At 40.8% G+C, this 288,358-nt stretch overlaps 3 protein-coding genes across 4 annotated transcripts; 2 read left to right on the top strand and 1 right to left on the bottom strand.

Moving 5' to 3' along the window:
* Nucleotides 1-92,762: 92,762 nt before the first annotated feature.
* Nucleotides 92,763-150,044, top strand: LOC125460383 (F-actin-capping protein subunit alpha-2-like). 2 transcript variants are annotated; one of them, XM_048547822.2, is made up of 11 exons: nt 92,763-92,870; nt 95,310-95,422; nt 123,487-123,550; nt 125,723-125,774; nt 128,631-128,694; nt 130,918-131,124; nt 133,219-133,298; nt 138,717-138,795; nt 146,250-146,321; nt 148,007-148,069; nt 149,813-150,044. In XM_048547822.2, exons 4-11 carry the CDS (start codon nt 125,725-125,727, stop codon nt 149,990-149,992), a joined length of 795 nt encoding a protein of 264 aa, XP_048403779.1. In that variant the 5' UTR covers nt 92,763-92,870; nt 95,310-95,422; nt 123,487-123,550; nt 125,723-125,724; the 3' UTR covers nt 149,993-150,044. The 2 variants fall into 2 exon arrangements, with proteins under 2 accessions (XP_048403779.1, XP_059505952.1); XM_059649969.1 differs by lacking the exon at nt 123,487-123,550.
* LOC125460382 (acylamino-acid-releasing enzyme-like) lies at nt 149,683-216,164 on the bottom strand. The gene is made up of 23 exons (XM_059649968.1): nt 216,098-216,164; nt 215,502-215,605; nt 210,793-210,922; nt 209,072-209,198; nt 208,369-208,459; nt 196,687-196,762; nt 195,396-195,562; nt 194,785-194,925; nt 193,144-193,235; nt 187,673-187,713; nt 186,987-187,108; nt 185,809-185,869; nt 182,771-182,868; nt 180,109-180,160; nt 177,119-177,207; nt 172,830-172,968; nt 171,518-171,598; nt 169,889-169,969; nt 168,343-168,431; nt 166,212-166,402; nt 160,296-160,398; nt 158,106-158,212; nt 149,683-153,114 (listed from the first exon to the last, which is right to left on the bottom strand). Exons 3-23 carry the CDS (start codon nt 210,920-210,922, stop codon nt 152,997-152,999), a joined length of 2,196 nt encoding a protein of 731 aa, XP_059505951.1. The 5' UTR covers nt 215,502-215,605; nt 216,098-216,164; the 3' UTR covers nt 149,683-152,996.
* Nucleotides 216,165-216,444: 280 nt separating this feature from the next.
* On the top strand, nt 216,445-287,074 carry apeh (acylaminoacyl-peptide hydrolase). The gene is made up of 22 exons (XM_048547280.2): nt 216,445-216,540; nt 230,331-230,460; nt 235,906-236,032; nt 237,165-237,255; nt 240,306-240,381; nt 243,963-244,129; nt 247,140-247,277; nt 250,927-251,018; nt 252,942-252,982; nt 254,015-254,136; nt 259,785-259,845; nt 262,011-262,108; nt 264,047-264,098; nt 264,253-264,347; nt 265,002-265,140; nt 267,020-267,103; nt 268,139-268,219; nt 271,149-271,237; nt 275,944-276,134; nt 278,939-279,041; nt 280,575-280,681; nt 285,707-287,074. Exons 1-22 carry the CDS (start codon nt 216,529-216,531, stop codon nt 285,804-285,806), a joined length of 2,196 nt encoding a protein of 731 aa, XP_048403237.1. The 5' UTR covers nt 216,445-216,528; the 3' UTR covers nt 285,807-287,074.
* The last annotated feature ends 1,284 nt before the right edge of the window (nt 287,075-288,358 follow it).

Genomic DNA, 288,358 nt, shown 5'->3' with positions numbered 1-288,358 from the left:
TAGTGAATGCTTGAAAACTTATAATCTGAGTAGAGCTTCAAAACAATTTAAAATATGAGGCAATATATAAACACAATTATAATTATTTTTAGAGTTGTGATATAAAAGGAAATTGTGTCAGAGTTAGCAATGAACAATGATAAACATCTCTACTCATCCTGGTAAACATCTATAACTAATTATGCCTTTTAAACAGGCCTCTTACATCTCATCATTGGTGATGAAATATTTCCCCTTATTGAGTTGATTCATGCAGGCTACGTTCTCTCCAAAAAAATGGCCCTATGCCTATTATCTATATCCTTGTCAAACTCTACTGACTCCCTGGTAATTCTTGTCATCATCATCATCATCATCATCATCATCATAACAGTCATCAAATTCCTAACTGGCCAAGCTGAATTCTACCTGCAAAATTTATATCTTCATACATTAGGGTAGTACAATGGCTCAGTGGCTAGCACTGCTGCCTCACTGCACCAGAGACCTGGGTTCAAAACCACTGCTGGGCAACTGTGTGTGTGGGTTTGCTCTGGTTTCCTTCCACAGTCCAAAGATGTGCAGGCTAAGTGGATTGGACTTGCTAAATTGCCCGTAGTGTTCAGGGATGTGTAGAGTAGGTGAGATATAGGGGGATGAGTGTGAGTGGGGTGCTCTGAGGCCTGAAGGGCCTGTTTTCACACTGTAGGGAATTCTATATATCACTCTCCAGATGATTTTTTAAATTTAATACTTCATCCCTTTTTCCTGCTCTTTCTGTTCCACTGATGGAGACTCTTCTAACAGCCATTATACTTCTCCCTTCTGAACTGTCTTCCTTACGGCAGGAGAATAATTGATCCTTCCACCATCGCCATCTTCAAAAATCAGCATTGCTAAATATGTTTTGTACCCATTCCCACCACCTGTTCTGGGAAGTAATTTACAAATGAGACTTGAAAGCTCCTTGTGTTTAACGTTACTGAACTATGATAATGTTAATCTTTATTCAGAGCTGTTAACTTTGGTTTTTGTACCATGGCATTAATTACGGGCAGCTGTCTGTGTGGAGTTTGCACATTCTCCTCGTGTCAACATGAGTTTCCTCCAGGTGCTCTGGTTTCCTCCCACAGTCCAAAGATGTGCAGATTAGGTGGATTAGCCATGAGAAATGCAGGTTACAGGGATAGGGCAAGGATGTAGGCCTGGGTGGGATACCCTTTGGAGGGTCAGTGTGGATTTGATAAGCCAAATGGAATGCCTCCGGGTCTAGGCCCGAAACGTCAGCTTTTGTGCTCCCGAGATGCTGCTGGGCCAGCTGTGTTCATCCAGCCTCACATTTTATTATCTTGGATTCTCCAGCATCTGCAGTTCCCATTATCACTGCCTCCACACTGTTGGGATTCAGCAATCAATTTGGTAATTAGACATCTATATTATATTTTAGCAAGAGATTTTTGTTGATCAGCTGAGCTACTTCCCTCACAAAAAGTCAAACTAAGATATTTGGATGGGGCTCAAGAGAGATGTTTAGATACTATCAGTTTATTGCTGTCGAACAGGGAATACAATTTGTGCTGTTCAGGAAATAGTGCATCTAAAAAGTTGGAAGATATTCTAAAGGCTGGGAGAACTCCACTATATAACCATTTAATGTGCGTAACTGTGAGACTGAAAACCTCTAAATCACAATTTATGAGGATAATGAAACCTTAACAATTATCAGAAGCCACTGTCCATACATGCGTCTGGTGTGCATGCAGCATTCTTTAAGGTGCAGTTTTATCCTGAGCACAAATGGAGGATCTTTGCGGAAAGCAGTGAGCTGAAGTCACCAGGTACGCACTCTAACTTGCATTTCAAAAACTCAAGGCACCAGGTTAGTTCAACACAGGTGCTATGATAGGAAGCTGCATAAGGTGAAAGGTGCAGTTTAAAAAAGGTCATGAACAAGCAATAATCCACCATAACAGGCAGGCTGTTACTGCCGAACAAAAATCGTTCCTTGACGCGCAGTACTCAGTTAAGAGTTATAGCATGTTACACTCAATATTCAGATATTTTAAAAATGAACTCATGGGATGTGGGCATTGCTGGATAGCCAGCATTTATTGCCCATCCTAATAGCCCAGAGGGCAATTAAGAGTCATTTACATTGCTGAGAGTCTGGAATGACGCGTAGGCCAGACCAGGTAAGGATGGCAGTTTCCCTACCTAAAGGACATAAGTGAACCAAATGGGTTTTTCCAACAATCAAAAATGGATTCACGATAATCATTAGACTCTTAACTCCAGAGTTTTAATTGAATTCAAGCTCCATCATCTGCTGTGGCAGGATTTGAACCCAACTCCTAAAAACACCACCTAGATCTCTGGATTAACAGACCTTGCTTGAAAGCTAGATAGGGTTCGATGGGTGTCTCATATGATTTTGCCATATTTCTTACCACAGCCGATGTCTGCAATGGTAAGATTCAAACCCATGTCTATAGAGCATTAGCCTGGGGCTCTGAATTACTTGTATGGTGATAATACCACTACGCCCCCACCTCCCTCAATGACAGAGTCATAAAAGAGAGCCCTGAGTTATTTTTGTCTGCAACTTCACTCTAGCAAAACATAGAAAGACAATGGGATCAGATAAAAACTGTCCTCATTCCTGGCTCCTTCTCATTCACCATTGAGGTCTACAGCCCAGACCACACAGGCCATGTGAAAGAGTGACCCACTTCAGTTGCCGAATCCCAAGCAACAGAAAGGTTCTGTGTTCACCGTCAGCTTTGGCACATGGGCGAAGTATACTGCCTTGGACAAAAGAAAGACCCATCAGCTATCACTAGTTGGGAATCACACCACTGTGGGATTTCATCAGGAGGCTGCCATTCCTTTCTTTCTTTTGAGAAAAGTACCCTCCATGATTGCTCAGCAAAGGAAGAGATATTTATCACTGCCTGGAGATGAAATTAGACACAAACCAATTTTACACAACCTCACATGCTTTTGCATCACTTCCCCGGTCTTTTTCTCCCAAAAGTGCCGGTTAGCAGGTTTCCCATTGGTGTCAGCAATGGTCCTGGGTGAAATAAATATTGCAGCAATTGGCACAAGATATCATGAGAACCTTAATATCAGAAAAGAAAATCTGAAAAAAAATCTTAATTCGGCAATCTTTACTGTATTGCTTTCTTTTCCCATGCACTCCAGGATATTTATGGTTGTCAAGTAACTCAAGATGCCTTTTTCCAACAGAATTTTGTTCTATGTTGGCTAGATCTTATAAATTACTATGCAAGTGAAGGACCCAGTAATTTGTTGCTCTGTGCACTGGAAAATGAAAGTCTGCATCAACTCAAAAATATTTCAACAAGAGTAATAGAGCCAGATGTGCATCCTAGAGGCTGGTAAATGTCAATGTATATGTTAGTAGCAGAGCCCTTGTGGTGCAGAGGTAGCATCCCTATGTCTGGGCCAGAGGCCCAGGTTCAAATCCGACTTAATCCAGAGATGTGATGACATCTCTGAATAGGTTGATTATGGAAATATCCACACATTAGTAGCAAGAGCATCTCACTTGGTCCCCCAGCCTGTTCCATCTTTCAAAATGATCATGGCTGCCCTGATTACTTTACATTTCTGCCTACTCGTGATAGAAGTTCATTCCCTTTCCTATCAAGAGTTTAGTTACCTCTCTTTAAAAAGATTCAAGGATTCTGCTCCCACTGAATAAGTGTGTTACAAAGAGTCACAGCCCTCTGAGATTAAAAAAAAGTATTCTCTTCAATTCCTTAATGATTAACTCCTTATAGTTAAACTTGAACCCCTAGTTCTAGAGCATTTCACAAGAAACATTCTTTCCACATGCACTCTCTCAAGACCCCTCAGGATCTTATGTGCTGCATTTTAATCTCCTTTAACTCTTTTTTTCCAGCTTGGCATTTCAGCCTCAAGACAAAGTGCCTGCAAGGGTGAGGTTTTCACTTCTGATACAACTGGAGTAGGGCCGGATGTCTCAGAAAGAGTTCAGGAGCCTACAAGGCTTGTGTGTGCAAAGTCAGGCTGTTTAAAAGCTCACCTTACTATTTTTGGGTCTCTTGCCCAATAAAACAATGAAACAAAAATATAGCCTTTCAGTCCTCACACCTCACTGCCCACTGTTCCCCACATCTCATTTGTGCTAACAAATGATATGTTTTGCTCCTCTTCATTTCTAAGGCCCCTCATACCCTCCATGTGTCCCACCGAACAGTCCTATAGAACCTCTTGTATTCCATGCCAATTTTTATACCATTTCATAGGAACCTAATTCCTGCAACCACCCGTAAGCTGTCTTACAGCCTCCATGCCAAGTTACGGCACTTCCATGTTCTATTCATCCAGTATACAGAGCCAGTGAATCCTAGACAAAATATTATGTGCATTCTCTAAAAAAACAAATGATTCATTCATAACTTTCTATTTTCTTTTCTTTCAAATATTTTCTTAGAATATTGGGTCAGCATGGTGGCTCAGTACTTAGTGTTGCTGCTTTACAGTGCCAGGTGCCTGGGTTCGATTCCACTCTCGCGCGACTATCTGTGTGGAGTTTGCACATTGCCTGTGTCTGCATGGGCTTCCTGTGGGTATTCCAGTTTCTTCCTACAGTCCAATGATGTAAAGGTTAGCTGGACTGGCTATGCCAAGTTGCCCTTTGTGTCCAGGGGCACTCAGGCCAATTGGATTCGCCATGGGATAGGGTAGTGGGGTGTGTCTGGGTGGAATGCTCTTTGGAGGGTTGGTGTGGACTTGATGGGCTGAATGGCTTGCTTTCACACTGTAAGGATTCCATTATTCTATGATTCTATGAAAATAACCCCGTATTAGTGTCACCATCCAGACCCTTAAAGTTTCAAAAGCAGAAAGCACAAGTACTTGATACCGTTTTATCTTCTATAATTAAACATTGTGCAGTTGGCAGATTAGTTCATGTAGAAATAGCACTTCATGGGATAACATAATAATCAGGATGTAAATACAATCAAATCGGTGTCTCATCAAGCACGAAAGAAAATTTTCTTTGTTTGTTCAATGTTTGAGTTGAAAATGGGACTTTTGCTTTCAATGTTGGGAAATTCCTCGTTGCCCATCTCAAACGCTTTTCCCAACTTTCTCACCATGGTACATGGTGGTCAATGTCTGAGTAGCTTCTGCCACATGAGACTGAAATCGGATGCAGATAAGATCAGTGTAGTTTTAGAGATGTGTGTATATCATGGGAATCAGACAGGGGCATGGAGTTTTATGAAGCCTGCAAGAGTGGTAGATGAAACATGTGTAGGGGACAGAATTAGGTCTGAGTGGGGACATTAATTTCCTGGCATTGGGATAAGATGCAGAGATTTGGTCAGCAGCATCTCTGTGGCACATTGGGAATGTGACAGATTTGCTCTTATATAACATGCCATCAATACCAATTAGTGTAAAATTTATTCTCAATGATTTGCTATCTTTCAAGATTTACTTAGCAATGCACATGAATCTGATGGATCCAAGTTCGCTTTTGTTTCGTAGTAGCATTTACCAGTTGCTTTACAGCATTCAGCTCTTCTGACTGACACTGTACTTTTTAAAATCTGCAGCACAACAGAGGGGTGCAGGAGAATGGAAATCGACACGAAGGCCCAGGACCAGATCGAGTGAGTCAGGGATGTGGGTGAGGAGGTTGAAAGGGTGCTATTTGGGTGCATAAAGGAGTGAAAGAGGGATCCAAAGGATAACAGACAGTAGGCTTGGGAGCATGGTGAATGGAAGAAGGAGGGGCTGGACTCCCTCACTTGTGTTAATTGAGGGTGTAGTCAGCAATCAAGGTCAGTAAATGAATGCACTAAAGGACTGTGTCAGTATTGTTCACAAATATGTTTATATCTCAGGATGTTGGCTGGATTTTGATTTTCATTTTACTGACAACGCTCTATACATCCCTTTTGAGAGGGATCTCAGACAATGTCCATTATTATACTATGAAAGGATGAGCCTTTTGAGCCTACAATTTCAGTTATGCCCTACAGAATGGCAAATACAAGACAGGACACTAACCTGAACATTCAATAAAGGTCGAACAAAAAAAAACATTGTTCTTTACACAATAAACGAAATTTCCCTACCTCTCCTGTTGCCAGTAATGCTTGGCAACCATGAGAGAGATAGGACATTTAGCTGTCTGAGTAAGTTGTTCTTAACAAATAATGATGATGCACATATGAATAAAATGAAATCAATGTTACATAATGCTGAGGCTTAAGTTAGAAAAATACATGTGCCAAATAAATGTTAATAAATGGCCATAGAGTTGGGCAGTAATGTTGTGGCCATGATGTACAGCTTGTCTGTTTTCCAAGGGCCTCTTTTATTGCCCTTCTGTACCTGGTGCATTGTCAGCCGATAGTAGGTTTCCCTACTGAAAGATTATCTCCTTTGTAGAATCGCACATGTCTTCTGTGCAAGCTAGTGGTACAACAGACTTAATTGCAAACACATTGGAAAGGAAGAGATGAGAGAGCAGAAATGGTGCACAGTGCCAGTTTTGCCATTAGAAATTGCATGCCACTGATAAAACTCTGCCCAGAAGATTTGCTGATTCCACCACAAAGCCTTTAGTGAAATAAGTGTAAGGTAATGATTCTGAAGGAGGCAATACTCATGTTGCATTGATCTCTGTCAAATCTGATGATGCTACACAGTCTTTAGTTGAAGACAGTCGAGCGCTACATGATTACCCAAAGGAAGCGGATATACTCTATACAGCTCTCATGGGAACTTAGTTACTACACCTAACAAGAATTACAAACTTTACTTGCTGTTATCATACAATAAGCTACAAAGTGCCTCTGGGGTTTAAATTTATCAGTCACCTATCTTTGATTATGCCTCTATTCTACAGGAAATTTCAGGATTGCAGAAGCATTCTCATCTGTCATGGTGGTATACCTTCTTTGTCTAATGAACTGATGTATCACATCTAAACTGCTGCTTCTTAACAGTCTCCACAAACAGTCAGAAAATTGCTACCGTTTGTTGATTGCCTCTATTAAGTAACTGTGATTAAACCCCCAAAACCAACACTTTTGGTACTGAATATTAGAGAAAGTGTTCCATGCTGTGTTAGAATATTTGCATTTTGCTTGTAATAAACCCTTGTGTCCAAAAGCTATAGGTTTACCATCTTGCATGATACATACTCTGGCCCATTCTGTAAAGCATTGTCTTTCAGGATTGACTCTCTACTTGGATCATAGTACTGCAGGGTGCAGTTTTCTGCTGATAACACTGTTTAAGAGATTCAAACACATATTTGATGATCCTCCTATCATGCATATGGTACCTGTATCTTTCAAGAGCTCTCTCCCTGATGACGCTTTATTGGATAAGTTCCAAATATACTATGTCAACATTTTGAAAAATTCAAGCAACTCTGTAGGCTTTCTTTGTCTTGTGGGGCAGGCAATTGTCTTACATTATCAACTTTACCTGGTTCAGGACAGATTTTGCAACCAGAATATACTGAAACACAAAAGTTGGTCAGAACTCATTTCGCATGGCAGTTCCTGCTGTTGAAAAAATCCCATCTTTGTAGCCAGCTACTGCCATCAGTGAATGAACTTTCCAATCACTCTCTTCTTTTGTGTTACCCATTACTACAATACAATCAGCAATGTGCACATATCCAGGTACATTTTCTATAAATGTGTCCACATGTTGTAAAAGAAATCTTGACTGGCAAGAAGGAAAAAAACAAATGGTAGTCTCTGGAAACAGTTTCTTCCAAATGGTGCCCTGAGGTAGTAAGTTCCTTTAGATTCTCTATGTTTACCAATCCCAGTGCCTAGCTTGGAAAATAATTTGGCATCTGTGAATTTAGGATTCATCAACTCTAGTGTTGGATTCTGGTGTGAAAATTTTCTGAAAGAGACGTTTAGATGCCTTAGGTCTGGACATACCCTGATAGCACCAATTTTCTATAGTATTTTTTGATCTACACCAGTCTGTGTGGCAGATTATGTCATTGAGTTCCATATTATCCTTCTCATGCTTAAGCTTTTCTTGCATGTGGTTCTTGCAATTTCTTGGAGGGTTGATTGATAGAATTATATCTTTTCTGTGCTGCAATATGGTGTCATCTTTGAAACTTTGTACGATGTTAAGTCTGTCTAGATACAGTTATCCTAAATCCTGGACTAACTCAATTTGAGTATTCTTGGCCTTCCTTGCTGCCATGTATATGGTGACTTCATGGATAGTTACTATTTTGAAAACAATACAGTGGTAGTCCTACTACTGTGAGTCCATTAGTATGTACAGGCAAAGTATTTGTTGTTTCCACATCAAAATAGCAAAGCTGTGTTGTATCGGAGGCAAGGGATTAGCTCCTCATTATATGGTCATTGTCCAATTGTACTAGTGATTTCCCATGATTCCAATACACACTCTTCAGAATGTGGACCAGAGGACATATGAATTATCTCCAGTGTCAATCTTGTACTGTTTTCCAATTTTCTTTGGGCAAATGATATTGATTGTGATGAAAGATCTAGTTAGTTAACTTTGTTCACTTAGCATGTAATATTTACAATGTGGAATGCCTACTCACCCTGAGGTTAGAGGTTCTGTGCTTCAAGCATCACAATTCAGAGAGCTTGTGGTCGGTTGTCACAAGACAACATCCAGGCATTTGGCACACTTAAATTTTGAGCCATAAAGCGACATCACTCTGAAGATAATAATACACATGCCCTAAATATTGATGAAGTTACATGACTTCAGAACAGAAATGTTCAGAGGATGGATAGCAGACCATTTCACCCTGAATATAGGAGTCCTACCATATCTACACAACAAGTATCTTTGTTCTTTTCCTCTTTCATTGTTTTCATTGTTACCAAGGCAAGAAATGAGTGAATCAAATCTGATTACAGACCAATTGGATGGCTGCCACCAGCCTCAGAAGAGATACTTTGGCCTTGAAATTGCATTCAGTAAATTGTCATCTGTTGCAAAAACATTTTATCCTGTCTAAATATAACCACAGCAATCTTACCGAGACTGAACAAATATCACAGGAATTTGACCTGTTACATTTTTGAATGTGTTTCTCATAGTAACATACAATTAGAAACAAAACACTGCCTCGTTTAATTTTCAGCTTCTTACTTTTCCACTGACAAGCATGTGAGCAAGAGTTTTGGTTCAGCTACAATCAGAATCATACAGTCAACATGAAAAGGTCAGTGTATGAGCCACCACACAGGGCTGGCATGTCTATAAATCAAATCATAGATAAAAGTGAGTAAATTGGATTGATGACAACATCCATCAAAATGCAAAATGAGATATTTGCCATTGGAGGTTCTCAATTGGAATATGCAAATACTCCATGATACTGTGCATTGCATAACCATATTTCAGCCACAACTTGACCAGTGACTAAACTAGTTAAACTAAATATGTAAACTAAATAATAAACTAGTGAACTATGTTAACTCAATTACCCTGCCTGTTGTAACGTCTGAACTTACAATTTTATTTTAACCATTTACATATTGAGTAAACGTAACATCATTCCTTATATAGGTCCCAAGCCTACAGCAGTTCAGTTATTGCTGGAAGTTTACCTCTGTTGGTTTAATGTTTAGGATACAGGTGGCAGAAATGTGAAATATAGTCTGCAGATATGTGTAATATTCAGAGACACAACACAATGAGTTCATTTAGCCTAACCACAGGTTATCCAACGGAGTGTACGTAGAACATAGAACAGTACAGCACAGGAACAGACCCCTCAGCCCACCACGATGTTATTCTAAACAAATCCCATCTGCCTGCACATGGTCCGTATCCCTGTATTTCCTGCTTGTTCGTGTATCTGTCTAAATGCCTCTTAAACTTTGCTATTGTTTATGCTTCTACTTCCTCCCTGGAAGTACGTTCCTGGCAGCCCTTATATCCTCTGTTTAAAAAAATCCTTGCACATCTCCTCTCCCTTCACCTTAAAACTATGCCCAATAGTACTTGACGTTTCCACCCACGCTCACTATCCACTCTATCCACGCTTCTCATAATTTTATGTACTTCTATCAGGTTGCCCTTTAGCCTCAAATATTCGAGTGAGAATGATCCAACTTTGGCCAACCTCTCCTTGTAATCAGTACACTCTAATCCAGGCAGCATCCTAGCAAACCTCTGCTGCAATGTTTCCAAAGCCTCCACGTCTTTCCTATAATGTGGGGACCAGAACGGCACACAATACTCCAAAAGTGGCCTGATAAATGTCTCGTATGGTTGCAGCATGACTAGCCAATTTTATATTCAGTGTCCTGACTGTTGAAGGCAAGCATGTCTGTGCCTTCTTTAACACCATTAATATCCACTTGTGTTGCCACTTTCAGGGAGCGGTGAACCTGGACCACATAATCCCTCTGTGTATCAGAGTTTCTAAGGGTCCGCCTATTTACAGTACACTTTCTTTTTGCATTTGATTGCTTGTCTGGATTAAACGCCATCTGCCATTTCTATGTCCACCTTTCTAGCTGATCAATATTCTGCTGCACCAATTTTCATGTAGGTAGAGAGGAAGGAAATTAAAGATTGCAGCAGGATTTAGATCAGCGTGTTCTGTAACAGAAACTATTTAAATATTTTTAAAAGCTTTCTGTTACGCTTTAGGTTCGTCCAATAAAGATTTATTGTCAAAGAGTGACAAGCTTTAGGATCTGATGTCACACAGCATGATGAATGAGGTTGTTGCCTTGTCCTTAACAAACTCTAAAGCATTTCATAACGTAGCTTGTGCTTTGTGGGGAAACCTAATAACCATTTTGAACAGATAGAGTTGACCAAAATCAGAGGGGTGATGATTAATTCGTTCATCTGGGTTTTAGGGATTAACATTAACCGGGATACTGCTCTTCTTTCATTCAAGACATGTGGTTTTTGATATTTATTTAAAACAGCAGGTAGGATTAATGTCTTATTGAAATGCAGCACTCACTGGTCAAAACTGTCACCTTAGGGTGGTTGCTGGAGTTCTGGAGTGGATTATGAACACGGAACCATCTGATTTCAGAGACAAGCATGTTACAGGCTGAATCAAGTGGACAAAGATTCTGCAAAGGCACCAGCCAAGAAAATAGAAAGCAATCATTAGACAAGTGGCAGAGAATTGTGCACTTTCTCTGTTTAATCTTGGTCTTTATGACTTTGGAACTACATCTTTGGTGGCTTGAGTTTACCAAAACAATGCTGCAAGTTATTCATTCACTGACATAGCAGTAAACCCAGATAAATTTTGCAAAATGTTTTGATACTGCGTTAATATTACATTGGAAGTTCCTTATAAAGGTTTTATTGGCAGAACATTTCAAGAACTTCCTTTACATAAAATCATTTATAAACACATTCCATTGAGTTGCATGATATTACAACATGGGTGAATTAGTGCGTCATTCTTTTCCCACAATAACTGAGTCCCCAGCTCTTGGGCTGTCAACTGTGTACCCCATTGACTGCTGCTACTTATTTGTATAAAACACCTGCATTCACTTTCCAGCACCCACCAACTACTGAAAGGTAATAATCATGGAATTGTTATTGAGGATATTTGGTTTCTTCTCTTTTGCATGTGAAAGGATAAGAAATTAATGAATTAAGGTGCTTGAGAAAATTACAGAGTTTGATAAAGTAGTTAAACTTAATCAATTTCCTCTGGTGGAAGAGTTAAAAATAAACAAAGTGAAGAATAGTCAAATTGAATCTAAACTCTTTAGGAAAGATGCCAGAAAGCATTTCTTCACACAACTGCGAATGAAAGTAAGGATATCTTGCTCTCAAATAACAATTGAGACAAGAGACCAGATTTTTATGCCTAATCCATGTTGAATTAGAATTGGGCAGACTTTAAAAAATTGTGGGTGGAACCCAATCCCAGACTTGTACTCTGCATTCACTTCACCAACAATTTTTCAGAGGAGCATGTCAAATCCTTCATAATTTTAGTGAAGTCAGGTCAGCTATGAGCAGACGTGGACCACAGCACCTCAAATAAGTCATGTACCACAAAGAAACATTAATTTAGAGTCAGGAGACTTTTTGACAGCTGATTTCAGAAGCCCTTGGACGCTTTACATGCTATAGTATATTGCTATGTGATAAGTTCAATTGTGTTTTTTTCAATGCAGTGATGAGTGATAGGGGCTGGTTCTTAAATCATAAGCAACCATTAAATTGACCATTGTTTTCAAAGTTGAAATCCAGCTCTGGAGGCTTTGTTTATACAGCTGTGTGATGGAATTTTATTACAAATGTTTGGCCAAGCTCCAAGCTTCCGAATGGATTCAACTTGCAAGGGTTGTTGATGAAGCTATCAAAGAGACTTTTGGTTTATTTTGACAGTTTAATGTCATGGGGAGTACGTTCTTGCAGTGAGTTATAAAAAAAAGTTTTTGTTTTGTGGTGGTGTTGTAAACTTCTTAAATACTTCCTATTAGTATTACATGGCTTAAAAAGCCTGTACGTAGTGGATGCTGGTGAGTGTGCATCATGAATAATGGGTATGCGTAAATTGGCCTGGTGTTGGTGAGTATGCATGGGTGAGTGAGGGTATATGGTGATTGATGAATGGGCATGGAAGGCATAGTAATGAGGGGATTGAGAGAGAGTGGTGATGCGTTAGAGTGAGGGTAAGGAGGCCTTACTCATTTAGTGAATTAGGCCAGTGTTGCAGGGAATGAAGGCAGGCCTTTTAAGCTCCACATCTCAGCAACCATCCACCACAGGCCTGTTTCTGCGGGATGTGTTTCTAATTCAGCCTGCCCCATCCACGGCCCGTGATGATAATAATGTGGGCCAACACGACCAGGAAGCAGACAGGATCACAGCATTTGGAAGTGTGTCAGCTCACATTTCCTGCCTCAAGAATTTTGATGAAGAAGAACATAAAGGATGGATAATTAAGGCAAGCAATGAAGATAAATGGATATCAATCAAAATGGAGGGAATGGATATCAATCATGAATGATGGTGGAACAGGGTTTAGGACCTAAACCTACAATAGTTTTTTTTGTTTTCCTTCCTATGATCCGAGATACTGTTGCAAAATATAAATGCAAATCTTATGAAACAGACATCTCTTGGATAGTTCTTCCATTTCTCCTCCCTCCCAACTCATTCTGCTTCAAAAGCCCAATAAATCTCAGGTGGAAGTTACATGTGAAGCCGAAGGTAACTTTACCTGCAGCTTTTCCTGCTTTTCTAACAAGAACTACCTAATATCCATCCAATACCTTCCCACAACAGCAAAGCTGACGTTAAGATGTTGATACAGTGCAGGATCAGTATGCAGATGGGAAAAGCATCAAGAAACCCAAAATGATGAGATAGCAAGGTGTAGAGCTGTATGAACACAGCAGGCCAAGCAGCATCAGAGGAGTAGGAAGGCTGACGTTTCAAGATTTTCTGAAGAAGGGCCTAGGCCCAAAACGTCAGCCTTCTTGCTCCTCTGATGCTGCTTGGCCTGCTGTATTCATCCAGCTCTACACCTTGTTAAATCAGATTCTCCAGCATCTGAAGTTCCTACTATCTCCAGCCCAGAATGATGCTAGCTTTTGACAACAAGGTCCCATTTCTCTTACTTTTATCTAATACATAACTAAGGCTGAGGGCAACAATATCAGAACCAGTTGGCAGTAGCAGGAACTGGGGATGACAGAATGGTTCCCAGCAAAAGGTAAGAACTGCGGGAAGGAATGAGTGGGTAACATGGAGTTCCATAGCTGATGTCTGTTGTAGGGGAGAGGGATTAAGATTAGAGATAGGGACACGCCTTTATGGAGGTTTGGGTTTCACTGTCACTCCACCTACACATAAAAGCTTTGACATACTGAGCCTGATTACCACCTCCCTAGATATGTCAAGAAAGACAAACAGTCGGGTGACTTGTCCCTAGAGAATTACTCACATCTCTCTTCTTGACGCTTTAGTAATTAACTGCTGTCCAGCAAGTCCATTGAAATTATTTTTTTTAAATCTATTTTTCTAGTCAAGCTTTTCGGAGATGTTATTATACACCTCGCTTTCTTGGCCCAGTACTGGGGACACTAGCTCTGTCCCACAAGAGAGCCAAATATTTTTAACTCGCCCGTTCAGGTGTGTCACCCCTGAATCAGGTGAGACTTGAACCTGGAACTTCTGGCCCCGAGGTTAGGACACTATTTCTGTGTGAAAAGAGCTCAAAATGTTCTTGGCTCACCACCAATGAAGGTTTATAAAAAGTCAACATAATTGCTTCAACTCAGCTTTGGTACCAACCGGATGAAGGAAGGTGAATTGCCTATCAGGTTCATAGTGGATAGGGGCTCCATTTGCCGCAATCTTGGGCCAACTACACGCATGAAAGGGGGACAAATGGGTTGTCACCTAAGATCATCTATCTTACCACTTTGTCTCCAAATCCTCCTCCTCATGTGGGACCCACAAGAAAAGTACTTACCTTCTTATGGTTTAAGCCTGTAGAGTTGGGTTTCCAGACTTGATCCCTAGGGATCTAAAAGTTTCTGTCAGTTTGTTAGCCACCAACATGTGACTGGTGATTTGCCAAGACATTCTCTGCTCAGTTCTTAAGTGACTGGTTAGAACTTCATCTGGTGAGCACTGGTGAGGGTAGAGAATAAATTGCCTGTAAGGATGCCCGTGCCCAGACTTAGTGCGTGGAGCACTAATTCTTGTCCACTGTGTGTTTCCTGGCCACCACTTGGAGTCCTGTTATGGTCTGGACTCTTGTGGGTTCCTGAAAACAATGTGTTATTTCGGTGTCACAGTGCAAATTGCAATTTTGTGGTCATGCCTTTTAGATTAAAGTTAGATCTCCAAATGTCTATGGTAGAAAAAAAACTTGGTCAAATTTAGAGCCAGTGGAGTTTAAATGTAAAATAACAAGGTGTAGAGCTGGATGAACACAGCAGCCAAGCAGTATCAGAGGAGCTGGAAGGCTGATGTTTCGGGCCTAGACCCTGCTGCTCGGCCTGCTGTGTTCATCCAGCCGTACACCTTGTTATCTCAGATTCTCCAGCATGTGCTGTCCCTACTATCTCTGATGGAGTTTAAATGTAAATGGGAGAGAGCAGTACAGGACTTGAAACTCACTCACGTATCTTTCTGACTTCATTTGGAAGTGTAAAAATTGAGCCACAACAATATGCAGTGAATTGAACAACGGTCTTCACTTTCACCCTAGACCTCTGTGTCCCCCACCATGTTCTCGAGGCTACTAATGCATTGTTTGAATATAACTTTATTTCAAATTCAAGCAGTTTATGTTAAAATCTACAAATAAATGGAATGTTATTAGCAATTTGTAGACATTTTCTATCTAACCTGTTCAGAGGTTGTTTCACACCTTTGAAATAGGTGGGACTTGAACAGTTTTCCTTATCCAAATGCAGTGGAACTATCACCTCGCCACAAGAGTCCTCACAACACTCAAATATCATGGGCGTAGTTGATTAATTTGGTTTGCAGCTCACCTCCGGAATCATAATTCACAATAGGGAGGAATCCAATCAGGAGCATCTCTCTCTCTCTCTCTCTCTCTCTCTCTCTCTCTCTCCCCCTCCCTCTCCCTCTTTCTTGCTCTCTCTGTTACTCTATCTTTCTCTCTGTCTCTCTCTCCGTTACTCTCTCTCTCTCTCTCACCCAACCCGGCTAGTGGAACCTTTTGAACGTTCATGTCAGAGCAATGAGTTTAAATTGGGACGAATCCAAATTAAACAATGTCTATTGATAACCAAAGTAGAGGGCTATCAATCTCTACTAGTTGAGCAGCTTCAGTGCCAACTTTCCATATTCTCCAAAACTGTGAAGTAAATCACATCGATAATGTGAGGACTTTTTTTTTACTGGCCAATAAAACAAAATGCAGATAAACTTGTAATTCTGTCACAGAATGCACTTGAATCATAAAACACAGATTTTGGTAGCTCTCTGTTGCTGGAACATGAGAACTTGACATTTGAAATGGCTATAAACAAATGGAGAGCTTTGTATTTATAAAGTTAATATCTCTTAGTCTATCCCCTGTTGGATCTATTGTTGATCACTGGCTCCTCCAGTTTCAACTCCTGCTGTACATGGGAAAGCTTCCTCCTTAACCAAACCTGAGTACGATATCAATGACATGACTTTGCAGAAAGTGTAATTGCCAAGAGTAGTAAAGAAATCAGATCACATGCTGTGACTTTATAGGGACAGAGAAAAACACCTGCTAGGTTTGCCCACATTGAACAGTGTAGAAAAAGCAGTAATCTGTATGGAGTCTTTTGAAGCACTACAAGTTCTAAACGTAGACAATTTTATTTATTTTGAGTATTGTTGAAGAAAGGCACATTTTGTCAATGCATTTTATCTTGCATTCATCAGGAAATTTTGCAAGAATGTCCATACATAGGGAGAACCAACATTTGTACTATATGAGAGGAAAGCATAGATTGGTTGACAACTGGACTCTGCCGGTAGAGAACTTGCAACTTATTTCAGCAAAGTCCTCCTGTTTAATAATGGATAAGTTGATCAGATCATTCCTGTCGGCCCTGAAAAGTTCCCAGTCTACTTCAAATTAAGGTATCTCAAACGTTTGAGTAACCAGAGAAGCTGGTTGTTTTATATTTCTGCTGTGTCATAGCAACAAATGCAATGTCAGCAACTAACAGATGCCTAAAAGACTTTTTGTCTCTCATACAAATGAGTGCTAGACTAGAATATGAATGTAATTTATTCAAAAAAACCCCAAAAATCAACTTTGAAGCTTCTACAGATATATAAAATGAAATGTTTGGCTAAGACAAATGTGGGTCCCTTGAAAGCATAGCCAGAAAATCTGTAATGGGGAATAGCAAAATGGTAAAGAGGCTAAATGACTATTTTATGCCTTCCTCAGTGAAAACAGACATAAGAAATCTCCCAAAATTGTAGACCTAAGTGACTCGGGAAAATAAAGAGTGAAGGAAGTTAGCATTCGTAAGAAATTAATGGGACTGAAGGTTGCTACATCCCGAATGTCTGACAGAAATCTGAAACACAAAGGGAGTTAGGAGTCCCAGTTCAGGGTTCTCTTAAGATTGACAGGCAGGCTCAGTTGACAGTTAGAAAGGTATATGCAATGTTAACATTCATTTCGAGAGGGCTAGGCTACATGAGCAAGGATGTACTGCTAAGGCTGTATAATTCCAAATTTCTACAGATTCTCAAATGATTCCTTTTGAATGTCCCCCACAGTTTAAGAAAGAAGGAAGGGAAATAAACAGTGAACAAAAACAGAAGTTGCTGGAAAAGCTCAGCAGGTCTGGCAGCATCTGTGAAGAGAAATCAGAGTTAATGTTTCAGGTCTGGTAACCCTTCCTTAGGGAAGGGTCAAGAGTTACTGGACCCAAAACATGAACTTTTATTTCTTTCCACAGATGCTGCCAGGCCTGCTGAACTTTTTCAGCAACTTCTGTTTTTGGTTCTTATTTACAGCATCCTCAGTTCTCTTGGCTTTTAAATAAACAGGGTACTCCAGACCTGTTAGCCTTACGACAGAAGTGGAGAGAATACTAAAATCTATTATAAAGGATGAGATAAATGGACACTTGGATAAAAATAATCTTTTCAGCATAGTTGATGTGGATTTGTGGAAGAAAAATCATGCTCAACAAACTTGTTACAGTTTTTTTGAGGATCCTACTCAGAAAACTGATAAAGCAGATCCAAAGGCTTTTGATAAGGTCCCCCATAAGCAGTTAGTTAGCAAAATTAAAGCACATAATTTGGGAGGAACTGTATTGCCATGGATTAATGATTAGCTAACACACTGAAAACAGCGTAGGAATAAATGGGTCATTTCTCATGTTGTTAGGTTGTGATTTGTGCATAGCACTAGAATCAGTACTTGGGGCCCTGCTATTCATAATTCATCTCAGTTATTTGGAGCTGGGGATAAAATGAATCTATTACAAATTTAATGCAAAGCTAAGCCAGAATGCATGTTGTCAGGAAGATGTAAAATGCTTTCAGGAGGGTTTAGAGAACCATGTTTATTGGGAAAGAACGCGGCACACGAAATAATAATGTGGAAGAATGTGATGGGGGTTATCCTCTTTGAGAAACTGCTGACTCCACTATCTCCCACATTTTTAAGAGCTACAGTTCAGAAGTTAATCCACACATGCACAATATTTGGAAAGTTTTAATTAATTCTCAACAAATGCTATGTTTTTCTAAAGTAAATGGCTCCAGTTCTCTATACGTGCATGCTAACAAATGGATTTGCTAAGATTTATTTTCATAATTCTCTTCTGACCCTTTTCCCAGGCATTCATATCATCCATAAATTATGTAATCTCACATTAGACTCAGTGGTCTCAAATGTAACCCGGACAATTTTTGAAGGAGGGGGTGAAGGTGAAAAAGGTTGTGGTTATATAATTCAACAGTCCATGTTTCCTGCACATTGTGGAATATTGACACTTGTACTGGTTGATAGATATAGAAGATTTGGGACCTGTGTCTTGGAATTCCTGGCACTGGGGTAGAGAGCGGCCTGGTCCAATTTTGGCAGGACAGATCATCAATTCCTAGGTGGGTGGCTGGGCGAGAACCTATGAAACTGGAATAGGGAAGTATCTCTGGGGAGATGGGGGGAAGCATTCCTGCAAAGCCTAACCCACAAACAAGTGTTAGAAAGGCATTTACTTCTTCCACTCAGCAATCTTCATCAGCTTTTAACTATTGATTTTCCTGTAGAAAATAATAACATTAGTGGCGTGCAGCTTCACTATATTTATACAGCCAACCTGATGGGAATGGAATTATTGCCCATCCCAATCTCACACCCAGCCCCTTGCCTTGATTATATCTCCATCAAAAGCGATAACATGGGTAGATTAAAAGTGTTCTGTATTCAAGTTTGAGATTTTTTATAAACCCCAAACCACTGAAATGCCCTCTGTTTTCTAGAAACATCGTAACTTGAGTTTTATAGAAGTGCACAATAGATCCATTAGTTTAACATTGAAATGCATCCTCATACTCCCAATTGCCTTAGCAACCTTTTCTTAGAATTAATCGTAATCTGTCACAGCATTATAACACTATAACACCTGGGTTCCTCTCCTCAATTGACTTAAACTCTATGCCAAGTGTGATATAGCAACATTATTTTTACTGCAGACAAATGCAGCATAAGATAACTTTCTCATGCAAGCCACCTTCCATCAAGATCTGATGGCAGAATTCCTTTCTCGTTGTGAGTTCACATACTTGCAGATCCTTGTGTTGCACATGAACCTGTATATAGTGTGCACAACACCTTAGTCGAGATAATTAATATAGATTATGAACATAAACGGTCATTATGAACATAATTATGGTTAGAATCCACCATTCACTAGTCTCCAAATAAATGCACTTCTGTAGATGTGATTTTTAATACAATTATGGTTTACTACGCATTTTTTCTTGTGTGAAAATCAGATAATTTGTATTATTTATTTTGAAAAATGATGCCCTGATTTGTGCATTTGCAAACACTTCAGAGCTATAGGCCAAAAATAATGTTAGATGTGACTATTACAGGTAAGACCTACCAAAGCACAAAAGAGAGAGGAAAGATGAAAAGAAAGTAGGACCATAGATAAAGGAATAAGCCATTCAGCTTCGTGGGCCTCTTCAATTGTTCAGTTAGTTCATAACTTATTGATACTTTGACTCCAACGACTTATCTTGGTTTTGTATCTCATAATACCCTTGCCTAACAAAAACCTGTTTATTTCAATGTTGAGAGAGAGTAGGAACTGCAGATGCTGGAGAATCTGAGGTAACAAGGTGTAGAGCTGGATGAACGCAGCAGGCCAAGCAGCATCAGAGGAGCAGGAAAGCTAATGTTTCGGGTCTAGATCCTCCTTTAGAAGCCTAGACCCGGAATGTCAGCTTTCCTGCTACTCTAGATACTGTTTGGCCAGCTGTGTTCATCCAGTTCTACACCTTGTTATCCCACTTCAAAGCTGAATTTTGTTTTTAATTAGCTCTCAGCTTCCTCAGCTTTACATGATTCTTTCACTGAAGAATTGCTTCTTAACATCAACCCTGAATGGTCTAGCTCTAATTTTAAGATTATTTTTATTTCTTCTGGACTTTCCCACCAGAGAAAACAATTTTTCCCTATCAAATCCTAATACAATTTAGACACATCAAGGAAGAACTAGAGACAACACAGTGTGGTGCTGAAGGAACACAGCAGGACAGACAGCATCAGAGGAGCAGTAAAGCTGACTTTTGGGTCAGAACCCATCTTCGGAAATGTTTTTGCATGAATACTACACTTTCCACGGCCACATAACATTCCAAAATGTTTAACAGACAACAAAGTGTTTTTGAAGTGGTGTTGCTGTGAATAGATCAAATGGTCATGGCAGCAAACTACAGTTGGTAAAATGCAATGCACTTTCACTAGGATTCCAACAAATCAACCACAATAACTTCAGCAGATGATTGGTGGAAACTTCTGATAAAGTTAGGTTTATATTAGCCTCCATGATAAATGAGTTCTATATTTTGGGGTGTTATTTGAAGCAGTTCAATTCCATATACAGCAACAATTGCACACGTTCATTTGAAAAACTGCAACCCAGTCATTTAAGTCAGTCAAAATACAATTTGGGAGCTGCATGGTTACATTGTGCTTCCCCATTGCTTGAAGTCAACGAACAGCAAATGCCTGTGTGTGCTTCATGAATGGAGAATGTTCAACTAAAATATTATCATTCATGGAATATTTATTTTTTCAGTTAAAAGAAATATTGCCAAAGCATGGGGTATGTAACCAAAATAGAATTACTTTTGTCAGGGTTAGATATTAAACAGGAGCAAGAATTATTAATTTTTATGTTATGAGAAATAAATTACTTCAGAAAAACATGTGCAGAATATCAGTTAGAATTTATTTTATTTGTGGCATCATTTCCAGAAAATAGCTCGCATGTAGAAGCAGTGCAATGAAAAGAATTCAATTTGAAGGTATAAAACTTGCCCCATGAATGAATTGAACTGCCAGCTCAGAGAAGGCAAAATCAGGAAAATATTACAGTCCTCTAACAGGAATAATCATGTACATAAGCAAACACCAACATTTACAAATTGGAATCTATTTGAGAATACTGCTGATGCTGAAAATTCATGACCAAAAATACTGGAGAAACTTATTGTGTCAGGCAGCACCTACTAAGAGAGAAAGCGAATACTGAATCTTATTAAATCTTTTTGGTCACATTTGAGTTGTTTTGATTTTTTTGTTGTAGAGTTTTTTGCCATGAGGCTTACCTTACCAAACATGCCTCACTAACTACATACCCAATTATCCAATTCTATCCCCATATTATGACTGGGACACCTTGCCACTGTCCACATCACTAAATTGATCAGCATCCCTAGCATTGTAGCCATCTATAAAAGGCCACTTTTTTGGCTAGACTGGGTTCTCAAGTCCAGGCCAGATTCGGGGAAGATCTTTGGCCCTCTTGCAGCATCGAGTGGTCATTGTTTGAATAAAGATTGCTATTTGCCAGAATCATGCCTGCCTCCTGAATCTTTGTCCCTGGTAAGGAGGTTTTGCTCCTCCAATAGCTCATGTCATTCAGACCCCTATAAGATTCCCTTCAGATGTTGGTCAATTGGCATAGGCTTGGTAGTCTGTAGAGACAATGTGACTTTATGATTCTCCTCATATGCATAATTACTTTAAAAATTCCCAAATTCTGAACCCTAACTGCCTCCTCTTCATTGTGGATGCCTAATCTCTCTAAACTTCCAACCCTCACCAGGATGGTCTTAGGGTTCACTGTTTCTTCCTTAAACAGATATTCAGCCAGGTTCCACCAACCACCACCCTTTCCCTCCAAGCCTCAATCTGTTTCCTCATTGAAAAAGTTTGGTCTTAATTGCATTGACCTGAAATTCTAACGAAAGGTATTTGACTGGAAGCATTCACTCTTTGTCTCTCCACAGATGATGGCAGACCTGCTGAGTATTTCCAGCACTTTCTGTTTGTCTTACATGCCAGAATCATTTCATAGAAAGCAATAGCAGACATCCTGTTAGTTTTTACTTCCTAATTCCATACACCAAGCCCAATTGCATTGCGCAAGTTAAGAGGAAGGATACCGATGATGGAACCACTCTAGTTGACATAATTTAGTATTAAAGCCACTTGGCCACTTGAGCTTTAATTGTCTGCTTGTGTGGTACCACAGGGCAAACAAGGAAAACCAGATGGGAACTAATCTTTTGAGATAAAAAGCTAAATGCCTGTGTAATGAAGACTCAACCCTGGCACCATAAAATTGCTCCAATAATACACATGCAACAGTCTGCTTGTACGTGTGAATGAGAAAGAGTCCGCAGTCTTTGCACTAAGTTCCAGTAGATCAGGTGTAAATTTACCAGAGTTTGTCTTAATGGTAGACATCTATAACGCAGAACTATTCTATTCCTATTTTCTAGTGCTTGGCCCATTGCTTTGTATGCCTTGGCATCACAAATGCATATCTAAATACTTATGAGGATTTCTGCCTCTACCATCCTTAAATGCAGTGATTTCCAGATTCTCACCATCCTACAGGTGAAAAATCTTTCCTCACATCCCTGAGTTTTCTGCACCTTCCCTTAAATTTGTGCCTCCTGGTCAGTGATTCCCCTCCATCAAGGATAACAGTTTCTTCCTGTGGAACGTGTCTATGCCCCTCATTATTTATACATCTCGATCATGTCCTCTTGCAATCTCTGAGGAAGACAACTGTGGGCTATCCAATCTCTCTCATCGCACCCAAAACCCTCCAGCCTAAGCAACATCCTGATAAATCTTCTCTGCCTACTCTCAATTGCTATCACATCTCTCCTATCATATTGATTCCAGAGCTTCATGCAATACTCTATCTGTAGCCTAACCAACACTTTAAACAGCTTCAGCATCACCCTCCCTGTTCTTAAACCCTTTGCCTTGGTTATAAAGGCTAGTATCTCTTATGCCTTCTTAACTACTTTATCCACCTACCCTGATAATTTAAGAGACCAGTGAGCAGGCACACTAAGGTTCTTCTGATCCCCAGGGTCCTACCGTTCATCATTCCCTTAAGACCATAAGACCATAAAACATAGGAGTGGAAGTAAGGACATTCAACCCATCAAGCCCACTCCGCCATTTAAATCATGGCTGATGGGCATATGAAACTCCACTTCCCTGCACTCTCCCCATAGCCCTTGATTCCTTGTGAGATCAAGAATTTGTTGATCTCTGCCTTGAAGGCATCTAACGTCCCGGCCTCCACTGCACTCCATTGCAATGAATTCCACAAGCCCACCACTCTCTGGCTGAAGAAATGTCAGTTCATTTCCGTTTTAAATTTACCCCCTCTAATTTTAAGGCTGTACCCGTGGGTCCTAGTCTCCCCACCTAACGGAAACAACTTCCCAGCGTCCACCCCTTCTAAGCCATACATTATCTTGTAAGTTTCTATTAGATCTCCCCACAACCTTCTAAACTCTAATGAACACAATCTTGCACCTTCTAAAATCAACCCGTTCTCAGCAATCCAGTTAGGGATTCACTCCAATTGCCAGGTGGATATATATCATGAGCCATGGCTTCTCAGCAATTTATCAGTAATTGAGTTCCTGAGTTGCTCTTTGGATTTGGTAAAAATACAGATGACGGTTTAAAAGGATGTTTTACAAGGTAGGTTCCTACCATAACATTTTGAATGATGAGAGCACATCTCAAGAGGAGATGTTATTGTGGGATCAGTGTCCTAGATTCATGATTTAAATGACATTGGAGTCTGAATTGGAATTTGAATTGTGAAATAGATATAGTTGTATCATTACCCTTTACAGGTAAAGTTCTTTTGATCATGAAATTGATGAGAGCACACCACAAAAACTAAAACAATCTGATGGGTTTTTTTTTTGCTTTGCAGTTTATTTTAATCATGGAAAAATTCAAAATGCTGCACTTGGCATCAGCAGAACACAACTGTTCGGGAAGAGTCAATAAGTATCAGTATCAAGCTAAGTAGCAGCATGGTGGCTCAGTGGTTGACACTGCTGCCTCACAGTTCCAGTTGACACTGGTTCAACTCCAACCTTGGGAAACTGTCTGTGCAGAGCTTGCACACTCCGCCTGTGTCTCCTCCCGCAGTCAAAAGATGTGCAGGTTGGGTGGATTGGCCATGCTAAATTGCCCATAGTGTCCATGGATGTGTGGGGCGAGTGGATTGGCCTTGGGAAATACAGGGTTACAGTGATGGGTTGGGTCTGTGTGGGCTGAATGGCCTGCTTTCACACTGTAGGGATTCTATTCTATAATTCAAGTTCTCACGGATCAGAGTAAATTTCACTTTGCATTCTCTCAGGCCCAAGGCTCAGAGAAGCACTCATATGTGATACATTTTCTATTTGCCACAGAAGACATTCTGTTATTGTATATTCTAGTTCTAGAATCTGGGCTACTTCATAGAAAGAAATAAAAAGGTACAACATGCTAACTCCAAAACGCAGGTGCATTAGCAGCAATATTTCATATACATGTATAAGTATAAATATTAATTAATTATATTATTTTTAAGAATCAGTATATTGGGTCACAGGTACAATTTTTAATTTTCAAAAAGCACTTTAATATTGTGCATATGCACATTCAATGATAATTGGCAGTGAGTCAGTAACTGCAAACAGGTACAAAGTTAGAGACATATAGAGAATATAGAGGTATATAATTCCATTGTGCAGCGCGTTTTGCAACCAACGGACATCTCAAAGTACTTTACAGCAATGAAATACCTTCTGAAATATAGTCACTGTTTTAATGCAGAAAACGGAACAGTTCATCAGCAAACTCCCACAAACAGCAGGTTGGTAAAGACCAAATAATCTGTTTTGGTGAAGTTGATTGATTGTTAAGTATTGGTCATGAACCGAAGGATGCCTCTGTTCTCCTTCAAAATAGTGCCATGGCATGCTTCACATTCATTTGAGAAGACGGGTGGAGCCATGGTCTAATGCCTTATCTGAAAGATTGAACCTCTGTCAGTGTACTGCTCTTTCATCGTTGTATCATCTTTGTGTTCACTAACAAAAGAGATTTTCACCCCATTAGCCTCGCCTGGATTTTCAGACCACCTTTCTAATGAACATATTGTACCATTCAACACTGAGCAGTAAGGCAATTACAGTAGACCTTAATGGAGGATGGCACATCAAGTCTGAACTAATGTGCCTCTATACACACAGTTTTGACAGCGTTACTTTAGATGACTGCTTGCGGGCAATGCAGTGTGCTATTCATCAAATGGCCAGTAATTCCATTATACATGGACAGATATAATTCCAACAATAATGTTCCCAAGCTCCAGGCATGAAGATATATATACTACTGATTTATTTCAACTCACTTTATAAATAAGTACAAGAGACCACGGAAAAGGGACGGTGCAGGGTTTGGACCGTAAGTATTCACCGTGTCATATTGACAAAGAATGTTGGATCTCTTGGAATATATTCTTCAAAAAATGATATCGATGACCAGTGGAGCAGCTAGTAGAAATTCCTCAAAGGATGTGCTCAATGGAAACTGCATTTGAAAGAAAGGAGTTCCTTTCCTTCCACACTTTTGCCACTACCCTAGAGTATCCTTTGAATTTGACCACCATGCAACAGAGTAGCTAAAACTAAGGCAGGTACAATGTGTTCTTGTTTCTCTGATGGGTTGATTGCGCCGATTATTGAGTGCAGCTTAATACAGCAATTTTTTTCTGTCAGAAGATGAGCTATTTTTGCACAAACAAGAGCTTTTGGAATTTCCATGTGTGCAGGGCAGGAGAAAATCCAAAATAATCTTGAGTACAATTCAATCAACAGAGTTTTCAAATGATTCATGAATTTCAGGCATGCTTTTGTTTAATGAGAAGGAAACAAGTGTTTTTGTTTTACAAACTTAACTGAAGAAATAATTTCAAAATTGCATGCAGGAATGCAGTGCTTACCCAAACAAGTATGTGATTCCATTACAGAGTCAAAGAGTCTTACAGCAGAGAAACAGATCCTTCAGTCCAACCAATCTATGCCAACCATGATCCCAAACTAGACAAGACCTATTTGCCTATGCTTGGCCCATATCCTTTCAAATGCTTTTCATTCATGAACTTATCCAAGTGTCTTTTAAACATTGCAACTACATGCATCCATCATTTACTCTGGAAGTTCATTCCACGTACAAACCGCTGTGTAAAAAAAGTTGTGCCTGATTTTTTTTTAAATCTTTCTCCTCTCACCTTAAAAGTATGCCCCCTAGTCTTGAAATCCCCAAGCCTAGGGGAAAGACCGTATCTTTGCCTCTCATGATTTCATAAACCTCTATAAGGTCACCCCTCAACCTCCGACACTCTAGTGACGAAAGTCCTAGCCTATCCAACCTCTCCTTATAACTCAAACACTCCACTCCTGACAACATCCTGGTAAATGTTTTCTGAACCCTCTCAAGATTAAAAGTACTGCAGAAGAGACCTCACCAACATCCTGTACAACCTCAACATTATATTCCAACTCCTATATTCAAAGGGCTGAGCATGAAAGCAAGCATGCTAAACACCTTTTTAACCATCCTGTCTACATGTGGTGAATTACTTCAAATAAACTACTTCATTAAAAATTAGCAGAAATGAATGCAGCTGAATTATTTTGACATTAGTGGCATCACTGTGCAGCAGATATATCGCCATCTTCCATTAAGATGAGAAACAGTTAATGGGCAAAAATGTTATCGACTACACTTAAGTGACAACCAATAATGCTTGAACTGGCCCTTCACAGCTGGAACTAAATCGTATTGCTGTTTATAGTTCAAATTCAAAAACAAATTCATAATATCCAGAGACTCATTAGAGAAATAAACTCTTCCTCTGAAATATGAATTATTTTGAGTATTTCCCAACCTATCCAGTGCAGTTTGAGGTCAGATGTAGAACACCTACCAAAGGCCCACGTGAACACAGACAGAATCAAACTTGTGATCTTCCTGGTATACATTCAAAGTTTTTACCATCTTAAGTGAAACTTGGGGGAAGAAATATTTTCAACCTATGCCTGTACGACCATGTACAAATAATTTCCTTCAGAACAGGAAGGCACTAAGTTAGGTTGAGTCTGAGTCTGTGTTCACTTGGACTTTTGGTAACTAAACTACAACTGATCTCAACTGCACTGGATTAGGGCAGGAAATATTTAGAAGGAAATTTGCTTAGTCAGATAAGGCAGCACAATTGGTGCAACATGTACATTCAAAAATCGCCAGGGTTTCTGATTACTTTCCTGGGATCTCTGCTGGAATGTTTGCAGGTGAATGTTGGATGAGAACAGAATTGAGTTGGGCATGATATGCTCTACATGCATCTGCATGTGCACAGCCCTGACACCTGGATTGAGCAGTAAAAGGACTATGGTACACTCGCATGAAGGCCTTTGAAGGAACTGAGAATGAAAGGTGTGACAGTGCAAGTTTCAGACCAAATAGCTTCACGTCAGTGATAAGAAAGATAATAGAAATCGTCTTCAAAATTGTAATAGAAAAACTCCATAAACTGAAAACATAATGAAACAAAATCAACATGGATTTTAGAAGAAAAGGTCAAGCTTGAATGGATTCATTGAAGAAGTTTGAAAAATTGTTGATTAGAGTAATGCAGTATACATGATACGTTGATAACAAAGTGTGGAGCTGGATGAACGCAGCAGGCCAAGCAGCATCTTAGGAGCACAAAAGCTGACGTTTCGGGCCTAGACCCTTCATCCAAGAGGGAGATGGGGTGAGGGTTCTGGAATAAATAGGGACAGAGGGGGAGGCGGACCGAAGATGGAGAGAAAACAAGATAGGTAGAGAGGAGAGTATAGGTGAGGAGGTAGGGAGGGGATAGGTCAGTCCAGGGAAGATGGACAAGTCAAGGGGGTGGGATGAGGTGGTAGGTGGGAAATGGAGGTGCGGCTTGAGGTGGGAGAAAGGGATGGGTGGGAGGAAGAACAGGTTAGGGAAGCAGAGACAGGCTGGGCTGGTTTTGGGATGCAGTGGGTGGAGGGGAAGAGCTGGGCTTGTTGTGTGGTGCAGTGGGGGGAGGAGGGGAAGAACTGGGCTGGTTGTGTGATGCAGTGGGGGGAGGGGAGATTTTGAAGCTGGTGAAGTCCACATTGATGCCATTGGGCTGCAGGGTTCCCAAGCGGAATATGAGTTGCTGTTCCTGCAACCTTTGGGTGGCATCATTGTGGCACTGCAGGAGGCCCGTGATGGACATGTTGTCTGAGGAATGGGAGGGGCAGTTGAAATGGTTCACGACTGGGAGGTGCAGTTGTTTGCTGCGAACCAAGTGGAGGTGTTCTGCAAAGCGGTCCCCAAGCCTCCACTTGGTTTCCCCAATGTAGAGGAAGCCACACCGGGTGCAATGGATTCAATATGCCACATTGGCAGATGTGCAGGTGAACATCTGCCTGATGTGGAAGGTCATCTTGGGGCCAGGGATAGGGGTGAGAGAGGAGGTGTGGGGGCAAGTGTAGCACTTCCTGCGGTTGCCGGGGAAGGTGCCGGGTGTAGTGGGGTTGGAGGAGAGTGTGGAGCGGACAAGGGAGTCGCAGAGAAAGTGGTCTCTCCGGAAGGCAGGCAAGGGTGGGGATGGAAAAATAGCTTGAGTGGTGGGGTCGGATTGTAGATAGCGGAAGTGTCGGAGGATGATATGCTGTATCCGGAGGTTGATGGGGTGGTATGTGAGAACGAGGGGGATCCTCTTGGGGCGGTTGTGGTGGGGGCGGGGTGTGAGGGATGTGTGGCGCGAAATGCGGGAGAGGCGGTCAAGGGCGTTCTCGACCACTGCGGGGGGAACGTTGCGGTCCTTGAAGAACGTGGACATCAGGGATGTGCAGGAGTGGAGTGCCTAATCCTGGGAGCAGATGTGGCGGAGGCAGAGGAATTGGGATTAGGGGATGGAATTTTTGCAGGAGGGTAGGTGGGAGGAGGTGTATTCTAGGTAGTTGTGGGAGTCAGTGGGCTTGAAATGGACATCAGTTTCTAGCTGGTTACCTGAGATGGAGACTTAAGCTCACTGACTCCCACAGCTACCTAGAATACACCTCCTCCCACCCACCCTCCTGCAAAAATTCCATCCCCTAATCCCAATTCCTCCGCCTCCGCCGCATCTGCTCCCAGGATGAGGCACTCCACTCCTGCACATCCCGGATGTCCACGTTCTTCAAGGAGCGCAACGTTCCCCCCGCAGTGGTCGAGAACGCCCTTGACCGCCTCTCCCGCATTTCGCGCCACACATCCCTCACACCCCGCCCCCGCCACAACCGCCCCCAGAGGATCCCCCTCGTTCTCACATACCACCCCACAAACCCCCGGATACAACGTATCATCCTCCGACACTTCCGCCATCTACAATCCGACCCCACCAAATAAGTCATTTTTCCATCACCACCCTTGCCTGCCTTCCAGAGAGACCACACTCTCCGCAACTCCCTTGTCCGCTCCACACTCCCCTCCAACCCCACCACACCCGGCACCTTCCCCTGCAACCGCAGGAAATGCTACACTTGCCCCCACACCTCCTCCCTCACCCCTATCCCAGGCCCCAAGATGACCTTCCACATCAAGCAGATGTTCACCTGCACATCTGCCAATGTGGTATATTGTATCCATTGCACCCGGTGTGGCTTCCTCTACATTGGGGAAACCAAGCGGAGGCTTGGGGATCCCTTTGCAGAACACCTCCACTCGGTTCGTAATAAACAACTGCACCTACCAGTCGCGAACCATTTCAACTGCCCCTCCCATTCCTCAGACAACATGTCCATCATGGGCCTCCTGCAGTGCCACAATGATGCCACCCAAAGGTTACAGGAACAGCAACTCATATTCCGCTCGGGAACCCTGCAGCCCAATGACATCAATGTGGACTTCACAAGCTTCAAAATCTCCCCTTCCTCCACTGCATCCCAAAACCAGCCCAGTTCTTCCCCTCCTCCCCCCACTGCATCCCAAAACCAGCCCAGCCTGTCTCTGCTTCCCTAACCTGTTCTTCCTCTCACTCATCCCTTCCTCCCACCTCATGCCGCACCTCCATTTCCCACCTACTACCTCACCCCACCCCCTTGACCTGTCCATCTTCCCTGGACTGACCTATCCCCTCCCTACCTCCCCACCTATACTCTCTCCACCTATCTTGTTTTCTCTCCATCTTCGGTCCGCCTCCCCCTCTGTCCCTATTTATTCCAGAACTGTCTCCCCATCCCCCTGTTGGATGAAGGGTCTCGGCCCGAAACGTCAGCTTTTGTGCTCCTGAGATGTGCTTGGCCTGCTGTGTTCATCCAGCTCCACACTTTGTTATCTTGGATTCTCCAGCATCTGCAGTTCCCATTATCTCTGATACATGATACGTTGGCAAGTTTTACAAGGCTTTTGTAAGGTACCATCTGGCAGATTCAAAGCTAAAGACAAGACATAGGAGGATTGGAATTCATGGGCTCACCCACCAGCTGCAGAATTGGCTCAAGGTCCAGGAGAAAAGGTAAGTGAGGTAAGTTCACAGTGATCTGCCCAGGAGATGCTGGTGAGAAGGGGTGTTGGGGGTGGGGATGGTGACGGTAGTTTTACAGGCAGGGAATGGTCTCCATGCGAGGAAGGCAGGCCCTAACCAAAAGTCAGTCCATTGGTTGTGCATGGACCACCTGAAAAGTACAGACAGTAGGCATATCTGGCAGGGGTATCTTCACAGGTTGCCCACAGCATAACTGCTGTAGGATAAAGCCGATAAGTTGCCTTTAAGTGGCCACTTAAGGGCCTCAATTGGTTTTCAGATAGTAAGGGCCTTTCACTTTTCCTGAACTGGACTTAAGAGGGAGTTGGGAAGATGAGGGGCTCTGAGATGAATCTGAATATACGAATACATAAATCATTAAAAGTAGCGATACAGGTTAATGCAACCAGTTCATGTTTAAAGGACTGGAATTTAAAAAGTAGTAAAATTCTTCTAAATGTATCTGGAACCGTGTGTAGACCACATTTGGAATGAACAATCTGGTCTCCATTTATAAAAGAGAAATTAGGCCACTGGAGAAGGAAAAGGATGGTTGAGTGGAATGACGCCAGAATTCAGAGGCTGCACATATTTGAAAAGATTGAACATGCTGAGCAAATTACTGAAAAAAAAAGGTGAGGGGTGACCTGACAGAAGTCTTTATAATTATGCAAATGTTAAACAGTGGAATAGAGAAGTTGTTTCCACTTGCTAACAAGACCAGAACTCGGGGTGATGTGTACAAGATGATCACTAATATATCTAGTCTAAAGTTTTTTTACTCTGAGAGTTGTAAAGTATGGAATCTGGTGTCACAGGGACTTGATGAGATCTCTTTCTTGTATCTATGCAGTTAAATGGGAACCAGCTAAAAATTTAAGTGAGAAAAGAATGGAAAAAAACATGCTGATTGTGTAAATTAAACGAAAGTTGGAGGAAGTTCACATAGACCTGAAGTATTGTCTTGGATTTTGGTGCATTGAATGTCCTGTTTCTGCACAGTAACGTCTTCATAATTATCTCATGATTATGGGAGATCGGAAAGCACATTTTCAAACAAGCAGTGGTGGAGACCTGGAATTCTCAACCAAAAGACAATGAGAATTGGTACAGCAGCATGTCGCAGGTAACTTTTTTTTTGAGAACGGCCAAGAGATATATCACTACAGCAGATAAATATATTTAAGACACATTTCTGCTCTGATCTTATTAACTGGAAGAACAAACTCAACAGCCTGTCTGGTCTATGTGTCTTTGCATTTTTAAAGAACACTAAGGATATGTAGTGATATTGTGCCCTTCAGAAGACTGACCATGGTACTAGATTTCAGTTCTTGGCAATATCACAGTTGAGTATATTGCAAGAGATATTGGCTAGCCTCCAAAAATGATTATGATGATTATAATATATAATTACATATGCCTCCTCATTCTGTTGCAAACAGCTTGCTAAATTGGTTCTGATTTTTGACTTCTATGGGTTTCTACTTGAATTCACTGTTCCTACCAGCAGCCTGTGGTATCTGCACAGTCCATTGGCTGTACACATTGAGTAAAGTGCTTAATATTGCAAGTGTCAAGCACTACTTTAATGTCGCTCACATCCATTTAAGGGCATGAGAACTGTGACAGCAAGAAGTAGAGAGAGATTTTTCAAAAAGCAACCTGAGCTGTCAGATTTGGAGTAATGGGTGAACATGCAAATAGGCTTGTGCCAAGAATTTTACACACAAGTTGGAGATCTTGGTGGAGGATGTCTGAAGTAGAAAATTTGCCCTTTATCCAAATGGTGTAAGAAAAGAGAGAGATGTTGAAGAGATAGTGGGAAGAAATAGTGGAGGAGATCAATATCAGTAGAGATGTTGTGGAGGAACATAGATGCAGGGCACGAAAAGTTTGATGACCTGGCAAGCATTTTTAAAGTAAATGAATTCACTCACAAATAGAATATCCCATGAAATGCAAAATAAATTTCAGCCAACTGCTTCATTCATTGCATTACGGGAAACACTACTTCTCCACTGTCCCAGCAAAAACCCGACTACTAGCAATCTTTAACACTCAATACTCAACCCTAAACTGCATGCGATCTTCTCACTTACTACTCACAATACTTGTCACTAGTAGTCAGCGGATTGGTTAGCTCAGTTGACTGATCAACTGGCTTGCAATGTACTGTGATTCAGCAAGGATGGCTCAATTCCCACAGTGGCAGAGATTTTCCTCAAGTTAAGCTGCCACCAATTGTTTATATTTAATGAAAGACCAGTCCTATAGTCTGTTAAGACTTTGACTTCTTTACTTTAAACATTACAACAAGTCACCAGTTAAATTTTTGTTGCATTCCTGAAAATTGCAACCTCAAGTGAAATGACTTTAAATGAATCAAAGAGTCCCATTCAAATCAATGTTAAATGCAGAGTTACATCCCTTGGACATCTATCACCCAGAAACAAAGTACAAATTCAAGATAACAAAGTGTGACGCTGGATGAACACAGCAGGCCAAGCAGCATCTTAGGAGCACGAAAGCTGACGTTTCGGGCCTAGACCCTTCATCAGAAAAAGAAGATTCAAATGTCTTACATTATGCAGCACAGTGCATCCCCAACAGAAATAAGTCACAAAATGAAATACATCACTAAATATAAAAAGAAATACCTTACACTATTTGGTAAATACTCACTATTCAGTGCTCTTAGAAGGAGCAGGCTTCACTTGGTGGTAGATATTGATCAGTACAAGGACGGTATCAGCCGGTATCAAAGATTTCCAGCGCTGATTAACCGCTGCCATTGGATAGGGTCCAAGATTTCAGCACAAATTCAGGAATGGTGAAAGCCAGCAACCAGGGGAAAAAACATGAGACAAAAGTAATATGAGAGGGCTTGAGGTGAAGTTGGGGTATTGTGTGGAGACTGAGGAAGTCAAGGCCAAGAACCAGGGCAGAAAGTGAAGTGGGGTCATTGAGAAGAAGGACTGAGGACATGAGTGGAAGAAGTGGGGGAAAGCTTGCAGGTTACAGAAGAGGAAGTCTGACCACCAGCTTCAAAGTGAAATTGGCAACATTGACTGGTTATACCGACACCAGTTTATTCACATCAGGCTGCCTCAGGATGAGAGTGTTTGGCAGCTGTGATATCCATGTTGCTACCAACATCGTTCTGCATAAGGCATTCATCCTTCCGACTCTTCTGTTTAGCTCTGAAACTCACTTTGCAGTCCTTGAGAAGTACCATCTACACTGTTTGAAATAGATTCTCCACATCAACCGGGAGGATGTGTGTACTAGTATCAGCCTCCATGAAGCACCCATTAGCAGCTGCATTGAGGCCATGATCATCCAAAATCAACTGCACTGGGCCAGCCTAGACTGCAAACTCCACTGCCTAAGGTGCCTGAGCTCCGAATACCAAAGCAAATCTTCAGCCCCAAGCTCAAGGAAGGGACTGGAACAAGAGGAGGACAAGGGAAACATTCCAAAGTTTCCCTGAAAAGTTCCCTCAAAAAATGCAACATAGATGTCAATACAGGGAGACCCCCAATCAGAAGGAACTGACTGAGAAGAAACTCCTGTATGAAGGGATACGGTTCCTTGAGAACGTTCATCAGTAAGAGGAAGTATGGAAAATGAACCAGAGAAAGGAATGCCAATGATTTCAAGGTTGAAGACCAATTCCAATTCAAGGAAACATCTGCCAGATGTGTGATCGGAGATGTGTCCCTGGGATCAGACTCATCTGCCACACAAGGACCCATTGAACCAATGTCCAGTGGCACGGAATTTCCTAGGTAGATAATCATACTCATTAGCAAGTAATTCCCAATGGTTTTATCAATAATATTAAAACAAATCATTTAAAATAAGTCAATCTTAAGTGCAGACTTACTCCATTGTAAGCCTTTCACCCACAGCTCAGGGGTTTTGCATATACTGACAACTATTCAACCATGGCAGTCACAACATCTAAACATAGTGCACAACACTGACAAACATCCCTGTTTCTGGCAGAAGATGGTGCACATTTTGAGGCAGCAAGAATGAATCGATAAAGGACAGATACCCATGCTGCATGCTTTAGCCTCCAAGGATGAGGCACCAATCACTTATCAATCATTAGAGTCAATCACTTGTGACATGTGAGGCAACATGTGGGACTGTTGGACTACTTTTCAGTTCCAGCAAAGGGAAGAGTTGCTAAAATAACTCTTCAGTCACAAAGAAGCAGAAGGGCAGAGGAGCATTCTGATTTATGTCCATCCATAAAGGAACAAAGACTTGCATTCATTTTGTTCATTTCAGAGAACAGAAGACATAGAACATAGAACAGTTCAGCTCAGTACAGGCCTTCAGACCACAATGTTGTGTCAACCTATTATCCAACACTAAGATCAAACTGCATACTTTACATTACACTACCCTCCATGTGCCTATCCAAGAGTTGCTTTAAAGTCTCGAAAGTATCTGACTCTACTACCACTGCCAGCAGAGCATTCCACATGCCCACCACTCTCTGTGTAAAGAACCTACCTCTGACATCTCCCCTATACCTTCCTCCAATCACCTGAAAATTATGCTCCCTCATAATGTTCATTTCCGCCCTGGGAAAATGCCTCTGGATATCCACTCCATCTATGCCTCTCATCATCTTGTATACCTCTATCAAGTCACCTGTCATCCTTCTTCATTCCAATCAAAAAAGCCCTCGCTCCCTCTACATTTCCTTATAAGACCTGCCCTCCAGTCCAGGCAGCATCCTGGTAAATTTCCTCTGTAGCCTCTCTAAAGCTTCCACATCTTTCCTATAATGAGGTGACCAGAACTGAACACAATATTCCAAGTGTGGTCTAACCAGGATTTTATAGAACTACAGCATAATCTCTCAGCTCTTAAACTCAATTCCCCTGCCAATGAAAGCCAACACACCATATGCCTTTTTTACAATCCTATCAACTTCGGCAGCAGCATTGAGGGATCTTTGGAATGGACAACAAGTTCCTCCACACTGCCAAAAATCCTGCCATTAACCCTATATCTTCATTCAAATTCAACCTTCCAAAATGAATCACTTCACACTTTTCTGGGTTGAATTCCATCTGCAACTTCTTTGTCCAGCTCAATGTCCTATTGCAACCTACAACAGACCTCCACACTGTCCAAACTTCACCAACCTTCGTGTGCCCTTGAGTATATCCTGTTTGGCCCAGGGGACTTGTCTATCCTCATGTTTTTCAAAATTTCTGGCACATCCTCCTTCCTAACATCAACCTTTTCGAGCATATCTGCCTGTTTCATGCTATCTACACTGGTGACTACTGAAGCAAAGTATTCATTAAGGACCTCCCTTACCTCCACCGACTCCACACTCAAGCTCCCTCCACTATCCCCAGTTGGCCCTACCCTCACTCTGGTCATCTCTTGTTCCTCACATAAGCATAGTACACATTGGGTGTTTTCCTTGATCCTACCTGTCAAGGTTTTTTCATACCCACTTCTAGTTCTCCGATGCCCATTCTTCAGTTCCTTCCTGGCTACCTTGTAGCCCTCTAGAGCCATGATCCACCCTTGCTTCCTCCTTCCTCTTGACTAGATGTTCCACATGTCTTGTCATCCAAGGTTGCTTCACGTTATCATCCCTTCCTTGCTTCAGTGGGACAAACATCCAACACTCGTAGCAAGTGCTCCCAAAACAACCTCCACATTTCTGTCGTACATTTCCCTGAGAACCTGTGTTTCTAATTTATGCTCCGCAATTCTTACCTAATAGCATTGTAAGACCCCTCTCCCAGTTAAATACTTTCCCATTCTGTCTGCTCCTATCGGTCTCCACGAGTAATGTAAAGACCAGGGAGTTGTGATCACTATCACCAAAAACTCTCCCACCAAGTGATCTGACACCTGGCCTGGTTCATTGCCAAGCACCAAATCCAATATGGCCTCCCCTCTAGTCGGCCTATCCACATATTGAGTCAGAAATCCTTCCTAGACATACCTGACAAAATCTGCTCCATCCAAACTATTTGCACTTTGGAGGTTCTAGGATGTATTAGGGAAATTGAAGTCACCCATGACAACAAACCTATTACTTTTGCACCTTTCCACAATCTGTCTCCCAATCTGTTCCTCAGTGTCTCTGTTGCTATTGGGGTGTCTATAGAAAACCCCCAATAAAGTGACTGCTCATTTCCTGTTTCTGATTTCCATCCATACTGACTCAGTTGACAAACACTCCTCCACAACCTCCCTTTCTGCAGCTGTGATACCATACCTGATTTCACAAGCTTCAAAAAGGTATTTCTGATGTGTAAACAGCGCTGTAATGGAGGAAATGTGGCTGCCTAAAATCTTTGCTCAGCAATATTCCCCAACAGCAATGTGATAATATCCCATTAATCTGTTTTCGTGATATCAATTGAGTAATACATATTAGTCGGGACTCCAGGGATAACTCTCCAGCTATGCTTGACATAATGTCAGTGGGAAAAAGTGGACGGCCTTGGTTTAATGTCGTGCTGGAATGACAGCACCCCCACCAGTGCAACAGGCCCCAGTTCTCCAGTCGGGTGTCAGTCTTGAGTTTTGTCGGCAAATCCTCGATTGAGGCTTGAACCCACAACCATCTGACTCAGAGCAAAAATGCTGTTAACTAACCATGTCTGACATACATCTGGTGTCAATATGTTGGAAAGAACACACACTGTAGGCCATCGCTGGTAGAAATAATCGAGGAAAGAAACAGTTGAAGAGTGGAATGCCTAAGCTTAGGGCTTCAGATTTTGTGCTTGCGAAGCTTCTTATTTTTTCAAAGTAAGAGTTTCTTTTCTTCTGGGCTGACTTAGGTGACACAAGGTTTTGTGGATTTTGAATTAGGTTTTATCTGTCTTACTGGTGCTAACTATAGTACAAACAGCCGTCTGTATTCAATTCACTGAAGGGATCAGCAGACTTTGGCAGCAATGAGGCCAGTCAGTCAGGGGCAAGTACGTATGGAATGTCAGACCTATCCAACAAACTCCTTTGTATAAATACAGTCCCGGAAAGCTCCTGTCCCATTTATCTGGGAAAAAAAACGGCATATTTCAAGTTTCACACCTATCGTGGAAAGTAGAACTGTGCCACAGTTAGAATGTATTCGAAACTGAAGTAAAATATGTAACATAAAACACACTCTCTATTATTCTAAAACACTCCTCCCATACCATATTTCAAAGACATATTGCAAATCCTTTCCTGGAGACAGCTTTAAAACCATCAAAGCTGAGCCTACAAAAGCTCTAGAAATACAGCCTATTTTCAAATCTGACTGATAAGTGATTGAATGACCAACCCAACATGAATGGTTTCATTCTAAAAAGATATCAAAATTATGAGTACTCTGCTTTTATCATTTATGGATTTCATGTACAGGATGAATTAGATGGCAAGTTACAGTTTTAGGGTGAAACACAATTCCAGTTGCTATTCACTGAGAAAGGTGGAGTACTTAGTTAGCGTGGGGGTGAATAGTGACTTATCATTCATTGGATTTTGAGACTGCTTTGTGCCTTTTGCAATTCAACTGGATAATTAAATCTGGAACCTGTGATCAGTATTAGTCTCCATTGTGATTATGGATGCTTGGGAGTAGTTAGTAAATGCATCACCAACGTGGATGCTCATACGTCCCAGTGTTTATTTTCACTTAAGGCACATCTGATGTGGTTGATAAAAGTCCAACTAGTAGTTTGTCATGAATGTTTGTGTGGGTAAGAACTATGTAAGCCGAGAGATCACAAAGGTCCTTTCTCTTTCAACACAGTAGGAAGGGGCTAATCATGGCTTCGGTACCTCCTAGAACCATTACACAGAATGCCTAGTGAGAGAGGTGCAACCATTTCTGCTAGTGTGCAAATGTCAAGATCCTGTTGAATTCTGTATGGAGTGAGCTCCATGCAGCAAAGACTTCTGATCTGGTTTTCTTGTCTCTTTTTGGATCAGCACCCTCAAACATGTTTCATTCTTTACTAGGTGCTGTACTGTTACTCTACAAAGCTACACGAGTCTTCTTGCATCTTCTGATATCATGGGAATAAAGACATGAAACTGAAGGTGAGGCCCAGCTATATAGAGTTGGCCTACCTCTGCTCCTGTTTGTACGCTTCTATGTTTGTATATTCAATGCTGCACATTTTGTGTGATTTTTAATCCGTTAGTAACATCTGGAAGAGAGAGGACTAGCAAGTCATCTCCCAGCATAAAATAGTCCTCCCTCAAGGCAATTCATGTTGATAAGACTACATCTAGCTCTTTGGTGATAACTAAAAATAACATTATATAGGACTTAGCGAGGTATTGGTCGAGTAACAAATCTCTTTGCCCAAAATCAGACTTTAAAATGTTAACTTCAGAAAGAAAAATAAGATTGGAAAGGAAAACAATATATAAGAGATGATCCTGACAGGAAATTGTTGACTTTTTGTTAATTTAGTTAAACTTGATATATCATTGTCGTGAACTTTTCATAATTCTGAGCCAAATTCCGAACTAAAGTATCTTATCTTTCCTTTGAATTGTCAAAATTCCTCACCAAATAGTTTCAAAGCTTCCTCACATTTTATTTGTCACTAATGAATAATAATGGTGGAAACTAAGCTCTTGGCAGCAACATTAAGATAAAGGTTTGTTTTCATCAATACTGATGTATTTTCCCAGAAATGACAGGTCAATGCATTGCATGGTTTCATTTTTCTTCCTTGTTTTTGGAATTCCTTACTGGTACTAATTTACACACCAGTACACCCATTTCAAATGTCTGTTGGAGATTTGGATGCCAGTAAAATTTTAAGGACAATATTCCTCACATTTTATTGCAGTAATCTGAGAGTTCAGTTCTTAAAGCTGCCAAAGTACACATGAGAATAACTGCATGGTTGACCTTAAATGAATGAAGTTGACAGACTGTTAGAAAAGGAGAACCACGTCTTAAGTTCACAACAGCTATATTTCTCAGTGTTTATATTTCACACTACTTATGCGAATGTGTATTGCTATTGAGAACATCAATCCAAACAGAGTCTGCATCACATTGAATATAATCATTCAATGAAGCATTGTTACTTATGAATGAAACATTTACATCTGCACCACTCTTCCCTAGTGCAATATATAGTGGAATGGTATTTCCTTCAATGACTAGATTTATGACACTGTTAGGAGTGGTGAATTGAATCCTTTCCTTATTCCACTCTTTCACTGAACGCAGCAGAGATTGAATTTAAAAGGGAGGTGATATTATTAATTATATATATTGGCCTGTACATGACAGTTTCAGAAACACATCAGCCAGATTCCTTATGTTAACAAATAAAGAATTAGTTTTATTGCAAAAATAATCTTGCTCAAGCAAAGATTTAAAATTAACAGAAGAGTTAAATTGTGCAAATATGTCCTGTTGAAAAATAACAATCACAGAAGTAAACTCCTTGCCTGGAAAAATTAAGAATAACTCTACAGAATATTAACTCAAAAGAACTTTGGCTAAGCTATCATTCAAGCCAGGAAGAAAAGTTCATAGATTATTAAAATTTTGGTCTGAAATCAAAGCCACTTTCCACACAAGCTATTGGTATCAGAGTTGCTGCTTGGCCTGCTGTGTTCATCCAGCTTCACGCTTTGTTATCTTGGATTCTCCAGCATCTGCAGTTCCCATTATCACCGGTATCGGAGTTCTCCCTGGATCTGTCATGACTGATTGAACACACTTTTTCTGGAGACAATGGTGTGGATTCAAGTTTCTTTTTAATGAACCCTCCATTTCCAGTAGTGAGGTCTTCCCAGGGACTTGCAACTCAAAGTTTGAGACAAGGGGGTTCAGAGAAAGTGAAAGCGGCCAGAGGCTTTTTTGTTGGCTTTGGTAGTTTCTTCTGATTGTATTTACAGCTAAAATATGTTTTTTTTTGAACACCAACAAACTGGGTCAGGTAATTTCTAAATGTATTGTGGGCTCAACTATTCCATTCAAGCAGCTTTTGTCCTCTTTTAGTTGTGCCAATGCGTGTCGCTTACACTGAAAAATAATAAAAATCCTATTAAAATGTCAAGCTTTTTAAGTCCAAATGATATTACAAATAGATATCTTAGATGAAATACCTTCATAAAGCAAGTGCTTACAGAAACAAATAATCAGTCAGTTGATAATCATTGCATTGGGCTAGAGAAGATAACTAAATTTAGTTACAGGGAATACTATATCTAAGTTCATTGCAGTAAACAGGTAGAAGAGTTCTATCCTACTTCCTAATTGGTAAATCTGAGTAAAGCCCCCTCTATTCTGTTCCTGTAAAGGCTCTGGCTTGCAGTCTGAGAACAGCATTATTTTCTGAACTGTTGAAATATTTTCACTTCCATATCAAGCCACCCATCTGCCTCTTAAATGAGATTGGCATAAATGTTGGAATGTTAGTGATTTGATGTTAATGTTTGGAACTACTGCTTGCACCCATTGCAAGTTAGACCAAAACTTACAAACTCAATTCACCTCTGATAACAAAGTGTGGAGCTGGATGAACACAGCAGGCCAAGCAGCATTTTAGGGGCACAAAAGCTGACGTTTCAGGCCTAGAACCTTTATCAGAAAAGGGAGATGGGGAGAGGATTCTGAAATAAATAGGGAGAGAGGGGGAGGCGGACCGAAGATGAATAGAGAAGATAGGCGGTAAGGAGAGTATGGGTTGGGAGGTAGGGAGGAGATAGGTCAGTCCGGGGAGGACGGACAGGTCAAGGGGGCAGGATGAGGTTAGTAGGTAGGAAATGGAGGTGCGGCTTGAGGTGGGAGGAAGGGATGGGTGAGAGGAAGAACAGGTTAGGCAGGTGGGGACGAGCTGGGCTGGTTTTGGGATACAGTGGAGGGAAGGGAGAGGGGAGATTTTGAAGCTGGTGAAATCCACATTGATACCGTTGGGCTGCAGGGTTCCCAAGTGGAATATGAGTTGCTGTTCCTGCAACCTACGGGTGGCATCATTATGGCACTGTAGGAGGCCCAGGATGGACATTTCGTCTGCAGAATGGGAGGGGGAGTTGAAATGGTTCGCGACTGGTAGGTGCAGTTGTTTACTGCAAACCAAGCACAGGTGTTCTGCAAAGCGGTCCCCAAGCCTCCACTAGATTTCCCCAATGTAGAGGAGGCCAGACCGGGTACAGCAGATGCAGTATACCACATTGGCGGCAGTGCAGGTGAACATCTGCTTGATGTGGAAAGTCATCTTGAGGCCTGGGATGGGGGTGAGGGAGGAGGTGTGGGGGCAGGTGTAGCACTTCTTGTGGTTGCAGGAGAAAGTGCCGGGTGTGGTGGGGTTGGAGCGGAGTGTGGAGCGGACAAGGGAGTTGCCAGAGAGAGTGGGTTCTCCGGAAGGTAGACAAGGGTGGGGTTGGAAAAATGTTGTTATTGGTGGGGTTATTCCACTTGGGAACCTGCAGCCCAATGGTATCAATGTGGATTTCACCAGCTTCAAAATCTCCCCTCCCCCCACTGTATCCCAAAACCAGCCCAGCTCGTCCCTGCCTCCCTGACCTGTACTTCTTTTCACCTATCGCCTCCTCCCACCTCAAGCCACACCTCCATTTCCTACCTACTAACCTCATCCCACCCCCTTGACCTGTCCGTCCTCCCTGGACTGACCTATCCCCTCCCTACCCCCACCCATACTCTCCTCTCCACCTATCTTCTCCTCTATCCATCTTCAGTCTGCCTCCCCCCTTCTGCCTATTTATTTCAGAATCCCCTCCCCATCCCCCTTTTCTGATGAAGGGTCTACACCCAAAACATCAGCTTTTGTGCTCCTAAGATGCTGCTTGGCCTGCTGTGTTCATCCAGCTCCACGCTTTGTTATCTCAGATTCTCCAGCATCTACAGTTCCCATTATCTCTAATGACCTCTGATCGTTATGGATTGGGGAGAGCATTTTTAACCTATCAGTCTAGACTGTATTTGAACATCACTCCCACAGATTAGAAGATAATCTCCAAAAAATGTGAATCTCAACATTTTTTGGTTTAAGTACACGTTTGTAGTAGTCACAAATTATCCATCCAAATTACAGAGAATGGTATCTTGTAAGAATTTGTATCTTGGCACACTCCTTTCAAAGTGAATAAATAGTCTTCCATTTCTGAAAAAGCAACCCCTGCCCCCTTCTTGAAAATGGCTGGATTCACTTACCAACTGTTAACTGCAGATCTACTTACCGATCCTTGAGTTGCTCCCAGCATTCTACTACAAATAATCACCTCCTGGTTGAGCCCACTTGCATTACTTGTGTGGCGATTACACTGCATTGCTGTCTCTCAAATCCAACTGTTATACCTCTAGGTGCCAACACTGCCAGTTTATTACAGCTTCTGGTGCCAGTATTATCAGCTTGATGCATCTTGTAACTAATCAATGATGCCTTCTGGGTGGCGTAGTTAACTACTTTCTATGCAATATCTAAAGTTTTATCTAATTATTAGTGGAAGAGGATAGACCATTGTAGCAGCTTAACAAGAGGCACTTATCTTACATAACAAGCTATAGCTTATAGCATGGTAGCTACTAGTACAATTAACATTAATTTGTTGTGTATAACTACAACTGTCAGAAACCAGGAATGTATTGTTTGTTTCGGAACATCGTGCAGGATAAACTGTTTCTCTACCCTTAAACTGTATTAATTCTTATTCATCCATCTTATACAACACTGGCTGCTGCTGATTTGTTTACTCTTGAAGAGTGCCCTGACCCTGGCACTGTGGGAGGTTACCTATGTTGCCCTGGTATAGAAGCTGCCCTGTTCGGCCATTAATTGCACATCATTTTACCGACTTTCAGGAAAATACTTCGGGGCATCCAGCAGTCTATGAGTCTCCATGTCACACTGTCACACCCAGTTTTTGTGCATTTAATTACTTAGCTAGATAAATGATTAAAAAAACGTTATTACAAAAACAATTTTATAATTGATTCCAAGCCTAAATGAGAACTACAGGGTAAATTTGATGAATATTTAACACTGCAATGGTTCTGTATTACACAAAGACAGATGGTTGTAGTTAGTAGAGGCCAATCACTTCACCACCAGGACACCATTTCAAGAATTTCTCCGAGCATTGCAACAAGCCCAACCGACTGAAATGGACCAACCACATATGCACTCTGCCTACAATACCAGGTTAGAACCGGGATACCTGGCTCCCATGTAACTCAGGTTCATTCTCCAAAATCCGTCCGCCATGTCACAGGTTATAAGTAAGATGGAGTACTCTTCATTTTTCTGGATTGCTACAATTCTACCAAAACTCAAGAAGCTTGAAAACATCCAAGTCAAATAGCCCACACAACAGCTCACGCCTAATTCACCACATTAAACTTTCAGCCCCTGAATCAATAATGCACAAAGGCAGCAGTGTGTACATCTAAAGATGCATTGTAGCAATTCACCAAAGTTTCTTTGAAAGCACCTTCCAAACCCACATGTTCTGCAACCTCAAAAATCAAAGGCAGCAGAATATCAAATGTCTGTAATGTCGCCTCCACATCACAAACGTCCTGACTTGGAAATATATCTGCAATCCTTTCAATCCAATTCAACAGTGGGTATGCCAATCCCAGATGAGCTCCAGGAGTTCAAAAAGACAGTTCATCGACAACTTCTGAAGGCACAGTTAGAGATCTATAACTAATGCTGGTCTTGCTAGTGGTACACACATCCAAAGAAAGAATGAAAAAATATTGTGTCAACTTTTCCAAACACCACTGTTGTGAAAGGTTGATCTCTGAACCCACTATTAGGATTTATACAATTACTTGTCAGTTGTATAAAGTACCAAGAAGACCAGCAGGTCCACAATCAATAACTAACACATATTGAAGCCTTCAGAAGAATGTGGGTTGAAAAATTAGGCAAAGTAACAAATGCCACTTTCCTGGTAAATTAGGGTTATTTTTTGGAACTTTGGTTCACACTGCTCACTGTTAGAGTGGCACTTCCGTTTACATTGCAATAATACTGTTGACTTCAGAATAGCCTGAAGTATAAATGGGCTGTAACAAATACATCATTCTAAGTGCCATTTGCACCTTATTGATTGTACAGACAGCTTCAGTTGTAACCATTAACAGGTTCAGAGTAGGTAGACACGAGGCATGATCGACTATGACATTGTCTAAACGGGTAGAGAAGAAAATGACAGCTCACAGCAGGGGCATAATTGCACTGTCAGCTGGAAATGAGGAGGCCAATTCATCTTTATGTCAGTGCTAATTTGTTAATTAGTCATTGAAAGGAATCGTATTCGATTTCATAATTTATTGTACAACACAGTGAAGGTGGCAAAAGTATCTTGAGGATTATAGAAGCTATTATCTTTTCTTCATGCTTTTCAACAAGTGTTGACACTATCTAATCCCCTGCCCATTGTTTTATACCTTGATAGTTTCCTTTGGACCTTAGTCTTTAATTTTACCATTTCAATTAAAAAAAAGACAGTGTGCTAAATAATAAGGTTCCACACTGGAGTTCAGACTCTTGAGATGCTGCTAGTGCTGGCTAATTGCGCACAGTATTTTTAAAGAGACTTGGAATGCGATTCAAATTAAATCAATGTCTCACTGCCCGCACACTTAGATTGCCGAAAAGTCTAACAAAAGTTTGCTTTGGTAAACCAGACACTTATTGCTGATGTCTGGAATGTTCTTGCCATGTTGTTCTGGCACCATGTCTTCAAACAACAATGAAACATTTGGTCTATTTGCCTGCACCGGGATGCCCAGAACAATTTGTTATTTTCCTGTTGAGTTTCTACAGTTACTTTCATTCCAGATAAAACGGATGTGATCCAACTCATATTTCAACTAATAATTTAACAACAAAAGAAATCGATATAGTCAAAATGATAAACACAACATTCCAAAGACTAGACATTACCGGGGGAATGGGAGGTGGAGGTTTACCTTAGCAAAGTCTATTCATTCAACTGTCTGGCGGAAGCCAATGTTAATAGTTTACACTAAGCTAAAACAAATGGAAAACCACTTGCAGTGAGTTCTCTCAGGTCTGCAAAGCCACAGACAGACTTGGCAGTGATGGGCTATTGCGCAAAATTTGCTCCAGTGCCATAAATAATTTGATTTACATTTAGTTTACTTCCATTATAAGACCAGCTAAGGTGAATTATATCAAAGGCCTGACATTGTGATCTTTAGGTGTGGAAATGGTCTGTTGTGATGAGTGAAGACATAGGGGAAGAGACAGGCATAACTTCTATAAATCTGCTACAAAATATCATTTATCAATGCTTTTTACTTTTTTATTCAGGATATAAAACACAGCCCATTTGATCAGGTACATGAGAACAATTAACACATTGTCGAGACTGTGAGATTAATCGTATTATGTATACTGTATTTGGATCCCTGATAGCTATGAATGCACATAAAAAGGGCATCCTAGTTGTATTTATCTAAGCTAATGTTTGTTCTTATCATCTAATATTGTGCATAAAATTCTCATCTTTAGTAAACAGAACTTTGATAGATGAGCTTGTATCCTATTCCACCTACCACCATCTCCCCCAACTGTTTTCAGTTCTGTTTGTACTAACTTGCGTTCGATCCTCATTCTGCAACATCAAATTTGACATTCCCATCCATATGCTGAAACCCATCCCTTCCCTATCTCTGTACACTGTCACAACACTACAGCCTTGGAGAATTATGGATTTCTCCAACTCTGACCTTTGATTGCAATCATACTCTCATCAACCGACAATGGGATTTGCTCCCTAAACCTCAATCTTTCCATCTGTCTTTCCATTTGAGACCATACATAGAAATCAGCTTTTTGGGCTACTCTCCATATGTCACCAGATGGTGTGGAGCCAGTTTTGGAAACACCATTATATCAAGAGACATTTGTGCTGGAGAATGTCGTGCTTCCCACTTTGGGTATCCCATGTTAGATACTAGCACAATCAGATGCACTGATGAAGGGTTACTGGAACCAAAACTGCTGACTCTCCTCAGATGCTGCCAGACCTGCTGAATTTCTCCAACAGCCACATCCTAAGAACAGCACCTGCCTCATCGCTGCCTCCTTAACCTGCCTGTCTTCCCTCCCATCAACCCACACCCTCTCCTTACTGATCAAACCCCATCCCAACTCCCTGACTACACTCACCTTTACTAGCTTCATCCCTGACCTGTCTGTCTTCTCTCCACCTATCTGCTCCGTTATCCACCCTCTATCACTGCCTCCCTGTCTCTCAATTCATTTCAGAGCCCCCTTCCCCTCCCCCATTTCAGAAGAGGGTCCCAGACCCGAAACGTCAGCTTTCCTCCTCCTCTGATGCTGCTTGGCCTGCCGTGATCATCCAGCTCCACACCTTGTTATCTCAGATTCTCCAGCATCGGCAGTTCCTACTGTCTGTGACATCTCTATGGGAGGTTGTCAATCCAGTTCCAGTTGTCATTGTTAGAGGCCAGTATTGCGTTTGAATACACCGACTAATTATTCTGCTGTAGAATAGTTGGACCCTTGCAGTTTTAGACTGACATTAAGAAGTACTCTCGGGGTGAAAATGGAATACATTGCTGCTGCTGTGGGACACATTGTGTCTAACATCACACATGAGGGTGCCAATCTTATGCCAGCACCTTGAACTAAAGGAGTAGGAGATGGTGCAGTCACTCACTTTCCACAATGACAGTAGCATCCAATTCTTACACAGTATCTCAGTACTAAATCTATTGTTTCGATAGTACACATAATTGCACTGTTATGTATCAATCCATTTGAAAGTGGATATAACATTGTAATGACATAGGGGAAGCAGCCGTCCAGAATTGCCAGTGGGTCATTTTCATATTCCACATTACACCCCTCGAGCATTTTAGAAGGGAAAAGACCTTATAGCTTTCTTGCAAATTGCATTTTGTGATTTTTTTTCAAAAAACAATCAAACTCCTTACTATAGTTTATGGTGCAGCCGCATCATTAGTGGCATTCTTCAGCTGCTACTTTAGTATATAACACTGCAGGCCAAGTTCAGCATGCATGCTCAATGCCGAGTTTCAAGCTGTGGATGACATTTGGAGAATCAGGACTGAAGAGTTTTTGACCCAACTCTGGCAAGCTTCCTACAGGCTGGGCCCACATTGGGAGTGAAACCTCACAAGAATGCAGTGACGGTAATACCCTGAAGCACAGTTCACAATCTGTCATCATTATGACAAACCTCATTCAAGACAGCTGGAAGCCACCTCCTCACCAACAACTCTTCATTTTATATCATTACCACTTCAGGACCCTGGTGTTAAAGTTCAACAGCCTCCTTCCAAACAAATATCTTGTGCAAGTGCACAAACAACGGCACAATGCCCTGTGTACATTTTTCATCCCATTATTTAACTTAAATAGCAGAATAATAAATAAGTTCCCAGTGATGTCAAGCTGTACTCTTCAGAAGAGAAACAGTCTGCAATGCACAAACAACACTGCTCCAAGAAATGTAATTAAGAAGCACAGGAACAGTTTGTCCTACTTAGATCTTCCTCTTGGCCCAACATGCACATTTCTGCAGATCAGAAATTACACTTATGAACCATTTCACCTTCACACACATCATTTTTTTTTCACTCAGGACTCACTCAGCTTGCAAGATGCACTGGAGAAAGTGAAGAGTATGGGTGCAAATGTGAGCCAGTTCTCTAACACAGTATTCCTGCTCTCAACCATATTTAAAGGCTCCTGGAACATCTTCCCTCAAATCCCTAAGATGACCACTCATTTCCATGCTAGGTGATATGGATTTAGATCACTCATGCCACCTCTATGCCCCTCATGTACCTACCATAGCCAACCAGCCAGCATGGGCTATGTATCATCCTTAAACTCCACGTACTATCCATGGAAAATATTATGCAATCTTTTGAGGAAGTAGGAATCCATTTATTAAAAGCTATCATATCATTGATACTGGGAAAAGTATGTTCTGTCATGTGATAAAGAACTTAGAATAATTAAGATCCTAACAGTTAGTCCCAGTAAACCAGAAACTGTATCAAGAATACAAGATATCATTACAATTTTTTGAAACTCATTCATTCTCAAGTGAATGGAAAACCTGTGGTGCTGAAATCCACTAGCATATGAAACTTAGACAATTATTCGTAATGGTTACAGCTGTCCTAACAATAGACTACTTTTTGGGAACAAAAGGCCATGAGAAATCATTTCAATTTCACAGCCTGTTAACCAATTTAGGGACCCAAGGTTATTTTGTTGTTTAAAGGTGACTGTACCAAAATCTGTGTCAAAACCAGGTCACGTTTTAATTGACTGAATCATTTAGAGCATGGTAGGAAAGACAAAATAATCTTTTGTAAAAAAATTTAAATTCAATATCGCACTATTTCCATTGGAAAAGAATTGCATTGCTTGTAAACAAATACACAAGGTTGGTCAAAAAACTGGCAAAATTGTCTTTGAAGGACAAGTCTTTATAATGAATTATTAAATTACCCATAATGTCCAGGGATGTGCAGGCTGGGTAGATCAACCATGGGAAATGCAGAGTTACAGCGATGGTATATGCTTTTTGGAGGCTTGGTGTACTTAATGGGCCAAATGACCTGTTTCCACACAGTAGGAATTCCAAGATTCTATGAACACAACACCTAACAGTAACATTTCAATATATGAAAATACTTTCAAAATGTTCCAGACTTTTAGAAGGAATTCCATTTTCTTTGTGAACTTTGAAATCTAGGTTTGCTTTCCATTGGCTTTCCAAAATCTCACATCACCACATGAAAATTATGTTTTGGAGGAAATCTAATTTTTATCCATTTTTGAGAATGGAGGATCAACCTTTGCTGGGGTGTGTTTGTGCATTTTTGTACACCTGGCATTCCCAATCTCCAAAAGACCAGAGGACAATGCCATATGGTAGGAAAAATCAGATTTCTTCCAAAGACCAAACCATGCCTTTGAATCCAGATGAAAATGTGGCTTTTGTACTTATTAAATAATCTGTAATTTGTCACTTTTATTCTTCAAACATGTGTAATTAAACTTGATCAGTTGCCTATAGACACTGAAAACTTACTGTACAATTTTAATAAGGATTAATATGCAATTTCTCTTGTTTGTCAGATGAACAACTTAATTAAGAAAACAAGAGTCATTCCACTTGAACTTTGAATTATTAATGACCATTCAGCAGCAGAGGATGTAACAATGAAATTCTGAGGCATCACTGCTTGTAGAATTTGCAGGCTCATAAAGATACAGATCAGAATGACAGGTGGAAGTAAGTGCATCTGCTTCCCAGCTTTCTCAGTTTTCCAACGTTTTGAATCAATGGTCAGTGATTCATGCTGTGGTTCCTGTCTTGATGAACCATGCTGCTCCCATGGATTCACGCCTGTGTACACTGACCTCACGTATTCTGTCTAGACTGCGGTCTGCACATTGGGTGTCAGGACCACAATTTTGAGGCTGCCTTGCATAGTCAAATTGTCCCTAATCTGAGCCTGTAGCATTTCTGTCTATACCTAATCTAAAGATGATGATGGTCTGACTCTCAGGAGTTCCATTAACATTTCATTTACATGATAATCAACAAAGTACTGTTTACAACACACCAGTACAGTTCTTCTAGATAACGCAGTGTGAAGCTGGATGAACACAGCTAGACCCCTCTCTGATGAAAGGTCTAGGCCCGAAACATCAGCTTTTGTGCTTCTAAGATGCTGCTTGGCCTGCTGTGTTCATCCAGCTTTACACTTTGTTATCTCAGATTCTCCAGCATCTGTAGTTCCCATTGTCTCTGAGTACAGTTCTTCTATTCCTCTCTTCTCAATATCTTGATAGGATGTGACTGTTAATGTCAGAATGATATTCTCCTTTACAGAATCATCATTTACATCTTTATTATTGTTATAATACATTCAGGATCTCAGGAGGCTGAACATTGAGTGAAGTAGGAAAAGCTTATTGAACCTTCACTTTGGGGATTCTGTGATAATTGGTGAAGCAGAGCCATTTCTATGCTGGAACTTCACTGTGTGGATGGTCAAAGCATGTTTTCTCTTTGGGGAGATACAAGAACAATTTAAAAATACGGTGGTGTCCATTTAAAACATTTTTTTCTCTCAAAAGGTTGAGAGTCTTTGGAATTACTTTCCTCAAAAGGCAATGGATGAAAAACCATTAAATATTTTTCAGGCAGAAAGAAGTAGATATATTCTTGATTACCAAGGGGAGGAAATATTATCGGGTTAAAATCAGATCAGCCATGCTCTTATTGAATGGCTTCAGGAAGAACCAAATGTACAGTTTGTACAATGTACAAATGTATGGTTTGTAGGATGCATGGGGTTTGGGGGATGTCTGGTTGGGAGTCAGGTAAATAGTTAGTAAGGGTTAGATTAGATCTTTGATTTCCTCAATGCTCTTTTCTTAACTGCAACTATGCCTGCTAAATTCTCCCAACTAAATGGATACTTTGAGATTTCCAAGTGTTGGGGAATTTCACACTGGAATTTTTACTATCTTGGGCAGTTCCCTTGGAGTCTGTTACAATCAAAATTTTGCAGGCTCCTCATGCACAGCTCCTATCTAGAAATAAAAATGATTATCTGACCATCAGAAAATCCTGGCTCCTTTATAATTTCAGATTTGGACAGTAAAAATAAAAGCCTTATGATGTAATTCTAAGCTTGGCATTCAACCAACAGGACTTGGGAAATGAAGAAAGTACTGATGAAGAGATGTTTGCTTGTCAGTCTTTTAAAATTGCCAAACATGTCAAGCCGGGAGACCAAATCAAATGCTGTTAAGGGAAATAATTGAAATAATTCAGCCTAGAGAGAAGCATGGCTGAATGAGACATGTTTTATTGAAGCTTTTTGCCTTGCACACATCAGGACAATTCACAAGAATACCAAAAGAAATGCAAGAAGAGAGTACGGATTTTTTGGGAAACTGACTCAGATTGCTAAAGATGTGCAATGAAGAATGCAACTGTTAGTAACGTTTAAATTTTAAACTAGTCAGGTTGACTCTGACGGGTCAAGGCATTGCCCTGAGAAATGAACCAGCAAATAGCTGTCACCTATTTTGTTGAGTTGAAATAGGCACAGTGTGTGTACATGTTATTTCTATCAGCAAGAATCAAGATACTGTATATTAATATTTGTGGCCTCCATTAAGCACAGGAATGCTATTCTTCGAGTGTGACTGACAATCCTAAATTGGTTGTTAGCATAATTCATCACACACTCATGATTGTCAAGCAGATTTTGTTTATTTGTAGAATGACACCTAATGTTGACCACTGTATTGGATGTTTTGTAAGTATGTGCTGGTTGGATACAGTCAGTACCTTGTTTCTTTTTGCAATTCCAGCAGAGTAGATATGCTAAATTACATGGTTCACCAGTTTCTTTAACCATACAACCTACATTGAGCAAAAGGAAGTGGCTAATGGGGTGTCATAGTGATCAGTGCTCAGACACCAGATGTTCATAATATAAAAATGAACAACTTGGATAATAGAATTAAATCTACTGATGACACAAAAATAGGAGGAGTTGTGAGTTGTGAGGAATAAATAAAGAAGACCTAGGCAAGTTATGGGTGGGCAAATTCATGTCAGATGCAGGAAAACAGAAAGTAAAATTATCCACGTCAGCCAGCAAAATCTTATGGCGGTGTTGTGTTTGAATGGTGATCGTTTGGGAAATGTTGATGTACAAAGGGACCCGGGTGCCCTTGTGCACCAGCCACTAAAGGCAAACTTACACCTGCAGCAAGCAGTGAATTTCAGGATAGGCACAAGGATGTCTTACTGCACAGAGCTGTAGACAGCCTCAGTGAGATCACACCTAGCATATTGTGTGCAGGTTTGTCCCATCTATGTAAGAAAAGATATACACGTCAAATAGAAACTTCAGCAATGGTTCACCAGATGAATTCTTAACTTGACTGGTTTGTTGCTTGAAGAAAGGTTGAGTAGACTAAACCTATATTGACTGGCATTTAGAAGAATGAGAGGAGATCTCACTGAAATATACAAAATTCTAACAGGGTTGAACAAGGATGATGAAACTGCCTGTTTTCCAGGCAAGGGGTCATGATCCCAGAATACAGGATAGACAATTTAGGGCTAAGATGAAAAGAAATTTCTTCACTCTGTGGATGGTAGTGCTGTGGAACTCCTTACCATGGAAAACATTTGAGATCAAATCATTTCAAGAAAGTAAGAATTAGATTTCTAACAAAAGGTATCAAGAGGTATGATGGGAGAGTTGGAGAGCTGCATTGAGATAGGGAACAACCATAATTGTATTAAATAGTACAGCATGCCTGATGAGCTGAATACACTCCTATTTTCTATGTTACTATGTTTATGCATCTATATCTAACACTGCGGTGGCATTGGAATTCAGGAACCACATGGCTTCTCTGCAGGATAGGCAGAACATCATTTTGGCTTGATGGTAGCAGTCTGATGGTGATTAGCCCTCCGGGGTAATTGAAAGTAGCCTGGGCACTTTTTAGGACCAAAAGTGACAGTCATTTGTCTGTTCATGAGCTTGTGTGATATACAGTGGGAGATTGTTTGATCAAGGTAAATATTATCTAACAGTCATCTTTACCCGATACATACTCTGTGGCAATTCTTCTATCAATCAGAGTCTATTAACAACCAATCAACATTCTCCTGTCACACAGTGTAAATTTTTGTTTCCCCTGCATATTGGTATTATTATTGGCAAAGCTTCAACAATGTATGTACTTTCTTAGTCACAGTCAAGTTCTGTATTATCAAACAACTAACACTTTAGTTATGTAGACAAAACCTTTAATTAAAATAAGATGATGCATTATATTCCCTAAAACTATAAAAATCTTCTCCTGGAAAATTCTGGAAAAAGTTTGTTGGAGACAAAAGCAGGGGGAGGGCTCCATAGAGGTTATTAAATTTCCCAGAACAAGTAGTAGGACAGAGAGTATGGGAAAGGTCAGGGATTTCAGGCACGGCAGATAAGGGGACAATCATGAGAAGGGAGACAGTCAACACGGGACGTGGGTAGGGGCTGGTGTTCTAATTAAATGCACATGGTCTACAAAACAAGGTAAATGATCTTCTAGTGCAGATTGAAATTGGCATATACAATGTCGTGGGTATCACAGAGACTTGGCTGCAAGGGAATCAAAGCTGGGAACTAAATATCCAAGGATATGCATCATTTCTAAAGGACTGGCAGATGGTCAGAGGAGTGGGGTGCCATATTAATAAGAAAGAAATTAAATTGTAGGAAGAAGTGCTATTGCGTTGGTAGACATAGAATCTGTGAGGGTAGAGTTGAAGAAGTACAAAGGGCAAAACTCCCTAATGGGAATTGTGTACAGGCCTCCAAACAGTTATCAGAATATGGGGATGAAAATAAATTAGGAGATAGAACAGGCATTTAAGAAAGGCACTATTACAATAATCCTGGGGGGACTTCAATATGCAGATAGACTGCGAAAATCAAATTGGTAGCAGATCTCAAGAAACGGGATTTTGTTTTAGAGCAGCTTGTGGGTAGAGCCCATTAGGGAGCAGGCAGTTATGGATTTGGTGATGTGCTATGAGGTAAGGTACTGGCATGGAGAGAGAACAGGCTGATTAGCAGAAGGCAGAGAATAGAAATAAAGAGATCTTTTTCATGATGGCAGCTGGTGACTAGTTGAGTTCTGTAGGGCCCAGTGTTGAGACACGTCTCATGTTATACATTAACAATCTGAATGAAGGAACTGAGGGCATTGTAGCAAAGTTTGCAGATGACACAAGACAAGTGGAGGGGCAGGTCGTGTTGAGAAGCAGGGATGCTGCAGAATTTTTAGACAGGCTCAGAGAGTGGGCAGTGAAGTGGCAGATGAAACTAAATGCAGGGAAATTGTGAGATTATACACTTAGTTAGGGAGAATAGAGATGAAAGCTATTCTCTAAATGGGTCAAGGCTTTGGAAACATGAAGCTCAAAGGGACTTAGGACTTATAGTTCAGGGGTCTCTTAAGGTTAACATATAGTTTAAGTTGGCGGTTTAGAAGACAAATACAATGTTAGCATTTACTTAAAGAGGGTTAGAGTACAAGAGCAGAGATGTATTGCTAAAGGTGTATAAGGCTCTTCTCAGACTTGAAATATTATGAACAGCTTTGGGCCCCATATCTGAGGAAGGAAGTGCTGGTCTTGGAGACGGTCCAGAGTAGATTTACAGGAATGATCCCAAGGATGAAGGATTTGTTGTATGCTAAAAGTAGTTTCATAGAATGGCATGGTTTGTCAACATAGTAAACTGAATCTGTATCACCAAGAACACGACAAAAGATTGAATACATCAGAAATGTCCACTGCCTATCAGCCAGATGGAGAAAACCAGCATGAGAATAGGACAGCCTTCACTCCCATCAAATTGCACAACATCCTGATTTAGAGACATATCACCATTGCTTCTTATGCTATTGCATCAATACTTTGGAATGCCTTACCCAACAGCATTGTTCAAGTACCTTCCGTGTTTATGGAAAGCAATAGTTCAAGAAGATGAATCACCACAGCTTCTCAAGGGTGACATGGGATGTGAAATAAATGCAACCCCTGACAGTGTTACTGATAGTCTATGAATAGCAAAGAAAAACAAGTCATCCCACCATTTTGAGTGTTATAACCCTTGAAACTATTTTATAGTGTTAAGAACACATGGACTATCACTCTAATTCTGTGCAGACAGTGATGTCCAATTCAATTTCAGTTAAATATATGTTCTGGGCCATGCTCAACTGGTGTAAACCTACTGAGATGGAAACTAGAACTGAGCCAAATCCAATACAACAGTGATATCACATGCAAGGGATGCTAAATGTATGTAGTTACTTATAGTCTGTTTTCAATGAGGACATCCATCACTAGATTATACAAGACTGTCACGTTACAAACATTTCTTTTTTAGCAATGGTTCCCATTTTCCACCTTTGCCTTAGTTGTGACAGTTCCAACGAAGGAGGAAAAGGAGAAATACAAGATATTCATGAGGTGAGGCTAAGAAGTATCCACCATGTATTTATATCCAAAAGATCAAAGTGGCTGGAAAGTCATCTATAAGCAACAATTGAGAAGTTCAGCTGGGATGACAGGAAATTGATTTCCTTAATATTCTATCTTGAAAATCCTCAATTCTCCCAAAATTTGAGATGTTGCTTGTATGTACTCATTTCAGCTGTAAAAAATTAACATTAAAACACATTTATCCAAACTGTTAACAGCATAGCATTTGGGAATGTGGAAAATTTAAGGCTTAATACTAAAGAAGGCAACATTAAGCAGCTGCTATACCAGGAATATATGATTCTTCAATTTGATCGCTTATAATCAATAGTGTAGCTATTCATTGTTTTACTGGTTGGTACTCGTATTAAAGCATCAAGGTGAACAGTAGTTTTGATGAGGATTATGACAGTTATTTAAAGTGATCCTCAACTTTCACTGTTCACTTGTTGCTAGAGGTCAATTGGGCAGATTGTGTTTAAGGAAGACTTGAGACACATCAGTTTAATTACTGGGTCAAATTGTTATGCAATGATCAGCAGTTTATCAATACCATTTCCAGAAAATCTCTGGGATTGTCACATGAAGACGGTGAGTGGCTTGTGATTGTGTGATATTGGAGACCATGTAAAAAAGTTACCAAGAGAAAGGGAATTGTTCATAAGCATCGAGCTAAGGATCCACCTTGCTTTGTAGGAGCAATGAGATAAGGAGATGATACCTGGCAGAGCAGCAGTGCTGGAGGAAAGGACAAGGAGGATGAGGGACATGCTCTCACCTGACTTCAAAGCACTATTGTCGCTTGGCTTATCTTTCACGACTGAAAATTGGCCAAGAAGTCGACCATCAGAACTCACCTCCTTCAACCCATTTCCTATGAAGAGCACAATACAAAGATCATCAATTCCATCACCATCCAATCATCTAAAATCAGTGTTTTTTTTGGTAAAAAGAAACATTGAAAACATGACATGAACAATAGCACTTACAAATTCACCTCCCTGCTCACCTTTAATATGACGATCTTGAAGTGCTGTTGCCTGATGAGGTACTTCTACAAAATGTAAGCTAAGTGGCAGCAGCCTTTAGGACGGACATTGGAAATTTTGAAATGGACTTTTCAGATATTGTATTGCAACGCCCTTGAAAGGGTTCTTACATTTATTTATGGGACGTGTGCATCATTTATTGTTCATCCATAGTTACCCTTGAAAATGTGGTGGTGAGCTGTGTCTTGAGCCATTGAAGTTTATGTGTTGTAGATAGACGCATAGGTCAGATCACAGATCATAGAGTTCCTACAGTTTGTGGAAGCAGGCAAGTCAGCCCATTGAGTTCATACCACCCTTCCAAACAGTATCCCACTCAATAAGCACATAATCCAAACAATGTGCAAATCTGTGATGTTTTAGCAATGAAAGTAGTTAATTTTGTTCATAAATTTCAAGGCATCTGTCTCAACACCTCTTTGTGGTAAGAGCTAACATGGCAATGGTCAGACCATATCATACTGGCAGTGACATTTAACCCTAGAAACCACAGCACCCACCATGGCCTCTAGTACTCCTGAAGATTCAAGTTTTTTCCCTTTGTCCTTGTGTCCACCAGCCAGCACATACTTTCAACTAGGGTGAAGGCTTGGAGGTTACATATACTGCTCCATGGAAACTGTTCCTAATTAGCACATGATTGTGAATGCTAAACAGGCAAGTTTAGGACCTGCAGGCATACTTAAATCATGGCATTTAGCAATTAGCCTGAAAATTGCAGTCTAAATCCAGACTTTTAAACACATGCGTCTTATTAACAGAGTCCACTTATCTTTCTTTTGCTGAACTATCCCGACCTCACAGCCCCCATACAATTTTCAAAGCCGTCTAACAGAAACATTTCTGGCCACACCCTGAATTAACAAATGATGTTTATTTGGGTTATATGCCTTGTTTGTACCTTGAGAGGTGTTAAAGGAGAGCATTGTTACAAATGCTTCACATTTGTTTGCTTCTTTACATTTCCAGTGATGAGAATGCATTCTCAGATGAATCCACATTTCATAGCCATAGGCTCCCTCTGGTCTTGGTCGTGAATTTGTCATTTATCTTGCAAACTGAAGAAAAGTTTCAAAAGAATTACTTACTTTGACAGAAAGCAAATAGAAATAGAGTTTTCCTCCTCCAATTTCTCACTTCTCATCTACGTGCTAACAGCCCTGTTGAAACAGCACAAATCCATATTTATCCCATTGACAAAAAAAGTTTCAAAATTAAGCACAGTAGTGCGAAGAATAAAAGCAAAACTTTATGGAAGCCGGAAATCTGAAAGCAACGGAAATTGCAGGTCAGGCAGCATGTAATAGAGAAAGAAACACAGTCAATGGGCTCAATTTTATCAGTGGGAGTCTCACTGGGACAGAAAACAGGTTCTGATCATAATTGGCAGATGATGGAGCACTGGGTGGCATCTTACCTGTGGTGGCCATTAGGACCCCAGTTCAATTGAGGACAGCCACTGCCATTTGAGAGTTGCTGGTCCAATCAGAGGCTCAGTAGTGCCATTGTTAGAGGTGACTAATAGAATCAAAGCGATCTACAGCATGGAAAAGGCCCTTTGGCCCATCTCATCTATGCTGGCCCCAGCTAACGGTCACTGAGAGTGCTGAAAAGGAGGGCACTTCTGTCACATTAGGGTTTGGTGAGCTGCCAAGTAACTGTGACCTTAGGAGTGCTCTGCTAAAAGGCTGGAACCTGTACATTTCAGAATGGGCTGCTCTGTAGCCTCATCGTTATGCTCTACCTTTTAAGAAACAATGTTTAAATGTAATCCAGATGTTTGACCAGAGTGTAAATAAAGATTCACAGTGCCCATACTAGAACACATTAATGGAAGGTGTCCTTGAAGACAAGGCAGGATTTGTCTGCTTATGCAGCTGCCTCATGCTCCATGGACTCCAAACAATGTTCAGACCATCCCAATTTGGCAAGATAGAATTCACCAATTTCAAAATCTCCCCATCCCTGGCTTCAACCTATGTCCAACTCTCCCTCTCATCCCCACCTTCCTGACCTTACCCAACCTGTCCATTTTCTTTCACACCTATCCACCTCACCCTTCCCACTGACCAATCTCCACCACCTGACACCACCCATCACCAACCCATCTACCTTCCCCCAGCCCTAGCACTCCATTTATGTCCAAGCTCCCTTTCCCCTCCTCACCCTGATGAAAGGCGTTAACCCTAGTTGTTGACTTTCCTGCTTCTCTGATGCTAACTTCAGCTCCACACTGTATTGACAGGATTTCTCTTTAACCTTGTCAAGTCCCTCCAATCTGTTGCAGAGGTGCAGTGCTTGTTCCATTGATAGTATAATGTCCTTGGGTAGCCATTGCCATGGGGGTGAGGGTGAGGATGGGGTAGTGGGGGGTAGGTGTCAAGGGGTCATTCAGGAAATAAAGGATCCCCCAAGCCTCAGTTTACCTGGCCATCTCCCCACACAGTGGTAGCTCCTCTTGATGCCAGTAAAATGTCAGCAACAGTGAGAGATGGGCCTCATTTGAGTATTCAATTACTCCAATTGATCACTGATAATCAGTTAGGCTGCTGAGCCTTCTGCCATGAATAAAACACCTCATTCCCCTTTCAAGCAGTCAGTTTACCTGTTCTCTCACCTTTTAGTCCATCTACAAAGGGCTGGCAATAAATGAAGACTTTTTATCTAAGTGCAGAGCACTTTTGCCATTTAATTTAACCTACCCTCCTGAATCTTCTCTTTTGATGTATGCTCATAAGTGCCACATTAAGAGGGCTCACCAACTGCCCATCCTTCAGTGACAAACTTAAAATGTAGATAGCATGACCCTAAAAGTAAACTCCACAATCAACTGTCACTTTCATCTGGACGCTCTTAAAAATTAACAATTTAAGTTACTGATAAAGGTCATAATTTCTCTTTTGTCATAGTGTGGGTGAGCTGCTATGTGTAACTGGAACTGCCACAAAGATAAAAGACCCTTTCATTTTCAGCAACATAATATTGTTATCCAATAGGGGGAAGTGGAAAATGACTGAATTTACATCATCTGCTGAGGGAAGATCCCATTTTTAATATGTTCCCAGCATGATCTATTGGACCATGAGATAAGGGAGCCCTTGATTCTGTTCAATCATTCAATCAAAGGATTCCCTAACCTTTGACTGTGTCAAAATAGCTGCCTGTTGTCTGATGCCCTTTACATATCAGTCAGTTAAGAATGATAGGGATATATCTGTATCTTACCCTCTGGAGGTTGTGTGCGTCTGGCTTACCTACCAAAGAAATATGGAGAAGGAGGGGGGCTGGAACATAGGAAGCAATGATTGCTAATGCTGCAAAGAGAACCATATGTTGACGAATTAGTTAAGATCAGACCTCCATCTTGTTCGGTATCATCAGTGTGAATCATTTGGAATAAGAAAGCTCAATCCAAACAAAACAAAATAAAATTCTGTCCTGTGTTCATTTTATGTGGATAAGAAATGTTGACTTTTCTGGGAAAGGCTTGAATTGAAAGAATGTTATTGTTCTCCATTGTTATTTAGCTCTTCAGCGGAAGGAGACACACTGTCTATATTGAGTCATTGCTTTGTTCAGTCCAAGACTTTCGTGAAGAGGTTCCAGTGATGCCTCATCCAGAATACATCAGCAAAAGGAAGGAATGAACAGATGGAGAATACACCAATAAGGCTATTTGTGGGCTGAAAGCAAACTTAGATATTAGGCTTTTGCTCCATCATCTTAATAAAGTTAACAATATTTACATTTCATGTGTGGCAACTTGTTATTAGTTGTGCAGCAAAAGAACATCCGTTGCAGTCATTAAATTATAACACAGTATTCACCTACACTTATCGATTCTTCAAGGTCTGATTAACAATAAACAGACAAATGGAGGAGCAGGGTTTGCTTTGATGTCCCTCATGTTATTCCGTGACTTCCCAAAGCCAGAGTTATTACTGTCTTAAGAAGTTTTATATAGGGTTAGTGGGGAATGAAGTGAAACAATCCATCTCACTAGGACATATTCTTGAGGAACAGATGGTGTGTTAATTCCTCCAGCCAATTTCCCTTCATTCCTCAGGCAGCAGTGTCCCCAGGTGAATGTCAGGCCAGCTTCCACTTTCAAACTGCAGGGGCAAACTTTATTTCATTCACCATGCCAATAATTCAGGATTTCTCCGCTCTGATTTGTATCAGTAATGTACTAGAACACTGGTTCAGTGTAATGGAATCAATCCCTTTATCCACATGCACAAAGAGAAACAATTCACTTTAAAGACCATCTGATCATATCAGTGATGAAAGAACTTTAAGAATGGGAAATGTGAACAAATTAATCTTGAGAGACATCCACTTCTGTCAGAGTTAATCTACAGCAGTTGACCATTTACGACTTGTTAATTGTGACAGCAGTCACATAGCCTAATCACAGACAAGGTCAGATTGAAGATAACACAGAATGGAGGGCCAAGTACTTTGCTGGAACTTTTTATCTCTTCACAGTTCCCTAGCCTAAAGTGTGTGGGCCTGGAGATTGTGGGAAGAGAAACGCCTTGGACATACAAAGCTTGTTTTCACAGAACACAAACGCCCAATTACTGAGGCACAAATCAGAATCATCACAGACAGCCTGCTCCTTAACAAAGATGATGAATGTACAAAGATGTGATTTGATAGGTAACGTGCATTTATATTTCATGATAGTTTAATTGCTAATTTGTTCTGGAATTATTGACCTCCGTTGAGATACAGACAGTTAGATTCACCGTCTCCTAGGCACAGTGCATAACATGGCCAATCAAGAGTACTGTCTTTGATAGAAATGGACAATAACTGGTCAACTTTCAAGGAAGCATATTTCTACCGTGTTTGGAATGGGAGCTTGCCAGAAAAGCCATTGATTTTTAAACCTGAGGAACAAAGTAGTGACTGGCATTTCAAATTCTCATAACTGAAACGATTCAGATACAAGTCAAGTGTTGCCATAAAGTTGCATTGAATTGCCAGCTCAATTTACCTCATAATGGCCGAACTGTCCAAATTGCAAGATTGAACAATTTCCAATGTCAGATTGCACTAAGCACATATCAAGTTACCATAATCTTTGTTAACAAAGTGTGGAGCTGGATGAACACAGCAGGCCAAGCAGCAACTGAGGAGCACAAAAGCTGACGTTTCGGGCCTAGAATTTTCTGATGAAGGGCCTAGGCCCGAAACGGCCTGAAACGTCAGTTTTTGTGCTCCTCAGGTGCTGCTGTGTTTGTCCAGCTCCAAACTTTGTTATCTCAGATTCTCCAGCATCTGCAGTTCCCATTATCTCAGATATCATAATCTTTGTGCTAGTTTAAAGCTCATCAAATTGGAAACCAACCTCATCGTAAAAGTGGCCAAACTCCAACCACAATTCCCTGATCAAATCACTTTGGAAAGTTTCCATTAAATCAAACCATTGGCTTCAAGGAGGCTCTTCAAATAAGTTTATTTTTCTCAGTGTATGTACATTAGTTCTCATTCTGTAAGTAAAGGCTGCACTTGCTGACATCATAGGGAATGTGCTTGATCCCTCATCTGAATGTCTGGAAGTGTGCACTTTCTGAAGTAGGCCACCAGGCAGCAAGCAAATCATCACAATGAATGTGATAACCATGTGTGATATTATAATCTTCCTCATTGGAAGTCCCTTGCAGATGAGGTTGACTCTCTTCCACTCTCAGGGTGACGTTGGAGGCACCTGTACAATCCAATGTGTCTTCTGCAGGTTCTGTTATACTTGGGGCAGAATGTGTTCAGGGGAAGGGCTGGGTGGGGCATTGGTGTGGCAGTGTGCTTCTTTTGCTGTTTTCACCTGGTTTTCACTTTTTCCCAATGGCAAATTTCAAAGTTCTCAATGGCTCCCCGGATGCTCCTCCTCTACTTTGGACAGTCTGGGGTCAGTGATTGCCAGGTAGGCATGCTGCCTGAGGAGAAGGGTGTTTGAGGACAGCAACATCATGTTGCCTGCACAAGATATTGCATTTCCAAAGGGAAGACAGACACCACCAGTGTCCTCAACCAGGCCAACATCCCCAGAGACTGACCATCCTTGATCAACTGCAACAGACAGGGTATGTCGTCAGCATGACCAATACGAGACCCCCCAAGCAGGCAGTCTACTCCCAATTCCAAAACAGCAGGCAAGCCTCAGATGGACAGAGAAAGCCCTTCAGGGTTACCTTCAAGGACTCATGGGAAAAGTGCAATATGATAAGATAACTCAATGTGCACCCAGTTGGGCTACAATCCTGCCCCAAATCTACACATGCATTCGTCAATCCTGACAATTACTCTGTATGTACTTAATCAGTGCTGTTAGCAAGTAGAAGTTTTCTCAAAAGTTTTCTTACAATTTATTAAGAAACTGATTACTACACCAATGAAACTAGTAACTAGTGCTATACAGTTTTTAAATATATTTCTAAGTCTTTGAAATCAATTAATTATAATGCTCTGATTTTATTTGCGGGTGTGGTATATCTATCCTTAGCAAATTAGTCAACAGCACAAGGTTATATCTCCAAATGAAACCGAGGAATATTTTCAATTTTTTAGTGTAAATTTGAATCCAAAAACATGGTCAGATTGTGTAAGCAGACGGAAGGTTTACGCTGAGTGATAGGTAAAAATGTTAGCGCAAAAACTTGATTAACATTTTTAAAAATGTTTCAGAACACTCGAGCAACTTTGAAAACAATTTGCCCCCTGTTCAATGTTTGCAGCTGAAACAGAATCTTTCTCGCTATTTGTGATTATTTTCTTCGGTAATTGTTTGAGAAAAAGTCTAATAGTTTTCATAGACATAGATTGTCTACTGCATCCATCTTATATTTTATTTTTAATAAGGCTAGATACTCAGAATCCACAATACCTTTCTTTCAATTTTTTTACAACTAGCTGTTCTGTTCAGAAAAGTCTGTTGACACTCAGAAGAGAGACAAGTTGATGCCTGTGAAGGGTTGGGGACTCAGTTTGGGGACATTTTCAATCACAGCAGCTGATTGTTAACCATCTTTATTGGAAAATCTGGCAGGGAAGTGGGTGGAAGTGATGGATTTACTTTCTGTCAGGTTCACTGAGATGAAAATCAGGTGAGATACAAGGATACAAACATATAAATTAGGAGAAGGAAGCGGCCATTCAGCCTTTCAAGCCCAGTCCACCATTTGAACAAATCCCAGCTGATCTGATTGTGGCCTCAAGCTCACATTCCTACTTCATTGCATCCAACTGGAGGACATCTTCACCTCAAAAATTCATTTTGGTGTTCAACTTAGACAATATTTAATAGGCAAGGGGTAGCTGTGAACCTCCATCACTCTGTACACGCTGTGATGAGTTGAATGATCAGTCATTTTTTTTGGTAATCTTGAGTGAAGGAAGGTGGCTTTTTCACTGTGGTTCAGTGGTTAGCACTGCTGCCTCACAACATCAGGGACCCGGGTTCAATTCCAGCCTCAGGTGACTGTCTGTGTGCCGTTTGCACATTCTCCCTGTGTCTGCGTGGGTTTCCTCTGGGTGCTCTGGTTTCCTCCCACAGTCCAAAGACACACAGGTTAGGTGTATTGACAGTGCTAAATTTCCCCATACTGTTCAGGGATGTGTAGATTAGGGTGATGGGTCTGGTGGGATGCTCTGAGGGTCAGTGTGAACCTGTTGGGCCGAAGGGCCTGTTTCCACTTTGGAGGGATCTATGGTAAATATTGGCCAGAACAGGTTCTGAAAAAGGTTCATTTCAAGTGCTCATCCAAGTAATTTTTAAAGGTTGTGAAGTTCCCTATGTGAACTACTCTCACAGGGAGCGCATTCTGTAAGACATAACCTGAACTCTCGCTTCAGAATTAGACAAAACATTTTCTATCATTGAAATACCACAAAGACACTGAAAATAAACAATTCATCCACTGCCTTGGGCATGATACTTTAAACCTTGCACTCTGTTAAATGTACATAATGATCACTTTACATTTCACATAGACCACATTATAAATGAACAATATCTTACCTGAATAGCCCTGACATCTGTATCACACTGTACTAGACTCCTCCCTGAAGACCACTGATCTGTAATGAGTTATGGGCACAAATGTTAATTCAGCCTTAAGGCTCCTGGCGTTGGAAACATATAATGACTCCAATTAACAGGTCAATTCCCTGATGTGAATTCAGCGTTCAGCCAAAAAAATCACTTCTCCACTGAGTGAAGCAAGTTGTGTCAACCACACAAGGGTGAATTCCTCTTTATTCTGTTGAGTGACCTTGCAATTCAAGTATTAACAGGCTACCAGCATCTTACGGCTGATGCCTTTGTGTTTTGAACTCTCCCACGTTTGCAGTGTAGTGTTCCCCCTAACTAAAAGCTTCACATGCTGCAAAGTTACACATTGCATTTGCAGTATTTTGTTATTAAGTACCACGTAAATGATCATATAAATACATCTGTGGTTTTCATTGAGTGACATCATTATCTTAGGATGACTGCCAGAACTATAGTAGGTCTTAAGCCAATCTGCCTGGCAATTAACACCTGAAAAGAAAATGTGAAATATGCATTAATTATTAAATCACAAATCATCAAACCAAATCTCCGAATACCAGCAAGAGTTGCCTATTTAGTTGAATTGAGACCTTTGAGAATAATAACTGAGGCAAACAAATTAGTCATCATGGCAAATATGAATCTCAAACAATTTATGATATTTAAGAATGAATAAGCAAATTATTCAGAATGGTTGTCCAACAGAATTCAAAAGAACACCTTGTATTTAAAAAAGACAGATTTTCAGAAGCTGAGACTATGTGGCATTATTGATCAAACTGTCCTCATTCAACCCCTCTGCACAGCCATCAGCTCAGTGAGACCAATATCACCTAGTCCCATTCTTACCTACCTAATGGTAGCCAGGTTACAACTTTGCTTCTTTGCTTTCCCATTTCATTGGTGTTCCACAAAGATTTATCCTTGGTCCAATCCATTTCTTACTGTCCCCATGCTGCCCCTCAGTGACATCCTCCAAAAGTGCACCAGTAGTTTTCATATATACACTGATGACAGTCAGCTTTGCTTCACCATCATCTCTCTTAATCCCTCCACTGACATCTAATTCTGAATAATGAGAAATTTTCTCTAGTTAAACATTGGGAAGATTAAAGTCAGTGTTTCAGATCAATTTCATTCCCTAGCATCTAATTCTATCCTTCTGCCCGAAAACGGTCTGTGACTAAAGCATTCTGTTGGCAAACTTGGTGGTGTAGTTGACCGTAACTCACGACCTCTAACTATTTATTCGCACCATCACTGAGATCTCCTATTTCCACATCCAGACCTTGCTTAGCTGCATCTTTAAAACAGCTCATTTGCTGTGTAAGCCCTCATTCATGCCTTTGTTACTCTAGACATGATTGCTTTATGCTGTCCTGACTGGTGTTTCACATTTTACCCTCTGCAAACTTGAGGGCAGACAAAATTCTGGTGCTTGTGCCTTAACTTGGACCAAGTTTCATCTATCTATCTTTCTTTGCTCACTGACATACAATGACTCCCAGTTACGTAATATCACAATTTTGATCCATGTTTTAAATCTCTTCATGATCTCAAATCATCCTATTTCTATGATCTCTTCCTGTCCTACAGTGGTCCAGGATATTTTCACTCATCCTATTCTGGCCTCTTGATTGCCCCTGACTTTAATTGCTCCACCACAAGTGCCTACTTTTGAGGTCATATTATTCAATTTATAAGCCCCTTCATATATCAACTTTACTTTTCTCCTGTCAGATACTCCTTAAAAATGGTTCCTTTGCCAAAGCTTTTGGTCACCTGCCCTAATAATTCCTTACATGGTTCAGAATCATGTAATAGCAAAACGACAAGAGAAAGTTTTGTCGTGTTAAAAGTATTATATAGCTATAATGGCATGAATTAGTTTTGTTGTTTAGAAACGTAAACCTAAAGATCCTGAATTTCAAAGTTAGTGAATGGATGGAAGCTTAATTACTGTGATCGATAGAAGTTGAAATTTTATGCAGGGTATGGTTCTACTGAGTTTCTATCTTTTTTCTTAGCGTGAACATTTCTGGTAGAGAGGGAAGAGTGCATCATGGGTCTGCCTACTTCCCTTGTGACATTATTGAATAAAATGGAACTCAGGGGGACTGTGACTCATATTCCTCTACTTAAAGTCCCAAAAGTCCAAACTTTAATAGCTCCTGGATAAAAGCAAAGCAAACAATTCTTATAGGAAAGAAGTAACAAAGCAAATGAGGCTTTTTTTTAATCAACCATTCAGCTGAAACAACCTTGTCCACCTGGCGGGGAGCCTCCCTGAAATTTCCATATCCATCATAAACAGCCCCTTGATATTAATGACTCCAAATCCAGGAAGTCCGAAACTCTGCTGTGTTAGGCTGGAACGATTTCTGATTGCTATAAGGAAAGTGTATTAGTTTTTATTCAAAATAGACGTTGTCTTGTGTGTTCAAATGGTTAATCCCATTGTCTACAATTCGAACTATCAAAACTGCTATAAAACAGCCAAGGAAAAAATGATGGCATCTGTAAATGCCACTTAAAGAAGAAAGAAGACAAAAAAATGAGTAAATTATTGGGAAAACTCAACACATCTGGTAGCACCTGTGGGGATAAAACAGAGTTCATGCCCAGTAACCCTTCTTCAGACACTTCTAAGATTTCCCCACGATTTCTGGTTTTTTTTCTGATTTCCAGCAGCTGCAGTTTTTTTTTGTTAAGAAGCATGACAATGCCCATGGAGAACTAATTGGTACAAAAATATCTCTCAGATGAAATCGAACCAATACGATGAATGTCTAAATTTCCAAACAGCTGGCAACCTAATATTCGGGAGACATTTTGTATTTTTATGACAGCATCTAAAGAGTTGGAGAAATGTCAGAGTCATTTTACAATATAGGCATTGGGGGTTATTTTGTTCAAAGAGTGAAATCAAACTCAAAATGTGTCTTTTGGAATTATAGCGCATCTGTCTGAAAGTCTGCATTTAATATATCTCTAACTTAATTGCACACAGATGTAAAACAAAACAATATACGTGCAATTTACAAATGCAATTATTAATAACAAATTTTAATCCTATAAATGCCATAACCAACAAGATAGAATCAGGCAAAAAGTCTACCTAAGATGAGTCTATTTCTGTCACACTAATATAGTTGTAGTGGCACCAGTTGGATGTATAGTAAAAGATTCTTCAATTAGTTTGTTACGTTTGAACTTGGAAAGTGTTTTTGACATATTGTCTATAATATGCAAGATTTAGCATCACATTTCCTGCAGCATAGAATTGGAAACTGGCCAGAGTTTCTGTTTATAATCATTGTTCAGTGATCCCTGCACATGTGTGGGCTCTGGTGAGAGTGGGATGGGAGCCAACTGCACTAGTTCTGAATAATTTGTTGGTAAGGTCTTCACTCAAACACTAATCACAATCACTTGTTTCAATATTTGAAGGGAACATGTTAACCTTAGCCAAGAGTAAGTTGTTTTTTTCAATAGAAAGGCAGGCAAGGAAAAAAGCTGAAGTTATTGAGGAATAAATTCAAAACATGAAAAATACTTTATAAGAGTCAAGCTGCTTTTAGTTTGTTGAAGAGGTATGTTGCCTTTGCTGATGAATTTAGTCTATTGTGAAAAAGAAAAACTTGCATTTATATAGTCACTTTCATGACCTCTTATTGTATTGCAGGAAACATAGCAGGTTCAACAGGATCCCATAAACAGCAATGCAATAATGACTACATAAACCATTCTCCATAAGATTGACTTTATGGATAAATTATGGATAAAACGCTTGGAAAAATTTAAAAACTAAAAGAACTACGGTTGCTGAAAATCAGAAACAAAAGCAGAAATTGCTGGAAAAGCTCAACAGGCCTGACAGCATCTGTGCGGAGAAATCAGAGTGAACATTTTGGGCCCAGTGATCCTTCCTCAGAACCAGGAAAATTTCCCTCATTTTTCAGGTACTGATATTAGAGCTTTTTTCTCCACTAAAGAGCAGATTATGCTTTGGAACAACAACACATGCACACGTACACACGCATGCAGCGAAATGGAAGGGGAATGCTGAAGGGGAAATTAGAAGTTGGTTGATAAATATGTTAGTGGCAAGAGATAATAGGAGACATAATGAGAGAGATGAAAGAAATGGAAGATAAATGAGAAACATTGTGAACCACTGAAGGAAATGAGAAATGAAACCAGTGGCTATCACTCATGAGAGCTAGCAAAGCATAGCAAGTTTCTATAGCTCAGGAACCTGGCTGAAGAGCAACATTTGCTGTTAGTGAGGGAGTGGATTGAGTCATTACTATTGTTTTCTTACAAAAGGTTTACCAAGAATTTACCAAGCCTATCGCACTCCCGAGCATTTAAAACACCAGTATTACTATCCTTCATTGGAATCACCTCCAAATGCCAAAGTAAAATTGGAAGCTGTCATTACTGTCTGAAGTTATTCATTCAGCACCTCTGTATTGTTCACAAGTGTGACTCTCACTTTCTGTACAATACTCCCACTCTGACCTCTCTTGACTTTTGACCTTCATTTCAATTAAGCACAATATTCACTCAGTAAACCACATCTTATTTTTGGACAAGTCTCTTGCAACCCTTCATATTCATTCTATTTCATCAAATACACCACTGTAATCGAGGCCTTCAACCTTCTTCTCTTTAGATTGTTGGATGTAGAGTTTCCCTGATTTTCTCTCACGTCTCTCTTAGTTTATAACTGAAATCATTCCCATTACTTTTCCTTTGTAATCTTTCCAATGCACGCAAATCTGTTTTGAAATATGATTTTCAGAAACTTCTAAGGTTTTTGAGTAGATTTGTAGCTCAGGTTGTGGATGCTGTGGCTGGTTTGCTCGCCAAGCTGGTTCATTAGTTCGCGGATGTTTCATTGCCCGGCTGAGTAACGTCATCAGTACACCTGAAGCACTGTTGTATTTTCCTCCTGCTATTTAAACTCTGGAGTCTGTTGGAGTTGATTACCTCATTTCCAATTTTTCTTCACAGTGGTTTAATTATAGGGTCGAATTCTATGTGTTTATTGATGGCCTTCTTGGCGGAGAATGAGCCCTCTAGAAATTCCTGTGCTTGTCTCTGTTTGGCCTGCCCTAGGATTCAGATGTTATCCCGATTGAACTGGTGGTTCTCCTTATCTGTGTGAATAGAGATGAGTGAGTATTGGTCATGTCTTTTTGTTGCTAGTTGGTGTTCATGTATTCTTGAGGCCAGTTTCCTTCCTGTGTGTCCAATATAATATTTGTCACAGTCTGTGCATGGTATCTTGTATATCACATTGGTTCTATCCATAGTCCATAAGGGGTCTTTGGTTCAAGTTAGCGGTTGGTGTAGGATTGATGTAGGTTTGTGTGCCACTCTAATGCCAAATGGTCGTAGGAGTTTTGCAGTCAGTTCAGATATGCTCTTGATGTATGGTAACATGATGAGTGCGTCAGGACATAGTGCACCTACCTGTTGTTGTTCGTGTCATAGGCATCATCAGACCCAGCTGTTTGGGTATCCATTGTCCTTAAATACTTGGTAGAGGTATTTTTCTTCATTTTGGCATAGTTCCAGGTTGTTGCAGTGTCTCTCATTTAAGTCGTGTTTTCATGCAACTTTGTTTGTGGGTGTTGGGCTGGTTGCTGTTGAAGTTCAGGACTTGACCTGTGCGTGTTACCTATCTGATGTTACCCAGCAATGTACTGAAATGTCTGCGAACTAACAAACCAGCTCGGTGAGCGAACCAATCACAGTGTCAGGAAGGTTTTTTTGGTGAGGTCTAACCAGTCATCAATACGGATTTGGTGTAATTTTAGTGGATACTCTCTTGAAGTGGCTTGTGCTGTTCACGAGTAGACCCTGGATGCACAGACAGAAAATAAGGAATTTCTTGGCCCACCTGCGTGTGTGGTTGCAGCCATTTTCCATTTGCAATGTGTACTTACAAATCACATGAATGCAGAATGCATCACAGAATATGTTAACAGAGGGTGACATACTGAGCTTGTTAATCAAGTTACCTCACACCCCTGAACCTCCATGTTTCTTTTTTCCTGGTACTCCCAGTACTGGCACTGAGTTTCCAAATGTCCCCATTGTAGTGGCCCTGATGAACCCTCTTATCCTTTCATTGCAGACCTCACCAAGGCTGACTATGGCCCATGGTTGACCAACTTGGACAGATAGCCTCAAATCCACGGTGACCAGACCCTGATTGATCTCTTTGCAGCTCCCCAGGTGACTTATGCTGGATCCCCTGGACTGAATTCACTGGACCCACAGGACTGATGATGATCCACTCACTCGTCTAGAGCCCCTGACCCTAATCACTTCAAGTAGCCAACTGACCATGCACTGATATCATACTTGCCCTTGAGCTACTGTGGACAGGACCTCCTGACTGAAATGTGTCATCCTTGACTTGACTGAGAAATAATCCCCGAAGACTTTGAGACATGGCTGTTTGCTGACAACATATGCAGTCTACTTACTAAGACTGCCACTGGCATATGAGGCAAGTGTGTGATTGACATAGCATGGAGATGCTATGTAGTGATGTAACACAGTAATGAATCAAGGTAGATATGCTACAAGCTTCCTTGCAAGTGCAAAGTGAGTAAGTGCTAAGAACTCAATTGAGGAGCCCTGAGATGCACAATGGCCCAAACTATGCAATGGGTGCATGTCCCAGAGCACAAAGTCTCCGAGTTGCAACATTCAATTGAAAGGCTATGGTGTGCTCCAAAGTGCAGCAGCGATTACAGAACCATATTGTAAATGGATCAGAGATGTGCCAAGAGGTTGCAGTGAAACTGGTACATGCTCAGTACCGATGTCCAGAGAGCAGGTGGTGTGGGTGGTCACTGCCCATTGAGCAGGTCCTGAGATGTTGGTTACTGCTGTTCAATATGGAAGCGTGGAGGAGAAACCATCATGCTAGAGTTGCTAGTTAACTGCTTTGAGCTTCCCATCAGGAATTGTGATAGTCTAGTTTCGACCCAGCAGTTCACAAAATGGGATACTGTAAATCAGTCACGTGCAATTCACTAATAATAGAATGCTAACACATGCAAATTAATGCAGATAGGCTTCTTGACATTTACTGATGAGATTGCCCTCTTACCATTCCACACTTGACGAGAGAAATGGACCTTTAGATCTGGAATCAAGGATTTCCTTGTTGCCAATCTCATCCAATTTTCCCAACATGCTGCCCAATAACAAACTGGCCAGTGGCTAGGAAGCTTCTGCCTGATCTTTCATTTGTCTGGGCAATCCAGAGGCAGGGAACCCAGTTTCAGGGTAGGAAGCAAACCACTTTGAGCTGAAAAGACGAGGAATTTCTTCACTCAGTGAGGGATGAAACTGTAGAATTCTCCAGTCAAGAGCGTTGTGGAAGTTTAGCCTTTGTGTAAATTCAAGGCAGAAATTAATATGTTTCTATATGCTAATAACAAGAGGGGATATAGAAATAGCAAGAGATACTGACACTGAGATGGGTGATCAGTTACGATTTAGAATTGTAGAACAACCTTAAGGGGCTGAATGGCCTACTCCCTCCCACATTCCCAAGTTCCTATAGTTTAAATCATAAATTTCCAACTTCTTCCTGCATTAACATAATGCATTTTATTATCTATTATGCAAAGTATTTCACCTTTGATGATGTTATGATTAATTTGCTATATGTCAATCCCATAGCACAATCCTTGTGCAACTCATCGACTATATTCCACATCGTACTAATCTCAATATTTAAGTGATGTCTGGAAATTTAGCAACTTATAATTATTTTCTGCATCCTGTTAGGATCTCTGGGGAAGCCGTTAACATGAAAGAACAGAACTTTCTAAACAGCCCCGTTGGAAAAATGTGACACACAAGTTCAAAAACATCTTTTATTGTAACAATCAAAGTCAATTCGACATCATTTGAACATGAATAAGTGGGCAAATGGTAATCTGTAGAAAGATAACGTTATGCCTTGAATAGCTAAAACAACAAAGGTGGGTCTCACAATTTACTTCAGTAGTCCATTCAAATTACAACATTTATCTTAGCTGCAAATCTTTATGGAATGGAGATCATGGAAATGAATCCTTAGGGGACAATGGTCAGAAGCAAGGGTCAGGCGTTATGGCTATAAGCGGCTACCGCTGCCACCTCTTTCCAGATAGTAGGTCCCTAATTCAGGCACAGAATGCCACACAAAGACGGATCCCCTCTCATCAGCTTCTATTAAACTCAACAGGGTTCACTGGCCTCCTTTCGGGAGTCTCAGGAAGGCTGTGTAGCTTTCATTTTATCCATCGGTCATCACTAAATTCAAGTGAAATTGCTGATAATCAGGGATCATCAATGATCCTAAGGGATATTCAACCATAAGTCAGCAAATTTCCTAAAGGGGCCTCTTCCCACCTCTGACTTAATGATGAGAGGCTTTCACACTACCAGGAGACTGATATGTGTCCTGATCTGCAAATAATTGAATTGAATCACCAGATTTCCCATCACAACTTACTGGATTAAACTTATTCAATGAAGTCCAGGGTTATTCCCGGAAGGCTAAAGTTCCATTTCAGTTCTGTCCCAAAAATACAAGATGTAAAACCATGTGATCACCATTCAGATCATTTATGTAAAACACAGTTCAAAGCAGCTATTTCTGCAATATTCCTCATCCACTGCATTTCTGACAGTTAGAACATTTAGAAAGACATTTGGACAGGTACAGGAAAAGTCTGGAGGGGCATGCGCCAAATGCGGGCAAATGGGACTAGTTTAACTTGGGAAACTTGGTTGGCATGGACAGGTTGGACTGAAGGGTCTGTTTCCATGATTGTATGACTCTAAATATTTGCTGTTTCCTGTAGTTCACCCACTTTCTGATTTAGCCCCTTGTTCAACAGTGAATTCCCCTGCTTTCTAACCTGATTAGTTCGAGGACATGACCCATGGCTATTTGAAAGTACAAATAAACTGTATCCAGAGGGACTTTTTATCAGAAAGCAGCATATTCTCAAAATATTCTTCTGGGGCAGTATGATCCTATTATCTAACACAGCAATCAGACTGCAGGCTGCATTTAGCTCCAGCTTTTACTTTGCCAAACTACTCCTTTCTTAGAAAACTCTTTCAAAGGGATTTAATAATCCTGAATCAAAAAGAGAACATAAAAAAATTCAAAACTGCCTGGGGCTTTTCTAATGCTTAAGACAAAGTGTCACAATAATTCTGGCATGGATGCTTGCAAAACTGCCTTTTCATCCATCAGCTTCTTGATGATGCATTTCACATATTCAAATGCAAAGTACATTTCTGACAAGCATGGAAAATGTATCTTTTGTCTGTCAGACTTTCACAATTTTTTCAAAGCCAATGCAATTGTTTTTGTAATTATGAAATAAAGGAGCTGAATTAAGCCATTCAACACATGAAGCTGCTCCACCATTCAATCATGGCTGATATGTTTCTCAATCCTATTTTCTGGTCTTCTGTCCCTAACCATTGATCTCCTTATTAACCAAGAATATATCTATCTCTGCCTTAAATATACTCAACGCCTTGATCTCCACAGCTTTCTGTGGCAATGATTTTCAACAGTTCGAAAGAGTCGTCCCTTCACTCTGAGGGTGGGACTTCAGGTCACAGTCTCTCCTGCTAGTGGAAACATCTTCTCCACATCTATTCTACCCAGCATCTTAGTATTCTGTACATTTCATTTTGGAAATCCAGTCAGCATGGATGTGTTGGGCTGAAGGAGCTGTTTCTTTGCTGTATGACTCTATTCAATGAGATCCTTCTGATCCTTCTAAACTCCATCTATTACTGACCCAGAGTCCTTAGCTGCTCTTCAATATGACTAGGCCTTCATCTCTAGGATCATTCTTGTGCATATTTTCTGGACAACCTGGAAGGCCAGCACATTATTCCTTAGATGTGGGGCCCAAAACTGCTGACAATGTTCCAAATGAGATCTGACCAGAGCCTTGTACAGCCTCAGCAGCACATCCCTGCAATTATATATTCTAGTTTTCTTGAAATGAATGTTAACATTGCATTTGCCTCCTTAACTGCCAGGTGAATCTGCATTTTAACCTGAAGGGAATCTTGAAGTAGGATTCCCCAGCCCCTTTGTGCTTCAGATTTCCAAAGCTTTACCCCATTTAAAAAATAATCCATGCTTCGATTTTTCCTAACAAAGCATAGAATCTCACACTTTCCCACTTTGTATTCTCTCTGCCACTTCTTTGCCCGCTCACCTAGCCTGTCCAAGTCCTTCTGAAGCCCCCTGCTTCCTCAACAGTACCTGTCCCTCTGCCTAATTTTGTGTCATCTGCAAATTTACCAACAATGCCAGCAGTTCCTTCATCTAGATTGTTAATGTACAACATGAATAGTGTCCTAATAATGACCCCTGTGGAACTCAACTGGTCACCAGCTGCCATCTTGAAAAAAGATTCCTTTATCCCCACTGTCTGCTTTCTGCCAGTCAGGCAATCCTCTTTCCATGCCAGTATCTTGCTCCTAATGCCATGAGCTGTTATTTTATTCAACAGCCTCATAAGTGGCACCTTGTCAAAGGCCTCCAAGAAATTCAAATAGATCACATCTTCTTGCTCTCCTTTGTCTAACTTGCTTGTTACATCCTCAGGGAATTCTAACAGATTTGTCAGGCATGAGCTCCCCTTGACAAAGCCGTGCTGACTCAATCCTACTTTACCATGCACTTCCAAGTCACTGCAATCTCATCCTTAAATATGCTATTTAACATCTTGCCAATGACCAAGGCGAGGCTAACAGGCCTCAAGTTTCCCGGCTTCTACCCACCTCTCTTCTTCAATGGGGGTGTTACATGAGATATTTCCCAATCCTCTGGCACCCTCCCTGACTCCAATGATTCCTGAAAGATCACCACCAATGCATTTACAGTCTCCTCAGTCATCTCCTTCAAAATGCTGGGATGCAGTCCATTTGGTCTGGATGTTTTATCCATCTTCAGACATTTTAGCTTCTCCAGCATCTTCTCCTTAGTGATGGCTACTACAGTCACCTCTGCCCCCTGACTCGTGGAAATCTGGTATACTACTGGTATCTTCCACCATGAAGACTGATGCAAAGCCCCTATTCATTTCCTCTGACATTTCTTTGTTCCCCATTCCTACTTCTCTAGCCTCAATTTCCTCCAAGTCCACTCTTGCTTTTCTCTTATCTTTCATTTATCTAAAATAACTCTTGCAATCTTCTTTAATATTTCTAGCTAGCTTACACTCACAATTCATCTTCTCCCCTCTCAATGCTTTTTTATTTGTCCTCTGCTGATTTCTAAAGGCTTACCCCTCCCCTGGCTTTCTACTAATTTTCACAATATTGTATGCCTTTTCTTTAGTTTTTATGGTGTTTGTGACTTCATTTTTTGGCTATGTTTGCCTCACCCTCCCCTTAGCATTTTACGTCTTCCATGGGATCACTTTCTGCTGTGTCTCCTGAATTACGTCAGAAATTCCTGTCAGAGCTGCTCCCCTTCTACCCTGCTAGGCTACCCTTCTAATCAACTGTGGCCAGCTCCTCCTTCATGTATTTGTAGTTCTCTTTGCACAATTGTAGTGCTCACTTTTTACTTCTGATTCCAGCTTCTCCCTCTCAAATTGCAAGGCAAATTTCATCATATTCTAGTCACTGCCCCACAAGGGTTCCTTCACCTTAAGCTCCCTAATCAAGTCTGCCTCATTCACATCAACAAACCCAGAATTACTTGCTCCCTAGTGGGCTGAACTGTAAGCTGCACCAAATAAGCTATCTCTTAAATATTCCACAAATTCATTTTTTGGGATATGCTAGCAACCTGATTTTCCAAGACGACTTGCCTGGTGAAGTCCCCAGTGATTACTGCAATAGTACCTTTCTTAGATAACAAGGTGTAGAGCTGGATGAACAGAGCAGGCCAAGCAGCATCAGAGGAGCAGGAAAGCTGACGTTTCGGGTCTAGACCTTTCTTGTTTTTTTTAATCTCTTGGTTTATTTTCTGCCTCGCATCTTGACTACCTCTAGAAGGCCTGTATATAACTTCCATCAGTGTCTTTTTGCCTTTGCAGCTCCTCAACTTTTCCCGCACAGATTCTACACCTTCCAATCTTAAATTGCTTCTTGTGATCAATTTATTCCTTCCTAATATGGCAACACTACTCTTTCTGCCCATATGCCTGTCCTTTCAATAGGATGCATACTCTTGGATTGTTTAGTTCCCAGTCCTCTGTGCCATGCCTGCGATGCCCTGAATATCTTACCTGCCAATTTCAATCTGAATACAAGTTCATTTACTTTATTTTATATATTGTGCACATTTAAGTACACCACCTTCAGGCCTGCATTGACCACCCTCTTATGTTGAGAAAAAGTGGATGGTCAGGAGAAATGTAAGGTGCTTAATAAACGATAACAGTGATTTTATCATTTAAGAGGAGGAGAGGTCAAATCAGCATTTTGCCTCAATATTTACAATGGAGGAAATAGTCAGCACGATAAATATTCAAAGGAAATTAATTTTGAATCAGTCAACCATTCACCAAAATTAAGGAAAGCAAAATTATAGGAGTTCAGAAACAAGTAGCAATTAAGAAAATAATAACTCTGAAGCATAATAAACCCCCAGGAGTAGATAGTTTGCCCTCCAGAATTTTAAGTGGAGGAGCATATTATGGTTGGCAAGACTCTTCCAAGGTGCTCTCAATAAGGGAATTGGGTAGACTACTCAACTATTTACAAAGAGGTGAGAGATGGAATCCAAGGAGCTATAGACCAGTTAACTTAACGTATGACGTTGGCAGGTTGGCTGAACAGTTTGAACATTTTTAGCTAAATAAAAAGCAAGCACAGATTGGAAAATGTTGTTCATGCCTGATTAATTTGGTTAATTGTTTAAAAAGGTGACTGAAGTAGGCAAATGTCTATACTTACACAATTTATATGGATCAGCAGAACGAATTTAATAAAATCCATCATAAAAGACTGCTAAGACCATGGAATTGAAGGTAAATATTGGTGTTGTAAGATGAGCTAGCTCAGTTGGTTGGTAAGTGACTCTTAATACCAGGACTATGGCTTCTCCCAAGAGAAGCATTCTTTCCCAAGCCAACTTGGCCAGTATCAAGGTATTAATCATTCCAAACCAGCTCTGCTGTGCTGGACCTGTTGGCCACATTTCTAATCCCGGACTCCCAAAGCAACTGTTACACATGGAGCTCAGACACAGCAGATGAATATCAGGAGGACAGTGAAAGTGCTTTTGCAATATCCCCAAAACATCCTTAAAGACAGGTAGTGTCCCTGCTGACTCATGGGAATGCCTGGATTGATATCAGGCAAAATAGAGATTTCCATCTGGGAAGGTACCAAACACATTGGGAGATTTTGTCAGGAAAGTGCATAGGCCAAATTGTCATCTAGGAAGTGCATAAGTTTCTAAACCATCCATCTAACCAATCCTTCAAATATCACCTACCCTGTTCATGCCAGAGGCTGCAGATCATGCATTAGACTTAGCCACCATCCCAGAGCACATCAAACCAGAGGAGAATCAAGTCATCTTTTACCCTGGAGTACAGCTTAAGAAGGAGAAGAAAAGGATAGGCAATTGGTTTAGAGGCAGAAGGTCGAGAATAGAGATAATGTGTGAAACTTGAATTGGCAAAATGTAATTAGTAATGTTTTGCAACATCTGTGCTGGAGCATCAACAACATACCAAATTTATTGACCACTTAGGTGATGAGATATTGATAGATCAAGTGACTAGGTAAACAATGTGAAAATGGATTATATGAGGCTTATGTGAGGCTTATTTTGGGCCTAAATAGAATAGAACAGAGTACCTTCCTTACTGGTGATTAATTAATAAAAGTGGAGATCTAAAGTCACTTAACAATGAACTGTTAAATTGCCATAAATATCATACAAAAATAATGAAAAAGGCAGTTGGAATATTTCTTATGTCTAAAGAATACAAAAGGGTGGAAGTCATGCTTCAGCTATAGAAAGCCCTTGTTAGACTATACCCAGAGTACTGCAAGAAGTTCTCGACACAATAGTTTAGGAAGAATATTGACCTTGAGAAGACCGGTTGTGTAGAAAAATGCTAACAGTAATGATAAAATGGATGCCAAAGACTAAACCATGAGGAGAGGTTAGATAACTCAAGTGGTATTCTCTGAAATTTGAAGTGTTAGGAGGAGTTTTAATGAATGTCTTCAAGATATTAAGCAGAACAAATAGGATAGATGGAGAAACACTATTTGGGTAGTTGGGAAGTCTCGAACAAGGGAGCAAAGTTTGTAAGAGTCAGACCTTTCTGGAATGAAATCATGAAACAATTCTTCCACAAGTTTATATGGGTCTTCTTCAAATGGCATTCATTCCGGATCAATTGTTCGGTTTAAAACCGAGAGCAGTCGTGTTTCATTAACCAAATTAATTCAGCGCTTTGCCAAAAGCGAATGGAATTAGCCATTATCTCATTGAATCGCAGGGGGGTAAAATTCATTCTCTTGGTCCGATGTTCTACCAGAACACACGGGAAACACAGATGTTGACTGAACTAGAACGCAGACATTCCACATGCAAGATTGATACAAAGCTGCCCGACTGAGCACACAATGTTCCACCCTAAGCTGCTCAATCATTTTAACGTTTGTACAATGCATTGCAAACCTTTAAAAGAACAATCTAAATATATTGAGGCAAACTAAGTATATATTTATTAACTAGGGGGAAGCAATAATTCTATCCAATGCCATCAAAGTGTTATTCACAGCTTTGAAAACAGCAGTCATAGTTTGCTCAACATGTTTTAGGAAGATTTGGTGAGAACATAATTCTCAGACTCTGGAGTATAATCGCTTTCTGCTTCAGCTTGTGGCAGAAAAATTCCAGTTTGTATATTTAATGTTGTACAGATAGATCCATCTATAGTTTTGATTTGATATTTAACCATAGTACAAAAGGCCAAGTCAACTACAAGGACAAACATTAGCTGAGTCAAAATCTTGGTAGCTGCAGGATTAGACATGATGAAGCTCAGATGGCCAAGTGACATGCTACTTATCCAAACATTGCAGATAACATTGATTGGCAATGAACCTAATTCACTAAGCATTCTCCATTGACAGGTTTCTCTTAGAGCAGTGCATTAATTCTGACAGCAGTAACAGCTCATCTCATGCACCAGAAATAAAGCCTATTATTCCTAGAGTCATCTCAAAATTTAAGAAAACTGTACCAAAATAAGTGCTGTCCCCAGTTTACCATCCAACTGGTTAGGTTTTGACACTTAACAAGAACTATGATTTATTAGAAATAAATAGATTCTAACCACAGGTAAACAACTATGAACTGTTGACATATAACTCTACTGGATGAAACTCTAACTCACTTCTAGAACCACGCTGGCGCATATAGGCAGATACAGAGGAAACAATGGTCATGGAAGAGAAAGTAAAGAAATACTAGAGAAATAATTCAATGACTCTTGTCCTTAGGATTTGATTAAAAAGATCCTCTTGCTTCCAAAGTCCTTTACTTCTCTAAGCTTTTCCTTTAGGTTCTTTTACTTCTTCACAGTAGGCACAGAACAACTGGTTCTCAAATCATAAAGTCTCTTACTTTGTAGTTAGAAGCAATAATCTTCAGCAACTGGTGGGAGAAAGCAACAGTCTTTCTTTAGCTTCAGATATTTTACTGGAAAGTGAGAGGAACACCACCTCCCCTTCCAGATATCTGAAGGATTCACACTGTACCTTTCACATCCACAAGCTACACACCAACTCAGTACCAATTAGTGTTATTGTCACACTGAAGACCTTTGGCACCCCAAGTGGCCGCTAATTGCACAAACCAATTAGCCAGTTGTTGAAGGTAATAAAATGTGAGGCTGGATGAACACAGCAGGGATAATGGGAACGGCAGATGCTGGAGAATTCCATTTCAGGACATGGTCGAGCAGTTTCAAGGCCGAAGAGATTACAAGAGAGTTGCAATTCAGGACATGGTCGAATGTTGTTGAATCTCACTTCACATGCATGTTACAATACTACGTCATCACTTTACACCAGTTCCAACTGCTTACCAAGCAACACTGTAAGCAGGCCTTACAGCGAGTTTCAGTACTACTTTTTAAAAGATGAACAATTACTGGCTTAGTGTGTTGTTTTAAAGCAGTCTTTTTTTCCCCAGTTCAGCCCACAATCAAAAATAAAGTAAAATAAAAAGAATTATATTTAAACAAACAAATACCAAGTGTATAAAGTCATTTGTAATCCGGGCTGGCTCTAACTTAAGTTTCATGATTTTTTTTAAAGTAATTTAGAAACTGTGGAAAATCTCCTAATGCTGGGCAAAATAAATTGTTAGCATTCCTTCTACTGGGGCAAAGGAAGGTAAGGTCAAATCAGACGGCAGTACGCTGGCCAGTTCTTGACTGTCTCTGAGTGATTAATTAATGGGAGCAAGATTCCTGTCGACTGACCAAAGAATGTCATACAGCACACTGAAGCAATACAAAAAGAAGATGTGTGTTAGTAAAGAGAATTTGGAAGACAACCAGCCAATACTTATTCATTAAATTTTGGACTAGGTTTACTTATCTGATGTCTAAAGAGAGCAATGTGAGTCCTTTGCAATAATTAACTGCTCATTGTATTTTACTTCTATCCAAATAACCATGTCTTTTCCCATTAATACCACTTGGTGTCCCTCATTAGACAGTTATGATTCTGTCTCTCTGAGACATGTTCATGAGAACCCATAGGTTGTCCATAGCCCAGCAGCTCTGTGCCAGTGATAAAAAGTAAACCCTGGTAAGTCCATCTGATATACATCATGCATCAGTAAAGTCATTGCATTCAATTTACTACTCAGCATATATTACTCTCCTAAGTCAAATATTCAATCTATGATGTTATTGTCAGAAGTGAATCCCATGTGATCATTAACAATAATGTAAATGTAAATTTGATTATTGTCTGTTATATAAAAATGCCTGGTAATGTAACGATTAAAATAATTAACTTGTTTTCTGTTCATTTTTCCCACAGCTACTCTCTTTGGGAATTGAAAGTGTAGACTGATACTGATATCAACCATTACTGATGAGATTTCACTGTCAATGGAGAGGAAGATATTAACCGAAGGCAGTAGAATGGGTTGTATCATGAAACTTCCATTCCACAATCTCAAACATGATAGTGTGATTGTCACATTAATATGAGGGGTAGCCCAAATGATAAGCTGCGAACCTTATCCATTGGACATAAAAGAATTTGACTTGAAGCCCAGGACAAACATCAATGTGAACCTTTCTAAGCAAGTACAATACTCCAAAGATTTTAGCCTTTTGAAGCAGGAATAAAATGATCTCCCAGGGGCTCACCATGACATTTAACAATTATCCTTTGCACAAATCCTAACAAGTTCATCCAGAGTTCCTTGGAGAGTACTTATACACAGGAGAAAGTTAAATCATTTTATGACAGGTCATTAAGTAATACCATTGGGAAATGTTCCATGATAGACTTTTCTTTGGAATATATTGAGCTTCTACAACTGTTTTCAAAACCTCAAAATTAAAGAAAAAAGAGTTGTTCCATACTTTAACAAATGAAAGTGACTCGATGACTGCAACAATTGCAAAAAACTCTGAAAATCAATAACTGACACTTTGGTATCTGAATCCAATCAAATTTAACAAAACTACAGAACCTTCCTTAAAGCTAAATATTCCTAATATTTTAGGTATCAAGGCCAGAATGCAATAATTTTGGATCAGATATTGGCTTGCTGAAAGAAGACAGAGGGTGGTAGTTGATGGGAAATGTTCATCCTGGAGACCAGTTACTAGTGGAGTACCGCAAGGGTTGGTGTTGGGTCCACTGCTGTTTGTCATTTTTATAAATGACCTGGATGAGGGCGTAGAAGGATGGGTTAGTAAATTTGCAGACGACACTAAGGTCAGTGGAGTTGTGGATAGTGACGAAGGATGCTGTAGGTTGCAGAGAGACACAGATAAGCTGCAGAGCTGGGCTGAGAGGTGGCAAATGGAGTTTAATGCAGACAAGTGTGAGGTGATGCACTTTGGTAGGAGTAACCAGAAGGCAAAGGCTAATGGTAAGATTCTTGGTAGTGTAGATGAGCAGAGAGATCTCGGTGTCCATGTACACAGATCCTTGAAAGTTGCCACCCAGGTTGGCAGGGCTGTTAAGAAGGCATACATTGTTTTAGCTTTTATTAATAGAGGGATCGAGTTCCGGAACCAAGAGGTTATGCTGCAGTTGTACAAAACTCTGGTGCGGCCGCACTTGGAGTATTACGTACAGTTCTGGTCACCACATTATAAGAAGGATGTAGAAGCTTTGAAAAGGGTGCAGAGGAGATTTACTAGGATGTTGCCTGGTATGGAGGGAAGGTCTTATGAGAAAAGGCTGAGGGACTTGAGGCTGTTTTCGTTAGAGAGAAGAATGTTGAGAGGTAACTTAATTGAGACATATAAAATAATCAGAGGGTTAGATAGGGTGGATAGGGAGAGCCTTTTTCCTAGGATGGTGACGGCAAGCACGAGGGGGCATAGCTTTAAATTGAAGGGTGAAAGATATAGGACAGATGACAGAGGTAGTTTCTTTACTCAGAGAGTAGTAAGGGAATGGAACGCTTTGCCTGCAACGGTAGTAGATTCACCAACTTTAAGTACATTTGAGTCATCATTGGACAAGCATATGGACGTACATGGAATAGCGTAGGTTAGATGGGCTTCAGATCGGTATGACAGGTCGACACAACATCGAGGGCCGAAGGGCCTGTACTGTGCTGTAATGTTCAATCTTCTAAGTATTTGGAACAGGAGAGCCTAGGCATGTTTTCCAATGTATATTTAAAGAACTTTTGTCAGAATGATGGTGAGGGGACTGTGATTAACCTTAATTTTCTTGTGAAAGAGGAAAATGTTCTTGAGTGCCTTTTCCAGATTATCATCAAGAAACCTATACTGTAAAGCTCCACTCAGTTTAAAAGCAAAGCTTTTAGACCAGAAAGTGCCATGTCTGATACATTGTCTATGAAAGAAGCAGCTGAGTTCTACCAGCTGATTTAAGCATTGTCTTTAGTGATCTTGGGCTAGAAAAGTAAAAAATGCAAGCAACATTTCCATTTCTGAATGCTGTACGTACAGTTGTTGCTGAAAGTTCACTATTGCTTTTCACAGCCAGGGTTTACACATGTAATTGCAGTCCAGCAAAAATTGATGGAGTAAATATTTATCTTCATTAGTCGCCTGAGTGACAATTGATAGTTCAACTTGTTCACTGATTTCACAGAACGAAAATCAAACGAGAGCAGGATGCTGGTGTTCTGTCAAGGGGGTGCCCAAATTACCAACAATGCATTGAAGGCAAAGTAGATTTCAGTTGCTCCAGCAGGGGAGGTGTGGAAGGCATGAAGGCTGCAGAAAAACAGCAAGGTGAGATTTTCTCAAAAACTATCTGAAGCAAATTTCAAATTAGTTTTACCGATCAAAAGTCCCAACTGTAATCACCTGGTTGATCTACAATGTTAACCTGAAGTGTGCTCCAAAAATGAAAACTGCAGGGGATGGGTGATACCAGTTATCACATTGAAATTATGGTGTTGTGGAAACAAAACAATGCAATTGAAGGGCTTCAGTCATGTTGGAGTTGGAGTTGCTGCTAATATTATTTTTAAAGAATGCTACACATTGGTGTATGCTTAACAGTTCTTTTTGCGTTACAAGCAAGAACACAGAGGCACAGGACAAGATGCAATGTACATTTAGTAGGTGATGCTGCAACTGAACAGAAAGATTGAACTTAATGGGAGCCTGCTATGGTTTGTTTAAGACAGGGCACACATAATGAAAATTTTCCATGCAAAAGAGACCAGAATGAAAGTGCTCAGGTACAAGATGGTCCTCAATAAAATGAATGGGGAATTCGAGAGACACTTCTTTACCCAGAGATCACGCTGAATGTAGAATTCACTGTGACAAGGAGTAGTTGAGGTAAACAACACAGATGCAGTGAAAAGGATGATACATCAGCATCTGAGGGTGAAAGAATTAGAAAGAGGAACAGGCCAAGTCTCTCTTTTCTTGAAATAAAATAGAAGGTTAGAGGTGAGCTATTGAGGTTCTTAAATTATAAAAGGCTAGGATGAAGTGAATCCAGATACAATGTTTTTAAGCTGTGGAGGAAAGCATAATTAGAGGCAATCCATGTAAGATAGGCACCAAGAAATTCATTAGGAAATTCGAAAGAAACTCCTTTCTCCAAAGAGTTGCACAAGTGGTGAACATTACCATGTAGCACCATTTCAGTAATTAACATCCAGATTTTCAAATATCCAGATAGGCATTGGATCAGCACAGATTGGAGGTGCATGTCAGAGCCATGCAGACATCCCTTTGCTGCAGACTTCCTGGAAATTGCTCATAAAATTCCATGAGCTCTTCCATGGACAGTTCTCCAAAGTCTGAAACTCTCTGAAAAAGTCCCTTAAAGTTAGACACTTTAGAAGCTTCCCCCCAACTCAGTTAATCTTTATAGTTACCCTGAAAAAGTTAGAGAATTGAAAACCTACGCTAACTACTGGGTGACTATTAAATTAAATCCCAAATCATCACCACCCCTTGAAATCATGAAAGGTTGGGATGAAGTGAATCCAGAGACAGATTTTTTCAACTTGTACCCTAACCAGATACCCACTTCTCTCCAATCAGACCTGAGCCAAATCCCAACTCCAAACCTACCACTAGAACATATCTTTTTGAAATCAATATCCAAAATGCCTGACTTATATCCACAATCTACTGACTAAACACTACCCTCTGCAGGCATGAGCCTGAGTGTCTGTAACAAAATCTGAAATTGCTGAAGAAAATCAACACGTTTAGCAGAATCCATGGTGAGAAACCAGTTTTAATGTTCTAGGTCATAGAACATAGAACATAGAACAATACAGCGCAGAACAAGCCCTTCAGCCGTCGATGTTACGCGACCTGTGAACTAATCTAAGCCCCTCCCCCTACACTACCCCTTCATCATCCATATGCTTATCCAAGGACTGTTTAAATGCCCCTAATGTGGCTGAGTTAACTACATTGGCAGGCAGGGCATTCCACGCCCATGGACCCTCTGAGTAAAGAACCTGCCTCTGACATCTGTCTTAAATCTATCACCCCTCAATTTGTAGCTATGCCCCCTTGTACAAGCTGAAGTCATCATTCTCAGAAAAAGACTCTCACTGTCCACCCTATCTAATCCTCTGATCATCTTGTATGTCTCTATTAAATCCCCTCTTAGCCTCCTTCTCTTCAATGAGAACAGACCCAAGTCCCTCAGCCGTTCTTTATAGGGCCTGCGCTCCAGACCAGGCAACATCCTGGTAAATCGCCTCTGCACCTTTTCCAATGCTTCCACATCCTTCCTGTAATGGGGTGACCAGAACTGCACGCAAAATTCCAAGTCAGGCCACACTAGTGTTCTATACAGTTGCAGCATAACATCGCGGTTCCGGAACTCAATCCCTCTACCAATAAAATCTAACACACCATATGCCTTCCTAACAGCACTATCAACCTGGGTGGCAACTTTCAGCAATCTATGTACATGGACACTAAGATCCCTCTGCACATCCACACGACCAATAGTCTTTCCATTGACCCAGTATTCTGCCTTCCTATTATTCTTCCCAAAGTGAATCACCTCACAATTATCCATATTGAACTCCAGAATAAAATTCTGAAGTTTATCCAAGTCTCCCTGCAACCTGCAACATTCCTCCACACTGTTCACCACTCCACCAACTTTAGTGTCATCTGTAAACTTACTAACCCATCCACCTAAGCCTGTGTCCAAGTCATTTATAAAAATGACAAACAGCAGTGGTCCCAAAACAGATCCACCACTAGTGACCTGACTCCAGGCTGAATATTTTCCATCAACCACCACTCATTGCCTTCTTACAGAAAGCCAGTTTCTAATCCAAACTGCTAAATCTTCCTCAATCCCGTGCCTCAGTATTTTCTCCAATAGCCTACCATGTGGAACCTTATCAAAGGCTTTACTGAAGTCCATGTACACTATGTCAACTGCCCTTCCTTCATCCACTTGCTTGGCCACCTTCTCAAAAAACTCAATGAGGTTTGTAAGACATGACCTGCCCTTGACGAATCCATGCTGACTATCTCCAATCAAATTGTTACTTGTTCGATGATTATAAATCCTATCTCTTATAATCCTTTCCAAAACTTTTGCTACAACAGACATAAGGCTCACAGGTCTATAATTACCTGGGTCATCCCTACTGCCCTTCTTGAACAAGGGCACAACATTTGCAATCCTCCAGTCCTCTGGTACTAAACCTGTAGACAATGAGGACTCAAAGATCAAGGCCAAAGGCTCCACCACGTCCTCCTTAGCTTCCCAGAGAATCCTCGGAAAAATCTCATCTGGCCCAGGGCATTTATCTACCTTCACACCTCCTAGAATTGATAACACCTCCTCCTTACTAACCTTAATCCTTTCAATTCTAGTAGCCCGTAACTCAGTTGTCTCCTCTACAATATTCTCCTGTTCCTCAGTGAAAACAGTTGAGAAATAATCATTTAGCACCTCTCCGATCTCCACAGGGTCCACACACAACTTCCCATTTCTGTCTTTGACTGGCCCTATTCTTACCCTAGTCATCCTCTTATTCCTCACATACCTATAGAGAGCTTTAGGCTTTTCCTTTATTCTACCTGCTAAAGTATGCTCATGTCCCCTCCTTGCTCTTCTTAACTCTCTCTTTAAATCCTTCCGAGCTAATCTGTAACTCTCCATCGCCTCATCTGAACCATCTCGTCTCATCGTCACATAAGCCTCCCTCTTCCGTTTAACAAGAGATACAATTTCTTTAGTAAACTACGGTTCCCTTCCCTTATCACTTCCTCCCTGCCTGGCAGGGACATACCTATCAAGGACATGCAATATCTGTTCCTTAAACCAGCTCCACATTTTGATTGTCCCCATCCCCTGCATTTTGCTAACCCATTCTATGCCTCCTAAGTCTTGCCTAATTGCATTATAATTGCCCTTCCCCCATCTGTAACTCTTGCCCTGTGGCATGTTCCTATCCCTTTCCATTGCTAAACTAAACATAACCGAATTATATCAGAAATAATGGGAACTGCAGATGCTGGAGAATCCAAGACAACAAAGTGTGAAGCTGGATGAACACAGCAGGCCAAGCAGCATCTCAGGAGCACAAAAGCTGACGTTTCGGGCCTAGATTCTTCTTCAGAGAGGGGGATGGGGAGAGGGAATAAATAGGGAGAGAGGGGGAGGCGGACTGAAGATGGAGAGAAAAGAAGATAGGTGGAGAGGAGAGTATAGGTGAGGAGGTAGGGAGGGGATAGGTCAGCCCAGGGAAGACGGACAGGCCAAGGAGGCGGGATGAGGTTAGTTGGTAGGAAATGGAGGTGCGGCTTGAGGTGGGAGGAAGGGATAGGTGAGTGGAAAACAGGTTAGGGAGGCAGGGACAGGCTGGGCTGGTTTAGGGATGCAGTGGGGGGAGGGGACAAGCTGGGCTGGTTTTGGGATGCAGTGGGAGAAGGGGAGATTTTGAAGCTTGTGAAGTCCACATTGATACCGTTGGGCTGCAGGGTTCCCAAGCGGAATATAAGTTGCTGTTCCTGCAACCTTCGGGTGTCATCATTGTGGCACTGCAGGAGGCCCATGATGGACATGTCATCTGAGGAATGGGAGGGGGAGTTAAAATGGTTCGCGAATGGGAGGTGCAGTTATTTATTGCGAACCGAGCAGAGGTGTTCTGCGAAGCGGTCCCTAAGCCTCCGTTTGGTTTCCCCAATGCAGAGGAAGCCACACTGGGTACAGATGTGCAGGTGAACATCTGCTTAATATGGAAAGTCATCTTGGGGCCTGGGATGGGGGTGAGGGAGGAGGTGTGGGGGCAAGTGTAGCATTTCCTGGGTTGCAGGGGAAGGTGCTGGGTGTGGTGGAGTTGGAGGGGACTGTAGAGCAGACAAGGACAGAGTGGTCTCTCCGGAAAACAGACAAGGGTGGGGATGGAAAAATGTCTTGGGTGGTGGGGTCGGATTGTAGATGGCGGAAGCGTTGGAGGATGATGCGTTGTATCCGGAGGTTGGTGGGGTGGTATGTGAGAACGAGGGGGATCCTCTTGGGGCGGTTGTGGCGGGGACGGGGTGTGAGGGATGTGTGGCAGGAAATGCGGGAGATGCAGTCAAGGGCGTTCTCGACGACTGCGGTCCTTGAAGAACGTCGACATCTGGGATGTGCGGGAGTGGAATGCCTCATCCTGGGAGCAGATGTGGTGGAGGAGGAGGAATTGGGAATAGGGGATGGAATTTTTGCAGGAGTGTGAGTGGGAGGAGATGTATTCTAGGTAGCTGTGGGAGTCGGTGGGCTTGAAATGGACATCAGTTTCTGTCTGGTTACCTGAGATGGAGACAGAGAGGTCCAGGAAGGTGAGGGATGTGTTGGAAATGGCCCAGGTGAACTTGAGGTTGGGCTGGAAGGTGTTGGTGAAGTGGGTGAACTGTATGAGCTCCTCTGGGGAGCAAGAGGCGGCACCGATACAGTCATCAATGTAACGGAGGAAGAGGTGGGGTTTGGGCCCCATTGTAGGTGCGGAAGAGGAACTGTTCCACATAACCTACAAAGAGGCCGGCATAGCTTGGGCCCATGCATGGCCACTCCCTTTGTCTGTAGGAAGTGGGAGGAATAACCGAATTATGGTTACTGTCTCCAAAGTGCTCACCTACCACTAAATCAAACACCTGGCCTGGTTCATTACCAAGTACCAGATCCAGTGTGGCCTCCCTTCTTGTCGGCCCTTTGACATATTGTGTCAGGAAACCCTCCTGCACACATTGGACAAAAACTGATCCATCTGACGTACTAGAGTTATGGCTCTTCCAGTCAATGTTAGGGAAGTTAAAGTCTCCCACAATGACCACCCTGTTCCTTTCACTCCTGCCCAGAATTGTTTGCCAATCATCTCCTCCACATCCCTGGAACTTTGCGGAGGCCTATAAAAAATTCCCAGCAGTGTGACCTCTCCTCTCCTGTTTCTGACCTCAGCCCATAACACCTCAGTAGACAAGTCCTCATCAGAAGTTTTTTCAGCCACCGTTATACTGACTTTGACAAACAAAGCCACACCTCCCCCTCTTTTACCACCTTCCCTTATCTTAATGAAAGATCTAAACCCTGGAACTTGAAACATCCATTCCTGTCACCGTTCTATCCATGTTTCCAAAATGGCCCCAACATCGAAGCCCCATGTACCAACCCTTGCTGCAAGTTCACCCACCTTATTCCGGATACTCCTGCCGTTGAAGTAGACACACTTCAATCCAGCTTGCTGTTTGCCAGCACACTCTTGTGACCATGAGATCCTGTCCATGTCCTCCCTACTCTCATCCTCCTGTGTACTAGAGCTACACCTCAGTTTCCCATCCCCCTTCTGAGCTAGTTTAAAACCACCCGAATAGAACTAGCAAATTTCCCACCCAGGATATTAGTGCCCCTCTGGTTCAAGTGGAGATCATCCTGTTTGTAGAGGTCCCACCTTCCCCAGAATGAGCCCCAATTGTCCACATACCTGAAGCCCTCCAACTTGCACCATCCCTGCAGCCGCGTGTTCAGCTGAAATCTCTCCCTGTTCTTTGCTTCGCTATCACGTGGCACGGGTAACAAACCAGAGATAACCACTCTGTTTGTTCTAGCTCTCAGCTTCCACCCTCGCTCCCTGAAATCCTGCCTGACATCCCTATCCCTTTTTCTAACTATGTTGTTGGTGCCTATGTGGACCACGACTTGGGGCTGGTCACCCTCTCCCTTCAGGACCCCAAAGACATGATCCGAGACATCACAGACCCTGGCACCTGGGAGGCAACACACCAACCGTGAGTCCTTTCATTCCCGGCAAACCTTCTGTCAGTCCCTCTAACTATTGAGTCCCCAATGACTAATACATTAACCCATTGACACTTCTTCAGAACTGACTGTCTGTACCTGACATCATCTTCTCTCAAAACCCTCAAAAATATTTATAGCATGGATAATGACAGCTTGACTCATTAACTCAATGCTGATGATAATGCTTCCTTCATTCTTCACCTAAATCTATGAGCGTGAGCCTCAATTTCCATTTTTCTTGTATGCTTACCTAGCTTCCCCTCAAATACATTTATCAGGGCCCAGATTCATTTTTTTTAAAGTTAGGAATCCTCACGTGTGACCCTGAAACCACAAATGCATACCGCGAGCCATACCCTGAAATTTCCCCATCCATGGCCTCCAGACCCTGACACTCACACATGACCCACCCGACATCCCCTGACCCAACTCAGCACAGCTGTCCTTGCTTCCATCCTTAACTCAACCCAACACACCACCATTTGGTACCATACACCCCCCCCCTACTTTCCATAAGTGCATATTCTTTCATAAGTGCTGTGTAAGTGTCTGCCAGACATTTAAACTGCAGAATATAGCACAAAGTGCGGTAAATGGGGGAGTACGTTCTACAAAGATTTCTTATGAAATGTCCATAATTTGAGGCCCCTATCCAGGATTCTCCAATGCAGGAAACATGTTACAGTAAGTGGATCACTTTGAAAAAGCCTATTATAAATGCAAAACTAAAGGGCATAGATTTAATGTGAGAGGGGAAAGATTTATGAGTGCCTTGAGAAGTGACTTTTTCAAGCAGAAGGTGGAGCGTGCATAGAATGAGCTGCCAGAAGAGGAGGTGGAGGCGGGTACAATTACATTTAAAAGGCATGTTTGGGTGCATGAATAGGAAGAGTTTAAAGGGATATGGGCCATATGCTGGCAAATGGGGCAAGATCAGTTTAGGATATCTGTTCAGATTTGGACCGAGGGGTCTGTTTCTGAGCTGTATAATTCTAAGACTCTATGACTCCAATACCATCTGGGCACTTTAGCTGCTTAATACATACATAATACACGAGAAAAATGTTGCAGATGTCGCAAATCTGAGGAAAAGCTCAAAAATGTTGTAAATTTTTTTTGATGTATTCATTCACTGAACGAAGGCACCATTGGAAAGTACTTATTGCCTAACCTTAATTGTCCTTGAGAAGATGAGCCAGCTTCTTGAATGTTACTGTCTGTGTGGTATAAATACAATCACGTTACTTTTACTAAGTGAGTTCCAGGATTTTGTTCAGCAATAGTGAAAGAATGGTGATATAGTCCCAGGTCTAAACTGAGTGGTGCATGGCACAGACGGCACTTATATTAAAGCAAAAAATGTTGAAATTATTCAACAGTTCTTACAGCATCTGTAAAGAGAGAAATAGAGTTAGCATTGTTAGTCTTTCTACAGTTGCTGCCAGGCCTGCTATTTCTAGCATTACTGATTCTCTCTAATATATACATAGACTGTATCAAGAACATAAGGAGGTAAAATTGTACAATCAAACAGCTGTTCATATATCACTAAACCATCCTAAATGTCATGCATAAGATACAAAGGCTGGAATAGTTTGAATGCAAGTTGTAGGAGCTTGATATGGAATGGTCACTGAAGGAAGAATTGACTGGAAGACAGGACAGAGAAGGACCGGAGAGGGGGTAATGGCTGTTGACTGCATGAGGGAATATAAAGGTAATTGCTTTGACCTTGCAATGAGCCAACATCCCAGCCAAAGAGAGATCTATTGTGTTCATGTTGTGCTACCATGACAACAAGGTCTGCTGATAAGAATGCTGATGATGTCAATGATATAGAGACAAATCTTATAAAACAAACTGTGCTGATTATTTGAACCCTTTGCAACATCTTGTAAATCTTCATCTAGAAATTAAATGTTTTAGATAAAATGAAAAAGAATGCTCATGGTAGAAATCTCCAGAGAAAGTTCCAAGTTGTCTTTGCTCTTTTTGGATGCAGTAAGTTTTGCTATTTATTTCTGTTGAAGGTTTTATATGTTGTGGTCACTGTATTGTCATTCAATTGGACAATCATTCCTTCTTCAATGTCTTCAAAACACTTAAGGAAAATGCTTAAAGAAAAATTGCAATGGGATATGCAGCCAATTGTATAAATAAATCCCTTCTGTTCCCACAGTTTTCCTAGTACAATGTGTTTTAATCCATAAGAGTTTTTATTATGAAAATACCTACCTTGTTTAGTGTTAAAGGTCTAAAAATGTGACTTAATTTTTGAGTAAATATTCCACACAATATTTTATTACAAATAAACTTGTCTTCAAATCATTATTATTCACTAAGACTGACATTTGTTGATTGCCTAAATAAACATAATCTGGCAGAAAATCTACAAATATCCATCCTTGATTACATGAAGTTATTTTGCTCTTGCCTTGAATTTGTTTATTTGTATGTCTTTATCTCTTGCCTCTTTTTTGCCAGCCTTTATAGACATGTTAAGCCAAGAGCAAAGAATGTTGGCAAGCTGATCAACCATGAGATGTATCCTCCCAATGATGGCATCCCCAAGTGTTTTACAACAATGGCTACTGAACGATAAACAAGGCCAGGGGACCTGCTGATTTTTCTCCTTTGCAACATAAGGCCAATGATCTTTATTGTAAGGTCTGCTGCCAACCTGGCTGAGCTACACAGAAACCATGACATAGATTTTCTTCTGCGTTAAGAGGTCCCAAGTGAGTTGTGTCTGGGCTGGACTCCCAGCCCTTAGTTCCCTCTGGGTCAAGATCATACTAATAGTTGTAACAGGCTCCCAGTACTACTAACATCTCAATTTCAAGAGGAGGAAATATAGCAGTGGTTTCTAATGCACTGTTGGATTGACAGCACTGTCAATTTAATGAGGCTAAAAAGCCTTTTCCTTCTTATAAGACACCTCATCCTCTTCCCACCTCTGCGTTAGTGCATTTTAATGCTGGAATACACATATGATCTTACAGTGTCACTCAGCCTACAGGGTTGAAAATGTCTCTTGTGATATTTTCCCATTGTTAACCATTAATTTGCAACATCTGTGGTCAGACCAAGCAAAATAATTCAGGAGACTTCAAGAAGCAAGCAGACTAGCTGCTAGCTCCATTTCTCACTCCTACTTGATACACATTGGATGGAATAAAGAAAAAGTTCTAATTCCAAGTTCGAACCTGGGATATCCAAGCCTGTGTAGTTTACAGGCAGAACCCTCAAAATTGCTGCTGTCAGTGAGAATTCCAGGAATGGAAATGATCAATTTTGTGTGCTCTGTACTGTATATAGATGGAATGACTTCATTGGATACTTTTGTCTTTATCTCTTCATCTGCGTTTATTTCCTTGATCTATAATGGTGAAACAGTATGCTGCTATAATTGATCTCGGTGTTGCGAGGTTGGCAGGAATAATGCATCCAACGTTTGTGCTCATGACTACAGTCCACTTAGCTCCCATGTAATGTGGACTTTGGCACAGAATAGCTGGCTCAATCCAACACCATAGAAAAAGAAAGAGAGATTGACAATGAGACATTGTAGCAATCCTGCGTCTCAATTCAGTGTGTCTGTGAGTTATGTGATCAATATTGCTGTGAAGTTGAGTAGACCATTTATGGACTGGGAGGCAGGACATTAGAATTTGATAATTGTAAAATACTGGTATTTGTAAAAAGCCAGGGGTGAAAACAGTGTGTGGTCCCTTTCAAAGATGATGTGTTTTTTTCTATGTTTAGAGATTCAAAGAGGATGTCTGTGGGCAGCAGCGTGTGGGTTTGCATGTGCACAGTGCACCTGAATTGAAACAAATATATCAAAGGGTTGTCCAGTCAGCAGATCAAATAGCTGTTTTGTTTTGTTACCAAGACAAAAAAGCTTTGAATTTAGCCAATCAATTTAAACCAGGCACCCAGATATCAAGAACAATGAACTTTAAAACTGATGGTGTTTTTTCTTGATTCATTAATGGGATGAGGGTGTCACTGGTGCGGCCAGCATTTATTGCCCATCTTTAAATGCCCATAGGGAGGTTCAGAGTCAACCACATTGCTGTGAGTCTGGAGTCCCATGTAGGTCAGACCAGGTAAGGATGGCAGTTTCCTTCCTTAAAGGACATTAGTGAACCATATGGGTTTTTCTGACAATAAGCAATGGATTCTCAAATCCAGATATTTTTATTGAATGCAAATTCTACCATCTGTCATGGCAGGATTCAAACCCAAGTCCCCAGAACATCATCTGGGTCTCAGGATTACCAGTCCAATGATAATACCACTAGGCCACTGCCTCCCCCAAGACAAGATCAATCCTATTATAAAGAATATTGATATGTCATCAAGGGTATTAAAGAAGGGGCAGTTGGGCAAAGATGGGAGAGAAAATTACCATCTTTATTTGTTGTTCATTCACAGGATTAGGACTTCGCTGGCCAGGCAGCATTCATTGCCAATCCCTATTTGCCCAGAGGGCAGTTATGAATCAACCATATTGCTGAGGATCTGGAGTCACATGTAGGCCAGGCCAGGTAAGGCTCGCAGGTTCCTTGCTTAAAGGACATTAGTGAACCCGACGGGTTTTTCTGACAGTTGGCAAAGGATTCATGATCATCATTAGATTCTTAATTTCAGATATTTATTGCATTCAAATTCCACCAACTGCCATGTTGGGATTCAAACCCAGGTCCCCAGAATATGATCTGGATTTCTGGATTAACAGTCCAGTGATAATATCACTAGGCCACCACCTCCCTGACGAGAGTTAACAGGTCTCAGCTCTCAAGAGAGAATCACTGGCTCTCACAGTCTTCTCTGAGCTTTAGAAAAAGCACCATCTAAATCAAAGAGACCTATCACACAACTAGTTAATGTTCGACAGAAAAATTCGACAGAGAAGGTACAGAACGTGCTGGACGACACATAACCTGGCTATAATTTCAAGTGGCTAAATTCTTGTTTTTATTGCTTTTGTTTTATGCAAATGGGATTTGTATTTATTGGAACAGCATACCATGAGAATCTTGTTTTATTTGGGAGTAGATAGAAGGAGTTTATTTGTTTTGTTAATAATTTGGATGAATGTTTCACTGTTAGTGTTAGATAAATAAATTGTTAGTTATTGATTGCAAAGTGAGTGTGGGGTGAGTGTTTGTTTCACTTAACCACCAGAAGTTTCTGAAAAAAACAGAGTACACCCCTTCTCACAACCGTTTTACAGATTATAGGGCGAAGCACTCCTCTCTGGGTGTTTCAGTTTTAGTTATTGGAGGGGCATCAACCTCTACTTTAGAACAGATTGAGGGCTCATCCGGGATCTGGCCAGTTTGGGTCTGTGATTGGGACAGATTGGAACAGATTGGGTCTGAGATTAGGACAAATTTGAACAGATTTGGAGTCAGAAATGTTCCAGCAGATTTAAACACATTTTGGGGATTAGTGTCCTCGATCCATAAATAAAACTTCAGCAAGAAGTGGAAAATTTGTTTACTTTGTTTGCTTGTTGTTGGTTAAATCAAAAGTGGGGAAGTGGCCCTTAACATTGCTAAAGAGGTTCTGGGGGTCGAAGATGCTTCCCAAATTTGCCAAGAAAGTTTGGAAAGACAGGAAAAGGAGACACTTGTAGAATTAGCAGACAGGCTAGAATTGGGTTTAACCAGGAATAAGAAGAAAGCTGACATTGCGACAGAGTTATCAGAGAAATAGTCAAGTTCAGTGCAATTGGAAAAAATTAAATTGTAAACAAGACAACTGAAATTAGAAGAAAAAGAAAGGGGAAGAAAAGCCATGTTGGAGGGGAAAGAAAGGAAAAGAATGTTAAGTTAGAAAAAATGAAGTTCGAACTTGAAGCAAAATAACTTCAAAAAGCAGAAAAGTACAAGATAGAAGTGATGATGAGCAAACTCATTGCAGCAAACAGCCAGCTGGGATATATACAAATATGTCCAGACATTACCAAAATTGAATGAAAAAGATGTAGAAGCCTTTTCGTTTCCTTTGAGAAACTGGCTAGGCCGATGGACTGTGAGTCATGTTACTTCAGAACGAGTTGGTAGGCAGGGCTAGTGAGGTGTACGCAGTGCTGTCAGAAGAGGTGTCAAGAGAATATGAAGAAGTAAAACAGGCTATTTTGAGTGCCTACAATTGGTAAAAGAAGTGAATAGGCAGCGGTTCAGAAACATAACAAAGGAACCCGGTTAGACCTATCGACAATAAGGACTAAAGATGCTGGAAGCCAGAATCTATAGATGTGAGGCTGGAAAAGCAGGCCAGGCAGCATCCAAGGAGCAGAAAAGCCAACATTTCAGGCCGAAACCCATTGTCAGGACTGGAGAGTGGGAGGGTACCCCAGAAATAAAAAGCGGGAGGAAGTGGGGCTGGGGGAAGGGTAGGAGAGATAGGTGGATGCAGGTTAGGGGTATTATGATTGGGCTGTGAGAATGGTGGAGCGGACAGGTGTAGGAAGAGTGACAGTTTAGGTCAGGACAGGGAGGCAAGGAGGAGGAAGGCTGGACGTGGGATAAGGCTGAAGGTGTAGGGATTTTGATGTTGGTGAAATCAATGTTAAGGCCATTGTGCTGTAAGCTCCCAAGGTGAAATATTAGGTGTTTTTCCTTCAGTTGACATTTGGCCTCAATTTGAGAGTGGAAGAGGTGAAGGATAGACATGTAGCCAGGGGAGCAGGAGGATGCATTAAAATGGATGGCAAATAGAAGAATTTGACAGAGAAGGCACAGAACATTCCGGAAGACACATAACCTGGCTATAATTCCAAGTGACTAAATTCTTGTTTTGATTATTTTTGTTTTATAAAAGTGGGACTTGTCTTTATTGGAACTGTATACCATCAGAATCTTATTTTATTTGGGAATATTGAGTAGTTAGAAGGGTTTATACAGTTTGTTGATAATTTAGTTGATTTGTTCACTGTAAGGGTTAGATGAATAAATTGTTACTTGTTGATTGTAAATTAAGTGTCACGGGTTTATTTCACTTAACCACTAGAAGTTGCTGGAAAAAAATGGATTACACCCCTTCTCACACTCCTTTTAACAGATCGTAGGGTGAAGCGCTCCTCTCTGGGTGTTTCAGTTTTAGTTATCAGAAGGGAGTCAACCTCAGCTTTATAACAATATATATTCGATACCATTATTTTACCATTTATTTATCTACATTGGGGAGGTAAATAAATAACTCTGATGTCACCAAAACTAGATGATATTTGATCAATATGGAATATCATCACAGAGATGATTACACGTTAACGTTGGACTGGACTTTTCTCTTGGAAAAATTGTGTTGTTACAAGCACAATTTCCAGGCAACTCTACCTGAGCAGTTCAACATGGAAAGTAACAGGTTGTTGCCTGAGTTGCCCTGCTCTTCCAGGAGCTGCTTTATACCAGTGCCTTGTTGATACTCAGCATTGAAACACATGGAACAGTGCACTTGGATGATAAATGGTGTGGAAAATCACCAGAAATTGTTAGGACTAATCCTACACCGTATAAATAGTTCTTTAAATGATTCGATAAGTCTTAATTACGAATGAACAAGCTCTAAGTAATCAAACATTAACTTTTGCAAGTGCAGAATCTCATTCTTTGAGTTCCAATGATTGCTTCTGTCACTTCTTTCTCTTTGACTTAATATTATCTTTGGTTCTCTGTTTTGCTGTCAATTCATGATTTGATCTAGAATTCAATATTCTAAGACTTATTGGATCAGAATGTGTGCAGCCCAATAGCCACATATTAATTGGATCAAGTAAGGAGATAAATAATTGCTTGCCCTGATAATTTAGAGAACTTATAGAAGCTTTAGTGCTGAAACATTTCTCCGACTACTCTAAGTTTAAGTGCAAAATCCCGTAGAATGCCTGTAGGCTATGTGTTAGTGTAATGAACCTCTGGTGTTCATTCGCAGCTGAAGCAAACTGTGGCCCATTATCTACAGATGTCGGGTAATATATGTTATGATTGTTGTAAAAATAGATGATCAACATTCAACTTCCATCAAAACAAAATGAAGATCCACGGATGCTAGAAATCTGAAACAATAACAGGAAGTGCTGGAGAAACTCAGCAGTTTTGGCAGCATCTCTGGAGACAAAGCAGAGTTAATATTTCAAGTCCAATAGTCCTTCTTCATTTGTGAATATGCTTCCATGGAGAAGTACGAAAGGGAGTCTTCGTGAAGTGGAGGCAGTGTACTGGAAGGACAGACTCACACGCATGGCCTCCTCTTCAAATTAATCTGGTTGGTGGCAGTAAATCATTCAATTTCTCTTGACGTATAACTTCACTCTGTGATAAAACTACAAACAATAATAAAAGCGTGTCTGGTATTAAATATTAGGATACAAAGTTCCACAGAAATTTAAAGTGTTGTGCATATTTTACATTTGGATTCATAACAAGGCTGTTCGGAGGGTACTCTGTCTGCATTCATTTTCGAGTGCTTTGAAACACGGCCAAAATATTATTCTGTATGTGAGGGAGGCTGTTGGAGTCAATCAGCAATGGCTGAAATGTGCTCAGCAACCTCCACCCCATCAGTATGATGAGGTGAATTGCAGCAAATGCAGTCTGTCTGTCAGCAACATCTTCAGCTCTGCTATTCTCTCTCAATCAGAGGCTCAAAATCATTTCTCTTGACAGTCAATTAGAAACTTGTCATCCTTAACAAGCACCCTTGAGATGGTTTCGATTGCATTTCAAGTTAAGTATCTCAGTGAAGATATTGTCCTGCTTTCTAACTAGCTGGGTGAAGGGAACAGACTTTTCTTTAGTGTTTTTTTAAATGAAATGTGCAATGGTGCATTTGGCAAAGAACCTCTTGTCTATTAAAGTGTGTGTTTCTGGGAATAAATAAGTTATATCAGACTTTAGTACGTTCTGTCAAGGTGTGACAAATTATCTTGATTGAATATTCTAAAGTAAAAGACATTATTTTCTACTAGGCATTAATTCACAAATGTTGTAGTTCTGATATATTTTTGGGTGAGCTGCTGGAGGAGACAAGACACCTAAGAGCGTTTTCTCCTGATAGAATTGCATCATTTTCCCATGTGCAATTCTGCCTTGTCAGTTTGAGTGAATTGTTTACTAAGGTTATTCAAGATCCAATAGAGTTTGTTTTATCCTTGACAAAGATCAAAACTCTGGCCATAAAACCATTTCTTTTCTCAATCTATTCAACTTGGAACATGGGTCTGGGTTTATCCTGCAAAATGGATTGCAGTTCTTCACCTCTTAACAGTTTTTACGTGCATATTCTCTATAATTTTTTGCTGTGCGGCTGCATCCAACCATTTAATGTCTCTCTCACTCTCACAAAGACATGCACACACACACACACACACACACACACACACACACACACACATATTATGCCAATTACATTAAGCCAATCTATAGCCCCAGCCAATGCACCATACTTAAGATTTATCCCACATTAGATACAAATCCCAAACTTACTTAGTTCATTGCAGTTTAGATAAAGACACTGGAATCATGAGAGGCAAAAAGGTCAAGGCCATTTGCATTCCATCACCAAGTATGATGAGGGTAAGAAGTTAACAATTAAAAAAGAATTTTTTTTATTCTTTGGCAGAATCTGGATGTCACTGAGTAGGCCGCAATCAGGCAGCTTAGCAGTTAGCACTGCTGCCTCACAGCACCAGGAATCCAGATTTGATTCTACCCTCAGGTGACTGTCTGTGTGGAGTTTGCACATTCTCCCCGTGTCAGTGTGGGCTTCCTCCGGGTGCTCCAGTTTCCTCCCACAGTCGAAAAATGTGCAAGTTAAATGGATTGGCCATACTAAATTGCCTCTAGTCCAGGGGTGTGGAAGGTAGGTGGGTTAGCCATGGGAAATGCAGGATTACAGGGATAGAGTGGGTCTGAGAGGGGTGCTCTTTGGAGGGTTGATATGGATTTGATGGATTGAATGGCCTGATTCCATACTTTAGGGTTTCCATCATTCCTAATTGTCTTTGAAAAGGTGACAGTGAACTGTCTTCTTGAACTGCTGCAATCAATTGGGTGAGAGCTGGTAAGTAGGAATTTCCAAGTTTCTGGCCCAGCAACGGTGAAGGAACAGCGATATTGATCCAAGTCAAAATAATGGGTGGCTTAGAGGAGAATCTGTAAATTGTGGTGGTCCCATGTATCTTCTATTCATGTCCTCCTAAATGGCAGCAGTTGTTGGTGTTGACAGAGCTGACTAAGGAGCTTTGGTGAATTTCTGCATTGCATCTTGTAGATGGTGCACACTGCTGCTTTTGTGCTTTGATGCTGAAGGGAGTGAATGTTGAAAATGGTGGATGAAGCCCCAGTCAAGCAAACTACTTCATCCTGGATGGTCTTTAGCTTCTTGAGTGTAGTTGGAGCAGCATCCATCCAGCAAAAGGGGGAGTATTCCATCCCGTTCCTGATTTGTGCCTTGCAGATGGCGGACAATCTTTAGGGAATCAGGAGGTGAGTTATTTGCTGCAGAATTCCTAGCTTTTGATATGCTTTTGTGTTCATTGTATTTAAATTGCTGATCTGGTACAATTTCTAATCAATGAAATGCCTGAATGTAGCTAGTGAGGATTCAGAATGCCGTTGAATCTCAAGAGGAGAACACAGTGTAGAGCTGGAAGAACACAGCAGGCCAAGCAGTACCACACTATGTTGTCTCTGACTCCAGTGTCTGCAGTTCTTGCTAGCTCTGTGTAATTTATAATCCCACCGTGAAGCCTCTTCCAAGGGCGCCCACCTTGAAGAAGTTGTCCTCCTCATTCCCGAAAGATCTCAATGGATCTCTCTCCCACTGCTGCCCTCCGGTAATTTCCTCTGCCCTGAAATTTGTTTGTTGATGCTGCCTGGCCTGCTGTGTTCCTGCAGCTCCACACTATGTTGTCTCAGACTCCAGCATCTGCAGTTCTTGCTATCTCTGAATCTCAAGGGGAAATGTTTTGATTCTTGCTTGTTGGGAATGGCCATTGTCTGGACTTGTGCAGTGTGAAAGTTAGTTGTTAACAAGCTTGAGGTGTAGTCAAGCCAGAAATGAGAGGAGAAAGAAAAGTTGGAGGGTGAGAAGGAAAAATAGAAACAGAAATGGGAGAAGAGGACAAAGACCTGAGAAGATAAAGATTGAGAATAATGGGAAAATATTCAAAGCTTCTTAATAAAGTGAAACAGAGAGGTGAAGCAGTGAGATCAAAAAATCATTATCAGCCTAGGGGAACATCTTTGTGACTTATAGCTATAGGTGATGTAAGTGACAGTGTTATTACTTGGTGTCAACCACATTTCAGCAATTCTTCGCCACTTGACTCATTCACAGGATACAACTCAGGTCCTGACATTTCTTAGTAATGCATGCTTCATGAACACCGTGAAACTGATCTTTTTCATTTCAGGAATAAACCAACACAATATTTTTTAAAGCTGTAGTGTTCTCATCCAAAAATTAGTTTTGGAAATTTGGCAATAACGTAGTGAACTAAGTGACCAACGAACACACCATTTCGAAGTGATGAAAGAATGGAAAGTAGGGTAGAACCCTGGGGCAAAATGGATGGGCTGCAATAAAGCTTGTTGTGTGCCCTTTCCCTGCTCATCCTTTATTTATTATATTCCTTTAAAGCCTACCTTCTTGACCAATGCTACAAAAATATGCTCTTGTTTAGTTAATATCCTTTAAGGGCTTGAGAAACAAAAACAAAATTGCTGGAAAAGCTCAGCAGGTCTGGCAGCATCTGTGGAGGAGAAAACAGAGTTAATGTTTCGGGTCCAGTGACCCTTCCTCAGAATGGGTTTGAGGGATGTTTATCCACATTAAAAGCGCAAATTTTAGTTGTACTCATCAAAGACACCTATTTACGAAAGCAATGCAATAGGAATTATTTGCTCCCCAAACAAAAGTTTGTCACACAATTTTCAGCAGGACATCTATACAATCTTCTCACACTGTTTTGTTACAATTGTTGACTTTTAAGTGAATATCATGTTTAGTACTACCTTTAGTCAAACACAAACTCAGACGAGGCAGAGCAAGACTGGAAAGATATTTGCTTTAAAGGTAGTGTGCATTTGTTCGAAGCCTCTATAAGCTTTATCATTTTATCTTACTCAACACCGCAATGTCAGCTAGGATTGGGCTTATGAAGTGCAAAATGTTATTGTTCTCATTTTTAAAAGAATTTAACATGCTGCTAAAAACTAGAATGTCTGATCCAAAATTATGGGGGTGTTACTATAAGCCTACTGTTGAGGCTGGGCTCTCGGACCTCTAGGTATGATTTTTCATTTCTTGGCTTGATCAGTAATCTGCTGAACAGATTTCCTGAACTTTATATAATCTGTTAATTGAAAGGAAAATGTAGCTGCTTCTACAGTAAGGGCCCAACAATCTGTCTTGCCAGAACACTGCCCAAGCAGTGGAGGAGACATCTACTCCCTGATCTTTTCAGAAAGATGCAGATAGATTTCAGTTACCATTCCAGGTTGCGAGAAACAAATGAAAATCATGCCTAGTATTTAGTTCAAGTTTCTTCACAGTCTCACCCTCCCTATCTCTGCAGACATTCCTGCAGACCTAGGAGAAATCTACATTCCTCCAACCATGGCCTTATTCCAGTACATCACTTTTGCTCTCCCCTGTTAGCTCGGTGTTTTTGTTTTATCAAACACGGTCCCACACAGCTTCTTTTGGCACGTTTTATCGCATTAAAGTTACTGTAAATTTTGCAATGGCATTAAGTGATCATTTTGATATTCAGCAAGTAATTTAAAGAGTGAATATTCCCTAATGTACAATTAATTGTAAAGTGGAAACTGGTTGCATATTTAAAGCACCCGTCCAAAAGAGCTACACAGCCAAGTGGTTACTTTTATGTGTCCTCTTGGGTCCGACAGTGAGTTCCCCTTGATATTCCTCAAATGCCCATCTTACTGAAAGGCAGTTTGTGAGACCTAACTGTGTACTCCTTTGCCACATTTTTGACATTACAACAGTGATGGTACTTTATAACTATATATTTGGTGCTTGTGGTACATTGGCAGCGTCTCTACCTGCGGACATGGAGGCCAGCATTAAAGTCTCACCCACTCCAGAGATGTGTAATAAGATTTCTCAACATGCTGAGATTATGATATCTAGGATTGTGGTCTAATGTTCCAAGGTTGGTCTGATATTTCCTTTACTATCATATAGATTTTAAAATAAAACTACAAGGGGATTTAACAAAGTTTTGGTGGAGCAGTAAAGGTAAGTAGAGAGAAAACAGCAGGAAGCATGACTATTTCCTATTGTAAACTGCCTAAGTATCCAGAAAATGCCTTGGCAAAGAATAAGGAACTTGGTGTTTTAATTGGCCTGATCTTATCTGATTTAGCAGTCTGGTTTCCCAACTCTGTAAAATCATAGTTTCACTGCCATCACATCAATTCCTTTTCTTAATGAGTTGATTACTACCATCACAATGAACTGAAGATTGAAGATATTCTATCTTTAACATTGCCAACTCAGTCCTGAAAGTAATTTGTTTAACAAAACAATGAAAGTTAGGTTCTGAATGTCAAGATTATGAGGGTTTTGTGATTTATTTTTGTTGTGAGAGATGGTGGGAGAGTCATGATGGGAGGAGGGCTGTCCTATTAACCAATAGAATAGTAGCACAACCTACTGTCATTTGAACACAAAATCTTGTATGGTCTCTCTTGTCTGCCTGCAACTAGATTAGAGAAATGACACAGTAGCTGAAAGAAAAAATCAGCACTGGTTTGTACGACAACAGTCACCCCAAAGTAGGATTTTCAGTTCCTCTTCTGGCCTATAGTACTTTGTTCATACTGTTTGGCTTAGATCAGACGGGGCATAACTTCAAGCATGTGGGTTTGAGCAGATCTCCCAGCCTGCAGTTCAAATTTCTGTGTTCTAAGTGTCAACATGAACATTCACACGCAATGAATTTTATAATGAGGCCATGGGACTTTTTGAAGTAGATTTGGAGCTGCACAGAAAATATAAATCCAAGTGGTTTGAGGTAGCCTCTGCTCCCAACCCTCACACCACACCTCTGCACCCCCCACATTGTAGTAGAAATGCACTCTTGACTTTCCAAAATGATTTTTCCTCAATCTCAGACCTGAATATCTACGATCCAAACAGCAGCATGCATTTAGTTGGTTGAGAACTTTGAAACGCAATTGTTCTTCCTAACTCTTGAGTTAGTGGAATAGCACTTAGTTCTTTCTTATTTAATCTTAGATCATTCACAAGCCCTTTTACATGCTTTGTGGGCTTGACCAGTGTTTGTGTCTCTGTAAATTTTTCTTTTTGACTGGAACATCATTGTTCTTTAGCGAATAGGGCATAGCTCCCTGTTGTTGTTTGTTTTAAGAAAATCATTCAAAGCATGTAGGTGTAGTCCTAGCCGGGCCAGCATTTGTTTCTCATCCCCAGCTGCCATTGAGAAAGTGGTGGTGAGCTGCTATCTTAAACATTTTCAGTCCTGAGAATACAAGTTCATCCATAATCCTGTGAGGAAACCAGAATTTTGACCCAATGATGGTGATGTAGTTCCAAGGCTGGATGGATTGGAGCGTGGACGGGAATCTGCCGTTGGTGGTGTTTTCATATGCTTGCTGGGCATACCCTTTTAGATTGTAGGTCATGGGTTTCATAGGTGCTGTCAAAGCAGCCTTGGTGAATTGCTGGAGCGTATTTTGTAGACGGTACATACTGCTGCCATTGTGTATCAATGGTGAAAGAACTCAACGTGGAAGGTGCAGATGATGTGGCGGGCAAGTGGGCTGCATTGTGGTGTCAAGATTCGTGATCATTGCTGGAGCTGCACTCACCCAGGCAAGTGGAGAATGTTCTATCACATTTTTTTAAACTGGAGATGCACTTTCCATATTGCATTCAGGTCTTTTTGGTCATTTTTGAACCAAAGCTATAATCAGGTCAGGGCTGAGTGGCCCGAGTAGTACCCAAGTTGAGTGCCACTGAGCAGGTTATTGTTGAGCAAGTGTTGCTTGATAGCACTATTGATGACCCCTTCCAGAACCTTACTGATGAACAAGAGGAATAGTAATTGGCTACGGTTGAATTTGTTCTGCTTTTTATCTATAAGACATATCTAGCCAATGTTCCACTGCCAGATTGATGCCAGTATTGTAACTGTTTTGGAACAGTTTGGCTTGGGATGCAGCTAATTTTCAAGAGTAATTCTTCAATACTATTTTTGGAAGGTTGTCAACACCCAAAACCCACGCAGTATTGATATTGATATCATGTTGAGTGAATCGAATTGGCTGAAGACTGGTATCTACAACTCTGGGCACCCCAAGAGGAGAGTGAGATAACTCATCCACTTAGCACTTCTGGCTGAAGATGTTTGCAAATGCTTCAGCCGAGTATTTTGTATTGATACATTTGTTTCCTCCATAATTGGGGTTGGGGGATACATGTACAGCTTCTTACTCCTGTTACTTATTTAATTGTGCACCTCCATTCACAACTGGATGTGGCAGAACTACATGTGATAGATCTGAACGATTGGTGGTATAATCACTTATCTCTATCATTTGCCGCTTATGTTGTTTGGTATGCGAGTAGTCCTATTGTGTAGTTCACCAGATCAACGCCTCATTTTTAGGTATGCCTAGTGCTGCTCCTAACATCCCTTCCTACACTCTCCATCGAATCAGGTTTGTCCTCTTGTCCAATGGCAATGGTAGAGTGGGAGGTTTGCCTTGAGATTACAAACTGTACAAATACAATCCTGCTGCTGCCGATGGCCCACACAGTCTTACGGATGGATGCCCAGCCTTGAGTAGCTTAACCTGTTCAAAATCCAGCCCAATGGCAGTGCCATGCTACAAAATATCCTCCAAAGGAAGATAGTACTTTGTCTCTATAAGGATTGTGCAGTAGTCACACTCACTGATACTGTCATGAACAGATGTGACTGAGCCAGGTAGATTGTTGAGGATGCTGTCTAGTAGTTTTGTCTTGTGGATGAAGGACACTGAACACGATGTTTCACATGGCCGTGGATACTGGATGTCTGTCATATTAATTGTTTATGTGTGCTGAGTTTGGTGATTGCATTTGATGGGAGTTACATAATTCTACTAAGTACCCAGCTTACACAATAAGAAGTCTCTTCAAACACAAATGGGCTTGGACAAAAAATATGGCCACTCAATGGTGGAGGGCAACTATTGCTGTGGAAACATTACCTAACTGCATCCTACAGAAAAAGAGAGGGGAAAACAAAACACAAATTAAAAAGATAATGTTTCAAATGGAAATGAGTTCAACAACAGTGGCACTCAAGGTCCTGAAAGTTACTTAATGGTCGCTGAATATTAATCATCAAAGAGGATTTCTTGGCAACCACATCCCTACAAATAAAGCCATCTGTTTTCTACTTTTTAGTTATAACAGAAGCTGCACTGCAACCTTTCTCCTGGGAGCAATGGGCTTTTGGGTTCTTTTGGCATGCTTCAGCTCTGTGCTGAATATAGAAAGGAAAGACTTTCAAGTATTTGCAGCAGCAACATGAGATGAAAAGGATCAGAAAGTGTAATTGCTGAAAACCCTTGTCTGTTTTGTGGATGAAACCGCGGTATGCTGACAGTTCAAAGTGAGTGTCTGCCCTGGGAGATCCAAAGACATCAGCGAAATCATGAGACAGACTTTACTCACGGGGTTCATGATCGTGTCTCGTCTACTGTAGGCAAAGGCTGTTCCATCATCAAATTCTATCACAAGGGAATTGAGCATAGTGACCAAGCTTTCTGATCCATTTCAAGTTAGTTGCCCTCAGCCAAGACAGTAGAACACAACTGATGTTGACATCTGGCCATCTTTCAAATGTTTTCTCTATGCTATTTCGTACCTTTTTCCTAATAAGTCCTGCTATTTTTCCTAAAAAAAAAACTTTCTTGCAGAATTTCTGCTTCTGCACTGACCCCTACTTGGTCTGCAGCTCCAGAATTGGCTCACTAGTGGTACTTACACCAGTTATTAAACAAAGGCTAATGGAAGATCAATTTTGCTGAGTCTAATCCTGTGCTTGTTCAGCAACAACCTTCCTGTAGAAATCTGCAGATAACAACCAGGAATAGAAATGCTGCCTACAGTTTTGTTTTAAATCTCCCTAGCTCACAAGTAATGAGGTTAGTCATAGCTGTATTATTGGGCGTAACAACCAGTTAAAGTCTGAGTTTAAATTTATTGCGTACTGTCCTGGTGACCGCACTATAAGAGAATGTGGAGGCTTTGGAAAGGGTACAGAAATGGTTTACCGGGATGTTGCCTGGTTTGGAGTGTAATAGCTGTGCAGAGAGATTGGACAAACTTGATAATACAGTGTGGAGCTGCAGGGACACAGCAGGCCAGGCAGCATCAAAGGAGTAGGAAAGCTGACATTTCGGGTCAGGACCTGGCCGGCTGTGTTCCTCCAGCTCCACAGTGCATTATGGCTGACTCCAGCAACGGCAGTTCTTACTATCTCTTGGACAAACTTGGTTTGCTTTCACCTGAACATCAAAGGATGAGGGGCAACCTAATAGAAGTTTACAAATTATAAGAGGCATAGACAGAATGGATAGTCAGCATCTTTTTCCCAGGATAGAAATGTCCATTACTAGGAGACATAGGTAAGTTTAAAGGAAATGTGAAAGGCATGTTTTTTACAGTAAATGCCTGGAATACACAGCCAGAGGAGATGGTGGTGGTTACATAACAATGTTTAAGAGGCTTGCTGACAGCTACTGTATATAAATAGACAGGGAGCACAAGGACACAGACCACACAGATTAAAATATTTTTAATTTCAAAAGGCATCAAATGTCACTGCAGTCTGAATGAGAAAGGCGGGCCTGTTCCTCGGCTGTGCTGTTCTTTGTTCTTTCTGGTGTCTATGTAGATTGTGCTGTTTTATTGCTTTGGAAATCATTTGGGAGGCAGGACACAGAGAGTAGAAATTAAAGGTTCATTATCAGATTGTTGATCTGTGAGAAGCTTGTTTCTCAGGTATTTGTACTGGGACCTCAGCGTTTTACTATATTCATTAATGATAGATAAAAGAATCCTTTGCAGATGACACTGCTAGAAGGCACAGTGTCTTAGGTTCAGAAGGTTTCAAAGAGATAGAGACTGACTAAATGAGTGAACACAACTATGGGAGATATTAATCACGTTGAATCTGAGAGGAAGTAATTACTGGTGTATTTTCCTAATGGGAAAAGATAAGGAGCTGTGACTGAACAGAGTATTTTGGGTATCCACGAGTGCAGATCACTAGAAGTGAAAATTAATCATGATCAAAATGAATTAACTGACTGTTGGTCTTTATCTTAAATTGCTTGGGACATAAATAGGGTGAAGGTCTGCTTCAGTAGTTTAGATCCAATCTGCATACTGCATTCAGCATGCATCTGCATTCATTTTGGACACTGAATCTCAAAAAAGATAACAAAGTGAATATTCCGAATGCCAGCATGGCCAATAAAATGGCTGCCGACATGCACACAGACAGTTCAGTGACATCACCTGGCTGCGATAGGGTTCAGAATCATCTGGCCTGTGCTGCTGACATCACCACATCTTGTGCACAGTGGCATCAGGACATGCTAAGCCTGCTCCACTGGTATTTCACAACAATCAGTTTTGAAAAGCACTGCCAATTCCGCATGCTGCCTTAGCTTCTTTTAGTGCTTCCACCATCCCCCCTGGTTTCTTTGTGCCTATTCAGTCCAGGCCAGGAGGTGTGGAAGAAAATGGCCGCTCAGAAGGAGCAGAAGCTCGGAACGTCTTTGAGGTAGGTGGCTACTAAGCCTGCACCATTTGCTGGTCATGAAGTTTCAATGCAACATAATGTTCCTGTGCATTTGTTGCTCCACCTAGTGGTGGCATGCACAATAAAGCATCAGTCTTATTTCTTCATTTTTCATTTCTTACTGTTTTCAAAATTATTGACAGGAACTTATTTGATTTCATACATCTCTTATTAGTTGGACTAAGGTTTTGAGTTTTTTTTGCCAAACTCCAGTTAATATTCCCCAAAGTTGCTGTTTTTGTGACTTATACCTGCATGAGCATAATTAGTTTTGAAACTTTGTATGCCTTTGAATTAATATTGTTATAGGGTGATTTAATAGAGTTGCTTTAATGATAACAAAATTCAATAGAGTACATCCTCTTGAGGAAATCATAACAAGAGGAAAGATTTAGTTTAAAAAAAAGTTAAAAATTAGAGTTAAGCCATTGAGGAGTTAAAATTAGGAAGTTGATACATAAATGGCATGGGGCGGCACGGTGGCTCAGTGGTTAGCACTGCAGCCTCACAGCGCCAGGGACCCAGGTTCGATTCCAGCCTCAGGCAACTGTCTGTGCGGAGTTTGCACATTCTCCCTGTGTCTGTGTGGGTTTCCTCCGGGTGCTCCAGTTTCCTCCCACAGTCCGAAGATGTGCAGGCTAGGTGGATTGGACATGCTAAATTGCCCATAGTGTTCAGGGGTGTGTGGGTTATAGGGGACTGGGTCTGGGTGGGATGTTGCAAGGGGCGGTGTGGACTTGTTGGGCTGAAGGGCCTGTTTCCACACTGTAGGGAATCTAATCTAAAGGAAATCAGGAACTCTTGCCAAAAGAACTATGGGTGCAAACTGCAATGGATAGATGTTTGTTAGACAAGGGATTATGGTTGAAAGAAGAGTAAATGAGAAACAGACTAGCCATCATTACTTCTAACAGCTGAGTGACACATTGATCAAAAGAAAGAATACACAGTTTACAAACCAGCCTACAGCCAATGAGGAGGTCAGACAACATTCTAAATGGCAAAACTGTATACATTTTAAATAAACATTACTTTGAAATCTACATTGGGACTTGTTTAGACACACGACTTTACTTAATGCATCCTCCACAGCAATTGTTTACATGTAATGCTTCCCATGCACAAGCTGGATAACCACAGAGTTTTTTCATGAACACAAACAAAAATCCACCCAGGAAAGTTTTTTTTATTATGTTGGAGAGATAGGGAGCTTAGGTGGGCGAGTGGACTAAACCAACGCAACACAGGTTTTGGGAGTTGAGTTGAGGCTTCTTGATGAGTTGAGGTTTTTCACAGTCTCACAGATTTATTATAATACAGAAGGCCATCTGGCCCAACGTGTTTGCACCAGCTCTTCAAATAAGCATCTTGACTTAATGCCATTCTCCAGCCTTTTCTTCATAACCCCACAAGTTATTTCTGTTCTGTTCATCAATGCTCTTTTGAATGTCTTGACTGAATCTGCATCCACCACACTTTCAGGCTGTACATTCCAGGCCCAAACCATTCGCTACATAGAAAGAAGTTCCTTCTCAAATCACATTTACGTCTTTTGTGAATGAATTTATATCTGTGCCCACTTATTCTTGGAATCACTTACGAGCAAGAACAGTTTCCTCCTGTCTATAACGTTCAAACCTCTCATAGCTTTGAAATCTTCAATCGCATCTCCTCTTAGCTTTCTTGTCTCGAAGGAAAAGAAACTCAATCCTGGAACCACTCTCATAAGCTTCTTTAGAACCTTCTCCAGCACATTTGCATCTTTCCTAAAGTGTGGCCCCCAAAACTGTAGATAACACTGTAGCTGAGATCTAACTAGTGTCTTATTGTCTTGGATCACAGAGTGGATTCGCTGAACTGTATTGCAGAGAAGACTCGACAACAGCAATTTGCTCAAAAATGGATGGTTATTGACTAATAATCATGTTGATAGTGGTAATAATAAGTGGAAAAGAGAAGAGAAACAGCAACAAGTCTCACGGCCTTCTGCCCATCGATGAGATGTCTGGTCTGGAGGCTTGCATTCATTCTTGGCACTATCAACGATTCCAGTCCAAGGCAAAGCCCAGCAACTTGGAATAAAACTCTTTCTCACTTATACAGTGTAACAAACAGCCAGCACAATGAAAGCAGATACAAAAGACAAAACTGCTGGCTGGCACAGAAAACACAGCTGCAGGTGCCTTCTTCAGCTCATAGCGGAATGTTCACTGGACTCAGTCAAGATCAAGTATCTTGTTCAGTATCACCATAAATGTTTTCAGCCTATTTTCCCATCCTATACAATCTATTTTCTCATGCAACTATTGAATATCATCATTAACTTTTAGCCCTTTGGCCCATCCAGTATACTTAAATTGGTTTAGCAAAATCTCCCTGTTTTTTGCTCTATGCTCTAATAAAGCCCAAGATAATGTTTTCCTAACTGCTGACTCCATTTGTCTGTTTATATACACCAAGCTCTCTCTGCACCTTTACGGTAGGACACTTTATTTAATATTACTCCTGCATGTTTTGTTATGACCCCAGCTAACGTTACTACTGGATAAGCTAGATGATAGAAAGAATTTCCAGTTTGCTGGGTCATATTTAGATGAAAAATAGTTATCAATGCTTACTCTTTGTTTCCCAACACTTAGCTATCTACATTGCTGCTGTTCCCTTTATTCAACGTGCTATAATTTTTGGCACAGGTCTGCCGAGTAATCCTGTATCAAATGGCTTCTGGAAGTCTGCATGCGCTACATCAATCACTTTATCTCTTCAACGCAGTATGTTACCTCTTCAGAAACACTCTAGCAAGTGGCAAAATGGGATTATCCACAAATAATCCAAGCTAACTCCTTCTAATCAACCTATATTTGTCCATGTGATTATTAAATCCATCCTGTAATGTAATTTCTAGAAGTTCCCACACTAGCAAAATTGCCTGTAATTGTTTTGAATAATGGCACAAAGTTTGCAATTCTCTTGACTTCTGATACCACTTCCATTGAGTCCAAAGAAGACTGAAAGAAAATTGTCAGCGTCTCCACAATGTCCACTCTCATTTCCCCCTGTGATTAGTCTCATTTGATCCAGATGTCCTGTAAAGTCTAAGTAACAAAAGTTTATTCCCCTCTTAGTAATTCTGAACCCTTCCAATGAATGAGTGGCTTTCTCTGTTGCTATCTCCTAGGTGATTTGCCTACATTATGAAACATTAATTAAATACTTCAGCCATGCTCCCTACCTGCACACATAAATCTTTTTGGCTCCTAGTTGATGCTACTTTTTGTTTTTGTGCCTTTTATCAACTTTTGTACCTAGAGAAGACTTTGGGATACCCTTGTATTTTAGCTGCCAGTCTTTTCTCATATTCCTTCTTTACTTCTCATGCGTTTTTTCACTTCACGCCCAAACATTTTGTATTCAGCCTAGTTCTCAATTATACTTTCTACATGACACCTGTCATGAGAACACTTTTTTAAATGTAATATGTTCCTGTCTCTGTTTTGAGAGAAATGGATGCTCTGCCCCGACTCTCTTGCAACGCTCGGATCAAAGTGTTTTTGGCTTCTGCTAACCAAGAACATCAAAAGCTTGCAAGCATCTTGGCCGAGGAAAGAATTATAATTAATGAGAATTATGCATAATGTCTTTGTAGTTGCTATTCCATTGTGTTGAAATGTAGCGCACGTCTGGCCTTTTATCTGATTTAAAAATAATTCCTTTCAATCGCTATGTACCAGAGTTTGTCCCACATGTCCATACAATGAAGGCAGTTGATTACTTGCCATGAGCCTGTCACATCATTGAGAAAATGTTTGTCTTGCTGCTCCACTGCAATCCCAACTGCTGGTCCTCCTGCAGACTGCTCAAATCTACTGTTTAATTTTCTGTGCTGCTTGTGTAGCCTTTCCCTTTTGTTACTCTCAACAAAGCAGGCTAGATTAGCTGCATATTCATGGAGCTCATTTGCAGTTTGAACTGCACCCTGTTTCCTTGTATGTTTGCTGTCAGTATGTTTTCTGAGTCCTCATTACTTCCCCTTCTTTCCAATTTTCTAATACTTTACTTGCTTAATGTGTACTCTGCCATGATCGTTCTTCGAAAGTTGCTTCAGCTTCAGTCTTCATGCTGTGCTGCTCCATAGATTGGGTGCCTAGATGAATCTCAATGTCTATTGCTAGCCTGAATCTACCACAACTGAGCTTTACTTCAGGCACTTTTCCACCTCTGCATGTGGAGTGCAAGTTGGCCTTGTAATTTCTCATTAATGGCCTTCCCTTCAGGTTTTTAACACCCACCCCCAGTTCCCTGGGTCAGAACACCACTGCCACCATGATGCAATGTGAGATCTACGCTGTATTGAGTGGTGGAGCGGGCTTGAGAGGCCAAGTGTTCCAAATTCATATGTTCATGTTTATATATATTCAGTGCTTCCTGGAGTACAGAGTGCTGAAGATTCACAATCCTTTGCATGAGGAAATTTCTCCTTATCTCACTGCTCAATGGCAGATCTCTTATTCAGAAACCGCCAGGAGGAGCATTCTCTCAGCCTTATGAAACCAGTTGAAAGTTTTGTGAGTTTCAGTTATGAAACAGTTCATAAATTAGGTAGAGTACAAGAGCAGAGAGGTGACGTTGAGCCTGTACAAGACACTTGTTAGAACTCAGCTGGAATATTGTGCACAGTTGTGGGCACCATATTATAGGAAATGTCTAAATGCATTGGAGGGAGTGCAAAATCAATTTACAAGAATTGTTTCAGGAATGAGAAACTTCAGTTATGAGGATTAATTGAAGAAAGTGGGACTGTTCTCCTTGGAGAGAAGATGATTGAAAGGATTTTTGTTGGAGGTTTACAAAATCATGAGTGGGCTGGATAGAGTAGATAGGGAGAAGTTTGTCCCCATTTGTAAAAGAAGAAAAAAATGAGAGGACGTAGATTTAAAGTGATAAGCAAAATAAGCAAGGTTGATGTGAGAAAACCTTCTTCACCCAAGAAGTAGTTAGTGCAAGGAATACGCTTCTTGGAAGTACGATGGAGGCAGTTCAAATTGAAGCATTCTAGAGAGTATTGAGTTATTATCTAGTCAGAATTCATGTGCAAAAATATGGGGAAGTGGGAAATGGATTGACACTAGGTAGTAGAACCTGTGCAGTCACAATGAGTCATATGGCATCTTTCTGTGCCAAAATAATAGTGTGATCTGTAAAGCCTCTCTGAAATGCCCCGCTGGCAAGTCAGTATAGAAAGGTTTGACATAGAGCGTTCTGAGCAATGTTAGCATTTATTACAGCACAGTGCCTCAGTGGTTAGCACTGCTACCTGACAGTGCTAGGGACCCAGATTTGATTGCAACCATGGGTGGCTTTGTAGAGTTTGTACACTCTTCCCGTGTCTGCGTGGGTTCCCTCCGGGTGCTCCGGTTTCCTCCCACAGTCCAAAGATGTGCAGGTTAGATGGATTAGCCATGGATGCGCAGGGTTACATGGACTGGGTAGGGGGGTCGGGTCTGGGTGGGATGCCTTTCGGTGGGTTGGTGTGGACTCCATGGGCCGAATGGCCTGTTCCCACACTGTTGGGATTCTACAACAAAACTTCTATGAATTTCAAGAGGGCAAGAATACAAGAGCAAGGATGTACTGTTGAGTTTGTCTAAAGCCCCTGGTCAGACTGCATTTGGAATATTATGAACAGTTTTGTGTCCTGTATGTAAGCAAGGCTATAATGGTGTTGGAGGGGGTTTACAGGAGGTTTAAAAGAATGATCCAAAAGATGAAGGGCTGTCAAATGAGGCACAGCTGGGGACTCTGGGTCTGTACTTACTTGAGTCAAAAGGATGAGAGGATGCATGATTGAAACATACAAAATACTGAGAGCCCTAGATAGAGCGGACATGGAGAACATGTTTCCACTAGTAGGAAAGATAAGACCTGAGGATATGGCCTCAGAGAGAAGGGACAACCCTTGAGAACTGAACTGAGGAGGAATTTCTTCACCCAGAGGGCAATTAATCTGTGGATCTCATTGTTGTAGAAAGTTGTGAAGGCCAAGTCATTGGCTGTATTTAAGACAGCGATAGATAGGTTCTTGATTAGTAAGGGGGCCAAAGTTATGGGGAGAGGGCAAGAGAATGGGGTTGAGAAACATATCATCTAAGATTGAATGATGGAGCATAGTCGATGGGTCAAATGACATAATTCTACTCTTATATCTTACGGTCTTATGGTTTTATCCCTCTCTGCTCAGCCTGTCTAATGGCCACTTTTTGAAAAGAATGGGAGCAGAGACAAGCGATTAGTTGGCTGCACTGCTACTTGCAATGCCAGACAGTCAACAGACTTGAAAAAGATGTTTTCAATGTAACGAAAAGACTATTAGTCCAGTAGTAGCAAGATTTAGATAATGATACTAACCTATGCTCAAAGAATCAATTGTCCCTCACCTTTTTCAATAAAAGCATGAGTGGCATAATATTGCCTGACTAATACAGCGAGGTCCACCTCCCCAGCCACGATTTGTCTGTATAATGAGTTCATTATGTCCCTTGTTTCTGCTGCTGTGAATCCCTGAATGAAGGTTGTGTTCTCTGCCGTAAGGAGTAAGGAAAACAGAAGGAGTACACACTCCCAAATTTCACTGCTGACGTAGAAGCATAGAAAGAGGTTGTAGCATCAGAATTGCAGTCAGGAATTATGTTTACCTTTCAGTCAAATCTGAACAGTACAATTTTGACCAGTCTTTTCTCAATGGTTTTAACGCTCAAGGAGTCTGTGGTCAAAAGACATGAAATAAGGTACAGAGGATTGCAGCAATATGTGTGATTTGGAGATCCTAGCTCTGTTTTACTAACCACTGATGCGGATCAATTAACTTTGACCCTATATAAATCAGCCTTGATTCTGACCAATTAACCCTGGACTTTTATCGCCATCTATTGGCTGATATCGTTCCTGCTGGTTGTGGTCAAATAAATAGCCCCTGTTTGAGCTTTGAAAAGTCATGAGAAAATGAGACATCTTGGACAAAAATCAGTCATTTGGCAATCAAACTCATCTCTCAATCTCGAGGCCCAGTATTGATTATATTTTGTAAATCTAATAATCCCTCCATCTCTGCCAGTTCACTTAGTTGATTATTGCAATCACTTAATCCCTTTATCAATTAAGAAAAAGTTCCGATACACAAAATAAAATTTATTTTTCGGCAATCTATTGTATAAGCTCAGTCATTCTGTTCAGATAGGCCAGCATACCATTTGAAGAGAATGTGTTCCCAGTGCCCTGGGTCTGAATTACTCTCTCTACCAACACGATCAACAGGAGATTGTGATCAATTATCTCAATGCTGTTTGTGGGATCTTGCTATGGGGAACACCACCACCTGTAAGTTTCTTTCAAGTCACAAACCATCCAGACTTGAAACAATATCGTGTTTCATTCCTCCCTTTGCATCGAAATACTGGAACTCCCACTGTAACCACACTGTAAGCGTCCCAACGCCACGAGGAATGCGGTGGTTCAAGAAGTCAGCTCACTGCCACCGTCTCCAAGGCAATTAGGAATGGTCATTGACGCTTTCATCCATAACCCATGCAGAAATAAAAGAGACTGGCTGCCAAATTTGCACACAAAGTCACCGTGGTTTAACAATGTTTTTATTAGAATACACACGATTATGAGGGGTTGACAAGTTAAAAGCTAAGAGGATGTTTCCCCTCATGGGAAAATCTGAATCCATAGTTTTAAAGGATCTTGCATTTAAGGTGGAGGAATTTTGTCTTTTGAAGGTTTATTCATCTTTGAATTTCACAGTCTCAGAGGCAAGAGATCTGGGTCATTAAATATATTCACGACTGGGTGAGACAAATTTTTGATTGAAAAGAAATCAAAGGTTACAGGATGCCAGCAAGAAATTAGAATTGACATCAAAATCAGATTATCCATGTTCTTATTATACTGTGGTGCAGATTTGAGGGTGAATACCTGCTCCTGTTTATGTTCTTATGCAATAACAACAATAGTTCATCAATAACTCATTTACTTTGTTGTGCTTGAGAGGTCTTGATATCGCCTGCAGTGCTATGTGCATGTCAATTTCTTTTCAGTTTTTACTGGCCTTACTCTATATTAGCATTCTGGACTTGCTTTATGAAAGCTCTTGATGCGGAACTACTTTAGTCATTTCTCTCTGGATGTGGTGGGCTACATAATAAGGTACTAAGTGGTCCAGGGAGCTATGATTGAATTATCAAGCTTAGTTTTTCCATTGCTACCATGCAACAAACACTGACAGCTAGAAGTGAACACAGGAGCATTGAATAAACATCAACACATTGCAACATTTGCAAACAAACAGTTTAAATTTATTGGGTTTGTTAGAATTTAACAGAATCATTAAGTTAACTGTGATTAGTGATTGCGCAGATTATTTAAACACACTGGAATTACTTAGACATCTGTGCTCAAGAGTGTATAAATCTAAATTCCTGGAAGTGCAGGGCCAGATTAGAACAAGTCAGCATGGTTTTAGTAAGGGGAGGCCATGCCTGACAAACCTGTTAGAATTCTTTGAAGCAGTAACGAGTATGTTAGACCAGGGAAACCCAGTAGATGTTATCTATCTAGACTTCCAAAAGGCCTTTGAAACAGTGCCTCATGGGAGGTTGCTGAGCAAGGCGAGGGCCCATGGTGTTCGAGGTGAGCTACTGGCTTGGATTGAGGATTGGCTGTCTGACAGAAGGCAGAGGGTTGGGATAAAAGGCTCTTCTTCGGAATGGCAACCGGTGACGAGCGGTGTCCTGCAGGGTTCAGTGTTGGGGCCATAGCTGTTCACCTTGTATATTAATGATCTAGATGAAGGGACTGGGGGCATTCTGGTGAAGTTTGCCATTGATACGAAGATAGGTGGACAGGCAGGTAGTACTGAGGAGGTGGGGAAGCTACAGAAAGATTTAGACATTTTAGAAGAGTGGTCCAGGAAATGGCTGATGAAATTCAATGTGAGTAAATGTGAGGTTTAGCACTTTGGAAGAAAGAATACAGGCATGGACTATTTTTTAAACGGTGAGAAAATTCGCAAATCAGAAGTGCAAAGGGATCTGGGAGTGTTGGTCCAGGATTCTCTAAAGGTTAACTTGCAGGTCGAGTCTGTAATTAAGAAAGCGAATGTAATGTTGTCGTTTATCTCAAGAGGATTGGAATATAAAAGCAGTGATGTGCTCCTGAGGCTTTATAAGGCTCTAGTTAGGCCCCATTTAGAATACTGTGTTTAATTTTGGACCCCACACCTCAGGAAGGACAAAATAGCCCTGGAGCGTGTCCAGCAGAGATTCACATGGATGATCCCTGGAAATGGTAGGTTTAGCATATGATAAATGGCTAAGGATCCTGGGATTGTACTCATTAGAGTTTGGAAGGTTGAGGGGAGATCTAATAGAAACTTACAAGATAATGTATGGTTTAGACGGGGTGGACGCTAGGAAGTTGTTTCCGTTAGGCGGGGAGACTAGGACCCATGGGCACAGCCTTAAAATTAGAGGAGGTAAATTTAAAACTGAAATGAGACGACATTTCTTCAGCCAGAGAGTGGTGGGCTTGTGGAATTCATTGCCACAGAGTGCAGTGGAAGCCGGGACGTTGGATGCCTTCAAGGCAGAGATCGACAAATTCTTGATCTCAAAAGGAATCAAGGGCTACGGGGGGAGTGCAGGGAAGTGGTGTTGAAATGCCCATCAGCCATGATTTAAATGGCGGAGTGGACTTCATGGGCCGAATGGCCTTACTTCCACTCCTATGTCTTATGGTCTTATGATCATGCAGTCCATCCCCTCTGGGTGGTAAAGTCTTAATTCCCCTGGAAAGATTGTTTTGTGTTTTCCTTAGCCAGATCTTGCAAGAATGTTAAATGGACGCAACAGATGACCCACATTTTGTATCAGTTCCACAATGAGTATGCAAGAAAAGGTCTCCTTGCGTGCTACAGGCGAGACACTGACCTTAGCTCAGTGCATCCTTGCCCGTCTGAAGATGTCCATGATAAAGTGCTGGGACTATCCGAGGATACAGTGATACCGAATCAGTGGATGCTCTTCGGTCAAATATTTTTTGCTCACTTTGTAAGCCCATCCAAGCAAAGAATTGTTGAAAACATTGATTTAAGGTGAACAGAAATAGAAGCAATATTCATATTAGAAAAGTCTGGGATTTTTTTTGACATAACCAATGGTTAAGATGTGGAATGCACTGTCTGAGAATGTGGTGGAGACAGATCCGTTTGTTGTTTCCAATATAAGAGTTGCATCATTAGCTAAAGAGGAAACACTAGCAGAGGTGGAGAGTGAAACTATCTTGAGTGCCACTTGTAAGGAGCCAGTTGATACATAATTGGCCAAACTCATTCTGTGCTGTGCCTTGGGAAAGACCGAGATTGCAAAAGGTGTGACACAAATGCAAGTCTTTTTTCTTTTGTGTTAAAATATAAAATACTTTGAAAGCAGAACAAAAATATTCTGAAAAATATAATTGAAATTAAGCATACCACAAATAAGGCACACTGGAACTGATTCTTCCTTGTGTGTCTCTGAACAAAACCTCAGGCAGCAAACTTTGCAAAAGTGATCCTGAGATGCCTGTTACAAGGCAAAGGAAAATGCTGGCCCTCTGCTAAAAACAGAAAACCCAGTTGAATTTATTGCAAACAAAGCTAATGAAATTATGAAGGCTGCCAGTCCAGATGGGGAGATCCAGATCATTATCAGTTAGAGTGGAGAAAATGTGTTTCATATCAAAAGCGATTTCTGGAGGTGGCAGGGAATATGTTGTTTTCGTAAACATCTCAATTTTTCACAGTTGAAAAATATTAGATTTAAAATCAATTCCCATACATTCACCCAAAGGTCATTCTGTAATATATTTAAAATGAATTCGTACTGCCTCAGTATTGGCCAGTCATTTCATTAGCAGTTAATATTCCTGCTTTTTAATTGTAAGTGAGACCAGCACTAAGGCTCAGTTGTTAAAACTACTTCACATGGACCCAGGTTTGATTCCAGCTTGTTCCTGGGGAGTTTGCATGGGCTCGCTCCAGGGGTTCTAGTTTCCTCCCACAGTCCAAAATCCACCAGCAGGATTTGAAACTGGGTCCCCAAAATATTACCTGTGTCTCTGCATTAACCGTCTAGAGATAGTACCACGAGGTTACTGCCTCCCCTAAACTCAACAAAGGGCTGTGATAATGATCAAATAACCCCTTTTAATGACAGAAAAACAAGGTGCGTGAATATGGAAATCTCTGAAGGAGTGTGGGGCCTATTTAGGTGGATCAGCTGGTTGATAATCTCGTGTGTTACCATGTGGGGAAAATGCCTGTTTCAGAAAAGCAGTCCCCACATTAACTCTGTGTGATTCAGCGCTCACACAGTTGGGGAGTTGATGGGGTGGGGGGTGGTGGTGAAGCGGAGTAGTGGGGAAAGAGATACAGATTGCTTATGCTGTAGAACCTTGACGACTCTCAGCTCCAGAACACTCGGAATCTCTGACTGTTGCAGTTTGAAATTGTCTTCCATCTGGATCTGTCTTAAAAAAAGATTTAATTTCAGAGGAGATGGCACAAAGTCTGCCAATCATCTCGATGCAGAGAAAAGTAAGAGTTAAATTCTCTTATCTGCTTGGTTCAGTGACGGTGACACTCTTCATCATTCCAGTTTATTATATTTAAACCTAGGTGATCACAAAGATGTCTGCTGCCATGTAGAAACAAGTGAGATGTTTCATCCAGAAAATTATTCTCTTGGAATACCTTCTAAAATGATTCGCTTCTCCACGATTTCCTGCGTTGCACAGCAATATCATGCGGTGTCCTTTGAAAGAACACAACTTGGATAAGTGCCCCGTTGAAAACTTGGCAGATGGGGCTTAATGTGGGAAAATGAAGGGCGATGAAATTAGAAAGTGTTATTCGCTTTTGCAGGAAGCTTAGAGGAGCTGAATGTTATTTAAATTGAAAGAGACAACAAAAAGTTATCGCACAGAGGGATTTGGGAGTCCTCGTGCGTGAATCACCCAATGGTACTATCCAAGTTCAGCGGGCATTCAAGAAAGCAAATAGACAGTTGGATTTACATCAAAGGGAAAAAAGAGAAACAGGTCTTGCTAAAATGATATGAGGTACTACTCTGATCATAGCTGGAATAGTGTGAATAGTTTTGGTCCCCTTGGGTAAAGAAAGATATACTGACATTGGAGGCAGTCGAGGGAAGGTTGAATAGCTTGATTCTAGATGTGGAGCTATTTTCTTATGAGGAGAGATTGAGTAGACAGGCCCATACTCATTGAAATTTAGAAGAATGAGAGGAGACCTAACTGAAACAAAAAAATATAATTACAAGGTTTGACAGAGGAGATTTGGGTCCAGTCCATTTCATTTCTAAATCTTTTCCACATCAAGATCCTGATTGGCACCTTTCTTAAACGTCAGTTTCATAAATCATCATCCTTGTCCTTCATGTCCTGTTCAGCATAAGTTAAGGGCTGTTTAACATAGTTGACTGTCTTCAGCACTTCTCAGTCTACAATGTGTCTCAGGCCTCTAATTATTGGTGATAAGGGGCAGACTACAACAGACTCTTTACAAAAGAGGCACTTGTCTTGGTTAACAAGATAGCTTATTTTACGACAGTATTAAGTATAGCTTTTATTACTAGCCAGTCAATAATTACCAAGGACTTTAAGAGCTGTACAGAAATACATCTTCTCCCATGAAGGCTCATGTAGAATTCACTGTCTCCAAGACTGTTCATGTCAACACAGAGAATGGGTGGAGCTAATGCAACTTCAACATTAAGTCTTTCAGAAATATTTACCTTGTACAATTTACCCAATATCCTATACTTGTTTGACTAATCTCCTTCAGCTATGTGTCCCACCAACACAATATCCTTGTCTGTATTTCTTTACTAGCGTTATCCATTATGAGAGATAATGGGCAGGAGGGAGAACCAAAAACAATCTCATGTCACCTCTTGTCAGAAAGTCCACCACACTTTGTTCCACTCAGGCAGTTGCCGAGCCAAAAACAGGCTCTCTCTTGGGATCAAGGACCTTGAGTGTAAAATTCCCGCTGGCCAGTTAGAGCCCTGTAGCCATACAGAATGACAGTACCAGCAGGAAAGGTGGTGGCTGCTTCCAATATGACATCCAGACTCCCACCCAAAGACAGATGCCAGTGCTGTATCTCAGTGACAAAACGAGGGATGCTGGGAACAGCATGAGGTGTCATGGGGTCACAGAATGGGGCTCATGAGGGAGGTACCTGGCAACGAGGGCAGGACCAGTGACTCTTTCAGCACTAAACACGCAACCTATCCTGATGCCAGGTCCTTTTGACTAACAGTGAGTGCCTTTGAATTATGGCTGTCCCTGGAGGCCCATTAGCAGCCCCAACAGTGTTTATCGTCAGAATTCCCACATGATGAGCACCTCCTCCTGTTCTGCATTATTATCATTGGCTCATTAGTGGCTGAATTTTGACCTTAAGTGTGCATTAATGGCCCGTATTCAGACCTCAGTTGAACCTTTCCTTACAATCCAAGGTACCCTTGCATCCTGACCAGTCACTGAAGCTGATGCAATCAAGATTTGCATTCCCGACCTGATTGTGTTTTTAATCTTTACTCCCGTACGTGGCTTGAACACCATGGCACAGTTCCCTCTGTGTAAAGTTCTTTTTACCTAATTTTGTAATGCTGATTGCTCTTTTAGATTAACATCCTGAGCAGCGTCCTTGCGCAGGCCCCTCCTGGCGAGTTCAGTGAAGTGGTCAATGGTGAGTTCCCAGCATTTTTACAAATTTTTTTACAAGTTTGCACCAATACAATGGGGCATACAACAAGACCTGGTTACTTCACATGTAAATCGCATGGGATTCTTTGGCAAGGTTAAAGCTCAATATAAACTCTAGTTAACTGTTAATTTATAAAGACAAGATGTTGTTTACTCTTCGATCAGTCCCATAGGTCAATTTCCTGTTCTTGAAACTATACTCTAAACACCAGACTATAGCTAAAACTGAAAAATAAGATCGCTAAGAGATAATGGGAACTGCAGATGCTGGAGATTCCAAGATAATAAAATGTGAGGCTGGATGAACACAGCAGGCCAAGCAGCATCTCAGGAGCACAAAAGCTGACGTTTCGGGCCTAGACCTCTGATGAAGGGTCTAGGCCCGAAACGTCAGCTTTTGTGCTCCTGAGATGCTGCTTGGCCTGCTGTGTTCATCCAGCCTCACATTTTATTAAAATAAGATCGCTAACCTCCTTTTCATCCAAAGTCCTCCTCTTTTTGCTAAAGAAGATTACTCTGTTAAGAATTTTTTTGAATAAATGTCGAGAAGACTGTCAAACTCTCAGGCAGCTAAACTCATTTGGATTTTGAATAGCTTACCTGTTATTGGGATTGAACTTGCTTTACATAAAGTGATGAGAAAAATAGTTATAAATGATTAGTATTCAAACTTAGAGTACAGCCTACATCAGTAGCGTTGACAGCAGGCACTTAATTATTTTAGTTACTGTAATAATTGCATAATAATTAATAGATAACAATAGACTCTAGCACAAACAGAGGTGATTACTGGTGGTGGAAAACACAGATGAAAAAATTCCACTTGTGATTCAATGATGGTGACGAAAAAATGTTGTGTGCAAGATCGCTGCTAGATATAGAAAGAAAGATAGGCTGCAGTGTTCTCTTTTGTTACTCTTTTACCGCTCATCAAAATGATGACAGACTTGGGTGCCAGAGATGTGTTGTCATTTGGGATTTGAATACAATATGTGCCAGTCCCTATAATGGAGCTAACATATATTTGCCATGACATGTTCACTGTAAAAAGGCATATCCATGGTCTCCTGATGGGGGAGTCATCACTCAAAGCAACAGAGTCCAGAGATAATACAACAAAGGCAATGTCTGTATGAAAAGATTTGTACTCAACCATTAGGATTTCACCACATGGCTCTAGTTTTTAATTACAGTTCATTTTGCTTGAAAAGGTCAAATTTCAGCTGCTGGTGCTGAGAGGCATTCGCTAAGGGGCATCTTCGCAATTTACACAGTAATTCAGCAAAGGAGTAAAAATAGGATGGCTTCCGTGAGAGGCAGGGAATCATCTTCGTCAAAATATCAGCCAGGCAGTGGTGGTGAAAACTACATATTGAAGCTTCTTTAGATTAGATACTCAACCAGTCAATTGTCTGTCTCACTCATGACCCTCCCCTCTTCCAACATTCCCCAGTCTGGCATTGAAGGGGAATATGAAACCCCATTATATATGTCAGTTTAGTAATAAATGGTGATGAGGTTGATAAGATGTTAGTTATGACTGAATGAATACAACATCCCTAAGTAGTCAGACAGCCTGCAAGCCTGACAATTGGTTTGCTCTGGTAAAAAAACATTTAGGCATGTGCGTAATGAGTTGGCTTCCAGACCTAAGAATGTTCCCAGCAAGGGCTAGAGTGGTAAGATTCTGCCATTGTCGCAAAAGATGATGATTATTTAATTCCACCATTGTGTCAACTCACGTATCAATAAACCCAATATTTACTCCCCTCACCTACATTAAATGTCAATACTGAAATCAAAGTTGAACAGTAATCATCAGTCAAATTGTGAACTGCAATGGAAACTCTATGTCAACCAATGAAGCTATCTGCTGTTACATTCCAGGAATAGTGGTTGCCTGTAAATCTGTCTGAAGCTGAGGATGATACACAACAAGCACGGAACTGATTTACTCTAGAATCTGTCTCCAAATTCTACTGTCTAAATGGTAGTAAAATTAATCTGCCTTTGCAGGGGCCTGAGCAATGCTGTGGTATAAACTTTGACTCCCATTAGTGTCAGTCAATAAGATTGATGTAATTACTTAGGTTCAAACGTGAATATTGACATTTTACATGGAATAACTTAGATACCCTTCTCTTGCTTGTTGCAGATATGCGGGCTTTGCTAAATGATGATGACTTGATATGTGAGAACATAGAACGGTGAGCATGAGCTTGTTTTATGTTTTTTTTTACACAGTTGTCTATTTGTACACACAGTTTTGAAGACAGACAAGGGCACACAAAATAGGTCCTGCTGATTTATTGGTATATCCAAAGTGATTCATCTCCTTGTAAACAGCAAGCACTGCTGCAAGAATGTATACATGACCTTCCATCAACTTTGCATCTGCAATCTCATACAAACCATGGTTCACTTCCGACCTAAGTCCTCATTGTTCATTCTTGATAAAGTCCTCCTCGCTTATCGTCAACCTGTATCCAAATGACCTTGGAATTTGGAACAATTCCATCAATTTAACAAATGCCAAGCCATAGCTGAATTCATATTTCCAGACTGCCACATAAACTTACCAGGCAGCTCCTCTATGCAGACGTTATGGAACACTGTTGAAGTGTAACAAGCTGTGCACTGCACAGATTAAAATTCTCAAGAAGGAAATTGGTACCATAGTTAACTTGTTATTAGAGATGCGGAGAAATTAGTCACGTACCTACAGTTCTTTGAAGAGCAGAATATAAGGAAACTGTACTTCACCAGGCAGCCAGGTATGGCAATGTTTGCCTTCTAAAATGCTTGTCACCCACAGCTGATGTTACACAAGCTATGACAGCTGAAGTCAAGTAAATTCATCAACACATTTTTCTATAGCTCTAACCAACTTGCCTTAAGGAACTTCAAGCAACATTAGTCAGTCTGCAGTCTATGCTCACATTAAACAGGTAATTGATTTTTTTTAAAAATTGGAGTAAAGTACTTTCAGTTTTTCGCTGTGGGAAGCAGGATAGAGATATGACTTTGGAATTTGCTTTATTTGTGGGCTCCTACTCAGACCAAGGTCTGCTGTCTGTCTTCATGACTCACAATGACTTCCCATGTAACTGGAGTGTGATTACTGGCCATGTATCAGGCAGGCCTGTGGCCACATTCCAGGAAATTGTAATGATGCTTTTTTTTTTCTTGCAGCAATCTTCTACTTACCATTCCTTGGCTTTGCATAGGTATTGGTTTCTTGAAGATAGGGGCTATCCCCTACAAAGCACATGGTTCCTCTTAGAATTTGTGTCTGACAGTTGAACACACTACTTTTGGACCTATGACTCTGCTACAGCCTCATTGATCAGATGGTATTTTGAGAGGTCTCAAGAAATTATTTCAATGCCTGGAGATATCCGTAAAATAACCTAGGAAGCATTTCATTTCATCCTCCAATAACTGTCTGTGTGGATTTTGCATATCCTCTTTGTGTCTGCATAGGTTTCCTCCAGGTGCTCCAGTTTCTTCCCCCTGTCCAAAGATGTGCAGGTTATGTGGATTGGCCATGGGAAATGCAGTGTTACAGGGACAGGGGAGGACAGGGGGTTGGGTCTAGGTACAATGCTCTTCGGTGGGTTGGTGTGGACTAAAAGGGCTGAATAACCTGCTCCCACACTTTAGAGATTCTTTGGAACTTAATAAAGAGAACCCAGTAATGTACTGTATACTGCATAGCTTGGCTCGGAAATGAAGACAACACATGAAGCTACAGTGTTTAGTGTAGTGACGGATTTGAAACTGATGACACTGAGGATAACTCAGAGAAAAGAAAAGTTTCCAACATTTATCTACGGCCGAGTTCTTTAATATCAAATCACAGGACAGCACTTTGGCCTATCATTCCTTCGCATTAAAATCATGTCCAACGTCTGTCCCTGTCTATCCACTATCAAATAATTTGCACCCATTGAAACATCAACATCGATATTCATGTCTGCATAACCTTGTAGAATCAATAGCTATGACAGTAACATTCTATGCACACAAAGATTTCAAAAAGTCTATCATTTTCATGTCTTATACAAAGACCTAGCTTTGATTAACCCACCAGTCCTAATCCCCTGCTGCTTGTGATGGGGTGCTGTCTTGAATAGCCCAGTGTAAGTCAGTCTCCAGTGATTCCAGCTGAAATGATTGAAGACAGCTATTCAGCCAGGGAGTTTTCAGATAGTGCTAAAGAAAAATCATATCCGACTTGAACTGGTGTCTGTTTCTCTCTCCACAGATGTGATAAGTTTCTCCAGCACTTTTTGTGTTTGCTAAATACTCTTGAAAAGTGTATGGCCAATGACCTTTAGCAGATTAGGCCTGTAAGAGCTTGGGTGTAGACTACAGCATTTCAGGAACTGTATTTGGCCCAGCTGACATTCTGGCACATGGTGGCCATGATTGAAGATGCTGTGAGGGTCCATGCTTGATGTCTGCTGCTTGAAACTGCAAGTGGCCTCAAATTTACAATTAGTGCAGAAAGTTAATGAGAGAGAAAAATCAATCTTGCATTCCTAGCTCAATCATTGTGTAACAACCCCTGCAGGAAAACCTGTGAATCTAGACATCTGATGACTGAAACTTGGTAGTCAATTATACTGCGAGCACTCACTTTTTGAGCTCTCACAGAAATGAGAAATGAGAGATGAGAGGAACTGTGAAATCTCACTCCAAAATGAACAAATGTATGTATTCAAGAGGGAGGTAAAGTTGAAACAGAAAATGAACATGCAATCCACAATAGTGCTAAATTTTAAACTGAATTGTATAAGTAATATTTGACATGTGCCAAGATTGAATATCAGATTCAATGATAAAATCCATGAATATATTCTGGTAAATGAGTTGATATTGGGGATTCACTTTGATTCCAGGGCATAATCTATTTGGCAGCTGTCAACCAATCAGGGGAATTGCTAATTTCACATTCACAAAGGGTACAATCCCAAGTCTCAATCGTGCCCGATGGAAGTAAAGAAGGCTCTTTGTGATTAGGATAACGGTTTGTGTGCTAACTGTGTGTTATTTTACAGAATCACTGCAAAATATAACTTGGAACAATTTACTCCTGTTAAAGTAATGGAGCACAAAGAAAAGGTGTGTGGACAGTAATTGCGATAAATCTTTGAAAATTGGGCTTTTTTAATTAACGAAGTTGAATGTTGAAACCCAAACAAATAACGTAACATCTGGTCAGCTTTCCTTTCGGGAGTTTTTAACTTTTCATCTTGAGGCCTCTCCTTGTCCTATAACTTTCTTTGTTTCGATATAGCTTTTTCTTTGGACAAACACTTTAGAGGGAGATGATGACCTAATGGTATGAGAGTTAGACTATTAATCTAGAGGCCCAAGTCATGTTCTGGAGACCTGAGAAAAGATGGTGGCATTTGAATTCAATAAAAATCTGGAATTAGGAGTCTAATGGTTAATCAATTTTTGGAGAAAAACTCATCTGGTTATCTAATGTCCTTTAGGAAAGGAAATTGCTGACCCTACTCGACCTGCTCTGGCCTATATGCAATTCCAAACTCACAGCAAAGTGATTGCCTCATTTCTGCCCACTGGGTGATTAGGATGGCAAGTAATGCCCACATTCCATGAATGAAGAAAAGAAAAAGCCCTCTGCCTGAGGCAAACCTGAAGGGAGATTTGGGCTGGAGTTTGGAAGCAAATCCAGTGACCGGGGAGAGGAAAATATGGGAAGAAAGAAATGAAATCTCACTCCCAAAAAGCCTTCAAGATTAACAAATGTACAGCAACTTTCATGTAGTAAATTGTCCCAAAGTACCTCACAGGAGCGTTACCAATCAATATGTCAGATATACCGTCACATAAGGACGTGTTAGAGAATTGTCTCCCACATAAAGGCCTGAACCGGTAATAACGCACACTAATGTGCAAGGCGCCAGAACTTCGGGTTTGCTGACAACTCTGGGGTCACTGCAAGTAGACCTATGCCAGCATCCTTCACAAACACAGGCAAGGAATCAACCATTTCAGCAGAGATTGAAGTCTGAAACAGTTGCAATGCCATGCATGAACCAGGAGAATCATTTTTCACAAGCGTCTGTTGTTCTGATAGTCAGCCACTAGGTGGCAAAATAATATTTTTTTAATGAAAGATCAAGTTTTTTTCTCTATGAAGGTTCTCCTTCAAGTATTAACAAATATTTGCATACTTCGGGAAACACAACAAGCATAAATTAACTCCCAGGGAACTCTTCATAAATATTAACTAACACTTAAAATTTAGCAATTATTAATTAACTCACGGAGAACTCCTTTGCAAATATGAACACATACTCAGGGGCTCCTGTAATAATTAACACACCCTCAGAGATTCAATTTAGATATTAACACACCTCAAAGTCTCCCTCCAAATACTTACTTTTGACACCTGTGCACATATTAAGGGTATATTCAGAAATGCGAGCAAAACCATTCTCCACAATTCCATACAAATATTAACACCCAAGGCACGCCATATAAATATCAAGACAACCAACAACTTCTCTTGAAAATACCAAAACACTCCAATGCACCCTTGCAAAGATGAAGAGATTTATGAGTTTCATTTATAAATATTACCGTGAGCTACTGGAAAAAAATCTACATTTAAGTCCAACAGAAATTATGTCCTGATGAGTCAAAAATACAGATGCATTTCTCAAAGTGATGTGCTCTTTAAACCTCATCAGACATATTGGAAATAGATCTCATACTATCAGTCCTGATATTTCATTTCAAAAGATCCAGATTGGTCTGAGCTACGCTCTCGTACTTCCATGTGTTTTATCTGAAGACCGCAACTGGTGGGTTATTTGTATATTTAAGTTGTTCACCATTAAAAAAATAGCATTTCTGCAACTTAAGTGTAACTGCATGCTTTTACAGGTAATAGATTAAATAGACTTATTTGAGTTATAAGGGGGTCAGTTAGCTCATTTGGATGGACAGCTGGTTTGTAAAGCGGAGTGATGCCAACAACATGAGTTTAATTCCCACACTGGCAGAGGTTGCCATGAAGGACTCTCATTCCTAACTTTGCTCCTTGCCTGCAGGGTGGTGACCCTCAGGTTAAACCACCACCAGTCATCTCCCTTTAAAGAGAGACCCACCCTATAGGACAACTATAGTGACTATTTGAGTTATTAGCTTTTTGAAGTTAGTTTTCATTGGTGTTCTATGATAACATATCTACATCATTTTTAAATGATCCACATGAAATGTGACCATTGTAGGCATTCAAAAATATGGAAGCACTATAATTGAAATATCACTTATTTAGCAAACACATTATTCTTTATTCAATATTTTTAGGTGCTTATCACCGAGCATGGTAACCTTGGAAATGGATACTTTCTGGACCCAATGCAGAAGATTTCATTCAAGTTTGATCACTTGAACAAAACTGTTTCTGACATCCAGCCATGTGCATTAGATATTTCTATAGAGAACTGGAGGAGAGCTGTAGAATGTGCACTCATTAATTACGTGAAGAAGCACTACCCGGATGGAAACTGCTCTGTAAGTGGCCTCCAGAAATTATATTATTTCCATTACCATCTCCCAAAGTGTAATAAAAAGATGGAAGACAATATTTTTAGTCTACAAGCCAAAAATCAAGCTGTATGGTGCCAAGAAAGCACACTGCTAACAAAGAAGGTATCAGTACTTGGCCGACAGTCTGCACAAATAGACTTTCATTTATAAAGCATTTTTCATAACTATAATATGTCTCAAAGTGCTTTAAAACCAACTAAGTGCATCTGAATATAATCACTGTCAAAATGTCAAAAACGCGACAGCTAACTCCCTCAAAATATTGTCATAGTAACCAAAAATCCAGCTTTCTCTGTGGTGCTGATTCAAAAACAGGCCATGGCATCTTTCATATTTATTCACAAAAACTCAGTTTAATGCCTAACCCAAAAGAGAGCACCTCCAGAAGTGTACTCTCTTCAGTACTGCACTGGAGTGTCAACTTTGACTTTTGCGCTCAAGCCTCAAGTAGTATTTGAATCCCAGACCTCATGTCTCAGATGCAAAGTGCTACCAACTGAGCCATAGTGAACACTCCTGGTTAAAATATGGAATACTGCACAACAATCCTCCATCATCTTGTAGCCAATCAGCTACAAAACATTTGTATCCACTACCATAGTGGACGTAGTCTTCAGATATTGTGTCCTATACAGGGATGTGTGGCTATATTCAAACTGAAAGATTAATAATTGTGTCATAACCATTAGAAGCTTATGAAACAAATAATTTACAGGCAGTCAATAGAAAAAAAACATGGCATTTAGAATTACAGTTAACGTTTCAAGTCTAGATGACGCTTCATCAGAGGTGAAGTGGGGAGGGTGCACAATGCATGCTAGAGCTGAGCATGCTGTGGAGGTGATGAGGTGTAGAATGCTAGGAGACAAAATATGTTGATAGTGTAGATTAGGTGATCAGAATGTGAGAATGGCAAAACAATGGTGTGTCTAACTGCCACCAGGGAAGACAGTCCCACTGGAGTGGGGGGAGGAGACAGAGGACATGGTGACAGAGAATGTAACAAGTAAAACTAAAATAAAGTGAAGAAATGGGAGTTGGTTCACAAATTTAGGGTGTTGAGCTCAATAATAAGTCCAGGAAGTGTAAAGCGTCTAGTCTGAAGAAGAGATGTTTTTCCTCCAGCGTGCACAGTGATTCACTGGAACACGGCAGCACGCTGAGGATGGGCAAGTGGGCATGCAAGCAGGACGCTGTTGTAAAATGACCAGCTACAAGGTGGTCAGGGTCATGCTTGAACACAGACTGGAGGTGTTCTGCAAAGCAGTCACCCAGTCTGCGTTTGGTTTCTCCAATGTATGGTCGGCCAAATTGGATGTGGCGAATACAATACACAATATTGGAGGAGATACAGGTGACATGCTGCTTCACCTGGAAAGACTGTTGAGGCCCTTGGATGATGAACAGGGGGTAAGTGAAGGGGCTGGTGTTGCTCCTACTGCAGTGACATAGAAAGGTGCAAAAGGAGGTGGTTTGGTATTCATGGTCAGTGAATGGACTAGGGTGGAATCTTGTCAAAGGCTTTACTAAAGTCCAAGTAAACAATGTTGCATCTTTCTCTATTATCTTTCCCCCTTTTTCATCGTTTTCTGATCATCCTGATGTCTCCACAACATATGAATTCTCTCTGAGATATATTTCGACTCTATTTTGTGAAATAAACTTTTCCTTGTATGTCAGCTTAGATAGTGAGCTTTGGAAGTTGAGGGGTGGCGGTATCTATTAAAAGAGAAGAGAACAGAATCAAACCCAACAGTATCCTTACCCTATATTGGTGGACAAGCATATCCAACAGGAATTATTGATTAGTAATCAGGATTGGTTATCACAACTTAATTTTCACCTTTCCAAACTAAAGTTCTCATTTTTCTGTTACCTGCCTGTGATAACCTAACTCAGGGCTGACTGAATCAGAGACACCCTGGTTTCGACGTTTCCCTAAGTGGTTACACTTGCAACAGGGCTTTTTACTTCCACCCTATCAGGTGCAATTATTACTTCATATTGCTCTTGAAACCTTTTGTATTCATTTCTGTTGACAAAATCTTCTCGTGGCAGGTGTACGGACAAACTTACTGCAATAATAAAGTTATCACTGCCTGCATTGAATCGCATAAATATCAGAGAAATGAGTTTTGGTAAGTTACGTTTATGTAATCTGCTCAATTTCTCTCAGTCTTGTACTATTTGTTTGACATAGACAAAAAGAAAAAGTAAACCCAAACAAGGTATATAACTGGAGAGGCTTTTCTGGTTCTCTTTCTCCTTTTCTGATGGCACAATTTTCCTTCTGTGGTATGTTTCCACCTCTGAGAACTTCCCAGCCACACCTCATTGAACTCAGATGAGCAGAGATTGAGAGTATCAAAGAGCCGAACCATTTGGTGGAGTGTCATGAAGCTACTACATTTAAAATTATTGCCCATCTGGAGGAGCCGTGCCTTTCATTCACATAGGTATTTTCCAAAGACATGCAGATTACCATTACAGTACACAGGAAAGGGCTCGCATTTCTGACAGGAGATTCTAATCAAGGTTCTTTCAGAAATTTGGAGCTGTACTTTTATTCTGACAGGTCTGTCATAATGTACAACAGTTAAGGAAAGGCAAACCACCCTTCCTTCCCCTTCACAGAAGTCAGTTGCCATATTCTGAGATTTCAAGGTGCAGCATTGCAGACTGCCAATTTGACAGCTCTTGTGAAAGGGTCAGTGCATTAAGTAAGCACAAGGTTGGGATATTGGGAGGATAGGTTGTCAGGTGCATAGAGGGCAGTACGACAGGTAAGCAGGATTCCAAGTGGGTTGAGGGAGGTGCCAGGTGAATAGGTTGCCAGGACAAAAGGTGGCAAGGGGAAAAGGTAAATTATGGAAAGTTTAGCCCACAGTAAGTAACTGATATGACTCCTCAAAGTCAGTTTACCATCTACAAGGCACAAGTTAGGGGTCATCCACTAGTCTGGATGATTGCAGCTCCAATAATACTTAAGAAGCTTGACACCATCCAGGAAAGAGCAGCCCAATTGATTGCCAGCACATTCAGAAATATCCATTCCCTTCATCATTGACCAACAGTAGCAGCAGAGTGTACAAACTACAGGACATACTGCAGAAATTCACTAAGGCTTCTTCAACAGTGCATTCCAAACCCACATTCACCACCATCTAGAAGGGCAAGGGACAGAAAGTACACAAACACTCATCATCAGTGTCACTGTGTCAAAATCCTGGAATTTTCTCCTTCACAAGAATTGCTGGTGTACTTACACCAAATAGACAGCAACAGTTCAGGAAGAAGGCTTCTCTATGGTAGTTAGAGGTGTACAACAAATGTTGACCTGGCCAACAAGCCAGATCCCCTGTAGAATTACATCAAAAGGTTTGTTAAAATCAAAAGAAGATTTGCCAATCGTAAGTGAAGCTGAATTTTAGAAGCAGCACAGATTGACCCTAAAAGGAGAAGATGGATTTTATCACAAGGAGATCAGCAGAATCCATTTGGTTCTTAAAGGTACAAAGGACACATGTGAGAAACTAATATTGCAAGCAGGACAGACTTCAGAAACTAAAAGTTTGTTGTCAGTGATGTGGAGCAAAGAAACTTTACAGGGCCTCGTTATCAAAGGGGAATACTTAATCCACAATATAGTGTGTCACTTTCAGAAAATGTGACAAAGTAGGTACAATCACAGAAAAGCAAGAATTTAAATAGATACGCACACAAAGAGGTCAATGAATTAGAAGAGTATACAATAGAAAAAGAAGTTTTCTGATGTGTTCCCAGCAGAGATAGGGAATATTGATGTCAATAGACAAAGCAATAGCTTCAAACTTGATACAGGGCTGTCACAATGTTACTATGTAGAGAAACAATCGTGTAACTCCATGTTCTAGGAGGCACTGTGCTTCAGATGAAGGATAATGTTGCAAGAAACTGCACAGCATGAGACGACCTGTATGTGTTCCATAATTAAAAATTCTCATGCTGGGGCAAAAATGCATGCCTTGTCCTTAACCTTCTTCACAAAAGTGAAAAGGTTAGACAGCAGAAGATAAAAGAAACTGCTGAACAGAAATACTCCAAATTATTGAATGATTTGGGGAAGTTCATTATGCTCTACTCACACTGAAGAAAGATTGAACATAGAACATTACAGCACAGGAACTGGCCCTTCAGCCCATCATGTCTGTGCTAACCATAATGTTATTCTGAACTAATCCATGCACTCTACCAGGAGAAGAGGAGAAGAACAAACAGCTCCCATTGCTGGACATAATTGCAGAGCGCAGGGCAAATGGGGAACTCCTAACAAAGGCACACAGGAATGCCACACACACTGACCAAGTCTTGAATTTCAACAGTAACCGCCCTAACAAACAAAGTTGCATGAGAACATTATTTGAATGGGCCAAAACATACTGCTGCAGCACAGAGCTATGCCAAAAAGAAGAAGGATACCTCTTCCAGGTATTCGAAGACAATAGATACCCGAAAAATTGGGTCAGAAGATGCCTATTACACGAACGACACCGGGAAGATACTACACGCCCTGACACACTCATCACACTAACTTACATCAGGAACACATCTGAACTGACCACAAGACTCTTACAACCGCTGGGCATCAGAGTAGCACACAAACCCACATCAACCCGACAACAACTGCTCACCTGAACGAAAGACCCATTGCCCCCTATGGACAGGATCACTGTTACATACAAGATTCCCTGCAGAGACTATGACAAGCACTACATCGGACAAACAGGAAGGAAATTATCACCTAGGGTACAAGAACATCAATTGGCTGCAAAACGACACAACCAATGCTCATCATCTCTATCCACATGGTTAAGGAGAATCACCAATTTGACTGGGACAACACCAAGATCCTGGGATAAGCAAAGCAGAGACACGCACTGGAATTCCTAGAAGCCTGATACTCCCTAAAGAAAGCCATCAACAAACACTTAGAGCTTGACCCCATGTACGCTCCACTGTGAAGGAAAGGCAGGAATGAGGTAATCCAGCTCAACAGACTCCAGAGTTCGAATAACAGGTGGGAAAACACAACAGCACTTCATCGGAGGCTGCACTGATGATGTTACTCAGCAGAGTAATGAAACATCTGCGGAAAAACAATGAACCAGCTTAGCGAGCCAATCAACCACAACATCTTACAGATTCCTTATGTCCTCATCACAACATACCTGCTTGCCTATTCTGTATTTTGTGAAAATGTAAATATATTACACTCTGCTTATCTTTCGAGTCTTTCAAGATATAGAAGATTGAAGCCCCAGGACTGATCCTTTTGGAACTTGACTAGTTATATCTTTTCAATCTGGAAAATACCCATTATTCCTAATACTCTGCCTTCTGTACATAAACCAATCCTTAATCCATTCTAATAAATTACGCCAATGCTGTGAGCTGCTATCTTGTGCAATGACCTTTTACGTGGCACCTTTTCAAATACCTTCTGTAAATCTAAATACACTACATTTAACTATTCTCCTTTCTCAACTCTGCCTGCTACCCACACAAAGAACTCTAGAATTCGATTTAGAATTAGAATTAGAATTAGATTTTCTTGTCACGTGCACTCAATTTGTCAAACATGATTTCCCTTTCACAAAACCATGTTTACTTTGCTCCATTACATTAGGTTTTTATAAATATCCTACTACGTTTTCATGAACTCTAGCAGTTTCCCAATGACAGATGCTAACAGGCCTATAGCTTCTTGCTTTCAGTCTCTGTCCCTCCTTGAACAGGGTGGTGAGTTCTGGGATATTTTGAACAATGCCTTCATTATCTCTGTGGTCACTTGCTTCAAAACATTTGGATACAGGCTAACAGGTCCAGGTAACTTGTCTGCCTTTAGTCCCATAAGTTTTTCAAATTCTTTGTCCCTCATGATTGATAGTGTTCTAAGGAAGTCTTACCTTACTAATTTTGACGATTTTTCAAAGTAGATCTAGGTAAAGAATACATATACCACCACTACAAATGCTGTTAGCAGTGCTCTGCAAGCCATATTTGAAACGCATGTTATCCCTGATGTGGTTATTTTGAATAATGGATCACAATTGTAATGAGTGCTCCAGCCAAATTGCAGCATTTTCTGGATTTGAGCATAAGTTTGTTGAAATACCCAAAATTGAATTGGGAAGCCAAGATTAGGATCCAGGCAGTCAAGTCTCCTGTGAAGTAAACTGCTGACTCCAAACTATATTACCAATCCATCCCACTCCAATGTGGCTTGTTGCCATGAGAATTGATGATGGGCACAAATCTGAAGACTCAGTTATTCTAACAAAATAGTCAACTCCACATTTACAACCATCGAGGTCTATGTAGGAAGGACCAGTTCTACAGTGCACAATGGAAAACAAACTATATTAGGCACCGCCGAGCAAATCAGTTAATAAATGTTGATCAAGGTTATCAAATGTAGATATGGTACGGTAGCAGAAAGGTAGAGTCATTCAGGGAAGTGCAGACCAGCAGTGTTTGTATGTTGTTAGTATAGCAGAATGAGTTGCAAGAAGGAAATGCAAGAATCTCGTCCCATTCAGCAACAATCAACCACTGTTCTTTAGTCAGGTTTGTCCCAAGAGGACCATCACAAAGAAAGAGACTTTTAACCCTCACACTGTCAGGAACAGAATTAAAGTCAACCGTGTTCAATTCCGTGACCTACCGATCTTCCAAGTCTAAACAGAATGCATTGAGTGAAACCTCCAGGCTGTCTGAATCTTTGAAGTCAGCAATTTTGGGGGAAGATAGGGTTGTCATACATGTAATTATATCACAAATGAGAAAAAGAAGAAAAATATAGAAGGGTTTTGATAGGGGTATAAGGGAATGAAGGGGTTAATACAGAGAAGTACCTTAAGTGCTATGATGATGTCATACCAGCTTGGTGGGAGAACAACTTAGGATCTCAAAGCTGTAAGACTTATCATATACTCGTCCTCATCGTCTCTGTAACATTGGCTATTACGTCAGTGCAATTGTATTTAGTTGCTAACTAGCAATAGATAGGCAAAAACCAACAACCTCACGACCATCTTGTTTAAGATCCTCCTCTCATCAGACTAGTAAGCAGTTTTCCCCTACCACAGAAGACCAGGCCCTGTAGATCCCTACGCTGAGAAGATGATGGCAACAAACCTACCCTATGGTGAACAATAGTGTAGATAGCCTTGAACAACAAAGGTGGTGTGCAGTGATGCTTGCTTTTGCAACATGCTCAATATTGTATTTTAAAGGGTTAACCCATTCTCTTTGACTCAGAACAGAGTAAAACTTGAATCAGATCAGACAAATTCCCTAACCATTTTTTTCACCTTTGTCACTATTAAGTGTTAACTTAATGTTAACTTAACTTGTTAACTATCCAGTAACTACTGTAGTTAAGCACCCTTTCACGAGGGACCATTCTTAAATTTTGTCTTACAGTATCTTGCAGTCACTTCCTTGCCTGTTGAGCTTGAATACTATCAATATTAAACAGATTAACTGCAAAATGTTTCTATCCATTCTGATTTTAGGAATGGCCTATGGAAATCTGAATGGAAACTTATGCTCTGCCCATCAAATGCTGAAGTCGTAGGTACAATTAAGGTGCAGGTAAGTAAGGGCTCAGCAGTGGGATATCACTAACACCATTTTGATACATGGTGTAAACAGTTGCTGCCTGTGTTATAAATAAATAGCTCTAGTTCCCATATAAACAAATGGAAACATTACATAGGTTCAAAGGGAAAATTCAATTATTGCTGTTGTCCCTCAACATTTGCTAAGCAACCTTAACCTACTATGAGCGAGTTTTTGCAGACACACAGATTTTGCATCAAACTTCCTACTGTGATTTTATCTTTCAACATCATTCAGTGTTTATAATATTATAAATACCAAGCAAATATTAATTAATCAAAGCATCATAAATTGTATCTTTCAAGTAAAAAGGACTTAAGGAAGTACTAAATATACTGCTGGAAGAGAAAAAAAATCCAGGCAGGAAGCATTGATCAGCAAGAATCCGATCAGTAGAATGCCCAAAATACTAGCAATCACAGGAAAAATAAACAAACAATATTTTGGTTTGACAGAATGGATCCAGTGGCCCGAATCTGCTGTAAAATAGTTAAATTACAAGTCAGTCATGTATCAGAATAACAATGCAATAGGAGCTTAGTTTTTTTAACTCACTTCTTTCTTCCATGAACTTTCTCATGGCATCTTCTCTCTGGAGATTCTAGTTTCAAGGTTGGTCAGGATTTCTTGAGCAATAATGACTTTCTGAACCTTACCAAATGAACCACTTTTCACATGGGTGCAGGAAGTCCATGCAAATTATTCAAGCACATAGAATGAGGGCAGCACAGTTCATTGATCACACTTGGGCACTTGTAGCATTCCACTGGTTAGTAATGGGGAGTGGGCATTGTATTCAGTTTATCACACTGTAATCCAGAAGCATCAATTTATCATGGGCCACATTCTACTATCTCAGCTGAGGTCAAGTAGTTCCATGCAGATCAGAGAACAAACCTGGAATAAATAAAAAGTTCCTGGTATATGATTTACTCTGGCAAGGCCAGAATTAATGACTATTCATAATTACCTATGAGAAGGTGGTGGTATTAAAACTTATAAGAATCCAGGGGGTTTGACAGGGTAATGCCGTGAGAATGTTTCACTTTGGGGTGGTACCTGGAAATAGGGGCATTATTTTAAAATAAGCGATCACATTTAAGTTGGGGATAAGCAGAGATTTCTGCTCAGTTGCGTGGTAATCTTTGGAATTCTTTACTTTAGAGAGCTGTGGCATTTGAAGACAAAATTAGCTAGAAATGCAGGGGACTTGCCTGCTGATGGACAGCCATTGGGAGACCCAGGCTGCCTCCTCCAGGGAGGGGGCCCGGGAATCTCACACATAACAGGCATTACTTAGGCCACCAATGAGCCATTGTCTGGATTCAAGACCCTAGATGTGGAAGTCCCACCTCGCGAGAGCTGTGAGCCAACCAAAGGCCGACAGCACTTGCACTTGACAGTACCTTAGCTGCTGCCAGAAGAGCATCCCCAATGTTCCTGGATTGTGGAGGAGTCAAGATTATGCTAGGTGATTTGTCAGAGTGAGAAAATGATTCTCAGTCTGGGGGCTTTGGAAAAGAGGAGAGCAGGAGGAAGGAAGCAAGAGCAGGTGGAAGGTGTGAGAAGTACAGTCAGGGTGTTGCTCCCAGCAGGTACCCCTTGCCTTATTTCCAGTCTCTAGATAAGGCGTTGAGTGCCTTTGATTGAGAGGCGACCCACCCCAGGTAACAAGTTGCCCACCAAGTTTGACCTGTTGGTCATGTTGTTTTGCAGCAGGCCTGCCTGCAGCTTGGTATTCCCAGCAATGATGGGCTTAAGGCTCTTTGTGCTCCATAACTAGCCGCATAAAGGCAACAATTGGCAGCATGGTTGGACTTTCCAAACCAAAATTTAATTCTACTGGAGGCAAGAAAGCAATGAGGTTTGGTCATGCTACCATCCTGTCTAATTATGCATTCTTCCTGCTTCCAAGCTTACTATTTTTCGCAGAAGATTCAACCCTAGTCACTGATTATATGCAAGCACGAGCTGGACAGATTTTGGGAACTACAGGACAGCCAGTGGTAGATACCTATGGTGTTATGTTTGTATGTGTGAGAGAGAGAATTATGCGTGTGTGTGTATGTTGGGAGTGGTAATAGTTCCAAAGATATTAAACTGTGACAATGGAAGAACACCATTATATTTTCAAGTTAGGATGGTGTGTGTTTAGGAGGGGGACTTACATATGGTGATGTTCCAATATTTCCTGTCAGAAATGGTCACTGGAACCTGTGTGGGGTGACATTTATTTCTGCTATTTATCCTGAAGGTTAGCTATGTTAGTACTTGCTAGTTTAAATTAAACTGAAAACTGTATCATATTTAGTGAATATTCCCCTTCTGACCTTGAGTTGACATGAAGGTCTTTGATGAAGCAGTTGAAGATAATTGGACCTAGTATTTACCTCAGAGATCCTGGATTTAAGCCTCACCTTCTCCATTGGTATATAATAATATTGCCAAACAGGTTGATTAGAAAATATGTAAAATTTCAAGGAATTGCTGCAGCAACATCCTAGAATGGAGATGGTTGCCTCAAACTTCTTTGGGCTGTTTATGGCATTGGAAGTTTTCCCTCTGATTCCAACTGACATCAAGGGTCTCTAGTAAAATTGAAACCATACTCAGTCAAATGATGACTCAATGTTAAGGGCAGTCACTCTGCCCTCCACTCTGGTGCTCAGCCCTTTTATTTGTATTTACAGCAGCACTGTAATGAGAACTGGACCTTGCTAATTCTGTACTGAGAAGCCATACTGAATTAGACTATGCTGCTATCCCATACGGGCTGCAACATGATTTTATCCAAATGTTAACTGGTTGAGCTTACACACAAGTTCCTGTGCTTTCTACATATTATCCTATTTAATTTTCCCCCTCAAGGCATACTTTTTAATTGGTGGACTAAAAAGTTACATTAAAAGAATAATTATTATCTGGAAATATATTTCAGTCATTTGGGAGCCCCTGCTGACATTTATAATCCTTTTCAGTTCGTATCTGTTGACAGTTAGCCCTCTGTCATTCTGTGGATCTTCATGTGTAATAGCATGAAATAGCAATGAACAACAAGCCAGCCTACTATGGGTTCTATCCAACCTATTTAGTCTCTTATGCTATAGATTAGACTAGATTCCCTACAGTGTGGAAACAGACCCTTTGGCCCAACAAATCCACACCGCCCCTTGAAGCATCCCACGTAGACCCATCCACAGCCCCATCCTCCTATAACCCACACACCCCTGAACACCACGGGCAATTTAGCATGGCCGATCCACCAAGCCTGCACATCTTTGGACTGTGGGAGGAAACCAGAGCACCCAGAGGAAACCCAAGCAAACACAGGGAGAATGTGCAAACTCCACACAGACAGTTACCTGAGGCTGGAATTGAACCCGGGTCCCTGGCGCTGTGAGGCTGCAGTGGTCTCTGTTCGCAGAGGTGATTCTTGTGCTGATCAGAACACTGCTTCTCAGTCTTCTTTCTCCAAGTGCTTTCACTGGAGGAGGTCTGACGGTGTCTCATTATCTTGTTCACAGACCCTGTTGCTCAGATGCAAACTAATTACATTGTTAGTAGGCAGAAGGCCTTTGGCATTGATAATTAGTCACTAGCCAACAGACCAATCAGCTACTTGTGTCAGCTGAATCTCCATTAGTACACAGCCCATGGTTTTAGCTTGTCTGTACCATATCCTACTACCACTTGAACTAGCAACTGTCAGAACAGTGCTTTCAATGAATGTAAAGTTACTTGCTTTTAAGACTACAGTAAGCCTTCAGCAATCCTTGATTTAAAATTTATTTCAAAATACTGAAAAATAAAAATACTTGGTCCTTACATTATAAATTTGCTTTCATTTATGTGATGTCTTTACAGTTCTTTTAATTAACATCACATTACTTAGTTTACATGAGTTCCTGCATGTTAGCCTAGTTTACACGGGTGAATGCTAACACACTGCTCTGTTTAATTCCCTGTTGCATAATATTAAAAGAAAGCGAAGTGAAATGCTTACTAAACAAGAATAAGAAACACTTAGCTCTAAATTTGAGACAATTGTTCTAATTTAGAACAGAGAACAGGACAGACCCTTTGGCCCATGATGTTGTGCCGACCTATTATCCTCCTCTAAGATCAAACGAACCTGCATATCCTTCATTTTACTATCATCCATGTGCCTATCCAAGAGTCGCACGGCTGTGAATTCCACCCCTCTCTTTGTAAAGAACCTACCTCTGACATCTCCCTTATACCTTCCTCCAATCACCTTCAAAGTACGTTCCCCCATGATAGCCATTTCCACCCTGGGAAAAAGTCTCTCCTCATCTTGTACACCGCTATCAAGTCACCTCTCATTCTTCTTCACTCCAATGAGAAAAGCCCTAGCTCCCTCAACCTTTCCTCATAAGGCCTACCCTCCAGTCCAGGCAGCATCCTGGTAAATTTCCTCTGTACCCTCTGTAAAGCTTCCACATCCTTCCTATAATGAGGCGACCAGAACTGAACACAATGCTTCAAGTACGGTCTAACCAGGGTTTTATAGAGCTGCAGCATAGCCGTGCGGCTCTTAAGCTCAATCCCCGTGCCAATGAAAGCCTACACACCATACACCTTCTTAACAACCCTATCAACTTGGATAGCAACTTTGAGGGATCTATGGACATGGACCCCAAGATCCCTCTTTATCTCCACTCTGCCAAGAATTCTGCCATTATCCCGGTGTTCCACATTCAAATTTGACCTTCCAAACTGAATCACTTCAAACTTTTCCGGGTTGATTTCCATCTGCCATTTCTTTGCCCAGCTCTGCATCCTGTCAATGTCCCATTGCAACCTACAACAGCCCTTCACCTCATCCATAACTCCATCAACTTTCATGTCATCTGCTGTTTGAAATTATTCATAATACTGGGGAGACAGGAAGAGGGTTATGACTAATCTTTAATTGTGTTTTCATGATTTTTAACTTGCTTGCTTGCATCTGTACCAGGTATTCTTTGGAATTTTCAGAATGTAGTGTCTGTTAGGAATAGGTTTTCATTTTCAGAATCTGGTAGGGAGATTGGATGCCTTTTCTAGAACCTGTCTGTTTATTGAAATCGATAGAATGAAACAAGTACATGTCTATAAAGAACAAATGGTGGACACAAGAATCCAACCCCTCTTCTCTTTCATGTTTTGCCTTGTATAAAATAAATTCAGTTCTCTAACATTCTCTTCATGACTTTGTGCATTGAGTCTTGAAAACATGTCAATTTTTTTCTGAATTTAGGAGCAAAACCATGAGTATAGGGTTTCTACTGTGATTCCACACTTACATTAAGAAACTACTCCTGGAGTAAGAGTGAAACTGATTTTTCTTTAAAAAGTAATGTTTTATTTGAGTACTAAATAAGTCAATGCTGAGAGATGAAAAACCTTGATGTCTTCCTTCTGGTTGAAGAGCAATTAACAAGCAGAGCAGCTACACAAGCAAAATGTGATTTACGAAATCTCATATTACATTATGTGAAAACAGGATTTGTCAGTCAAAGTAGATTTGAACCTGCCTCCTTTCTGTTGATTAGTTTCCTTCTACAACTGACTTTGCATTTCTTTGCTTGAGTCTTTCTTTGCTTCTATTTTATCCAAGGATATTCTGTGTGGATTCTCTTCTTTTATTTGTCTGTTCTCAGTCCCCACCTTATTTTCACACTCAAGCTACAGAGAGGCAGCTACATCTTTTATGGCCGAAAGAGTAGGAACTGCCGATGCCGAATTCTGAGATAACAAAGTGTAGAGCTGGATGAACACAGCAGGCCAAGCAGCATCAGAGAAGGAAAGCTGACCTTTCAGGTCTGGACCCTTCTTGAGAAAGGGGGGAGGGGAAGGGGGCTCTGAAAAGAATAGACAGAGGGGGAGGCAATGATAGAAGGTGAATAGAGGAACAGACAGGTGAAGAGAAGACGGGGATGAAGCCAGTGCAGGTAGGGAGTTAGGATGGGGGTTAGTCAGCGAGGAGGGAGGGGGCAGTAGGTGGGAAGGAAGACGGATACGACAACGAGGCAAGAATGAGGCTAGTATGTAGGAAGTGCGGGTGGGGTTTGGTCAGTGAGGTGGGAGGAATGGATAGGTGGGAGAAAAGATGGACAGGTCAACGAGGTGGGGATGAGATGGACTGGTGTTGGGATGAGGTTGACGGTGGGGAGATTTTGAAGCTTGTGAAGTACACATTGAGACCATTGGACTGCAAGGTTCCCAAGTGGAATATGAAGTGCTGTTCCTCCAGCCTTTGGGTGACATTGTTGTGGCACTGGAGGCGGCCCAAGATGGACATGTCATCCAAGGAGTGGGAGGGGGAATTGAATTGGGAGGTGTTGTCGGTTGTCACGAATCGAGCGTAGGTGCTCCACAAAGTGAAGTCTTGGAGCCTCCTTGACCCGGTCATCATCTCTCCCATCTATCTGCTCCTCTATCCACCATCTATCATCGCCTGCCCACCTCTCTATTTATTTCAGAGCTTCCTTCTCCTCCCCCATTTCTCAAAAAGGGTCCAGACCCAAAACGTCAGCTTTCCTGCTCCACCGATGCTGCCTGGCCTGCTGTGTTCATCCAGCTGTACACCTTGTTATCTTTTATGGCACTTTTTTTTTTCAAATGTTCAAATCTGATTGAATTGCTCAGAAGGAATCACTAGCTAAGATGAAGCTTATGAAATTGAAGGCAAATTATTGACCTGGTTAAGAAATTAAGTGGCAAGGGACAGGCAGGAGTGAAATGGGTAGGTTCCCAAATTGGCAGTTTGTGATTAGTTGAATACAGTGTAGATTTAACAGGAAGATACTGAAGTTCCAGGGATTAAACTAAGAGGGGGCATTACACAAATTAGGTTTTATTCTCTGGCATTTACAAAGTTAAAGTCTGACTTGGTTTCAAGTTTCAAGATATACATCAGGCAGATAGAGAGGAACAAAGTAGAGCGTCCAAGACTAGGGGCATAGTCATAAACTTAGAGCCAGATCTTTCACGTGACATTAGGAAACATTTCTAAAAACTTAAAATGCCTGGAATGCCTAGAGATAAGTTTGAAACAATTCTGTAACAAATAGCAACAGATGCCCCTGCCAAAACTATTGTTACTTTTAAGTCTGAGCTTTTCAGATACTTATTCACGTTTGATGACATGTGGATATTAGTGGCAGATCATCCGCGATGTAATTGAATGACAAAAAGCTCGAGGGTCCAAATGTCTTATTTCTGAGTTCTTATCGAAGCCATTCTTTGTGGCATACATTTCAAAATCCAGCCATAAAGCTAGATTCACCATATTACAGTTTAAAACATCTTTTCTTGTATTATCTCTATGTTCCAAAAGATAACAAAGGGCGAATATTGGCGATGAGAGGAGATGGGAAGCAGATAATCATTTGAGGTTTTAAAATTTTCTTTTTGTCCCTTAGGCTCATTACTTTGAAGAGGGTAGCATCAATTTGACCAACAATGTTGACGTGAAACAAAATCTTGCTGTAAAGGTAATGAAAATATACAAGTGTGTGTACCTGTGCAATTTTATGCATCAGCAAGGGATACGATCTTATAAACCTAGATATAAATTCCAGTTCATACAGCAGAACCTCTCACCAGCAGACGCTCTTTGTAATGACAAGATTACTAAAACATGTTAAAACTAAAATGGTGTTATGACAGCAGGACAACAGACAGCAAAAGATCAGCAGGTTGTGTGGGGTCGCTCAAATGGGATTAGATAGCAGTTGTGACAAATGTAAGGTCGCAATGGGAATGGCTAACAAAATAATGAATGGGATAGGAAACACCAATAATCATATAGAGATCAGAATGTGAAAGCAGCCACCTGGCTCAACCTATCTATATTCAAGCTTATCCTGTATGAGTAGTATTTCTTATTCTTTCTACTTGTTTGTTTTCATCTCTCCCTTATTCATCTTACCTGGTACTGACTGCCTGACATGTTACTTGTGTCAACAGATGTGAAGTTGGAAAAGCACAGCAGGTCAGACAGCATCAGAGGAGCAGGAAAGTCAATGTTTCAGCCCGAAACCCTTTGTCAGTACTGGGGACGGAAAGGGGAGCCCAGAAGTACGTTTAGGGAATGGGATGGGGCTGTTGTGAGGAGCCTGGAGAACACCGGTTCTAATTATCGGCTTATGTAGAAATGAGAAGTGTCACTTCTCATAACCTCACAAATTACTTTCTTGGTGTCCTAAAGAAGACACATGTTGCTTAAATGCTTTTATCACAAAACTAGACCTTCTTTCTCCCCACTGCCAGAGGGTCGTCTTTTTAATCTAATCCCTCTCAAGTCACGCTGTCTTCTTCCTGTTGGCGCAGGCTAATTCATTTATCACATGCCTTAACGTTATTGGCCCTGGCCCAGAGACTTATATAGCACAACTTCATTATTTCTCATCCAAATAAGGCATTTGCATGACCTCATCTTTCTCACTTTTTGCAGAACTTCGTAACTTCAAATTCCGGTTTAAACTGGCTCAAACTAGCACCCGAGCACAAGTCATTTTTAGTTCGTAAGCTGCTGCTTCTTCGTGTCAGTACCTTTGCATTCAGTACCTCCTGTTAGCGATGTTGATAGCTGGTTCCGCCAGCCCCCCCATTATCTTTCTACAGTTTCTGGTTAACTAGACAGCGATGACAGCAATTTGTACCTCTCTCTCTGCAACTTCTGGCTAACAGGCTGAGGTGACATGGTGATAGATGGATGCACATACTTGATCTGGTATTGCATTTCACAGACATGTGACCTTGTGTAAGAAACTAAATCTTTAGCTTTTAATCTCAGGTCAACATCCATCCAATCACCAGAAATAGTTGGGGGTGGACAGGGAACAGAAGGTATAAGGTGAGGTTGGGACAGTCAGTCAATCGGTAGAGGGCAGAAATGAACCCACTGAAGACTCCCGTTTTTCACACGCCACCACCCCAAATGCAACTCCTGGGAGATCCTGATGTTAAGTACAGTGACACATCTCCAACACCTTAAAAAAGACAGAAGCAAAAAGGGGATGGCAGGTAGGAGAGAAAAAGAGAAAAGGCATTAGAGACAAAACAACAAGTCAAAGGTAGCTGACAAGTGAGCAAGTGATCGCATTTCCAACTCATTGTATAATGTCACAGGAGATTGACTGACTGTCTTACATTTCCATTTTCTTTCTTTCACTAGAATGACTGTGAAGGAGCTGAAGCGTTTGTGAAAATTATTGAAAATACTGACACTGAATTTCAGGTAGCTGGACGACTGGTATATGTTACCTGCTCATTATGTTATCTGATTCAACAAATTTAAAGAAATTGTCAATGGCACTCACTGGCATTATATTGCTCAGATAAATGGAATCAAGAAATAAGATAATTAGGAATAACATGACAGAATTACTGTCCAATCTTGTTTTCCAAACTTGTCCCTTTCTCACCAATGATCAGAATAAAGGGAGTCTATCAGTACATCACAGCTAGCATGTATACTTTACTGGCCCGTTCCTTTTAAGTACAGTTAGACCTATCTTTCAAAAAAGGATGGCAAGTGCACGTTTACACAGCATTAATGATTAACAACACATTGGAACTTTTGCATTCTCTTTACTTCCCTACAAACTTTGCCATGCATCAACCCTTTTGCACTGCAGTTTTTTTTTGGAAATTTAGATGTTAAACATTGATAACAGCTTACTGCCAGCTCAGCAAAATGACCGATAGTAGTGATGTTAAAATGTTGCCGTCTAACAACCTGTCAATAGCTAAGATTACTCTCTATTACATAATATATTGCTGGATAATTCACCTTTAAATAAAAAAAAAGTCATGCAGATGCCTTCAGCTACAAAACTAGTACACAGGTAGAATGTTAGCTAAAAAAAACTGCAACAATCAAAATCCTCTTGCTTCCGTTGCAGTACTGCTTTTGTCTATCAGTAAAGACAAAGCTGGGTTAGCTGCAAAACAGCCAACTGGGTTTTTCTCCCATTCTTCCAGTGTACAGCTTTTGCTCCACACACACTTCTTTTAGCTCCACTTTAGCTCTTCTTTTGCAAGATTGTGTGGGATCTGAGGATTCAACCAATATGCACAACCACAAACTAATTGACCTCACATGAATATATTTATTCACCTCCACATTTCACACTTTCCAGACTTAGATGCTGTTTTGCCAATCCTACTTCATCATTGATTCAAAATTCTGGAACACTCTATGTAATGGTGCTATACAAGTAACTTTTTCCACCACACAGAACATAGTTTTTCAAAGCAGCCCTGCATCAGCTTCAGAAAGAAAATTAGGGGCGAATAAAGACATGCCAGCCTTTCCAGGGTCACCCATATCCTGAGAAGGACTTAATTAAATCTGAAGTGGGCAGCTAACAGCAAAATTGTTGCGAGTCAATTTTAGCTAACTGCAATTTGTATTGAAAACAAATTTCTCAACATACATAGGGACCAAAATGGAGGAGGTCAGGTGACAACGTGTGCATCCTTTAAGAATCTGTTTCTCTTTCAGTTTTTTCTTAAAACATAGCCAGTCAGCATTAACCAGATGATGAACATGTCAAGCTAACTTGCAATTAGTTGACCTCCAAAGTAGAGGTCGTTTGATATTTACTCGCAGGTACCTCCTTAAAGACCAGATCTGAAAGGTTTAAGTGAGTTAATACCTTCATTATAAAGTTTGACTTGATTGCATCCAGCAGGGGGACAGTGACAAAAATTGTATAGCAGCAGTGACTACATTATTTGCACATGGCATCAATAGTGATGAAACATGAATCACCTCCACAAATAAACACAATTGCATGGCTTCATGAAGATCACAGGAAACTTTGATTTTTATTGTTAAATCACATAATAACTGTAAATCATTGTAACTGATTCTAATGTCAGTAATTGATTGTAAAGCAATCTTACAATGACTGAAAGTGGAATCTGTTGCATTCAGAGCTGCAAGGGATTATCCTTTTATTCTATCTTCCTCCAGCTTGGTCTGATGGAGAATTATCAGAGGTTGGATTCTCTGCTTAAGGGTCTTCGGCGCCAGCTGCCCTTTACACACACAACAATTGACTGGAACAAAATTATCAATGCCAAGATTGTCAGAGAGGTGGACCTAGCACAGGCACTGAAAGAGTCCAAATCTGAACGTTTGAATTTTCATTGATATCTTTGGTGTCTGACTCTCTATATCACAGTCATTATGTTTAAAAATTAAAGTGCACAAATGGAAATAAAATCTGAGTTTATCTTAATTCCTATATTTTCATTGTCCAAACGCAAGAACAGACAAGACACATTCAATGTTTCAATTAATGTGATCTAACTTTGGCTACAGTCATCAATTATAATACAGGGTAACAAAGTGTGGAGCTGGATGAACACGGCAGGCCAAGCAGCATATTAGGACCACAAAAGCTGATGTTTCGGGCTTAGACCCTACATCAGAAAAGGGGGATGGGGAGCGGATTCTGAAATAAATAGGGACGGGGGGTGTGGATCGAAGATGGATAGAGGAGAAGATAGGTGGAGAGGAGACAGACAAGTTAAAGGGGCGGGAATGGAGCGTGTAGAGGTGAGCGTAGGTCGAGAAGTAGGGAGGGGATAGGTCAGTCTGGGGAGGATGGACAGGTCAAGGGGGCGGGATGAGGTTAGTAGGCAGGAAATGGAGATGCGGCTTGAGGTGGGAGGAGGGGATGGGTGAGAGGAGCAACAGGTTAGGGAGGCAGGGACGAGCTGGGCTGGTTTTGGGATGCAGTGGGGGAAGGGGAGATTTTGAAGCTGGTGAAATCCACATTGATACCATTGAGCTGCAGGGTTCCCAAGCGGAATATGTGTTGCTATTCCTGCAACCTTTGGGTGGCATCATTATGGCACTGCAGGAGGCCTAGGATAGACATGGCGTCTAAGGAATGGGAGGGGGTGTTGAAGTGGTTTGTGACCGGGGGGGTGCAGTTGCTAATTGCGAACCAAGCGAAGGTATTCTGCAAAGCGGTCCCTAAGCCTCCGCTTGGTTTCCCCAATGTAGAGGAAGCCAGAATGGGTACAGCGGATGCAGTATAACACATTGGCGGACGTGCAGGTGAACATCTGCTTGATGTGGAAAGTCATCTTGGGGCCTGGGATGGGGGTGAGGGAGGGGTGTGGGGACAAGTGTAGCGCTTCCTGTAGTTGCAGGGGAAAGTGCCAGCTGTGGTAGGGTTGGAAGAGAGTGTGGAGCGGACAAGGGAGTTACGGAGAGAGTGGTCTCTCTGGAAGGCAGACAAGGGTGGGGTTGGAAAAATGTCTTGGGTGGTGGGGTTGGATTTTAGCTGGAAGAGTTGGAGGATGATGCGTTGGATGCAGAGGTTGGTGGGGTGGTATGTGAGGACTAGGGGGATTCACTTTTGGCGGTTATTGTGGGGGCGGGGTGTGAGGGAAGAGGTGCGGGAAATGCAGGAGACACGCTCGAGGGCATTCTCGACCACTGCGGTAAGGGAGGAAATTGTGGTCCTTGAAGATGTACGGGAGTGGAATGCCTCATCCTGGGAGCAGATGCAGGGGAGGCGAAGGAATTGGGAATAGGGGATGGAATTTTTGCAGGAAGATGGGTGGGAGTCGGTGGGCTTGAAATAGACATTGGTTTCTAGATGGTTGCCTGAGATGGAGACAGAGAGGTCCAGGAAGGTGAGGGATGTATTGGAGATGGTCCAGGTGAACTGAAGGTTGGGGTGGAAGGTGTTGGTGAAGTGGATGAACCGTTAGAGCTCCTCTTGGGAGCATGAGGCGGTGCCGATACGGTCATCAATGTAACAGAGGAAGAGGCGGGGTTTAGGGCCAGTGTAGGTGCGAAAAAGAGACTGTTCCACATAACCTACAAAGAGGCAGGCATAGCATTATCTCTGATCGAATTATAATACAGGTTAAAGTTTCAATTCACCATGCATTTAATTTTGGATATATGCATTATATGGCACAGAGTAGCTTTTCAATTGTGATCAGTTTAAAAAAAAAAGTATATTTTTATTCTGCAACCGGATTTGAATTTTAATGAGGTATATACAGAGGTGGTCTTTTGAATAGTGCATTGCCATGAGCTTTTATGCTGGTCTGATCCACTCATCTAAAATAGAAGGCAGCATGGTGTAACAGTAGTTGGCACTGCTGCCTCACAGAACCAGAGACCTGGGTTCGATTCCAGCACTGGATGACTGTCGGTGTGGAGTTTGCAATTTCTCCCTGTGTCTGTGTAGGTTTCTGCTGAGTGTCTCAGCTTCTTCCCACAGTCCAAAGATATGCAGGTTAAGTAGACTGGCCATGCTAAATTGCCCAGTGTCCAGGGACATGCAGGCTAGGTGGATTAGTCATGGGAGATGTGGGGTTAAGGGATCAGGTGGTGGGGTGGGGGTTAGGTCTGGGTTGGATGCTCTCCAGACTTAATGAGCTGAATGGTCTCTGTCTGCTCTGCAGAAGTTCCATAATTCTAATCTATGAAGTATGTGCTAACTACAGTCAGAAAAGCCATGATGCGAAATTTGCAAGTTTAGAAAGGTAAGAGAGAATGTTTTAATGCCTAACGACATTGTGGTGTTTCACAGCCAACAAGTTACTACAATTGTATCAGAGATAATGGGAACTGCAGATGCTGGAGAGTCCAAGATAACAAAGTGTGAAGCTGGATGAACACAGCAGGCCAAGCAGCAACTTAGGAGCACAAAAGCTGATGTTTCGGGCCTAGACCTTTCATCGATGTGTTCATCCAGCTTCACACTAAGTTTTTTTTGCCAGTTGTGGCTGAGATATAAGCTTTGGTTAACAAAATTTCTTCCTTATTTGAAAATAATTGTATGGGTCATTTTCTATGTACCTCAAATGGGTAATGTAACTTATTTCAATCAATTTACTACCTCATGCAAAATAGGCCACCTCCAACAAAACTACACATTATTGCACTGAATTGTCAGCTCAGATTATCTTCACATTCTTGAATAGTGCGTGAATCCATAACCATTTCAGAGGAAAAGGTGATGCCACTGACCAATTTACTACTTAAATGAATTTCATATAAAGGCAAGGAAATATGCAACCTTGCCAAAGAGCTAAAAGGCAATCCACTCCAGACATTCTAGATTAAAATAAGCTGTCACATATACAAGTGTCGAGTTGGATTGTATTTCACATGTTAGACTGTCTCAATCTGCTTTAATAATGGCCAGTGCAAGGTTAAACCACAAAGCAATATTCATGAAAACATCAACTTCTGTGCCAACTTTAGAGAGCGAGTGGTTGTCGTCAGGATACCACAATAACCTAAGACAAAAATAGAGTGAATTTTATTTCTAATGAAGAACACCTTCTTTCTCACTCTTGCCTTTTTGTTTTGGTCATCCAGCATTTTACAGGGAAGTTAAACCAAAAAGTATTTCTGCCACCACCCAAGGTCCATCTACCTCCCTTAAAGAAGCTTGAAGTTTGGTTTTCAATCAACTTCTTCCTCCCAGTAGAGCTGAGCTGAATGGAACGGAGAAAGGAACATACTTATATATCCACATGTAAACAGACTTCTTTTAAATTGGGTGATGTCGGCTGTGTCAACATTTACTTCCCATCCCTAACTTTTTATTCCAGAATTTTTGCCAAATTCAAATTACCCAAGAGAATTGGCCTGGGTTTCTGGATTGCAAGTCCTGTGACATTATCACAACACCACTACCTCCCCTTAAATCCAGAGACTTCAATAAATTTGACTATGGACTGCACAATAAAGCACAGATATACTGCTATACAAAACAAATATTTTAACCTATTTATCAGTTGAATATTTTCACAGAACACATCATAAAATGCGATAGAGATTTAAAAATGTCCATGTTAATAAATATCTAGAATTTTGTATCCTACCCGATCCTTAGCCAATATAAGATTGAGGCTTTCTTCTTATAGACAGTGATCAGTGATATTACATGGGTATGTGGGAGATTTGTTTAACAAAATGTGCTAATTATAAAATGTTCATACCAGTAGTAGTTTTTTGTTTAAATTGCTCATCAGAACATTCACAGTATTATAAATTAAATCTGCATGACAACTCCCTTACTTGGCAATGATCAATCGGTATCCGGGATTGTCAGTATTTAATCACCACAAACCGAAGCATTTTTCTTTGGCAGTACTTCCAAAGTACTGTTAGTTGTTTAATTGTTTTACTTTGCATACTGGTTATGATTTGTCTTTTATAGATCATTCATTATACATTGGATGTTAGATAGTAGATGTGATGACTAAATGGTTGAGACATTGGAATTAAAACCCAATGAGTTTTTCCTTGTGTCAGTTTGAGCAATGTTCAAAGCTCCATATAGTCGATATAATCAAAGCTCCAGTGTTCAAAGTTCACATCTCCAAATTTACAGATAATGCTTACTTGTTGTGGTTGAATTGATAACATTCCTAGTTCTGGACCAAAAAGTTAAGGTTCAAGTCCTATTTCAGATGTGAGTGCAAAAACAATAGGGGAAAGCAGTGGCTTCACGGTTAAAATTGCTGGCCTTGAATTCCAGCAGGCCAGACTTATGCCTTGGGAATACTGATTCAAATCGCACCACAGAAGCTAGCAGAATTTAAACTCACGTCTATTTCACATGCTATTCAATAATTATGATTTCATCATTTCCAAGAGAGTATAAGCGACTGGAACCCTTTTGCAAATTTCAAGATGGTGAAATCTGCTCAGAATAATACTGTGGGTTTTTCCAAAGATAAATTCATATTTACACAGGGAATACACTTTTTACATTCATTAGAATCCAAAGAATATTTGAAATGTACAGTTGTTGCAAAAGCAAGCACAATAATACTAAGTGGCTCAACTGAACAAGTACACAGAGGAAATTACATCTATGATTCGTTCATAAGATCTGACTAAACCAATAAAAGACAAAAAAAACTAGATTTTTTAAAAAACTTACTTATTTATATTCTTGTAGCTTTATTCTTTCAATTAAACAGAATAAAAAATAAAAAAATTTGGTTCAACTCCATGATGGGAAGGGTTGAAATACCAGCAATTTTCTTTACCAACAGACCCAAGTGACAAGGTAAACGAGATGGGATAATTAGATTTTCTATTTTCTCCTCGCTGCTGTTGGAAAAAAAACTTACTTTGTTTTAAACTTGAGGTATTGAGGTATCAATAATTCCAAACACTAAAATTCACCCAAGCTACACATCCCTCCCCTACATCAGTATGCACTTCAAAAAGGTGAGGACACAGGCTCCCTTCCAATTAGTAGCCCCCTGGAATCTCTAATCTCAACCAAACAGAGAGAAGAAATTTCTTGAGTTGGAGATAAAAGCCTTAGATGGTGAATTACCAATACCACTTGCAAACAGTCACTGTTTGCTTGCCTATGAGCAGCTTTGGCCAAAATCTGACTCAGTCCTCCTAATGAAAGAACTCAAAGGAAAAGGAAGCATATGTAAGGTTTAGGAAACTGAAATTAAACAAGACACTTGAGGAATGTAAAGAACAAGGAAACAATTTAAACAAAGGGCTAAAAGGGGCAATGAGGTGTCCTTGCTAAGTAGGATTAAGGAGAATCCTAAATCATTTTTTATTTATATGAGGAGTAAGAGGGTATCTAGAGATAGAGTAGTTCCACTCGAGGACAAAGAAGGAAATGTATGCATGTAGCCAAAGGAAGTAGGTGAGGTTCTTAAGGAGTACTTTGTAGTGGTATTCATCAAGGAGAAAGACATGGATGGCAGTAAGTTTAGGAAGGAATACGTTTGTATTCTAGGGCATGTTGATATCAAGAAGATGGTGGTGTGTGTCTTGAAAATTGAAAATAATCAAGGCTGCCAAGTTCCCAGGGCCCGATGGATTCTGAGGATACTGAGGGAGGCAAGCTAAAAGATTGCTGGTGCCTTGGCAGAGATCTTTGCTTCCTATTTAGCCACAGGTTCAGTCTCAGAAGACTGGAGAATAGCCAATGTTGTTCCTTTGTCTAAGAAAAGCAACAGGGACAATCCAGAAAATTATAGGCCGGTAAGCCTTATATTAGTGGAAGGGAAATAACTGAAGATGATTCTTAGTGACAGGATTTACTCACATTTGGAAAAGAATGGAATTATTAGGGATAGTTGGCATGGCTTTGTACAGAGAAGGTTTTATCTGACAAATGTGAACTTTTTTGAGGAAATAACAAAGATTATTGAGGAGTATAGTGCAGTGGATGTTGTCTACATGGGCTTTACTGAAGCATCTGACAAGATCCCTCATGACAGGCTGACCCAGAACTCACCTGGGATCTATGGTGAGCGGGTAAGTTGGATACAAAATTGGTTTGGTCATAGATAACATTAAGGGGTGTTAGAGATGTTGCAAAATATTGGTATTGGTAACGAACCAACAGCCAATAAAGGGGGTTTTGCTGACTGGAGGTCTGTGATCCGTTGTGTTTAGCAAGGATCAGTGCTGGGACTTCTGTTCTTTATATGTTTGGGATGAAAATTTAGGTGGTCCAAATAGTAAGTTTTCAGACACCATGAAAGCTGATGGATATGTGTGTAGTGAGGAAGACTGTCAAAGTGTGCGAAAGAATGTCGATCAGTTTGAAAATTGGGCAAAGAAATTACAGATGGCATTCAATCCAGACATGTGTGAATTGAGGCATTTTGGAATGTCAAATGCAAGAGCAAAGTGCACAGCAAATGGCAAGACCTTTAGCAACATTGATATACAGGGGGATCTTGGGGTAAGAGTCCATAGCTCCCTATTAGTGGCAACTCAAGTGGATAAGGTGGTAAAGGAGACGTATGGCATGCTTGCCTTCATTAGTCAGGCATTGAGCATAAAAACTGGCAAGCCATGTTGCAACTGTATACGACTTTAGTTAGGCCACATTTGGAGTAATACGTGCAGTCTGGTCATCGCACTTCAGGAAGGATTTGAAGGCTTTAGAAAGGTTACAAAAGAGGTTTACCAGTATATATAGCCTGGATTGGAGTATATTATGGAGATGTTGGGAAAACTTGGATTATTTTCACCCGAGTGTTCGAGGCTGACAGACGACCTGATAGAAGTATATGAAATCATGAGATGCATGGATAGGGTGGATGGTCATGGAGGTTTTTCTCCGAGAGTGGAAATGTCAAATACTAGGGGGCATAGGTTTGAGGTGAGAGAGGGAAAGCTTAAAGGAGATGTCAAAGCAAGACTCTTTACATCGTGGTAAATGTCTGGAATGCTCTGCCAGGGAAAATGGTAGGAGTAGATACGATAGCAATGTTAAAGGGGCATTTAGACCGACAGATGAACAGGCAGGGAATAGGGAGATATGGACCACGTGCAGGTAGAAGGGGTTAATTTAGAAAGGCATCATGGTTGGCGCAGGCATAGTGGGCCAAACGGCCTATTTCTGTGCTGTACTGTTCTAAGTTCAATGATCCCTTTGACTGTATAATAATGGGTGGCAAATGAAAGTTGAAAGCAAAGGACATAATAACTTAAAACAAGAAGAATTTAAAATGAAACTAACAACACGGTGCCAGTCAGACATTTGGCGTATAAACTTCAGCTTCACGACAGATGCGAAATGGGCTGTGGCAGATTAGTTGGGTGTTGTACATCTGGCCTGATAAGTCCTCTTTATTGTCAACTCGAGTGAAACATCAATCAAGCAGAAGATATAGTTTGAGGCCAAACCACCATGACCCAGTTAACGGCCCTGACCCACAGCAAATTTTTACAATCCCTCCCCAACCTCTGACCCTTTAGCCGGTAGAACCACCCAGTGTGGAGAAGGCTGAACTATATGGAATAACTTCTAATTGGAGAGTTCTGCACTTTTAAAAATGAGGCCCTTTATTTCCTTTTCTAAAATCTCACTGAAATATGCCATGTATTCAATGGAAAGCACCAAGTAGGGACTTAATACAGGAACTATTGATCAAATCATTTGTTACATGTTGGATAATGAGGGTTGTTTGATCGGACTTACGTTTCTGACAACCTCCTCCATACTGGATTATTGGCTGCATTGAAAACACAAATCAGGCACACAGCTGAATGTGTGTAAAGAGCTTTTGGTTTGGAGTATTCATAGCAAAGGTTAAATTGCTGGAGAGGATTCATGGACATTAAACTAATGTGTGAGCAGGGCATTCATACCTTTGAATTTCATGGCAGAAAAACTGCACAGAGCTTTAATACAGGGGGAAGTCTTTTACAGTGAGCTATAATCGCAGTAAGCAGCTTGATGAGCCCACTGGATCATCGCAAATTCCATTGTTCAACTTACCGCACAGGAACTTCTCTGGCTTTCAGTGCACGATACAGCTCAAGGCCTTGTGATGGGTGAACCCGTTTGTCTTTTTCACCCAACATTATCAAAACTGGAGTTCTCACCTGAAAAGGCAAAATTACTACCTGTACTTTCCTCAAAGAGATCTGACACTATATTTAGTAAAATTAAAGCGAGAAATGCAATTCCTGGGCATTAATACCTTTTAACATCAATTTTGTTCAAACCAAAAACTTATCAACTTCCTCCTTTCGCACAGCTGGTCCTTCAGTGTTAAGGTAATAAGCCCTCACTGGCAGATATGCCATAGATGTGGTGACAAACTGATAAACAGTGTGACTTTATTTCAGTGGCTTAAGTTGATTTTATTCCAAATTGCAAGTTTTCCTTCTCAGTCAAGTGCATATGAAATGTTGCTTCAGGAGAAGCTGATGCAAAGTCTACAGAACCTGATCGTGCTTATAAATAGATAGGCTATATGTAGTTTGAGTGAAAAAAAACATAATATTTTCATGATGTCTGCCACTCTGTGCAAGTAAAGTTGATAGAAAGCTGTGATTTCCCAGATTTTAAAGGCTTCAAGGGGAATGAGACAAAGTGGCAACATAGGTGTTGCGGTAGAGAATCAGCCATTACAGAAACATAGGAATAGTCCCTCAAGCCTGCTGTGCCACTCATTAAGATGACGGCTGATCTGTGGCCTAACTCCATGTGTGCGCCTTAGGCCTATATCCCTTCATACTCTTGCTTAATAAATTTAAATCTGATAGACTTTTTTTAAAAACAATTGAATTAGCAATAACTGCAATTTGCGGAAGTGTGTTCCAAATCTCCAAAGGGCAGCACAGTGCTCAGTGGTTAGCACTACTGCCTCACAGCACCTGGGAACTGGGATCGATTCCATCCTTGGGCGGCTGTCTACATGGAATTTGCACATTCTCCCTGTCTGTATGGGTTTCCTCCCACAGTCCAAAGATGTGCAGGCTAGGTGGACTGGCCATGCTAAATTGCCCGCAGTGTTCAGGGGTGTGTAAATTAGGTGGGTTATAGGGTAATGGGTCTAGGTGGGATGCTCTGAGGGTCGGGGTGAACTTGTTGGGTCAAAAGGGCCTGCTTCCACACTGTAGGGATGCTATGGTTGATATCGTTGATTCTATGATACTCTTTCTTTGTAGAAGTACTTTCTAACATCTCTCCTGAATGGGCTGGTCCTAATTCTTCAATTGATCATATTGAAAATAGCTGATTAACTTATTCTGCTGCTGATTTCTATCATTTCAAGACTGTTGATAAATGACTGAAGGTTTGCTGCATCATTCACACAAAATGTCCTCAAATCAACCTCCTACTGCACACATCATAGGTATGCAAACATGTAAAGATAGATTGTGTTGGAATTACAATTATATTCATGAAAAGTATAAAAAAAAAGGAAGACTCCGAACAGAATTTAAAAATATTTACCAAAGAACGAAATCCACGCTTTAATGTCGGCTGTGATCCATCTGACTACAGAAAGTCAAATGACTTTGGAAAATAGCAACGCAGAGTTTTTCTGGAGACAAGAAACAAAGGCTTCTTGCCTTAATTGCTGGAAATTCTGGCTTTGGAAGACACTATGGTGCTCCTGTGCCAATGGGGAAAGGGAAAACTTTCTGAACTCGATTCATTTTCCAAATGTAGGGATTTAGAAGGAAGGAAGAACACTTCCAAAATTTGCAGGAAAGCTGCAAGTCTCTCCCTCCTTCTTTTGACTGAAGTCTTTGGAAACCTGATAGAGTTTCCACACAGCAGTATTTTGACTACCTTGTAAACAGTGAGAACTGTCACCATTCTTCAAAGACGTGGAATCAGCAATGACATCTGTCCAGCTGAAGCTGGTTTGCAAGATCTTTCATCGGTCAATGGCTATTAGCAATTTGATTTTCTTTTTCCCCCAAACAGAAAACCCACTGGAAAGTGAGAATTCATAAAATCTTAAAGCAAAACAGAATTTGCTGGTGAGATTCAGTTACAATAACTCTAGACCATGTGAGACTGTGCATAATAGTGCACCAGCATGCCACAAGCACAGAAATTCTACACTTCATTTAAGACAAACTGTCCTCGCTTCAGACAAGTCTTGTACCCAAACTTTGCAGAAATATCTCTTTTTAAATGCAGCTAGAACAAAAATGTACGGCTTACCTGAGACACTTTTGTGATAGGTGATTTGCTCAGCAGAGCGGTCAGTAGAGATGGACTTAGCAATTGGTCTGGGGCAAAATCAAAGCCAGCCTGCACCATAGTACTGTTGAGGGAAATCATAGCAGAAATCACAACACCAGATATTAAGTACAATGTCTGTTTTGTTGATAATTATAATCCCACACATTTTACAACAAGGTTTGCCTGCACTTTAAAAGGCAAGTACATGTAGACTGAGCAATGAAGGCAAGCATTACAAACACCTTTTTAACCATCCTGTTGAGATGTAATGAAAACTTTAAGGAATTATGTACCTGCACCCTTAGGTCCCTCTGTTCTACAACACCACTGCACGTCCTACCACAAGCACTACCCTTGTTTGTTGTATCAAAATGCAATACCTCACATTTATCCAGATTGAACTTGATCCGCCATTTTTCAACCCATTAAATTCTCTTTGCAATTTTAGAAAACCTTCTTCACTGTCTATAATGCCACAAATTTTGGTGTCATCTGCAAACTTAATAACCATGTCTTTTGTATTCTCATTCAAGTCATTTACATCAATTCTGGAATACTGTGTCCAGTTCTGGTCACCCAGTAATAGGAAGGATATTAAGCTGGAGTGGGCTCAGTAGAGATTAACCAGGATGTTGCTGGGTATGGAAGGTTCGAGTTATAAAGAAAGGCTGATTGGCTGGCACTTTTTTCACTGGAGCGTAGGAGGTTCAGGGATGACATAACAGAAGTTTATGGACTAATGACAGGGATGGTTAAAGTGCTAGCGAGTTTTGAGAAAATTTGTAGCTCAGGTTGAGGTTCTGGATGGGAGTTTGCTCGCTGAGCTGGAAGGTTAGTTTTCAGACGTTTTGTCACCATTCTAGGTAACATCAGTGAGCCTCTGACGAAGCGCTGATGTTATGTCCCGCTTTCTATTTATCTGGTTAGGTTTCCTTGGGTTGGTGATGTCATTTCCTGCATTGGTGATGTCATTTCCTGTTCTTTTTCTCAAGGGATGGTAGATTGGCTCCAAATCAATGTGTTTGTTGATGGTTAAAGTTTATGATAGTCATCTTTTCCCTAAAACAGGGAATTTGAAGACAAGAGGGCACATTTTTAAGGTAAGAGGAGAGAGATTTAAAGAAGATATAAGTGGCGGAGTGTTGTTCGCATGTGGAATGCGCTTCTTGAGGAAGTGGTGGATGCAGGCACAATTGCAACTTTTAAAAGACACTTGGATAGATACATGAATAGGAAAGGTTTGGAGGGATAAGGGCCGGGAGCAGGCAGGTGGAACTGGTTTAGTTGGGATTATTTTCAGCAAGGACTGCTTGGACCGAAGGATCTGTTTCCATGCTGTATAAGTATGACCAGACTCTCATCTCTATGAGATGATATATCGATTAGGTCAGACTGCTGAAATGTCCTTTTTGCCCAAGAGGTAGTGAATGAGAGACAGCAAATATTTCAATTTGCTTTCCCTCTGAATAGGGCCAGCACAGCCTCTACTAATCTTGTTCCTAAACCAATTTGAAACAAATCCGCAAAATCCCTACACTGCGGAAAGAGGCCATTCGGCCTATTGAATCCATACCAACCCTCCAAACAGCATCCGACATATACACACACCCCTACCCTACCCCTGTAACCCTGCATTTCCTACAGGTCACTCGCCAAGCCTACACATCCCCGGACACTTATGGGCCATTTAATATGGTCAAGTGACCTGACCCACATATTTTTGGACTATGGGAGGAAACCAGAACACCCAGCAGAAACCAACGCAGACACGAGTTAAAATGCACAAACTCCACACAGTCACCTGAGGTCAGAATTGAACCTAGCACTGTGAGGCAGCAGCTCCAACCACTGAGCCACTGTGCTGTCTGAAATCGGCCTCAAGTTGATATCTTAACATTATGCGTGTATTTAGTGCTGCTGTGCACGGCACCATTGCACCACCAGCACTGTGGCTTTTTGAATAACCAGTGTTCCCAATTCCTAAAAGCTACTGAACTGATGGAAAAATGTTTAAGGAAAAATTCATTCTGGCCATCTTTTTGAAAAAAAAAGTACAAACAGTACCAGAGAACAGTATGTTGCACTATTGTGGAGTAATCAAAAAACAAATGCAATCAACTGACAATGCTGGAATTTGTCAAAGTGCCAGATATTGAATACATTCACCCCAAGAAAATTAAAGTTATTGCAATAATAATAATTACAGACAACCACCTTCTCCATTGCATCCCAAGCAGCAAGTTCTTGCTTAATGCCGACTTAGTCAACACTGTTTTGTTTTAATGTTATCAAATGAAATAGTGAAATAGTTCAGCTGATGTTGAGAACTTCACTTCACGATGTTTGCCAAAGATTTCCTGTTCTGTGGCTTCCATTTGCAATTGACCCTTTCCCCTGCACTTCCACTCGTACCTTCAATGCTGAAGGTGAGCTTTCCTACCAGCTCCCACTCTCACCCTCTGTTATTGCTTCTGAAGTCTCCTGCCTGTTGCCACTCCCAGGGATGTTATCTATGTGCACATCTTCCCCTACTCACACTAGGTTTAATGACTTTGAGAGAGTCGGGGGCAGAGCTGAGTGTAGTGGCCATCACTAAGGTCGTGGTACTGGGGTAGTTGAAAGATCTGAAGGTGGATCAGATGGATGAGGAAGGAAGCAGAAGACAGGAAACTATACGTCGGTTAAGCCTGATCTTAGTCATTGGTAAGATTTTAAGAGTCTATTAAGGATGAGATTGTGGAGTACTTGGAAGCGCATTGTAAAACAGGGCAGAGTCAGCACAGCTTCATTAAAGGGTGTTCATGCCTGACAAATATTTAAGAATTCTTTGGAGGTAGTGGTAAGGAAATTCAAAAGACAGCCAGTGGACATGATCTATTTGGATTTCCAGAAGGCCTTTGATAACATGCCATGTGCGAGGCTACTAAACAAGATACAGCCCATAGCGCTAGGAGCGAGCTACTGGCATGGATGGAGCATTGGTTACCTATGAGGAATCAGAGGGAGAGAGAGAGAGAGTGGGATAAAGGCTCTGTTTCAGAATGTCAGCCAATGACAAGTCAAGTTCCACAAGGGTCAGTGCTGGGATCACAACTATTCATGTTATATATTAATGATCTTAATGAAGGCAAGTTGAGGCCTGGGTCAGATCAGCCATGATCTCACAGAATGGCAGGCAGGCTTGAAGGGCTTGAAGCCCATGCATCACAAGTGAATGTTAAAAACGGAGGGCATTGTTGCTAAGTTTGCAGGTGATATAAAGATAGGTGGAGGGACAGGCTATGTAAAGGAAATGGGAAAGTTGCAGAAGGACTTGGACAGACTAGGAGAGTGGGCAAAGAAGTGGCAGATGCAATACAATGTGGGAAAGTGTGAGATTATACACTTTGATAGAAAGAATAGAGACACAGACTGTTTTATAAATGGGGAAAGGCTTTGGAAATCTGAAGCACCAAGGGATATGGGAATCTTAGTTCAGGATTCTCTTAAAGTTAACATCTAGGTTCAGTTGGCAGTTGGGAAGGCAAGTGAAATATTAGTACTCTAGCTCTCGAAGTAAATACAAGACGAGCAATGCATTGCTGAGGCCGAATGAGGCTCTGGTCAGACGGCATTTAGAATGTGGTGAGCAGTTCCTGTATCTAAAGCATGTGCTGACCCTGGAGGGGGTCCGGAAGAGGTTCACAAGACAGACCTAGGGAATGAAGGGCTTGTCATATGAGGAGCAGTTAAGGACTCCAGTTCTGTACTCAATGGAATTTAGAATGATGAGATGGTGGGGGATCTCACTGAAATTTGCAGAATACGGAGATGCCTGGCTAGATTGGATATGGAGAAGTTTCCAGTGATAGGAGACAGTAGAATCAGAGGGCCCAGCATCAGACTGAATGGACCACCCTTTAGAACTGAGATAAGGAGGATTTCTTCAGAGTTGTGAATTGTGGAATTTTCTGCCCTAGAAGGTTGTGGAGGCCAAGTTATGAAGTGTCTTTAAAATTGTCTACTCCATAGATTTGTGGAGGCTAGATCCCGGTAAATATTTAAAGAGTAGGTAGCTAGATTTTTGAAATATCAAGGAGTTGAGGGCTATGAAGAGTTAGCATGAAAGGCAAGTTGAGGGATGGGTAAGATCAGCCATAATGTTACAGATTGGCAGGCAGGCTTGAAGGGCTGAACTGCCCACTCCTGAATGTTAACGTAAGGACTTTGTGTTCTTATGTTAACATTTGAGAGTTCCTGGTCAAGTCAGATGCAGCCATCTCCAGTCATTGCTTCAGCTTGAAATTGAGAATAGCAGTCAATTACACTAATGTGACATCTCCCTTACCCACACCAGCAATTCTGACAATTATTGTGTTTTAAAAACAAAATTCCTGGAACCAGGGTGATTCTGGCTAAACTAGCATTTATTGACGATCAACAATTACCCTTTAGAATGTGGTGGTGAGTTGCCTTCTTGAACCACTCTCATCCATTAGTGCAGTACAGTTTGGAATGGGGTGTCATGAACTTAACTTAGTGACAATAAAATAACAATGACATAATTCCAAGTTAGAGTGGTGTGTTGCCTGATGGGAACTTGCAGATGAAGGTGTAAGTAATAGGAGGTTGCCGTTTGTAAGGTACTACCCAATGAGCCTTGGTGAGTTGCTGCAAGGGATCTTATTCATGATAAATGTAACTACCACTGTGCATTGGTGATGTGACGGTGGTGGATGGGCTGTTAATCAAGCATAACAAGGTGTAGAGCTGGGTGAACACAGCAGAACAAGCAGCGTCAGAGGAGCAGGAAGGCTGACATTTCAGGCCTAGACCCTTCTGAAATATTTCTGAAGGAGGGTCTAGGCCCAAAATGTCAACCTTCCTGCTCCTCTGATGCTGCTTAGCCAGCTGTGTTCACCCAGCTCTACACCTTGTTATCTCAGATTCTCCAGCATCTGCAGTTCCTACTGTCTCTGTTAATCAAGCAGGCAGCTTTATCTTAAATGGTGCTCAGTTCTATGAGTGTTGGAGTTGCAAAATTATAGGCAAGTGGAGAATATTCTGTTGCCCTCTTGCTTTGTGCCTTGTAGAGTATGTCAGAAGCTCAAAATACATAGAAAAAGTGTATTTTCTCACCAAAGTGGCCATGTTGGGAAGAAAATTTAATCACATGGGCGATAGATTTTTAAAAATAAAGTAGTCCCTTCCTCAGAGTTGGGTCAATAAGAATCTGCAGAGAACTGCTCCCCTCTCATGCTGTTGTTGGGCTCATAGTGAACCTAACAAAAGCAAGCGCCGGAGGGAAGCTGCCTGTGATTGGTGAAGCAGTAAAGTGGCAAATGCTGGTGGTGAGCAAGTCTCCCAATCCCAAGCTGGTGGCCAGTACAAAGCAAGCAGGGTCAGAGGCCTCAAGAAGTAGCTGGACAAAAAAACAAGTGTTGAAGGGTTGGTGGGAAGTGAGGCTAGTAAAAACAGAAGCCTGGGAAGTGAGGGTTGTTGTCAAAGGAGTCTGCAAATGGGAGAGGACTGCAAACAAGCTGAGAAAAAAGGTGAGTCTGCAAGGGGAGCAACACAATGGGGGTGAGAAGCAACAGGAATGGAGTGGGTGGGTGAGATAAATGTCTGAATTGCGAGTCCAGTGACATTATTACTACTTAAGCACTTTGCCAAACTGTGTTGTAGCTCAAATCTCAGAACCAACTGAAAGAGACTTTTATCAGATTGCACTGGGTCAAAATAAAATCTGGGTCCCACAGTTGAGAGACAGCTCATAACCTCAGTCAGGCACCAGAATAGGAATCTAGAAATGGGTGCTCTCTCTGCACAGGCATACATAGCTGGCACACCTTAGTAATAAAATCTAACATATTATTTGAAAACATATTGATTCCGGGAAGGAAAGTCTGCACTCACTGGTCAGGAATGTCTGTTGTCCCCAGCTTGGAAGCCAGATTAATGACAGGATTCCTTGTGGCAAAAGCCTTGTAGAAATCAGGATACTGGCTAATCAGATGGCAGCCAATAAAGCCTCCGTGAGAGCCACCAATCAGCAACACCTTCTGAGAATCCACAACTCCTCCTTTTAGCAGACTTTCAGCAGCATACTGAAATAAAAGTGAAGCTTTTGGAAAAGCAGTACAAAAACAGACACCATTCTGGAGAATTTCCAAACCAACCCTTACTATAATTCTTCCAACAAACCATGATTGATCTGCACTCCATTTCACAAATTAACTATTTGACAGGACAAGGTTTTCTTTCGACATCTTCTAAGCAAACTCCTTTAGCCAAGAGTTATCAAATAATGCACTCTACTTTTTGTGACAAGCTGAAACTGTTGATACCCAATGCAATATTAAAAGATTTGGTTACAAGAGACAAGCTTTTTATTTTGTGAATGACTAAGCTCTTTATGTAAGCGTACAAGCAGGTCATGAGCAAAGCCAACATCAAGAAGACTCGTGCCAAATCTACAGCCACTGCTGATTCCAATGCTTTTCTTCTCTGCACTCCATATGCAGACATATCAATCTGGCATTCCTTAATGTACTCACTTTTAAAGTCTGACAATACTGAATCACTCCCTGGTCTGTGTCACACTATGACAATAATAGCAAAATGAAAAATATCAAAGTAAAAAGCACAATGCCTGTAATGTAATCACTGAAATGAATCAAGTGTTGCCGACTTTCGTAGTTGATCTTTGTCGTTCTCCGGATCTCACCATTATTCAATGTAAACCTTGACAATGAATGTTAGTAGGCAATTCAGTCAGAAGAAACACTGCTAGAAAGCTCAACTATGTTAATGATATTGCTCAAGCACACATCTAACCTAAGTCAGTAAACAATTTACAAGCAATTCAGTGCTGGTTGCCAACTGTCTGGCAAAGCAGAGGCTCAAGTATGAGATCATCTTGGTCTGTTGTGGGTGAGGTATTTGCTGGATATATATAACCATCAAGGAGGTGCTTCAATTAGTCATTTCTGGGTTTATGGGACACACACTTACTACATTTTCAGCACAGTCACTGCAGAGTGTTAGGAGTAGGAACTTTTGAATGCCACCAGCAAATTTAACACAGACCAATGATCAAACCTGAAGCCTTCAGCAGAAGTTACTGCATCACAATAGCAGAGTGAGAGTGTTAAGTTTTGATTTTGTTTATGCATACACAAAATTTCCAATTTTAACCATCACTGAACTGCAGGAACAAGTCAATGTAAATTTCATGTGGCATAAGAACTGGCACAACTGAAATTTCAAGCAACATTCTCTCTCATTTGAATCTTATTGGAATGGAATAACTCAATTAATTCTGAAATAAACACAAATACACTAAATGTCAAAGTCAACACAGTAGCAATTATGTGAATTAGTTTTAAGTCATCAGGAGCAGTAAGCACTCTGGGTTCAAGCACCTTTTCCAGCAATTTTGTCTGAGTACGTTGGTGCACTGACACATCAATGAATTAATTTTAGCATTTAATTAGTAGTTAGTGACTGAACTGCAGAATAAAAAGTGTTATGTGCTAAAGCATGCAAGTGAATTTGCTACTCTTTGATACATAAACATTGCAAAAATATTGAATTTTATAGCCAATAGGTATACAGCCAACATTTAGCATTCCTGAAATCATCAACTAATAGGAACGTCTGTGGCAGGAGAACAATTAATTAGAGATTCACTCATGATTGAAAAGGAAAAATCATGCAATAAAGGCACAACATTTTTTAGGAGACTGTGAAGAATGTTGATGTGTTTTGCTACAATAACTTTTAGACAAACAAATTGTGTGACTTAGCTTTGTGCTTAGTCAAGTGCATAAAAATCTTCATGTTCCAGCCTCTTACTGTTTTCAAGAGTCATACTGGATGCAAACCATTAACTCTGTTGTCTCTCCATGATGTTGCCAGCCTGTTAAATTTCTCCAGCATTTTCTGTTTTCACATCAAATTAATCTAATATTGGATGAAACTGCAACTTTTCTGCAGTTTATTTTGCATTGCTTTTTGTCATGTAAGCTGTTGACTAACTGCTAACCTGTACATCTTTCACATCTTGGCTTCCTATGTTACCAATCAGTGAGCGAATACTGTCTTGTCCAAAGCCACTGGACCCTCTGTAGTTCACTGTAAAAAATACACAAAATAGTTTCATCAGGCACACTCGAACGAACCTGAGCCAATCATTTAAGGTGTCTCAAGGGTTCCAAAACTAGACCAAATAAAAACGCAAGTGGGTTACAAAGTAGAGTTTCCCAGCTATGACTATACGATGGTCACCTTACTTCTCAACACTAGGATACTTATCCTTTCCTTACTCAGCCTCGATACAGAGTAACTACTTATCCTTGATGATCTTCATCTTTTTTCTTCAATTCACTGCCATCCTTCTACATTACTTAACTCTTCCACGTATGTTCACTTTTTACTGTTAAATTATAAATATAAAAGTATGTTACAAAACATTTCAATTTTGCAATTGGTTAAAGTTACAGAAGGTGGAACAAAATTCAACTCGTCTCCAGACAACATTTTTCATTCTTAGATACATCAACTTTGTATATGTTCTTCATCAAGCTTATAATCTCAAGGCAAAACATGTCAAATAGAAAATGACAGAAATGGCAATAGAAACAAATATGTTTTTCCACGCACCTGATGTTCACAACGTATACTCTAAGTCAGACATACAACCCAAAAGCTTTTACAGATTCTTATCACTCAGTGTACTATACTTGAAAGGCCTTGGAAAACAACCTCCAACTCCTTCAGCTTTTCCTGGGGCCTCTCTACTTCCATGGTTTCAATCAGGCATTGTCATTTTTAACCAATTTCTCATTTCCCATATCACACACATCCCCGTATCCCGTTCTAACTCAATTTCCCCCCAAGTATCACAATCCCAGAACAAAACGTTCAACCAAGTCATGAATAATTACATTTTCAGACTCTCAAATGCCAAATCTTTGGCTTTTGTTCACCATATAGCTTTTACAATCATTGATATACTAAATTATTGTCACACCTCCACTGCTGATGTGCTTGATTCTAGTTAGACCTCAACCCACTCCCATTTGGACGACCTCTACTTCCTCAATTCCCAATGAAGCAGCTTACAGATTTATCCAGACAGCAACTAATTAGAAAGCCAACCATCACCACCATCTGGCTGGATCATATCTAGTTTACACAGACTTATTTTTCTCACCAAACCAAACCATTCATTAGTCTATCTTTGCTTCCCGGGATGATTTTAAACGCCAATTGCAATGTCTTCAGAGGTGTTGAAGCAAAAAAAAAGGTTTCTTATGTGACTGTGACCCACATGACCCTTTTGTGGGGTTACCAAGTGAGGACACCGGAACATAGGTGTTTAGCACAGGATTAGGCCATTTGGCCCTTCAGGCCTTTAACTCATTCTCGACTTCCTCCTGGTGACAGACCGGAGTCAGCTGTACAGCACCCATGATCAAAGTAAGCTACTATAAAATCGACCTACTCACGTGGGACCACACCCAAAATGTAACCGTTTATATTCAGGAGTGGAGTGGGGGAGAAATAGAATTATTAAATCTGATACTAACCAAGCAGCACTGCATATCCCAGCCTACAAAAAGCAACGGGCAGCAGCATCCAACCAGCAACAAAGATCGAATTAGGACCTCCTGTAGAATGAAGCACATGGTATTAAGATTTATGTTAATATGGCTGAATGAGTTACTGACATGATAATAAACCCATAATGTCCTTTCCATTTCTCCATCTGATTTGCCTACATATCGATAGGTGCTGCATCCCAAATAACAACTGATAATGGGACACACTTGGAGATACAGTAAAAAGGCTATTAAAAAAGTAAACAAAGTTTTTCACCAATTATAATCAATTCACCATTATTTTAACTCAGGAAAAATCTCAGATTCTTCAAGGAAATGTTTCACAACATCAACTTAAATTCAGTTGATTAATAATTCTGGAATTAAAACAAAAACCTGTGTAAGGAATAGCGACAGTAAACTGATTGTCATGAAAATCCAACTAGTGCACAAGTCTCATTTCGGGAAAAGAAACTTGATCTCCTTACACACATTGTAGAAAATTTGTTGATTATACAAACATAGCTAAGAAAGCAAGTCATGAGAGGATACAAAACAAAGAAATTGCTTATGTGAATATAAAATATTTGACAGCTGGAGTACAATGTAAGAAAAATGTGGAATTATCCACCTTGGAGGGGAAGAAGAGCAAAGTATTTGTTACTATTTAAATGCGGAGACTGCAGATTTCTGCATTAGAGAAGCATTTGGGTATCCTTGTACATGAATTACAAAAGGTTGACATACAGATAAAGCAAATAACTAGAATGGGGGTGGGAGATGCGGGTGCGGTAGCAGTTTAAAATAAGGGGTCTCTCATGTAAACTGCAGAGGACATGAAATTTCTTCTCTTAAAGGGGGCTTCGTCTGTGGAGTTTTCTTCGCCAGAGTTCAGTGTGTCATTGAATATATTCAAGACCAAGTTATATAGGTTATTGGCATATAAATATGTGTTAAGTTATGGAGAATGTGAAGTTATGGCCACAATTAAGTCAGCCATGATCTTATTGAATAGCAAAGCAGGCTCAATGGGCTACATTGCTAACCACTGCCCTGCTATGTGTTATGGTCTAGTCTATATGTGTTGACTCCTATATGCTGTCTGAAATGGACAACAAACCATTCAGTTGTTGAGAGGTTAATTCACTTTTCCCTTCACAAGGATTATATACGATCAAGAATGGGATACATTCTGGCTTTATCTTGCCAATGATGACCACATCCTGTGAATGCATACAGAAACACTTTTTTTACTTTTTTGACAGCTAGTGTCCACATCCAACAACTCTTTTCTATTTTAAGCATCCCAACATTCAATTGTTAATTACGTTTACTGTTTCTCTCAATCTTTAGTTTTCAGACTTATTTTAAATGAAGGATAAACTCCATATGATTCATGAAGCAAATTATCTTTGAAGGTACAATTTTCCTTATTATGAACTTGATTCCTGTTATCCAGTCTTCAGAGGCAATGCTATAAAGTTTCTCCCCCACTCGCAAAATAGCAGCCTCCATTTATCCAGAAACAAATGTTAGCAGGATATAGTCCAACATTTTAACCGTGACTCCTTTCATGCACATTTTCCAGACCAAAGTATGGCCTGGGTTTCTACTCACCATGCGGAATTACAACAAGTGGTGGTTTGATATTCTCATTCTTTTCAGGTGTGAGTAGGATACTTTCAAACTGGAGGACAGCTGTCGTAAATTCAAGAAACAACAAAGCACAATTAAAATAAAATGATGGAATTTTTAAAAAATCTGCACTCAATTCTAGCTAACTCTTGGAGTCCCACATTTCCTTACTCCTTGAATGAGAAACATTCGGACTGTGAACATAATATGTGAAGTCACATTAAGCCTCTTTTAACAGTGGGAAGTTAACAAGAACTAGAGCTCTAATGTTAACCAGTCTTGGCAGTTCAGCATAAAGAAACCTCAACTCTGCCCAATAAAACGTATATACATGATCTGAGGTACAGCGAAAACAAAAATGCTATGTCTTTTCTTCAGGAAAACACTTCATGGGATGTAGTTATTACTGACAAGACCAGCATTTATTTATTCCTGACTGCCTCGAAGAAGGTGGCAGTGAGCCATCTTTCTGAGTTGCAGCAGACTGTGTGGTGGATGTATACCCACAGTGCTTTTACCAAGGGAGTTCCAGAACTTAGATCCAATGAAGGAACACCATTACTGCTGCAATCACTGATATGACTCCTTTACCTCACCAACATACAAGGCAAAAAAAAAGATAGAAAACAATACGAAACCAAGCAAGTGCTGTCTCCAAAGATTCAGCAGATCATAACACACAAAGTGTTTTAGCAAGCCAAACAGACTTGATCTTTCTGCTGCCTATCCAGGAAGCCATCATTATAGAAGTTCGTAGATTATGAATAAAGCTTGACTGTGGTGTCCTCCAGTTAAATAGAAGTAAATTGTTTGCAGTACAAAATTTTAATATTATTGGAAAAAGACATCACTGACTTCAGCAGGACAATTCACAAGAATACCAATTCAGTTGACAAAACCAAAATACACTGTATATGTTGATTTTTCTCCGTTACATTGGCATTCTTGCAGATTGTCCTGCTGAGTGCAAGATTAAAAATATAAAATATTTGAAAAAAATACGTATTTTTAAAACAAAATATATTAATGCTTCATCCGTAATATAAAAATATTGTCCTAAATTCAAAGATACTAGAAAAGTAATGCTAAGGGAATAGTGAAGAGGAACACCACTGGTGTATGAAGCAGTTAAAATGCAACAACTGGAAAAAGTCACAGAGCGTTTTATTCAAATATGGTTATGCACAGCTGTGTGCAGACCTGAAATGAGAGGGTGAAAGAAAAGATTTGTGTAAAAATATAAATATCCTTGAGATTAAGATCTGCCAGATGTATATTGCCTGAAACTACTTACGGAAATTAGGATTCCTCTGTTTAGGTGGAGGTGTAAAAGCAAGGATTTTCCACTCTATTCTTGGCAATGGCTCAGTTTCATCCAGTGTCACCCAAGTGATCCTTTCCTCTTGACCTGCAGCTGGCAGGAAACCTACTTTCTATAGAAATGAAATAGTTTTTACAAATATGAGGAATATTGTCTGTTATATTCTGTAAAGTACACAATTGTGGCTTTTCTCTATGCTACATGGAGTCACTAGGTTAGGGTGTGGCTTACGGTGATGAAACAGTACTCTGCAGTGTTGCCCTTTGATGCCTCAAAAGGGAACTCATTACACTCTGCAGATTTCAAGAATTATTTACACCACCTAATGAAGTTAAACAAGATAAACAATGCATAGTAGGACATTTTGCAATTCGTTTCTGTGCATAGAGATACATGATTTTATCACTCGTATTGCAAACAGTTTTTCCATTTTCTCTACAACTATGATAGTTTAAAAATTCAAAACAATTTCAAAATTTTACATTGCTGGACGAACTTTTCTTGAGCAAATTAAAGATGCAACAGTTTATTACTGTTATTGCAACAATCATCTGTCTTATGTGTGTGGAAGACAAGTATTAGAACAGAGATAGTAGGAACTGCGGATGCTGGAGAATTTGAGATAACACTGTGTGAAGCTGGATGAACACAGCAGGCCAAGCAGCATCAGAGGAGCAGGAAAGTTTGACATTTCGGGTCGAGACCCTTCTTCAGAAATGGGGGAGCGGAAGGGGATTCTGAAATAAATAGGGAGACAGGGGGAAGCAGATAGAAGATGGATAAAGGAGAATATAGGGTGAGAGGGGTAAGACAGGTCAAAGAGGCAGGGTCAGAGCCAGTGAAGGTGAATGTAGGTGGGGAGTTAGGGAGGGGATAGGTCAGTCCGGGGAGGACAAACAAGTCAAGGAGGCGGGATGAGGTTAGCGGGTAGGTGTGGGGTTTGAGGTGGGAGCAATGGTTAGGGAGGCGGGCACTAGCTGGGCAGGTTTTGGGATGTGGTCAGGGGAGGGGAGATTTTGAAACTTGTGAAGTCCAAATCGAAACCCTTGAGCTGCAGCGTTCCCAAGCGAAATATGAGATGCTGTTCCTGCATCTTTCGAGTGGTGTCATTGTGGCAAGGTGGGGGGGGGGGGGGGGGGGGAATTGAAATGGTTTGTGACTGGGAGGTGTAGTTGTTTGTTGTGAACTGAGCATAGGGGACCGCTTTGCATTTCAACTCCCTCACCTCCCCAACTCCTTGGACAACACGTCCATCCTGGGCGTCCTGCATTGCCACAACGATGCCACCCGAAAGATGCAGGAACAGCATCTCACGGATGTGAGTTTGCTCGCGGAGCTGGAAGGTTAGTTTTCAGACGTTTCGTCACCATTCTAGGTAACATCATCAGTGAGCCTCCAATGAAGCGCTGGTGTTATGTCCCACTTTCTATTTATCTGTTTAGTTTTCCTTGGGTCACTGATGTCATTTCCTGTGTTGGTGATGTCATTTCCTGTTCTTTTTCTTCGGGGATGGTAGATTGGCTCCAAATCAATGTGTTTGTTGATGGAGTTCTGGTTGGAATGCCATGCTTCAAGGAATTCTCGTGCGTGTCTCTGTTTGGCTTGTCCTAGGATGGATGTGTTGTCCCAATCAAAGTGGTGTCCTTCCTCATCTGTATGGAAGGATACGAGTGATAGTGGGTCATGTCGTTTTGTGGCTAGTTGATGTTCATGTATCCTGGTGGCTAGCTTTCTGCTTGTTTGTCCAATGTAGTGTTTGTCACAGTTCTTGCAAGGTATTTTGTAGATGACTTTTGTTTTGCTTGTCGTCTGTATAGGGTCTTTTAAGTTCATTAGCTGCTGTTTTAGTGTGTTGGTGGGTTTGTGGGCTACCCTGATGCCAAGAGGTCCGAGTAGTCTGGCAGCCATTTCGGAAATGTCTTTGATGTAGGGGAGAGTGGTTATGGTTTCTGGGCCCGTTTTGTCTGTTTGTTTGGATTTGTTGCTGAGAAATCGGCGGACTGCGTTCATAGGGTACCCGTTCTTTTTGAATACGCTGTATAGGTGATTTTCCTCTGCTCTGCGTAGTTCCTTTGTGCTGCAGTGTGTGGTGGCTCATTGAAATAATGTTCTAATGCAGCTCCATTTGTGGGTGTTGGGATGGTTGCTCCTGTAGTTCAGTATTTGGTCCGTATGTGCTGTTTTCCTGTAGACGCTGGTTTGATGTTCCCCATTGACTGTTCGCTCTACTGTGACATCTAGGAATGGCAGTTTGTTGTTGTTTTCCTCCTCTTTTGTGAATGTTATGCCAGTAAAGGGTATTATTGATGGTCTTGAAGGTTTCCTCTAATTTGTTTTGTTTAGTGATGACAAAGGTGTCATCCACGTAGCGGACCCAAAGTTTGGGTTGGATGGTTCAATGGGGAACTTCAAACCAGCGTCTACAGGAAAACAACACATACGGACCAAATACTGAACTACAGGAGCAACCATCCCAAAACCCACAAACGAAGCTGCATTAGAATGTTATTCCAATGAGCCACCACACACTGCAGCACAGAGGAACCACGAAGAGCAGAAGAAAATCACCTATACAGCGTATTCAAAAAGAACGGGTACCCAATGAACACAGTCCGCCGATTTCTCAGCAATAAACCCAAACAAACAGACAAAACGGGCCCAGAAACCATAACCACTCTCCCCTACATCAAAGACATTTCCGAAATGACTGCCAGACTACTCGGACCTCTTGGTATCAGGGTAGCCCACAAACCCACCAACACACTAAAACAGCAGCTAAAGAACTTAAAAGACCCTATACAGACAATAAGCAAAACGAACATCATCTCCAAAATACCTTGCAAGAACTGTGACAAACACTACATTGGACAAACTGGCAGAAAGCTAGCCACCAGGATACATGAACATCAACTGGCCACAAAACGACATGACCCACTATCACTCGTATCCTTACATACAGATGAGGAAGGACACCACTTTGATTGGGACAACACATCCATCCTAGGACAAGCCAAACAGAGACACGCACGAGAATTCCTAGAAGCATGGCATTCCAACCGGAACTCCATCAACAAACACATTGATTTGGAGCCAATCTACCATCCCCTGAGAAAAAGAACAGGAAATGACATCAGCAACCCAAGCAAACCTAAACAGATAAATAGAAAGCGGGACGTAACACCAGCGCTTCATCGGAGGCTCACTGATGATGTTACCTAGAATGGTGACGAAATGTCTGAAAACTAACCTTCCAGCTCAGCGAGCAAACTCACATCCAGAACCTCAACCTGAGCTACAAATCTTCTCAAAACTCGCTAACAGCATCTCATATTTCGCTTGGGAACCCTGCCGCCCAAGGGGTTTCGATGTGGACTTCACAAGTTTCAAAATCTCCCCTCCCCCGACCACATCCCAAAACCTGCCCAGCTAGTGCCCACCTCCATAACCATTCCTCCCACTTCAAACCCCACTCCCATCTCCTACCCGCTAACCTCATCCCGCCTCCTTGACCTGTCCTTCCTCCCTGGACTGCCCTACCCCCTCCCGAACTCCCCACCTACATTCACCTTCACTGCCTCCATCCCTGCCTTTTTGACCTGTCTGTCTCCTCTCACCCTATCTTCTTTATCCATCTTCTATCTGCCTCCCTGTCTCCCTATTTATTTTGGAATCCTCTTCCCCTCCCCCATTTCTGAAGAAGGGTCTCGACCCAAAACGTCAAACTTTCCTGCTCCTCTGATGCTGCTTGGCCTGCTGTGTTCATCCAGCTTCACACAGTGTAATCTCAGACAAGCATTGGAGTTGCGTGTCCTTTAAAACGTTTTGCATGGTTTTATTTCAGCCTTCAGACTCCTCAAGGTGAGGTCTGTCAATGCAGAGGACTGGAAAAATCCTTCGGTATAGCAGACTTAATTCCCAATCTGGGAATGCCATCTGTTAGAAAATAAGGAAAACTGTGCCAGTGTTGGGGAAATTGCTGAGCTTATTCATCAAAATGTGAATGTTCAAAAATTCATGAGTAGCACAGACTGGGTAAATAAAATCACTCAAGTACTGCCCAGTTAGAGTTTTGATGCTATTTGTCTAATGAATGATATATTTGAAAATTTAAACATATATATATATAGCTAATATTATCAGAATCCATGGCCCCTAACCTAGCTGACTTCTGCAATTACAGTTTATGGTCAATGTCAGATTTCAGACTTCACACCATTTTAAAACAAGAGTATTGATCTCTTTTCACCAAAGAGTCTACTTACCAAAGTGGGTGGACAGTTAGGTGATGAACAGCTAACCACCATCAGATCCTGGTGAATATCCAGCAGTCTCCAGCTCCCAACTTCTGAACCTATAGCAGACAGAACCGAATACTCCAGATGCTCACCAGAAACACTTCAGTCTCAGCGGTAACACTCTTTCTTACTAAAGATTGGTAAGCCTAAAGAAAAGTGGAGTTCTGAGAGTGTTCAGGGTGTTTGTATGTTGACATAAACTAAACCAGGAGGACCTCTGCATTCAAATCAATGACACTTCAAGTTGTCTTCCTATTAGGTTTGTGGAGTTGAAACTTTTACGTTTGATCAAGAGTTAATTCAGTTACATGAAAGGAGAAAAGGTGCTGGTCACTGTTAAGGCAGTTGAACCAAGATGGTCTCAATGCTAATAGCATTTTTTGTTTTCAATCTTAAGTGTTTCAGGTAAGATATCAGCTATTGTACAGATGATGATCTCTTCAGGCTTCAAAAAGGAACACAATGGCTAATGACACTTAGGCTTTACCAGCAATTCCTTGAGTTCACCTGCCCAATCTCCTGAATAGACTATCCTGTACAATAAGGAAATACATTCTCTGTATTTCAGCAGCCTGGTATGCACACTTGCTCAAAAGTCAATTACCTGTCAATACCAAGGTAAAATAACTTATTCCTAAGTGCTGCTGATAGGATTGTAATGTTCACGATTATCATCTTTCATTCTGTTTAAACTTGGTTCAAGATGGTTAAATAGAAAATGAGCAATGTTGTAACAATCAGAATCTCCTTTAGTGGGCAAGTTACAATTTTCATTGAATGTACTTCCTGAAGAATGCAAAGCTAAACGTTGAAAAATCCTAAACTTTCTATTCAAAAGAAACCTGCGCTTGTGGTGTTCAAAATTTGCAAAATCGTTTAATGCAAAGAACTTGTCAATCTGAAGTTATCATTTTTAAAATTAATCAAAGTTCAGGTGAAATTTGAGCTGGCAACGGAAGTGTTGTTGAAAAAAGTAATCTTGCCAGTTCCAACACTTCTCTCGTAGCCATACTTGATTTGTCCGAAATGTTGTCTGACACCTTTGGTGCAAGTGTTGTCATAAGGCTGTTTGTTTATCACCTAGTAAAAGACGTGTGCAAAATGGTTTTGCTTACTGCGGTTACAACACTTTTTCTATGCTGGTCACGCTTTCTTTTGCTTTATTGTGTTTACTTCCACAATATTTGCAATTTGTCCTTCTGTGGATACTTTTTCTGTTTTCCATATTGTCAAACTTGGAAGGCATAGGCTGTTTCTCATTATAGTGGACAGATATGTGCAGCTGATTGATGTAGTGCACAACCCTGGATTGTTTCTTCACACTGTGGACAAATTCACCTGTATTTCCAAGTGTGCACGTAGCTGTTGCTTTACCAGCTCACACCTTCTGCATATCATTATAACTTTTACCTGTCATGGTTTTAACATCTAAGGTGATTTTGTTTTTAAATTAGTTCATCTTGTATTTGCACAAATTCACAGATTTCTGCAAGCGGAGTAAATGATGTTGCCTGTTGACAATGGTTTGTTTTAAAAACTTTACTCCTTAGAATAGATCTATGCCAGACAAATGCAATGTTCACTTTGGTCTCAAAGCAGCCTTCAAAGCATTTAAAATATCTGTCACATTTGTTCTGCTCTTCAGAGAGAAGTAGGTTGGACTATACTTTGAGAAGTCTTTTCCCAATTGTGAGAAGAGCATAGCAACTTGTACTTAAGAGTTATAGAGACATACAGCCTTCGATCCAACTGGTCCATGCCAAATATAATTCACATATTTATCCAAACGGCTTTTAAACATTGTAATTGTTCCCACACCCACCACTTCTGCAGGAAGTTCATTCCACACATGAACCACCCTCTGTATAAATAATTTGTCCCTCGTCTTTTTTAAAAATCTTTCTCATCTTACGTTAAAAATGTACCTCCAGTCTTGAAATCCCCCATTCTGCTCTGTTTGTTCAGCAAATCCACAGTTAGTGCATAATGCTGCCATTGTTCGTGGAAGAATTCCCAGTTTTGTCTCATACTGTCAGTTCATCAAATTCTTGTTATCCGTGGGGATATGGGGCACAGACTTCCCATGGAGAACAGGAAAACAGATTCTGCTCCTGTGCAACTCTACTATGGAATGTGAAGGACTGCATGATCAGATTCGATGAATCAAAAGGAAAAAAATAAGGATCTGGGGCTGACTTCGTGAGTATGGGCATCCACAGGTATCAAATTAGCAGACATGACTTCTGAGTGCAATTTGAAAAGGAGCTGATGTGGAAAAGATGCAGCCACTTTCTCTTAAGCTGTATATTAACTGTATCCTTTAATTTTGTCTTTTTCCTTTCTCAGTGGCAGCTCACAGCTCCGTAGCTGTGCTATTTATTTCTGTTCTGAACACTCACCTCAGTGGCATGAGTGCCTCTTCTGCACCATGTTTTAAGTGCACAACACAGCTGAATGTTCAGTATGATAACGTTATTGAGATGTCCACCTACAGTGTGTGCGCCTCACAGTAGCAGTTGATGTAGGTACAATTTCAACTTTTAAAAGACATTTGGATAAGTAATAAGTAACAAAGGTTTGGAGGGATATGATCCAAACACAGTCAAGTAAGACTAGTTTGGCTTGAGAACATGGTTGGCATGGACTTGATCGATCAAAGTTGGATCATGCTATGACACTATAAGAGGACTTTGATAGACTAGGATAGACAGGTGTACATGACCGTATTTCAATCCAGACAGTAATCCTGACAGCCTGGAATTTTTGCTTCCTGTTGCGTTCTGCTAAAGAAAAAAAGTGAGTATAAAAAGGTTAGAGAGGGATGTGTTGAATAGGTAAAAATCAGGCAGGAAATAAAATGCAAGGCCAACATTCAGATTTTCTTTTCTTCAGAACTATACTGGAAGTAGTACAGTGTAGGTATAATGGAAGAGGAAAGAGGAACAAGCAATACTTACCCGTAGTGACTGATGTCACAATTCCTGTTACAGTGTTTATGACAATCAGATCCTGAGAATGTAAGGAAAAAACAGATCAGCAATAGAGACCAAGCCTTGTTAATTGAGTTTGTCAACACTTTTGCACATCATACACAGGTTTAAAGATGAAATATTTCCATATCTTAGTCAAGACAAATATTTAAGAACAATACAATTGGCACCAGCACCTATTGAGAAAGAAAAGAAACAAAAATGTTGGCATTCTCATTTTCAAATACACAATAGGACTGCTGGATAAAAACAGAAAAAAAACACTTGATTGCAATGCTGTCCATGAATTAAAAGGTAGTAGTCAATCACAGCCAAGAATTGATGTGAAGAATGGCCATTTGGGTGAAGAAAGATATTGTTAGCAGCAAAACCAGAACACACCCATGCCTTTCCCTCTCATCTCAAGCAAGAGTGAAAGCAAGGAAGTGGAGGCAATGGCGTACTGGTATTATCACTGGGCTGTTAATCCAGAGATCCAAGTCATGATCTGGGTTCAAATCCTGTCATGGCAGATGATACAATTTGAATTCAATAAAAATCTGGAATTAACAGCCAAATGGTGACATGAAATCATTGTTAATTTTTGACCCAGGTTCAATTCCAGCCTTAGGCGACTGTCTGCACTGGAGTTTGCACATTCTCGGTATCTGTGCAAATTTCCTCCAGGTGCTCCAATTTCCTCCCACAGTCCAAAGACGTGCAGGTTAGGTGGATTGCCCATGGAACATGCAGAATTACAGGGATCAGGTAGGGGATGGGTCTGTGTGGGATGCTCTTTGGAGGGTCAGTGTGGGCTCAATGGGCCAAATGACCTGCTCCCACACTATAGGGATTCTATGATTATAGAATATAACTAAATTCATATTTGACTGCCTTCTCCAATGCTTCAAGCATGGTGAAGTCAAAAGTGACATAAAATTCATGTTGATTCACTGGAGCTAAGTTCTGAAATAAAGTCAACATTATGAAGGTAACATATTACTCATACCTATTTATACACTTAGAATGCAGACACAATACCTCACAAACTGAAGTGAAATCGAAAATTAAATCCACATACAGTAAGTGATTACACCAAATAAAGATAAATTTGCATTGTGCTGCTTTCAATAAATGTCCAATTATAAAGTGATTTCTATTTAAAACAGTTGTTCAAAATTCAATTCTCATGGACTTGTTTGATTGGATTCTTAAACAAAGGGTACCCTGTTACTCAACAACACAAAATATATTTAGTTATGCCTTCACCTTAAGAAATGTCCCAAATGCTATAAAACAAGACTCCAAAACACAAAAGAGGCAGATTTAAAGGAGTGTCCTCAAGGAGGAAAGTGAGGTACTGTGAGGGAACTCCAGAGTTTAAGTCTTAAGCAACTGAAGGTAGGATCACCAAAGGTGCAGCAATTGAAATCAGGAATGCTCAAGAAGCCAGAGTTAGATGAGCATAGATAGGTAGATAGAGATGGAAAGAAACAAGACCAAAGACAACTTGAAAACAAAATGAAAATTTTCAACTGACTTGCAGGTCAGCAAGCACAAGCATAATTGTTTCATTGATCCTGGTAAAAGTTAGAACGTAAGCAGTAACCTTCTGAATGAACTCAAGCTGACAAAGTAAAATGAAAGATTGCAGTCCAGAATGCATTGGAATACTTAACTGTAACAGTAATAATGATGCAAACAACAGCTCCAGAAGATCAGCAGAGGTAGCTGGGAAGTTGGACATTATTATAAAATGGAAATAAACAGTCTTAGTGATGACGTGAATGCAGTCAGAAGCACTTCTCAGGGTCAAAAATGATTTTGAAAGATTTGAACGAACTGGGTAACTAGGAAATGGAGCAGGAACTGTAAACAATGGTTATAGTTTTTTTTACTGGAAGAAATTGTTGCACATCTATTTCTAGATATCGGAATAGTAGACGGACAGTTTCACAATGAAGAAGGAGTTGAGGTGTAATAGTTAAATTGCACCTATGTTTTCGGATGATCTTACCGGTAATGAAAACTCACCAAAAACTTGATTTCCATAAGATTTTTTTAGTGCAAGATTTGCTAAAGCACTCGGCACATTATTTGTTTCTTTTTTCCTTTCCCTTTAGAATTGCACAACTGATTTATCTATTCTTCCACAAGTCGTTTGATTCTCTCCTGGAACTGCCAGTACTCATTAAGAAGTTACATGCAGCACTAGCCAGAACCTTCTGGTTATAAACTAGGTTTTCACATTATAGCAGGGGGGCAATGGCTGAGTGGTATTATTGGCAGACTAGAAGCCTGGGTACTATTCTGGAGACCCAGGTTCAAAAACCGCCATTGGGAATTAAGAGTCTAATGATGACCATGAAAACTATTGCTAATTATTGTGGAAAAACCCATCTGGTTCACTAATTCCTTTTAGGGAAGGAAATCTGCTGTGTTTACCCGATCTGGCCCACATGTAACTCCAGACTCAGTGATATGGTTGACCCCGGACCACTCTCTGAGGCGATTAGACATGGGCAGCCAACGATGCCCACATCCTGTGAATGAATAATAAAAGTGACAAGAATGCTTCCTCAGTCTTCAATTATCCAACACATTCTGTGCTCCCTTTCCATTTGGTCCTATAAAATGATAGCCCAGTTACCTTTCTGCTTCTCTGGGCTGTGTCGATCACAACCCTTTGGCTATCTCTTGCCCAGCAGTTCTGCGCCAGGTCTGAGCAGTAAATGCCAGTAAATCCATCTGAAATAGACATTACTTATCATTGGTTAAAAATTACACTTGTAATACCATCAACTTGAATTCATGTCCAACAATTCTCAATATTCAGTGGGTGTTTACTTTTGCAATGTAACAAAATTATAGGTTTCTTCTTTAACGACGGGCTGCAGATTTTGTAACACAAGCGTACAGAGGAATTATTCTCCAGTGGAGTGTCCTTGTAATCAATCTTAGTGGAGACAGGGTCCACTTGTATACTCACTAAGATGGAAGAAAAGGAAATCTCTGGGCCAGGTACACCAACTGCTCTGCTGTATATATCTCCCACTGGAGTTGTTAAGATTAACTGTATATGTACTGCTGAGGAATATACTCACAGGCAAAACTGTTCCTCAAATTTCCAAGACAAAAAACATCACAATTGATATCTGGGACTGATTTGCAAAGGTAGATTTGGGTTCCAATCAAGTTCAGATTTATCAGATTAGTAATTTATTTAAGTGAACTAAAATACTAAAAGTAGTAACATGCACATCGAGATACTTTCAGAAAATAAAAGGTTGGGACAGAGTATAGGAGTAATTTGCCTCACAAAATGTATTCATTTACAGTATGCCTACCAGAAAAAGAGACCAATTTGGATCAACGGTTCAAAAAGTGCTCACAAGTGGGATTTTCCTTGTTCCTTTTTTGAATCTGTTGTTTATTAATAGATGGCAATTGATTGCCCTGATTGGTCCACTAATCAGTTATCATTATCTCATTGATGATGGGAACTGCAGATGCTGGAGAATCCAAGATAACAAAGTGTGGAGCTGGATGATCACAGCAGGCCAAGCAGCATCTCAGGAGCACAAAAGCTGACGTTTCGGGCCTAGACCCTTCATCAGAGAGGAGAAAGGGGAGAGGCGGCGCCGATACACCTCTTCCTCCGTTACATTGATGACTGTATCGGCAGCGCCTCTTGCGCCCTAGGAGGAGCTCGAACAGTTCATCCACTTTACCAACACCTTCCACCCCAAACTCAAGCTCACCTGGGCCATCTCCAACATATCCCTCACCTTCCTGGACCTCTCAGTCTCCATCTCAGGTAACCAGTTAGAAACTGATGTCTATTTCAAGCCCACTGACTCCCACAGCTACCTAGAATACACCTCCTCCCACCCACCCTCCTGCAAAAATTCCATTCCCTACTCCCAATTCCTCCACCTCCACCACATCTGCTCCCAGGATGAGGCATTCCACTCCCGCACATCCCAGATGTCCACGTTCTTCCAGGGCCGCAACTTTCCCCCCCGCAGTGGTCGAGAATGCCCTTGACCGCGTCTCCCGCATTTCCCGCAACACATCCCTCACACTCCGCCCCCGCCACAACTGCCCCCAGAGGATCCCCCTCGTCCTCACATAACCCCACACCAACCTCTGGATACAACGCATCATCCTCCGACACTTCCGCCATCTACAATCCGACCCCACCACCCAAGTATTTTTCCATCCCCACCCTTGTCTGCCTTCCGGAGAGGCCACTCTCTCCGCGACTCCCTTGTCCGCTCCACACTCCCCTCCAGCCCCACCACGCCCGGCACCTTCCCTTGCAACCGCAGGAAGTGCTACATTTGCCCCCACACCACCTCCCTCACCCCCATCTCAGGCCCCAGGATGACCTTCCATATCAAACAGATGTTCACTTGCACATCTGCCAACGTGGTATATTGTATCCATTGCACCCGGTGTGGCTTCCTCTACATTGGGGGAACCAAGCGGAGGCTTGGGGACAGCTTTGCAGAACACCTCTGCTCGGTTCGCAACAAACATCTGCACCTCCCAGTCGTGAACCACTTCACCTCCCCCTCCCATTCCTCAGACGACATGTCCATCATGGGCCTCCTGCTGTGCCACAATGATGCCGCCTGAAGGTTTCAGGAACAGCAACTCATATTCCGCTTGGGAACCCTGCAGCCCAATGGTATCAACGTGGACTTCACAAGCTTCAAAATCTCCCCTTCCCCTTCTGCATCCCAAAACCAGCCCAGTTCTTCCCCTCCCCCCACTGCATCACAAAACCAGCCCAGCCTGTCTCTGCTTCCCTAACCTGTTCTTCCTCTCACCCATCCCTTCCTCCCACCTCGAGCCGCACCTCCATTTCCTACCTATCACCTCATCCCGCCTCCTTGACCTGTCCATCTTCCCTGGACTGACCTATCCCCTCCCCTCTGCCTATCTTGTTTTCTTTCCATCTTCGGTCCGCATCCCTCCCTCTCCCCATTTATTCCAGTTCCCTCTCCCCATTTATTCCAGTTCCCTCTCCCCATTTATTCCAGTTCGCTCTCCCCATCCCCCTCTGACGAAGGGTCTAGGCCCGAAACGTCAGCTTTTGTGCTCCCGAGATGCTGCTTGGCCTGCTGTGTTCATCCAGCTCCACACTTTGTTATCATTATCTCACTGGCGACCAGGATTGGGGAGGACTTAGATTGTTTCTTGCTTAGAGACCCCATTCGTCCAAATGGTTTCAGCCCTTCCCGTTCAGAAATAGGAAGTCAGAAATAGATCAAGGGATAAGATTTGAAAATGTACCCCTTCATCTGTTACGTTGTGTCAATTCAATAGTGATATTGTGCTCATAACCCTAAAAGCTAAGTTCATTTTCTAAATTGTGGTGTGATTTCAGTCATGACAGGTAGCAGCAGTGACATCATCATTCATCAATGGTGCTACCAGACATGGGAGCATTAAGAAGCCACGGTTTCTGGTGCTGAACACTATTCTGAGACTTTACTGGAAATGTGCTTAAAAAGCACAGCCAAACAGAAGGTTAACAATAACATTCCATACATAATTGTGCAAACTGGTCCTAAAGTACTGTAAAATAACTGGTATCTGTAGAACAGTACAGATAAAATCTGCTGCCTCAAGGAGACTTATTTTTCAAATTAATAGAATGATAAACTTTCCATCACTCACCCACAGTTGGACAATCCACAACGTTCACCACAGTCGATATTATTCTTTTGTCCAAATTATACTGAAAAAAATTACATGATTCAGTACAGGACTGAAAACTCCCTTCCTTACAACAGTGTACCTACTTCAGATTGACTGCGGCAGTTCAAGGCAGTAGGTGGCCAACATCTTGTCAATGGCAATTCAGGTTGGCAACAAATGCTGGCGTTACCAGTGACACTTCGCTCAGAAACAAAGTTTAAAAAATCTCACTCATTTCAATTATTGCAGTTACCCATCAGTGCATCTGTAACATAGCTGAACTAACCCATCACCCTAGTCATTTGGTGACCATCACACAATCAGTTTTAATACAAAGTCAGGAACACATTTTGTTTCTTCTCCATTATTTATAAATTAAAGTTGGGAAAAGATCGTGGCGAGTGTCTGCACCTTCTTTTCCAATGGAAGGATTAAGTTCAACCAGGTAACTTAACATCCACAGTAACATCAAAGAGGGTATTGGGGATATGACGTGCTGACTGGAAGTTTAGTGTTGTATTAAAAACTGACAAAGTGAGACATAAGCCTGCAGTGAAGACGCTGAGCTCACTAGAAATTGATCTGTGGACCTAATTTATTCAATTCTGGTGCACTGTTGAGATGTTTATGTGATCTGAAGCTGTTTGGTTGGGGCTCAGCAAAACTCATGGATACCAGCACTGCGCTGGTTTAGAGGTAATTGTCAGACAGTGTTGGGGAGGGCTGTTGAGAGACTCAGCCAGTGCATCAACTGCAGTGTTGCTACAGAGCCAGGAGGAACAGCTGGTTTCACCTGTTTGACTAAGCTTTTGCTCCTCCTGTGTTGAGCCAGAATCTGTCTTCTTCTCAACGAAATATTTGGGGTATTTGCTCATGATATATGCACTAAATAATTTTTTTTTAGTTACAATTACCATATTTGTAGTAATTTTTCAATTTAAAAACAGAAACACCCACTTGAATCTTTAATGATTGTAATCTGTTGTCTGAACATGGTAATAGGATCAAGTTTCGTAACTGTCCAATTTTGATTGTTGAATTAGAAAGGCAATGTTGAAAATTCAGATGCTTTCTGATATTTTAGAGAACTGTAAAAGATTTCTTTATTCACAACATTCTTAGAATAAATTTACAGATACATTGACGAAGATACTAACCAAAGATAAACTGTGACATTGATGGTGGGTCCTAACATCACCACCCTCCAGGTAAATTAAATAACGCTGGTCAGGACTAAGGCGTGGGGAACGGACAGAATGTCCTCCAGAGGAAATCTGTGCTGTAAATGACAATACAGCATATTCAAAAATTAGAATTCACTACAGCACATAAGCATCTCAATTATCAGGAGTAAATTTATTCAGATAATTGGAGGTGGGGGCAGATTAGCATTTGAAAACAAGTCATGCAGATTATGAGGTACAGTTACTGAGTTGCATTGAAACTAACACTTATTTAGAACTGAAGTACATTTGGACCATTCCATAATGGAGTCGGATTACCAAGGAACCTGTAGGTAACAAGATGCAAAATACATAGTGTGTATATGGAAGTAAATGAGTTAAACAGTCTGTTGGAAATGAGTTGTACCTCACCAAAACAACAGGTTTCTAAGTACAGATCATAGTGAGCCTATACAGGCTGCTGGGAACAAGATACACTCCTGAACAGCACCTGAAAACGAGCTACGTTGGGCCTGAAAGGGTACCCGGAATGGGCAGGCTCCTGGGAACGAATTATAAGGGATGTAAATTATTAAGATGGAGGTAATTGTATTAAATTGCAAAGTATTTCATGATCAGCTAGAAATAAAGTGTAAACGTGACGAAGAAACATCACTTACAACATTCGCCCTCCTTTAAGTCCACATAGTATAATGCTGATCTGATACAGAAATAAAAATAAGTAAGGCCATACGACAAAACAGTAAATGAAATGACACATTCTATTAAGTAAAATGATCTAGACATTGACAACAGTCTAATCCTCTAAGTGACTGCATAATTCAGTTTGCATCTTCAAGTCACCAGGCACAGTGGATTTTCAGCAGGCGTCACCACTAGATTTCTTTCACCGTGGAAAGGTAAAGAGCAACATTGATAAATTCCTGGAAGGTGGTTGTTGGCCTATCCTTTCAGTCTGAAAGTTGTACATTTCTCAATAAGAAGCAGGGGGAAAAGCGATAATTCAAATTTGTTTCTCTTCAGTATTTTTCCAGAAACATCAGAAATGCACTTGGGTAATAATGCTGGAAGGGTTTATACTGGTTTACAACATTTAGGCTTATTGAGAGCTAATTTTGGCAACTATCAAGCACATTAAATTTTCTTTTCTTTTCTATCTCTGGACAACATGTTGAAATTGCTGCCCCTGAAGGTTCAGTTTCATATCCCACAGCTCTTTTGGTGCATTTTTTTTGAGCTTCTCAGGATGACAGACTGCCATGCCATTAAAATTAACCAGCCTTCAATTCCAAATTCTTGATATCAGCATCAAAAAAGTCAAATCAGATGTTGCACAGCATCTGATATAGAAGAAAGTAAGCCAGCATCCTTGAAAGATTAGAAGTTTTACTATTTCCACAAATGCTCAGATCTACTTACTAGAAAGGAGCATTTCCTGTTTTTATTTTAAAACATCTCCTTCTCAATCTCAGCCTGTACCTCAGCCCAGATCTTAGACGAGTATCCCTCAACAAGAATTTAGTAAGCCTTTGCGGTTCCCAAAACTGGTTGTCTCCTTTGTAGTTCAGGTTAATTTGTTATAAACGAACATGTGCAATTTTGATGGTTGACAGATTGACTGAAAGTTAATTGTTGTCAACTCTCCTAAATTTGCTCAAGTGTAAATAAGAATTATATGTAACTGTATTACCAGACAAATAAACGTTGATGTTGTGTTTTTGCTTGTTAATCCTAAATAGGAATCACTGTACATCTCAATTTAGCTAATTTAGTCTTCCCATTAATTTTCTATGTTTTTGCAGGGAGAGTTTGAGCTTTTTTTGAAACCTTTAAATCATGTTATACATAGATAATTAGGTTTGCTTTCTTTGTTAAAAAAATTTGCATAATAAACTTCTGTTTTGTTGTTAAAACAAAATCTGTAGCCTTGTGTATTTACGCTTAAAGTGGTAGTTTTTCACAAAAAAGTAAAAAAGTGAATCTATCAAACCAGATTTCATTTTGGGATCTGGCTTGCCCAGGAGTAACATCAGCTGGGATGGTAATGTGTGGTGCCTCTTACTGAAATCAGAGTTCATTGAATTTAAGAGAGATATGAGTTTATTTTAAAGAATGGGTACGTAGAGGTGCCTAATATAAAGCTATGCTGTGGTTCAGTTAACTACATGGATTTTGAAAATGGCTACGAATGTTGCTAAATTTTCTGGATGTAGGAGAGCAGTGGATTATGTAAAATGGTTGACTAAGGCTAAACTGCAAGTTAACAAATAAATTGAAGGTAGAAGTAAAAGCAGGATCACGCACTGGGAAAGATGTTTCATATGATTATCAAACATTTAGAATAAGATGACAGGAAATCTAAAATCGAGTTGTCACAGCTCAAATTAGCTGGGAAACAGCTAGAAATGAAAAGCAAAACCTGGAAGTAGAAGAGAAAGAAATGACGAAGAGAGAAAACAGAAAATTGGAAATTCAGGAGAAAAAGAAACAGAAACAAAAACAGAAATTGAATTAAGAAGCTTGAACTCTAAAGAGATAGGTTAACTTGACGATAAGTTGGCCACTGAAAAACTTAAATTAAAGATTAAAAAAAAGACCGTTGCTGAGAGGATGATTCTGATTCCAATTCCAATGAGGATTTTAATTTCACTAAAACTCTAATCTTAGTGCCAAGACTTACTGAGGATAGAGTGGAAAATTATTTAGCCTCATTTGAGAAGGTAGCTGGATAGAAGAAATGGCCAAAAGACATCTGGACTGTAATGTTACAAAGCATTTTGACAGGTACAGCTACAATTATGTAAACCGATTTGTCACAGGAGCAATGTGTAATTTATGCAACAGTTAAAAAAGCTATTCTCAATGCTTACGAGCTTGTAGGTTTTGCAAGCTCAAAAACATATACTGTATGGGCAGTGATTTTGCTCACTAAAGCAAGAGAAAAGTTGAGACACCAGAAGGTAAATTATGATGCCAGAAGTATTTAGAACTAACATTCCTAAAAACTCACTTAAATGGGTGAAAGGTATCAAGATCAGAGAAGTGGTTGATCTGGCAAATAATTACATTTGCACAGACAGTTACAGATGTGGAAATAGTCATAAGGCAAACTTCAAAGAAATTAGAGGAAGAAAAAAATCTGCAGATGGTTCGGGCATTCATTTTAGGGACAAACAGAAGGATGCCAAACTAAAGGTTTGAACCAAAAAGTGAGATACATAAAATAACCTGCGTCTGTTTTAATAAGACTAGACTACCAAAGCTAGTCATCAGACCAATTTAGAATGTCTCAAGAATCATCAGAAAATGACAAATCTGTAATTGAAATGGAACTTAATACTGCAGCAGTAATATAAAGAGACATGCATCTTTAGAAATGTACTAAGAAGGAATAGATGACTCAAGACTATCATGAAAATTAGTCTTCCAATATTGAAGAGGAGAGTCAGACCAGTGGGGATTTTTCTTTATGCCTCAAATCAAGGAGGTAACCAACTAAAGCTATTGAGAGGCATTGGGCAAAGTCTGTCACTGAAGCTGGCTGAAGATACTATTTGTTTTCCAGAGGGAATAATGAAGGAGACAATATTAACTGAAGATACCCATTATACAGAGTTAGATTTAAGAGTGACTTAATAAATGGAGAAGTAGTTACAGCAGTGAAGCATATCCCTATGGAAGGGATTGATATTTTCTTGGGACACGACCAGACTCGTTCATAAATATTGTCCTCACAGAGGGTGGCAGAACAACTAATGGAGATAACATTTGTGTGAGAGTGGTTTTACAACAAAATCCAAATGGCATGGTGGGTCAGTGGTTAGCACTGCTGCCTCACAGCTTCCGGAACCCAGGTTTGATTCCACCCTCAGGCAACTGCCTGTGTGGAGTTTGCATTCTCCCCCCATGTCTGCATGGGTTTCCTCTAGGTGTTCCGGTTTCCTCTCACAGTCCAAAGATGAGCAGGCTAAGTGGAGTGGCCATGTTAAATTGCCCATAGTGTCCAGGGATGTGTAGATTAGGTGGGTTTTTTGGGAATGGGTCTGGGTGGAATGTTCTGAGGGTAGGTGTGAATTTGTTGGGCCGAAGGGCCCATAGCCACACTGTAGGGATTCTCTGATCTATGATTCTCTGACCTATGAATGGTTGGTCAGTTATTTTTTGAAGAACCTGGCTCCATGTGAATACAAATATTCACCAGTAAAGATTGAGACATTTGAGTCTTCTGCTGGCTCTACATAATTTTGAACTATCCATATCAACCATGTGAAACAAGTCTCAATTATATGGAGCACAATCCTTTATTTTTTTTTCCTGGAAAACAACAACTTAGTTTGTTTTGGTCGAGGTTAATTCTCCAGTCATACTATTTAAAAGTTAGTTTCATGTCTAGAAATGAAATAAAATAGCACTATTCCCACTATCTCTAAAATAGCAGAAAGAAACTGAGTGCTATGATGTAATTTATGTAAAGTACAGTTGCCATATAACTCTGTTTAATATCAATATGTTACTGATGCGACATAGAAATAGAGTTAAAAGAAAATAAAAACGCCTCAATTAAGTAGCACCATGGACATTAGTCATTTTTTTTGAGAAGTGGTTTAAAAGCAAACTTGGTCAGTTGTTTCAGAACCATGATTTTAAACCCCTGCTGAACTGCTAATGGAAGTTTGTTTACACAATGGGTGTTTATAAGTGAACAGAGAACACATTAAGCCATTAGTTTAGCAAAAGCTAGCATGACCAAGATGTTTAAAAATTGGTTCAAAAGCTTTCGGACATTTTGAAGACGACTGGACTGAAGTCAGGCGCAAATACAACGTCTACTTAAAAGAAGAGAGAGGAGGTTGTTTGGAACAGTTAGGGAATACGTTACCTAAAATGAAGAGTTTTAGTTTGTGAAATTTCCAGATGAAGAGTATTTGGTTGGAACTCTGCAAATTAACAAAAGTCTGAGAAAGCTCTGCGATTAGCCAAATGGAAGGACCTCAGCTTTCAGTACTACAACTAAAAACAAGCAGCTAAATCAAACCTAGAATTTTGATACGGAAGAAATTTCTCTGGATTTTGATTAATTGCAAACTGATGGTGCTTGGGATTAGATGGGATTTTGAATGGGTGTTTTCAAAAGTCTTTCAAACTGTGTATTATGTAGATACCTTGGACTGCTTTCATTTTGCTGGGATTACATCAACATATACACAATTTTTCACATGTAATGTCTTCCTGTGGGAAAAGGGGACGGTGGCAACTACGTTATGGTTCCCGGAGTAGACTGTCAAAGTTATGGGTCAGAATCTCGACCTTCACACAGTAACCATGAAGTGGCTACATTGGGGGAAAGTCTTTGCAAATAATATCTGGAAAAAGATGCAGTGATTTTTGTCAAATTTAATTCTGAGTAGCTCCCTAGTGCAGGACTTTGCTATATGGGCCATTTCCAGGTATGCCTTCCAAAACAAACATGAGGGTGACATATTCGTTAGAAATGCTCTTCAATCTGCTGGAGACATTTTGATCTTCTAGAGTAAAAAAAAAGTTGCCCACAACTGACTGATAGTTGTAGACTGGCATATTTCACCATCCAGGGTTAAAAGCTGAGCAGCATACTAAAGTTTGGACCTGTTGTCTCAAAGGATCAATGGCAAATACCAGTATATGGCCCTCTTTCTATGATATATACAAGGATTAGAAATTCATTGGTTGCTATCTTTATCATAGAAAGTATATTGTAAAAATTAATTGTAATTAAAGTTCTGTTAAGGCACAGAGAGCAGTATATTCTCTATTAAGGATTTGATCTGTATTGTACTTTCAGCAATGCCCCACCTGAACTGTTATGGATTTTCATTTATAAATTATATTACTGGAAAAAATACTTACTCCTACCTCAGTTTGCATCATTACCCAAAGAAATAAATAACAACTAGAACATTAAACCTTTGATGGGAATATGAAATATGGCACTGTCACTAGATTTATTGGCTTGGGAGAACTGCCTCAGTGAAAATCACGACAGACTTAACTCAGAAATCAGTCTCAAATTTCCAGTCTGTCCCAAGCATTTCAAGACATTTTTAAAAAAATACTGTTTGCACTGCACAACAGATACCACTCAGTGACTTACTTCCGGTTGGTGCAGTATTTGAGACCCAATCGCCAAGGAATGTGCCACCAGCCAACAAATATGATGCCACTGTCCTTAGGGGCCCAGATTGCCTGGAAACATAGCAACAGGTTGATTAACTTACAGTGTCACATTGTTCGATAGAAGGTGAGTATATCTGCAGCCTCCAAATTCTTGGAGATATAAACACAACTACTTCTGAAAACAATTGTTTGCTCAAATGTCTGTTCAAAACCATTTGTATTCAATTAAATGCAAACTAGTTTCATGACACACCACAATCAGACTACTGTTTGAAACTTAATTTCTTCGCATTTGAGAAAAATTTTGGATATAACCCAACACAACCTTAGACAGCTGAAAAAAATAATCTGACCAAAAAATAATCAGCATTTTTAATCAGCATTTAGTTCACCACTTGAATTCAAATAACTGAAAATGAAACTAAGAAATACAAAAACATTTATAAATTTTCTTTGGTATACAACAGTCAGTCTTTCAGTTGAATTGCTCTGTAACTATGAACGAAAGATGGAAAACTCTTGCGGGTGGTTGTCACCACTCCTGCTATTTGGTTTTGTACTTTCTCAGGTAGTTCAGGCAGTAGTCATTTGCAACTCGCTCCGTTCAGCTCCATGTCTGAAAAAGAGGCAGCATTCATATACTGTTGATGTCTGAGAACAGAACTTTATATCTGCTGGGAAGTTGCCTGTGACTAACAGCTTTACAGCATAAAATACAATGAGTCCATCTACGATGCCACCAAATATGATTAAATCTTGCCATTATGGTAAAATTCAAATGTTTAGTTTGCTATTGCCACAGTTAAAATTCAATGCTAAGTTTGATCTTAAAAACGTATAGATTTTTAACGATGGTAGGGAAGTATCTCCTTTCTAGCCAGTGATGAAGAGTAGAATGAATAGCAAACAGCCTGTTGTAAAAGGGTCTGAGAGATAGCAACAACCGCAGATGCTAGGGTAAGAGACAACACAGTGTGGAGCTGGAGGAACACAGCAGGTCAGGCAGCATCAGAGGAATAGAAAAATTGACACACTGATGCTGCCTGACCTACTCCACACTGTGTTCCCTTGGTGTAAAAATCTTCTTTGATACTGTAGCTGGCATACTAACTCCAACATGTGCTCAGCATACATTTAAATATTCTCACTCTTGGAAATAACCAAGACTCAGTATACTGAGAATGGGGAAAAATCAAACACCGTCAGAGGCTACAATAAAGTGTTAAGGCAAAAATTCACTTTTTGTACTGCTGTTATTTTATTTCTATTTTAACTGAGCACCACACATTATTCACTCGAGAAAATAATATGCAAACATGCACCAACTGGTTTATGCCAGGTACTTCAAGGATGTTCACGTCTGACTGGATAACCAATGCTATAAAACTTTCCCTGCTCTCTGGTGTGCGCGGCAACAGCCTAAACTAAGAGACTCTAGTGATTGTACAGTAGAGATCAGAAACACCTAAAACAATTTGATCAGTCTATATCACAGCACTTAACTTTGAGCACTCAATACTTTGTCACCTCGAAAGATCATAATTCTGATTGGTGCTACCAGGACTAAAAGCCCAACAAAACAAAACATATCTTTGAAAAACTGCAGAATTACACCAACCTGCCCAGGAGAAACATGTTCAGGAATTCCCTGAAGCTCAGAAATGTTGTCAGTCTCAATATGCAATATCCACAGTACTGGGGTACTCTGGTTCACCAGGGCTTCACCCCAGTCCTCCAAGTACAGAAATTGATCTGCCTGCTAAAGAAGATCACAGCATATATAATGGATCAAGGCCACGTGGCAAACAATATCGCTTCATGTATAAATATGCCTTATTCTACACACTATTCAAATGAATCGAGCAACCATCCTACATTTGATGAGATTAGATAAGTGGCCATATTCCTTCATGTCCTACCTAATGGTCGGAAGCTCCCAAGTGTATCAATTGTGCCAGTAATCTGCTGACATGTCACTTGTTATTAGCAAAAGGTCATTACAAGAACAATGCTAGCCTAGCATTTGTAGTTGAGTGAAATCCAAATACAAACAGACAAAAAATGCTAGTGGTCCATAGTCTCATAATGAGATTCCCAAAGCTGAACGAGAGGGTGAAGATCCAGATAACATACTCCCCCTCATCTTAGAACTATCAAATGGTAGTCTTCTTAAGTGAGAATATTATATCTAACTGTTTTCCAGGTATGATAAATCGTAACAGTACGCACTTTTGCAGGTTTCTGGTAATTTTCTGTGTCAATGCTGCTGTCATCCTTTTGTTCGATACCGAGCTCTGGTTGCGTTTTGAAGAAGGATTGCACTTTGGGTCTTTTCTTTTCAGCCACGTACAGAATGTGAGTTTCAGAGTGAGACCAAGCAAGACAGCCAAATTGATCTAAATGGAAAAGGCAGAGGAAAAGACAAGAGCAATCAGAAATTAGTTAATACCTAGCAAAAAAAGTTAATATTACAAACTGCAATAAAGAAAATTTTCAAATGACCTCAAGAAAAACAACAGATATTTCCACATTAAACACATAACAAAACCCATTCTGAATCTTGTGACTGGAAACACTAATCAGATAATTAAAACAGCAACTGATAGTGTTACAAAACACAATATTATTGCGGACATAGTCATAATAAATCCTGTTATGTTATTTCGGACATGCAAAATTAAATACCCCACAAGTTTACATTAAGTGAGTTAACTCTATAATCTCTACAATGAGTGAAACAAAACTGTGCCAGCTTAAAATAACGAACTCGAAACAGGTTTAAACACTCCTTTAACAGAATAAAATGCACCAAATTGCTTCACAGGCTGATGACAAAGTAAGATGTGACATCAAATCATATAAGGAGATATTACATTAGATGCCCTCAAGTCTGGACACAGGCTTAGGTTTTAAGGTGTTTCTTAATGCAGGAAATCAAACCCCAGACGTGAGAGGTGTAAAACTCATATTCCAAAGCTCATGGCCTCAGCAGCTAAAAGCATAAGATTGGCAAATATTTGAAAATAAAGATGAGAAAGTTAAAATCAAGACATTGCTTTACTGGAAGCCTACATTAGTTGACAAGTTGAGGGCTGTCAGATGGACAGGACTGATTCAAGCTGACACAGCAGTTTTGGAGGACCTTAAATTTACAGTAGTTAGATAAAATGGGAGACCAGACATGGGTGCATTGGAATCTAGGTGTAGCAAATATATATAGATGGGGGTTTAGATGAACCCCAGATAAGTTGAAAATTTTAAAAATCGGACATTGTTAAAGATTTGGAAATCATCGATTTAGTCTTTGAAACAAACAGGTGGTCGGAAGCACAGCTTTCATCAATCAGGATACTAAATTTGCAACAAAAACTGATTTAATATCAAAGTGTTGCAAAGGAGGGGAATGGAATTAAGGAATGCAAACCAAAAATGATAGCTTTAGTTTTGCCAGTATGTAAATGGAAACATTTGCCCATCACTCCACAATTCCCATTCTAGAACTGGTTGAATACTCACATACCATCTTCATATACCTTGCCATGCTTGTCAAGTACTGTCAGGTTTATGCTGCTCTCCTTTGAGGTTTTGCTCCAGATCTGTAGAAAACATAAATCATTCAAGACAGAATGAAATGTGCCTACATTAGTTAAATAATTGTACATATTGCTTTCAAAATTGCCATAAAATTGATTGCAACACATCTGAAAGCTCCCCAATGTATCTAGACAACAATGAAGGTGAATAAGTACAATAGTACTTCAAACGTTCTTCATTATAAATGTAATAGGGCAAGCAACCTGCGCACAAAATGACCTCAAAAGCAGCAATGACATGAATGATCAATTTCTTTTATTGATGCTGTTTGAGGGATAAAGAGCGACAATGGCATCAGGAAAACATATGTGCTCTTCTTTGTGACAGTGACATGAGATATTTTACACCCAGCTAAGGCGGCAGACTGCTCTGTAGAGTAACTAATTAAGGCCTTAAAGTTAACTCGGGCACTCTCTTGACACAGACGAGGATTTCTGGTCAACATGTTAGGAGGCTGCCCATTAAATCACGATGACTTGTCAGTGGCTGGGTAAGAAAGCTTTTAGGATGCCTCCGCTTTGCACATCAGCTATCTTTGCAACAAATGTCCCAAACTGAGAGGGACAGTGCCCCAGATCTTGAAAGGCTCTGATGCTTCTGGTCTGTGGTCACTGACCAGGAATTAAGGCACTCCTGCACCACCCCACACTTCAGCACCATTTAGCTCTTACAATGGGCATACTAATCTCTAAGTGACATTGATCTCCAGGCATAGAAACTATGAACCTGTTCACTGTTTAATCTGAGCGGGGCCGAATGGGCTACCTCCTCTAGAATTGCTTTCAGTATATGTGCAGATTCACACACTCATTCCTCCAGGCTGCAGGATCCAAACATGAGAATTCCACCCTATTTGTAAGACTTAAAACATACAATAGTGTATATTGTGTGGTATTTAACAATAATAGTTTTCAAAGATACAGGGAACTCTGTTAGATAATGAGGTGGACTGCTATCTTTTATCATCCAGCTGTCTGCCATGCATGGCTACACAGAGAAATTCATAGTATTTAAGTTCGTCTGATGTAGAGCTCATCATTTTCTTACTATGGTGCAGTCTCCTGACATGATGGCTGAACATTCAAGTTGTTAAAAATCAAGGCCTAAGTTCATCAAAAGTTAAGAGTACCACATATTTCATTACTGCTAGATCTCTTTTATTTTCGCCATTTTCAGTTAGTCTTTATTTCCTACAATCTATATATGTGATACATCATCATTCAAATCTACAATTACAGTAGAGTAAGAAAAGATTCACAAGCGCCATCAACACCATCATAAACCTCTGGGGTGAAATGGCCTGTTAATATCCTGACAATTTGATTAAATACACTTTTATACATTTTAGAATAGAAGAGGAATTTAATAAAGTTAAAGACTTGGGATGCATTCAAATACAAGTGCCAAGATGGCTGTGAAACATAACCAGACAACAAAGCTTCATGCAAACCTCGACAGTGAATGTCAGCGAGCTATTTATTCGAGAGGCATCAAGTCTCAGCTAGGCCCACGACTTTTCAGTTGAAGGACTGAGTATATCCGGTGTGAAAACACTTGTCATTTTTGTAGCTCAGAGCACTTAGATCAAGTTTAGATCGGAGCTGAAATCGGCTAATACACACAGACATGTTGATCAAAAGTAAAAACTTTGCATTCCATCTGGCCCGGTATCATGACAAGGAGACCATATTAAAAATAAACAGAACTCTCTTAACACAAAGTTCTTAAATTTATTCCGGTTATTGTACATGCTGCTCAAACATAATGGACAGGAATTTCTTCAATTCTCCAACTCTGGTCTCATAACATCACCAGAAGTGTTATAATTGGGGTCTTCACTGCGATTTTGAGGTTCTTACAGCTGCAGAATGAGAGACAGGAAGTAGAACATCAATCATAGAACAGTACAGCACAGTACAGGCCCTTTGGCCCATGATGTTGTGCCAAACTTTTACCTTAAACCTAAGGTCTATCTAACCTCCACCCCTACTATCAACCGTACACCTATCTAGTAGCCACTTAATTCTGCCTAATGAGGCCCACTTCACTATCCTCTCCGGCAATGCATGTCACACCCCGACCACTCTCTAAGTACCTACCTCTGACGTCTCCCCTGTATATACCTCCACTCACTTTAAAACTATGCCCCCTCATAATTGCTACCTCCATCCTCGGAAAAAGTCTCTGCCCACTCTATCTATTCCTCTGATCATTTTGTACACCTCTATCAAGTCACCTCTCATCCTTCGTCGTTCTAAGGAGAAAAACCCTAGCTCTCTCATCCTTTACTTGTAAGACCTTCCCTCCATTCCAGGCAACATCCTGGTAAATCTCCTCTGCACCTTTTCCAATGCTTTCACATCTTTCTTGGAATGAGGCGACCAGAACTCAACACAATACTCTAGATGTTTTTTTGAGTGCGAGCAGCAGCAGAGGCAAGACGGACCCGGAAGACTGCAGCTAAGGTAAAGCAGTTTATTTTTAAAATTACTTACCGGTAGCGGGCAGCGGTGTTTTTTTTTTCCTCTTTCAGAGAAGGAGCGGGAGCATCAGAGGAAGTGACGAGGACCAGAGGGGCAGCCGGGAAGGAAAGCAGTGAGTATAAATACTCACCCTTCGACGCCAACGGCCATTTTGAGTGCGAGCAGCAGCAGAGGCAAGACGGACCCGGAAGACTGCAGCTAAGGTAAAGCAGTTTATTTTTAAAATTACTTACCGGTAGCGGGCAGCGGTGTTTTTTTTTCCTCTTTCAGAGAAGGAGCGGGAGCATCAGAGGAAGTGACGAGGACCAGAGGGGCAGCCGGGAAGGAAAGCAGTGACCATATATATCAGCAAGGCGGCTTAACCCGAGACTCTACAACTGTAGTGTCTCCCACCCGCCCTCCTCCTCTAACCTAGTTAATAAGGTAAGGTTCATTCTAAACTTTCTCTATTGAACATAAGTTTGTTATTAATTTGTTATTATTACTTGAAGTGAGCTTTCTGCTTTAGTATTGAGTGGGTGTTCAGATAAGTGGGGTATGGATGCTAGGGCAGTTGCTTGCTCCTCCTGCAAAATGTGGCAGTTGGGAGATGTGGCACACGTCTCCGCTGGCTACATCTGCGGGAAGTGCACCCAGCTACAGCTCCTTGAAAACCGTGTTAGGGAAATGGAGCTGGAGCTGGATGAACTACGGATCATTCGGGAGGCAGAGGGGGTAATTGAGAGGAGTTATCGGGAGTTGGTCACTCCTAAGGCTCAGGACGAGGATAGATGGGTTACAGTTAGGGGGAGGAAAGGGGACAGACAGACAGTGCAGAGATCCCCTGTGGGCATTCCCCTCAGCAATAAGTATACCGTTTTGGATACTGCTGGGGGGGTTGACCTACCAGAGGAAAGCCATAGTAGTCAGTTCTCTGGCACTGAGCCTGACACTGTGGCAAAGAAGGGAAGGGGGCAGAATAGAAAAGTACTCGTGGTAGGGGACTCGATAGTTAGGGGAATCGACAGGAGATTTTGTGGGCAAGATCGGGATTCCCGGAAGGTATGTTGCCTCCCTGGTGCCAGGGTCCGGGACGTCTCCGATCGGGTGTATAAAGTTCTGAAAGGGGAGGGTGAACAGCCAGAAATCGTGTTACATATTGGCACAAATGATATAGCCAGAAATAGGGTTGAGGATATAAAAAGTGATTTCATGGAGTTAGGATGGAAGCTGCAGAGCAGGACGAACAGAGTAGTGTTCTCTGGTTTACTACCGGTGCCACGAGATAGCGAGGTGAGGAACAGGGAGCGGGCGCAGCTGAACACGTGGCTACGCAGCTGGTGTAGGAGGGAGGGCTTCAGATATGTTGATAATTGGGATGCCTTCTGGGGAAGGTGGGACCTGTACAAGAAGGACGGGTTGCATCTGAACTGGAAGGGGACCAATGTCCTGGGTGGAAGGTTTGCTCGAGTAGTTCGAGAGGGTTTAAACTAGTATGGCAGGGGGGTGGGAACCTGAGCTGTATACCAGAGGTGAGCGTTGATGCAGGTGAGGCAGTAGCAAGAGGTAGACCAGCTAGTGGGAAGGATTTTCCTGGGAAGGAACCAAGGGATCGGTTAAAGTGTGTTTGCTTTAATGCAAGGAGTATCAGGAATAAAAGTGATGAACTTAGAGCATGGATCAGTACCTGGTGCTATGATGTTGTGGCCATAACAGAGACATGGGTTTCTCATGGGCAGGAATGGTTGCTGGATGTTCCAGGGTTTAGAACATTTAAAAAGAATAGGGAGGGGGGAAAAAGAGGAGGGGGTGTAGCACTACTAATCAGAGAGAGTATCACAGCTACAGAAGCTTCCATTGTCGAGGAAGATCTGCCTACTGAGTCAGTATGGGTGGAAATTAGGAACAGCAAGGGAGTAGTCACCTCGTTAGGGGTTTACTACAGGCCCCCCAATAGCAGCAGGGAGATTGTAGAAAGCATAGGTCGACAGATTTTGGAAAAGTGTGGACGCAGTAGGGTTGTTGTAATGGGTGACTTTAACTTTCCTAATATTGATTGGAACCTCCTTCGAGCAGAAGATTTGAATGGAGCTGTTTTTGTAAGGTGTGTTCAGGAGGGTTTCCTAACGCAGTACGTTGACAGGCCGACGAGGGGAGAGGCCATTCTAGACTTGGTGCTCGGAAACGAGCCGGGGCAGGTATCAGATCTTGTGGTGGGAGAGCATTTTGGTGATAGTGACCATAACACTCTCTCATTCTACATAGCTATGGAGAAGGAGAGGATTAGGCAGAATGGGAGGATATTTAATTGGGGAAGAGGAAACTATGATGCGATTAGACACGAGTTAGGAAGCATGGACTGGGAGCAGTTGTTCCATGGTAAGGGAACTATAGACATGTGGAGATGGTTTAAGGAACAGTTGTTGGGAGTGATGAGTAAATATGTCCCTCTGAGACAGGCAAGAAGGGGTAAGATAAAGGAACCTTGGATGACGAGAGCGGTGGAGCTTCTAGTGAAAAGGAAGAAGGTAGCTTACATAAGGTGGAGGAAGCTAGGGTCAAGTTCAGCTAGAGAGGATTACATGCAGGCAAGGAAGGAGCTCAAAAATGGTCTGAGGAGAGCCAGGAGGGGGCACGAGAAAGGCTTGGCAGAAGGAATCCGGGAAAACACAAAGGCATTTTACACTTACGTGAGGAATAAGAGAATGGTCAAAGAAAGAGTAGGGCCGATCAGGGATAGCATAGGGAACTTGTGTGTGGAGCCTGAGGAGGTAGGGGAAGCCCTAAATGAGTTTTTTGCTTCTGTCTTTACGAAAGAATCGAACTGTGTAGTGAATGAAACCTTTGAAGAGCAGGTGTGCATGCTGGAATGGATAGAGATAGAGGAAGCTGATGTACTGAAAATTTTGTCAAACATTAAGATTGACAAGTCGCCAGGCCCGGATCAGATTTGTCCTCGGCTGCTTTGGGAAGCGAGAAATGCAATTGCTTCGCCACTTGCGAAGATCTTTGCATCCTCGCTCTCCACTGGAGTCGTACCTGAGGACTGGAGAGAGGCAAATGTAATTCCTTTCTTCAAGAAAGGAAATAGGGAAATCCCCGGCAATTATAGACCGGTAAGTCTCACGTCTGTCGTCTGCAAGGTGTTAGAATGGATTCTGAGGGATAAGATTTATGACCATCTGGAAGAGCATGGCTTGATCAAATACAGTCAACACGGCTTTGTGAGGGGTAGGTCATGCCTTACAAACCTTATCGAGTTTTTTGAGGATGTGACTAGTAAGGTTGATGAGGGTCGAGCTGTGGATGTGGTGTATATGGACTTCAGTAAGGCATTTGATAAGGTTCCCCATGGAAGGCTCATTCAGAAGGTCAGGAGGAATGGGATACAGGGGAACTTAGCTGCTTGGATACAGAATTGGCTGGCCAACAGAAGACAGCGTGTGGTAGTAGAAGGAAAATATTCTGCCTGGAAGTCAGTGGTGAGTGGGGTTCCACAGGGCTCTGTCCTTGGGCCTCTACTGTTTGTAATTTTTATTAATGACTTGGACGAGGGAATTGAAGGATGGGTCAGCAAGTTTGCAGACGACACAAAGGTCGGAGGTGTCGTTGACAGTGTAGAGGGCTGTTGTAGGCTGCAGCGGGACATTGACAGGATGCAGAGATGGGCTGAGAGGTGGCAGATGGAGTTCAACCTGGATAAATGCGAGGTGATGCATTTTGGAAGGTCGAATTTGAAAGCTGAGTACAGGATTAAGGATAGGATTCTTGGCAGCGTGGAGGAACAGAGGGATCTTGGTGTGCAGATACATAGATCCCTTAAAATGGCCACCCAAGTGGACAGGGTTGTTAAGAAAGCATATGGTGTTTTGGCTTTCATTAACAGGGGGATTGAGTTTAAGAGTCGTGAGATCTTGTTGCAGCTCTATAAAACTTTGGTTAGACCGCACTTGGAATACTGCGTCCAGTTCTGGGCGCCCTATTATAGGAAAGATGTGGATGCTTTGGAGAGGGTTCAGAGGAGGTTTACCAGGATGCTGCCTGGACTGGAGGGCTTATCTTATGAAGAGAGGTTGACTGAGCTCGGTCTCTTTTCATTGGAGAAAAGGAGGAGGAGAGGGGACCTAATTGAGGTATACAAGATAATGAGAGGCATAGATAGAGTCGATAGCCAGAGACTATTTCCCAGGGCAGAAATGGCTAGCACGAGGGGTCATAGTTTTAAGCTGGTTGGTGGAAAGTATAGAGGGGATGTCAGAGGCAGGTTCTTTACGCAGAGAGTTGTGAGAGCATGGAATGCGTTGCCAGCAGCAGTTGTGGAAGCAAGGTCATTGGGGTCATTTAAGAGACTGCTGGACATGTATATGGTCACAGAAATTTGAGGGTGCATCCATGAGGATCAATGGTCGGCACAACATTGTGGGCTGAAGGGCCTGTTCTGTGCTGTACTGTTCTATGTTCTATGTTCTATGTGGCTAAACCAGGCTGTTCTATAGCTGGACCTTAACTTCAAGGCTCTTGAACTCAATCCCTCTATCAATGAAAGCTAACACACCTTACCAACTCTATCCACCTGGGTGGCAGCTTTCAGGCAATTGTGGGCATGAACGCCAAGATCCCTCTGTTCCTCCACACTGCCAAGAATCTTTCTGTTAACCCTGTATTCTGCTTTCAAGGTTGTCCTTCCAAAATGAATCATCTCACACTTTCCAGGGTTAAACTCCATCTGCCACTTCTCAACCCAGCTCTGCATCAATGTCCCTTTGTAACCTAGAACAGCTGTTCGCACTGTCCACAACTCAACCCACCTTCATATTGTCCTTGAACTTACTAATCCACCCTTCCATTCCTACATCTAAATCATTTAGAAAAATCACAAATAGAAGAGGACGCAGAACAGATCCTTGTGGTACACCATTCGTAACTGAACACCATGTTGAATAATTTCCTTCCACTACCACCCTTTTGTCTTCTGATGGTCAGTCAATTCTGAATCTAGCCTGCCACATTTCCCCCCTCCCATACCTGCTTGTCTTCCACATGAGCCTACCATGGGGAACCTGATCAAACACCTTACTTAAATCCACGTATACCACAACCACTGCTCTACCTTCATCCATGTGTTTAGTCAGTTCTTCAAAGAATTCAATAAGGTTTGAGAGGCAAGATCTACCCCTCACAAATCCATGCTGACTATCATGAATCACACTGTGCCTATTCAAGTGATCATAAGTCCTATGTGTCAGAGCCTTTTCCAATAATTTACAGACCACTGAAGTAAGACTAACTGGCCTGTAATTTCCAGGGTTATCCCTAATCCCTGTCGGTCACTGACCAGGAATTAAGGCACTCCTACACTACTTCGCACTTCAGCACCACTCTCCAATCTTCCGGCACTATACTTGTGGACAGTAAGGACGAAAAGATCATGGCCAAAGACCCTGCGATCACTTCCCTCACTTCCCATAGAATCCTTGGATAAATTCCATCAAGCCTGGGGGATTTATCTATCTTCAAGTTCTTCAGAATTCCTAGTACATCTTTCTTACTAACATCAACCACCGACCACCAGCCTGTTTCACACTGTCGTCACCTACAACTAGGTCCCTCTCAATTGTGAATACCGAAGAAGAGTATTCATTAAAAGGTCCTCTCTACCTCTTTAGGCTCCGTGCACAAATTCCGTTTACAATCTTTGATCAGCCCTACCCTTTCTCTGGTCATTCTCTTATTCTTCACATACGTGTAAAAAGCCTTGGAGTTTTCCTTGATCCTACCTGCCAAGGTTTTCTCATGCCCCCTTATAGGTCTCCTAAGCCCTCTCTTCAGCTCCTTCCTGGCTAACTTGCATCTCTCTAGAACCTTTTCCGATCCTTGTTTCCTAAACCTTACATAAGCATCCTTCTTACTCTTAACCAGTCGTTCGATCTCTTTCGAGAACCAAGGCTCCCTCACTTGACCGCATCTTCCCTGCCTGCTAGGGACAAACATATTGAGTACACGCAGTATGCAATCCTTAAACAAACAAACAATCTCCACACTTCTGTAGTGCTCTTCCCTGACAGCATTTGTTCCCATTTTGTGTTACCCAGTTCTTGTCTAACAGAAATATAATTACCCTTCCCCCAATTATAAATCTTACCCTGCTGTCTGTACCTATCCTCTTCCACGACTATTGTAAAAGTAACAGAGTTATGACCACTACCGCAAAAATACTCTCCCACCAACATGTCTAACACTTGGCCCAGTTGATTGCCAAGCACCAAGTCCAAAGTGGCCTCTGCTCAAGTCGATCTATCCACATACTGCGTCAGGAATCCTACCTGAACGCACTGGACAAAATCCGCTCCATCTAAACAATTAAACTAAAAAGTTTCCAATCAATATTTGGAAAGTTGAAGTCACCCATGACTACAACTCTGTGACTTCTACACCTTTCCAGTATCTGCTTCTTAATCCGCTCCTCCACTTCCCTGCAATTATTAGGGGGTCTGTAAAAAAAAAACCCAAAGTGACTGCTCCTTTCATGTCCCTGACCTCAACGCAAGCTGGCTCTGCAGACATATCATTCTCGAACTGCCTTTCAGTAGCTGCTATACTAGCCCTGACTAGCAATGCCACTCCCCAGCCTCTTTTACCATCCTTCCTATTTCTTTTAAAGCATTTAAATCCGGGTCCAACAACCATTCCTGTCCCTGAGTTACTGAAGTTTCTGTAATGGCCACAACATCGTTGTTCCAAGTAGTGACCAATGTCCTAAGTTCATCCGCCTTATTTCTGATACTTTTGCCAATTATTCAAATATTCACCAATGTCCCCAATTATTCAAAACAACGAGAGTGTAGTGGTCAAATCAGAGTTCAGGAATAATCTGGACTTAAGTCCAAATTGAAAATTTACTGGCACAAGTAGATTTCACTCTGAATGAAAGCAACAATCAAAAAGATTCTGTTGCACATGAGCACTAGAAATTCTAAACCCAAAAAAAGGCAATTTCGATTAAGTCAGTTGAGTGGTATAGGTGGCCTGAGGGGCCAAATGGCTAATTCCTGTTTCTACTTTAAGTCTGCATGCACTCAAGGTATCAAGCCTTCTCATTCAATTCTTTCCAACGACTTCACTCCCTGAGAATACTTTCTGCAACAATTTGCCTGCACACGAACACAAAATCATCTGGTACAGGAGTGCAACATTATTTATAATGGGTGGCATGGTGGCTCAGTCAACAGCACTGCTGCCACACAGTGCTAGCTAGTGACCTAGGTTCAAATGCAATCTCAGGTGATTGTCTGTGCATGTTCTTCACATGTCTGTGGAGGTTGCGTCAGGGTGCTCTGGTTTCCTCCCACAGTCCAAAGATGTGCAGGTTAGGTGGATTGGCCATGCTAAATTGCCCACAGTGCCCAAAGAAATACAGGGTTACAGAGATAGGGTAGCGAGTGGGTCTGGTTGGCATGCTCTTTGGAAAGTCAGTTTGGACTTAATGCCTGTTTCCACACTGTAGAGATTTTACAATTTATCTCAAATCGGCTATCTTCCTTCGCTGACAAAGTCCCAACACTTCTATTGGGCAATCATTTGAATTGGCACAAACTTGCTAAAGCTTTTCATTCCATAATCAATAATGTTCTAACTTAGTTGCCGCTTATATCTCAAACAAACTGGGCACAAACAAATTCAACCGAGACATCTGAAATTCCCTCCTCCAATATGGTTTTATTTGCTTGTTCATAGGATACAGATTACACTGGCTATATCAGCATTTATTGGCCATTCCTCGCCTACCCTGGAATTAATTGGGTTGCTACGTCATTTCATACAGCAGTGAACAGGCAGTTAAATTGCTGTGTGCCTGGAATCACTTGGAGGCCCAACCAGGTAAAGACAGCTGATTTCCTTCCTTAAAGGACATTAGTGAACCCCGTAGGCTTTTAAGAAAAAAATTAAGATCAACAGTAAGAACAGTAAACATGCATTTAATTCATTAATTAAGTTAGCTTTTCAATTCCAGATCTATACTGAATTTAAATTCCAATACCTGCCATGGTGGAATTTGAATTCAGAACATTAGAGCCTGGGGTTCTGGATTACCATGCTGGTGACATTATCACTATGCCACTACCTCCTCTTAAACTGTTCAGGTTAGGTTAATTATAAATTTTAAATCTGAGATGGATAGATTTTTGCTTGGCAAGGGCAATAGAGTTTACTTAACTAATAGGCAAAATGAAAATATAGACTAGCTGTGGTCTAACTGAATAGCAAAACAGAATCAAAGGGCCATTTCTTTGTTCCACACTGCAATTCACAGTTTAAAATGCAACTTTTTTTTAAAACCATGTTTAATCTCATCTAACTGTTGCCGGTTTACAGCTCATACTATGTAGCTATATCTGTAGGAATACACATACACAGTAAGTAAACAGTACCTCTTTAAAATCCAATTATCTTGTGTACTTAATTCCCTCTAAATGGCATGTGATTACAGCTTCCATTGTGATTTGCAAGTTTTATCCATTTCTAATAGCATAATACTTTTTAATCTTGCAATGTACAGAGCAGGTGAATCACATTAGCCTCAACGCAGCTGCCTTAAGTGATGAGGTATGTATTTTCATAACCCCAGAAAATCAAGAACCATTATGCTTCACATAATAAATTATGGTTTCTAGCGGAGCATATCCTTACAGAATAATTTTATAAGTTGAAACGGCTCAGTAGTTAGTATCGCTGCCTCACAGCATCAGGGACCCAGGTTTGATTCCACCTTTGGGCGACTGTCTGTGTGGAGTTTGTACATTCTCCTTGTGTCTGCATGGGTTTCCTCCAGATGTTCCAGTTTCTTACCACAGTCCAAAGGTGTGCAGGTTAGGTGGATTGGCCGTGGGAAATGCAGAGTTACAAGGGGAGGGCAAAAGGGTGGGTTTGAGTGGGATGGTCTGCAGAGGGTCAGTGTGGACTTGACGGGCTGAATGGCTTGGTTCCACACTGTAGAGATTCTATTATTCTAGTGGCTGTTAAAAAATTGAAAATGAATCTGCCCATATTAGCACACATTTAACATTAATGGAGTGGCACCATCCAGTGCCATGGTACATACTAGCCGATTGCACACAAATGCACACACTAATCCATGACATCCTTACCTCCAGAAATTGCTGTTCTTCCCCGTTATTGTTGGTATGGCCCCTCAGAACAGCTTTCCAAATGCCAGAGGGTGAATCTCTACTCAGCAATCTGAGAGTCAAAGTTTGGAACGATGTTAGACTCTTGTCTTACAGTGCAAATTTACAATCCTATCAGTTAATATTTCTAATTTGACATGCCATGCTAATACAGTAAAGAACATCAAAATACTTTAATGATTTAGTAGAATTAGATCCAAAATTGCTTTATTCCTTCATTCTCATTCTTACCAACGACACCAAGACAATGAACTGATCAAAGTAAAAGGAATTACAATAATTCTGTCACTAAATCAGACACAAAGGAGATCACAAAATTATAGAAACTTACAACAAGAGGAAGTGGAGCTAATTTTGGTTCTTTGAAGGAGCAGTTGCGATCAGACCCAAGTTCTCAGTTTTTACTTGTAACCATGGAAGTTATGGAATCAAATTCCACCACCTTTTCACTATATCATTCAAGATCCTGGCAATTTAGTGAAAACAAGGTTAAGAAGTTCGATTCCAATATCTGGTCCATGTCAATTTGATACTAACCAGCACGTTAAGTCATATCATAGCTCCCCAGATGAAACACTTCATTTAAACTGGTCAGAAATACAGCTTTTGTCAACAGTCAACGACCTCTTGATATCTGCAATGGCACCACCCTGGTTATACTCACTCACTCTGTAATTCTATACAACCTCCTGAAGGACCAACGTGCACAATGGAATTTTCATTGTAGAAAACAAAATACTCCCGACATAACTTCATCCACTCAGCTCGCTCTAGATCTCTCTGGGACCATTCTGCAACACAAAGTAGGCACCATCACTCCTCATCTGTTCATGGCATGAAAAACAGAAACTCTCAACCAAGACATAGTGACGGGGGAAGGAGTAGTTCTTTCAGTGACACTGTAAGAATACTGCAACCCATGTAAGTCACTTGTAATTGATTTACAAGTGCCCTTGAGAGATGTAGAGACATAGACTGATCTAATAAGACCGATCCCCTTGACATAAATTCAAGGGCAAGACAAAAGTACTTTTGAGATGCATTGGTGTTTCTTTATGGCAGAAGAACTGCTAAACCCCTTTTTGTATAAAGACAATGCATCTATAATTTTCATTTCCATTGCTAAATAAAGTTCCATCTTACGATAGACAAACTGTCTTTACAAGAATTCATCTAGACATTTAATAATTTTGACCATACTATCTTATCTCACTTAACCTTAAAAACTACAGAAATTAATAACAGCATTTGTGTCAATCCACACACCAACATAAACCCATAGATATTTCCATTGCATTTTGTATGACCACCATGCTATCTGAGGCACTTAAATGTCAAACAGGGAAGCAAGGGATAATGGAGACATTCATAAGAGGGTATGAGGTAATCCATTTGGTTAATTTTCCCTTCTATTAAAATATTCAGTTTAAGATGCTACAGCTTCAATAAATTTTACAATGGGATAGGCGGAGCAAACAAAACTAAAGCAAACTAATTTTCTATACATTAATTTTAACAAATTTGTACATATAAAACTTGCATAGGAGAGCTTTTAAAAAATCATTCTGATAAGGAGGTGACATGGTAAAGGCCCATCCATAGCTATTGAGAACAATAAGACGCAACACCGAATGAGGATGACTGATTGATACAACTAGGTTTTCATTCCGATACTTTTAATGAGCATTCTTTTGATGCAAGAAACCCCACAAATCAGATTAATTGATTCTAATTTTACAACTTGATAGATTGTGTTGTTTATTAGCACAATGACTCAACAGTGCTATTACTGTGACTGAACAGAACATGACAAGATTACAGAATTGTTAAGGCATAAAGGTAGTCATTCAGTCCATCATATCTGCTTGAGCTCCTCAAATGAATAATGTCTTTATTGCCATTCTCCCACCTTCTTTACAGAACCCTGCATGTTATTCCTTACCAAATAACTGTTTAATTCCTTCAAGTGCCTGGAATGACCTTGCGCCCACCACACACACAGTACATTTCAGACGTAATACTTGATGTATGAAAAAACTCTCTCGCTCATATTGTTTTTGTTTCTTTCGAGAATTACTTTAAATCTGTGCCTGCTCATTGTCAATTCTTTCACAAACGGAAAGAGTTTCTCCATCCTTACTCTATGCAGAGCCCTCATTATTTTTGGCTACTTCCATCAAATCTCCTCTCAACCTTGCTTTCTCCAAAGAAAACAGTCTTCACCTCTCCATTCTCATGAATCTTTTCTCCATTGGTTAAAAACAACAAAAGTGGTTTATCCCTTGCAAAACCTATAAACTAGATTTTAGGACAAAGAGAAGGCACAGTGTGATCAATGCACACATCTTGATGTTACTCCTTATATAATCAGAATCATTATTATACCTGAGTAGATGTTGCAGTACTTTCCCCCGCGCTTCAAAGCAACCTGTGGACCAATGCAGCCTTTCAATGGAGTTGGGAATTTGCTGATTTCTTGGTAGATCCCAGCAATCTCTTCTGAATCAGTTATCATCTCCAAAAAAAAGCAAGACAGTTCTTTTAACAAGTCATTTTGCTTGCCGGAATTTATGCTGAATAACAATTATAGCAGTTACAATTTAAATCCTAAACTGCAAGCAGAATTATGTCCCTATTTAGAAACAGTTGTTGTGTTTGGTACCTATAATGCTCAACCTTTGTGAGGTGTCATGTCACAGCTGCAGAAAATGAGAGTTCCAGGATATCACTGCTATTCACAGCAAGCAGATCTGTACTAATTGTCTGCGCCTCTATCAACTTTGGCTGAGAGCTCGTGAGCTGGAGGGTAAACTACAGACTCCAGCGTATTGAGTAGGGATGAGATACCTGGACACTTTATTTCACGAGATGATCACATCAGCATTTGTAGTTGCCCTACAGCTCTGAGGTTCTTTCAGCTTGTCTAAACATGATTGAGCACTGCAGGCTGGATGAGCTAAGTGTCTATGGCTCTGTTCTATTGTACAGGAAGTCATTCAAGTGAGGGAAGCAAAACGTAATGTAGGGTAGCAGACTACAGTTCTGTGATAAGAATTGATAGCGTTCTTTGCAGCAAAAGTGCTATTTCTAGAAAGGTGTGTTATTATCTGGTGCCAGGGTTTGAGACATCAGTTCAGAGCTGGACAGGAACCTAGAGTGAGAGAAAGACAATCCAGGCATTGTAGTCCATGGAGAGATCACTAACAGGCAGTCTGCAAATTCAGTAATAAGCGTCAATCAAGAAGCAGCTCAAAAGGTCATAATCTCTGGCATAAGTACGGGGAACTGACATTAATACTGGGGAAAGTGAATCTGTAGTACTGGGACTGAAGTATGCTGCATTTATAACCTGTAAAATTCTCTATTAATGTCTACTAACAAGAATGATCAAAAATTTCAATGTTATGGGTTGAACAGAAATAAATAATAGAAAAGGAAAACATCACAAAATGGAAAAATATTGAAAAAACAGCTTGCATCGATGAATGGGATACAGACAGTCTTCACTGCCATTCCACCATCCATTGCAAAAATGTCCAACTGGGAGAGTGAAAGACAACCACTGCCCGAAATTCTCATTTAGTATTCTTCTGTGGTCATCAATTCCAAAATTATTTCATATACGTGACCAAGTCATGACTTATCTATATCGTGGGTTTAATAAAAGTCTAAGCTACACACTGAACGATTCCAAAATCCCTTTCAAAAACAAAAGGGTATGGAAGGTAAAATACAATGTTCATGTCTGGATTCTCTACTAATTTGTGAAATCTATCATATTTGGTTTGGCCGCTTTCGGAGTATTGTGAACAATTCTGGTCTCCTTCTAAGGGAAGAATATCCTGAAACTGAAAGGGTTCAGAAAAGGTTTACGAAGATATTGCCGGGATGGAAGATCCAAGTTATAGGGAGAGGCTGGATAAGCTTAGGCTATTTTGCCTGGAGTGTCAGAGGCTGAGGGGTGACTTTATAGAGGTTTACAAAATCATGAAGGACTTGGATAAGGTAAATTGGGTAAGGTCTCTTGCCCAGAGAAGGGGAGTCCAAAGCTAGAGGGAATAGGTTGAAGGTGAGGGGAAAGTATTAAAAGTGACCTAAGGAACAACTTTTTCACCTAGAGGATGGTATGTGTAAGGAATGAGTTGCCAGAGGAAGAGGTGAAGGCTGGTATGATAACAATATTTAAAAGGCATCTGGATGGATATATGAATAGGACGGGTATAAGGGGATATAGGCAAAATGCTAGCAAATGGGATTAGATTTATATAGGATATCTGGTCAGCATGTATGGGTTGGACTGAAGGGTCTGTTTCCATGTTGTACATCTCTGACTCTGTAGGGGTGACCTATATCTGGCCATGTAAGGTGATTTGTGCCTGACCACAATAAGCAGCCCATGCCAGCTTACAAGATGACAAACAGAAGCTAAGCAAAAGTAAGCAGCCTGCTCACACACAGTGGCACCTTTGAACAGAACTGCTAGTGCTCGGTTCGTTTTCGGAGACCCTCACGGACTTGATGCAATAACAAGACACTGACCTGTTTAGAAAAACACAAATCCTTTCATTACCAAGCAAGTACAAGCTGTAGAGAATCACTGTACCTAACCCAGCACAGAGTGCAGAGTCTCGCAAGTAATTCTCCCCGTGCAGCGGACAGTCCCCGCTTTTTATACTTTACAAAACATAGAACATTACAGCACAGTACAGGCCCTTTGGCCCTCGATGTTGTGCCGACCTGTCATACTGATCTGAAGCCCATCTAACCTACACTATTCCATGTACGTCCATATGCTGATCCAGTGACGACTTAAATGTTCCTAAAGTTGGCGAATCTACTACCGTTGCAGGCAAAGCGTTCCATTCCCTTACTACTCTCTGAGTAAAGAAACCACCTCTGACATCTGTCCTATATCTTTCACCCCTCAATTTAAAGCTATGCCCCCTCGTGCTCACCGTCACCACCCTAGGTAAAAGGCTCTCCCTATCCAACCCTCTGATTATTTTGTGTGTCTCAATTAAGTCACCTCTCAACATTCTTCTCTCTAACGAAAACAGCCTCAAGTCCCTCAGACTTTCCTTGTAAGACCTTCCCTCCATACCAGGCAACATCCTAGTAAATCTCCTCTGCAACCTTTCCAAAGCTTCCACATCCTTCTTATAATGCGGTGACCGGAACTGTACGCAATAATCCAAGTGCGGCCCGCACCAGAGTTTCGTACAGTTGCAGCATAACCTCTTGGTTCCGGAACTCGATCCCTCTATTAATAAAAGCTAAAACACTGTGTATGCCTTCTTAACAGCCCTGTCAACCTGGGTGGCAACTTTCAAGAATCTGTGCAAAACAAAATCTCACCAACACCAAAACGATGTAACCTTGGATGGAACAAAGAAACCTTCACACGCCTCGTAAACAATAAATATGATACATAAAATGATTTCACAATTTACAATGACATGATACATAAAACAATTACTACAACAGACAAAGACAGGATACTAAACAATTATTACATCAAGAACATAAAAGACCAGGATATAGCATCGATTGCTAGTGAAGTGGCTGCTAATGGCAGGAGGCGATTTCAAGTTGTTATCGGGACAGATTGTGATTTCAAGTTGCCAGTGTGTCTGGCTAGAACAAAGTCAGTGCCCTGGCCCCGCTGTCAGCGGCAGAAGTCACGTGCTTTAGACGTCCCACACCTTTACAAATGTTCCCCACCTAACCCTATTTGAAACAGTTTAATTCTAATTTTATTCAGTCAGGAAGCTTAAGACAGTGTCTGCATACCGATGTGTGGGAAGATAAGGAGTTACAAAAGTTTTATACTGAATTCCTAGCTGGGCAGGAAGCTTCAGGGCAGTGCCTGCATACCTATGTGTAGGTAAATAAAAGACTTTAATTTATAGAAGTACAGAAATCAATGGGATGTTATCACATTAACATCTCACTAGAAAGTCGGTAAAAGAATGTTGTATGTTCCCATCCAAGATAGATCTGACAAAAGGATGCCTTAGACCAGGTAAATGACCAATTCTAGCCTTATTAATGAAAGGATGATTGTCCCAGAAAATGAATAACAACAGGTGCTAGATTAAATCCCTAAACAGCTACAGTTATTTCCTAGCAAGTAGTTGCTTCTTTGAAGCTACCTGCAGTATTAAATAGTTTCTAGTTAAAACTGCTTTAATCATACAAGTTGGTTTCAATACATAGCCAGAATATAATACAAACATAAATAAAAAAAATTAAGCCTAGATGTGAAGGTTAACTAGCCTTAGGAGATGCCTTTTCTTGCCCTGAAGATAGATTGCTCACAACCCATAAATTTCAAAATGCTAACAGAAGTGGTTGCACAATGTTACACTTTATAATTAACTTTAAATACAGAAATTAAACTTATAGCAATTAGTTAAAACTAAGTGACTTATTATTTTAACATTACATAACTGGGACAGTGGGAAATATTAGAGGAATGGCTAGATTTGATAAAATAAAACATATGCAGTGCAATGAAGAATGGAATTCACACTGCTCTTAGAGATTAGAAGCCTAAAACACACCCACAGGAGTGTAGCCAGCAATCTTTTGGAATGTGAATGAATAGGATGTATAGAAAAATCCCAAAACCTAGCAATTACAAATGCCCTAAGAGCATAGGAACCCGGGGCTGTTCATAGGAATGCCCACCATTAATTAGGTGAGCCATGGGATTGAGTGCATGGATTAAGAGGGAAGGACAGTGACCACGTGGTACTTGATCATTGTAACAAAAAGTGTATAAAATGTATATTTTCACTATAAAAATCAGAATGTGTCACTGATCTCCCTTCCAATTCGGGGAAGATTCTTTGGCTCTCTCCCTGCATCAACCGATTTCTGCTTGAATAAACATGTTCCACTCACCTGAATCCTTATACTGTGGGAGGGGGGCTACGGATTCTATGACTCTATATTTCTTTAACCTTAGCCTATAATTCAGCTCAGTCTGTCACAAGAAAGCAGTTCAGCATTTCAAATTACATATGTTTGTGGCAAATGACATATCTGAACAATAGAATAACTACAGGTAAAGCTTGCAAACCATTACTTACTTAGTTAATAAAAGCAAAAGACCAACTGATGCTGGAAATCTGAAACAAGCACAGAGAATGCTGGGCGGGAGGGTGGGGGGCAAAATCTGCAGAGCTGCCAGTATCTGTGCAGACAGAAACAAAGTTCACGTTTCAAGTTTGGTATGACTCTTCTTCAAAACTCATTTACTTAGTGTTACTCTCAGTCACCATCATAACCACTAAAACTTACACAAACAGCATAATAGCTTCGGAAGGACATCATTCAGACTGCTCTGAATCAATCATCCTGAAATACACTGGGCAAAACAAAATCTCACCAACACCAAAACGATGTAACCTTGGATGTAACAAAGAAACCTTCACACGCCTCGTAAACAATAAACAGGTGTCTAACTTAAAAGAATGCCTTTAAACCTCATGCAAGCATCGTGTGGTCAGTTTACTTCATTATTTCCAGGGATGTGAAAACTTTGAACGGTACCTAAGTCCAACAGTCAACAAAAATGATGTAAACTGGGACAGAAACTGTACAATTAGTCGCACTAAGGAACGTTTTCCTGTGGTTATCAGGAGCGCGTGTGAACTCTGATATTGTTTCGATTGCGAACACTCACTCTCTGAACTCTTTGAAGAGGAATAACCGGTCAGACAACGAACTACTTCAATACAGTTCGTGCCCCCTTCCCCCAAATACTCACTGCGCCTGCGCCAACCGCCTCGTGATATCACATGCACGCGGTGGCTGGGCGGGGCTAACGTTCAGACGTTCCCACTGGACAAGCAGAGGGGTGCACCAGTCAGCCAACCACAACATTTCGACAACTGTCGACCGACAATAGCACGCACCTACACTTAAAACATTACATTGAATGAATGTTTCGGTGATTGTGGTTTCAGCAAGAAAGATATTGTTGAGTTATTGCTTACTGAATGCAGTCAATATTTCTGGTCCTCCCTCCATGTCTGCGTGCTGTTGATATTTTCTTGCCCTTCCCTGGCTGAGGGAGTGGGTTAGAGGGTGGGCTGCTCAGTAGCCATAGAAACCATGGCCTCAGAGGTAAGAGAGATATGGAGTTTTCTATCTGCTCCGTCCTTGTTGACCTGCGGCGCCTCTTATTTGATTTGTGGGGGTAGGGGGTGTAGCTGGAGCATCGGGGACACACGGATCAACTCCAAAACCTGCTACGAAAATTCCAGCCTTTTTGCGGCCCAGTCTGTCACAGGGCAGCCTGCCATTCAATCCTCGGGGAAGAGGAAAGCAGGAATCCGGGGATCAAGACCAGCTCCTGAACACAGGCGGTATTTGACCCCGAATCGTCCTGCCCAGTGGTTATCCCCTCCCTCAGCCGCCCCTGCAGATTTAGTCCCTTGCCGTCTGTGATGCCTGTGTTGGCAGTTTACGCTGCATGACTTTGCCAGACTGGGTATGTAACAAGTGCTGGGACGTCTTGACGTTGTGAAAGAAAGGTGTCTATATTTTGTTAAATCCGTTTTCCTTTGTCTGATTCTGCATATAGTCATACAGCACGGAAACAGACCCTTCAGTCCACGCCGAACATAATTCCAAAGTAAACTATCCCACCAATCTGCTCTTGGCCCATATCCCTCCAAATCTTTCCTATTCATGTACTTTTCTAAGTATCTTTTAAACGTTATGACTGTGCCCGCATCCCACTTCCATAGCAAGTTTAACCAGTCTTTATTTTTAAAGGAGCCTCTCGTGTCTTTTTTTAAAATGTCCTATTATCTTAAAAAAATGCCTTCTAGTCTAGAAATCCCCCATCCTAGGGAAAACACGTCCCTATCCCTATCTAAGATAATAAAACGTGAGGCTGGATGAACACAGCAGGCCAAGCAGCATCTCAGGAGCACAAAAGCTGACGTTCTGGGCCTAGACCCTTCATCAGAGAGGGGGAATGGGGAGAGGGAACTGGAATAAATAGGGAGACAGGGGGAGGCGGACCCAAGATGGAGAGTAAGGAAGATAGGTGGAGAGAGTATAGGTAGGGAGGGGATAGGTCAGTCCAGGGAAGACGGACAGGTCAAGGAGGTGGGATGAGGTTAGTAGGTAGCTGGGGGTGCGGCTTGGGGTGGGAGGAAGGGATGGGTGAGAGGAAGAACCGGTTAGGGAGGCAGAGACAGGTTGGACTGGTTTTGGGATGCAGTGGGTGGGGGGGAAGAGCTGTGCTGGTTGTGTGGTGCAGTGGGGGGAGGGGACGAACTGGGCTGGTTTAGGGATGCAGTAGGGGAAGGGGAGATTTTGAAACTGGTGAAGTCCACATTGATACCATATGGCTGCAGGGTTCCCAGGCAGAATATGAGTTGCTGTTCCTGCAACCTTCGGGTGGCATCATTGTGGCAGTGCAGGAGGCCCATGATGGACATGTCATCTAGAGAATGGGAGGGGGAGTGGAAATGGTTTGTCCCATTCTCTAGATGACATGTCCATCATGGGCCTCCTGCACTGCCACAATGATGCCACCCGAAGGTTGCAGGAACAGCAACTCATATTCTGCCTGGGAACCCTGCAGCCATATGGTATCAATGTGGACTTCACCAGTTTCAAAATCTCCCCTTCCCCGACTGCATCCCTAAACCAGCCTAGTTCGTCCCCTCCCCCGACTGCACCACACAACCAGCACAGCTCTTCCCCCCCCCCACCCACTGCATCCCAAAACCAGTCCAACCTGTCTCTGCCTCCCTAACCGGTTCTTCCTCTCACCCATCCCTTCCTCCCACCCCAAGCCGCACCCCCAGCTACCTACTAACCTCATCCCACCTCCTTGACCTGTCCGTCTTCCCTGGACTGACCTATCCCCTCCCTACCTCCCCACCTATACTCTCTCCACCTATCTTCTTTACTCTCCATCTTGGGTCCGCCTCCCCCTCTCTCCCTATTTATTCCAGTTCTCTCTCCCCATTCCCCCTCTCTGATGAAGGGTCTAGGCCGGAAACGTCAGCTTTTGTGCTCCTGAGATGCTGCTTGGCCTGCTGTGTTCATCCAGCCTCACATTTTATTATCTTGGAATTCTCCAGCATCTGCAGTTCCCATTATCTCTGATACCCTAGCCCTATCTAAAACCCTCGTGATTTTATAAACCTGTATAAAGTCATCCCTGAACCTCTTATGGTCCAGTGAAAACAATCCCAGTCTATCCAGTCTCTCCTGGTAACTCATACCTTTCCAGGCAACATCCTGGTAAATCTCTTCGGAACCCTTCCCAGCTTAATCATATTCTTCCTTTCACAGGACTTCATGGTACATTCAATCGAACTGTAAAACTCAGGTTGGCAGGACAGTGTTAAATAGTTATATTTGGTTTGAATGAAAATGGAGAAACTCAGCAAGTCTGGGAGCATATCTGTGGGAAAACAAAAGAGTTTCTACTATCCACAGTTTGGATTTGGTTTGGATTCTGAAAAGCTTTTGCAATACTTGCTTGGGTTAGAATAAGCAAAATGGCATTTGGCAGTTATTCTTTGGTGTGGTACAGTTTTGGTGGCTAAAGTTGGCCAAACTTCTTCTTTTTACCTTCTTCGTTGTTGTTCACATCTGTCATTTAACCGCTGCTCATTTTCAGGTAAAGATTTTAAACATTGATTTTGTTTTATTGTCTGTGCCTGAAGCTGGATGCTCCACACCTCCCCCATTAATTTGGTTCATTTTCTTCCTGACAAAGATTTCCCAACCCAAAACAGGACTTGTATGATCTGATGAAGATTTCTAGTATTTTCTGACTTTTAGACAATGTCGGGAAGATAGTGAAACCTCGGATGAGAAATTTGTGCTGATTTGAGAATTGACATAGAACATTACAGCGCAATACAGGCCCTTTGGCCCCCGATGTTGCGCTGACCTGTGAAACCAATCTGAAGCCCATTTAACCTACACTATTCCACAATCATCCATGTGTTTACCCAATGACCATTTAAATGCCCTTAAAGTTGGCGAGTCTACAACTGTCTGAGTAAAGAACTTACCTCTGACGTCTGTCCAATATCTATCACTCCTCAGTTTCAAGCTATGTCTCCTCGTGCTAGCCAGCACCATCTGAGGAAAAGGGCTCTTACTGTCCACCCTATCTAATCCTCTGATCATCTTGTATATCTCTATTAAGTCACCTCTTAACCTTCTTCTCTCAAACGAAAACAGTGTCAAGTCCTTTAGCCTTTCCTCATAAGACCTTCCCCCCCCCCCCCCCCCCCATACCAGGCAACATCCTGGTAAATCTCCTCTGCACCCTCTTCAATGCTTCCACATTCTTCCTATCGTGCGGCGACCAGAACTGTACGTGATACTCCAAGTGCGGCTGCACCAAAGTTTTGTACAGCTGCAACATGACCTCATGGCTCCGAAACTCAATCCCTCTACCAATAAAATCTAACACACAATACGCCTTCTTAACAACCCTATCAACCTGGGTTGCAACTCTCAGGGATCAATAGACATGGACACGGAGATCTCTCTGCTCATCCACACTACCAAGAATCATACCATTAGCCCAGTACTCTCTATTCCTGTTACTCCTTCTAAAGTGAATCACCTCACATTTTTCCACATTAAAATCCATTTGCCACCTCTCAGCCCAACTCTGCAGCTTATCTATGTCCCTCTGTAACCTGCAACATCCATCTGCACTATCCACAACTCCGCTGACTTTAGTGTCATCCGCAAATTTACTAACCCATCCTTCTATGCCCTCATCCAGGTCATTTATAAAAATAACAAACAGCAGTGGCTCCAAAACAGATCCTTGGATACACCACTAGTGACTGAACTCCAGGATGAACATTTCCCATCAACCACCACCCTCTCTCTTCTTACAGCCAGCCAATTTCTGATCCAAACTGCTAAATCCCCTCAATCCCATGCCTCTGTATTTTCTGTAATAGCCCACTGTGGGGAACCTTATCAAACGCTTTACTGAAATCTATGTACACCACATCAACCGCTTTTCTCTCATCCACCTGTTTGGTCACCTTCTCAAAGAACTCAATAAGGTTTGTGAGGCACGACCTACCCTTCACAGAACTGTGTTGACTATCCCTAATCAAATTATTTCTTTCTAGATGATTATAAATCCTATCTCTTATAACTCTCTCCAACACTTTACCCACAACCAAAGTAAGGCTCACTGGTCTATAATTACCAGTGTTGTCCCTACTCCCCTCTTGAACAAGGGGACAACATTTGCTATCCTCCAGTCTTCTGGCACTATTCCTGTAGACAATAACAACATAACAATCAAAACCAAAGGCTCTGCAGTCTCCTTCCTAGCTTCCCAAAGAATCCTACGATAAATCCCATCCAACCCAGGGGACTTACCTATTTTCACCCTTTCCAGAATTGCTAACACCACCTCCATATGAACCTCAATCCCGTATAGTCTAATAGCCTGTATCTCAGTATTCTCCTTGACAATATTGTCTTTTTCCTGTGTGAGTACTGACGAAAAATATTTATTTAGCACCTCCCCTATCTCTTCAGACTCCACACACAACTTCCCACTACTGTCCTTGACTGGCCCAAATCTTACTCTAGTCATTCTTTTATTCCTGACATACCTATAGAAAGCTTTAGGGTTTTCCTTGATCCTACCTGCCAAAGACTTCTCATGTCCGGACCATGATCTTCTGAGCTCTCTCTTTAGGTCTTTCCTGCCTAACTTGTAACTCTCAAGCGCCCTAACTGAGCCTTCACACCTCATCTTTACATAAGCCTCCTTCTTCCTCTTGACAGGAGATTCAATTTCCTTAATAAAACACTGTTCAAGTGTTCCACCATTTCCTCCCTGCCTGACAGGTACATACTCATCAAGTACACACCATAGCTGTTCTTTGAACAAACTCCACAATTCAACTGTGCCCAGCCCCTGCAGTTTTCTTCCCCATCCTATGCATCCTAAATCTTGCCTAATCGCCTCATAATTGCCTTTCCCCCAGGTATAACTCTTGCCCTGCAGTATATACCTATCCCTTTCCATCGCTAAAGTGAACGTAATCGAATTGTGGGCACTTTCACCAAAGTGCTCATCTACCTCCAAATCTAATACCTGGCCTGTTCATTACCCAGTACCAAAACCAATGTGGCCTCGCCTCGTGTTGGCCTATCTACATACTGTGTCAGGAAATCCGCCTGCACACATTGGACAAAAACTGACCCATCTAAAGTACTCGAAACTAGAGTGTTCCCAGTCAATATTTGGAAAGATAACGTTCCCCATAACAACTACCCTGCCAAATCCTGCCTTCACAAATCTAACTATTTTTGGGCAAGTAGCTGGAACAGTAGACATGGAAGTGTGAAATGTATGGCGTTTATATGGACATCCAGTTGCATTTTGTAAGTTACAGACAAAGAATTCTGAACTAACATTAAAATTCAGGAACCTGAATTACTTATTGACTTTGTTGAAAGACTTGCTGTGCAATCAAAACAATAGAAATAATGGGTATGCAATCAAAAGGGATGGAATTAGTATCTTTCAAGGACCTATGCTGGAGCTTTTTGTCTTTGCTACTTATTAATGACATTGACAGCCCAATAGATGACTGTTGCATAAATTCTGCCCCTCCATGCTTCATGTCAGTTCTGATGAAGAGCACATCTGCTAATATGGTGTACTGCATCCGCTGTTTCTGTTGTGGCCCCCTCTACATGGGGGATTCCAAGCAAAAGGCTTGGGGACCGCTTTGCAGAACACCTATGCTCGGTTCGCACTAAACAACTGCATCTCCTAGTCACGAACCACTTCTACTCCCCCTCTCAATCCGCAGCCGACATGTCCATCCTGGGCCTCCTGCAGTGCCACAGTGATGCTACCCGAAGGTTGCAGGAACAACAACTCATATTCCGCTTGGGAACCCTGCAGCAAAATTCCCCTACATACCCCAAAACCAGCCCAGCTCATCCCCACCTCCCTAACCTATCCTTCTTCTTACCTATCCCCTCCTCCCACCTCAAGTTCACAAGCTTCAAAATCTCCCCTCCCATTACTGCATCCCAAAACCAGCCCAGCTCTTCCCTGCCTCCTTAACCTGTCCTTTCTCCCATCCATATCCCCTCTTCCCACTACAAATCTCTTCCCCATCTCCTACCTATTAACCTCATCCCGCCCCTTGACCTGTTTGCCCTCCCTGGAATGACCTATTTCCTCCCTACCTACCCATCTACACTCACCTTTACTGGCTCCATGCCCGCCTCTTTGAGTGGTCTATCTCCTCTCCACCCATCCTCTCCTCTATCCATCTTCTATCCGCCTCCCTCTCTCTCCCTATTTATTTCAGAACCGCCTTCCCCTCCCCCATTTCTGAAGAAGGGTCTAGGCCCGAAACGTCAGCCTTCCTGCTCCTCTGATGCTGCTTGGCCTGCTGTGTTCATCCAGCGCCACATCTTGTTATAATGTTAATATGTTGCACAAACATGAATTAAGAGCATGAATCAACCAGTTCAGCCTGCGCTGGCATTTGAAACAATTATGGTTGACTTGATTATTCCACATTCCTGCATGTCCCTGAAAGCTTTTCACATCCTTCTCAAGAATCTATCTCGTCTGTCTTGAAAATATTTGAACACTCTGCTTTCATCATCTTTTGAGGAAGTGAGCTCAAAAGATTCATTGTCCTTTTGAGGTGAAAAAAGTTCCTCATCTTTTTCTTAAATGGATGACGTCTTATTCTGAAACAGTGACTCCTTGTTCTAGATTCTCCCACAAGAAGGAACATTCTTTCTATATGTACTTCAAGATGTTTTAGTCAACTAGCACTTTACTCTTCTAAAACTCCAGTGGGTACAAGCCTCACTGTCCAACCTATACTCCTAAGACAAACTGCCCATTCCAAGTAGTATTCTAGTAAGCACCCTCTGAGTTGCTTCGATGTGTTTGCATTCTTCGTCAAATCAGGAGACCAACGCAATATTCCAGGTGTGTTTTCGTTAATGCTTTGAATAAATAAGGCTTGATTTCCTTACTTTGTATTCAATTCCACTTTCAATACATGATAAAAACCAAAAAAACTGTGGATGCTGCACATCAGGAACAAATATAAAGTTGCTGGAATAGCTCAGCTGATCTAGCAGCATCTGTAAAGGAGAAAACAGTGTTAACGTTTCGGGTCGGGTGACCCTTCCTCAGATGCTGCCAGACCTGCTGAGCTTTTCCAGCAACTTTGTTTCTGTTCAATAAATGATATTTTATTAGCCTTCCTACTTACTTGATGTGCTCTGTACTAATACTAACCTTTCACAATTCATTCACATGGGCTCCAAGATCCCTCTGCATCTCAGAACTCTACAACCAGTCCCGATTTGGATTATGTGCTTTTCTATTTTCTTGTGTGTCAAAATGGATTATTAAACATTTGCCTACATGATAGTTTACTTCCAGATATTTACCAACTCGCTCAACATATCCATATCCCTTTGCACCTTCCTCATGACCCCTTCACAATTTTCCTCCTTGCCTATCTGTCATCAGCAAATTTAGCAACCATACCTTTGGTCCTGTCATCCAAGTCATTCATATAAATTGTAAAATAATGAGGCTCCAGCACTGACCCCTGTGGCACATTATTCTTTGCAATCTTGCCAACCAGAAAAAGATTAATTTAGCAAATTTAATACAAATTCAGCTGAGTGGAAGGATATTGAGAATGGTGGTTGAGAAATATTTTGTGACTGGAACCCTGTGTCCAGTGGTGTTCCAAGGTGATAAATGTTGTGGCTCTTGCTAAATGTGGTATATATAAACAATTTAGACATGAATGTAGGACAATTGATCAGTAAGTTCGCAGATGCTAAGAAAATTGTTGGAGTGGTAAATAGTGTGCCTGAGATTACAACAGGATGTTGATGAGTTGGTCAGATGGGCTAATCAGTGCAAAATGGAATTCAGCCATGATAATGAAGTGATGCAAGCAGGACAAACAAGGCAAGCAAATACTTGATCAACAATTGGATCCTGGGATCAGAAAGGGACCTCAATGTGCAAGCTTTTGAAGCACTGCCCCTTCATCAGGTTAAGTGAAGAGAAGCACTTGGGCACAAAATTTATAATCAAAGGATCATACAAATGATGTGAGTGGAGTGTTGACAGGCTGAATAATAGACTCTGCAGTTGATCAATAGTGCCATATGATGTGAGTAAAGTGTCAACAACTGAATAGCAGGTGAGGGATGACCTGTAATTCAATTAATTGAGGCGAAGGGATGATTACAAAAAATTTAAAAATAAGGTGGTGCTGGAGACAAATATATGACTGGAATAACATGATAGGTATAAGAGTCGCATGCTGAGGGCCTAACCAAAGTAACAAGTAATCCAAAACTCTACAAATTAAGGTAGAGAGATCATAACAAGTTATCAATGTGATGGTGTCAAAACAGGAAGTAAGAAAGTTTTTACAGATACAGAACAGTGTGGTGGCGTCACATGTCATGTGGCACGAACCCTAGATCACAGTTAGAAGCCAACTTCACGGGTATGGAACTTGGCTATCAGTTTCTGCTTTGTCGATTTTTGCGTTTGTTGTGTAACTCGAAGGCTGCCTTGGGGGATGCTTACCTGAATGTTGGAGGCTGAATCTCCCTGGCCACTGAAGTGTTCCCAAACTGGGAGGGAACATTCCTGTCAGGAGATAGTCATGTATTGTCCATTCATCCGTTGTTGTAGCATCTGCCTGCTTCAGGGTATCCTTGCCTGTAGACCATGAGGTAGACAACATTGGCTGAGTCACATGAGTATCTGCTGATAGGTGCTGGGTGGTGTTCTCACGTGTGATGGTAGTATCAACGTTGATGATCTGACATTTCTTGCAGAGGTTGCCATGGCAGGGTTGTGTGGTGTTGTGGTGAACGTGTCCTGAAGTCTGAGTAGTTTGCTGCAAATGATGGTCTGTTCAAGGTTTGACGGTTGTTTTGAAGGTGAGAAGTGGAAGCAGAGGTGAAATCTTGATAAGATGCTCATTGTTGTCAATGATGTATTGAAGGCTGTGAAGAGCAAGGTGTAGTCTCTCCGCTGTCACTTAGTACTAGATGATGAAGGGTACTCTATCGGACGTATCCTGTGTCTGTCTTCTGAGGAGGTTGTTGCGGTTTTTCGCTTTGGCATATGGGAACTGGCGATTAATGAGTTGAGTGTCATATCCTGTTCTTATGAGAGCATCTTTCAGTATCTTTAGATGTCTGCCATGTTTCTCTTCATCTGAGCAGATCCTGTGTTTGCGCAGGGCTTTATCAGTAGGAGATGGCTTCTTTAACATGTTTCGGGTAGAAGCTAGAGAAGTGCATTATCATGAAGTTATCCAAGGGCTTGCGGGTTGAGGTGAGATATTGAGATGTCTGTCCTTTTTGGAGCTGCATGTGTCCACGAATGAGAGTGATTCTGAACAGTAGTTGATGGCAAGACTGATGGTGGGATGAAAATTAGTGATATCGTTATGTAGTCATTTCAATGGTTCCTCACCGTGAGTTCAAAGGAAAAAAAGTGTCATTGGGTTTTGTCTACAGCATTGGTTGGAGGTCCTGTGCAGCAAAGAAATCTTGCTCAAATGTATGCATGAAAATATTGGCATATTAGGGTACAACTTTGGTCCCCGTGGTTGTTCTGTGTGACTCGATAGAGAACTGGTTGTTGAAGATGAAGATGTTGTGGTGGAGAATGGATGAAGTGGATGAGGTGTAGGATGGCATCTGAAAATTGGCAGCTGTTGGTGAACAGTACTGAGGCTGTTGCAGCGATGCCATTATTTCCTTTGGACTCATGACAAGGAATCCCTGAAACAACGACATAATAATATCAACAAGTTTCATCCCACTATCATATTTACCATGGATGACTGTTCAGAATCAGTCTCATACAAGATTTCATAGACATGTGTCTATCAAGGACATGCACCTCAGTACCTTAGTCTACCGCAAGCCCGCGGATAACTTCATGATGCTGAACTTCTCTAGCTTCCATCCGTAAGGGAAGGCCTTTTTTTTTACAAGCCCTGTGAATACACAGAATCTGCTCAGATGAGGAGGATTGTGACAAGCAATTAATGATACTGAAAGACGCCTTCAAAAAAGCAATATAATGCCCATTTCATCGATCGCCAGTTCTGACATGTCACAGCAATAAACTGCACTGATTTCAGAAGACAGACACAGGAGATGACCAACAGAATACCTGTTGTTGTCCAGTACTTCCCTGGAATGGAGAAACTACGCCATGTTCTTCGCAGCCTTTGACATGTCATCAATTACGATGAACTTATTCTTACTCCTCCTTGTTTCGCCTTCAACAACCACCAAACCTTAAACAGATCATTGCTCACAGCAAACTACCCAGCCTTCAGGACAACATCAACCACAATACACACAACCTTGCCATGGCAACCTCTGCAAGACATGCACATCATAGACACGTGGGAGCACTACCTAGCAGATACGTGGTAAATACTCATGTGACTCGGCCAGTGTTGTCTACCTTCTACACAAGGATGCCCTGAAATGTGGTATATTGGCGAGTCCATGCAGCCGCTACAGCAGATAATGGACACCGCACAACAATCTCCAGACAGGCATGTTCCCTCCCAGTCTGGGAGCACTTCAGTGGCTAGGGACATTCAGCCTCCGACGTTCGGGTAATCATTCTCCAAGGCAGCCTTCGAGATACACAACAATGCAGAGTAGCCGAGCAGAAACTGATAGCCAAGTTCTGTACCCATGAAGACGGCCCCCAACCATGATCTTGGGTTCATGTCGCACTACATGTGTCACTACCACACTGTTCTGTACATGTAAAATCTTCCTTGCTGTCCTGCTTTGACACCATTTTGATAACTTTGTTATGATCTCTCTACCTGAAGTAGTCTGTAGTTTTGGATTATTTGTTACTTTGATTAGACCCTCAGCATGCGACTCTTGTACCTATCATGTTATTCCAGTCATTTAGATTGACTCCAGTACCACCATATTTTTAATATTTTATAATGATCTATCTGCCTCAATTAATTGAATTATAGGTCATCCCTTCACCTGCTATTCAATTGCTGACACTTTACTCACACCGTCTGACACTCTGATCACCTGCAGAGACCTATTATTCAGCCTGTTGACACTGCACTGACACCGGTTGTATGATCCTTTGATCTCTTTTTTGGATTATAAATTTTGGGCCCAAGTGCTTCTCTTCACTTAACCCGATGAAGGGGAAGCGCTTTAGTAGCTTGTGATTTTAAATAAATCTATTGGATTATAACCTGGTGTCGTGTGATTTCTAACCTTGTCCACCCCAGTCTAACACCGATACCTCCACATCTTGTACACAATGCTGGTTAGGCACAGCTAGAGTATTCTGTGCTGGATCTGCATTATAGGAGGAATGTGATAGCGTTGGAGCAGGTGCAGAGGAGGTTTATTGGCATGGTTAGTTTTATTTATAAAGATAGATTGGATAAATTGGTGTTGTCTTTGTTGGAGCCAAGTTGACTGGGGAAGGACATCATTTTGAGATGTATAAGATAATGAGGGACATAGAAAGTATGAAAACATTTCCCCTTGGTGGAGGGATCAGTGGACAGGAGGCATAGATTTGAGAGAAGCGGCAGAAGGTTTAGAGTTGAGATGAAAAATGTTTTCACCAGAGGAAGTTGGGAATCTGGAACTCAATGCCTATAAGGGAGATGGACACAGGAATCTTCATAACATTTAACAAATATTTAGAAGTATACTTGAAATGCCAAGGTTTACGATGCTATGGGCCAAATACTGGAAAATTTATTATGGTTAATCTACCTGTCCTGCACATGCCTGGATGCTGCATGGCTAGTCCACCAAAGTGAGAATGTGCAAACTCCACGACCCCAGACAGTCACCCAAGTGCTTTGAGTCAAAGTGTGACCGTGGAAGCCAGCAATATTAGCCAGCCGATACAGGGATAGATCCCATGACTTTGGTGTTATTAACAGCACGTTCTATCCTTTTGAGCTGACCAGCCACTAACATTACTACTTCAAACAACTTCAATAAATGTTTTCCTTTTCACAAATATAATTGACTATACTTGATTACCTTGAATTTTTCTAAGTGCCTTGCAATAATGTCTTTAACAGCCTCTGACATTTTCTCTGCAACAATATTTTAAATTGTGAAAAGCTGGAACAATGGAGCCATTGAACCACAAGTCTAATATGCTCCTATTGCAAAAACATAATGACCAGATACAAAAAAAATTAAAGGACTCGGAGACTGTTAGCTTTTATATCAAGTGGGCTCAAATGTAAAGGAGAGGTATTCCTATACATAATCCTGATCATTAAGTGGTTTCTTAGGATCAATAATGACTTGCTTCCATTCCAGTCTGGATTATGAGATGGCTGATTAAATCCAATGCATAACCTTTGGGTTCTCCCACATGCAGGGCAGGTGATATTTGGTAATGAAATGCTTTAACGTTTGTGTTTAGTCTCTCTGACATGATTTCCCTGTTTATTCCTTATGCAATCTGAGTGTAAACGTTACCTTCCTAAATGAACTTTTCTTATTTTGTTCAGTCATGATCTAGGGACTCTCGTGAGTCCCGGTGAGGTGGGGGTATTTGATCTCTTCAGATATGTTTTGAGGATATTTTCAAAGTATTTAAATTCAACTGGCCTCTTGGATATCTCCTGCTATGACTTCTGATCAGACTGGTTGCTTTGAGAGTCTGCTGTTAGGGATATGAAAGGAGGCCATACCTGGACTGCTCAGTGTATCTTAAAGATGTATTGATCCTGGAAAGAGTGTAAATAATATTTTAAAAGTTCGAAGGTTAAATTAAGAAGAGAGATTATATAAATTTAGGCTTGCATATTCTGGAATATAGAAAATTGAGAGGTGATTGGATTGAGGTTTTTAGAATTTTGAAAGGAATTGCTTGAGTAGATAAAGAAACCTTGTATGGAACAAGCTTTAAGCTGCTGGATGACCAGCTGCCATTTCTTTCAGGAGGCTTTGAGGATGACCTTGAAGCATTTCTACTGCCCTCCTGGTAAACAATTGACATGACAAAGCTAGGAATAGGGAGCTTGTTTTAGAAGACTTTTCTGATGTGGTCAATACCTGATGATGCTGATTGATGTTTACCAGTGCCTCAGTATCAAATATGTTGGCCTGCGACAGCACATTTACATTGGGGAACCTATCTTCTGAGTGGATTTGCAGGATTTTGTGGAGGCATTGCTGGTGATATCTCTCAAGGGATTTGAGGTTTCTGTTGTACATTTATAGACATGGACGATTTATGAGGGAGTGCTGTCCTGTAGACTATGAACATGGTGTCAGTTTTGAGGCCTTTGTGTTCAAAAGTGTTGTCTGTACAAACAGACAAATGAATGACCATTTTGGTGAACGTGTCATTCATGTCTTTCGTTGGGAATGTGTTGATAGGAGCAGCAAGGAACTTGCTGTTCTTCAAAACAATTGGATTATTTATGTTGACTTGAGCAAGTGCATTAGTTTTGGTTTAATTTCTCCAACAAAATAGCACAACTGACTGTAACACTCATTCAGCCCTGCACTAAGCGCAAACCTCTGTTAGCTGCTCAGTTCTTTAGCAGTGCTTATACTTTCTGACTATTAGTTTGGTAACCACTGAGCCATAGAGACATGTAGAGTAGATGAGAAGTTATGTCATTGTAATATAATACCTTGATTGGATGGGATATTCTTGTACTAAATCGTGCAATTCATTTGGCTGATGAATAAATGGTAGCTTATACTACAAATAAACCAAGCCCAATGTCATTTCACATTTAGTGATTGATTAACTTGAAAATTGTATTTGGTACCTGAATATATCATGTCACTTTTTCTTGTTGAAGGTGATCACCAATCCCAATGAAATTGCAGAGATTTACAAAGAGTTAAGCAAATTCCCATCTCTGTCGAAAGCCTGCATTGGACCAGAGGTCATTTCCCAGTATGGGGGCAAGCACTGCAACATCTATACAGGTAACTGAAGCCAAGAGGCTTAACATCTACATCTAAACAGATTGAATGGAATAACGCTGAGATAATAAAATGTGAGACTGGATGAACACAGCAGGCCAAGCAGCATCTCAGGAGCACAAAAGCTGACGTTTCGGGCCTAGACCCTTCATCAGAGAGGGGGATGGGGAGAGGGAGCTGGAATAAATAGGGAGAGACGGGGAGGCGGACCGAAGATGGAGAGTAAAGAAGATAGGTGGAGAGAGTATAGGTGGGGAGGTAGGGAGGGGATAGGTCAGTCCAGGGAAGACAGACAGGTCAAGGAGGTGGGATGAGGTTAGTAGGTAGCTGGGGGTGCGGCTTGGGGTGGGAGGAAGGGATGGGTGAGAGGAAGAACCGGTTAGGGAGGCAGAGACAGGTTGGACTGGTTTTGGGATGCAGTGGGTGGGGGGGGAAGAGCTGTGCTGGTTGTGTGGTGCAGTGGGGGGAGGGGACGAACTAGGCTGGTTTAGGGATGCAGTAGGGGAAGGGGAGGAGATTTTGAAACTGGTGAAGTCCACATTGATACCATATGGCTGCAGGGTTCCCAGGCGGAATATGAGTTGCTGTTCCTGCAACCTTCGGGTGGCATCATTGTGGCAGTGCAGGAGGCCCATGATGGACATGTCATCTAGAGAATGGGAGGGGGAGTGGAAATGGTTTGCGACTGGGAGGTGCAGTTGTTTGTTGCAAACTGAGCGGAGGTGTTGCAGGGGAACCGCAACCGCAGGAAATGCTACACTTGTCCCCACACCTCCTCCCTCACCCCTACCCCAGGCCCCAAGATGACATTCCACATTAAGCAGAGGTTCACCTGCACATCCGCCAATGTGGTATACTGCATCCACTGTACCCGGTGCGGCTTCCTCTACATTGGGGAAACCAAGCGGAGGCTTGGGGACCGCTTTGCAGAACACCTCCGCTCAGTTCGCAACAAACAACTGCACCTCCCAGTCGCAAACCATTTCCACTCCCCCTCCCATTCTCTAGATGACATGTCCATCATGGGCCTCCTGCACTGCCACAATGATGCCACCCGAAGGTTGCAGGAACAGCAACTCATATTCCGCCTGGGAACCCTGCAGCCATATGGTATCAATGTGGACTTCACCAGTTTCAAAATCTCCTCCCCTTCCCCTACTGCATCCCTAAACCAGCCTAGTTCGTCCCCTCCCCCCACTGCACCACACAACCAGCACAGCTCTTCCCCCCTCACCCACTGCATCCCAAAACCAGTCCAACCTGTCTCTGCCTCCCTAACCGGTTCTTCCTCTCACCCATCCCTTCCTCCCACCCCAAGCCGCACCCCCAGCTACCTACTAACCTCATCCCACCTCCTTGACCTGTCCGTCTTCCCTGGACTGACCTATCCCCTCCCCACCTCCCCACCTATACTCTCTCCACCTATCTTCTTTACTCTCCATCTTCGGTCCGCCTCCCCGTCTCTCCCTATTTATTCCAGCTTCCTCTCCCCATTCCCCTCTCTGATGAAGGGTCTAGGCCCGAAACGTCGGCTTTTGTGCTCCTGAGATGCTGCTTGGCCTGCTGTGTTCATCCAGCCTCACATTTTATTATCTTGGAATTCTCCAGCGTCTGCAGTTCCCATTATCTCGAATGGAATAACGCTGTCTGTTTTAGAGAGAAACGGTTTTGTAATTTTATACTCAACTAATATTACAAAAGCCTGAAATCTAAAATAAAATCAGAAAATGCTGGAGATACTCAAAAGATCTGGCAGCACCTGTGGACAGAAAAACAATATTAATATTTGGAATCCAATATGACTGTTCTTCAGAAATATTTTACCTTTGTAGTTGAGAATACATTATGGTCAGATCAGAATATAGTCAGCAACTTTAAGTTTTCATCGTGCTAACAGATATTCTTTATCAACATTATTTAGTACTCTACAACATTTGAAGGAGGAACTAGAGCATTCAGTATTTCAGATTATATTTACCCTATGCTCAGAAATAACAATTTTACTCATCTTTTACTGAATTCCTTTAAGCCATTTTACTTTATCTGTGTGTCTAATCAAGAGAGCACATTTGCAGTGAGGCTGTATCAGTAGAGTGCAAGATAACGAGTGATGCATTAAACACATTCTGTCTCATGGAGCCTGCCACCTTCCACTTCCAGCAAACATAATTATTTGCACTTAGAAAATAGCCTCCATGCAGATCAGCATCCAGAGTACTTGAAAGCAATGTAATTAAGCAAAAATTGTTGCCAAATCAAAGAGGGGCATAACAGGGCAAATTAACTGGTTAAAGCAGTGATCATTTCAAGGGAGAAACATTGGAGAGGTTTTAAAAAGGAATTTCAGAGCTAAGAGCCCAGATGATTGCAGAGATGGCTGCCAGTGGAGGAATGAAAGGACTCAATGCAGAGAAAGCCAGGTTTTTTCAGTTAGAGGATGAGACCATGGATGTAATAATCAACTTTAAAGTTAAAATTTTGGAGGAATGGGAGAGCCAGTTTCGTTCAGCAATTACTGAGCAGGACCAGTTAATATTTAGGCAGCAAATGGAATAAAGTAATGTTTTTGGATTTGGAGTGCAGGACGTTTGACAGGAGAGCATTGAAACAAAAGCCTGGAGATGGCATTGGCTATGTAAGGATTCAGTCATCAGAAGTGTTGAAGTGACAAAGGCAGGAAAACAGTGTCAGTGATGAGTTTTGAGAAAGGTAGTGGAATGATTGAGTGCCAGCATACATGTGGAATAAGAATGATATTATCAAGGGGGTAGTGGATTCCAGAAGCAATGAAATCAGATTACATGGAAAAAGATGTAATTATTGGAAATGCTCTGGGTACTATTTGATAAGACTGAACCAGGCAAGAACAATCCTATTTGGCTGGACAGGACAGGACAGGTGTTAAAGGAGGATGGTGTAGTGGACTATTCAAAGGCTGCAGCCAAGTTGAGCAGAACACAAAATAAAATGCATCCAAGTCCAAAAGATATTGTTCATGACGTAAATGACCATCTTATCTTTGAGACTGAAACAAGAACTTGATTAAGAGTCAGCAAATCATTCTTCAGTTTCCTCCCAGTTTCCAAGAATTATGATCGTGAACCTAGGTTCTTCTGTGCACGTCATTCTTCAGAGTTGTACCATTGAGTCCACATCGCTGTCCGTATCCCTTCAGTCAAAATGCATCAAATCACTATATTATATTCCATTCATCACTTGCCTGCCCATTCCGCTGGCCTACCTGCGTTATTGTTGATAGTACAGTTTGTTAGACCTCCAAATCTGGTTTGATTGGCAAATTTTGAAACATTCCTCTCTGCTTCAATATCCAAATCATTTATGTGCATCCAAAAAGGCAGCATGCCTAGCACTGACTAACACCATTATCTACTAACCTCCTGTCTGAAAATCAGCAATGACTACAACCTGTTGTTTTCAATGTTTAGCCAATTTGTTTAATCCAAGTTGACGTTGAGCTTCATGTTCCCTAAGGCTTAATTTTACTAATCAGTCTTTTGTCTGGTACTTTGTTAAACACTGTCTTAAAATCCAAATGGACAGTGTCCACTACATGCCCTTCTGTTATTTCAGCAAATAATTAAATAAACTTTAGTCAAACATGTAATCCAACATTCTGCCTTTTACAAATGAAGTAAAACAAAGAACTATGGATTCTGGCGATCTGAAGCAAACAAAAAAAAAATTGCTGGAGGAACTCAGCAGGTTTGGCAGCATCTGTGAAGGGAAAATCATGTTACCATGATTTATAAAAATGACTTGGATGCAGGCATAGGTGGATGGGTTGTAAGTTCGCAGATGACACTAAAGTTGGTGGAGTGGTGGATAGTGTGGGAGAATGTTGCAGGTTGCAGGGACACTTGGATAAACTGCAGAATTGGGCCGAAAGGTGGCAAATGGAGTTCAATGCAGATAAATGTGAGGTGATTCACTTTGGGAAGAATAATAGGAAGGCAGAATACTGGGTCAGTGGAAAGATTCTTGGTAGTGTGGATGTGCAGAGGGATCTTGGTGTCCATATACATAGATCCCTGAAAGTTGCCACCCAGGTTGACAGTGCTGTTAAGAAGGCTTACAGTGTGTTAGGTTTTATTGGTAGAGGGATTGAGTTCCGGAGCCATGATGTCATGCTGCAACTGTACAAAACGCTAGTGTGGCCTCACTTGGAATATTGCGTGCAGTTCTGGTCACCCCATTACATGTGGAAGCATTGGAAAAGGTGCAGAGGAGATTTATCAGGATGTTGCCTGGTCTGGAGTGAAGGCTGTATGAAGAAAGGCTGAGGGACTTGGGTCTGTTCTCATTGAAGAGAAGAAGGCTAAGAGGGGATTTAATAGAGATGTACAAGATGATCAGAGGATTAGATAGAGTGAGAGTCTATTTTGGAGGATGATGACTTCAGCTTGTACAAGGGGGCATTGAGGGGTGGTAGATTTAAGACAGATGTCAGAGGCAGGTTCTTTACTCAGAGAGTGGTAAGGGCATGGAAGGACCTGCCTGCCAATGTAGTTAACTCAGCCACATTAGGGGCATTTAAACAGTCCTTGGATAAGCATATGGATGATGATGGGATAGTGTAGGGGGAGGGGCTTAGATTAGGTCACAGATCGGCGCAACATCAAGGGCCAAAGAGCCTGTTCTGTGCTGTATTGTTCTATGTTCTATTACCATTTCAAGGCCAGATTTGAAGAAGAGTCACTGACCTCACTTAACAGATACTGCCAAATCTGCTGAGTTTCTCCAGCATTTTCTGTTTTCATGTCTTTTAATTAATTAGAATCTCTACAAATGTCCATGAATTATTTCTCCTGATAATTGTTTCTAAAACCTTCCCACAACTTGTGTTAAACAGACTGTCCTGTTATTTCAAGGAAGCTGTTTGCATCCTTGAAAGAAGGTGTCCAGTTGGCCACTTCCTGATTCTCAACCATATCTATTGAATTTTGGAAAATTATTGCAAGTCCCTTTGAGATCTCTACTCGCATTTCTTTTAGAAAACTGGGATGTATGCTATCAGAGTATGTGACTTATTAAATCTAAGAATAACCAAGTTTCTGGTGCATTCTGCCTATCGATATTCATTTCATCGTTTAGCTCTCTAATATCTGTTTCTGAAGGCATTTTGTTAGCATTCTCTTTTAAGAATATTGCTCTATATCTAAATTTTAATCATCACCAAAATTGTACAAGTCCCTCTAAAAATATTCTACATAAACATATAACAATATTAAGTTGTTTTACCTCCAGCTCAGCCTCCTACTAAATGTACTGCAGCTGTGTTCATTTCTAAAATTACCCATCCCAATATAGTTTCATCTGAGAAACAGAATTAAATAAATATTAATTGACCAAATGCAAAATTGCATTCTTAATAAAGTACCATGCATGGAATGTTCAGTGCGTTAAGACTTCAAATTTTTTTCGTTCCAGAATGGTCTCAGCGAGATCTGGAACGAGCAGAGAAGGTCAAATTCTGCCGACAATATATCATGTTCTATGATGAGGATTCTATTGTGTACACAGGCCCTTCTGGAAACTGCACAGAGCTGCAGGGCGAGTAAGTAAAATATGTATTTGTCCATTAACTGCTCCACCTTTTTAGAGCTCTGAAGGTTTGATGAGCATTTGAGGCATCAGCTCAAGTAGATCCTTACTGAGCTAACTAAACGAGGTGACTTTAAGGTACCAACATGCCCATCACTTAAGCACACTCCCCGCGCGCACCCCCACCCCCCACATTGTTTAAAGATCCTACATTCAATGATGCAAACATTGCATGTTGGATACCATAGGATGGAGCATAAAATTACAAAGAGACATTGATAGATGAAATGAGTAGACAAAACTGGTGGATTAATTCCAGTGCAGTTGAGTGTGACAAAGGATTCACCTGAGTATTTCTAAATCATGAAAAGATAGGGTTCCAAAGAGAGTGTGAAGTCAGTATACACGGATCATCTAAATGTTGTGATCAGGTACAAAAGGGAAAATGAATATTAAACGTCAAATGTGGAGATCTAGAATGCGAAAGGAAACCTATTTGGCTTTAGTTACAGACTTCTGGTTAAACAATGTCTGGTGTACTGTGTACGGTTCTGAGCACAAGAAAAAGAGTGTGGCCTTGGAAGGTATGTAGCATAGATAAGATAGAATTTTTCAGTGCTTTCAAGGATTAAATTATAAACAGAGAGTAGATTCACTGGAATCTAGAAGGATAAAGGGTCACTTCCTTTAGGTTTTTAGGACTTTGAAAGAAATTTATAGTTTGGATTGAGATAAACATTTCATGTCAGCAGAGGGGTCTAACAAGGGAATGAAGCCTTAAAATCAAAACAAGATTGTTCAAGAGAAAAGGTAAGGAGCACTTTTTCACAGGAAATTGTAGAACTTTCCCTCAAACAAAAAAAAAGTTCAGTTGATGATTTTAAAATCTAAGACTGATAAAGATTTTGCTAACCAAGAGGATTGAGGAAAATTCAGCTGAAAAACGTAGGTGGAATTGGGATGCAAATCAGTCATGATCTTGTTGAGTGGCAGAGCAGACTCCCATTCATTAATTCCTAAGCCTGTCCTATGTTTACTCTTCAACAAACATAACCATCTACTTAGTGTATTGTTATTTGCAATCCTGATGTGGTTACACTCAAACTAAAAATGTGCAGTGCAATTACAGTATCTTTCTTCTGTAGGCTATTAAGCAAAGAGTCTCCATCTGGATTTTTAAAAGCTGTTCTCCGTGAGCACACTAACAAGAAGGGAGAGGAGAAGCAATTTCTGGAAGTAAGTTTGTAACCACAAGTTATCACTTAGTTTATAGTTGCTTATGCCTCAACCCCTACCTCTGAAAGGCATTGAAACTGAATGTGGAGCATTGGTCTATTTGACGAGCAGCCAAGAGTGAAAACTTTTTCATGTGCATTTGTTACTGTAGTAAAAATTATTCTTCAAATGACCTTTGTTTATTATGTATTCTTCAAATATTTTCAAGCTGAAATTTCATTTCTGTAAGTCCTGTATTAGCAACGCTGATCGCTGTTTAGCTGGACCTCTGAGCCTGCACCTTGGAGGGAATATTAATTCTGACCCAGTGACCTTAAGGAATCAGGATGATATATGACTTGCAGGGGAATTTGTAGATGGTATGGGTGTTTCCATGTATCTGCCCTTCTAGATGGTGGAGGTTGTGGGTTTGGTAGCTGTCTTCAAAGGAACCTTGGTGAGTTACTGCAGTACATCTTATTGATGCACAGACTGCTGCTACTACTGTGCATTGGTGGTCAAGGGTGTGAATGTTCAAAGTAACGAATCGTATGCCAACCAACTGGGCTGCTTTTTCCTGGATAGTTGCAAACTTAGTGTTGTAGCTGCACCCATCCAGGAAAGAGGGGAGTATTCCATCAACCTGCTGATTTGAGCCTTGTAGAGTGGACGGGTAGGGGTGCAGTCCCTTCAAGACAGTTGGTTAGGTAGTCCCGAGCGTTGGAGCTTGAGTGTCGTCTAGAACCAGCTGTGGAGGTTTGAGCGTCATTAATAGGTTCCTGTTCACAATTATCACATCTACCTGATACAGAATTCCTGGTTCCAACCAAACCACCAACATAACTGGCGATGAGAGTGGGATCCAGCCCACTAGTTGCATGCAAATGCCATTTTTTTTTGGTCCAGAGGAGATGTTGCCTGGACTTCAAAAACAGTGTAAGGAGGTAACATTTAGGGAAGTAGTTACAAGAGGACACCGGGTCCACACCAGGGTACTTGAGCTGATGACTGAAGAAAAGACTATGCACCTGGTAGCTAGCAGTATCGTTGAGGAGAGTGGTTACAAGGGGACATGGGCTGCAGGCAGTGCCAGGGAGGAATGGTGCACTATCACAAAAGCTGTTGAAGGAGTGGCCAGTGTGGAGATCGTTTGTTGAGGGGCCTTGCGCTGCGAACAGTTACTAAACTCGAGTGGCAGGAAAAATGTAGTATGCAGTAACTATGTAGTTAAAGGTGAATACCTTGCATTATTTGGACCCTCCTTGTCACAAAAATTAAGATTGAACATGAGTTTTCAAATGAGCCTGGCCAAGTACAAAGAGGTCTTCAAAGGAAAAGAAATTTCCAGAAATGGATCTGTTGCAGGCCTACCCACGGATAGGAGTTGCAAAGGAGTCTCAGCTGCTGCCGACAGTGACACATGAGGGCGCCTTTTCCACTACAAGTGACTTCCTTTTGGCATCCTGTCAGTGCCGGCTCTGTTTCAGTGGGCCGTGGATCAAATATTAAGTGGGTTACCAGATGGAGAGATTTGTTCAAACACTGAAGCAGACCTTAAAGGCTTCAAAAGCGGTGGGATCACTAGGATGGCAAATCAACAAGTTCCTCAGCATGTATAGGAACACATCGCACGTGATGATCCAGTTTTCACTGCATTCTTAATATTCAGCTGCCAGCTGAGAACCATGTTTGACTTACTGTCGCTGGAAGAGACCAGAGATGGGGTGGAGCAAAACCAAGGAGGACAACTGGCTAGAAGGATGGGAAGCTCAAAGTTGACGGTATTCCAAAAGGAGAGACCGTGTTGACTCAACATTATATGTCTGGAAAAATGCATCCAAGTGGTGGTGGTGGCTCAAAACAGGACCATTGTTATATATGGTACATACTAAGGATGAACTAGTCTAGGGGAGACGTGGACTAGCTGGTCGCTGTGTCTCAGCAAAAGGGGTGCCCCTTAGAGAACCAAACCAGTCCACGTGGGACCAGTGGTCTTGACGGAGTCACGTGTCTGCAAGGGAGGAGACAACGGCACCAGCACACGGCAACAACAGCTAATCAGAGGGACACATTGCTGAACTAGAGGAGCTTCTTTGGGGAAGCGATGACCTAGTGACGTTATCACTGGACTGTAAATCCAGAGACGCAGGAACGGTCCAGGCATTTGGGTCTGAATCCCACCTTTGCAATTTTGAATTTAAATTCAGTAACAGAACATCAGGAAATAAAAGTCTAATGATGACCATAATGCATTGTAGATTGTCAGGAAAAACCGATCTGGTTCACTGATGTCCTTGAGGGGAAGGAAACAGCCATCCTTACCAGGTCTGGCCTACATGTGACTCCAAACCTACAGCAATGTGGTTGATAGTTAACTGCCCTCTAGGCAATTAGGGATGGGCAATAAATGCTGCCTAGCCAGTGATGCCCTCATCCCATCAATGATATTTTCTAAACAATCCACTTTCATTCCTTGAATTAGACCATGGTGCTAGTGGCTTGTGAAAAATAACATGCATCTTTTCTGCAGTTTTCCATCGATTTTTAAGCTGATGCTCGGTCATTTTCTGATATTTCTTTTATTATTCTGTCTTCGGACCCAATGGTGTTACTTGAAACTGACTGAAATCATCATCTGTGATCACTCCTTGGGTAGCTTATGCTGCATTATTTTTCTGAAGTTTTGTAAACCAAAATTTATTTAGAAACTTTTGCTTTCATCTTCCCATTCTTAGAATTGTTGCACACAGAAGGAGGCCTTTCGGTCCATGGTCCTACATTGGCTATGCAGCAAGCATTATGATTTTGTGTCATTTGACTCTTTGCACCTTCACACATTGGGTGATTACATGCCCCCTTGACTGCCCCAATTGACTTTTGTATCTACAGCATTTCCAGCAATGCATTCCAGATCCCAACTACTTGTGTTTAAAAAAAAACTTTCTCGACCATATTTGCAAGCCATGTTAATTCTGTGAAGAGGGCAGTGTATTGATTTGGATTTGAAACTGTATTTATTACAATTATTGAACTTCTGTCTGTTGTTGCCTGCACTCTGATTGCACTTTCAGATCTGGAATAAAAACTCCAAGGAGAAGAGTATTAACCTGACTGCACTTGACAAGCATGGCAAGGTGTATGAAGATGGTAAGACTATATTTGGAATCAGTGATATTTTTCCCAAAAAATAATGCTTTGTTCTGTGTATTCTTTGAGACCAGTAGTGTATACCATTCTTTGCATACAGGAAGTTAAATAAATTTGTTCTCTTATATATTCAGCAAAAGCAGACAATGACAGAGTCGGATTTAGCTTTAGGTATTATAAATTTGCATCTATGACTTGGGAGAAATGGAAAGAAAAAGCAGGAGAAAATTACTACAGAGATAGTGGGAACTGCCAGTGCTGGAGAACCTGAGATAACAAGGTGTAGAGCTGGATGAACACAGCAGGCCGAGGAGCAGGAAAGCTGACGTTTTAGATCTAGACCCAAATCCCCTCCCCCTCCCCCATTTCCGAAGAAGTGTCGAGAGCCGAAATGTAAGCTTTCCAGCTCCTCTGATGCTGCCTGGCTTGCTGTGTTCATCCGGCTAAACACCTCGTTATCTCAGGAGAAAATTACTGTTTTATTTTAGAAAAAGCAGCAGCTATCCTATTGTGCATTCTCTTAGATCTGACAGCCTTACATTCCAAATGAACTTTGTACAAAATTTTGTTTCGTCAATGTAGGTCTTATCATGTTCCAGTCAAGGAATAAGAGCCTATGCTTTGCAAGATTCAATGTTGACATGGAGCTTGTAACATGCATTAAGCTTCATCACAACTGTGAATTATGTTATTTCCAAGTCCATTACAACTGTGGATTTCTTGAGAAATATGGATCTTAATACTGCTGAGTGGCAATATGTGGTGAGGTGATTTATATTTAATAAACAATAATATCAACAGTTCGGCAAAAGATGTTCGAAATTTTTAATTTTGCTTTTGTTGTGAATATTTTTTCCACAGTGAGAGTTGTCAGTGCTGTGAAATGGAGCATTTTGCATTTCAGGCAATCCACGTCAACATCAAATATTTCCATTATCAGCTACTATACCATGATGTTGAAGAAAGCTCTTCACCTTTTAAATGAGAGAATCACGGGTGGAACTTTCTGCTCCATGAAAATAATGAGTTGGCAAGAAGGGGAAATAATTGGGCGAGTTGGTCCTGAAGAGATTCTTATCCCCTTTTCACCAGTTCACCATTTAAGTGCTGGGCGAGAAGGTCCACTGGGGATTTTGAGCTCTTAAAGATGCTAATTGTTTGTGCTTTGACAATGAAAGGGCACTTAAGGGCCTTAATTCACCTTCTCCCCAATCATTTGCCACCTCATCAGTTGGATAGGTTGCAAGTTTGCCCAGCTGGGAAACTATGGTGACCTGCTGTCCAATTTGGCTGGTGAAGCCGGAGGCAGGGGGTGTGGTCTCGAATTGTCTTCATTTGGGAGAAATTGAATGCATTGTTTTGGGTCACGTGTCTGGCCTTTGAAATATACCTTCTAACCTTGCCTCAGAGTATCTACTCCCTACAGCACCCATCTCTTGACCAGTAGGTAAAGATGATTTGCCTTCTAGATCCACGTAGGCAAAGGACTTTTAAGACCCTGAAGGTGATGGCCTTTGGCTGGCAACTCTTAGTGAGCTGTTGGCAGATGATCAGGCAAGTTTTCTCCATGGTTTGCACCCGTGCCTTGAAAAAATATCAGAAAATCGTACTCAGAGATTCTAGACTTCAACTTTATTTGAGATGGATGCCACATTTTCTGATCTAGAATTGTTCTTGTCTTGGATGATCCTTGTTCAGCATCTATATCTAGCTGAGATAGCTTCATCTGTTTTGTATCCTCCACTAGGGATGGTCCACTCCTATCTCTTGCTTCCATAGTAGAATCCTGCTCACTCGTGATGCGTGCTTCACCATGCGACAATCTAATTATGACCAGTGTAGGCCTTGGAGATGAATGGATCTCAGTTGGTCAAGTTGTACGCCAGTCTTGTGAAAACACTTCTTCAGAATGCACAATCCCGCCTGGACTCCTTAGTTTTTACCACCCTAGCTCCTGTGTTACATTTGATGGACTTTTCTTGGACTATGGATGACGTGACTTAGAACTGATGTTGGAGAAGAATCCGAAGTCAACATTCTGTTGATGTTCATCAGCTATGATAGCAATTCAATAAGTGATTGTGATGTGCTAAAAGGCAGGATTGTTAATGCTATCACCAAGTATCCGGGACTCCCATCCCTCCATCACTTAATGCATGCATTTTTCCATCCTGAGATTTTGTTTTCATATAGGTTGTATTTTGACTGGAGTGTCATCCCAAGCCTGTTTCTGCCTAAAGTTCTACCCTCTGCTCTGCAAAGAGAAAGCTCGAGTGTTAGGCGTATGAATGATAGATTGCATGGAGAGGATAGAATGGGAACATTTGCAGGTGGTGTCTATGAGGTATGGTCATGAGATGGCAGTTGAGTACTTGTATTTGGCTTCAGCATGGAAAAAGTGCAACTGGGGAGAGGAATGAGTGGAACTGCAAGATGTGTTTATGTAAGGAGAACTGTCCAAGAGAATACTTGGCAAGTAAGTGTTGTGGGGTTTTGCAACTAAAAAATCATGCCACTGATCTTCGTTAGGCCTGATGAGGTCTTTGAACCTCTTGTAGCAGTTCAAGGGACCACACTTTCTCTTCTCCCCATCATTTCCAGCGCTACACATGTCTTTTTCTATGTTAGCCTCTTCCTCCATCTGCAGTGATCAACATTTACCTGCTAGCCCTCACCACGACCTTCTTGGCAAGAGTCAGAGAACAGTGAACCTTAGCCTTTGGAACTAATACAAAATACAGCAATTGATGTTTTCACCAACTTTGAACCCTGCAACCTTCTGGATTGAACAACAAGTTCAATAATTTTAGGGCTCGAGCACCTTCTCACATGTGCGTATCCAATCTCCACACACCAGATCTTTTGTCATCACATGGGTTAACTTAGAACATAGAACATTACAGCACAGTACAGGCCCTTTGGCCCTCGATGTTGTGCCGACCTGTCATACTGATCTGAAGCCCATCTAACCTACACTATTTAATGTACGTCCATATGCTGATCCAATGACGACTTAAATGTTCCTAAAGTTGGCGAATATACTAGCGTTGCAGGCAAAGCGTTCCATTCCCTTCCTACTCTGAGTAAAGAAACCACCTCTAACATCTGTCCTATATCTTTCACCCCTCAATTTAAAGCTATGTCCCCTCGTGCTCGCCGTCACCATCCTAGAAAAAAGGCTCTCCCTATCCACCACTAATGGTCCCCATCAGTAGCTATTCATTCTCCCAGGCTGACTCTTACCCATTCCTTTGTCTGCCCAACTGTGAGTTTATTTTTTCCCCCGCCCCCGCTGACCCCATATATATATATAATCTTTTCCTTGTGACAATCAGTTCTGAAGAAGAGTCACTAGACCCAAAGTGTTAACTATGCTTTCTTTTCATAGATGCTGCCAGACCTGCTCAGTTCTTCCAGCAATTTCTGATTTTGCGCCAGTTGTATTATTTTGACTGGACATTAGTCATTTCAGGAAGTCTTGGACCCTTTGTGATTCTTGAATGTGTTACTTCCAGGACTTTCTGTACTGTAATGTTCTTTAATTATTATTCTTTATGTTCTTTTTCTCTTTCCCTCATCAGATCACTTTGGCTGCCTTGTGTGGTCTCATTCAGAGACTCACATTCTGTATGTTGCTGAAAAGAAGAAACCCAAAGCGGAATCCTTCTTCCAAGCTAAACCAGAGCTCGGTGTGAATGAAGAGGAAGATGACAGCATCAAACCAGAGAAGCAGGAGAAGCCTGTGAAAGTACAGTACTGTTCTTCTCTCCAGGCAGCTGATGCAACACCCATTGTCACATGTGAATTCAGGAAGATTAGCATTTAGACAGGGGAGTGTGTTTCAGTGAAATGGTTTAGGTTTTGAAGTAATGTTGTGTTATGAACCTGTCAAGTATCATAGCTGTTAGGTGTGAAAGTGCCTTTTAACAGAGACTTGCCCTGATATTACGAATAACTTTTGACATTTAATTCTGAAAGTACTGGTGTCAGGAGAGAAGGAACAATGTCCTTGGAGAGGACAGTCTATGGAGGAGTGCCGGATAAGAGAGGTCCAAAATAGAACTACTGTTATAGCCTGTTGTGTTTAATATAATGTTTGAAGTTTCGATAGTTGATGATTTCTGAAGGTTAGTTCTTAAAAAGAAACAACACTTCTTTCACTGTTCCATGCCACCTGTGATTTCTACTCCCCCTCGCCCTTGACCTTTGCTTTTGTTCTGTTTGTCCTGACTTCTGTTTTTTTTTGTACAGCCTAAAACCCACCAGATTGAAAACAAGCAGAGGCTTGGGAGCCCTTTGTGGAACACCTGTGCTCGGTTTGCACTAAACAACGGCCCCTCCCAGTCACAAACCACTTCAGCTCCCCCTCCCATTCCTCAGATGACATGTCCATCTTGGGCCTCCTGCAGTGCCACAACGATGCTACCCAAAGGTTGCAGGAACAACACCTCCATATTTCACTTGGAACCCTGCAGCCTAATGGTATCAATGTGGACTTCACAAGCTTCAAAATCTCCCCTGCCCCTACCGCATCCCAAAACCGGTCCAGCCTGTCTCCACCTCCCTAACCTGTCCTTCCTCCCACCTAACCCCTGCCCTCAGGCCCCACCCCCATCCACTACGTACTAGCCTCATCCCGCCCCCTTGACCTGACCGTCCTCCCTGGACTGACCTATCCCCTCCCTAACTCCCCACCTACACTCACCTTTACTGGCTCCATCCCCACCTCTTTGACCTGTCTGTATCCTCTCCACCTATCTTCTCCTCTATCCATCTTCTATCTACCCCCCCCTCCCTATTTATTTCAGAACCCCATTCCTCTCCCCCATTTCTGAAGAAGGGTGTCGGCCCAAAACATTAGCCTTCCTGCTCCTCTGAAGCTGCTTGACCTGTTGTGTAAATCCAGCTCTACAACTTGTTATCTCAGATTCCCACCTCTATTCAGTTTCAAAAAGTAAGTCCCTGGATTTGAAATCTTAATTCTGTTTCCCTCCCTACAGATGCTGCCAGACCTGCAGATCTTTTCCAGTACTTTCTTTTTAATCGGCCTTGTTTTGCTTGTCTCGGGAGACTGGATTCCGTAAATGAAAAGCTTATGATCTTAATGTAGATTGGCTTTGTATTAGCTTTACTATTTACAATGTATTGTGACCCTTCCTCCATTTTTCTTTTCTTGGCTTCTGCAAGCCATGACTATCTTGATATTTGCTATTGTTTTCAAGTGGTTGTTCTTGTGGGATCTTTTGAAGGCTATTTGTATATTTTGGATACCAAATCTTGTCTTCCTCTGACCATTTAGAAACAGGATGCATGGACGTGGCTGCAAGTAACTGGAACAGATTTTTTTCTAATCCTTCAAAAGCAAGTGCTGCACCGTGTTGTAACACTAATACTGCTACTTCAGCTAAGAGTAGTTAATTAAGTACTAATTGCAATTATAGTCAGAAAGTTGGTGTGATTTAGCTATTTTGTCTTCAGGCAGCTTGAGCCATTCAGGGAAACCAGTTAGTCTGTCTTCAATATACAAAAATAAACCACTGCAACATAAATTTTTAATTGCAATCTATTCTTCCATGTTTGCTTTTGTGAGCAAAAATTCACACCACACTTTTAAAAGGACAATCTTGCATCAGTATCTTCTGCTCGGATGACGACTTGTATTAGTTAACCAAGGAACATCACTGTTTCAACATTTGAAACTGGGATCATGTTCTTTCCCAATACTTCTCCAATGGAAGTCAGGTTAGTTTTGTAAGTGGACCATGTTTGAAATTAAGGTCGTCAATAAATGAGTCTATTCAAATTGATGTTTCATTAATCGCTTAAACTGAGCGGAAGCAACTTCAATTAGATTTACAACCCAGTGCTTTCAAGAACTATCCTCGTACTTAATTGAGAACTCATTGACTGACCAAATCAACTTCGGTGTTTAAGTGAGTGAATGAGCAATAAGTGGGGCGATTAACTTAGGGGAGAGTATTGAAGGCCAGTTTGAAAACAATAATTGGTTAGATTTTGCCACATGCATAACAATTAGCCAGATATCAGTTAGGAATTAATAACCCTATGATGTCAGATATTAATAACTTTATTGTTTAATTACAAAGGATCACTCCCCAAAAGATTGACTTGTTGGTTACAGCTTTACGCATGAAAAGGCTTTAACAAAACAGAACTTTGCGTGTTGGTTTTTGTTGCTATTGTATAATAACTTCACTGAAGATCATGTGTTATAAACTCCACAACATTCCTTTTTGGATATGCATCAGAATTTACACATCTGCTCAAAAATAAAGCACCAAGTAATGTGGAAAATCTCTGGAGCTTCATGAGTGATGACAACATCTAAATGTTATGTAGTGCATCATTAAACCAGCACATTTTACTTGATCTTGAACTTAATTTATTTGAACATCTGCTTCCATTATTGACTCAAGGTTATTTAAAATTGCACCAGAAATGAAGAATTGTTGGATATTATTTTGACTGTAAATGAATATGATACAGAAAAGGGCCAGATACAATGTCAATTGGAAGAAATAAGGTTAATGAATCCTGTAGTATATGGAGTTATACTGCTTTGTTTACCCTGCAGTACTGATCCTCCAGTAAAGCTTTTTCAATACTGTTGATTTCAATTACCTTTTGGAATTAGAAATATTACAAACATAAGCCAGCTTTGATAGGCTGTACAAATCCGCTTGTACCCTCTGTAAAATTCCAGGTAGTGTTCATATTTATTATTTCTTATTCTGCAGGGGGATGAATTTGTGTATTGGGAGGACTGGGGAGAAACTCTCGTGAAGAAGACCACTCCTGTGCTGTGTGTGCTTGATATTGAGAGTAACAACATCTCTGTGCTGGAAGGAATACCTGAACACATTTCCCCTGGACAGGTTTATATTTCACATCATGTCCTATATTACTTAATCACTTTGCTTCTATCTTTAAATTTGCTCAGTTTCAGAATTTAACCAAAATTGCCTCAAAAAGTGCAAAACTTAACTATTAAATCAATAGAAGCTCTCGTGACCCTTGATCTACAGTTTTTTCTGTTCAAACCGAGAGAAAGTACATAAGGTTCGGTATGAGCTTTACAAGTTACTTGTCTTTGCATTTGGCAAATATTCACATTTTTAAAAATTGTTATATTTTGGTAACTGATTTCAATATAACATTTGGGAATGCATCTATTATAATTACCGCTTTGTTGAACTGCAATCTCTGTGTTGTACCATGCCAAGATTATCAGGATGTTTTAAAATTACTGTTATCAATGAACGTCAAGCTACCTCTAAGCTGATTTTGCATTCTTTTGTAATAGCATCAATAAAAATTGACTGAGCATTAGCCTGCTTAATTTGTTGCAAATGTTAAAAACAAAGATTTGATGGTACTTTAATTTTTTAAAGTAAATCTCTCATTAGTAAACATGCCAGCAAATAACACTCCAGAATTAGATTTAGATAAGCAAGCATTGCGTCTTCCAAGTACAAACCATGCTATGCTGACAAATTGATATCTTGCCCACAGCTCTGCAGTTGTGCTGTTCCACAATTGGTGTCGAATCTTAGACATTTTTGGCAGATTAATTGACTGTGTATGATTGTTTTCTTTGCCTGCTTTTTGATAACTAGGAATATTTTCTTAATTCTGAACTTCCTTAATTCTGCAGTGTTAATCTCGATTCATTCCCAAGTAAGTGAGATTGGCCAGTTTTTTATTTGCTGGTGGGGTGCAAGCACACAATAGAGAATGGCTGCTTTAAATTCATATGGAAAGACTTAACAATCTATGCTTAATGCATGGAATCATAGAAAATAGGGGCAGGAGGAGAACGTTCAGCCACTCTACTGCTCCACCTTTCAGTATGATCATGGCGATCATTGCCCTGTTCTTGTTTCCTCCTTAGACCATTTGATTCTATTTAGCTCTAAGATCTATATCTAACTCCTTGAAAACATTAAATGTTTTGGTCTCCATGTGGTGACAGAGAATTCCCTAGGCTAACTATTCTCTGGGTGAAGATATTTCTCCTCATCTCAGCCCTAAATGGCCTACCTCGTGCCTTCACACTATGACCTATTTTCAGGATTCCCCAGTGACCAGGATTATCTTCTTGAATTTACCCTGTCTAGTCCTGTTAGAATTTTATAAGTTTCTATAAGACTTCGCCCACCTCAACCCCACACCACCACCGCAATTCTTCTAAAATCCTTTGAATACAGTCCTAACTGATCCAATATCTCTTCACAAATTTGTCCTGCCATCCCAGGACTCAGTCTGGTAAACCTTGTTTGCACTCTTTCCATAGCCAGACCATTTTTCTCAGGTTTTGGAGTAGATCTGTAGCTCGGGTTGTGGGTGTTGAGGTTTGTTGCTCGCTGAGCTGGCTCGTTGTTGTGCAGACATTTCGTTACCGTGCTTGGTAGCATCCTTAGTGCAGCCTCCAGTGAAGCGTTGGTGTGTTTTCCTGCCTGGTTTCTAAATTCTGGCGTCCGTTGCGATGGATTGCCTCACTTCCAGTTTCCTCTGTAGTGGAATGTATATAGAGTCGCTTTCAATGTGTGTATTAGTAGCATGCTTCGTGGAGTGCCATGCTTCCAGGAATTCTCGTGCTTGTCTCTGCCTAGCCTGTCCCAGAATCTTGGTGTTGTCCCAGTCGAAGTCGTGGTTCTCCTTGTTCATGTGGATTGAGATGAGTTAGTGTTGGTCATGTCTTTTTGTAGCCAGTTGGTGATCATGTATTTTTTGTTGTCCGTTTTCTCCCTGTTTATCCGATGTAGTGTTTTTCATTGTCTCTGCAGGAGATCTTGTAGATGACATTGGTGGGGAGTGGGTCTTTAGTTAGGGTGAGCACTTGTCGTAGGGTTGATGTGGGCTTGTGTGCCGCTCTGATGCCCAGCGGTCGTAGAAGTCTTGTAGTGAGTTCTGACGTGTTCCTGATGTAGGACTGTGTGCTGAGTGTGTCAGGGCGTGTAGAATCTTTCTGATTCTATTCGCGTAGGCATCTCCTGACCCAGTTCTTTGGATATCCATTATCCTTGAACACTTGAAAGAGGTATTCCTCCTCCGCTTGGCATAGTTCCGTGTTGCTGCTGTGTGTTGTTGCCGTTTCAAATAGTGTTTGCACGCAGCTTCGTTTGTGTATGTTGGGATGGTTACTATTGAAGTTCAGTATCTGGTCTGTGTGTGTGTGGCTTTTCGGTGTACTTTCATTTGCACTTCCCTATTTGCCTTGCGCTCTAACATGACATCCAGGAATGGGAGTTGTTTGTTCTTCTCCTCTGTGGTGAATTTTATTCCGGTGAGGATATTGTTTCTGAGTTTGTGTGTCTCTTCTAATTTGGCCCGTTTAATATTGACAAAGGTGTCGTCTACATAGTGTATTCATAGTTTAGGTTGGATTTGCGGAAGGGCAGTCCTTTCCAGTCTTTGCATCCGTGCTTCTGCTATGTGTGAGGAGATAGGCGATCCCATGGGTGTTCGTTGATTTGCTCGTATGTTTGGCCGTTGAAGATGAAGTGGGTGGTCAGGCATAGGTCCAGTACTTTAAGCATTGTGTCCTTGGAGATGGTTTCACTGGGGTCATGTTCTTGTTCAAGTAGTGTTGTCATTGTTTCCCTTGCTAGTGGTATGTCTATTGATGTGGATAGGACGTTGACATCAAACGATATCATGGTTTCTTCGTCCTCTATCTCTATGTTTTTGATGGAGTTGAGGAATTCTTGGGCTGAGTGGATGGAGTGGGGTGATTTGTTGACTGGGTGCTTGAATCTTCTTTGTACTTCTCTGGCTAATCTGTGTGATGGAGTGCCTGGTAGGGAGACTGTGGGTCTAAGGGGGACTTGCAGCTTGTGCACTTGAGGGAGGCTGTAGAATCTGGGTGTGTTGGTTCCTTCGGGCTTCATTCTTAAGAAGTCTATTTTGTTGATCTGTCCTGTTTGTTTAGGTCTTCATAGCATGTATAGGATTTTGTTGCCTAATTGTGGGCTCGCCGACGAGAACACATACCAACCAGTACAGACTGACCCGACACCACAACTAGGCAACAAAACATTCCGATGCTCAAAAGCACAAGGTCTTCTGTAAGTCTCAGCCTTTTGAAATGGCATTCAGCAAGAGCACTGGAAGTCATCCTATTTGCAGAAGGACCTTGGGCTGCAAACTTTTCTGGTGCTAACATTGGTCTGCTTCTATGCGGTACACTGTAGAGGAAATCCACTTCATTTTCCTATCCAATCTCCTTTTGAGACTTCCAACAATATCAGAAAACTCTGCCCGAGAAGCCATGGGTAAGCAGTTTTGATGGCCAGTGCAAGTTGAGATTCAGCCATTTGCTTTACTTAGTTTTTTCAGTTTAAAATCTCAGACCAAAGTAGGACTTAAATGTAATCTTCTATAACTAAGGCTCGACTTGTTTTTCCACACCTTTTCAGCCTAATTTTCAGTGATCTGGTTGGTTGTACTGTCATGTTTTGGAAATAATCTGCTGTGTAACATGTTGCTTTATCTTTGGTCCCCGATTTCACGTTTGTATTTCAGGCATTTTGGGCTCCAAATGACACTGGAATCATATTTGTTGGATGGTATCATGAGCCTCAACGGTTAGGTCTTGTGTACTGCACCAACAGAAAGTAAGAGAAATCCTCTAATTGAAATTGTCATTCTGTTAGCAAGTAGAAAGACATTCTCTAGCCTACTGTTAGACAGATCATACAGTCACAGGTTACATACCTGCTCTTTAAGCTTGCTATTCTCCAATGGTTTAGTATTAAGGATGCTAGAATTAACGTGATGCCCTCAGGTTGCACAATGAGAATCAAGTTGGGCTCGTGCTCCTACTTTGATGTGTAGTTACTGTGGAAATGCATGTTTAGAATAGGTGTGGCTTGAGTTAATGCCCTCCAGTCAAAAAGTGATCAGTTGCGCATAAGTTTGGAGGGCTAGCAATATCTACAGTATTTGGTACATGTATACATCATTGAGCACTTGCCTTTTGTTTTATTTAAGAATTCCAGCAGAGATAAATACCTTGAATAAATGTGGAGTGGGAGTTAGGATTAACCTTAACCCTATTGTAGGTGATGATGGACTAGCAGACAAAACTGTGAAAATAGATTTGACAGTATGTTGTAAAAATATTGTCATTGGGATTGGATGCTCTATATTTTTATTGTAAAAGCACAGTTAGACCGCATCTTGATGAAGGAATTGGTTATTTGATTGTGGGAAATGGTTGTAAATATGATCTAAAGATTCATACCAGATATTTGGAAGAATTCAGTGTTTTATGATAAGCCAAAGTGCCTCTTTCTGCACTGTACATGCTCCATGACTGTGGCAGAATCAGGGAAGAACCACTGAATTTGGATGTATTTAGATTTTTAGAAGACTTCTGACAAAATCCTCATCCAAGAGGTTGGTAAACAAATGGAATTGGGCTATTACACCAATATAGATTGAGGATTGATTAACAAGAAGAAATCAGAATAGAATTAAATGCGTTGCCCTCATTTTGATAGGCTGTGGCAAATGATGTACAACAAAGATTGGTGCTCGGTGTCCCAGCTTTTCACGATCTAAATAACTAATGCTTGATATGAGGGCTAATTATAATATCGAAAAGTTTGTGGATGGCACAGAGCTTTGAGATTGAGTTGTAATGGGGAGGAAAAGACATTTCAATGAGATTTGGAGAGACCATATGGGCAACAGCATGGCAGCTGGAATACAATTTGGATAAGTCTGAGGTTATCCACCTTTTAGCCAGAGGAATGTATGTGCAGTGTATTTCTTAAATGGGGAAGGATTGGAAAGTGCTTTTGTCTCAAAGGAGCTTTGTGTCTTTGGTCATAAGTCACTGAAAGATAGCATACTTTTGCTGAATTTAGCAGGAACTTAATGGTTAGTCTTTGAAATTCTCCACCCCTAAGGTTAATTAAGTGGGATCAAGACAGTAAAAGATTTTTAGTTACTAATAAACTTGAAGGATATGGACACAACGCAGGAATGTGGCATTGAGATAGAAAATCGGTTTTCTAGAATGGTGGTGCGGGAGGGTCAAGGGTTGAATGACCTACTGCTGCTATTGTGTTCCTCAAAGAGTAAAGGGTAGGTTTTATTTTTTAAAAAAGCAAGGCATCTTACGAGCTAGATGTGCAGTCGTATGTATTTGTAGCTATAGAGCATAAATTATTGAGTGTCTTACAGCCTGCCTGCTACAGTTGTGAAAATATCCATCGCAGAACCACCTACAGGAGTTTTCAAGGTCATTATAATGAGACTGGTAATATTTCCAATGAATCATAGACAATTGAACACAAATCTGGTCTATAAAAGCTTATTTTTGTTAATGATATTGGTACAATAACAAATGTACAAAATGCTCTCCACAACTTTCCATTTACATAATGTATTTCTAATGACTTTTCACAATATTTATAGATCTTCAACTGGCTAGTATGGTTCTTGTCTTGTACATTCTCGTGCTCCTGGCCAGTGTTTTTATTAAAGTACACTGTGTTATCATTGCGTTAATCTGTTCTACCTGCTTCTAGGTCTGGACTATACTATGTGGATCTGACTGGTGGTAACTGTGGTAAGTGACTCAATTTTAATGAAATATTTTTATTCCCCTCTTCATATTGTTTACAGAGGTTTATTACCTTTATAAACAGAAGACATAGAATTTTACAGCAGACTGGCACAAACCCTGGTGGGTGAATGCTGCTTTCAAGTTGAATCCTAGAGCCTAGGTCATGTAGTTGAGATATAGTAATTTGTAGAATGAGAATCGTCTGAGACCACCTTTTTCCTTGCAGGTTTGACATTATGAAATTAGTATTTAACAATGTGGCCTCAGTTTAGCATCATTTTTGAACTGAGGAAACAAAACCGTAATTCTACATATGCAAGTGTTGAGGAAAATGCACTATACAACCCCGGATTAAAGAGAGTCTGCATGCCAGTGTGTTGAATTTGTTGGTCCTTTTGTAAATGATATGCAGTTCTGTGTCATTCTTCAGTCCAGCCGTTGTAGTTGACTGTGTCATCAATTAGAGCCTCTTGCAGAAGAGGAACTTCCCATTTCAGAATGTGAAACTGTGTGGAGTTTGCATGTGCAGTCTCATGACAGTCGTAGTTCCAGTCCACTGAATTGCAGAAAAAGACTGGAACAAGCAAAATACTATAGTGAACACCTCGCCATAATATTATTTCAATTTAATCATTATTGGAGATGCATTGTCTTTTAAAAAATGTTTGACAAATGCTTTTTTTGGGAAGGCAGAAGACATCAATTGTCACCTCAATTATAACACAGGTAAACAATGTTAAACTATGCTTTGCTGTGAATAATCCTGGCTGTGGCAGAATCTTTTGCTTGTTATTTGCAAGTTTATTGTTAGGAAGACGTTGGGATAATTCCAGGTGAATTCCCAACTCAGACTTGCATGACGTCAATCAGAAAAATTCACACAGTTGGGTCTAATTCACAGTATACCTATTGGTTGAACCCTGCCCATAAATTGAGAGCTGGTATTGTGAGTAAAGTTTCAGAAAATATGTTCTTGTGTCCTTTTGATATATGTGCATCACTCGTGCTTACATTAAGCTTTTTTTTTTCTTCCAGTGCAACTTACATCTCAAACAAATGCTGTTTGGTCTCCTCGACTCAGTCCTGACAAGTGTCGCATTATCTACTTAGAAAGTGATGCAGGTGGACCCCACCACCAGTGCAGCAGACTTCGCATGGTTAGTGTTTAATACAAAATACACTACAAGAGTATATTTTCTAAAATCTTGATGTGTTGTATTGTTGAAACTTGTAACTTTGTGTAGTGCAGTAGCAGAAAACAGCAAGCAAAAGAAAAACTGTTAGGTGTATGTTAGGTTAAAATCTCAAACCTGAGGCATATATACTATGAACCTGAGGAGGGGTAATACCCAGAATGTTGACTGCTCCGTTCCTCCAGATGCTGCCTGGCCTGCTGTGTTCTTCCCGCTTCCTGTTTGCAGAAGCTGGAATAAGGTAGACAGTTTTCTTGTCTCCTACTATGAGCCCACCAACTACAGCACTTTGATTTTAACAGGGTGGGCTGTGTGTGTGTGGATGACCAAACTACCCAAGAAGCTTGCTACTCATTTAAATATTTTCTTGAGGCTGCATAATTCAGAATCTTACTTCCATTTTTAATACTTCCTTCAATTGTTTAAACCGAGCAGCTTAAAGGAGTTGTGGTCACCTGTCTGGAAGATATAAATACCAGTTCCAGAAGCTAACTTGTTTCCATTGCCAAATGATCAGACTCCTCCTGCGTTTAGTACAATCAGACTCCTTTCCCCCAAAGCCTTTGCTCAATTGGTCTCGACCATATGCATGAAACATACCTGCTTTTGAACTGCGGCATGTAAAGTAACATTTTCTACCTGACAAAACATACGTCACACAAAAATTAAAAGTTGTCACCGTTTGAAGTAGGATTCAAGGACTGCAGTGTTTCCCCCCCCTCCACCACCATTGATCGACTGCCTTCAACTGCATCTGTTGCACTTCCTGCACTTCTGCCCTCAAACCCCTTCCCCCCAACAAAACTAAACAGAGTCCTCCTGGTCCTCACATACCACCCCACCAATCTCTGCATCCAGCACATCATCCTCCACCACTTCTGCCTCCTACGTTCTGACCCCACCACCAAAGAGATATTTCGTCCTCAGCCCTATCTGCCTTTTGCAGGGATGGCTCACTCTGCACTCCTCGACCGGTCCACACTTCCCACCATCCAAACCACACTCAGCACCTTTCCCTGCAACAGCAGGAGATGCTACGCATGCCCATACACCTTCCCCCTTACCTCCATCCGAACCTCCGACAGGGGTTCACCAGTACATCCTCCAACCTGGCCTACTCTATCCGTTGCTCCTGATGTGGCCTCCTGTACATCAGTGAGACCAAACACAGACTTGGTGACAGATTTGCGGAGCACCTGTGCTCCATATGCTATAATCAGCAAAGCCTTCCGGTTGCCAACCATTTTGTGTCCCCCTCCTACTCCCTTGCTGGGATGTTCATCCTGGGCCTTCTCCATGTCACAATGACACCACACGCAAACTGGAAGAGTAACACCTTTATATTCTGCCTTGGGAGCCTACAACCCGATGGCCTAAACATAGAATTCACTTGTTTCAAAATCATCCTGCCCCCCTCCGCGTGCCTCGACCCACATCCAAACCTCCCTCTCATCCCTGCCTCTTTGACTTGACACTACGTGTCCATCTCCTTCCCCACCTATCTGCCTCAGCCTTCCCACTGACCAATCCCCACTACCCCTACCTGGGTCCACCTATCGCCATCCCACCTGCTTTCTCCCTCCCCAGTTCTGATGAAGGGTCTAGGCCCAAAACGTCAACCCTCCTACTCCTCTGATGCCCCCTGACTTGCTGTGTTCCTCCAGCTCCATGCTGTGTATTGATTTCTTTCTTTGTTCCCTTCACTTGTTCTTACCAATCTTCTTAACACACAGTATGCTTATTTCAGTTCCAGTCTTTAACATTAGGGTTAAAACTGATAACAATATTTGTTGTTTGGTGTACTGACTATACCCACGAGAACCTAAATATGGACTCTCCAGTACCAACTTCCATATCTCCCCGGATCATGATGCTAACATGACAGGCTTGAATTCAATGAAGGGTAATAGAATCTCCTCTGCATACACACTCAAACTCATTAGGTGTTGCAGCTTGAGATGCAGATACCAATAGTTTCAGCCTTTTCTTTTTTTGAGAAACAACTTACTTTATTTTCACAGTATTTAGGCTTTCCTGCTCAGATGTCGAGTCATTACCACTGTACGACAAGGTCCCTTAAATAATTTTTAATCAATGTATTTCGACATGTTACGAGTCACAGGAAAATAAGAATAGGAGTAGGCCAATTATCCCACCATTTTATGTGATCGTGGACGATTGTTCACTTCAATACCTTTTAATCACCTCATTCCCATAATCCTACCGACAATTGGTAATCAGAAATATATCAATTTCTAGTTTATACATTCTCAAAATCTGAGCTTCCAAAGAGAAATCCTAAGGTGCGCAGCTGACTTTTAAAATTTCTCCTTCTCAAATCCAAGTAGTATCTCCCTTATTTTAAATTATGCCTTCTGGTTCCAGACTCACTGACTAAGAAAAAGATCTTATCTGCATCTACCCTGTCTATCACTAAGTATTTACAGGTTTCAATGAGATAATCTCTTGTTGTTTGAAACTGTCGAGAATACAAGCCCAGTTTTCCAAATCTGTTCCTTGGATGGTCCCACCATTCTGGAACCAAGTCTGGTGAACTTTTGTTGTGTTTCCTGTATGCCAGTAATATCTTCCCTGAGATAAGGAGACCAAAACTACCCACACAGTATTTCAAATGCAGTCTAACCAAGCTGTTAGACATTTGAGGCAAGACTTCACTTATTGGCAGGACTTGAATCCTAACCTTTTGGCCTAGAGATAGGGACTTTATCATAGTGGCAAAAAAGCCTCTTATCCTTATTTATGAGTATAGATCAATTCCTGATTGCGATCTACTATCTGAATATGATTAAATATCCATTTAACACCAAAGATCAATCTATTGTTTCCAAGCCTATGACTGACCTCGTCTCTTCCTCCCTGCATAAGCTTCCAGCACTTATCTCCAAATCTGCTACTCAAGATCCATAAACCCAATTTCCCTGATTTCAATCTATGATTTTGGAATGAAGAAAAGAAAATTTCTGAATCTGTGCTTAACTAAAGAAGTTGGAATAAATATCAACTCTAAGGAAAAAGAATAAAATTGCACAGATTTGAGTGGCAGGTCAGATAACTGGTCAGAATATAATAGAAAAGTAGAGAATGGCTAGAAGGTCAATTAAGAGAAAGAAATTTCCATTGGGAGTATGAATAGTTAGAAATGTAAAAAGGGATAGTCAGAGCTTCTGTAGGTATTTTCAAAAAAAGAGACAGCAGGTAAACTGAGTGGTCCTCTCAAGAGAAAGAATTGGGAGTTTATAGTATAATAAGGAAATGGTGGAAGAAATGAGCAAATATTTTGTTTCTGTTTCCAGTATAGAGGATACCTGAAACATTCCACAGCTATTAATCAGGAAGTGAAATAGGAAGAGGAGCTTAGCGGAATTACAATCATTCAGGAAGTAATACTAAGCAAACTGATGGAATTGCAGGCTGACAAGGTGCTGGGTTCATACAGACTTCATCCTGACGTCTTAAGAGTGTACTGATGAAGTAGTTGATGCCTTCGTGTTAATATTCCAAAGTTTATTCAATTCTGGAAAGGATCCATTGAACTGGAAAGTAGCAAATGTAATGACCATTCAAAAAGAGACATAAAGCAGGAAACTATTGATCAGTTATCTCGGCATCTTATCTCCTGGGAAGATGTCATAGCTGGGCACTTCGAAAAGTTGAAGGCAATTGGGAGAATTTACCAAATGGCTAGCACGAGGGGTCATAGTTTTAAGCTGGTTGGTGGAAAGTATAGAGGGGATGTCAGAGGCAGGTTCTTTACGCAGAGAGTTGTGAGAGCATGGAATGCGTTGCCGGCAGCAGTTGTGGAAGCAAGGTCATTGGGGTCGTTTAAGAGACTGCTGGACCTGTATATGGTCACAGAAATTTGAGGGTGCATACATGAGGATCAATGGTCGGCACAACATTGTGGGCTGAAGGGCCTGTCCTGTTCTGTGCTGTACTGTTCTATGTTCTATGTTCTATTTCATGAGTAGAAGGTTTGTGTTTAACTAATTTATTAAACTCGGCTTTTGAAAGAATAATGCGTGCTGGGGATAAAGGAGAGCCTGTAGACAAAGTGTCCTTGGATTTCCAAAAGAGAGTTTGCAACATTGTTATTGCAGTCAATAAATGCACTTGTCAGGGGTAAGACACATTAGCACATGTACCAGTATGGCTGGCCGAAAACTGATAACATGCATAAATTGGTCTTTGTCTCATTAAGATCACTGGTGGGGCCTTAAACCTTTTACAATTTACATCAATGACTTAGATGATGGGAGCGAAAGCATGGTAAATTGCGGACAGTGCAAAGATGAGTAGGAGCATATGTTGTAAATAAAATGATAGGTGTTTGTAGATGGATATAGTTGAGTTGAGTGAGTGAGCAAAAACCTGCCTGATGGAATATATCACAAACGGTCTAAGTCCTTAACTTTAGCAGGAAGAATGAAAAAGCAGAGCATTAATTAAACACAGAACAGCTGCAGAATTCCATGGTGCAGACGTGCCCTCATACATGGGTCACAAAAACTTTGTATGCAGTTACAGCACATAATCAAGATATTAGGATGTGGCCCCTCTGTTTTTCCTTGCCTATGTACTTGCCCTTGACACGTCACATGTATAGCTTTTCCAGTCTTGTTGAATAGATATTAATCTGAAACATCAGAGTGAATTTTCATCTTAGCTTGAATTGAGAAATTTCCTGGCTCAAATGCACTTGTTGGGCACAGTTACCTCTGTGGTGCAATATTGATGTTGGGGTCATAGTACTGGACCTGATATCCAAAGTTGCAGATCAGAGGTGGTTTCTGACTGCTAAGGCAAATTATTTAAAGGCCTGTCTCCATCCTCTGCGACTTTGTCCTGGTTATGTTGTTAAATATTAGACTGTCTAGATGGCACCTCCTTGTACCCCACAGCTTGCTTTCTTGTGCTTGCATATAAAGAAAAACATTTTTCTTATAATCTCATAGGCAAGGAGTTTAATTCATTTGATAAGTTCTGTATACCTTATTTCCTCTCCATGTGCTTTTAAATTGCCATAAAGTTGAGTGGAGGCTGCTCGTGAGTGAATATTCGAGATGTTTATCCTTTATTCTGAGTTTAATGGCCTAGCCAATTTGTTGTTCTCATGCACTTCACGTTTCGTCCTGCTGTCTTTTTTTCCTGCTGGCTAAAATGTGACTCTCTGGAATTGGGGTATAGGATTTCCAAGTCTGGATTTGGTCTGCCATGTTAAAGATTGCAGGTTTACTTCAAATATGTGCAAATACAGCCCATTAACCTTACTCCCCTGTCCACAGATGCTGCCATGCCTACTGAATATTTTCAATATTTCCTAATTTCATTTCAAATTTCCAGCACCCTCAGTATTTTCTTTGCTCCCTTAATTGTGTTTTGTGTCCAGCCTTTTGTTCAAAAGTGCAGTCAGTTTCACACTTCAGGATTTGCTCTTGCCATGTTTCTCTGATCGCGCCTAGTTTTGTACTGGACAAGAAGCAAACCATGTGAATGATAATGAAAATGGTAAACAAATAAAGGAGAGCAAAGGGATTCTGTCTTAAAGAATAGAAGAAGAGTAATCGATCATGGCAATATTTGCTCTTTTTCAGTATGACTGGTACACAAAGGTGACTTCAACTGTGGTGGACATTGTGACACGACCAAATGAAAGTAAGTGAAACTTCAGCAGATACAATTTTAATATTTGTACACCGTGTGATGTTTCAAACTCTCCTGTAGATTGTTTGTTTATTTTCAAAATATTATCAGCAATTACCTCATATATGCGTTCAGAGTGCATTCCAGATCAGGCTTGTGTGAAAAGGCTTTCCTTATGATGCCATTGTTTCTTTTGACAATTACCTTCAACCTCTGTTAAATCCTCCATTAATCAGAGCAGCTTTTCTCTATTCTGTACATTTTGAATATTGCTATTAGATCTCCATCCTCTCATTTATTCGCCTCCACAAACAGTTCTAGCTTCTGTCTACCTCTGTAACTGAAATTCCTCATCGTTGGAACAATTCACAAGCATCTTTTCTGTATCTTCCTTGATGCTTTTACATCTTTACTACGTGTGATACCCAGAACTTGATGCAGTGTGCCTTTTGAAACCAAACCAGTGTTTTATACAAGATTAATAAATGTTAGTTGCATTTGTACTGGATGCCCCTAATAATTGATCCCAGGATGCCTTTTGCTTTTTCAGCTGCTGTCTCAATCTGTTCTGTCACCTTCTGTGATTTATGTACAAGCTCTGCTGATCCTGCATTTTTTTCAGAATCACATGCTTTATTTAATTGTTGTCTACATTCTTTCTGTCAAAATTAGTAAGTATATTGATTGCACTTCACTCATTGGTCCAGTAGTAGAACAGAAGAGTCTGTGCAATTGTTTTTGCAGTTACCCAGCCAATAATTTTGCATGCGTGTACACACGTGTATATTCAAAAAAAGATTCTCAGCTTTTTGTTTTAATGTTCAGCTTACTAAAACATTTCTTGATCACAAAATACGTTGTGAGCTGTCTTGTAAAACGGCTTAACCTCCTCCTATGTAAAATAAAAACACTGTAAAGAAAGATACTTTATGATCGTATTCGGAACTATGCAGAAACAATGTTTTTATACATTCTTGGGAGAGTTATATATCGTAGCTCAAAAGCTTGTGTGGAGTATTTGAGTTCCGTAGGGGGAGTCCATGCTGGAAACTTATCCTGAGCTTCACTCTTCTGACCCCTGCGGATTAGATTTTCTGTTTCATTTACAGCTCCTTTAGTGTTAAACAGACCATCACTTCTTGGATGATGAAATGATAAAAATATAATAAAGCAGCCTATTCCGTCCCTCCTCCCACTTTAAAATTTTGTTAGCAATTGCTATTATCAGTTTATCCACGGGAAGCAATGGCGTGGTGGTATTATTGCAGGACTGTTGATCAGAGACCCCAGTAATATACTGGGGACCCAATTCAATTCCTGCCATGGCAGATGGTGGAATTTGAATTCAATAAAAATCTGGAATTAAGAGTAATGATGACCATGAACCCTTTGATTGTTTGGAAAAAAACACCTTCTTCACTAAAGTCCTGTGGGGAAAGAAACTGCAATCCTTAATCTGGACTGGTTACAGAAGACTCCAGACTCACAATGATGTGGTTGTCCTTCCCAGTTGCCCAAAGGACACTCAAGTTAATAAATGCTAGCCTAGCCATCGACACACCTTCATCCCGTGAATGAACTAAAAATATTATCCAAAATTCTAAAGATTTGTGAAATAGGAAATGCTTAAATTTAGTCTAAGTTTTCAAAAGGAGCACAGCGGCTTGGTGGTTAGCACTGCTGCCTCAAAATGCCCGGGACACAAGTTCAGTTCCACCGTCTGGCAACTGTCTGTGTGGAGTTTGCACATCCTCCCTGTGTCTGCGTGGGTTTCCTCCGGGTGTTCCAGTTTCCTCCCACGTTCCAGACATATGCAAGCTAGGTGGATTGGTCATGCTAAATTGCTGTAATGTTCAGGGATGTGTGGATTAGGTCGGTTATAGGGGGATGGGTCTGGTTGGGATGCTCTGAGGGTTGGTGTGGACTTGTTGGACTGAAGGGCTTGGTGCCACACTGTAGGGATTCTATGATCATGATCAAAAGCGATTTTAAACAGTACTGCATGCTTAACATTAAATTTATAATATTGTTAATGGGCAGATGGGATTCGGTTATAACAGTGGCATTGAAGTTGCAAGAGACTGACTTTTGGGGGTGATGTGAGATTTCAAGATTTTATCTAGGAAATTTATGTACACTCATTTATGATTGGATTTGGTGTAAATGATTTATTTCAGATGGATTTACTGGTATTTACTCTTCAGCACTGGCACAGAGCTGCTGGGCTATGGACAGCCAGCGGGTTATCATTGATACATGTCAGAGAAGCAGAAAGGTAACCCTGTCTAATAATGCTTATGATTAAGTAATAATAGAGGGGGAAAAAATCTTTTTAAATCAAAGTAAACTACAACAGGCAGCTAATTATACTGGATACATTTTGTGTGAATTTCTTTTGGACATCAAGTAAGTGATTCCCAGATAAGATAAACAGGCAATCATAGCTTAGTTTCTGTACTCATATTTAAGTATTTCTGAGTTCCTCCAGCTTGCATCCTCTAGTCAGCATAGGATGGCGGAATTAACAAACTGAAAATCCCACATTACATTAATAATGTTATGGCATGCTCTCAGCAGATGTAATAACCTTGTAGCTCAGGTCCCACATTCCTCCTGACTACCTTCCAAGTTCCCTTCACCCTGCTACATCACAGTAAATCATCTTGATTCCTTTAAAAAGTTAACTTCCCCCGAGTATAATTGAGCCAAATTCCTGCTCCAAGGTATTATCTTGTGACTTCTTAGTCATTAGATTCATTCCATTATTTTTAAATAGAAAATTTGTTACCATCAGCCATACTACTAACACAGCTTTAATACTAACACAAAAACAGTCTCCCTATGCTTAACGCAGCAGACATTGTTTTCAGCCTTCCTCTGACAAAGACTGGGAAAATGTAGACATTCGCTAATCAGTCTGGTCAGAGATGCAATTACATCCCTCTGAACTCAGTAGTACATGAACCTGGGGTCCTGACTCAGAACTAGGGAACTACTATTGCACCACATTCACCAAGACCAGCTGCCATCCTTTTATGGTGACAAAACCAATGCTTGTGATTTGTAGGTTACCACCCGGGCCTCTGTCTTTATGGGTATCAAGTCACCTGCCTCTCTTACCAGGCAATGTTTGAAGTTATTCTCAACTCTGTTCTCGAACATTCACTTCACATCATTAAAAGAAACTGTTTCAAACACAATGATTTTATAATGTTGTGCATTTATAGTAGAATATCTGAAGATTCTGTCTGAGTTTGACAGTTTTAAGACATTGCAGTTCTATTTTTGAGGTTGTATAGTCTTCTGGCTCTGGACAAGTGTCTGATTAAGTTCTCAATCAGGTTAGGATCTGGCTGATCATCTTTAGATTTACATTGTAATATTGTCAGGGTCAGGTTGCATAACTGAAATTTGCACACATGGTGGTGAGGTAGAAGTGCTCTGGAGTTCATATTTCAAATGGTGAACCTTTATTGACGGAGGGCACGAAAATGCAGTATAGCATTTGTGGCTTTTGCTGACCCAGCTTTGATCTGAGCCCATTCAGTTTGAGGGTGTCTTTTGGAAATCAGGCAGACATCCAGAGACAAGACATAGAGAAGAAATGAAAAATGCTGGAAATATCTTTCAGTGGTGTGATGCAATTGGGACAACATACTGGCAAGTTATGTTCTCTCTCTACCAATGGAAATTTGTTGAATGTGGTGGCCTTAATAGGGAGGTTGAGCAATTCAAATAGTTTTCAATAAAGGCTTTACTAAAGGATTTGCAATTGAATTATTACAAATAGGTAAATATGGAACCTTGCCCTGGAATATTATATAATTAGTCGATTGAGTTTTTGAAAATGAATAATTGATCAAACTGATCCTTCCTCAGGATCAGTTCTATCATTCTCACTTTCCTACCATGTCTGTCAATCCTTTAAGGTCCAGAAATGTGTCTTAATTTTACTTGAATCAGGCTGTGTTGTTCCACCTCGGGAAGCTTTCAGGGTGACATATTTCACATTTTCATTGTCACGTTAAAATAAATCCACTTAAGTTGCTTATTCTTAACTTGCTAATTTAGATAAAATTGGAAGCATGGTATTGAAGCTTTTTGTTATGACGGGCAGTTTTTAATGATGAGCAGAAAAGTTACCTGAGCTAAGCTTTGAAATCCACTACTATACAAATCCTAATTTTTTGTTTTGTTTCTGCTTTCTCTCCAGGATCTCCTCGTAATAAATATTGCAAATGGGAGCGTGCTGTCCCTAACCAGCGGTAAATTTCAATCTTTTTTTCATTGACTATGTTTAGTTTTCTACTCCAAGAAACATTATTTGCATTTTGTCTTAATTTCATTTGAATATTTTCTTTCAATGGCACTCTAGTGACCTGAAAGGTCCTATTGCATCTTCACCTGTTTGTGTTACAGGTTCAAGTTCAGTTGCTGGAAGCTGGACACTACTGGCTATACATCAAGATCTGATGGTAGTTACATGCTCATCCCCCAACTGTCCACCCAGTCTGGTAAGAAGCCTGAAATTGCAGAGCATTGATTGATTGAATCTTGTAATCCATTGTAATTGCAATAAGATGACAGCTTGTTCACATACTCATGTCAATTTTTCAGGTACTGGATATAATTTTGTGATTTCTGGAAAATACACAATGTTCAGAATTTGAAGAGCCTAGGTGTATACTGACGTATAGTCATTTGTTTTAAATGGAAAATATAGCAAATTATGCAACTTTAAGAAAATTAAAGGCAATAAGCTAATTTTGGGATTAAATTTCATAATTTGTATGCACAAAGGTTCAGCAGTTCATGTAATAATTTTGCTTTAGAGTTACTTTGCATGTGCATATTCAAATACTTTGTTTGAATAGAGGTGACCTTGTTAATGCTAACATTGCTGATAAAGAAGTTTGCAAGTGTGATCTGTTACTGATTTATCATTGAGCTCAAAAAGAGTGATTGAAAGTTATCCAAGAATGAAAAAGAAACCGACCTCCCTTTACCTGAACTGTATCTGTGAACTGCAGCGTTGCACTAATCATTTTGAAATTTCATGGACTAACTTCTTTATTGATCATCAAACTCTGTTTAAGACGCATGTTTAAGAAAATAGTAAATTAATGTAGAATGGAGAGATTTAAAAAGTGTTGTTTCATTCCTCCTAGAAAGTGGGCTTCCTGCCTGCTCCTGGCAAAGAACAGGGAATCATTTGGGTGGCACTAGATGAAGCTGAGCCATTGCCAGATATAGAGTGGAATATTTTGAATTTCACACCCCCATGTGAACAAAAAAATCCTAAATTCTGTAAGTAGTGACACATGAAATGTGTATATTCGAGTTTTGTTTTTCATTTCATTACTAGTATATTTGGCTTTACTTGACTGTTTATTTGTTTGTTTATTCATCTTTTATCATCTATCTGTTTTCTGTTAGCTGTCTGTTTTTCTCCTGGTACTTTTGTTAATACGTAGGTGCTTCATCCAGTGGCTGGCCTGGTTAAAATATGTTCAGTAATGCAGTGACAAGTTGACAATGAAAATCCTTTGTTTAGTCCTTATCAGTGCTGCCCCCAATTTGGCTGTCACTGGGTTAGGGAAAGAAAAGGTGCCGCCATCTGCTGCAATGGGGTTCTTACTGATGTCATATTTATATTTGATATTGGTCTTAGTCCACATTTTGTTAAACCTCATGCATGAATAATCACCACTTTGATAAGATTCCAGAAGTCAAATAGCACTTGTCAGGCTTTTTTTCAGCAGAGATTCAACACCTTCCGAAGAAGTGGGTAGCAACTAGTAAGGAGGTTCTGACACTTCATTGCTGTTGTTTATTAATGAAAAGGAAGTGGTCTTTTCAAGCAAATTTGCCCTTTTGCTTGACCGTGTCTCTCTGTTCTGATATGCTGATACAGGCCCAATCGTCTGTATGGACTTTTGTGCTGTATGCAGGAATAGATAAGAAATGTCCATTAATTGGGGTTCCTAAGATTCAGACTTTTTAAATATTTGACATCAACTCACCAAGAACTGGGTAAACCAGCGAACTAATTGCCAAGTTGGAGTATTCTTTATTGTCTGAAATTCCAACCTTGCAGATAATCACATTCCATTGTAAAAGAGCATGTTAATGCTTACTAAATGTGTTCAAGTTGAGTTGCTTTGTGATGATAGAAATTGGGGCTGGATGTTCAATGGGCTGGGACATGAGGAGGTGAGCAGGCTGTTCTGTGCCCAGTTGGGACTGCAGGCCAGAATGTTATGAGGCAGATGTGTAGCACTGCAAACAGTAAGTTGGCCATGGCTACAGGCTTAAAGGACTGCTGCGCTCTGAATCTCTTTCAAAAATTAATAAAAGGCTGAAAAAATTGTCAAACAAATTTACTGATGCTGCAACTTTTATGGGCATCTGCTGCTGCATTCAACTGTAGCACAAGTGACACACCTTCTCTTCGACCTTTATGCTGTCTTGTTGTTGCTGCCATTAAATATTCTCAAATATGGATGTGAATTTGCTCGCTGAGCTGGAAGGTTAGTTTTCAGACGTTTCGTCACCATTCGGAGGACATAAAGCGGGACATAACACCAGCACTTCGTCGGAGGCTCACTGATGTTACTTCGAATGGTGACGAAACATCTGAAAACTAACCTTCCAGCTCAGTGAGCAAACTCACATCCAGAACCTCAACCTGAGCTACAAATCTTCTCAAAACTCGCTATTCTCAAATATTTTCACATCCAGTGTACAAAAATCCAGCATGCAATAAAAGTTGCAGATGATTGAGTTGTTTAGAAGTTCAATAGGTTGTTGAGCAATAATTTCAGTGTGGCAGGTGTACTGCCACTTTCCAGGCACACTCATTTGAGTCATTTGGAGACTGGTGTGATGATGTTGTATTGTGGACTCAGTGTTGTCATGCTCTATTTTGCATATTTGAATGGTTTATTGAGTGCTTTGCTCTATGATGTTAATCTGACAACAGGAAGTTAATAACTTCAATTAAGCGGTTAGCCTTGCTTGAAATGTAAGTGTCAGGGAAACTGTTTTCGTCTGTACCACCGTCAGAATAACCTATTGCACCTGCAAGAGTGGCAGCTGTTTGCTGGAACAATTTCAGGTGCTGCCTAATATGTACTGTTATACCTTTTTTGTTTTGTCTTCAGTTGTTTCTTTCCTTTTCATTTAGCTGTAATGGACTTTGAAGGTATTCTGTTAATACCAGGAGAAAAGAAAGAAGGTGCCTCCCATCCGTTAATTGTTTGGCCACACGGTGAGTTAAACTGACTGATTGAAACGTGCACTGTCATAAATTATCTGAGATGGAATTATATAGTTCAAGTCAGGCATGTGGCATTGTAGAAATACTCAAACTGATTACTGATGAGTTTTTCACTTGTATTAACTCACCACTATGCAGTAATGTCTGACTTTGGATTTTTGCCATGGAACTGAATTGTATTTGCAGTTGAATTATACCTTCATCCCAGTACAGACTTTTAAAAAGCAGTCGCTGTAAACATTGTAGGTTGGTCAGCAGTTAAAAAGAAGGAATGCTGATGCTTCCACTTGAAACCTGACGGTGTTTTTCTCTGGGAACGATTCGTTTCTTGAATAGTAACTGAACTGCTTGCAGTATTTTCTGTTTTATTGTCATACTTCCAATATTTGATGTTTTCTGCATGTTCCTTTTGTGATTCTCTAGGTTCATCCCAAACAGGTTGAATGTTTTGTTGTTTATGGATAATTTTGAAGTGCTGTTAATTTCCTGTTTAATGCTGTTGAAAGTTATTGATATTAAAAAAGATGATACTTAGAATTGATTCATATATTGTGGTACAGAGGAACAAAGAAAATGGAAAAGTTTTGTAAAGTATCACCAGAAAAATAAATAAACCAATTTGTTTAATTCAAAGAGAGTGTCCCCTTTAGAACAGTTCTGGTTGAATGGGTAAAGATGTAACTTGAGACCAACTAGAGTCAGTCTGCACCAAACCAGTTCAGTGTAAGGTTGTATTGGATATTTATGAACTATCAAATGCTATTTTGTTTTGCACTTCACATCAGATATTTAACTCTTCTATTTCTTTTGAGAATATAGTATCAGTACTGTGCTGTACTGAATGAAGTCATGCATGTCAGACCATTTATGTTTCAGTATTTGCCAATGTCCAAAGTGGACATTTTCTACCGCCTTTTCCTCACTTGTTGCCCTCATTAAAGAAATTCAAGAAGAGGGGAACATTTAGTAAGAGAAATACATGCTAAACTATTGATGCTTTCTGACGTTTCTGTTTTTGCTATACAGGCGGACCACATTCAGTGTTCATAGCAGAATGGCTGCTGTATCCTGTCACACTCTGCAGGCTGGGATTTTTTGTCCTACTCGGTAAGTAATGCAACTGGACAATCCGCTGATCTATTAGAAAGGCTGAGGCTGTCTTCCAACAGTAAAGTGTAAATTGTCTTCCCAATCTTATCTGGGCTATGTTAGAGATCTGAAACAAAGACTGAAATTGCTGAAGAAATTCAGTGGGCATGATAGCATCTCTAGGAAGAAAGCAGAGTTGATGCTTCCAGGCTGGTGACCTTTCATCCGAATTAATGGTTGAACAAAGGCCACCAGCCTCGAAACAACGATAAGTTAACCAGTTTTGCTGTAGCGAGTGATGATTTTACTTTGCTTTGATCTATTTAAACTTGGTCATTTTGGTAGTGATATATCTTCGTACCAATATCTTCACTTTTCTAATATTTTGTTCTGTGTGTTCTGTCTCATGTTCGTGAATTTGTTCTCTGGTGTATCCTCACCAGAGCAAAATCTTATTTAAGCGCATGAATATATAATGTTCTAAATTTTATAAGTAACTGTCATCTTTGAATAATGGGCACAAAGGAGATTTAAACATGTCTCTGAAAAGTCACTTAACTTCTGGATGGATTCCACTGTGATTGGGACCAGGCTGTGTTTCACAAGGAGGATCAAGAGATATTTAAAATGCAAAAAGCATTTCCAGAGAGAGAAACAGAACCTCATTGACAGTGGTTTCCCCAGAAGTATAAATAGTCCTTTCTACTTCTCACAACACAGAAGAATATGAATCATTCAGGTTGGTACATGAGACTGTTAGCAAGTTGATTGCCTCAGCTACAACATAACGTGCTCTAGAAATAGTTTAATCCAATATCTAATGTGGAAATGTGGTTTGACAGTTTGGGGTATCAGCTGTTTTCACCTGTATTAAAGTGTAATTGGTATGACCCTTTTTTTTTTTGATAAAGATGCCAGGAGAACCTGTGAAAGAAGCTCTAGCAATCGCTCTTACTTGTCACATGCTACTCTGTTAGTTCAGTTTTGTTTACTCTCTAATATTGAGGGTAACAGAAGAAGGTACCCAGAAATTATCTCTGTTTGCTGAAAAGGAATCTAGGCAGGTTTTCCAAATATTGTGCCCAAAGAAGCAACAAGGAAAAAGACCTCAACTCATCCCTGGAACAGCTGTACCTACTATACTCCATGTACAGAAACAAACTCTGACTATTCAGCAACAGAAGCCATTGTACCTGCTGAGTATATCTTTTCAAATTCAATTGCTTTATTGTGAACAACAGCAAGCCTGCAACCAAAAGCCAAAGAACAGAGCTAAGTTTTTTTCTTTTAGAAGTATCCTTTATGCTTGTCTGCATTCCATTTTACCGCCTGTGTAATTCACAGCAGTGTTAAAAACTTAAAAACTTGGTTAGAAATTAAGCTTTATGTTGGTTAAAACTTAGATTTTTCTGATTATTTTTAAGTTGCATCGCTCAAACTAAAATGGGACTTTATAATCAGGCAGACATTCTTAGCTAACCAAGCACATTAAGAAAATGTTTTGTCTGTAATCATGACAAGTAGAAAACTTTCGTCACTGGATTTTCTGAGGACTGTTGTTCTCCTCTTAGAGTAGCTTGTGAAATCCTTTCCATTCCCAAATCTCTCACTCTCTACTGGAACATTGATAGTTAATTCTCTTTGTGGCAAAACCTCCTAACCTGAGCTTGAAAATCAGGACCAGATAGGGTTATGCCTTTGGATTGCAACTTACTGCACCATTTCCATGTTGGTATACCAGGCTTTCTGCCTTTACTTTTATGTGTCTCTGTCAGCATCTTTCTCAATTCCTGTTTACCTTTACATTACCCACAAAGTGTTGGCTCTTGAAACCTCATTCTCTGTAAAATAGATGGTTTTGTAGTGCCTTTAGTGAATCAGGACAACAATTTTTAACTTCTAAATGAAGGTGAAGACTACTTGTTTTTGTCATTCAGTATTCTCAGCCCTCATTATCTGCTGACTTGCTACATGCAGTTTCAAGTAGTACAGCCCTGCACCCAATTTTATTTAGCCTGTCTTAATTTGTCCGATCTAATTGGATGGCACTTCATATACATAGAGTTTTGTGTAGGAATGATCACCTGCATTTTTGTCATCTGTGCCTGTTGTCTCTCTGCAACACCCCCCACCCTGAGCCTACCCCTGAAGATGGTGAGGATTGGTGGAGGAGTGTCAAAGGAGGTTTGACTACTAAACTGAAAAAAAAGCCTTATTAGTCACGAAGCTGGCTTCTCATTGGCTAGTTTTAAACAATTTGTGAAATAATTATATGTCAACATTGTTCTGGAAAGATCAAATTAAATGAAACTTCGAGTCCAAGGTTGTTTGTGGGTCCCACACGGTCGATCGTATTGTAACAGGGGTCCGCTGTATTGTTGTCTCTGATTTATGACGTGAAAATGATCTATTTGTGGATGCATCTAATAGGTAAGTTCCTTCAAAACACTCATAATGAGTAACTGCCATAATGCCTTGCGTTCTCAACTGAAAAAGTTTATCAATAGGTGCTGAGCCCTTTTCAGTTGAAAAGTGCAGTTCTTTAGCATTGGAGAAGTAGTAGAATTGATGACAAGTGTCTGATGATTTTGTGGAAAAAAAACCCTGTTCCCTGTAAAGTGAATCAGTTAATATAGAAAAATTGCCCCAAGGCATATTTTGTCGCAGCCATGTATTCTATTTGTAGAATAAGTTTCTTTACTAACTTAATTACTGAGCTCTTAAAGGTTGAAACAGAAATGTTGGAAATATACATTAGGCTCCCCAATCTAAAAATTTTCATTCTGTCTAGTGACAGCGCTCCTGAAATATAGGTCATTCTGTTGCTTAGATGGGTGGTATATGTTTCTTACACTTTGAGTATATTTGATGCCCAGTGTTTGCAAATTTCCTTTGTTCTCCACTGTTCAAAATAAATAATGTAGACCCCATTGGCTTTATTTTACAGTAAATTACAGAGGCTCTGCAGGTTTTGGACAGGACTTCATTTATTCTCTGCCTGGAAATGTTGGGAGCCAAGATGTAAAGGATGTACAGGTAATGCTCAGTTTAGATAAGATGCTGGTCCATAACTCTTGAAACACTAGGAAGCCATACTGCATCTCACAAAGGAGATCTTCTGTCTGGCTTTTAGGAATAAGCTGAAAGTTTGTTTTCCATTAACAAAAAAATTATTGCTTATGATCCAGTTAAGCAATAGTGTCAAAGTCTTTGCACAGTAATGTGACTCAGTAAATAAAAATGTTTGAGCACATGACTATCGAGCTTAAAGTCACATACTGATTTGAGATTTGTGCACTTGAGACTCAAACTCTGTTAATACCTGTCATTCGTTTTTGTTCAAAAGTAGTTTTATAACCTTGATATAGGAAGAAGCTAATGGCATTTGCAAGAAGCAACAATGTTTCTGAGCATTAATGGACATGAATTTGTGTAATTTCCAAGTGGCAGAGTCAGCTCTTTGATTTTCCTTTTATGTTAGGATGTGCAAAATTCTGAACATTCTGATTTTAAACAAAAGTGTCCAAACCTCATTCCACTCTTGGCTTCCCACCAGAACCATGCATTATAGCACCTTTTTTTTTAATCAAACAGATACTTGAGAGCAATGAATGAGGGATTGCGCATGATTAAGGTGCTGTTTTTCAGTTGTAACATTAGTCCAAGTGTATCTTTTATCTTTTGAAATATCCTGTGATATTGACTGTGCAGAAGGGACTGGAATTTTCTTATTTACTTGCTCAGTTGTTATCCCTCAATTGATAACAGCTAATAGTTTAACTGATTTTCTTGTTTGGTGCATGTGGGTCATGGCAACTGAATTTTCCTCATGAGAATATTGCATAAACAATGTATAATTATGGAATGGACAGCTAATTTGGAATATCCAAAACGCAAGAGAAGCTATGTAAATAAATTCAAATATTATGTAAATATATGGTTGGTCTGCTAGAACAGAATTGAAATTTATTATCACATGTATCATGCGTGTAAAAATGTGGATAAAACAGCACCTACATCAGTAGCAGAAGTTGTACATCATAGTTTAAAAAGTAAAATTAAAACCAAGTGCATCACAGTTCACTTAGCAGCTTATGGGCTCGGGGAAGATGCAGCTATGACACGATCGCCATGCCTGGCTAGTGGATATTATGCCGGAATACTCTGCCAATGAAGACCGCCATACCGATCTAAGACCGCTGCTCCTGGACAAGACCGCCTGCTGGGCCGTTGGATTATCTGGATGCTGAAGAAGACCTCCATGCTGGGATGAGACTTCCATGCTGGGAGACTGCCATACAAGGAGATGCCATGCTGGGCCAAGATCATCTTTCTCCTCCTTTTGGGGTCCCGAGCCTAGCTGCAGACATGGAGCCTAAGCTTGTCCTGCAAGTCCAGGCCTGGGGTGTCAGCTCAGGACCTGTTCCTCACTCACTGGGAGACCCCAGGCTAGGGTGGAGCTGTGTCTGGCTCGTCCTGACATTGCTGCTGTCACATGCTTAAAAGAAAATGAAAAAGATCCAAAGTAAACAGAAGAAAGAGAAGGAAAGCCGATGGGAGAGGCCAAGCCCTGGGCTCATTCCTCCTACTCTGCTGCTATCTTGAAATGAGTGTAACTGTCAAGCCCCACCTGCTCCAGCAGTTGTAACATCATCACTGACTGGGTTGATTATAAAAATAGGTTGAATAAAAAAAATTTAGGCTCTTAAGGTTTGAGTCCCTCTTGTGGTGCAGTTGTATTATCCCTACCCCTGAACCAGCAAGTCTGGTTTTGAGTCCCACCTAGTCCAGAGGTATGTAATAACATCTCTGAGCAGCCTGAATTTCTTTTCTATAAAGTAAGTCCAGGGATGGGTCTGTAGAATGGTCTGCCCCCGGCTGTGACAAGCCATGAGTAGTGGCTCTATTTTGGTGTTTAACAACAGATAATGTTCCTTTTCAGTCAGGCTTTCAGGGTTATTATAATCACTTCCAATCCCACAATTTTTTTACTATTCGAGTAAATAAACCTGAGTTTGCTTTTCATCATAAATATATACACTGATCATTCTGAAGCTACGTTCCACATTTTTCATGGTTTTAATTCCTTTTAAAAAATGGCGTGAGCAAAACAAGAGAGTGCTCCAATTGTGGTCTGAAGAATATTGGTTTAACATTTGTTCCTTTCTTGACTTTTTTTAAATATATCTCTACATGGTGAAAAAAAATCCAGTTTATCCTTATTACTTAAAAGCAGGTCTGCAAATATTTAAAATATCTGCATTCCAATACTAAATGAGATCAATTCTACTGTTTTTTAAGAGCATTGCTGTTTAACATAACTTGCAAACTTGATTTGTCTTTCTTAAATCAACATTTAAAGATTTACATTTAAGTTTGCCATGTTACTGTCCACTCTTCTGGCATAATTTTTCTGTTTTGCTATACATGCTAACTTACTGTTATGAAATTTAGATATTGCTTCCCTTATGATCACAACCAGATCATACATTCATATAAGAGTTCCCAACACAGACCATAGCTGATCCTAGCATACTTTTTTCTTCGGCAGGTTTCCCCAGATATGTTGAATTTTATCACTGCTGTTGGACTGCCCAGGTGCAAAGGCAGATTTTTGAACTAACTAGTGAACACAAACCTTCGTACTCTTTTTAAAAGCTCCACTTGATGAGCATTTTTACAATCATGTGTTTCTGGGGTGATGATTTGATTGCACAAGAAAAATCTTGTTGATTGGTTATTCTTTACTGTGCCACAACAATTCTGATTCATTGCATACTGGTATATTGTTTTCAATTTTGAAATAGAGTATTTAGTTGTTTGGATCAAGTCCAGTAGAAATGAACATACTACAACATTAAATGAGCCATACATTTTATTTGAAACCATTGTAAGATTCAATCATTCTCAACAAGAATGTAGCATAATGTAATTCATCACTGAAGCAGCACTTGTAATTGATTTTTCAAAGGTACAAATATACAGATCTATCTTTGTTCTTTGCTCAATAAACAATGCTTGATCATGTTTATGTTAGAATGATCTATGGAACAGCATATTTTATATCTAATCAAGCATTGAGTCTGTAAAGTATTAGTCAAGCTTTTTTACCAAGCAAATTGCATTCGTAATGCATAAACTCAGTAAATTCAGTACTGGAATTGTACCTATACTTAGCCTTCATTTAAAAACAAAGATTCCCTAGTATCATGAGATGTCTGTGTTGTGCAGAACAGACCATCCCGGATTTAATTTCTGGTTTGCTCTAATTCAACTTACTTTGGCAAACTGAAATGGGATATTATAACTTAGCTCAAAGTAACTTGATTAAATAAGTATCAGAAATAATGGGAACTGCAGATGCTGGAGATTCCAAGATAATAAAATGTGAGGCTGGATGAACACAGCAGGCCAAGCAGCATCTCAGGAGCACAAAAGCTGACGTTTCGGGCCTAGACCCTTCATCAGAAGGGTCTAGGCCCGAAACGTCAGCTTTTGTGCTCCTGAGATGCTGCTTGGCCTGCTGTGTTCATCCAGCCTCACATTTTATTATCTTGATTAAATAAGCGTTAATCAGCAATGGTTCTTCCTCCTTGTTGCTATCACTATCCAGTGACTACTGATAGAATGTGTTTTGCATTAGATAGGGGAGGCAGTGATGTAACAATGTACAAGGGGAGGCTGCTTAGGCTTGTGTTGTTTAAGAGCAGAGGAGGATGAAAGGCCACCTGACTAAGGGGTATAAGATAATGAAGGACTCTATAATGTTGTTTTGATAGTTGTTGTGAGGAGTTGGGGGTGGTGGTCACTGCTTCCCTGGTTTGCTTTAATGCCCACTGTGAGCAAGAGCAATTTCTTTTATTTTTCCTTTTTATCATATAGCTATCAAACTTCAGTTAAATTTAATGAACAAGATCTAAAATGAAGGAGAGCTAACTCTAAAGCTTTCTTGAAAATGAGTGGTGTTTTCTACTACCTTGTAAAAATGAATAAAAGATGACAACAAACACACGTGAGCTTCCAAGGACTGGGATTGGGTGGGACTGGTGCCTGATCCAAACAGGAGGATAAAGGAAAATGTAGTTACAGGTTTGGAGAAGTTTGGGTTATGAGAATGAAGAGGCAATGTTAGTTTCCTTTTTTTAAACTTTGAAAAGTTCACATCGTGATTTCTCAGTGAGCAATACTCTTGTCATTATTATGAGGGCAGTAACATTCATTGTGTAAGAAAGTTCTTGTTTGCATTGTTTCTGCACCTTTTGGCCACAATTTTTAAGTCTATGCCTGCTAGCCCTTTGTAATATTAGCTAATAAGATCTGCTTTTCTTTGCTTAACTTAACCAATTTTGTGCAGACATACCTTTAGCACTTGAAATCTTTGCCCAGCAACAGAGTAATTTTATCTTAAATGGCCAATACATTTAGTTCACTTCCAAATGTAAATGGTACAAAAATATTTCTAATGTACAAAACGCAAAGACACACAGATGTTGAAATAATCTATCAAAGCAAATGTGTGAACTCTTCGAGTAGTATTGAGCCTTGTCCTGCAATCGATCTGCTTCTTCGCAGCTGTCTGGGGATGTTAGTCATGGATATTGTTCTATTGCCGTGCAAGATTCCTGCTGTCTTTGTGCACTATCCCTGCTGTTGGAGCATAAAGTCAGTGCAGGTCAAATAGTTTGTGACAGTTTTATACTTTTTAATGTAATCAATAGTTAAGTATTCTCTTTTCTTTACAGTTTTCAGCAGAACAGGTACTGAAAGAAAGATTTCTTGATACTTCGAAAGTCTTTGTAATTGGTGGCTCTCATGGAGGTTTTCTTGCGAGCCACCTGGTTGGACAATATCCTGAATTTTACAAGGCTGGTGTGATAAGAAATCCAGTCACTAACATTGTTTCTATGCTAGGAACAACAGATATCCCAGACTGGTGAGTACTAATCTCAAGAGCGGAGGGAAACTGTGTCTATTTTGCATTAGTGCATTCTTTTAAAGCTCATTTTGTTTGTTTAAAACCATTCGAAGAAGAAATTTTAATTATTTGGACAGAATTATAGATGTAATTTGAAATATTTTATAAACTAACATTTGATAGTTCCAAACTTGCATTGGCTTAACAGCATTGCTTCTGCCATGCAGTTTTCTTCCATATACAAGTCTTGAGTTTTTTTTTGTCTTAATTTATCTGAATTAAAATGAAAGAAAAGTAAACCACTTCAGAAGCAAAACAACAATTTACATGGCTGGCACCCTGCTTAAGGCAGACAGATGTGTATTGCTTTGATGTGGTCTGTTATTCATTGGGATAAATGTATTTGGTATCATGCTGGCATTGACATTCATATATCACGTTACTGACTTGTATGGTAGGGCAAAATGTCTTTTTGGTGTGATGGCAGCATCCAATTAATGGAGTGTGCCATGTTTTCACTGCAGAATTGTAGTGGGAGGTTTCTACCTTTACCTGTTGTGCAAAAGCTTTGTGTCACCATCTTTTACAAACTCATAGTCTAAGGTAGACTTGGACCCTTCCATGCGTGCCAACCATGCTCAACCAGCTCATGATTTACATGAAGTGATGGCCCAGCTGCACTACTAATCCAGAAATTCAGCTAAAGTTCTGGGGACATGGCAGATGGTGGAATCTGAATTCATTAAAAAATATCTGGAATTAAGAATGATGACTTTGAAAGCATTGCCATTCTCAACTGGTCTGGCCTACATGTAACTCCAGACATAGTTGACTCTCAAATGGCTGAGCACACCACTCACTTGCTCTGGCATTGAACTAGACACCAGAAATGGTAGTGGCAGAAACAGCCCTGTCAATCCTGTAAAGACCTCCTCACCAACATCTGGGGTTAGTGCCAAAATTGGGAGAAATAACTCACAGGTTAGTCAACAATGACGTTGTCCATGAGTATGTCTATGTCCCAAACACCACTGTCATGATTCCTAGATATGTCCTGTCCCATCGGCAGTGGTATATAGTTGGAAGCGAGTTGCTCTGAGAGTTCTCAACATTAACTCTGGACCCCATGAAATCTCTTGGGTAAACAGAGGCAAGGAGGCCACTGGCTCGTTACCACATACAGTCCTCCGTGTACTGATGAATCGGTATTCCTCCATTTTGAACAACTCTTGGAGAAAGCACTAGGGTTGCAAGGATGCAAAATATACACAGGATAGGAATTTCAAAGTCCACCACCAAAAGTGGTGCAGCAGTACTACGGACCGAGCTTTTTGGGTCCAAAAGGACACAGCTGCTAGTCTGGGCCTGCAACAGGTGGTGAAGAAAACAACGAGAGAAAAATATACTTAACCTCATCTTTAACAACTTGTTGGCTGCAGATGCATTTATTCATGACCGCATCTTCACCTTGAGAATACTGAAGGAGCTAAGCAATCTCAACTGTTGGATCAGATCTAAGCTCGACAATCCTGCCACATCTAGTTGTGAATTGTAGTGGATAATGAAACAACTCAATGGAGGAAGAGTTACTTGATGAATTCATTTAATAGTTGCTAATGTATCTATGTGTCATGCACAGCCCAATCAATCAGCACATTTTTCTCATGATTATATTTATTGTTGCTTCCTTTTGTAAGTTGTTTCTAGTCATATTTGAGTCTTGACAAGTGCAAGATATTATGCTTTGACTTCATGTTTCTTATTAGCAGTGTTTGCATCCTGTATTACCTAGCAGTTACAGATGAACAAGGTGGTCTGCAGTAGTGTTTTACTGGGGACTTAAGATCAAGTGTAATTTTTGGATGAAGTGAGGTGAGACAATGTGGGTTAATTAAATCTGGCCATAGCAGTGTCTTTCAATCTGTTTCAAGAGACCAATTCTCTTAGTTAAAGCTGTTTAATTATAAACCATTTAAAGTAAATTAAAATATAAGACTATATATTCGGCACACAAAACAATAGTATTAAAATACCACCAGTTATAAAGTTTATTCAGAGCAAAACTGAGCAGTTAAAGGAAGTTAATGCACCTCTCTTTTTGTCGCTATTATATCCAAGTAGAAAAGTATGTCAGACAAGGAGACCTATTTGAAGTCTGCTTCTATGTGTAAAGCAATCTTAGAATTAATCAAAGTGGATTAAGCGGCACAAGTAATACTAAATTGTGTTCTCTCAGCAAATGGTGCTATCAGGAGTCAGGAGCAGAACTGCCAGTGTGCGTGAGTGAGGTCTGATGAGTAATTCAGAAATGTTCTGAATATCTTTGTTGCTTTTGTGTTGCAGTCCCATTTTCTGGTTTCTAATTCATTGTGGACTTTGAACTTTTGAAGCCAATGGGGCTACTGTTGCTCAACAAAGTCCTCACTGGGTATGTGATTGGACTGATCACTGGATCATTCAATTCCTGGAAAACAACACATCTGTTACTTAGTAGAGTACAAAAAGTTTGTTGATCTTTGGATTATTTAGTGTCATAAATTCTAGATTGGAACTGAATGTCAATGAGTTCACTTGGAGAAGGTTCCTGAGCCGGTGAGCTTTAACCTTATATTCTAAGAAAATGCTGTAAACCTGTACATGCACACACATTCCATCTGGAGGTAACATTGGCTATAGACAATGCCAAATAATATAGCTGAATGGGAACTCAGTGCAGAAAAAAAAATGTCGTTTTAAATTTGGCCTCTGAATTATGATGAAATAATTGTAAAACATTGGTGCACCATTACAGCTCCTGAGGTTTGTACTATCATTTTTATTAGGTGTATGGTGGAAGCTGGATTTGAGTACACAGCTGGTCAGCTTCCGACTCCTGCTTTGTTGGAAGCAATGTTGATTAAATCACCAATCATACACGCTTCTCAAGTAAGCAATTTGCACATGTTTTTACCCTATTTGGTTCACTTGATTGCATTTCCATATATTTATAAATTGCTGATAAAAACCATTGATGTTTTGGGGCTCACATCTGTATTCAGACTTTTTGGTTCTTTGAAATGAACACCTTTTCACTTTTGATGAGTGTTCAAGCACTATCTGGTCAGCACAAGTAGACTGAAAATTAAAGTTCTTACCTGTTTGAATAATGTCTTCACTGCACCAATGTGGCTCATTCTTTCCCTTGTATTTAGCACTCTGTGCAAGCTGAATGCATGCCCAAGTTGTGGGCAGTTTTGTATTTATGGATCTTGGTTGGTTGGAAATATGGGTTAAATTGATAAAATTAAGGATCACAACAGCCCATTAATCTGTGCTGATCTCAAAACCAGATGACAAAGGTGATAAGAGATAATGGGAACTGCAGATACTGGAGAATCTGAGATAACAAAGTGTGGAGCTGGATGAACACAACAGGCCAAGCAGCATCTTAGGAGCACAAAAGCTGACGTTTCGGGCCTAGACCCTTCACCAGAAAAGCGGGGTGGGGAGAGGGTTCTGAAATAAATAGGTAGAGAGGGGGAGGTGGACCAAAGATGGATAGAGGAGAAGATAGGTGGAGAGGAGAGCATAGGTGGGGAAGTAGGGAGGGGATAGGTCAGTCCGGGGAGGTCGGACAGGTGAAGAAGGTGGGATGAGGTTAGTAGGTAGGAAATGGAGGTGGGGCTTGAGGTGGGAGGAGGGAATAGGTGAGAAGAAGAACAGGTTAGGGAGGCAGGGATGAGCTGGGCTGGTTTTGGGATGCAGTGGGGGGAGGGCACGAGTTGGGCTGGTTTTGGGATGCAGTGGGGGAAGGGCAGATTTCGAAGCTTGTGAAGTCCACATTGATACCATTGGGCTGCAGGGTTCCAACTAACTTCTAGTTCTCCTCTTCTACCTTTCTTCATATTATTTTTAACAATGACCTCTAAATAATAAATTCTTAATATAAGGCATTCTGCCTTTGTTCATTGCCCTTTGAAAAAAATCTTATTTGGCCTCGTTAAAACATGCTTTAACCATATTTTTAAAAAATCTCTTCAAAGTCCATGTGCCCATAAATTTGTTTCAGTAATAATTGTGCTTATTTCTACGTAATTGATATTGGCTCATTTAGTACGCCATAACAATGTATGTTGATCACTTTTGTTACTGGGCTGAATATTGCTACTGATTCTTCTGTTTAAAAAAACTGAAGAGACAGTTCATTTCTCTGTACAGATGAGCAATATTCTACATACCTAATACACATACACTATCAGTTCGTTGTGAAGGATCAAATGATTATTTTACGAAAAGTTGCAATTGGAGTATATATTTTATGCAGTGTGTGTTGTAGACTCCCTGAGAGATGTCTGTTTTTGTTATGTTGATGACTTAGATTGCCATTATCAGCAGTTGAGGAGTGAGGCAGACTGTACCTTTTTAAATTGTTTCCTCTTTTTCTATTTTGGATGACCAATTAATCTGCACTTCCTGCAGGTAAAATCTCCAATGTTGATCATGTTAGGCGAGAAAGACAAACGAGTTCCTCCCACTCAAGGCCTCGAGTTTTATCGAGCATTGAAAAGCAGAGGTGTTTCTGTAAGGTATGTTTAAAATTAAAAAATAATAGAATTAGTGTCATCTTGTTATTTTGAGATAACAAAGTTTGGGGCTCGATGAACACAGCAGGCTAAGCAGCATCTTAGGAGCACAAAAGCTGACGTTTCGGGCCTAGACCCTTCATCAGAAAAGGGGGACGGGGAAAGGGTTCTGAAATAAATAGGGAGAGGCGGATCGAAGATGGATTGAGGAGAAGATAAGTGGAGAGGAGACAGACAAGTTAAAGAGGCGGGGATGGAGCCGGTAGAGGTGGGGGACTGTAGGTGGGGAGATAGGGAGGGGACAGGTCAGTCCGGGGAGGACGGACAGGTCAAGTTGGCGGGATGAGATTAGTAGGTAGGAAATGGGGGTGCGGCGTGAGGTGGGAGGTGGGGATGGGTGAGAGGAAGAACAGGTTAGAGAGACACGGACGAGTTCAGGCTGGTTTTGAGATGCAGTGGGGGGAGGGGAGATTTTGAAGGTTGTGAAATCCACATTAATACCATTAGGCTGCAGGATTCTCAAGTGGAATACAAATTGCTGTTCCTGCAACTTTTGGGTGGCATTGTTGTGGCACTGCAGGAGGCCCGGGATGGACATGAGAGCCCAATTACAGATGCTAGGATAACATAATAGACCAGGTTTTGCAGATTTGGTTTGTTGCTAACAGTTGTGGGTCCAACATTGATCCCTGTGGCGCATACACATTATAGGATGTCAACCGGAAAATGAGTCCTTAGTCTAACTCCTGGTTAGTTCTATTAGTTAGACAATCCTCTATTCATGCAAATATACTGCCTTCAACACCATGGGCTCCTGCCTTTATTAAATAACCTAATCTGTCGTACTTATTACACACCTCTGAAAATCCAAATATATTACACCTATTAGCTCCCCTTTTATATATTTGGGATCTTTAGTTCTTCGAAGAAATCTAATAAATTTATCAGGTATAATTGCCCCTGCTTAAAACCATACTGACACTGCTTGATTATAATATGCCATAAGGTTTTGCATTGGCAATTTTGTTCAAACGTTCCAGACTTTTCCAGAATCCAGGGATTTTTGGAAAATTGCTGTCAGTGCATTCACTACCTCAGTGACTGCTTAATTTCATACCCTGAACACATCCCATTAGGCCCAGGAAACTTATAGGCTTTTAATCCCATTGGTTTCCCAGGTGATATCCATTTCCTCTCTCCATTTTAGCCCTGGATTATTTGGAATTTTTGCCATGTTATTCGTCTTTTCTGCTGTGAAGAATTAGGCAAAGTATTTGTTCAACTCCTGCCATTTTCTGGTTCCTTATTATCATTTCCCAGACTCCTTCTCCTAAGAGGCCTTTGTTCACTTTGGCTTTTCTATTCTTTTTTTCATACATTTTTAAAAAAGGCTGTCAATCTCCGTCTTGAGAACTTTCAAATTCACTCTCAAAGTTTATCAAATCTCTCTCTTGTTTTAATTTTTGGTCATCTTCTGTTGGCTTTTAAAACTTTGCTACTCCTCTGACTTGTCACTAATCTTTGCCACTTTTTTTTTCTTTTGATTTGACACTATGTTTAACTTTCCTGGTTAACTATGGTTAGCTTATCCTCTTCCTAGAATCCACTTTTCTATCTGGGACGTACTTTGTTTTGAGTCATGATGTATCTTCTTAAACATCTATCATCACTCCTCAACTAACTTAGCTACTCATTTCCTTTCCTAACCTACTCCAGCCAACTGTGCCCTCCGTTCTTTTGAATTACCCTTATTTATGCTGAGCACAATTGTTCTGGACCAAATTTCTCACTGTCAAACTGAATGCAAAATTCTGTCATGTAACGGTCACTCGAGGATATTTTGCTATGGGATCATTTGTTAACCTTTCCTCTTTACTCATTCCCAGATCCAAAATAGTACAATCCTTATTTGGATCCACTACATCTTCTAAGAAACTGCCCTGAGTGCACTGTGACTTCTTTCTTCTGGCTACCTCTGCAAATTTGAATTTCTCAATGTAAATGAAGATTAAAGTCACCCATGATTAAAATGCTGCTTTCTTTTTATATGCCCTATTTATCCCCTGATTTATTCTCTATACTATAATACAGCTACTGTTAAAGGCCTATTGATGCCTGTAGACTATTCCCAACAGTGTCGTCATCTCCTTATTTCTCACTCTGACCCAGTTGAATTCTGCATCTGTCAATCAGAGATTATCTCTTGTATTTATTTATTCCTTCCTGTACACACACAGCTACTCTTCCTTCCTTCCAGGCCTTTTGAGAATTCACATACCCCTGAATATTTAGTTCCCAGCTTTGATTCACCTTAACCATGTCTCCATAATAGCTATAAGACCAGACCCCATTAACTTTTTTTTTCTGTTATTTATTTTGTTCTGGATACTATGTGCATCGAGTAAAAAGATGATTAATTTTGGCTTTTTACTATTTTTTTTATCCCTTTTTGGCCCGATTTGCTTTCATAATAACCTGTCCCTTACCTATTCACTTTGGGCATCATCATTGGAATAGTTGCCTGCAATGCTGCCATGTAATTTTGTGTTGTGAGCTTACAATTTACCCTGTCCAAACCTCTTCCTTCCCCACATCCCACCCAAATTGGTTTAAAGCTCTCCGTACAGCCCTGGTTACTCAATTCGCCATGTTCAGCTATGATTCATTTCACTGTCAGACTAGAAAATGACATTGTCTTATTTTGATACTAAACTACGGCATGGGTATAGCACAGAAAGAGGCCATTCTAGTGCTTCTTTCTGACCTTCTCCTAGCTTTGCACATTCCTCGTTTTCAGAAATTAATCTACTTACCTCTTAAATGACTTGACTGAAACTACCTCCTCTGCACACTCTTATATTCCAATTCCCAACCACTCACTACGTAAAAAGGCTTTTTCTTGTGTCTCTATCGTTCTTTTGCTGTTCCCCTTATATCTGCATGCTCTGGTTCTCCATCCTTCTGCTAATGGTGACAGCTATTCCCCACTTACTGTAAACACGAATGAGGTGGGAGTCAGCCCCTCACATCTGTATTGTCATTCAATAAGGTCATGATTGATCAGATTACTCCACCTACCTGCTCACACACAATAACTTATCACCTCCCTTACTTATCGAGGATTGCTCTATCTTTGCCTGAAGAGTTCTTGGTTATTAATATGCATCAAAAAAGCAAATGTTCTATGCTGGACCCCTGTGGAATTCCACTACTTTTCCAGTATGAAAAATAGTAGTTTAGCCTACTCTCTATTTCTTGTTATTCAACCAATTCCTTTTGCACGTTGCTATTATCCATTTTATTCTACGAGGTGAAACCTTCCTCACAAGTCTGTTATGTCACACTTCTTCAACTTTCGGAATTGCATGAACATCAAATCAACTGTATTTACCTCACTAATCCTCTATCTCTCTCTCTCTCTCTCTCTCTCTCTCTCTCTCTCTCTCTCTCTCTCTCTCTCTCTCTCTCTCTCTCCTCGAAACAACTCTAGCAGGTTACTTAAAGAAGCTTGACACCATCCAGGACTAAACAGCCCACTTGATTGGCAGTACATCCACAGGCATCCACTCTCTCCACTGTTGATGCTCAGTAGGAGTAGTGTGTACTGTCTACAAGATGCAGTGCAGTAATTCACCAAAGATCCTCATACAGCACCTTCCAAACCCATGACCACTTCCGTCTAAAAGAACAAGGGCAGCAGATACATGGGAACACTGCTACTTCCATGTTCCCCTCCAAGTCACTCACCATCCTGACTTGGAAATATATTGCTATTCCTTCACTGTTGCTTGGTCAAAATCCTGGAATTCCCTACCTAATGGCATTGAGTCAACCCACAGCAGGTGGACTGCAGCAGTTGAAGAAGGCAGTTCATCACCACATTCTCATCGATAACTAGGGATGGGATGGGCAATGAATGCTGACTTGCCAGTGGTGCCCACATCCCGTAAATGAATTTTTAAAAAAGCAGTTTTCCCTTTTTAAAAGGAACACCCGCAAGCTTTTCTCCATTAAGCCACATTTGTTGAAGCTTGCATTGTCATTTCTGGAAATTTCTGCACCATTTGAAATTTTTTTTTAAAGTTTGTTTCATGGGATGTAGGCACCATTGGCAAGGCCAGCATTTGTTGTTCATTTCTCATGGTGCTTGCTTTAAGCCATTTCAGAGGCTAGCTAAGAGTCACCCACATTACTGTGCATCTGAAATCACATGTAGTCCAAGCAAAAAACATTGGTGAACCAAATGTGTTTGATCATAGTTGTCATGATCACCATCGAGTGACTAGCTTTATATTCCTGATTTTATTAATTAAATTTAAGTCTACCAGCTGCTGTTCTCAGATTTGAACTCATGGATCTCTGTATTACCATGTCCCTATAGTTGACTTGCAATGGTTAGTGCACTTGCCTTTACATCCTTTTTGTTGAATATAAGTAGCATTTACATTTCTTCAGTTCTTTGTTACCATCCCCGAAACTCTGGAAGCCTGCAAAATTATAGTAAGTGCTTCTAAAATGTCTACTCTTGCTTCTCTTCGTATCTTTGCCATTTCTCATCTGGTTCTGGTATCTTTTAAACTTTAAATTCCAAAAAATTAATATTTCTCCTTCTCTCAATTTAAATCACTACTAATGTTTGAATTGCCTCATGTTTCACTGTAACATTCATTGCATTCTCTATCTTGATAAAGGTGGATATAATGTTTTCATTTTAATTCATGCATAAATCTCATTTTTCATTCCAAATTAGCATCATTCCTCACTTTAACCACTGTTTTACATTTTATATGAGAAGATTTAGGGAATTCTCTTTTACGTTAACTGCTAATCTCTTCATACTGTATCTTTTACTTATTTGCATTTTTGTCTCCTCTCCACAGTTTGTATATTCAGCCTGATTCCTGGTTGTTTGGCCAGCTGACATCTGCCTTCTTTTTTGGGCCTACCTTTTTATTTCTTGAATGAATTGGCAAAAGAGTTCAACTTTTTTTTTCAAGATATTTAAAAAATGATATTTTACTCTTCCAGGTTATTATGGTACCCTGATAATAACCACTCGCTGTCTAAAGTAGATGCTGAGGCTGACGGATTCATGAATATCGCGCTCTGGTTCGTGAAACACCTCTAATGCTGATTATTTTCGGACGTAGTCATTGTGTCATGGTGCAAAATCAATTACTGGAAATTTCGTTAAGATTGTGATACATGGCAGCAATCAACAATCGGTGAGATCGAAATCCCAGGTGGTTACATCAAGCACTGCAGAAACATGTTTTTTACATTTCACTGCAGCTCTTTTTGGCCACAGTATTTTGATTTATAAGTTCAGGCTAGTGAGAATTTCAGCAACGAATCAGTGTCACCTTTGTTGAGAGGAAGGATTTTCCAATGGGTCTTTCAGTTCAGCTGTGCCAGTCTTCAGAATACTAATAATAAATAATTTATTTCCTGGTTATTTTGTAGAGTTAATTTATGATGCCACATTGCAATTTAAATTGTCATATCATTTTGGATAACTATTCAATATGTCATTTTAGTGATAGTAACTCAACTCTGTGAAGTACTTAAATAGTGAAAAGAAGGATCCAAATTCTTTTTTCAGAAGATCAATACAATTGTTAAAAAATAAAGAAACATAAGTATCTGGCAATTCTGTCTTAGGGTTCTAATTCAATCATGTTCATCCTGTGCTCTTACAAGTTGTAGATTCAAATCCTGAGACCTTATTTACTTATTGTGTCCTCTTTATGTCAGGCTACAAACAGCATTCTGATAAAACCATTCAGACATCGCTATTTCTTCAAAACTTTACTACTTCATTGCTTTCTGTTTAGCAGTAAAAACAATAATCTGCCTGAGGTATGCAGCACCTTCAAAACTGAACTAGAGATAAAATTTGGTCTATCTGTACATGTATACATTGGTGCATGAAAGATGATTTTTTGATTTGCATTGTGAACCAAAATCTGCTTAAAAATTTCCATAACCATATGAATGATAGTCTTCATTATTATGACAATAGTTTAATCTCTAGATTCTGATACCACTTAAAGTCTGCTTTTAGTTCTTAAATGATCACTTCAGCTTCGAAATTGAAATATTGCCATATAATTCAGCTCAGCAATCCAGCATTCTCTAACTGTTCTGTGAATGATGTGACTGACCACTGACCTGAGTACTACTCTTGTCAGGTGAAGTATTAATCAAATTCATAGGCCTTAACTGGACAGAAGCATAACCTGTTTATGACTCCCAAAGCTTCTGTGCCCAAACAATATGCAGATTTTCATATGGTGCAGAAGTGTGCCTTGGTAACTTTTACAAATGTTAAAATCAGGATTACATAGATATATCTTGAAAATGCTGTCAATAAATCTTAAGTTTTTACACACTTTCCATTACTGACTGTTCATTTCTGTGACATAAAGTTAGCTATGATATGAAGAATTATCCTGATGTTAATGGAACTAACCATTGAAATGACTAAATGACACACATTCCAAGCTTGTCTTCATTACGTGTTTGGGGAAGGAGAATCTATGCAAATGATGGAACATTAATATGAAGCAAAAGCCATAGCAGTGTAAGTGAAAAGGGATCTTTCTTTTTCTACACTTTTAGTGACAGCTGCTAGAATCTTTGCTTGCACTTAAACATATTCTAGTTTTGGGAAGATTGTGCTGATGTGATTTGGTAAGAATTAATGCAACTGAGCCCGATTGCTTAAATCTACAAGGAATTTTTTAAAAAATTTAAATCACTTGTTGCTGTTTGCAGCTGGTCTTTTCCAGTTAAGCAAGTAAAAACCGAATGAACTGCAGAAGCTGTAAGTCGGGCTCAAGTACACCAGTTTTTCTTCACAGATGCTGCCAGACATGCTGAACTTTTCTAGCAACTTCTGTTTTATTTCCATTTAAGCCGCTGGTTAAGCAAGTGTAATTCACAACAATAATTGATTCCAGTGCCACAAAATAAAGTTGGTGATTTGTTATTATGTGTTAGTTTTAATTTAACTTGGTGATGGTACGCCTTAGGCTTGGGGTAAATCTTTCTTTTCTATTTTCTATACATTGTAGAAAGCCTTTAGTGAGCTTGTTGTATTTCCCAACCATATACCAGAGATGAAAGGATACAGGAGCGACCTTAACAATCATAGTATTCAGCAGTGGTGCATGGCAGCTTTTTCCTTCTCTCTGAATGGAAAAGATAGGTAATACTTTGGGTGAAATGCAGTTAAATGCTGAGACATCCTTTTTAAACAATGAAACAACCTGTACTTTATGGCACGGTAAATATGAAGTATAGTTTGATCCTGGCAGCCAGGATCTAAGCAGACTCGGGTGTTTTTAAACCCAGGTTTCCAGTGCTGACATTGATGCATTCAATGGTGGACCTTTCCATAGAGCATATTCAACATGTGCTGCCTGAGACAGTCCTGAGAGAAAAAATGGGGTTGGGATCTTATTTGTCTGCTACAATAAGAAATACATCCAGGGAGTTTGATGGCAAGAGTGGGAACTCTTTTTTTTTTCCCCCCTTTCCACCCTGCAGAGAGTTGTGGATATCCAATCATTTGAGGGTGTTCAAGATAGCAAGTGGTATTGAGAAAGATCAGTGATTTGATTTAAATGGCGGAGCAGTCTTACAGGCTGAATTTGACCACTTTGTTCCTGTGTTCAT

Source organism: Stegostoma tigrinum, chromosome 11 (genome assembly GCF_030684315.1).
Source record: "Stegostoma tigrinum isolate sSteTig4 chromosome 11, sSteTig4.hap1, whole genome shotgun sequence".
Classification (NCBI taxonomy): Eukaryota; Metazoa; Chordata; class Chondrichthyes; order Orectolobiformes; family Stegostomatidae; genus Stegostoma; species Stegostoma tigrinum.
This window is presented reverse-complemented; position numbering and strand designations above follow the sequence as displayed.

What these genes read in the sequence shown, in the direction of transcription:
- LOC125460383 (XM_059649969.1), top strand. Translation starts at nt 125,725, where the DNA reads ATGCGGGCTTTGCTAAATGATGATGACTTGATATGTGAGAACATAGAA. An exon ending in TAGGTACAATTAAGGTGCAG is followed by an intron (nt 138,796 to 146,249) that starts GTAAGTAAGGGC and finishes TTTGTCCCTTAG; the next exon opens with GCTCATTACTTTGAAGAGGG. An exon ending in ATACTGACACTGAATTTCAG is followed by an intron (nt 148,070 to 149,812) that starts GTAGCTGGACGA and finishes ATCTTCCTCCAG; the next exon opens with CTTGGTCTGATGGAGAATTA.
- LOC125460382 (XM_059649968.1), bottom strand. Translation starts at nt 210,922, where the DNA reads ATGATAACTGATTCAGAAGAGATTGCTGGGATCTACCAAGAAATCAGC. An exon ending in GGGATATGCAGTGCTGCTTG is followed by an intron (nt 168,432 to 169,888) that starts GTTAGTATCAGA and finishes TATTTTTTACAG; the next exon opens with TGAACTACAGAGGGTCCAGT. An exon ending in GCCAGAGAAGTTCCTGTGCG is followed by an intron (nt 153,115 to 158,105) that starts GTAAGTTGAACA and finishes TTTTTGTCTTAG; the next exon opens with GTTATTGTGGTATCCTGACG.
- apeh (XM_048547280.2), top strand. An exon ending in TGCACAGAGCTGCAGGGCGA is followed by an intron (nt 236,033 to 237,164) that starts GTAAGTAAAATA and finishes TTTCTTCTGTAG; the next exon opens with GCTATTAAGCAAAGAGTCTC. An exon ending in TCTGACTGGTGGTAACTGTG is followed by an intron (nt 252,983 to 254,014) that starts GTAAGTGACTCA and finishes TTTTTCTTCCAG; the next exon opens with TGCAACTTACATCTCAAACA.